The sequence below is a fragment of the Entelurus aequoreus genome, linkage group LG21 (assembly GCF_033978785.1).
Source record: "Entelurus aequoreus isolate RoL-2023_Sb linkage group LG21, RoL_Eaeq_v1.1, whole genome shotgun sequence".
In the NCBI taxonomy this organism is placed as follows: domain Eukaryota; kingdom Metazoa; phylum Chordata; class Actinopteri; order Syngnathiformes; family Syngnathidae; genus Entelurus; species Entelurus aequoreus.
In genome coordinates, this window is record NC_084751.1 from 9947357 (window position 1) to 10229856 (window position 282500).

Here is a 282500-nt window from a genome sequence, read left to right on the forward strand (position 1 = left end):
AAAGGCTTACAAATCCTGGTTTTGTTCCTGGCTTTGTCATGAATAAGTTGAGAATGGTAACGAAGCCCTTCAGATTGACTAAGGTCTGACATGTTTAGTAACTTTACCAGTGGCAGTAGCCAGACGAAGATGGCGGTGCGTAACTGGCAACCTGGATGTGACACACTCACGGACTTTCTAATGAGTCAAACTGTAGAGGGTGGGGCGTCGAAATTAAAACAATAAGATTTCGGGGCTGTAAATAACATTTTTAAATGAGTATATCCCGGCTGAACTACTGTTATCAGTTATAGAGGTATTGGAAAATAAGATGATTTCATTTAACGATGACTTGACAATAATTTATTACATATGGCTCCTTTAATGATTGAGGGGCAGGAATAATAACACGGCAAATGTAATAGTGAAGAGTGACGTGGTACATTCCAAACATTGTATCTTCATCCGACATTTTAATTTCCTCTTCTTTTCATTTCCACCACATCAGCACAGGAAGTGCGTGCTGGCCGGCGGCTAATTAAAAACAGCGCCTGCATACGTCTGGGTCAGTCAGAACGCACGGCAACACGATCGGAACCATCACGACCACATATGCTCGTATAATAACGTCCAACAAGGCAGACTTTAGACTCATGTGTATATGGTGTGTGTGTGCAGACACCCACCTGAATTACCCGCAGTGTATTTCTCCGGAATGCCCCGGTTGCAAGCGGGCTCTTTATAGGACGCCTAAAAGATGACCACAGCCTCTCAAACATGAGCAAACGATGCGCAAACAGGGCGGGGGAAGCGGGAGGCGGTTAGCCGGCGTCCATGCGGGTGATTTTGAGGCCGTGTTGATTGGTTAATTGGATAAAGCCGTCAAACATGGGATGACAACGGTGACGATTGACAAAGAGTGTGGCGATCAATTCAATCGGTATTGGCTGATCTGACGAGCAGATGATCTCAGTCACGAATCAAGAACCGTGTCCCCATTCAGAACTCGGCGCTTTACAAACCTCAGACTCCTGCAGCACTTTGGTGCTCGCACTCATCTCCAAAACCCTGTTCTGCAAGTGTGCACGCACACAGAAACACAAACATAGACGCATCTTTGACACTTGTCATTACATCATCACCTGACTGCTTTTTTTAAAACCTCATTTTTATCGGACTTTTTAGAAAGAACAGACTTGATACCAAAAAAATATAAATAACTTAAGAGAAATAGAAAAAAACCTCATTGTATTTCCTTCAAAAATAAATAAATAAAAAACCTCACAGGGCTGTTATGTACTTCTTAAATCTTTTCGACTTTGGGGCCCAACTTTTCCACTACAGGGGGTCCCCCTCTCAAAAATTAACACCGAGTTAGTAATCTTACTCTTGATTTGAATTGTATTCAATAATTATATCCGCCTACTTGCAGGTTAACAGAATAAACCTTGTCAAATGATATGAAGGCATGTGTTTATCACAAAGATTAACATCAAAGGACTCAAAAAATGCTTGAAAAAATACATTTACATACAATTAAGGCAGAGCTAAAAAAAATAAACTATAGGTAATTTAGGATCAATAATAATAATAAAAATAATATAAAGTTTTCCTGAAGAAACTGTCAATGAAATGCAAGTGAAAATACAGCTTCACTTCCCATTGTTGGGCTATGAGCGCCCCCTACAGGGCCGCCAAAAATATCTTTGTCAGCTGTGGTCCGTATGCGGAACTCAGTTGTAATACACTTTTCCACCACTTGTTGTAGTAATGACAATTTCAAACAAACAGAAGAAGTCTGGAGCTAAAGTCATAGATACGTTTTTTAAGCGCAAAAACATATGACTAAAGTGGTCAAGCTGTATTTTCATTTGCACTTTAATTGTATTGACAGTTTAGTCAAGAAACATATTCATTATTCATTTAGTTTATTTTAGCACATTTGTTGGTAAATACAGGTTGTCAGTTATTCTTACACAGTATATTCGGTTAGTACTTTTTCCCCCATAATTAGCCTGACTTACACCGAAGGTTTATGTGTTGAATAAATAATAATCTTTGTTATAAACACGGTTTCATGACATTTGACAAAGTTGGAAACTGTAAGTATGTTAGATATAATTATTCAATGTGATTAAAATCAAGAGTAAGACGACTAATTCAGTGTTCATATTTGAGTGGGACCCGGGCCCCTCTGTAGTGTAAAAGTTGGGCTCTGAGGTCAAAAATGTTCAGAACCCCTGCTTTAGAGCCACTTATCTGAGCCTAACTTAGCCTGTCCATAACATTTTCTCTGTCATGAATAAGTTAGTTGGATGTACCTAGGGATGATGTTAGCATAGCATTGCACTGACATTAGCATGACATAGCTTGGATGTGTCTCAATTGGTACAGTCGTATACTAACATCGTCATTTAGTACATATGTGTACTACACTGGTACCGCTAATAGCAGTACACGCTACAGCAGTGATTCCCAAACCATTAGTAGTACGCGTCTCCATCTCCTGGTACGCCAAATATTTCACTCATTATTGAAGTACAGTGTATTATTGTCCTATGTTCAAACAGTGTTACTGTTCAAACTGTGTGTAATGTTAGTGACCAAAAATGTTTAAACTTTTCAAATAAAACACCTGCCTTGTTTTTCATGAACACTTAGGCCTACTACGCTACTGTATTTTATTGAAGTACAGTGTATTATTGTCCTATGTTCAAACACAGTGTTACTGTTCAAACTGTGTGTAATATTAGTGACTAAAAATGTTTAAACTTTTCAAACACCTGCCTTGTTTTTATGAACACTTAGGCCTACTACGCTACTGTATTTTATTATAGTACAGTGTATTATTTTCCTATGTTCAAACACAGTGTTACTGTTCAAACTGTGTGTAATGTTACACTGACCAAAAAATATTAAACTTTTCAAATGAAAGACCTGCCTTGTTTTTCATGAACACTTAGGCCTACTACGCTACTGTATTTTATTGAAGTACAGTGTATTATTTTCCTATGTTCAAACAAGATGTTACTGTTCAAACTGTGTGTAATGTTAGTGCTTAAAAATGTTTAAACTTTTCAAACACCTGCCTTGTTTTTATGAACACTTAGGCTTACTACGCTACTGTACTTTATTATAGTACAGTGTATTATTTTCCTATGTTCAAACACAGTGTTACTGTTCAAACTGTGTGTAATGTTACACTGACCAAAAAATATTAAACTTTTCAAAGTAAACACCTGCCTTGTTTTTCATGAACACTTAGGCCTTCTACGCTACTGTATTTTATTGAAGTACAGTGTATTATTTTCCTATGTTCAAACACAGTGTTACTGTTCAAACTGTGTGTAATGTTAGTGACTAAAAATTTTTAAACTTTTCAAACACCTGCCTTGTTTTTATGAACACTTAGGCCTACTACGCTACTGTATTTTATTGAAGTACAGTGTATTATGGTCCTATGTTCAAACACAGTGTTACTGTTCAAACTGTGTGTAATGTTAGTGACTAAAAATGTCTAAACTTTTCAAACACCTGCCTTGTTTTTATGAACACTTAGGCCTACTACACTACTGTATTTTATTATAGTACAGTGTATTATTGTCTTATGTTCAAACACAGTGTTACTGTTCAAACTGTGTAATGTTAGTGAACAAAAATATTAAACTTTTCAAATAAAAGACCTGCCTTGTTTTTAATGAACACTTAGGCCTACTACGCTACTGTACTTTATTGAAGTACAGTGTATTATTGTCCTATGTTCAAACACAGTGTTACTGTTCAAACTGTGTGTAATGTTACACTGACCAAAAAATATTAAACTTTTCAAATGAAAGACCTGCCTTGTTTTTCATTAACACTTAGGCCTACTACGCTACTGTATTTTATTGAAGTACAGTGTATTATTTTCCTATGTTCAAACAGAGTGTTACTGTTCAAACTGTGTGTAATGTTAGTGACTAAAAATGTTTAAACTTTTCAAACACCTGCCTTGTTTTTATGAACACTTAGGCTTACTACGCTACTGTACTTTATTATAGTACAGTGTATTATTTTCCTATGTTCAAACAGTGTTACTGTTCAAACTGTGTGTAATGTTACACTGACCAAAAAATATTAAACTTTTCAAATGAAAGACCTGCCTTGTTTTTCATGAACACTTAGGCCTACTACGCTACTGTATTTTATTGAAGTACAGTGTATTATTTTCCTATGTTCAAACACAGTGTTACTGCTCAAACCGTGTGTAATGTTAGTGACCAAAAATATTAAACTTTTCAAATGAAAGACCTGCCTTGTTTTGAGTGAACACTTAGGCCTACTACGCTACTGTATTTTAATGTTGGTCAAAATGGAAAGCCAAGTGTTTTCTGAGGTGGTACTTGATGAGAAAAGTATAAGAAACACTGCTGTACAGGAATTACACCCCGTCCCCAATAGTCACCATCAGCGGTGGGGGGAGAGGCTAACTTAAGTGGTTGCAATTTACCGTTAAAAAGAGAACATTTTGGATTTGGGACAGGACTAGACTGTACACTGTACCACCATACTGATGGAAGTATTCCATTTGAGACAGAGCCCTGGTTGTGTTTAGGATGGCAGGCGCACATTGAACTATGGTGGAGGACTGACATGTTGCGGGGACCACTGTGAGACCATGGAACTCACATCCAGTCCACTTAAAGGGATTAGTAAGTCCCATGGGGATGACTTAACGCTCATGCAGGTGGAACATGCAAGCACACGTGCACACACGGTTACCTTCTTGAGTCTGTGGCGCACCAAGGCGGCAATGATGATGGTGGCGAGTCCGAGGGCGATGAAGCTGTACTGCATGACTTCCATGACGGCGGGCAGGACCACCAGGTTGGTGTGAAAGGTGTCAAGGATGGGCCCGTCGATGAAGCCGCTCTGTGGACAGGAAGTGAAACAAAGACACTGTTAAAATGTCTACTTTGAAGAGTTATGTGCACTTCTATGAAAGTTCTGAAAGGAAGTCCTTCCTGTGGCGGCTCACCTCCTCAAACCAAATCATTGGCATCACGGTCTCAGCGATCTTCCCAGTCTCTCTAGGAGAAAAAGGAATGAGGACGTTAGGTGCCAAGCTCGCCAACAGGAAGTCTTTGATGGCACAAGCTGAATGGAAGCTAACAATGCAACTAAAGGCGAGACAAGAGGTAAGGGAATTGATCCTACGTAATCGCTGACACTCTCTTCATGTAGAGGTTGAGCTGCAGGCGGATGGACACGTTGAGCGGAACGCCGGTTTGCTGCGAAGACAAACACACAACACCTTTAACGACTCACACGGGACGCACAAACCTTCCAGCTGAGGGTCTGGTGAGCGGCCCCCAATGAACAATTGTGTTCCCATGGAGGCAAACACGTATCGTGCCCAGACAGGAAACTTTAGGCCCTGAAGTTTACGTCTGCTTGATTACGACTTCCTTCACGTTGTCCGCTAATGGACTTTACAAATGTTTCACTCGCTAAACACCACTTGGCCTCAACGCATGTGTGGACTGAACGACTCACAACAAAGGTTAGCACCAACGCTACATTTTCTTTAAGTCGCACCGTTCACAAACTCACCTCAACTCTCCCCTCGCTTTAACGACGCTTTGCTTCTTTTTACACTTGTACGACAGTTGAGAATGGTAAACTGTGACTTTAAAATCATGCCAACGTTGACACTTTTATACTACTATAGTAACACTGCTTTTTACACTTGGAACATAAACATATGACTTGAATAGTAAAGCTTTTATAACTCCTTAACGCACAGGTCAAACTGAAGGCCCCCCCACTTCATTTTATGTGGCCCACGAAAGCCTGAAATTAATATGCGTCTTTCCTTACTAAATGTAATCAACTTTCCATTTTGACTGAAAAAAAGTACATGTACCGAATTTTCCGGACTATAAGGCGCATTTCAAATCCTTTCATTTTCTCAAAACTCGACAGTGCGCCTTATAACCCGGTGCGCCTAATGTACGGAATAATTCTGGTTGTGCTTACTGACCTCGAAGCGATTTCATTTGGTACATGGTGAAATGATAAGTGTAACCAGTAGATGGCAGTCACAAATAAGAGATACGTCTAGACCGCAAATGCCTCCACATGTCAAAAGTTTGGACACACCTTCTCGTTCAATGAGTTTTCTTTATTTTCATGACTATTTACTTTGTGGATTGTCACTGAAGGCATCAAAACTATGAATGAACACATCTGGAGTTATGTACTTAACAAAAAAAAGTGGAAAAAACTGAAAACACGTTTTATATTCTAGTTTCTTCAAAATAGCCACTCTGATTACTGTTTTGCACTCTCTTGGCATTCTCTCGATGAGCTTCCAGAGGTAGTCACCTGAAATGGTTTTCACTTCACAGGTGTGCTAGAAGCTCATCGAGAGAATGCCAAGAGTGTGACAATCTACAATAGAAAATAGTTGTGAAAATAAAGAAAACACATTGCATGAGGAGAAGGTGTGTCCAAACTTTTGGCCTGTACTGCATATTTAATTAACTGGCATGTGGCCCTCAATGAAAACGAGATTGACACCCCTGGCTTAAAAGATTATTTCTGAAAAATGAGGTGTGGATGTGGACCAGACGCCTGAGCAGATTGCATTTTAGATTGTTCTGTAGTCATAAAATATGCAAAACAACAACAACGAATGCATTTTCCTCATTCTCAGAATTGATGTTCTTGTAATCGTTAACATGAATTGTTTTATTGAAGCTATAAAGATATGACCAATTACCTTATCTCCAACCACAGGCCGATTAACTCTCTGTGTGTGTGTCGCAGTTGCCAACATTTGGTGTTTGCTATCGAGTGTAGATCCCCTGAACACACTGTATGAACTACATGTACAGTATAGTCATAAAGTCACAGGTGTGACAGAAGCGCTCTGCTGTTTAAAGCAGTCATAATATCATGTTTTTCTTCATTTAAAACCCTTCCTTGTGGTCTATATATCATGTAATGGTGGTTCTTTGGTCAAAATGTTGCATAAATTATGTTCAGGATGCACCGTTTTGTAGGCGGTCTTGTTTACATGCCTCCACTTTGACTGCAACTTGTCCCAGTTGCAGTTTTAGCGCTCCCATATGGAGTATTCCGACAGATACACATTTGAAATATACGCTACTTTGTATTACAAATGCGTAGGATGCATGTGCACGTACAAGCCATTCTGCCACACAACAAGAGGATAGAGGCAAAAGAGGAGCTTATTGATTACACTGTTGGACTGGCAGACTTGTGCAAAGATCTCCAGGTAAACCGCTAGCATATACAGTGGACCCTGGACTCCATTAGAAAACATTTTGTGCTTGCTCGTATTTAAGAGATTGAGGAAGCCGACTTCCCACTACAGCAAGTTTTTAATCGTGATGAGAACTGACTTTCCGGGAAAAAAAAATATGCCAAAGCGGACTTATATCACAGCGGCACCTCGGATACAAACCGGGATCCCTTCTCTCCCTCTGTTGGCTGGTTTCTCTTCTTGTGAGGAACAAGCCGATGTTAATGAGAGTCAGAATCAGCTTTATGAACTGGAAATTAGGGCTGCAACAAATAATCGATTAAATCGATTAAAATGGATTATAAAAATAGTTGCCGATCAATTTAGCCATCGATTCGTTGGATCTATGCTATGCGCAGATGCAATTTTTTCATTTTTTTTTTTTTTATAAACCTTTATTTATAAACTGCAACATGTACAAACAGCTGAGAAACAATAATCAAAATAAGTATGGTGCCAGTATGCTGTTTTTAAAAAAATAAAATACTGGAAAGGATAGAAATGTAGTTTGTCTCCTTTATCTGATTATTAATCGAAGTAATAATCGACAGATTAATCGATCATCAAATTAATCGTTAGTTGCAGCCCTACTGGAAATACATTTTCCTTTTTTATTATTGTAGCAATGTGGTTGTTTAAGTTAAGGATTTTTGTGATTTCGGATTGTTTGACAGGACATCAAAAGGACTTAAGTTGTGTGTGGACGTGTTGGCAGAGCAGCGCATGTAGCACAGTTCAACTTGGCGTTGTTGTTGTTTTGACTTTTTAATGTATAGTTCATTTATCACCTCCTTGTTATGTTTGGTTGACATACAGTACTGTATACTGTAGCACTCTATTGTGTTCAAAGTAGGGTTGTCTCGATACCAATATTTTGGTACTGGTACCAAAATATATTTAGATACTTTTCTAAATAAAGGGGACCACAAAAAAATTGCATTATTGGCTTTATTTTTAACAAAAAATCTTAGTGTACATTAAACATATGTTTATTATTGCAATCAAAGAACAATTTAGTCCTTAAATAAAATAGTGAACATACTAGACAACTTGTATTTTATTAGTAAGTAAACAAAGGCTCCTAATTAGTCTGCTGACGTATGCCGTAACATATTGTGTCATTTTTCATTCTATTATTTTGTCAAAATTATAAAGGACAAGCTGTAAAAATTGATTATTAATCAACTTGTTCATTTACTGCTAATATCTGTTTATTTTCTGTTTCAACATGTTCTATCTACACTTCTGTTAAAATGTAATAATCACTTATTCTTCTGTTGTTTGATACTTTATATTAGTTTCAGATGATACCACAAATGTAGGTATGGATCCGATACCAAGTAGTTACAGGATCATACATTGAACATAATTTAAGTTCTCATGTGTCCAGGGACGTATTTCCTGAGTTAATGAATATAATATGAATTTAAAAGAAAAAAAGATTTTGTGCCGATAAAAAAATATCGAATTAATCATAGTAGTATCGCGTAGATACGGTCTTGTACTTGGTATCATTACAGCGGATGTCAGGTGTAGATCCACCCATGGCTTTTGTTTACATTGTGATGCCGGTGAGCTGTTGTATCCTCCTACGGTGTTTAGCTCTTCCTCGTCCTGCAGTGATAATGCTACTTGTAACAAACATACTTTATTTGTTGCCATGGAGGCCAGTATTAGTGATTTAGAAGTAGCTAAAACACTGCAGATTGCGGATGGATGTTAGCTGCTAGCTAACTAGCCATGTCTTAAAAGCACCTTTTCCTGAGGACGTTTCAGTGTTACAACTTCACCTTTATCTTTACTTTTTAAGCCAAAATGCAACAGTTCTCCCTTTTCTGTCTACACACTGTGTCTGCTTGTAAGTACTCAGTGATTGTGCGCTGCTGAACACGCTCCTCTGCTCGTAAAACCAGCAATGTCACGACTGTAGAAAAAATAATAATAATATGGCGAACCGGTACTTTTCAAGCTGAATAGTACCGTGTTTGATTCATTAGTACCGCGATTCTATACTAGTACCGGTATACCGTTTAACCCTAGTTCAAAGTGTACAATCCTTAAGTAAAATAGGGACTTTTGTCGAGAGTGGAACACATTATACATATTAAATTATTTCAGTGGAAATTTGCTCCACTATACGAACTTTGTGATTTACGAACCCTGTTCAAGAGCCAATTAAGTTTGTAAATCGAGGTTCCACTGTATGGAGAAATCCGGTGACGTTACACGTTGGGAAAAGTCACACGTCGGGGCGAATTACAAAGGCAAGATTGTTTTATAAATATCTCCGCCATCCGTCCATCGTTTGAGTTCACATTTTCGGGATTTATGGGGATCTCGAACACACAAATCAGGTACCGGTAAGTTCTCAAAGTTGATTTTGCATAATATGACTTCTTCAAAAACGCTGGTCAAGGATGTCAGGAGACGAGCAATTTCCGGAAGTCTCCGGCCAAATTCTGGAGAGTCGGCAGCGCTGGTGTGTAGGGCTAAAGGAGGCCTTGACATAGTTTTAAAAGTGTTTATATGTTAGGAAAGAGCCTGAGTGACCTTTGACCTGCACTGGTTACCCAATGTTGAAGGACTTATAACCCAGATCCAAAATACAAAGTCTGAATGACGCATTTATCAGTTTTTCATGTCCTCATAAACTGCTGTCTTTATCATTGAGCACATTTCTTTGTTCTGATAAAGTTCTCAGAAGAATCAGCGCCCAAGTGTGCGTGTGTGTGTGTTTGTGTGTGTGTGTGTGTGTGTGTGTGTGTGTGTGTGTGTGTGTGTGCTCACAGGGTGAATGTCTATAAAGAGTCCATGCTCGTCCTCATTAGGGTGGAGTCCTTGAACGTAGTCCAGCAGAACCGGATCAGCGTTGAAGAAGTGAGGATGAGAGATGAAGACGGGAGACTCTGAAGAAGAAGGCGGGGTGTCAAGAGAGTGCCATTTGTCTACGTGAAGCAGAGGCCCGCCCGGGTCGGTCTTACTTACTGTGGCGGCAGCTGCTGACGTTGAGCAGGCCAGACTGGCGACAGGGACAGAATCCCTCATTGGGAGCGTAGTCACTGCTGTTGGCGAAGAGCGTCTTGGGGGCCACGAAGCGGTACAAGGGGATGCCCTTAATGCTACCAGGCCGCTGGTAGACCAGTTCCATGGACCTGGCACCACAGGCCGCTTATAAACATAATAATAATACAAAATGGAAAAAAGACAAAACAAGTGGCGTACCTGCAGGCGTCCGGGCTGTAAAAAGGAAGCGTGCTCGTCTTAGTAAGGAAGGGGGGCCACATCTGACCCGCGGTGCCGTTGATCATGTTGCACTGCGGCGTCCTCCAGTAGTCCAACTAATCACACACACAACATTCATCTAGTTTCATCATGTTATGTAATCACAGCATCATTATTACCATACCATCAAAATATCCTGTTTATGTTTTTAATGAACTAAACATCCAGAGGAGACATGCTGAGTCAGCAATCCTGCCTACTCATCCTGTGGTCATGACATGACGTCCACCTTGCCCTCTTGTTGAAGACGTCCAAATGACAGGAAATGATCGTTTTGTGCACCTTGATGACGTCTCACCTCCGTCAGGCCGTTCCAGGAGTCCACCCTGTGCACGTTCCTGATGTTGTCCTGACCCGTGAAGATGGTGAACAGGCCCGTGTCGGAGTTGTTGAACTGCAGGAGGGTGAAAGAGCACGTTCGCGTGATTTGAACTTAATGAAAAAGACTGAAAATAAGCCGGGGGTCTGGGGGCATGTTCAATTTTTGCAATTGAACATGCAAAAAATTTGCAAAAAAAAAGCACAATTTAAAGAGGTTTCAGTGTTTACATACACTACCGTTCAAAAGTTTGGGGTCACCCAAACAATTTTGTGGAATAGCCTTCATTTCTAAGAACAAGAATAGACTGTCGCGTTTCAGATGAAAGTTCTCTTTTTCTGGCCATTTTGAGCGTTTAATTGACCCCACAAATGTGATGCTCCAGAAACTCAATCTGCTCAAAGGAAGGTCAGTTTTGTAGCTTCTGTAACGAGCTAAACTGTTTTCAGATGTGTGAACATGATTGCACAAGGGTTTTCTAATCATCAATTAGCCTTCTGAGCCAATGAGCAAACACATTGTACCATTAGAACACTGGAGTGATAGTTGCTGGAAATGGGCCTCTATACACCTATGTAGATATTGCACCAAAAACCAGACATTTGCAGCTAGAATAGTCATTTACCACATTAGCAATGTATAGAGTGTACTTCTTTAAAGTTAAGACTAGTTTAAAGTTATCTTCATTGAAAAATAAGGACATTTTAATGTGACCCCAAACTTTTGAACGGTAGTGTAATTGAAAATTGATCAAGAGAGTTGACATAAATACAAACCCCATTCATCCAAATGAATCACCGTGTCTGTTTCAGTCACTACAGTAACTACAACTTGTGTTCACATCCACAGGAACCACATGGGTTAGCCTACTCAATACAGTATTTACAACCTTACTAGTGTTCACTTCACAGCCACAGATGGTCCATCTAGTTATTGACATTATTTACACATTACATTCAAAATGATTCAACTATTCAATGTCAAAATATAAAGAGTAGAAATAATGAACAAAATGTCAGCTACTGTCTTGTTGTAAAACACCAATGAAAATGAAATGTAACATTTAGACAGGCTATATGTACTGTAGCAAACGTGTCCGCCACAATCATGTGTGTTCTTAAATGTGTATTCCACCCCTTGCATGTCGAGAACAGTTTTGATTTGTGCTTACATGGTAAACAAGTCAAAAGAATGTTTTATCCAGGCGCATACATTTGTCCAAATGTGGCCAAGTAGACACATTGTGGGTTTCCTGGGCGTGGTCTACATCGCTAAAAGAAACATCTAAGGAAGAGAATCCCTCTGCCATCTTCCACGAGTATTTTAATATATAAATCACCCCTTGAATATTCCCTCTTCTCTTCTCTGACTCTCTCCTCGTCATTTGGGATGTCTGTTGTGATTTCACTTCCTGGTTCCATGAACCCGCCCTATCTTGCCTCTGATTGGCCTGTCCCTAATGTTTTGCCCTAACCTTAACCAATCGTGACTCATCATAGTAAACCAACCAATCATGGATTTTCTTATACGTAAACCAACCAATCATCACTGATGTTTCCCGTATATGTTGTCCCCTGCCCGTGGAGTTGCACTAGTCAATTTCTCTCTTTCTCTTCTTTTGTAGCATGTAGCTTAGCTAACCGCTACATGGGTCTAAAAACAGCTAAACTACGGGAATCGCTACTTGTTTAAAAAGTAGCGAGACTACTGTCAAGCTACTGGGAAATGTACACAGCTTCGATTTTTAAGTTAATCATTTTTAATGGAAAACCGTACTTTTTACCACTGGATTTTCAAAAACCGTACTCATTACGGGAAATCTGTAGTTGTTGGCAGGTATGGTAAAGAGACGGATCAAGATTTTAACACACATTGTAGGTCGGAAAAAACGGAAAATATTTTTTTATATTTTTACAGAGATAAAAAAGACGGATTTCCGACTATAGACGGAAAAATGACATGTCTGAATAAACTAATCAAGACAAAACACAGACGTCCCAGGATGCTCACCTCGGCAAAGAGTCCAAATTTACCGGAGCTGGGCAGCATTCCCGGCAGGTATTTGTTGAGGAAGTCTACGAGGCCGCTGTCGTAGCCCCACATGAGCTCGCCCACGGTCTTGGTGAGGAAGGGTCCCTCCTTGAAAGTCTTGAAGGTGGCGCTGATCATCAGGCGCACGGCAAAGGGAAGGTTCTCCATCATGACCGCCGCCCCCTGTTGGACAACACAAGTCAATCACAACGCGCCAAGACGCCCCCCGGCCCCAAGCCGACTTACCAGGACCAGCATGTTGGGGATGGTGACCACGTCGGACTCGTTCCCAGACGACATGTCGGGTTCGAAGTAGTAGCTCCGGTATTCGCGGTAAGACACCGTGTTGTTGGCGTGGAACGTGACGTTCTCCTTCTGAATGCGCTTCCTGACAAGACACTTAGCTTGTGACGATGACATCGTTGAAAAAAAAATGTGTGTCAGCGTCTCACCTGTACACGTAGGGTCCTCGCTGCTCCACCATCGGCTTCTCGCCATTCAGGACCTCTTTGGGGTTCAGGATGTTGAAGAAGTACACGGACATGTAGAAGGGGACAGGGACGTCCTTCCACATGGTGTAGGTCATTTTGTTCTTGGGGTCGATCACCGTGTTCTTGAGACAAGAGACAGGTAGTGCACATGTTAGTACACGCCACACCATGACCCCTAGACACACACTTTTGTGTGTTGCTCGTTTAGGTTCATTATGTCTCCTTGTTCACATACTTTCCATCTATTGGACCTAAAATATTGTCTGACTAGAAGAACATTGAAAAGTGTACATTTGTGTTATAAACAATGAACTAGGACATCAACACATACATTTGATTTTGGTTATGATACGCCTGGGTTTTCGTGTCCGGAAAATGACAGAGTTGGCCATTTCTATGGTATTCATGAGATTGTAACAGACTGTTATTGATCTGATGTTGTGCTTTCCTACTTAGAAGCTTGAAGCGACAGCACATACAATATTAATTGTTTGTCTTTTATGCACGTAATATTTATTAAGTGTGAAATGTATAATTCTGATGGTCCTGCTACACTGCATTCATTTAAATGCACTTTAAGTGTTGGATCACCTATATCCTGTGTGTCAAAGTCAAGGCCCGCGGGCCAGATCCGACACACGAATGAATTATCTATGACCCCCAGGATGATATTTGATTAGTATTAGAACCGGCCCGCAGGCCACAGCCTCCTGCTGCTGTTGTTTTGCACGCACCAATAATCCATCCGTGTTGGTGCTAGGAATTTTCAAAATGGGGTCCCAGGGACCCCATTAAGTCATAAAAATGGGGTCCCAGAGTACATTTTTGGAGTCCCACTTTTTTGTAACAGTTTTGAAAACAAATTATAATTGCATGCATTATCCTGTTGTATCTCACATTCTATATTGTGTTTTGGAAAAAGGTTGGCATAAACGTTAATTCATTTAAAAAAATAATACAGAAGAAAAATGTTCATGCATTTGTAAATCTATTCAGTTATAAACATTCATTCACTTGCTTATTTCCTTCATGGATCTAAACTTTACCGCTGCCGGTATTTTGTTCTATATTTTTATTGTAGTATTTTCAGAATGTGTTTGTTCTATTTTTGGCCAAAGTAAGACAAAGAAAACAATCTGAAGTGGTCTTTATTTTTTAGTTGTAATGCCATGATTTTAATAGTCATGGATTTTCCTCCATGCGGCCCCCGAGCTAAAAATGAGTTTGACACCCTTAACCTATATCATAGCACTATACGTACTGTTAACATGTTAAAACCTAAAGTGCAATATATTTATCTGTACAGTAATCTATTTATTTATACCTTCCACCTTATTGATTTTTTATCCTGCACTACCATGAGCTAATGCAACGAAATTTCGTTCTTATCTGAACTGTAAAGTTCAAATTTGAATGACAATAAAAAGGAAGTCTAAGTCTAAGTCTAAAACATAGATATGTCTTTTTTATTTGTTTTGTTTAATAAATCTCAAAACTACAACGTAGTGCCTGCCGAAAAGTGATTTCAATTCATATTTTAATATTGACATCTTTTCTGAGCCTTTGTATGCGCGTACAAAACTTAATACATTTAGTATATCAGTATGTGGAATTAAATAATGAAATGGATTTGGATTAAGCAAAGAAGTCAAACAATGTACTAAATAAGATCGAGTTTATGAAACTGTTCATACTTAAAGCCTCATTATGCAAAAACACCTTATCTTACCTATTGGTATCTGCTGTTGTGTATTTGGTGTCAAAAAAAAAAGTTTGAGTGATTTGCGATTAATAGATTTTTATAAAATGTATTAAAAAATATATATATAATTTTTTTTTAAATATGTCCTGTGCAGCCACTCAGGCAAATCATATTGGTGATGTAGATGCCCATATCTTCAGTACAGATGTACTTTAGAAAAGAGAAGTGAAGGATCTTCAGGCACCTCAAGATTCAGAACCTATGATTCGATTAAAAATCAATTATTGATGCATCTTTACATTATGTATATTAATGCAGTTTTTTTCTAATAAGAAACAGTGAAAATAATTCACACATTTATCAAATTATTGGAAATGTGTGCAAAACTGGAACATGAGTGCCCTAAAATGAAGGAGATGGTCCGATCTCTCAGTGAGGACTAAGGCTGCAGTCAGCCAAATTTTAGAAGATCATAAATCCTGCCTCTCACCTAGATAGTAGAAGGACGAGGATGTATTCCGACAAACTGGTAAACTTTGGCATCCAATTTAGACCCGGAAATGGTGAGAACGATGCGAAAAGTAGGGATGTCCGATAATGGCTTTTTGCCGATATCCGATATTCCGATATTGTCCAACTCTTTAATTACCGATACCGATATCAACCGATATATGCAGTCGTGGAATTAACACATTATTATACCTAATTTGGACAACCATGTATGGTGAAGATAAGGTACTTTTTTAAAAAAATAATAAAATAAGATAACTAAATTAAAAACATTTTCTTGAATAAAAAAGAAAGTAAAATAATATAAAAACAGTTACATAGAAACTAGTAATTAATGAAAATGAGTAAAATTAACTGTTAAAGGTTAGTACTATTAGTGGACCAGCAGCACGCACAATCATGTGTGCTTACGGACTGTATCCCTTGCAGACTGTATTGATATATATTGATATATAATGTAGGAACCAGAATATTGATAACAGAAAGAAATGGGAGGAGGGAGGTTTTTTGGGTTGGTGCACTAATTGTAAGTGTATCTTGTGTTTTTTATGTTGATTTAATAAAAAAAATTAAAAAATAATAATAATTTAAAAAAAACGATACAGATAATAAAAAAAACGATACCGATAATTTCCGATATTACATTTTAACGCATTTATCGGCCGATAATTTCGGCAGGCCGATATTATCGGACATCCCTAGCGAAAAGACCTTGGTCTGCGCTTGGTTCCTCCCCTTTTTTTCGCCGCGAGGATTATGAGTCATTCTTCATCGAAACAGGACTATAGCACCATTCTATCAGTCTGCATCCTAACCACAGCAGACATCGCGCAGTAGGGTTGTACGGTATACCGGTACTAATAAAGTACCGTGCTACTAATTAGTTGAAAACGATATTATACGGCCTTATAAAATACTAGGGGTGTAACGGTACGTGTATTTGTATGGAACCGTTTTGGTACGGGGGTTTCGGTTTGGTTCGGAGGTGTACCGAACGAGTTTCCACACGAACGAGTTTCCACACGAACATATTAAGTAGCCGCCTCCGCTTCATTCTGCCTCTGTTTCTGTCAGTACTCTACACAGCACCCAGCATTGTCCCACCCACACAACCATCTGATTGGTTACAAACAGAGCGGTAACAGCCAATCAGCAGTGCATATTCAGAGCGGTAACAGCCAATCAGCAGTGTGTATTCAGAGCGCACGTAGTCAGTGCGCAATGTTAAAAGGATAAAGCCATTGTTTACAAATTTGGTAAATAAATAACCAAAACATTTATATTTTGTTGTTTTCTTACTGTACCGAAAATGAACCGAACCGTGACCTCTAAACTGAGGTACGTACCGAACCGAAATTTTTGTGTACCGTTACACCCCTATAAAATACCAGTACTTTTTTTTCATCCGCATGCTACCATGCTACAGAGCGAAGGAGCATGTTGAGTGTGTCAGCACGCACACACTTAAGGCTGGAATATAATCTTGCGTCAATCCAGACGGCATTTTGTTTGATTTGTAGTTATTCCGTGGAGGGTGGCGCCAAATTTGTAAATCTCTTCTAAAACACTAAAGGGCAGTGTCTCCAGAAGGAGCAACTGCAGACTAGATACTGTGTATTTGCTTCCTGTGAAGACCACGGAACCACAATATCGACAACTTTGTCTACACTGGAACTAATCATTCACAATAATCAGGTTTAGAGATGTCCGATAATGGCTTTTTTGCCGATATCCGATATTCCGATATTGTCTAACTCTTAATTACCGATTCCGATATCAACCGATACACAGTATACAGTCGTGGAATTAACACATTATTATGCCTAATTTTGTTGTGATGCCCCGCTGGATGCATTAAACAATGCAACAAGGTTTTCCAAAATAAATCAACTCAAGTTATGGAAAAAAATGCTATTTTTTGGCGTCCCGGAAGAGTTAGTGCTGCAAAGGGTTCTGGGTATTTGTTCTGTTGTGTTTATGTTGTGTTACGGTGCGGATGTTCTCCCGAAATGTGTTTGTCATTCTAGTTTGGTGTGGGTTCACAGTGTGGCGCATATTTGTAACAGTGTTAAAGTTGTTTATACGGTCACCCTCAGTGTGACCTGTATGGCTGTTGACCAAGTATGCTTGCATTCACTTGTGTGTGTGTGAAAAGCCGTAGATATTATGTGACTGGGCCGGCACGCAAAGGCAGTGCCTTTAAGGTTTATTGGCACTCTGTACTTCTCCCCACGTCCGTGTACACAGCGGCGTTTTAAAAAGTCATAAATGTTACTTTTTGAAACAGATACCGATAATTTCCGATATTACATTTTAAAGCATTTATCGGCCGATAATATCGGCAGTCCGATATTATCGAACAGCTCTAATCAGGTTACTTCTAAAGGACGTTTTACTTGTAAACCTTTGGGAAAATGGACTGTGCAACTTCTGGACGAGTCGCGGCAGTCAACATTATTATTTGCAACAATATTGGGCCGTTCAGGACAACAGCGATCCAACATGTAATTTTAAATAAAACTGTTAAATAACTATTTAAGCTAACGACTTCCCGGTGTTTATCTCTATGGTCACGTTCAGACAATCCAAACGCTTGTAAATATACCGTGCCTGAAAGAGAAAAAGAATGTGTCGGAATTGAACCTGTTAGCACAAGATTTGTAATAAAAGTTAAGTGTCATACTTTCCCTTTGGGAGTTCTTCTGGATGCAACAACAACACAATAAGCTGAAAAACACATTCAGCAAAGATATGTGAACAATATTTGAGATAAATAGGTGTATATAGTAAAAGTTTTACATCTTTGAGTTCAACTCGTGAAAAATGGGTGCATAAACAAAAGTATTGTGTTTATTTTTCTGTTCTGTATATATATATATATATATATATATATATATATATATATATATATATATATATATATATATATATATATATATATATATATATATATATATATATATATATATATATATATATATATATATATATATATATATATATATATATATATAATCATAAAAGATGTTAAAGTGACCTTTACAAAGCTGAAATCACAAACGACAAAATGTAGACAGGATGCCTGCCCAAAAGCGATTCAGAGAAATAAATTACTGTGAATTTTATTACAGAAGAAGAACTAGCAGTGTGGCTTTAATATGTGGTGCACGCTCCCGTGTGAACAACACATTTTTGGCAGTGAGTAATTTTTTTGGCACAACACCGGTATCAGTAAATTGCAATGTTTGTTTTCTTCTTCTCTTTCGAACAGGCCCCCACTGTGCGTCACTCTCAGCTGCTGAACTAGCAGAATTAACTGAAGGGAGTGGGTCCTCTTGTCAGTTATGTACAATCTTTGGCACTGTTAGTATAGGCGGGACTGCCAGCTTACATCAGCGACAGAGCCTCACCTCACCTCACCTCGCAGTCGCAAGTTTCGACTCGCTCGTGAGAAGCTCAGCAAGGTAATAAATATTCAAAAAAAAAGTGGGAATATTGTGGCTTCAAAACAAAAGAGCAACATGTGCCTATTAGCACGGGCGAACGAGCAGGAATGCCAATCCGTTACAAAAAAAATGGCAAAAAAAACAATAAACATCCAAACTTACAGTTCAAGATGGTCAATATTTATTGAAGTGCAATTTTTGCTAACAGAGATTCAGAGTCAGTTTAATTTTTGGGGGGGATTTTTTACTTATTTAAGATAATTAAAAATTATTGATCTTCTTAATACAATGGTAAAAAAAAATATGGTAACGTCTGTGCTTGGATTTTACTGCTCATTAGATATACATGGTGGTCAACCTGACTCTCACCAGATCCTTGTAGTTCGCTGAGCTCCACACAAGGATCTGGGCTCGAGTGCATTGCAAACTCCTTCAAGAGAGCAAAAAATAATGAACCAATCAGGATCGCCGGGCAGGATTTCATAGATGTGACGTAGCACCGAAGCGACTGTTTGATTCAAACAACAATGGCATTGATTCTGCTACTGCAACTGTTTTGTCGAATCTATCGAATGTTAATTCTTTAAAAGATGGACAGAGAACTTTTTGCTCTGTCGTTATCCAATATGTCGCCTGTTCTGTTTTGGATTTCCCAGCGTCGCTCTCATCAGCGTCACGAGTTGATTTGGATGTGAGTGGTTGAAGTAGCACGTCATTCAAGATAACGGACAAGTGCTTTATCCAATCACTTACAATTATTTTTTTTACAAGGCCCCGCCTTCTGAAATACATCCCCTATTGAGAAGTCCCAGATCCTTGTGTGGAGTTCAGCGAACTACAAGGATCTGTCGAGAGTCAGGTTAGGTCAAGCTAGCTCTGTTCTCAATGGGTACGAGGTGCCATTTAGACTTTCTCAAAGAAAAAAAAGCCCAATGCTTGCGTTGTTTTCGGCTGTATGAATCGTTCAAATCGCGAAAAGGATCAACTTTTCTTTAGAGTTCCTCAAGGGGTAATTAAAAAGGGCGAAAGAGTGCAAGGTTTTATGAAAGTACAACGAGAAAAAGCAGCTCACACTCCAGTCCAGGGGAGCAGAGTCGAAGAATGCATGAGTTTGATCACTCTGTTAAAGGTTTGTCGATATGTTATTATAGTATTATCTTAATATTATTTGTATTAAACATATGTTTGCTACAAGTTGTTCGAAATATATACAGTACAGGCCAAAAGTTTGGACACACCTTCTCATCATTCAATGCGTTTTCTTTATTTTCATGACTATTTACATTGTAGATTGTCACTGAAGGCATCAAAACTATGAATGAACACATGTGGAGTTATGTACTTAACAAAAAAAGGTGAAGTAACTGAAAACATGTTTCGTATTGTAGTTTTTTCAAAATAGCCACTGCTGCTTTGATTACTGCTTTGCACACTCTTGGCATTCTCTCGATGAGCTTCAAGCACACCTGTGAAGTGAAAACCCCTTCAGGTGACTACCTCTTGAAGCTCATCGAGAGAATGCCAAGAGTGTGCAAAGCAGTAGTCAGAGCAAAGGGTGGCTATTTTGAAGTAACTAGAATATAAAAACATGTTTTCAGTTATTTCATCTTTTTTTGTTAAGTACATAACTCCACATGTGTTCATTCATAGTTTTGATGTGACAATCTACAATGTAAATAGTCATAAACATTATCATTATCAATAGTAGCCTCTCTTCTGGAATAGTTACCAGTAGAGTTTAAACATGCAGTGGTACGACCTCTACTTAAAAAACCAAGCCTCGACCCCTCTCTCCTCTCTAACCTTAGACCTATCTCTAATCTTCCATACATTTCCAAAATATTAGAGAAGGTTGTCTACAGTCAGTTGTTGCCCTTCTTAGAGGATAATGGTATTACTGAGCTGTTCCAGTCCGGTTTTAAAGCCCTCCACAGCACAGGGTCAGCACTTTTAAAAGTTTTTAACGATATCCTCCTGTCAACTGATTCTGGTAAATATGTTGTCCTGGTGCTTTTAGATCTGTCTGCTGCGTTCGACACCGTCGACCACGCCCCCTTAATCACTCGTCTTGAGAACTGTGTGGGCATTAAGGGCACCGCCCTCAACTGGTTCCGGTCGTACCTAACAGACAGAAGTTTTTGTGTAAAGCTCCTTTACCACATGGGGTTCCCCAGGGCTCAATCCTTGCCCCAATCTTATTTGCGCTTTACATTCTCCCCCTTGGTTCTATTTTTAGGAAGTACGATATTGCATTTCATTTTTATGCCGATGATTGCCAGATTTATTTTCCCATGGCACAAAAGAACACGGTTCAACGTCTTATTGACTGCCTGCACGACATCAAAGCCTGGCTTTCAGCTAACTTCCTGAGCCTAAATGAAGACAAAACAGAAGTTATGTTGTTCGGTCCAAGTCGCTCTCCCTCCCCCAACGTTGACCTCGGCACTCTGACCCCGTATCTCAGTGACTATGTCACAAACCTGGGGGTAAAGTTCGACTCAGATTTTAAATTCGAAAAACAAATCAGCAGCGTCATTCAAATAAGCTTTTATCAATTACGCCAAATAGCGAAAGTGAAACTGTTTCTATCAGGACATGATCTCGAGAAATTAATCCACGCCTTTATCTCGACTCGTCTTGACTACTGCAATGCCCTGTATGTAGGCATTAGCCAGGCCTCCCTCGCCCGCCTGCAGCTTGTGCAGAACTCTGCTGCTCGTCTGCTAACACAGACCTGCAGACGTGAGCACATCACCCCTATATTAGCGTCCCTTCACTGGCTCCCTGTGCGTAACAGAATAAATTTTAAACTCCTTTTATTTGTTTTTAAATGTCTAAACAACCTCGCGCCAACATATCTCTCCGACCTCCTTCAGCCTTACTGCCCCACCCGATCCCTAAGATCAGCCGATCAGCTGCTACTGACGGTCCCAGACACAAGGCTGAAGCTTAGAGGTGACAGAGCTTTCGCCGCTGCTGCTCCCAAGCTCTGGAACGACCTACCTCTTAGTGTTAGACAAGCCTCCTCTATTCCTGTTTTTAAATCTCTCTTAAAAACATACTTTTATTCCATGGCTTTTAACACTGAGTGATATCCATCCTGCAATGGCGCCCCATAATACACCTGCTGTGAACCTGTTTTTATGTTTTATTTATTTATTTTTTATCGTGTTCTGTTTGTGTTGTGTTTGCTCGGTTCTCGTATTATCTTTTAACCTGCCCATTGTACAGCACTTTGGCTACCCCTGTGGTAAATTCTAATTGTGCTTTATAAATAAAGTTGATTTGATTTGATAAAAATAAAGAAAACGCATTGAATGAGGTGTGTCCAAACTTTTGACCTGTACTGTATATATTTTACGTACACTAAAAAAAAGATCTGTCAATTTTACATGTTTTTTTTTTTACAGTATATAAATAAAAATGGGAAAACCGGTACCATTATTTGTACTGTAAAATATGCAGTATTTTATAGTGTATTACCACAAATGGAAAAAGGATACTACAGTTTTGTTTTTATTTACGATAAAATTCTGGCGACTGAGCTACCACTTTTTTACCGTAAAAATCTCCACATGTTCATTCATAGTTGTGATAGCTTCAGTGACAAGGTTATCATTATTATTGCGGTATTGTTGAATGTGCTTAAAAAGTACACACATTGAAATCTTTGGATTATTTTTAAATGACTAAAAAAAATTGACTCACTGTTAGAAAGCCCATTGTTTTGCATGTTTTGGGTTTCTTCTGCTTCACTATTAACAGTGTTCTGGCGGGTGTTGGCGTGTCCTACTGAGTTCAGCGGTCCTTGGACACTTCTGTGTCATATTCCTCCGAGTAGCGATATTGATCACTCTGTTCCAAGACAGCACGTCTCGTAGGGTCAATGTGCATAATTGAGTAGCTTAGTTGCTCACACAGTAATGGGTTTAGATAAGCTTAGATTGGGGTATGTCGTTTCTTAGTGGGGAAAGATGTTAATGTTTCTTGTACTCATTTTTAATTTGAGCTAGGGAGTTACTGCTTCTCCGTCCGTGAGTTTATCAAAGTACGGCTATCAATCACGGGTTTTTGACTATTTAAATTTAAAACAGTAATGTCAAAATATTTACAGTGATTATTAATAATTGTTAGAATAATTATGTACAAATGATCACACAACTCTTATGCTTAAAGGCCGTTGTTATAGTTATTATCAATTGTGCTGAAGTTGTACTTTTCGATCTGTGCAAAGGGACAACTTGCCATCTTGGATTGCGAGTCGTCTCGTATCAGTGTTTGTGTCCAGACCCGGCCTGCTGACTGCCAAGACCGAACATCGAGTACCGTGACCCAGACAAAGCAGAGACAGGGCGATATCACGAGTGTCAGCACATTTGCATTTCTGAATAATCATATATTGTGTCTAACTGGGGCTGCTGAATTTACCCCCCTTCCTTCAGAAGCAGCCTCAGTGATGTAACCAAGGACCTCCCAAATAAATAGAGGAGCACATGGGACTGGACCTTAGAGCGTAGGTTGGAACTGTAACTAAGTGTACAGCCCAATACGTCTCTCCTCATTGAGCTAAATTGAACTCAGTCTCTACATGATTCCTTGCTTCTTGTCGGTTTAATAGATGTCATCAGTGTTTGAACCTGACAATAATACAGGTTGTTATACTACTAAAAAGGAGAATATGACTTATTCTTACCCCTTTTCCGTTTTATAGGGATTAGTAACATGTTTGTTTGTTCACTTCCTGTACTCAATGTACAACTGAAACAATAAATAATCAATTAAGTTCTCATGACTAAATTGTTGTTCAAAAGTTGTGATTCACATAACTTGATGAATACATTTTTTTATTATTAGGTTCAAAATAATTATCAAGATTCTTGTTTCTTGAAACTCGAAACCGGTTTTCCCGGTTGTTCGATAAGAAAAGAACCGAGTCCTCGGACTCGAATCCCTTTTTGAGAACCGGTACCCGTTATCGAGACCACTATAGTAAAGAAAAAGAGTTGGTTCTTTATTCGTATCCCTCGGAACGAATCCCATCCCGACCAGAAATGCCCCTTGAGACATCACAAGTATTTACGTCACGTAGCTCAGTCATTAGGCGCAGATAGGGAAAGCAGGAAAAACAATGGAATAATAAAGTTCAAAACAAAAGGTATAATCCAATGAATAACTTTACTGTGAGATTTGAGCAGGGTACAAACACATGACGAACACTTTTACGACCAACCGGAAACATAGCAACCAGGCTAGCAACGCACCTCCTTTACGGCAGCTGTCACAACGTTCTTAAAACAACCGCAGCACATACATATATATGACATCTCCCTTTTTTAACTTTTGTTTTTCTTTCCTTGTAAACAAAACAAAATCACACTGTATATGTGTTGTCTGTCTAATTATAAATAATGCAGACGAGGCATGTTGGCTGAGTTCTTGACAATTACTTTCACAGGGGACGACATGCAACAACACTTTTCGGGGCTACCGTGCATGCTCGTCACTCCCGTTGCATGCTGGGTAGTGTAGTTGTTATATTCCCTATCTCATAACAACACATCTTTCCCCCTATAAAGAAATAATGTTAACTCAATAAAGTGTATTTCTTTTTTTAGCTTTAACTTTTCATTTTTTAGCATTGTAACCACATTTGCAAACAACTTTTCTCTTCATAGAATTTTCTTTCAATAAAGAAATAAAGTGCAAAAATGTCAGAGCATCATAACAAACAGTTATGTCAAATAGCAGCAGAAGTGCACTTTTTGGAGAGCTGTATTATTTTCAGTTTTGTGCCCAAGGGACTGATTTTATTTAACACTATAGTATTATGTATACACATATAGTGATCACAGAGACAGGTTGTTTTTGTGTTACTGTATATATTTGTTTTTCTGAAAAATCCCACTTAATATACTTTGGGTAACAACAGTCAATATTTATTTATTTTATTTTATTTTTTTAGGGGGGTAACGGTCAATATTTATTTATTTATTAGATTTTATTTTTTTCTTATATAATAAAAGTGAGCTTTTGTTAAACCAAATATTGTGTGTTTTTTTCCATATACAACAACCTATCTGGACTCGATAAGAGAATCGATAAGGAATCGGTTCGATAAGAGGATTCGATAATAGGGTCGAACTCGATAATTTCTTATCAAACATCATCCCTAATTCAGCGTACTTTTGTAGTCATATTTCTACACAATAACTCAGGTATGGTAACACTAGTGTGCAGTGGAGAATATGGAGGGATTTTCGGTCCAGAACATATTTTGCTTTATTCATTATTTAAGTATTTCTTGCCAACTTATGGTGTGTATTTTTATATGAGATGTGGTTGTGTTATATACAATGAACTAACGAGAACAATCATTACATAAAAACTTGGTGAGACAGTGTTTCAGCCTTATGCTCCTAAAATCTGTAAATAGCTCCTAAAATCTGTAAATAGCCATTGTTAAATCCAGGCTGAAAACACTTTTATTTAATTGTGCATATAAGTATTTTATCCACACCACATGTGTCAAACTCAAGGCCCGGGGGCTAGATCTGGCCCGCCACATCAATTTGTGTGGCCCCCGAAAGCGCGGAAATATGTGTAAATAAAGTACCTTTTCTTAATAAATGTATTACAAAAATAAATGTACTGCATACAATTACATATATTTACACTTTAATCATGTCTAATAATAAAACTAAATATTATATCATCATACATTTGAAAACAATGTTATTCAGTGTTTCCCACAAATTCATTTATTTGTGGCGGCCCGCCACGAAAGAATTACGCCCGCCACAAATAAAAAAAAAAAATAAAAATAAAAAAAATTTAATTTTTTTTTTGTCCTGTCCAGCTTCTCAGGCAAATCATATACGACACCTCTGCCTCTGTTTCACTTTATGTTGCTGGTAAATAATATGGTTGTAGTAGTAGGCTAAAGTTTAATTATTTAGTATGCACTAATTAAAGGGGCAGAGCTTTAAGAGACATTTTAGCTTTTATATTTTATAATATATATTTTTTGTAAGAACCACAATTAATAAATATATTTCAGTGAATAACTTATTGTTCAAATCTGTATATAAATATGTACATAAAGTGTTGTAATTATATTGTAAAATGGATGGATGGATGGATGGACGTTTAAAACAAAACTGGTATTATTAATTAGTAAGTATACATTTTTTTAGCCTTTTTAGAGAAAATCATATCATTGTAGTAAATTATGCAAATTACTCGATGATGTCATGGTGACCACGCCCATAGCCACGCCCCCACCGCCACAGGTATCTCGGCAGTTTATGGGAAACACTGTTATTGTTCAAATAAAAATAAATACTTATATCTGCTTGAATGTTGATTTCAAAGCAAGTACTCCAAGAAACTGTTCATGTAAAAATGTTACAGTAACATTTTTTTTTTACAGTAAAATCCACTTTCAATATAGACAAATAATGCACTATAAAACACAACAACCGTAGATTTTACAGTATAAAAAACTTGCATGACGTAAAAAAAAAAAAAAGTGGTACCGTTTTTTCCCCATTCCATCCATCCATTTTTTACCGCTTGTCCCGTTTGGGGTCGCTGGAGCCTATCTCAGCTGCATTCGGGCGGAAGGCGGGGTACACCCTGGACAAGTCGCCACTTCATCGCAGGGCCAACACAGATAGACAACATTCCCACTCACACTCTAGGGCCAATTTTAGTGTTGCCAATCAACCTATCCCCAGGTGCATGTCTTTGGAGGTGGGAGGAAGCCGGAGTACCCGGAGGGAACCCACGCAGTCACGGGGAGAACATGCAAACTCCACACAGAAAGATCCCGAGCCCAAGATCGAACCCAGGACCTTCGTATTGTGAGGCACACGCACTAACTAACCCACGCCATTTAATTTATCCATCTTCTACCGCTTGTCCCTTTTGGGGTCGCGGTGGGTGCTGGAGCCTATCTCAGCTGCATTCGGGCGGTAGGCGGGGTACACCCTGGACAAGTCGACAACTTAATTCCATGTATTGTTTTATTTTATATGCTGTAAAAAAAAAATGCAAATATTAAGGTAAAATTGTGGCGACTGAGCTGCCAGTTTTTAACAGTACAATCTAAAGATTTGGTTTTGCACGGTTAAAGTTAAAGTACCAGGTGTGGTGAAAGTTGTCCTCTGCAGTTGACCCCCTGGGAGGTGAGGGGAGCAGTAAGCAGCAGCGGTGCCACGCCCAGGAATAATTGTTGGTGATTTATATTAGTGGACAAACTGTACAAATATGGAATAAGAAGGAGTGGCCAAAGTTACCTGAAGGACAGAAAACAGTTTGAGGAAGTTAACAACTGGAAGTCTGCCTTACATAATATGAGTTGTGGCGTACCACAAGGATCAGTCCTTGGACCAATACTGTTTCTCATGTCTGTCGATGATATCACCGTCGTTTCTAAACGGTTTAAGTGTATTTTATTTGCGGAGGACACATTCAGGACAAAATATAAAGGATGTGTTAGAGGTGGTTGAAAATGAATTCAACAAATTTAAAAGATGGTTTGATATTAATAGATTGGATACCAGTAAAACGAAATGTATGATTGTTTTCAGTAGTAGGAAAAGTGTGGATGGACTTGAGATTCGAAGAACACAAAACTGTTCTTTGGGTGTTATGATTTAAGTTAAGTTAAAGTATCAATGATTGTCACACACACACTAGGCGTGGTGAAATTTGTCCTCTGAATTTGACCCATCCCTTTGTGCACCCCCTGGGAGGTGAGGGGAGCAGTGGGCAGCAGCGGTGCCGCGCCCGGGATTCATTTTTGGTGATTTAACCCCCGATTCCAACCCTTGATGCTGAGTGCCAAGCAGGGAGGTAATGGCTCCCATTTTTTCAGTCTTTGGTATGACTCGGCCGGGGTTTGAACTCACAACCTACCGATCTAAATGTAACATGTCTATGTGTGCATTGCATGGAGGTTTTTTCCCCACCCCAGACTGGGCCCTCTTAGGAGCCCAGTCTAGATTGTATTTTTTTACTCATCTTTTTCCCCAGCGTTCTACCTTTTTCCCATTTTTTACGGGGCGCCTTAAAACGTTCCAGCCTGTTCTGTATCCCTGTACACTGTTTGTTTTGTCTAATCTTATTGGGTTTGTGCTGAAAACAAAGTTTTGTTGTACTTGTGCAATGATAATAAAGACCTATCTGAATCTGAATCTATCTGAATCTCAGGGCGGACACTCTAACCAGCGTACATAAAATAAAATAAAAAGATTTTTTTTAAAAAGACAATTATACACATGTTTTATATATACACATTTATATTCATACTGTATATTATTCACTGTTAAAAGCCTCTGAGGGCAACCATAACTGCGATGTGGCCCTCAATGAAAACCAGTTTGAAACGCCTGATCTACACTATTTGATTGATTTTAAATTTGAATTATGATTTTTTTTTTTAAATGATTTTATTTTCAGAATTTTTAATGTGAATTATGATTGTTTTCATGCTTATATTTTACCTATTTTGCCTTCTTGTAATTTCCTGTGTAGCACTTTGCTTTGTGTATGAATTCCCTCGCCTTAACGCACACATTAGTGTTGTTTACAATCAAATGTGTGTTCTGATAAATTGGTAACATTTTGTAGAAGTAAAGAGTTTATTTTTTTGTTTTGTTTTGACATTTCCAAAGCGGGGAAAGTACATTTGATGAGATGCTCGATTGAGCGACAATTAACCTCCTATTACGCGCAGCGTGTGCGTGTCCGGTCCACGTACTCCGTGACCCAGTTTGCATAAACTCTCTCTCGAACTCACCTTGACTATCTGGTCGTCGATGATGAGTGGACCCACGACCACCATGACGGTCCCGAAGAAGACAGCGACGACACCTGCGACCATGAAGCCCAGCGCCACTTTATTTCGCTCCACTGCCATACTTTGTTATTGGTTAGCTTGTTAGCTCGCTAGCTGGTGGCGGCTACACTACACGGCCTAAAGCCGGCCGGAGCAGGGGCAAAGGACACCTCCGTGGGGTGTGGACCGGTACCGTGACGAAACGCTGTTTTTCCCCCGGATTTTAAACATTCCAGCTGACGTGAAGAAGATGTTTGTCCCCCGTCAATTGCCATCTTATTTATACTATTCTAACCGCGCCTCTTCCGCGCGGAGCATTCTGGGAAATGTAGTTGTCCTCCCGCCCGGTGTGATTAAGGGTCATCTTTAACGAGGGTTTAATACGCTGTGTACACGAATAAACATATATAATGCAATGTGATATTTATTTAGTAGCGCAGCACTACAGCAAAGACTTGAAAGACAGATCAACATAATGAATGAAAAATTAATACATAACATGTTAGTGTTTTTACACTTTCAATATCGTCAACTGCTCATCTATTTTTTTTAGATATATCATTATTTACAGTTTTTCCAATAAGGAATCAAATGAATCCAATTAATCAGAAAAACCCAACATTTTTAACCCAAAACACATTCTTCACAGGAAATAATAACAGTTCTACAAACATAAAACAATGCAATATACATATATATGAGGAATGAAATGCATAGAAATATATAATACACATATAATACTGTGTGCTTTTTATTTAGTAGCTGAACTAGCGCAAAGATTTGAAAGACTGATCGGACCTGCTCAGGAAATCAACATAAGTCTTATTCCCAGATGTAGCTCATGTTTACACAATGACATCAATTAACAGCAACTTTAAGCAAATTAAATACACACCATGTTAGTGTTCACTTCCAATACAGTCAATTATTCTAAACTACAGTGATGCTACCTCAACCCATGCAATTTTTCCAATAAGGAATTATATAAATTCAATTAATCAGTTCCAAAAAGTGCATTATATTTATATAGCACTTTTTTTCTAGTGACTCAAAGCGCTTTACATAGTGAAACCTAATATCTAAGTTCCATTTAAACCAGTGTGGGTAGCACTGGGAGCAGCTGGGTAAAGTGTCTTGCCCAAGGACACAACGGCAGTGACTAGGATGGCGGAAGCGGGGATCGAACCTGGAACCCTCAAGTTGCTGGCACGGCCATTATTGATTGATTGAGACTTTTATCAATAGGTTGCACAGTGAAGTACATATTCCGTACAATTGACCACTAAATGGTAACACCCGAATAAGTTGTTCAACTTGTTTAAGTCGGGGTCCACTAAAATTGATTCATGATACAGATATATACTATACCACTCTACCAACCGAGCTATACCGCCCCAACAAACAACACTTTTAACCCAAAACACATTTTAATAGGGAATAATTATAGTTTAACAAACAAAAAAAACAATGCAAAATATATATACATTTAACATCACTTTTACTTTTATTATAAAATTGTTCATGAGCAGCGGAGAATTTAATTCAATAGGTTGTCACCTTCTTTATCAAAGTGCTATCACTCGCAACTTTCTTTGGCCCCTAGTGGGTCATTTTGCAGTGGTGCTCTCAATCAAAATGATTTTTAATCTTTGTTTGGAACCTCCCTTTTCCAGGATGATGAGCAGGAAAATGCACAATTTTTATTTTTTTTCTGGCATAATGTTTGGTAACCGAGGCGAAAAGCGGGCCAGATGGTGTGATATTTAGACTTTATTACAGTTGACAGGAAAACAAAGTTGCTTTGGATTGTTGAGTGAAAGAAGTTGTCGCCTCCCTGAACACAAACGACGTACCTTGATGATCTGGTCCTTCATCACGGCCTGGCCCACAAAGATGAGGATCACTCCGGAGATGGCGGTGAGAATTCCGGCCACAATGAATCCCTCCGCCACTCTGGACTTATTGACGGCCATGACTGCAGCTTCTCCTCAGGGTCTCCAGCAAAAGATGCGAGGAGGCCGCCGTGAGTCTGGCTAGAGTTTATAGCCCGTAGGCCACGCCCCTTGCATCCTGCAAGGAGGAGCAGCGTGGAATGTTGGGTGTGAGTCCTTAATGGGAAGGACAATATCAAAGGTACGCAGATGAGAATCTCATCACCTTTAAATGTCAGACGACTGCAGGAAGGTGCAAACATCGTTCACTTCTGAAGAATATCTTCAAACAAGAAACGTGTGTGTGTGTGTGTGTGCGTGTGTGTGTGTGTGTGTGAGTGTGTGTGCAGGATGTGGTGAAACGTTGTGTAGCCATAATCTTGCACTGATTTGCCCACAGGGTAAAAATACTCATATTGACTTTTTTTTAATTTTTTTTATCTCCTTGACCATTTTCATCATTCATCCTCAAATGAAGGAAGTCACGCTGCTGTCACATGACTACTCAGCACAGCGCCCTCTCATTCGGTCTATACATGATAACATGATGGCATGATAACATGATATGATTTACAATAACATGATGACATGACAATGTCATCAATGATGTGGTGATGTGATATGATAACATGATAACATAATGATGTGATATGGTGACAGGATAATGTAATGACATATTGACATGATATGATCACATGATAACATAATGACATGATATAACATGATATGATCACATGATGACATGATATGGTGACATGATATGATGACATGATTACATACTGACATGACATGATCACTGGATAACATAATGACATGATAATGACATGATATGGTGGCATGATAACATATTGACATGAATGATCACATGGAAATATAATGACATGGTATGGTGACATATAATGACATGATGATGTAATGACATGATTACATACTGACATGATATGATCACATAACATAATGATGTGATATGGTGACATATGTTGACATGATAATGTAATGACATACTGACATGATATGATAACATAATGACATGATATGATCACATAATGACATGATATGATGACATGATAACATATTGACATGATATAATCAGATGAAAATATAATGACATTGTATGATAACATGATAATGACATGATATGATGACATGATTTGGTGACATGATATGATGACATGACAACATATTGACATGATATAATCACATGAAAATATAATGACATGGTATGGTGACACATGGTGACATGATAACGTAGTGACATGATATGATCACATGATAACATAAGGAATTACATGATATTGTGACATATGACGACATGATAATGTAATGATAGGATAACATATTGACATGATAATGCAATGACATACTGACATGATATGATCACATGATAACATAATGACATGATAATGTAATAACATACTGACATGATATGATCACATGATAACATAATGACATGATAATTTAATGACATACTGATATGATATGATCCCATAATGACATGATAATGTAATAACATACTGACATGATATGATAACATAATGACATGATAATGTAATGACATACTGACATGATATGATAACATAATGACATGATAATGTAATGACATACTGACATGATATGATCACATGATAACATAATGACATGATAATGTAATGACATACTGACATGATAGGATCACATAATGACATGATAATGTAATAACATACTGACATTATATGATTATATGATAACATACTGACATGATAATGTAATGACATACTGACATGATAGGATCACATAATGTCATGATAATGTAATAACATACTGACATTATATGATCATATGATAACATACTGACATGATAATGTAATAACATACTGACATTATATGATCATATGATAACATACTGACATGATAATGTAATAACATACTGACAGTTTCCAAAACCAAATTTGAAATGTGGACTAGTCAGACCCCAGAACACTTTTCCACTTTGCATCAGTCCATCTTAGATGAGCATGGGCCCAGCGAAGCCGGCGGCGTTTCTGGGTGTTGTTGATAAATGGCTTTGGCTTTGCATAGTAGAGTTTTAACTTGCACTTACAGATGTAGCGACCAACTGTAGTTACTGACGGTGGTTTTCTGAAGTGTTCTTGAGCCCATGTGGTGATATCCTTTACACACTGATGTCGCTTTTTTGATGCCGTACCGCTTGAGGGATCGAAGGTCCGTAATATCATTGCTTACGTGCAGTGATTTCTCCAGATTCTCTGAACCTTTTGATGATATTACGGACCGTAGGTGGTGAAGTCCCTAAATTCCTTGCAATAGCTGGTTGAGAAATGTTGTTCTTAAACTGTTGGACAATTTGCTACGGCATTTGTTGACAAAGTGTTGACCCTCGCCCCATCCTTGTTTGTGAACGACTGAGCATTTCATGGAAGCTGCTTTCATACCCAATCATGGCACCCACCTGTTCCCAATTAGCCTGTTCACCTGTGGGATGTTCCAAATAAGTGTTTGATGAGCATTCCTCAAATCTCTCAGTCTTTTTTGCCACTTGTGCCAGCTTTTTTGAAACATGTTGCGGTCATCAAATTCCAAATGAGCTAATAGTTGCAAAAAATAACAGCGTTTCTCAGTTCGAACGTTAAATATCTTGTCTTTGCAGTCTATTCAATTGAATATAAGTTGGAAAACATTTGCAAATCATTATATCATCTTTAAAAATTCTGAATGGAGACGATGATCCGGGTCAGCCCCAAAATGTAATCAATTGCTCCTTATCCCGATTTTGCACGTTTCCTGAAAGGTTCCCCAAACTCTGCACATAACTTTTTGCGTTTTGTTGCTAATAACTAAATGACTAAGAGACAAGAAAAAAAAAAGGCGAATACATAACTTCTTGGCAGAGATGATTAATGGAGGTGTTAATGAACTGGCGTGTCTGCGCGTGTTTCTTTTGTCTGTCTGACACTTCCAAACAGGCTAACGGCTAAAATGATTTGCACACACACACACACACACACACACACACACACCCACACACACACACACACACACACACCCACACACACAGAAGTTGAGTCTCGTACCGTAACACATGAGGCAGATGTTCTCAAATAGCGGGGCGTGTGAACGTGCAACATGCTTTTTCGTATCACGCTTCAAGAAACAGTGCACCACAAAACATGCTCAATATCGCCATGAATCTTGACCTCATTTTGTTTATTTACACCGTATATTGTGCTCCTGAGTTTATGTGCCTCAGCAATTTGAATGTGTTATTATTTATTGAGTTAATTCTTGAATATATGGATTAATCTGTGGGACAAGAACTGTAAAATAATCCAAATTGGAGGCAATAGCAAGGAAAAGGTCAACTGACGAACCATGGATGATAAATGGGATCAAAAAAGGCTTGCAAGAAAAAAAAAATCACTTGTATAAACTGAGAGGTATAAAAAATATTTTTTTTAAATTGATAGGGATTATGAAAAAACATAAAATGGAATACTTTAGTCCAGGGGTCAGCAACCTTTTTGAAACCAAGAGCTACTTCTTGGGTAGTGATTAATGCGAAGGGCTACCAGTTTGATACACACTTCAATAAATTGCCAGAAATAGCCAATTTGCTCAATTTACCTTTAACTCTATGTTATTATTAATAATTAATGATATTTACACTTCATTGAACGGTTTAAAAGAGGACAAAACACGAAAAAAATGACAATTAAATTTTGAAACATAGTTTATCTTCAATTTCGACTCTTTAAAATTCAAAATTCAACCGAAAAAAAGAAGGGAAAAACTAGCTAATTCGAATCTTTTTGAAAATAATTTAAAAAAGAATTTATGGAACATCATTAGTAATTTTTCCCAATTAAGATTAATTTTAGAATTTTGATGACATATTTTAAATAGGTTAAAATCCGATCTGCACTTTGTTAGAATATATAACAAATTGGACCAAGCTATATTTCTAACAAAGACAAATCACTATTTCTTCTAGATTTTCCAGAACAAAAATTTTAAAAGAAATTCAAAATACTTTGAAATAAGATTTAAATTTGATTCTATAGATTTTCTAGATTTGCCAGAATAATTTTTTTGAATTTTAATCATATTAAGTTTGAAGAAATATTTCACAAATATTCTTCGTCGAAAAAACAGAAGCTAAAATGAAGAATTAAATTAAAATGTATTTATTATTCTTTACAATAAAAAATTTTTTTTACTTGAACATTGATTAAAATTGTCAGGAAAGAAGAGGAAGGAATTTAAAAGGTAAAAAGGTATATGTGTTTAAAAATCCTAAAATCATTTTCAAGGTTGTATTTTTTCTCTAAAATTGTCTTTCTGAAAGTTATAAGAAGCAAAGTAAAAAAAATAATGAATTTATTTAAACAAGTGAAGACCAAGTCTTTAAAACATTTTCTTGGATTTTCAAATTCTATTTGAGTTTTGTCTCTCTTAGAATTAAAAATGTCAGGCAAAGCGAGACCAGCTTGCTAGTAAATAAATACAATTTAAAAAATAGAGGCAGCTCACTGGTAAGTGCTGCTATTTGAGCTATTTTTAGAACAGGCCAGCGGGCTACTCATCTGGTCCTTACGGGCTACCTGGTGCCCGCGGGCACCGCGTTGGTGACCCCTGCTTTAGTCAATTGTTAGTCAAAAATGAAGACAACACAAAAAGTACATAATTAACAGGGTTCTGGGGGAAAAAAAGCACAACTTAAAATCCCCGACTATTTCAACAAAGATAACAAAGAAGTTCACGACAAAAAGGAGATAGTACCCAATTGTAACACATTTTTTGTAAATATCGGCCCTACTTTGGCAAAACAAATACCAAAAGTTAAACTCGACAATATAATGGGAAAGACAATATTCGATCATATTGATGGTATTTATCTTGATTAAAGGCCTACTGAAAGCCACTACTAGCGACCACGCAGTCTGATAGTTTATATATCAATGATGAAATCTTAACATTGCAACACATGCCAATACGGCCGGGTTAACTTATGAAGTGACATTTTAAATTTCCCGCTAAACTTCCGGTTGGAAAACTCCTTTGGAGGATGACGTATGCGCGTGACGTAGCCATTTGAACAGAGGTATGGCTCCCCCATTGAAGCCTATACGAAATAGCTCTGTTTTCATCTCATAATTCCACAGTATTCTGGACATCTGTGTTGGTGAATCTGTTGCAATTATGTTCTTTGCATTATGGAGAAAGAAGCTGAGCAAGCAAAGAAGAAAGTTGTCGGTGCGAAGCGGAGTATTTTGCGAGGGAAGTCAGCAACACAACACAGCCGGCGTTTCATTGTTTACATTCCCGAAAGATGCAGTCAAGATCGAAGAACAACAGAGACTCTTACCAGGATTACTTTGATTTGGATACACAGACGCAGACGCGGTACCGTGTGTACGCAGCTGCGCTTCCAAACATTTGATCGCTTGCCCGTACGTGCGTGTCACGTACGTAACTTTGGTTAAATATATAAGCTTTATGAACCTTGGGTTAGGTGAACGGTCCTTTGGGCTGAGTGATTGTGTGTGTTGTGCAGGTGTTTGAATTGTATTGGCGGGTTATATGGACGGGAGCTAGTATACTAGCTCCTAGCTCCTAGCTATAGCTAGGAGCTAGGAGCTAGCATAACAAACACCTAGGTGTTTTTATGCGGGATTAATTTGTGGCATATTAAATATAAGCCTGGTTGTGTTGTGGCTAATAGAGTATATATATGTCTTGTGTTTATTTACTGTTTTAGTCATTCCCAGCTGAATATCAGGTCCCACCCGCGCGCTTCCAAACATTTGATCGCTTGCCCGTACGTGCGTGTCACGTACGTAACTTTGGTTAAATATATAAGCTTTATGAACCTTGGGTTAGGTGAACGGTCCTTTGGGCTGAGTGATTGTGTGTGTTGTGCAGGTGTTTGAATTGTATTGGCGGGTTATATGGACGGGAGCTAGTATACTAGCTCCTAGCTCCTAGCTATAGCTAGGAGCTAGGAGCTAGCATAACAAACACCTAGGTGTTTTTATGCGGGATTAATTTGTGGCATATTAAATATAAGCCTGGTTGTGTTGTGGCTAATAGAGTATATATATGTCTTGTGTTTATTTACTGTTTTAGTCATTCCCAGCTGAATATCAGGTCCCACCCGCGCGCTTCCAAACATTTGATCGCTTGCCCGTACGTGCGTGTCATGTACGTAACTTTGGTTAAATATATAAGCTTTATGAACCTTGGGTTAGGTGAACGGTTCTTTGGGCTGAGTGAGTGTGTGTGTTGTGCAGGTGTTTGAATTGTATTGGCTATAGCTCGAGCTATAACTTGCTCGAGCTAGTAGCTAGGAGCTAGGCGCTAGCATAACAAACACCTAGGTGTTTTTATGCGGGATTAATTTGTGTCATATTAAATATAAGCCTGGTTGTGTTGTGGCTAATAGAGTATATATATGTCTTGTGTTTATTTCAAATCAAATCAAATCAAATCAACTTTATTTATAAAGCACATTTTAAAATTTACCACAGGGGTAGCCAAAGTGCTGTACAATGGGCAGGTTAAAATAATACGAGAAACGAGCAAACACCACACAACACAAACAGAACACGATAAAAAAAATAAAAAATAAAAAATATAAAAACATAAAAACAGGTTCACAGCAGGTGTGTTATGGGGCGCCATTGCAGGATGGATATCACTCAGTGTTAAAAGCCATGGAATAATGTGTAGTGTGATAGTGTGATGATGTAAATGAGGTGTGGTTGTATTGTATATTAAGTATGTGTCCATGAAAGGGCATTTTATGACTTTTTTCTTAATACTTGTGTATGATTTTATTGTCATAATTTTATTGCATGATTCTTGTATCCCTTTAATTTAGGTAGCCAGGGACTGCAGATGGAAATTAGCTATTTAGCTATAATCTGGTACAAAACATATCTGTCTTTCTGTACATTGTCCCTTCAAATAAAGACTAAACTAGCTAATAAAAGTATGTTTTTAAGAGGGATTTAAAAACAGGAAGAGAGGAGGCTTGCCTAACACTCAGAGGTAGGTCGTTCCAGAGCTTGGGAGCAGCAGCAGCGAAAGCTCTGTCACCTCTAAGCTTCAGCCTTGTGTCTGGGACCGTCAGTAGCAGCTGATCGGCTGATCTTAGGGATCGGGTGGGGCAGTAAGGCTGAAGGAGGTCGGAGAGATATGTTGGCGCGAGGTTGTTTAGACATTTAAAAACAAATAAAAGGAGTTTAAAATTGATTCTGTCACGCACAGGGAGCCAGTGAAGGGCCGCTAATATAGGGGTGATGTGCTCACGTCTGCTATATATTTACTGTTGTAGTCATTCCCAGCTGAATATCAGCTCACCCCCGGCTCTCACAGCATCTTCCCTATCTGAATAGCTTCCACTCCCCACTAGTCCTTCACTTGCACTTTCCTCATCCACAAATCTTTCATCCTCGCTCAAATTAATGGGGAAATCGTCGCTTTCTCGGTCCGAATTACTCTCACTTCATGTGGCTTTCATTGTAAACAATAGGGAACTTTGCGGAAATGTTCAACCGACTACGTCACGCTACTTCCGGTACAGGCAAGCCTTTTTTTTTTATATCAGAGACCAAAAGTTGCGATCTTTATCGTCGTTGTTCTCTACTAAATCCTTTCAGCAAAAATATGGCAATATCGCGAAATGATCAAGTATGACACATAGAATAGATCTGCTATCCCCGTTTAAATAAAAAAAATGTCATTTCAGTAGGCCTTTAAACAAGCATGGAGGCAAAAAATCTAAATTGTCACCAAGGGTGAACAGCGAGTAACCAAGATGGCGATGGCGTCTGCATCACATATTGAAGCGCTTGTTAACACACACACACACACACACATACACACACACACACACACACGCACACATACACACACATACACACACACACACACACACATACACACATACACACACACGCACACATACACACACATACACACACACACACGCACACACACATGCACACACACACACACACACACACACAGAGCTTCTGTCAGGCTCCAGGAAATCAAACCTCAGCAACTTTATTCATGGTCGTGGTGCATTTGGCGGATGAAGAGCGCCTCTCTTCCTCAGCGCACTCATGACGGCGGCGGTCTCTCATCTGACGTCTTTCCTTCCTGAGTGCTGATGGAGACAAGAAGCAGAATCAGGAACTCTGAGTGAGCACGAGGCTTTCATCTTCCTCTGTGGTCAACACTCTCCTTGCACATGTTGAGCAACACCAACACCAATCTCGGGGTTGGAACGCCCTCGCCACATTTACCCGGACCTGCACTAAACCCGCTGCCTGTGCTCAGGATGGAGTGGGCAGCTGACCTGGGATCAGCCCATACAGGGTTTTCATCCGGACCGGAATGACACCGGAAGCGTCCTTCAGGCGATCATTTTATGCTCAGCATTGAACTTTTCCAGTTCACTGTCAACAAAAGCTGCTCTGTGCTTTTTACTTCACTTTCATTTTGTCCGGCACTTCCTTAAACAAAGTGTGTGTGTGTGTGTGTGTGAGAGCCCTGACACGCTGCAGTACTGCCTTCCCACCAGCAGGACTGCATCGCAACACACACACACACAGGCAGAAATACACTGCAAAAACTGAAATCTAAGTACAAACCCCGTTTCCATATGAGTCGGGAAATTGTGTTAGATGTAAATACAAAAACAATTTAAAATGTGGACTTTTCCACTTTGCATCAGTCCATCTTAGATGAGCTCGGGCCCAGCGACGCGGACGGCGTTTCTGGGTGTTGTTGATAAAAACGGTTTTTGCCTTGCATAGGAGAGTTTTAACTTGCACTTACAGATGTAGCGACCAACTGTAGTTGCTGACAGTGGGTTTCTGAAGTGTTCCTGAGCCCATGTGGTGATATCCTTTACACACTGATGTGGCTTGTTGATGCAGTACAGCCTGAGGGATGGAAGGTCACGGGCTTAGCTGCTTACGTTCAGTGATTTCTCCAGATTCTCTGAACCTCAGGGGTCACCAACGCGGTGCCCGCGGGCACCAGGTAGCCCGTAAGGACCAGATGAGTAGCCCGCTGGCCTGTTCTAAAAATAGCTCAAATAGCAGCACTTACCAGTGAGCTGCCTCTATTTTTTAAATTTTATTTATTTACTAGCAAGCTGGTCTCGCTTTGCCCGACATTTTTAATTCTAAGAGAGACAAAACTCAAATAGAATTTGAAAATCCAAGAAAATATTTGAAAGACTTGGTCTTCACTTGTTTAAATAAATTCATTAATTTTTTTACTTTGCTTCTTATAACTTTCAGAAAGACAATTTTAGAGAAAAAATACAACCTTAAAAATGATTTTAGGATTTTTAAACACAAATACCTTTTTACCTTTTAAATTCCTTCCTCTTCTTTCCTGACAATTTAAATCAATGTTCAAGTAAATTTATTTTTTTCATTGTAAAGAATAATAAATACATTTTATTTTAATTCTTCATTTTAGCTTCTGTTTTTTCGACGAAGAATATTTGTGAAATATTTCTTCAAACTTATTATGATTAAAATTCAAACAAATTATTCTGGCAAATATAGAAAATCTGTAGAATCAAATTTAAATCTTATTTCAAAGTCTTTTGAATTTCTTTTAAAATTTTTGTTCTGGAAAATATAGAAGAAATAATTATTTGTCTTTGCTTGGTCCAATTTGTTATATATTCTAACAAAGTGCAGATCGAATTTTAACCTATTTAAAACATGTCATCAAAATTCTAAAATTAATCTTAATCAGGAAAAATTACTAATGATGTTCAATAAATTCTTTTTTTAATTTTTTCAAAAATATTCGAATTAGCTAGTTTTTCTCTTCTTTTTTTCGGTTGAATTTTGAATTTTAAAGAGTCGAAATTGAAGATAAACTATGTTTCAAAATTTAATTGTCTTTTTTTGTGTGTTTTCTCCTCTTTTAAACCGTTCAATTAAGTGTAAATATCATTAATTATTAATAATAACATAGAGTTAAAGGTAAATTGAGCAAATTGGCTATTTCTGGCAATTTATTTAAGTGTGTATCAAACTGGTAGTCCTTCGCATGAATCACTACCCAAGAAGTAGCTCTTGCTTTCAAAAAGGTTGGTGACCCCTGCTGAACCCTTTGATGATATTACGGAGCGTAGATGGTGAAATCCCTAAATTCCTTGCAATAGCTGCTTGAGAAAGGTTTTTCTTAAACTGTTCAAAAATTTGCTCAGGCATTTGTTGACAAAGTGGTGACCCTCGCCCCGTCCTTGTTTGTGAATGACTGAGCATTTCATGGAATCTACTTTTATACCCAATCATGGCACCCACCTGTTCCCAATTAGCCTGCTCACCTGTGGGATGTTCCAAATAAGTGTTTGACGAGCATTCCTCAACTTTATCAGTATTTATTGCCACCTTTCCCAACTTCTTTGTCACGTGTTGCTGCCATCAAATTCTAAAGTTAATGATTATTTGCAACAAAAAAATATATATTTATGAGTTTGAACATCAAATATGTTGTCTTTGTAGCATATTCAACTGAATATGGCTTGAAAATGATTTGCAAATCATTGTATTCCGTTTATATTTACATCTAACACCATTTCCCAAATCCTATGGAAACGGGGTTTGTAAGATGAAATATCTCAAATAAGGGTGATATTTGCTTATTTTCTGTCTGATAAGATCATTCTTCTCACTAAGCTGATTTTATGTTAGAGTGTTTTACTTGTTTTAAGGGTTTTGCTCCTAAATGATCTGAGTAAGATATTACAGCTTGTTGCTGAGCTTTGATGAGCTATATTGAGTAAAACATGCTTGAAACTAGAATATCAAGTGTTGCAAAGCTGTGTCATCAACACTCACGAGTATAAAACTACTTTTTTAAAGTAATCATTTATTTCAAGCATGTAAAAAAAAATCATGACTTTGACACAATTGTGTGTCATAATTAAAACAGATGACAGCCAAATGGACTTTGCGGTTTTATTTTCAATGAAACAATAGAAAATATGTACTGTATAGTAGTACAGTTGTTGTTAGTGAGGATATACTTATTTGAAGGTATTTTGGGGTTCATTGAGGTTAGCTAATTTTACTTGTTTTGGAAAGTCTCGACAAGCCAAATTTTCTTGTTCTATTGGCAGATAATTTTGCTTAGTTCAAATAAAATACCCCTCTTTTTTTTTATTGTTTTTAAACACTGACTTTTTGCAGTGTGCATTATCATATTGTAAAAGTTTCATTTGCTGTAGAGATAGATAGCTCGGTCGGTAGGGTGGCCGTGCCAGCAGCTTGAAGGTTCCGGGTTCGATCCCCGCTTCTACCTCCCTAGTCACTGCCTTTGTGTCCTTGGGCAAGACACTTTCCCCCCCCACACTGGTTTAAAACAAATGTAACTTCGATATTGGCTTTCACAATGTAAAGCGCTTTGAGTCACTAGAGAAAAGCGCTATGTAAATATAATTCACTTCACCATGACAAGGGAAGGTTGTCTGCATTGGGTCCTTTAACTAATTTTTGCGCCTGTAATCATTCAGTACAAAATGAAATGTCGATGACGTGAACAACCTTAATGTTCCTCTAAATGCCGACAATATAGCAGCACCACAGTTTGTCTTTTATAAAGAAGCAATCTCTTTTTGAACTTTCTTTCCTTAGTTTTATTTCTTTACACTTCTCCCTTCATTTAGGTTTGTAAGACGGTAAATATAAACATAAAATAAACATAACAAAATTATAACGCCCGTTGTGTTTTCCATAAATAATGTCCATTGTGTGTTTTACATAAATAATGTCCATTGTGTATTTTACATAAATAATGTCCATTGTGTATTTTACATAAATAATGTGAATTGTGTGTTTTACATAATTGTGTATTTTACATAATTTTACATAAATTTTACATAAATAATGTCCACTGTGTATTTTACATAAATAATGTCCATTGTGTAATTTACATAAATAATGTCCATTGTGTATTTTACATAAATAATGTCCATTGTGTATTTTACATAAATAATGTCCATTGTGTATTTTACATAAATAATGTGAATTGTGTGTTTTACATAATTGTGTATTTTACATAATTTTACATAAATAATGTCCACTGTGTATTTTACATCAATAATGTCCATTGTGTATTTTACATAAATATTGTCAATTGTGTATTTTACATAAATAATGTCCATTGTGTGTTTTACATAATAATGTGAATTGTGTGTTTTACATAATTGTGTATTTTACATAATTTTACATAAATAATGTCCATTGTGTAATTTACATAAATAATGTCCATTGTGTATTTTACATAAATAATGTGAATTGTGTGTTTTACATAATTGTGTATTTTACATAATTTTACATAAATAATGTCCACTGTGTATTTTACATAAATAATGTCCATTGTGTATTTTACATAAATATTGTCAATTGTGTATTTTACATAAATAATGTCCATTGTGTGTTTTACATAATAATGTCCATTGTGTATTTTACATAATTTTACATAAATGTTACATAAATAATGTCCATTGTGTATTTTACATAATTTTACATAAATGATGTCCATTGTGTATTTTACATAAATAATGTCCATTGTGTATTTTACATAATTTTACATAAATGTTACATAAATAATGTCCATTGTGTATTTTACATAATTTTACATAAATGTTACATAAATAATGTCCATTGTGTATTTTACATAAATAATGTCCATTGTGTATTTTACATAAATAAAATAGGAGGTTTAGTGTTAATATAATGACACAATAAACCACAAATGTTTCTAGAAATATATAGAAATGACACAACATTCACGCACCAAACACTGTATGACTTGTCACTATTGGCGTTGTCGCCCTCTACTGGTCACATTTAGCACTACGTGTATTAAACGACGATTGATCGTTACTCAGAAAACAGAATAACACGACCACGAATACAAAATACATCACGAAGTCAACAATTTCAATACAAAACACATTAAATATCTTTATGCACAAATTATATCTACTTAAAAAATGTTGACCAAGTTTTGTGATGAAGCTTACACGCTGGGATGTGTAACATTGTCGCTGCTTGTCTGAAACAATGTGTCCGTCGCTTGAAAGGTCCGCCAGAAACAATGACTCGAGTAGAACATTCCTACTTTGTTGTCCGGTCCTTGTTAAAACTCCCATTTTTGATATTTATTTGTATTTTTTTCCAGGGTTGAGTGAGTAGTCTTCTTCTGCTTGGGCTGCTTCACTGTGACACGCATGCCACGCCGCTGCCCCCTGCGGGGTGGCGGGAGTACTGCATTCTTGACCAACCCTAGTTTTAACTGGCTAAATAAAACGCTTTGGCGGGCCGGATGTATGGAAGTAGAATTGTCTCACATCAACTTATATATATCAATGTGATATTAATACATATGCATACATTAATAAATATACAAATACAAATGTGATATACAAATAAATCAATAATTTGTATAAATAAACGTGTATTTGTAAATATAATTTTGAGATTTGAAAATATATACAAATAAAATTTATAATAATAAAAATGTGACATACAAATAAATCAAGAATTTGTATAAATAAATGTGTATTTGTAAATATATTTTTGAGATTTTAATATAAATATGCTTGATTTTGTATTTGTATTTATATTGAATTTGCATAAGTGGATGGCTTGTTTGCTTTTGTGTCGATGAGACATTCCTACCACAAACCAGGTGCACAAATAAATGTGACCTACACACTCCCCTCAACAACCAGCAGAGGGCACTGCAGCCAGAGCTGTCATTTTTGGGGGGTATAGTTATGTATGAATATTCATGTGTATAATATATGACACATGACTATATAATAAAATATAAAGATTATTGTTAATAAGAGTATATAGGCAGACCTAAATATTTGGAGGCCCCCGCCATCCCCATTACAAAATGTTAATGGATTTTGTGTTTCTTTAATCAAACTTGTATTTAAATTAAGGATTTTTTTTTTGTACTAAAGCAAATTAATGGGAAAAATATCGTTCAATAAGTACTACTTTTTGTGCAACTCAACAATTTTAACATCTTTAAAACATAAAATCATAAACCTCAGAATCCCAATTCATATATATATATATATATATATATATATATATATATATATATATATATATATATATATATATATATATATATATATATATATATATTTATATATATATTTATATATATATATATATATATATATATACATATATATATATATGTATATATATATATATATATATATATATATATATATATATATATACATACACACAGTTTATATATATATATATATATTAAAACATTTTTTTTAAATATATATATATATATATATATATATACACAGTTTTTACATATATATATATAAACACAGTTTTATATATATATATATATATATATATATATATATATATATATATATATATATATATATATAAAAATATGTATATATATATATATATATATATATATTTTTATATATATATATATATATATATATATACACACACAGTTTTTACATATATATATAAACACAGTTTATATATATATATATATATATATATATATATATATATATATATATATATATATATATATATATATATATATATATATATATATATATATATATATATATATATATATCATTCATAATGTCAAGTTTAGCTGCGTTGCATACTCCTATGCAGTAGGTGGCAGTATTCACCTTTCACATTATCAAGATTATTGTTAATAAGAGTATATAGGCAGACCTAAATATTTGGAGGGCTCCCTCCCTCCCCATTACGAAATGGTAATGGCTTTTGTGTTTCTTTAATCAAACTTTTACTTAAATTAAGGAATTTTTGGTACTAAAACAAATTAATGGGAAAAATATCGTTCAATAAGTACTACTTTTTGTGCAACACAACAATTTCAACATCATAAAAACATGAAATTATAAACCTCAGAATCCCAATATATATATATATATATATATATATATATATATATATATATATATATATATATATATATATATATATATATATATATATATATATATATATATATATATATATATATATATATATATGCAGTAGGTGGCAGTATTCACCTTTCAGGTTATGGCTGCAAGAAAAGTAAAAGAAGAAAGAAGAAGGAGAAGAAGAAGAAGGAGGAGGAGGACCTGCCTGGTCCAGTCTGGTGAGTCCAGGTCTGAGAGACACTTAAATAGGCGGACTTGGGCAGGTGGCATCACTCAGTGCTAATGAGCGAGTGCTAACATGCTGCTCCTGGCTGCACTCCTCTTCTTCTTTCTGCATCTCGGTAAAACTATCACTTTGTCAACTCTGTGATTTTTGGCATTTTTTCTGAGCGGTGTGACTTTACTGTTTTTCAGGCGGTTCCGGTCCAATCCCTCCGGTCCACCCAGGTAAAGTCATGGTCACCTTTGGCGTAGGGTCTTGTGTCCTAACTAACGTTGGTGTGGTCCTGCAGAGATCCTCAGACTTCTCCACAACGCGGAGACGCTGGAAGGTAGGAAGACTCTTCTCTCTTTCTTTCTTCAAACAATCACGCTCTGATGTCCACAGAACTGATGGTGAAGGATTATGGTCTGCGGGAGGGCGACATTCTCCTCCAAGTCAGTCTTCTTTCTCTTCATCTCTTACCAAGATAGCCATAATCCATGCCAGGTCACATGGTTTCCTCTTCCCCCCCAAACAGAAAGACCGGAACGCCGTGGACCATAAGTGGTCCACCCTCAAAATCCCGTACGAGATCCAACCAAAGTTGGGTAAGTACGTTTGCGTCTTGCACCAACGTGGCGCCCCGAGTCCTGCTAGCGAGTCAAGCCGTGCCGTGGTTGTTTGACAGTGGCTCGCACGGATGAATTCCTGGCCGCGTTCAAGATGATCTCCGACAACACCTGCCTGTCCTTCCACAAGCGCACCACCGAGAAGGACTACATCGCCTTCGTATCCTCCCGAGGGTCTGAGAATCTCTAACATATTGACCCCCTGGAGTAGCCACATGTGATAAACTGAGTGTGCAGAGGATAGACCCCTGGGGTACTAATCACCAGACCCTTGTTTTCTTTGCATTTTTGCAAGAAAGCTTTTTTTTTAAGCTAGCTTCTTGTAGTTCCGCTTTGTTCCAGAGGAGGCTCTTTACTGACTGCTTGGTTGGTTGAAGTTTATTTTGAACTTGATTTGTTTTTACAAGGCCGAAAAGGAGTAGGAAGACTCGAAGCTTTTCTACTTTATAGAAAATACCACCAGATTATTTTCACTTCCTGTTGTCTATTGTTACAAGTCATTCTAAATGCAACATAGTCAAGTCAGTCATGATTCACTTAATGCACAGGTGTCAAACTCGAGGCCCGGGGGCCGGTTCTGGCCCGCTACATCATTCTATGTGGCCTGCGAAAGCCTAAAAAATTTTATTTTATTCAATTTTTTTTACTAGATGCATTTATTCTTACAATTTTGACAGAAAAAAAATGCATATTTCAAACTTTGGCAGCTGCAGCTGGTAGCTACGGCATTAACCTGCTCAGTGGCCTAGTGGTTAGAGTGTCCGCCCTGAGATGGGTAGGTTGTGAGTTCAAGCCCCGGCCAAGTCATACCAAAGACTATAAAAATGGGAGCCATTACCTCCCTGCTTGGCACTCAGCATCAAGGGGTTAAATCACCAAAAATTATTCCAGGGCGTGGCCACCGCTGCTGCTCACTGCTCCCCTCACCTTCCAGGGGGTGAACAAGGGTGATGGGTCAAATGCAGAGGACAAATTTCACCACACCTAGTGTGTGTGTGTGACTATCATTGGTACTTTAACTTTGAACTTTAATGGTGAGCTGACAACGAGGGCGCTAATCACTAGCTGGCAACCACTGCGACGATCGCTGGCTGGCAACTGACACGCTAATTGCTAGTTAGCAACTAACACGGCAATCTCTAGCTGACAAATAGCACGCTGACAGCTAGGGTGCTAATCAGTAGCTGACAACTAGAGCACTAATCACTAGCTGACAATTAGCGTGGTAATCACTAGCTCACAACCGACAAGCTAATCCCTAACTTAACTAGCACACCCGATCGCTAGCTGGCAACTAGAGTGCTAATCGATAGCTGGCAACTAACATGCTAATGGCTGACAACTAAAACGCTATTCGTTAACTGACAACTAGCACACTGATTGCTAGCTGGCAACTAGAGTGCTAATCGCTAGCTGGCTAATGTGCTCATGACTGACAACTAATACTTTTTTTTTTACTAAATGCATTCAACCTTTCAATTTTGACAGAGAAAAAAAAAATCATATTTTAAACTTTAATGTCTGATCATGCTAATATTATTATATACTGTATTGCAAAACTCTGTGTGAGATAAACAGTTAAATGTCTGCTTGCCACCTTTTTATTTATGATTTTAAAGCAAGTTATACATTAAAAAAAAATGTAATATGCATTTGTATTAATGATGATTAATCCCAGGTTATTACCCGCAAGCATCATGTAAATGAATTAAAGCAGCAGCCATTACTGCCATGAGGCCCTCCATGAAACTGAGTTTGACACCCCTGAGATCTTCTTTTGAATAAGTTCAAGGAGTTTAGCATCATTTTTCTGTGAACACTTTAGTAGTTTGAAGAGTTTCTTCAACCGGATCATATTAGTAAATGGACTGTGCTGAAGTGTGTTTGACCTTCTGACCGTGCTCTACACGTAGGTGCGCGTCGTACGTGGGCGCCATCGGCGGCAAGCAGGGCGTGCACGTGGGCCCCACCTGCATGGTGGGCAACATCGTGCACGAGATCCTCCACGCGCTGGGTTTCTACCACGAGCACACCAGGGAGGACCGCAAGGATTACATCACCATCGTGTCTGAAAACATCATGAAAGGTGAGAAGGTTATTTAGAGCGGGGGTCCCCAAACTTTTTGACCCTAGGGGGGGGGGGCATTGGGTTAAAAGTGTGTGTGTGTGCAGTGTATATATACACACGTGTATATACTGTATATGTATGTACAGTATATACAAACGCGTATCTCTCTTTCCTCCTTTCCTTATTTCTTTCTTTCTTTCCTTCCTTCTTTCCTTATTTCTTTGTTTATTTCTTTCCTTATTTCTTTTCTTCAGTCTTTCCTTATTTCTTTTCTTCCGTCTTTCCTTATTTCTTTTCTTCCGTCTTTCCTTATTTCTTTCTTTCCTTATTTCTTTCTTTTCTTCCGTCTTTTCTTATTTCTTTTCTTCCGTCTTTTCTTATTTCTTTTCTTCCGTCTTTCCTTATTTCTTTCTTTTCTTCCGTCTTTTCTTATTTCTTTTTCTTCCGTCTTTTCTTATTTCTTTTTCTTCCGTCTTTTCTTATTTCTTTTTCTTCCGTCTTTTCTTATTTTTCTTCCGTCTTTTCTTATTTCTTTCTTTTCTTCCGTCTTTTCTTATTTCTTTCTTTTCTTCCGTCTTTTCTTCAGTCTTTCTTTTCTTCCGTCTTTCCTTATTTCTTTCCTTTCTTTCTTTCACACACCGATGTCACGTTATCGATGGGAAAATGCATTTTTAGACAATATGATCTTCCTGCGTGGCTAGGAGACACGGAGAGTAACAAGTGGTAGAAAATGGATTAGAAAGGACAGATAAAAAATGTTTTTAACTTGGGACTCCCACGGGCCGGATTTTAGACGCTGGCAGGCCGGTCCTGCTCGCGGGCCATAGTTTGGGGACCCCTGATTTAACGTGTTTTTCACGCTTGATTCCTGTCTCTAAGGGCGGGAACGCAACTTCAAAATGCAAACTGGCAAAACCTTCCAGCTTCCGTACGACCTGTCTTCCATCATGCACTACGGCAGGTAACTTGCACACACACACACACACACACACTCTTTTGGAACTGAGCTCCTTTTTGTTCGCAGCACTTTTTTTTCAACCAACGGCCGTCCCACCATCAAGGCCAAAGTGAAGGAGAAGGAAATGGGCCAGCGAGTTAGAATGACGTCCATCGACATCCAGAGAGTGCGCAGCCTCTACAACTGTGGTACTTCACTTCTGAAGTTTTACAGCAGACTAACGCGGCCTCTGTGTGCTAACGCGGCCTCTGTGTGCTAACGCGGCCTCTGTGTGCTAACGCTGCTAACTTTGTTCTTGGCAGACTCTGCAGAGAATCAAAACAAAACCAGTGAGTGAGCAGAAAGTGGGCGAGGTATAGTGGCGCCTCTTGGGCCATATCGGAGACCTGCATCTGTACCAACACGTGACGTCATCTGTCGTGCGACATTAGCAAGACCACATTTAAACCCAAGATGCTAACTTCTGAATAAAATCACAATTTATGACCCAATATTTATCCAATTGTTTTTCATTCGTCATGACGTGTTTGTGTTTTTAAAATGTGTGTGATGTCATTAGATCAACCATATTGGAAACTTAGTACAAAAACGTAAATGTATCAAAGTTGGTGGCCTAATGGTCGTCTTTTACATCTAGAATGTATCAATTTACTACGCAATTATGATTATTTAAAACTACAATATCCTTTATTTGTACAGTTTTTTTTGTTTCGCAAAACTAACCGGAAATGGAAGTACTATGACGTTTTCTCGAGTAAACAAAACGCGTCGAGTTGAAACCATAGACCTCTTATAAGTAGACTCAGCATTGGCTGCCGTGACGCGAGAAATTGGGCCGCCATCTTGAAGTGGTGATGAGGAGCCGGCGAGCAGCCTAAACTGACAGTTGACAGGTAGAAAACAAAGATGGTGTTCAGCGTTTTCCTGCTCAAATGAGCGGACTGTTGAAAATAGGAATCGGGGGAATACTTTTCACAAGTAAGATTTAACATTAACGTTCTATTGGTTGTATTTTGTGAAAAGAATATTACCACAGAGTTGAGAAGGAGCAAAGATCTTCAATAGTACTGAAATCGTAGCCACTGGCAAACAAGAGTATGACCATAATAGAATTGCTTGTCAATTAAATTAATTACATTTAAAAATGTCATACTTGAATAACGAGGTTCAAATATGAACATTGTTGGGTAAGAGAGAATTTGGTTTTATTCTGAATCCAGTGAAACAGATTGGTGGTTTTAGCTGATATAAAGATTTTCAGGTGTTTATATATGTTTATGTTGAAGTATTTGGCAGATGCTTTTATCCAATGCGACATACATAAAAAATACATATAAAACAATCACTGTAAACATGATCATTTAAGGGAAGAATGTAATACAAAATATCAACACAAAGTATCAAGACAGAAAACTCTCTGCTGTTGTAGCAACAGAGATAGTCTATAAATATATATATATATAATGTATTCATACATTGTTTATGTAGGATATACGCATGTATATACAGGTATAACCTAATCATATTGTTTCTTCAACTTAAAAATAGCTGACTGTTTTTTTCCCCCCTTCTCTGGGATTATATTCCCAGTTTTGATCTGGGACGTCTGGTCACTTATAGCATATAAGAATATTCTATTACTGTTAAGCAAACTATGAATAATAAAACATGTGTCCTTTATCATAGCTACACGGATGACAAAAAAACGCGTGAAAATCAGTGGTATTCAGTGAGGTAAGATGAATTAAATGTGCTGACAGTTCATTGCTCCTGCCAAATGAATTGCACTGAGTGGAGCGGATCACCACTCCAAGATGGCGGCCCCGCGTCTCGTCAGCGCCAGTACGCAGTAGCGCTCGATGCTGCGTACCCTTAGAAGATGTCTATCGCTGTACCAACACGTGACGTCATCAGTCGTGCGACATTAGCAAAACCACATTTAAGCCCAAGATGCTAACTTCTGAATAAAATCACCATTTCTGACCCAATATTTATCCAATTGTTTTTCATTCGTCATGTGTTTTTGTTTTCAAAATGTGTGTAATATGTCATTAAATAAACCATATTGGAAATTTAGTACAACAACGTAGATGTGTCACAGTTGGTGGCCTAATGGTCGTCTTTTACATATAAAATGTATCAATTTACTACGCAATTATGATTGTATTTAAAAACTAGAATACCCTTTATTTGTACAGTTTTTTTGTTCCGCAAAACAGTAAGTAAAACGGAAGTATTGTGACAATATTCATGACAAATTTGTGCTTTTTTTTAAAGATGTGCTATTTGGATTTGCACTGTATGAAAACAAATTTTGAAAAGGAATTTTACCTTTGCAACCTCATACTATTGGCTAAGTTTTTATATTCATAAATGTAAGTTTCTCAATACCCTACCTATTTTTGTGCCTTTAAAAAATAATTACAACTCTGTTAAAACACTCTCTACCTCTAACAACCAAAAAGCTGTGAGAACTATGATGCTGTGTTCCAAATTTAAGTTATTTACTGAACTTGTGTGAGCCTATGGCTTTGCACTTTGTTACATATATATATTTTGCCTTCTATTTTAGTTACTTTATTGAGTTTACAACCCCCTGGCGCTGATTTGTATTGTTTTTGTACTGTTTTTGTACTTATTTTGATTATTATTATTTCCCGATTGTTTGTAAATGTTGCAGTTTATAAATAAAGGTTTATAAAATTAGAAAGTGCTAAATTTAAACCCAAGATGCTAACTTCTGAATAAAATCACAATTTCTGACCTATTTATCCAATTGTTTTTCATTCGTCATGGGTTTGCGTTTTTAAAAATGTGTGATATGTCGTTGGAAATTTAGTACAAAAACGTAAATGTGTCAAAGTTGGTGGCCTAATGGTCGTCTTTTACATATAAACTTGATCAATTTAATACGTAATTATGATTGTGTTAAAAACTAGAACGCCCGTTACGGTGGTTTTTGTGTCGCAAAACTAACCGGAAACGGAAGTAAACCGGAAGTACTGTGACGTGTCCTCGCGTAAACAAAACAACGCGTCGAGTTGCAACATCTTTGTTGTTTTCGCTGCTGGTCTTCACTTTGATATCAACAAAGGCCATCTTTCGAATCCCGAATCTATTTTCAACTGCCACAGCAAACCAGTTCGACGTCAAAGGATTTGTACGACTGGCCCAGCCAGAAGCCAAGAAGCAAAGAAGCAGACATGGCCCAGCAGCGAGGAGTCAACAGTCTGCAGTTCAACCAGGACCACAGTAAGTTGCCAGACGCACATCGTCACGTCCATCCATCTTCTTCTGCTTATCCGAGGTCGGGTCGCGGGGGCAGCAGCCTAAGCAGGGAAGCCCAGACTTCCCTCTCCCCAGCCACTTCGTCCAGCTCTAAGCATGTTTGGTTGAAAGAATAAGGGAACGTGGTTCCGAAAGTTTTCCAGGTCAACGACTCCCAAAGCGATGAGAAGTAGCAGGGATCCTCCACTTGTGTATTTTGTATGAATTTATGATTTAATTTACATTAAACTAAACCTAAAAGCACCTTGTTATTGTGGAATACTAACTATATGTCTCCATAGCGGTATTGGGCCGCTAATTGCTAGCTGGCAACTAGTGTGCTAATCACTAGCTGACAACTAATGTGCTATTCGCTAGCTGGAAACTGGCGGGTTAATCGCTAGCTAACAACTAAGGCGCTATTCGCTAGCTGGCAACTGGCAGGTGAATCGCTAGCTGACAACTAGGGCATTAATCGCTTACTAGCAACTAGGGTGTTAATTGCTAGCTGGCAACTAGCGCGCTAATTGCTGACTGGCAACTAACACGCTAATTGTTAGTTGACAATGAGCAATGCCACTCGCTAGCTGGCGACTCGTGCTTTAATTGTTAATTGACTACTAGCATGCCACTCGTTCGCTGACAACTAGGGCGCTAATCGCTAGCTCAAAACCGGCACGTCGATCGCTAGTTGACAACTAGGGCAACAACTGCTAGCTGGCAACTAGCGTGTTAATTGCTATCTGGCAATCGGCGTGTTCATTTAAGCTGGCAACTAATGCGCTAATTGCCAGCTGACAACTAGGGCGCCAATTGCGAGCAGACTATCACTGGCTGGTAACTGGCATGCTAATTGCTAGCTGGCAACTAGTGTGCTATTCGCTAGCTGACAACTAGGGCATTAATCGTTTGCTAGCAACTAGGGGTGTTAATTGCTAGCTGGCAACTAGCGCGCTAATTGCTGGCTGGCAACTAACACGCTAATTGTTAGTTGACAACGAGCAATGCCACTCGCTAGCTGGCGACTCGTGCTTTAATTGTTAATTGACAACTAGCATGCCACTCGCTCGCCGACAACTAGGGCGCTAATCGCTAGCTCAAAACCGGCGCGTCGATCGCTAGCTGACAACTAGGGCAACAACTGCTAGCTGGCAACCAGCGTGTTAATTGCTACCTGGCAATCAGCGTGTTCATTTAAGCTGGCAACTAATGCGCTATTTGCCAGCTGACAACTAGGGCGCCAATTGCGAGCAGACAATCGCTGGCTGGCAACTGGCGCGCTAATTGCTAGCACGGCAACTGACGCGGCAATCTCTGGCTGACAAACAGCGCGCCAATCGCTATCTGACAACTAAAGCACTCATCACTAGCTGACAACTGGCGCGTTAATCGATTGCTGACAACCAGCACACTGATCGCTAGCTGGCAACTAGAGTGCTAATCGATGGCTGAGAAGTAGGGCGCTGATTGACCACTGACCACTACTGTGCTTACGGCTGACAACGTGGGTTGATCGCTAGCTGACAACTAACATGCTAATCAGTAACTGAAAAGTAGCTCGCTGTTGGTTAGCAACTAGCGTGCTAATCTCTAACTGACAACTAACATGCAAATCGCTGACAACTAGCGCACTGATCACTAGCTGACAAGTAGGGCCCTGATTGGTAGCTGTTAACTAGTGTGCTAATCGCTAGCTTACAACTTACGTGCTAGTGGCTGACAACTAACACACTGATCACTAGCTGACAAGTAGGGCCCTGATTGGTAGCTGTTAACTAGTGTGCTAATCGCTAGCTCACAACTTACGTGCTAGTGGCTGACAACTAACACACTGATCACTAGCTGACAACTAATGTGCTCATGACTGACAACTAGCGCGTTAATCGCTAGCTGACAACTAACACGCTAATCAATAACTGAAAACTAGCTCACTATTCATTAGCAACTAGAGTGCTAATAGCTAACTGACAACTAACATGCAAATTGCTGACAACTAGCGCATTGATTGGTAGCTGACAACTAGTGCGCTAATTGGTAGCTGGCAAAAAGAGTGCTCATAGCTGACAACTGGAGCACTAATCGCTAGTTCTCATCATCATAATAATGTAAATATTCATGTTAAATATTCTTATTTAGTGTGTTGGCTCAGTGTTCCTGTGGACTTCTAAACTTTTACATTTGTGGACAAATTGCAGGTGTAAATATAAAAAAGTATTTTATTACCTCTGCAGACGTCCGTCCGAAACCTTCAAAATGTTTATTGAACAGTCGCCATCTTGGCTACGTAGAGGAAGGGGAGGGGCTAAGTGGGAATAATGGCGACTGAGGAGCAACACTCGCAGTGGGAAAAGAAGAAATATTGTGATCATCACTTACACTAGAATTGACTCCCTCCACTACACAAAGTCACACACTCAAGAACTGAGTACACTGAGTACACTGAGTACACTAAGTACACTGAGTACACTAAGTACACTGAGTACTTCATCAGTATTCCTTCTTGCCAGGTTGCTTCTGCTGCTCCATGGAGTCAGGAGTGAGGATCTACAACGTGGAGCCTCTGATGGAGAAAGGTCACCTTGGTGAGCGTCTTGCCTCGCTGGCGTCCCAACGGGCGCCACCTCTAACGCCGCCTTGTGTCTCGGCCCGTGCAGATCACGAGCAAGTGGGAAGCGTGGCGCTGTGCTCCATGCTGCACCGATCCAACCTGCTGGCCGTGGTCGGGGGCGGAGTCAATCCCAAATTCTCCGAGATATCAGGCGAGTGACGCAAAGCGGCTTTGATCCGAGCAGGTTTTGACGGCGGGTGTGTTTTCAGTCTTGATCTGGGACGACGCCCGCGAGTGCCGAGACGCCAAAGACAAGCTGGTGCTGGAGTTCACCTTCACCAAGCCCGTCTTGGCGGTCCGCATGAGACACGACAAGTGAGTCAGCCGCCGCTCGCTCGCTCGCCACAAACGCATCACGCCCACCGACTCTCTTCCCAGGATCGTCATCGTGTTGAAGAACCGCATCTACGTCTACACCTTTCCCGACAAGCCCGTCAAGCTGTTTGAGTTTGACACCCGAGACAATCCCAAAGGTCCTGCAGAACTCCCGTCAGCCATCTTGGACTGGCTGTCGGCCATTTTGTAACCGCCAGTGCTGTCCCTACAGGTCTGTGTGACTTGTGTCCGAGTCTGGACAAGCAGCTGCTCGTCTTTCCAGGTCACAAATGTGGGAGCCTGCAGCTGGTGGTGAGTTCTACTCCGCTTCTTTGTCCGTCCTCTCCACATAACACGTGGACCATATAAAACTTATATTGTAATATATATTGCAGCTTCTTGCAATAACCATAAACATCACAATATACTATACCAGGGGTCGGCAACCTTTACCACTCAAAGAGCCATTTTGGCAAGTTTCACAAATTAAAGAAAGTAATGGGAGCCACAAAAAAAATTTTTTCATTTAAAATGAAAAACACCGCATACAAAGCTTAAACGCTTTGTGCTATGTTAACTAGGGGTCTCCGACACACGCACCGGCACGCACTTTAATGTGGAAATTTGATGTTAGTGCAGCCCGCGAGTTTTGAATGAATGTCACTTGATAGCGTCATACTTGCCAACCCTCTCATTTTTCCCGGGAGACTCCCAAATATCAGAGCGTGATGACACTGCATTTGGCGCCCTCTACAGTCTGCCCTAACAGTGTACCTGCTCGACCACACGTAGAATGCAATTTCAGCTTGCTCACGTAAGTGACAGCAAGGCGTACTAACTCAGCAGCCACACATCTTACACTGACGGTACCAATACACAGAATCCCATGCAGCCCTAACTCTTCCGCTCAACCAACGCACGGAGAGGGGGGGGGGGTTGATGTGTGGGGGGATTTGGTGGTAGCGGGGGTGTATAATGTAGACCGGAAGAGTTAGGGCTGCATGGGATTCTGGGTAATGGTTGTGTTGTGTTTATGTTGTGTTACGGTGGGATGTTCTCCAAAAATGTGTTTTTCATTCTTTTTTGGTGTGGGTTCACAGTGTGGCGCATATTTGTAACGTAACAATGTTAAAGTTGTTTGATACGGCTACCGTCAGTGTAAGCTGTGTGGCTGATGACTAAGTATGCTTTGCTGTCTCCTGTGTGTGCAAGTAATAACAACATGCAACATGTGGCTGGACTTGCACGCTGTATGTAAATGCTATAGAGGACAATTACTGCAGTGCAATTAGGGCACACCCTTTATTTAGTAATTACAGTGTAAACAGGATTATTTTTTCCCTGGGAGTAATCTATGAGGGACACTGAGATCCATAAATCTCCTGGGAAAATCGGGGGGGTCGGCATATATGTAGCTGAGCCGCATCAGAGTGGTCAAGGAGCCGCATGCGGCTCCGGAGCCGCGGGTTGCCGACCCCTGTACTATACGGTGGGTAAATAAACGAGTTACTAAGGCCACTAATTTGACTGCTGTCGCATCATTTCTGGTGGTATTATTTGGTCAAAACTATTAATAACCCAGAGTTTCCCCTTAAAGGCCTACTGAAATGAATTTTTTTCATTTAAACGGGGATAGCAGATCTATTCTATGTGTCATACTTGATCATTTCGCGATATTGCCATATTTTTGCTGAAAGGATTTAGTATAGAAAAACGACGATAAAGATCGCCACTTTTGGTGTCTGACAAAAAAAAGCCTTGCCCCTACCGGAAGGAGCGTGACGTAGTCAGCTGAACATTTCCACAAAGTTCCCTATTGTTTACAGTGATGGCGGCCAGAAGTGAGAGCGATTCGGACCGAGAAAGCGACGATTTCCCCATTAATTTGAGCGAGGATGAAAGATTCGTGGATGAGGAACGTTAGAGTGCAGTTCAAGACATATCTTTTTCCGCTCTGACCGTAACTTAGGTACAAGCTGGCTCATTGGATACCACAATCTCTCCTTTTTCTATTGTGGATCACGGATTTGTATTTTAAACCACCTCGGATACTATATCCTCTTGAAAATGAGAGTCGAGAACGCGAAATGGACATTTAAAGTGACTTTTATCTCCAAGACAATACATCGGCGAAGCTCTTTAGCTACTGAGCTAACGTGATAGCATCTGGCTCAAATGCAGATAGAAACAAAATAAATAAATCCCTGACTGGAAGGATGGATAGAAAATCAACAATACTATTAAACCGTGGACATGTAACTACACGGTTAATGCTTTCCAGGCTGGCGAAGCTTAACAATGCTGTGCTAACGACGCCAATGAAGCTAACTTAGCAACCGGACCTCACAGAGCTATGCTAAAAACATTAGCTCTCCACCTACGCCAGCCAGCCTTCATCTGCTCATCAACACCCGTGCTCACCTGCGTTCCAGCGATCGACGGTGCGACGAAGGACTTCACCCGATCACAGATGCGGTTGGCGGCCCGGAGACGTAGGAAGTCAAGGTGAGGTCACCGGCTAGCGCGTCTGCTCTCCAACAAAGTCCTCCGGTTGTGTTGCTGTAGTCCGCTGCTAATACACCGATCCCACCTACAACAATCTTCTTTGCAGCCTTCATTGTTCATTAAACAAATTGCAAAAGATGTCCAGAATACTGTGGAATTATGAAATGAAAACAGAGCTTTTTGTATAGGATTCTACGGGGTACCAATACTTCCGTTTAACTGACTACGTCACGCGCATACGTCATCATACCGAGACGTTTCAGCCGGATATTTCCCGGGAAATTTAAAATTGCACTTTATAAGTTAACCCGGCCGTATTGGCATGTGTTGCAATGTTAAGATTTCATCATTGATATATAAACTATCAGACTGCATGGTCGCTAGTAGTGGCTTTCAGTAGGTCTTTAATGTATTTGATTGTGGTGGTGCACCAAGGCGACATATTAGCCACCACCCCTTAAAAATGAGGCTTTTTTACGTCGAAACAAAATAATATAATGTATTGTACAAAACCCAAAAGCAGTGAAGTTGGCACATTGTGTAAATGGTAAATAAAAACAGAATACAATGATTTGCTAATCCTTTTCAACTTATATTCAGTTGAATAGACTGCAAAGACAACATACTTAATGTTCCAACTGAGGAACTTTGTTATTTTTGCAAATATTAGCTCATCTGGGGAATTTACTGCTAATGGTGAAAGCACCATTAATGCTGAACGATACATACAGGTTTTAGAGCAACATATGTTGCCATCCAAGCAACATGATCATGGACACCCCTGCTTATTTCAGCAAGACGATGCCAAGCCACGTGTTACATCAACGTGGCTTCATAGTAAAAGTTAAAGTACCAATGATTGTCACACACACACTAGGTGTGGTGAAATTTGTCCTCTGCATTTTGACCCATCCCCTTGTTCACCTCCTGGGAGGGGAGGGGAGCAGTGAGCAGCAGTAGTGGCCGCGCCCGGGAATCATTTTTGGTGATTTAACCCCCAATTCCAACCCTTGATGCTGAGTGCCAAGCAGGGAGGTAATTGCTCCCATTGTTATAGTCTTTGGTATGACTCGGCCGATCTCAGGGCGGACACTCTAACCAATAGGCCACTGAGTCGGTAAAAGAGTGCGGGTACTAGACTGGCCTGCCTGTAGTCCAGACCTGTCTCCCATTTAAATGTGTGGTGCATTATGAAGCCTAAAATAGCACAACGGAGACCCCCGGACTAACTTAAGCTGTACATCAAGCAAGAATGGGAAAGAATTCCACTTCAAAAATGTGTCTCCTCAGTTCCCAAACCTCTACTGAGTGTTGTTAAAAGGAAAGGCCATGTAACACAGTGGTAAAAATGCCCCTCTGACAACTTTTTTTGCAATGTGTTGCTGCCATTAAAACTAAGTTAATGGTTATTTGCAAAAATTAACATTCTCAGAGTGAACAAGTACGGTCTTTGATAATCCAGTGGTTAAAAACTACAGTTTTCCATTAAACGCCACAAAAGCCCTTATATTTATATATATTATATCAAAAATTGGCCAGGGGTCATGCTATATATATATATATATATATATATATATATATATATATATATATATATATATATATATATATATATATATATATATATATATATATATATATACTACCGTTCAAAAGTTTGGGGTCACATTGAAATGTCCTTATTTTTGAAGGAAAAGCACTGTACTTTTCAATGAAGATAACTTTAAACTAGTCTTAACTTTAAAGAAATACACTCTATACATTGCTAATGTGGTAAATGACTATTCTAGCTGCAAATGTCTGGTTTTTGGTGCAATATCTACATAGGTGTATAGAGGCCCATTTCCAGCAACTATCACTCCAGTGTTCTAATGGTACAATGTGTTTGCTCATTGGCTCAGAAGGCTAATTGATGATTAGAAAACCCTTGTGCAATCATGTTCACACATCTGAAAACAGTTTAGCTCGTTACAGAAGCTACAAAACTGACCTTGTGCAGATTGAGTTTCTGGAGCATCACATTTGTGGGGTCAATTAAACGCTCAAAATGGCCAGAAAAAGAGAACTTTCATCTGAAACTCGACAGTCTATTCTTGTTCTTAGAAATGAAGGCTATTCCACTAAATTGTTTGGGTGACCCCAAACTTTTGAACGGTAGTGTGTATATATATATATATATATATATATATATATATATATATATATATATATATATATATATATATACATATATATATAATCTGTCTCTATGCAGATTAGACAAACTGCCTTCTCCTTACACTGAACCAAAATAAAGTCATATGTCCACTGATGTTTAAAAACTCAACACTCTGAATCCATTTTACGTTTCCTCAACAATTTTGAATATTTTTTCCCTTGTGCACTAAGTGACTGAAAGAGCACGCACTTCCTGCACGTGCGTCCGATACTGCGGCGCGAGCGTGATTACGTCACGTTATCGATGGGAAAATGCATTTTTAGACAATATGATTTACCTGAGTTGGCTGGGAGACCCCGAGAGTAACAAGCAGTAGAAAATGGATTAATGGATGGGCGAGAAAGGACACATTAAAAAAATAATAATAATAAAAAAATTGTTTTGGGACCAGTGATCTATGTCACGCAGCTCTAATGTGGACCTCCCTCATCCTCCAGGATTTGTCCAACACCAAGCCTGGAACCTCGTCCGCCCCGTTCACAATCAACGCCCACCAGAGCGAGATCGCCTGCGTGGCGCTCAACCAGCCCGGCAGCGTGGCCGCCTCCGCCTCCCGCAAAGGAACGCTGATCCGTCTCTTCGACACCACCACCAGGGACAAGCTGGTGGAGCTGCGCAGAGGGACCGACCCCGCCACGCTCTACTGGTAAGGCCCAGGAGGCGGAGTCACCGTGCGGGCCGACGTTAACGTCCACTTCCTATTTGCAGCATCAACTTCAGTCACGACTCCTCCTTCCTGTGTGCGTCCAGCGACAAAGGGACCGTCCACATCTTCGCTCTCAAAGACACCAAACTGAACCGCCGTTCTGCGTAAGACCCCCCTTTGACCCCGCCTCCTCGCCCACACCTGACTGTGTGTGTGTGTGTTACTTTGACCCCGCCTCCTCGCCCACACCTGACTGTGTGTGTGTGTGTGTTACTTTGACCCCGCCTCCTCGCCCACACCTGACTGTGTGTGTGTGTTACTTTGACCCCGCCTCCTCGCCCACACCTGACTGTGTGTGTGTGTGTGTGTTACTTTGACCCCGCCTCCTCGCCCACACCTGACTGTGTGTGTGTGTGTTACTTTGACCCCGCATCCTCGCCCACACCTGACTGTGTGTGTGTGTGTTACTTTGACCCCGCCTCCTCGCCCACACCTGACTGTGTGTGTGTGTTACTTTGACCCCGCCTCCTAGCCCACACCTGACTGTGTGTGTGTGTGTTACTTTGACCCCGCCTCCTCGCCCACACCTGACTGTGTGTGTGTGTGTGTGTTACTTTGACCCCGCCTCCTCGCCCACACCTGACTGTATGTGTGTGTTACTTTGACCCCGCCTCCTCGCCCACACCTGACTGTATGTGTGTGTTACTTTGACCCCGCCTCCTCGCCCACACCTGACTGTATGTGTGTGTGTTACTTTGACCCCGCCTCCTCGCCCACACCTGACTGTATGTGTGTGTGTTACTTTGACCCCGCCTCCTCGCCCACACCTGACTGTGTGTGTGTGTGTTACTTTGACCCCGCCTCCTCGCCCACACCTGACTGTGTGTGTGTGTTGCTTTGACCCCGCCTCCTCGCCCACACCTGACTGTGTGTGTGTGTTACTTTGACCCCGCCTCCTCGCCCACACCTGACTGTGTGTGTGTGTGTTGCTTTGACCCCGCCTCCTCGCCCACACCTGACTGTGTGTGTGTGTGTTACTTTGACCCCGCCTCCTCGCCCACACCTGACTGTGTGTGTGTGTGTTACTTTGACCCCGCCTCCTCACCCACACTTGACTGTATGTGTGTGTGTTACTTTGACCCCGCCTCCTCGCCCACACCTGACTGTATGTGTGTGTGTTACTTTGACCCCGCCTCCTCGCCCACACCTGACTGTATGTGTGTGTGTTACTTTGACCCCGCCTCCTCGCCCACACCTGACTGTGTGTGTGTGTTACTTTGACCCCGCCTCCTCGCCCACACCTGACTGTATGTGTGTGTGTTACTTTGACCCCGCCTCCTCGCCCACACCTGACTGTATGTGTGTGTGTTACTTTGACCCCGCCTCCTCGCCCACACCTGACTGTGTGTGTGTGTGTTACTTTGACCCCGCCTCCTCGCCCACACCTGACTGTGTGTGTGTGTGTTACTTTGACCCCGCCTCCTCGCCCACACCTGACTGTGTGTGTGTGTGTTGCTTTGACCCCGCCTCCTCGCCCACACCTGACTGTGTGTGTGTGTGTTGCTTTGACCCCGCCTCCTCGCCCACACCTGACTGTGTGTGTGTGTGTTGCTTTGACCCCGCCTCCTCGCCCACACCTGACTGTGTGTGTGTGTGTTGCTTTGACCCCGCCTCCTCGCCCACACCTGACTGTGTGTGTGTGTGTTGCTTTGACCCCGCCTCCTCGCCCACACCTGACTGTGTGTGTGTGTGTTACTTTGACCCCGCCTCCTCGCCCACACCTGACTGTATGTGTGTGTTACTTTGACCCCGCCTCCTCGCCCACACCTGACTGTATGTGTGTGTTACTTTGACCCCGCCTCCTCGCCCACACCTGACTGTATGTGTGTGTGTTACTTTGACCCCGCCTCCTCGCCCACACCTGACTGTATGTGTGTGTGTTACTTTGACCCCGCCTCCTCGCCCACACCTGACTGTGTGTGTGTGTGTTACTTTGACCCCGCCTCCTCGCCCACACCTGACTGTGTGTGTGTGTTGCTTTGACCCCGCCTCCTCGCCCACACCTGACTGTGTGTGTGTGTTACTTTGACCCCGCCTCCTCGCCCACACCTGACTGTGTGTGTGTGTGTTGCTTTGACCCCGCCTCCTCGCCCACACCTGACTGTGTGTGTGTGTGTTACTTTGACCCCGCCTCCTCGCCCACACCTGACTGTGTGTGTGTGTGTTACTTTGACCCCGCCTCCTCGCCCACACCTGACTGTATGTGTGTGTTACTTTGACCCCGCCTCCTCACCCACACTTGACTGTATGTGTGTGTGTTACTTTGACCCCGCCTCCTCGCCCACACCTGACTGTATGTGTGTGTGTTACTTTGACCCCGCCTCCTCGCCCACACCTGACTGTATGTGTGTGTGTTACTTTGACCCCGCCTCCTCGCCCACACCTGACTGTGTGTGTGTGTTACTTTGACCCCGCCTCCTCGCCCACACCTGACTGTATGTGTGTGTGTTACTTTGACCCCGCCTCCTCGCCCACACCTGACTGTATGTGTGTGTGTTACTTTGACCCCGCCTCCTCGCCCACACCTGACTGTGTGTGTGTGTGTTACTTTGACCCCGCCTCCTCGCCCACACCTGACTGTGTGTGTGTGTGTTACTTTGACCCCGCCTCCTCGCCCACACCTGACTGTGTGTGTGTGTGTTGCTTTGACCCCGCCTCCTCGCCCACACCTGACTGTGTGTGTGTGTGTTGCTTTGACCCCGCCTCCTCGCCCACACCTGACTGTGTGTGTGTGTGTTGCTTTGACCCCGCCTCCTCGCCCACACCTGACTGTGTGTGTGTGTGTTGCTTTGACCCCGCCTCCTCGCCCACACCTGACTGTGTGTGTGTTGCTTTGACCCCGCCTCCTCGCCCACACCTGACTGTGTGTGCGCGTGTTGCTTTGACCCCGCCTCCTCGCCCACACCTGACTGTGTGTGTGTGTTGCTTTGACCCCGCCTCCTCGCCCACACCTGACTGTGTGTGTGTGTTGCTTTGACCCCGCCTCCTCGCCCACACCTGACTGTGTGTCTGTGTTACTTTAACCCCGCCTCCTCGCCCACACCTGACTGTGTGTGTGTGTGTTGCTTTGACCCCGCCTCCTCGCCCACACCTGACTGTGTGTGTGTGTTGCTTTGACCCCGCCTCCTCGCCCACACCTGACTGTGTGTGTGTGTTACTTTAACCCCGCCTCCTCGCCCACACCTGACTGTGTGTGTGTGTGTTGCTTTGACCCCGCCTCCTCGCCCACACCTGACTGTGTGTGTGTGTTGCTTTGACCCCGCCTCCTCGCCCACACCTGACTGTGTGTGTGTGTTACTTTGACCCCGCCTCCTCACCCACACCTGACTGTGTGTGTGTGTTGCTTTGACCCCGCCTCCTCGCCCACACCTGACTGTGTGTGTGTGTGTTGCTTTGACCCCGCCTCCTCACCCACACCTGACTGTGTGTGTGTGTTGCTTTGACCCCGCCTCCTCGCCCACACCTGACTGTGTGTGTGTGTGTTGCTTTGACCCCGCCTCCTCGCCCACACCTGACTGTGTGTGTGTGTTACTTTGACCCCGCCTCCTCGCCCACACCTGACTGTGTGTGTGTGTGTTGCTTTGACCCCGCCTCCTCGCCCACACCTGACTGTGTGTGTGTGTGTTACTTTGACCCCGCCTCCTCGCCCACACCTGACTGTGTGTGTGTGTGTTACTTTGACCCCGCCTCCTCGCCCACACCTGACTGTATGTGTGTGTTACTTTGACCCCGCCTCCTCACCCACACTTGACTGTATGTGTGTGTGTTACTTTGACCCCGCCTCCTCGCCCACACCTGACTGTATGTGTGTGTGTTACTTTGACCCCGCCTCCTCGCCCACACCTGACTGTATGTGTGTGTGTTACTTTGACCCCGCCTCCTCGCCCACACCTGACTGTGTGTGTGTGTTACTTTGACCCCGCCTCCTCGCCCACACCTGACTGTATGTGTGTGTGTTACTTTGACCCCGCCTCCTCGCCCACACCTGACTGTATGTGTGTGTGTTACTTTGACCCCGCCTCCTCGCCCACACCTGACTGTGTGTGTGTGTGTTACTTTGACCCCGCCTCCTCGCCCACACCTGACTGTGTGTGTGTGTGTTACTTTGACCCCGCCTCCTCGCCCACACCTGACTGTGTGTGTGTGTGTTGCTTTGACCCCGCCTCCTCGCCCACACCTGACTGTGTGTGTGTGTGTTGCTTTGACCCCGCCTCCTCGCCCACACCTGACTGTGTGTGTGTTGCTTTGACCCCGCCTCCTCGCCCACACCTGACTGTGTGTGCGCGTGTTGCTTTGACCCCGCCTCCTCGCCCACACCTGACTGTGTGTGTGTGTTGCTTTGACCCCGCCTCCTCGCCCACACCTGACTGTGTGTGTGTGTTGCTTTGACCCCGCCTCCTCGCCCACACCTGACTGTGTGTCTGTGTTACTTTAACCCCGCCTCCTCCCCCACACCTGACTGTGTGTGTGTGTGTTGCTTTGACCCCGCCTCCTCGCCCACACCTGACTGTGTGTGTGTGTTGCTTTGACCCCGCCTCCTCGCCCACACCTGACTGTGTGTGTGTGTTACTTTAACCCCGCCTCCTCGCCCACACCTGACTGTGTGTGTGTGTGTTGCTTTGACCCCGCCTCCTCGCCCACACCTGACTGTGTGTGTGTGTTGCTTTGACCCCGCCTCCTCGCCCACACCTGACTGTGTGTGTGTGTGTTACTTTGACCCCGCCTCCTCACCCACACCTGACTGTGTGTGTGTGTGTTACTTTGACCCCGCCTCCTCGCCCACACCTGACTGTGTGTGTGTTACTTTGACCCCGCCTCCTCGCCCACACCTGACTTTGTGTGTGTGTGTTGCTTTGACCCCGCCTCCTCGCCCACACCTGACTGTGTGTGTGTGTTGCTCTGACCCCGCCTCCTCGCCCACACCTGACTGTGTGTGTGTGTTGCTCTGACCCCGCCTCCTCGCCCACACCTGACTGTGTGTGTGTGTTGCTTTGACCCCGCCTCCTCGCCCACACCTGACTGTGTGTGTGTGTTGCTTTGACCCCGCCTCCTCGCCCACACCTGACTGTGTGTGTGTGTGTTACTTTGACCCCGCCTCCTCGCCCACACCTGACTGTGTGTGTGTTACTTTGACCCCGCCTCCTCGCCCACACCTGACTTTGTGTGTGTGTGTTGCTTTGACCCCGCCTCCTCGCCCACACCTGACTGTGTGTGTGTGTGTATTACTTTGACCCCGCCTCCTCGCCCACACCTGACTGTGTGTGTGTGTTGCTTTGACCCCGCCTCCTCGCCCACACCTGACTGTGTGTGTGTGTTACTTTAACCCCGCCTCCTCGCCCACACCTGACTGTGTGTGTGTGTGTTGCTTTGACCCCGCCTCCTCGCCCACACCTGACTGTGTGTGTGTGTTGCTTTGACCCCGCCTCCTCGCCCACACCTGACTGTGTGTGTGTGTGTGTTACTTTGACCCCGCCTCCTCACCCACACCTGACTGTGTGTGTGTGTGTTACTTTGACCCCGCCTCCTCGCCCACACCTGACTGTGTGTGTGTTACTTTGACCCCGCCTCCTCGCCCACACCTGACTTTGTGTGTGTGTGTTGCTTTGACCCCGCCTCCTCGCCCACACCTGACTGTGTGTGTGTGTTGCTCTGACCCCGCCTCCTCGCCCACACCTGACTGTGTGTGTGTGTTGCTCTGACCCCGCCTCCTCGCCCACACCTGACTGTGTGTGTGTGTTGCTTTGACCCCGCCTCCTCGCCCACACCTGACTGTGTGTGTGTGTTGCTTTGACCCCGCCTCCTCGCCCACACCTGACTGTGTGTGTGTGTGTTACTTTGACCCCGCCTCCTCGCCCACACCTGACTGTGTGTGTGTTACTTTGACCCCGCCTCCTCGCCCACACCTGACTTTGTGTGTGTGTGTTGCTTTGACCCCGCCTCCTCGCCCACACCTGACTGTGTGTGTGTGTTGCTTTGACCCCGCTTCCTCGCCCACACCTGACTGTGTGTGTGTGTATTACTTTGACCCCGCCTCCTCGCCCACACCTGACTGTGTGTGTGTGTGTTGCTTTGACCCCGCCTCCTCGCCCACACCTGACTGTGTGTGTGTGTTGCTCTGACCCCGCCTCCTCGCCCACACCTGACTGTGTGTGTGTGTTGCTTTGACCCCGCCTCCTCTCCCACACCTGACTGTGTGTGTGTGTGTTACTTTGACCCCGCCTCCTCGCCCACACCTGACTGTGTGTGTGTGTTGCTTTGACCCCGCCTCCTCGCCCACACCTGACTGTGTGTGTTACTGCAGGTTGGCGCGCGTGGGGAAAGTGGGCCCTGTGATTGGTCAGTACGTGGACAGTCAGTGGTCTTTGGCCAGCTTCACCGTGCCCGCCGAGTGCGCCTGCATCTGCGCCTTCGGGAAGAACACGTCCAAGAACGTCAACTCTGTCATCGGTGAGGACGCGTCTTGTTTTGTGGGTTTGCGCCCGACATGAAACGTGTGTCGTGTCGCCCGGCAGCCATTTGTGTGGACGGAACCTTCCACAAGTACGTCTTCACGCCTGACGGGAACTGCAACAGGGAAGCCTTCGACGTCTATTTGGACATTTGCGACGACGACGACTTCTGAGGCCGACGGGGAACGTCGGAGACAGTAAAGGTCGTCGGTCGTCATGGTAACAGGCGGACTGAGAAGTAAACACTCGATGTGCCGACTGAGTGAATTTTGACGGCGCCACGAGTCGCTCCACTGTTTCAAGTTAGCTCCTCCCCTTCCGCTATGACCACTGAGGGTGGTAAGTGTCCCTATTTTGAGTGTCATCAGTACAACATCCTGGTACTGACAGTGTACTGCATTTTAAGGAAGTACCGTATTTTCCGGACCATAGGGCGCACCGGATTACGAATGGTCTATTTTCGATATGTTTTCATATATAAGGCGCACCGGATTATAGAGCGCAATAAAGGATTCATATTATGTGTCATGATAGATTTTTGAGGGTCGTGTGTAATGTTCTATATTTTCAAAGGAACATATAACATGTTGGTGTTGTTTACTTGGGTCATATTGCAGTCTACACGTATCTCTTGTGTGTGACTGCCATCGTATTGCAGTCTACACGTATCTCTTGTGTGTGACAGCCATCATATTGCAGTCTACACGTATCTCTTATGAGTGACTGCCATCATATTGCAGTCTACACGTATCTCTTGTGTGTGACAGCCATCATATTGCAGTCTACACATATCTGTTGTGTGTGACAGCCATCATATTGCAGTCTACACATATCTGTTGTGTGTGACAGCCATCATATTGCAGTCTACACGTATCTCTTATGAGTGACTGCCATCATATTGCAGTCTACACGTATCTCTTATGAGTGACTGCCATCATATTGCAGTCTACACGTATCTCTTGTGTGTGACTGCCATCATATTGCAGTCTACACATATCTGTTGTGTGTGACAGCCATCATATTGCAGTCTACACGTATCTCTTATGAGTGACTGCCATCATATTGCAGTCTACACGTATCTCTTATGTGTGACTGCCATCATATTGCAGGCTACATGTATCTCTTATGTTAACTGCCATCATATTGCAGTCTACACTATCTCGTATGTGTGACTGCCATCTACCGGTCACACTTATCATTACACCAAATAAAATAGCTTCAAGGTCGGTAAGCAAAACTAGAATTATTCCGTACATTAGGCGCACCGGGTTATAAGGCGTACTAACTATCTCGTATGTGTGACTGCCATCTACTGGTCACACTTATCATTTAACCAAATAAAATACCTTCAAGGTCAGTAAGCAAAACCAGAATTATTCCGTACATTAGGCGCACCGGGTTATAGGGCGCACTACACTATCTCGTATGTGTGACTGCCATCTACTGGTCACACTTGTCATTTCACCAAATAAAATAGTCTCGAGGTCGGTAAGCAAAACCAGAATTATTCCGTACATTAGGCGCACCGGGTTATAAGGCGCACTACACTATCTCGTATGTGTGACTGCCATCTACTGGTCACACTTGTCATTTCACCAAATAAAATAGTTTCGAGGTCGGTAAGCAAAACCAGAATTATTCCGTACATTAGGCGCACCGGGTTATAAGGCGCACTACGCTATCTCGTACGTGTGACTGCCATCTACTGGTCACACTTGTCATTTCACCAAATAAAATAGTTTCGAGGTCGGTAAGCAAAACCAGAATTATTCCGTACATTAGGCGCACCGGGTTATAAGGCGCACTACGCTATCTCGTACGTGTGACTGCCATCTACTGGTCACACTTATCATTACACCAAATAAAATAGCTTCGAGGTCGGTAAGCAAAACCAGAATTATTCCGTATGGGGGGCGGCATGGCGTAGTGGGTTGAGCGGCCTTTCCAGAAACCTGAGGGTTGCAGGTTCGCTCCCCGCCTCTTACCATCCAAAAAATCGCTGCCGTTGTGTCCTTGGGCAGGACACTTCACCCTTGCCCCCGGTGCCGCTCACACCGGAGAATGAATGATGAATGAATGAGTTGTAAAAATGAATGATGGGTTCTCACTTCTCTGTGAAGCGCTTTGAGTGTCTAGAAAAGCGCTATATAAATCTAATCCATTATATTATTATTATATTAGGCGCACCGGGTTATAAGGCGCACTGTAGAGTTTTGAGGGGAAAGAAGGATTTTAAGTGCACCTTATAGTCCGGAAAATACGGTACACAAGTGCACCAATCGAGACGCAGCCTCCGTTGTCGTCATGTTGGTCCACAAATCACAATGCAAACGTAATTAGATCGTACAACAACAAACTTTATGTAGCTATGATAAAGATGACTCATCAAGTATCAACTTTTGATCATGCATTAAAAATGAAATTGTCATTGAGCCAGTCTATACATTGTTGTTGTCTCTCGCCCCCTGCTGGTGTGTTACTGTCACCACGTTCACATGAACCGCGATGACGTCGTCGTAAACAAAGAAGTTCATTGGTCAATGTTTTTAGGTCAGAGTAGGAAGGACGAATTAAAGGGAGGCGCATGGAGGTTCATTTGTGTCTCGATTACAAAAGTTTTTTTGGGCATGGAACTTTTTTGCGTTTGAATTTTGTAAACTGAATTTTTTACATCAAACTAAGCTGGCAATTTCATTGAATGAAAAGTGTGTGAACCTCTAAAGGCTTAGTGGCCACATGTGTGGACAGCACCTTTTAGCTCTTATTTCCAAAATTGTGTACACTACTGAATTGGGGTCTTATGGCCGCTTATACTGCCATCCGGTGGTGTCAGAAGAGTATAACATACAATGGAATTTGGGGGAAAAAAGTGTAAAAATAAGAATTAGCATGTCACTAAACATGAAGTAAACGTTTGTGTACTTATGGACTAAGTACATCATATCAAAAGATGATTCTTAGTTTGTATTCTAATTAGGGTCCAATAAGCCCAAATAGCAAAGAGAAAAGAAAAAAAGCATGTAAATTAGGGATGTCCGATAATGGCTTTTTGCCGATATCCGATATGCCGATATTGTCCAACTCTTTAATTACCGATACCGATATCAACCGATACCGATATCAACCGATATATACAGTCGTGGAATTAACACATTATTATGCCTAATTTGGACAACCAGGTATGGTGAAGATAAGGTACTTTTTAAAAATATGAATCAAATAAAATAAGATAAATAAATTAAAAACATTTTCTTGAATAAAAAAGAAAGTAAAACAATATAAAAACACTTACATAGAAACTAGTAATTAATGAAAATTTGTAAAATTAACTGCTAAAGGTTAGTATTATTAGTAGACCAGCAGCACGCACAAGCACGCACAATCATGTGTGCTTACGGACTGTATCCCTTGCAGACTGTATTGATATATATTGATATATAATGTAGGAAGCAGAATATTAATAACAGAAAGAAACAACCCTTTTGTGTGAATGAGTGTAAATGGGGGAGGGAGGTTTTTTGGGTTGGTGCACTAATTGTGAGTGTATCTTGTGTTTTTTATGTGGATTTAATTAAAAAAAATAATTAAAAAAACAACGATACTGATAATAAAAAAAACGATACCGATAATTTCCGATATGACATTTTAACGCATTTATCGGCCGATAATATCAGCAGACCGATATTATCGGACATCTCTAATGTAAACAAACATCTTGGGCCTTCAGGGAAAAAAAGCTGCATTTTAAAATGAATTGCAAAAATATTTGTTGCTTCAAAACTCACTTTAGGACAATTAAGAATGAAGCAATCAATCCCAGCCAATCAGGTGAGTTTTGAACCAACATATATTTTTGCTCGGAATTTTAAAACACATTTTTCTCACAATTTTCTATTCAATGATTTACAGCTTGAATTCAGTTCGCAAAATGTAAACAAAAAACACAAATTATTTCAGTGTCAGAACAAAGCTTTAGTAGTAATGACACAAAGTAACCTCCACAGAGGCGGGACAAAACGACACACAACCTTCCTTTGGCTCAAGTGTCCATGGGAAACATCTGCATGGTCTCCGTCACCAGGGTCAGGTTGTCCAGGAAGGAGTTGACGGATACACGGAGGATCCGAGCTTCGTCGGCGCTCCACCTCCTGAAACAAGACGAGATGCAGGTCAAGGCCAGCAGTTTGATTGGCTGATGGAGATGACGGAGGTGAAGATTCCTCACACGGACAACGTCCTTCCAGACACCGACAGATGCTTGCTGATGCCTCCTTTTCTCGGCTCGCGGTCTGGATTTAGAGAGCGCAGAGCGATGGTGGCGTGGCGTGAGGACGGGAAGGGAACTTCTAGAAAACTGAGGGCAGGTGAAGGAAACTTGTAGCTGCTGAAGATATTTGTCATCATGCAGGGTTGACGTAATATGGTGGCTTTTTAAACAATCTGAACAAGTCTAATTTGTAGTAACTTAGTAAATAACTTTAGCAGGAGTCAGTGTGGCAAAAGTGGTCAGTGTTTAACCACTTGGACGCCCCCTGGTGGTGGTCAGTGAAGTGCTTCACCACATTGGCCACTAAAAACGGTTTATCGCATTTTACATACACGTCGTTATTCCAATATTGTCATTTCAGGATTTGATATTGGTCTAACATGTTCTATATTATTGTATTAGTCCAAATGCGTTCTGGAATAACTTCTGCACATCCAAAACTTAAGCGGTTATCTTTCTTTGCGATGGAGTCACTTTAGCAGCTATGAAACTAACGTGCCTGCTCAAAGTACGACACAAACTAACCTTTAAAAGAAAACAAATCTACCTACGATGATTGAGGTTCAAGATTGAAGTGAAAGGATACAGTTCCAGATTTTCTGTTTTGTGCTGGTTTTCGTGCCCCGCCATGTTTTGTGTTTGGGATTCTTCTTCTGGGGAAAATGATGGACGTCAGTGCGCGCTGCTGCCCCCTGTGGTACATGACAGTATTGCTGCCCCCAGCGGTACATGACAGTATTGATGCCCCCCGTGGTACAAGACAGTAACTGCATGTTAACTTTTTCACCTGGAATTCTAGTACCGTGGCCGCCGTTCAAAATACACTAACGGTAATTATTTTTTTAATTATCACGTGATAAGAACATCGAAATTATAAAATACAAAGTCATAATTATGATATAAAAAGCCATGTTTATGAGAAAAAAAGTTCAAATTGTGAGATAAGAAATGTGAAATTATGAGATAAAAAGTCATAATTAGGAGCTACAACGTCATATTTATGAGATTTTTTTTAAAAAAATCGAAATTATGAGATAAGACAGTTATAAATATTAGATAAAAAGAAGTTGCAATTAGGAGATACAACGTCAACATTATGAGAAACTGCATTACTGCACTCTGTCATAATTTAGACTTTTTATTCCATAATTTAGATTTTTTTTAATCTCATAATTGCATCTCATAATTGTGATTTTTTTTAAAAATCATATCTATGACTTTTTATCTCATAATCCGACTTTTTATATCGTAATTGTGACTTTTTTTTATCTCATAATTTCGATTTTTAATCTCATAATAATGACTTTTTATCTTAAAATTTCGATTTTTCATCTATTAATTTTGTGTTTTTAATTTCATAATTACGACTTTTTATCTGATAACTGAGATTTTTTCTCATAATTTCGACATTTTTTAGTTTCATAATTACATTTTGTGACTGTTTATCTCATAATTCGACTTTTTATAGCATGATTTTTTTAATCTCATAATTATGCCTTTTTTTATCTTATACGTACATCTCATAATTATGACTTTTTATTTCATAATGCAACTTTTTATAGCGTAATTATGGCTTTTTATCTTATAATTTCGATTTTTTAATCCAACAGTTTTGACTTTTTTCCTCATAATTATGACTTTTTAATTTCATAATTTCTACTTTTTATCTAATAATTACGACTTTTTATTTATTTTTAAATCTCATAATTACATTTCATAATTGTGACTGTTTATCTCATAATTCGACTTTTTATAGTTTATTTTTGACTTTTTGTCTGATAATTTTGACTTTTTATCGAATAATTTAGATTTTTTTTAAATCTCATAATTATGACTTCCCCCCCCCCCCCCACATATTTCGACTTTTTATTGGCATAATTAGGACTTTTTATCTCATAATTTCGACTTTCTTATCTCCTAATTTAGATTTTTTTGTTTCATAATTTAGATTTTCTTGTTTCATAATTTCGACTTTCCTCATAATTTCGACTTTGTATCTTATAAACATGACTATCATCTCATAATTAGGACTTTTCAGCTCATAATTTCTACTTTCTTATCTCATAATTATGACTTTCATGTCACCATTAGGTTATTTTTTAACTAATGGTGAAAGTAGACTTCCACAACCTGCAGACAACAAAACATGTGTGAGTTTTTATGTATAAAATTATTATTTTGACTTGAGCGTGTGTCTTTTATTGTGAAGGGGCGCTGTCAAGATCAGCTGTGCGCGTGCACGTGTGACTCAGCTCCTTTCACAAGCTCCAGAACCAAACAGCAGACCCTCTGGAGTCAGCGAGGGGATTTCAGCGTTTGAGTGACAGCAGGTAAAGAATAACCATCTGTCATAAAATGATCTTTAGTGAAGCTGCGCTGAAATATTGATGAGGTTTTTTGAATCAGAACAAGTCTCAGTCCATTCAGTTTTTGCTTGTCCAACATGGCGTCCCTGAACGTGCGCGTGCAGTGCACATGCTCATGGCGGCGCCAAAGAGCGGCGGCCTGCTGCGTGACCTCCAGGTGGCGCTGCAGGTCAAGATCGAGGAGTTGTGCCAGAGAGACGCGCTCATCGACGAGCTAGAACTGGAGCTGGACGCCAAGGACGACCTGGTCCGACATCTGCAGGCCGAGCTGGACCGCCAGCGCAGCGCCACCCAGCGCGCCCCCGCTCCCGGGGAGGCGCCAATCACAGGTGAGCTGCCTGGGGGGGGCGGAGCCATGAAGGGTTGTTGTTGGTTGGGTTGGAGAAGAGGTTGATGTGGTCCTGCTACGTCCAGCAGGTGGCGCTCCACAGCCCGCAGGGCCGGACGAACCTCAGCGCACCAAGAGGCAAGCCATCTCGGCAGAACCCAGCGCTTTGGACCCGTCCCAGCTCAGTGACGTCACGCTCACCAGCTACTGCAAAAGCAAAACGTGAGCAAAGACCCACAACACCCGTCTACACCAGAACCAAACCAATCCTGAAACTGGTGCGCGTGTTCAGGTCCAGTGAGCTGATCCAGAAGGCTCTGATGGACAACGACTTCATGAAACACCTGGAACACGGACAGGTGAGACCCGCCTGTAGGTCCACCTCACTCCCACTTGGTGCTGACATGTTGGATCCGGGTCCAGATTCTGACCATCCTGGACTGCATGCGGCCCACCAGCCTGGCCAAAGGATGCTGTGTGATCCAGGAGGGCGACGACGGGTCCATGGTCTACGTTCTAGAGGGTCAGACTCTGGTCTATGTTCCAGTCGCCGCAAAGAGTCACAACTCAGGAGCCAAATACCACTTGTGTCTCAGATGGAATACTTGAATAAGTACACTTCGATAAGTAGACTACACTGTGCACTTAGATCCTCAGTATGTACTCAAAATATTTAGTGTAAATGTGCCAGTGTAACGCACTTATGCACTCAAACGACTTAGTGTAAGTACACAAGTGTAACACACTTATGCACTCAGACGACTTAGTGTAAGTACACAAGTGTAACACACTTATGTACTCAAAAGACTTAGTGTAAGTATACCAGTGTAACACACTTATGCACTCAACAGACTTAGTATAAGTACACAAGTGTAACACACTTAAGTACTCAAAAGACTTAGTGTAAGTATACCAGTGTAACACACTTATCCACTCAACAGACTTAGTGTAAGTACACAAGTGTAACACACTTATGTACTCAAAAGACTTAGTGTAAGTACACAAGTGTAACCTACTTATGCACTCAAACGACTAAGTGTAAGTATGCCAGTGTAACACACTTATGCACTCAACAGACTTAGTGTAAGTGCACAAGTGTAACCTACTTATGCACTCAAAAGACTTAGTTTAAGTATGCCAGTGTAACACACTAATGTACTCAAAAGACTTAGTGTAAGTACACAAGTGTAACCTACTTATGCACTCAAAAGACTTAGTATAAGTACACAAGTGTAACGCACTTATGCATTTAAAAGACTTAGTATAAGTACACAAGTGTAACGCACTTATGCACTCAAAAGACTTAGTGTAAGTACACATGTGTAACACACTTATGCACTCAAAAGACGTAGTGTAAGTACACAAGTGTAACCTACTTATGTACACAAAGGACTTAGTGTAGTTATGCTAGTGTAACACACTTATGCACTCAAAAGACTTAGTATAAGTACACAAGTGTAACGCACTTATGCATTTAAAAGACTTAGTAGAAGTACACAAGTGTAACGCACTTATGCACTCAAAAGACTTAGTGTAAGTACACAAGTGTAACCTACTTATGTACTCAAAAGACTTAGTATAAGTACACAAGTGTAACACACTTATGCACTCAAAATACTAAGTGTAAGTATGCCAGTATGAAACACTTATGCACTCAAAATACTTAGTGTAAGTACATAGGTGCAACCTTCTTGCACACTCAATAGACTAAGTGTAAGTACACATGCGTAACACACTTATGCACTCAAAAGACGCAGTGCAAGTACACAAGTGTAACCTACTTATGTACTCAAAGGACTTAGTGTAGTTATGCTAGTGTAACACACTTATGCACTCAAAAGACTTAGTATAAGTACACAAGTGTAACGCACTTATGCACTGGAAAACTTAGTGTAAGTACAAAGGTGTGTTGTACAGGAAGTGTTAGCAGTGTGCTAGTTAGTGTACTTCATAAGGTAAAGAAATGATGGAGTGTGTTGACAGAGGGCATGGTGGAGGTCACTAAGGAAGGTAAAAAACTTTGCACCATCGGACCCGGCAAGGTCTTTGGAGAACTCGCCATCTTGTACAACTGCACACGGACGGCCACAGTAACAGGTAGTCACCTGCACACACACACACACACACTCACACACACACACACTTTCACATTAGTACAATACCTGTGTGTGTGTGTGTGTGTGTGTGTGTGTGTGTGTGTGTGTGTGTGTGTGTGTGTGTGTGTGTGTGTGTGTGTGTGTGTGTGTGTGTGTGTGTGTGTGTGTGTGTGTGTGTGTGTGCAGCACTGACCGATGTGAAGATGTGGGCCATCGACCGTCAAGGGTTCCAGACCATCATGATGAGGACAGGTCTCATCAAACACTCTCAGTACACTGACTTCCTGCGCAGGTGATCTTGACGCTTCGCTGATGACATGACAACACACATCACATGACATCTTATGACGTCACATGACAACACACATCACATGATATCACATGACATCTAATGACATCTTATGACGTCACATGACAACACACATCACATGATATCACATGACATCTAATGACATCTTATGACGTCACATGACAACACACATCACATCACATGACATCTTATGACGTCACATGACAACACACATCACATGATATCACATGACATCTAATGACATCTTATGACGTCACATGACAACACACATCACATGACATCACATGACATCTTATGACGTCACATGACATCACAGCCCTTTGAGACACTCGTGATTTAGGGCTATACAAGTAAACTATGATTGACTGATTGATTGATTGACATGACGTCACATGACATCACATGATATCCAATGACATAACATGACATCTTATGACGTCACATGATATCCAATGACGTCACATGGCACCCAATGACATCACACAGCATCACATGATGTCACATTACATCCAATGACATCACATGACATCCAATGACATCTTATGACGTCACATGATACCCAATGACATAACATGACATCAAATGGCATCTTATGACATCACATGACATACAATGACAATCTTATGACGTCACATGTCATCTTATGACGTCACTTGATACTTAATGACATAACATGACATCCAATGACATCTTATGATGTCACATGACATCCAATGACATCACATGATACCCAATGACAATCTTATGACGTCACATGTCATCTTATGACGCCACATGTCATCTTATGACATCACATGATACCCAATGACATCACATGACCTCCAATGACGTCACATGACATCACACGAAATCACATGTCATCTTATGACATCACATGATACCCAATGACATAACATGACATCCAGTGACATCACATGATAGCCAATGACATCTTATGACGTCACATGACATCTCATGACGTCGCATGCTATCCAATGACATCATTTTACATGACATGACATCTTATGACATCACCTAATGCCATTGCTCCTTTGCTGCTAGCGTTCCATCTTTCCAGAGTCTCACAGAGGACGTTCTCAGCAAGCTGGCTGATGTTCTGGAGGAGGTGAGTGTCAACCTGCCTCACACATTGTCACATGGTCATGTTACACCGTGTGTGTGTGTGTGTGTATCAGACCCACTACAGCGATGGCGACTACATCATCCGCCAAGGTGCCACAGGAGACACCTTCTTCATCATCAGTGAGGGTCAGGTGAGGTGTGCCTCCTCCTCCTTCCTGCTCCTGGCTCCACGTGGGCGTGATGGCGTGTCCTTCCTCCCGCTGAAAGGTCAACGTATCGCAGCAAAGTGCCTCCAGTGGCGAGCAGGCGCCGGTGAAGACGTTGTCCAAAGGGGACTGGTTCGGCGAGCAGGCGCTGAAAGGGTGACGCACACACACTGACATGGCGCACACACATGGACATGGTGCACACACACGGACATGGCGCACACACACACCGACATGGCGCACACACACACACGGACATGGCGCACACACATGGACATGGTGCACACACACGGACATGGCGCACACACACACACTGACATGGCGCACACACACACAGACATGGCACACACACACACGGACATGGCACACACACGGATGAGGTGGGACTGTGTTTATTTGTTGCAGCGAGGACGTCCGCACCGCCAGCGTGACTGCCATCGGCTCCGTCACGTGTCTGGTGGTGGACAGAGAGTGAGTGGCGTGGTGTTGATGTTCCTCTGAGGCGCGGGTGTGACGGCGCTGTGTGCCGCAGGTCCTTCAAGCAGCTGATTGGCGGCCTGGAGGAGGTCAACAACAAGCAGAGCGAAGACGACGAGGTCAAGGCCAAGTGAGTGGCGGCCATTGTTGATGCACCTTCTTCAGAAACATTCAGAGTGTGTTCGCGCAGGCGCCAGGCGGAGGACGACTTCTTCTCCAACGTGACGCTGGGGGACTTCAGCGTGGTCTGCACCCTCGGCATGGGGGGCTTCAGCCGCGTGGAGCTGGTGGGCGAGCGCACGCCATGACGAGCAGGGGCCGCTCTGACGCCTGCTTGTGCGTTCAGGTGCAGCTGAAGAGCCAGGCCGGCCGCTCCTTCGCCCTCAAGGTTCTAAAGAAGCGTCACATCCTGGACACCAGCCAGCAGGGCCACATCCTGTCGGAGCGCCGCATCATGATGGAGGTCCACAGCCCCTTCATCATCAGGTCACATGATCACACGTAGCAGGACGCCATCCACCCAGAAGGTTATGAGAGGGTTACTTGTGTGACGCAGGTTGTACCGGACCTTCCGGGACCCCAAGTACTTGTACATGCTGCTGGAGGCGTGTCTCGGAGGCGAACTCTGGACGGTGCTACGAGACAGGTGAGCGGCGCAGAGTGTGTCCAGAGCGCCGTTGTAGGACCTTGTTTTGGAATTGTTCCTATTTAATAAAAAAATGTCCAGCGGAATCTAAAGTCTCAAATAACATCAGGTTACAGAGAAGGCACATTTGATCATCGCATAAGGCGCAGCAATACAACATAAGGTGCAGTAATACAACATAAGGCGCAGCAATACAACATAAGGTGCAGCAATACAACATAAGGTGCAGCAATACAACATAAGGCGCAGTAATACAACATAAGGTGCAGTAATACAACATAAGGCGCAGCAATACAACATAAGGTGCAGTAATACAACATAAGGCGCAGTAATACAACATAAGGTGCAGCAATACAAATTAAGGCGCAGCAATACAACATAAGGTGCAGCAATACAACATAAGGCGCAGCAATACAACATAAGGCGCAGCAATACAACATAAGGTGCAGTAATACAACATAAGGTGCAGTAATACAACATAAGGTGCAGCAATACAACATAAGGTGCAGCAATACAACATAAGGCGCAGCAATACAACATAAGGTGCAGCAATACAACATAAGGTGCAGCAATACAACATAACGCGCAGTAATACAACATAAGGTGCAGCAATACAACATACGGTGCAGCAATACAACATACGGTGCAGTAATACAACGTAAGGTGCAGCAATACAACATAACGTGCAGCAATACAACATAACGTGCAGCAATACAACATAAGGTGCAGCAATACAACATAAGGTGTAGCAATACAACATAAGGTGCAGCAATACAACATAAGGTGCAGCAATACAACATAAGGTGCAGCAATACAACATAAGGTGCAGTAATACAACATAAGGTGCAGCAATACAACATAAGGTGCAGCAATACAACATAAGGTACAGTAATACAACATAAGGTGCAGCAATACAACATAAGGCGCAGCAATACAACATAAGGCGTAGCAATACAACATAAGGCGCAGTAATACAACATAAGGCGCAGTAATACAACATAAGGCACAGCAATACAACGTAAGGCACAGCAATACAACATAAGGCGCAGCAATACAACATAAGGCGCAGCAATACAACATAAGGCGCAGTAATACAACATAAGGTGCAGCAATACAACATAAGGCGCAGTAATACAACATAAGGCGCAGCAATACAACATAAGGCGCAGCAATACAACATAAGGCGCAGTAATACAACATAAGGCGCAGCAATACAACATAAGGTGCAACAATACAACATAAGGTGCAGTAATACAACATAAGGTGCAGCAATACAACATAAGGCGCAGCAATACAACATAAGGTGCAGTAATACAACATAAGGTGCAGCAATACAACATAAGGCGCAGTTATACAACATAAGGCGCAGTAATACAACATAAAGCGCAGTAATACAACATAAGGCGCAGCAATACAACATAAGGTGCAGTAATACAACATAAGGTGCAGTAATACAACATAAGGTGCAGCAATACAACATAAGGTGCAGCAATACAACATAAGGCGCAGTAATACAACATAAGGCGCAGTAATACAACATAAGGCGCAGCAATACAACATAAGGTGCAGCAATACAACATAAGGTGCAGTAATACAACATAAGGTGCAGCAATACAACATAAGGCGCAGCAATACAACATAAGGTGCAGTAATACAACATAAGGTGCAGCAATACAACATAAGGTGCAGCAATACAACATAAGGCGCAGCAATACAACATAAGGTGCAGTAATACAACATAAGGTGCAGCAATACAACATAAGGTGCAGCAATACAGCATAAGGTGCAGTAGTACAACATAAGGCGCAGCAATACAACATAAGGTGCAGTAATACAACATAAGGCGCAGCAATACAACATAAGGCGCAGTAATACAACATAAGGCGCAGCAATACAACATAAGGTGCAACAATACAACATAAGGTGCAGTAATACAACATAAGGTGCAGCAATACAACATAAGGCGCAGCAATACAACATAAGGTGCAGTAATACAACATAAGGTGCAGCAATACAACATAAGGCGCAGTTATACAACATAAGGTGCAGTAATACAACATAAGGCGCAGCAATACAACATAAGGTGCAGTAATACAACATAAGGTGCAGTAATACAACATAAGGTGCAGCAATACAACATAAGGTGCAGTAATACAACATAAAGCGCAGCAATACTACATAAGGTGCAGTAATACAACATAAGGCGCAGCAATACTACATAAGGTGCAGTAATACTACATAAGGTGCAGTAATACAACATAAGGCGCAGCAATACTACATAAGGTGCAGTAATACAACATAAGGCGCAGCAATACAACATAAGGCGCATAAGAAGCACTTAGACTCAAATTGCTGTTCGACAAGAAATGACTAAAATGTTGCCATGGCAACCTGCATGCGCCCGCAGGGGATCGTTTGACGACGGGGCCACCAGGTTCTACACGGCGTGCGTCATCGAGGCCCTGGCAGAGCTGCACACCAGAGGGATCATCTACCGAGACCTGAAGCCTGAGAACATCATCCTGGACCACAGAGGCTACGCCAAGCTGGTGAGGCTCCGCCCACCGTGGGGATAATGCCCGGGAAGTGACGGCGTGTCTGTGCGGCGCAGGTGGACTTTGGCTTCGCCAAGAAGGTGGGTCTGGGCAAGAAGACGTGGACCTTCTGCGGGACCCCCGAGTACGTGGCCCCCGAGATCATCCTGAACAAAGGTCACGACAGCTCGGCCGACTGCTGGTCGCTGGGAATTCTCATCTTCGAGCTGCTCAGCGGCAGGTGTGTCGCCGCCACGCCGCTTTCTGCCCGCCACACGCCAATCCTGGTTCTTTTCCTCTGCCTCCAGCCCGCCGTTTTCTGGTTCCGACCCGATGAATACGTACAACATCATCCTGCGGGGCATCGACATGGTGGAGTTCCCCAAGAAGATCACCAAGAGCGCCGCCAACCTCATCAAACGACTCTGCAGGTCCTGCACAAAGATGGCTGCCGTCATGACTGCTACTGTTCATGGCGGCAACTTCCTGTTTAGCAATAATCACAACCAATACTATCCATTTGCTGGAAGAACACTGTAACAGTAATACAACACTACGTAATACAGTACAGTACTAGTACCTGTATTATGTAGTAACATTAGTACTAGTACCTGTATTATGTAATAACATTAGTACTAGTACCTGTATTATATAATAACATTAGTACTAGTACCTGTATTATGTAATAACATTGACTGACAGGGTCATAACACAGTACAGTACTAGTACCTGTATTATATGATAACATTGACCAATGAAGTCATAACACAGTACAGTCCTAGTACCACCAATGGGGTCATAGTACAGTACAGTACTAGTACCTGTATTATATAATAACATTGACTGACAGGGTCATAATACAGTACAGTACTAGTACCTGTATTATATAACAACATTGACCAAGAGGGTCATAATAATACAGTACAGTCCTAGTACCTGTATTATCTAATAACATTGACCAATGGGGTCATAACACAGTACAGTACTAGTACCTGTACTATGTAATAACATTGACCAATGGGGACATATTACAGTACAGTACTAGTACCACCAATGGGGTCATAACACAGTACAGTACTAGTACCTGTATTATATAATAACATTGACCAATGGGGACATATTACAGTACAGTACTAGTACCACCAATGGGGTCATAACACAGTACAGTACTAGTACCTGTATTATATAATAACATTGGCCAACGGTGTCATAGTACAGTACAGTACTAGTACCTGTGTTGTATAATTACATTGACCGACGGGGCCATAACACAGTACAGTACTAGAACCTGTATTATATAATAACATTGACCAAAAGGGTCATAATAATACAGTACAGTACTAGTACCTGTATTATTTAATAACATTGACCAATGGGGTCATAATACAGTACAGTACTAGTACCTGTATTTTGTAATAACATTGACCAACAGGGTCATAATACAGTTCAGTAATAGTACCACCAATGGGGTCATAATACAGTACAGTACTAGTACCTGTATTATATAATAACATTGACCGACGGGGTCATAATACAGTACAGTACTAGTACCACCAATGGGGTCATAATACAGTACAGTATTAGTACCACCAATGGGGTCATAATACAGTACAGTACTAGTACCACCAATGGGGTCATAACACAGTACAGTACTAGTACCTGTATTATATAATAACATTGACCGACGGGGTCATAATACAGTACAGTACTAGTACCACCAATGGGGTCATAATACAGTACAGTATTAGTACCACCAATGGGGTCATAATACAGTACAGTACTAGTACCACCAATGGGGTCATAATACAGTACAGTATTAGTACCACCAATGGGGTCATAATACAGTACAGTACTAGTACCACCAATGGGGTCATAACACAGTACAGTACTAGTACCTGTATTATATAATAACATTGACCGACGGGGTCATAATACAGTACAGTACTAGTACCTGTATTATACAATAACATTGACCAATGGGGTCATAAGCCCTCCCCCTTCCATGTGACATCATCATGCAGTGTGTGTGTGTGTGTGTGTTAGGGACAACCCGTCTGAGCGTCTGGGCAACCAGAAGAACGGCGTGAAGGACATCCAGAAGCACAAGTGAGTCACATGACACTCCGACCCAGTGAGAGTAGTCACGGTTGTCATGGCGACACCTCCGTCCTCCATTCAGGTGGTTCGAGGGCTTCAACTGGGACGGCCTCCGCCAAGGCACCATGGACTCGCCGTTCACGCCCAGGGTGAGCGAGGTCAGCTGGCGTCAATGACTGCCGCCATGTTGACGTGTCCCCCCCCCCCCCCCCCCCCCCCCCACCAGGTGGACGGCCCACTGGACCACAGCAACTTTGATGACTTCCCCGTGGACACGGAGGAGCCTCCTGACGAGGAGTCTGGTTGGGACCTGGAGTTCTAAATACATCTTCCACCATCAGTGCTTTTATTGTGAAGGGTCCTGGTCATTAAAAGTTGCTTTTTTCCAAAGTACATTAGTGACATGATACGCTGGTCGTGTGTGTGTGTGTGTGTGTGTGTGTGTGTGTGTGTGTAGAAGTTAATGAGTGTAAGAGATGGTTATCTACATGGTTGACCTGAGGTCACTACTTCCTGTTGTACACGCTGATAAGACACTTTTTCCACGCAGACCCTCGCCACCATCACTGGTCACATGACCTCTCTGATACTTCAAAAGATCAAAGGTGATGCGAACGCAACTACTTTCAACACACTTTATTATATACACTGATTTACACTATATTATATACACTGATTTACACTATACACACTGTATTATATACACTGATTTACACTATACACACTATATTATATACACTGATTTACACTATATAATATACACTGACTTACACTATACACACTATATTATATACACTGATTTACACTGTATTATATACACTGATTTACACTATACACACTATATTATATACACTGATTTACACTATATAATATACACTGATTTACACTATACACACTATATTATATACACTGATTTACACTATATTATATACACTGATTTACACTATACACACTGTATTATATACACTGATTTACACTATACACACTATATTATATACACTGATTTACACTATATAATATACACTGACTTACACTATACACACTATATTATATACACTGATTTACACTGTATTATATACACTGATTTACACTATACACACTATATTATATACACTGATTTACAATATACACACTATATTATATACACTGATTTACACTATATTATATACACTGATTTACACTATACACACTATATTATATACACTGATTTACACTATACACACTATATTATATACACTGACTTACACTATACACACTATATTATATACACTGATTTACACTATACACACTATATAATATACACTGACTTACACTATATTATATACACTGACTTACACTATACACACTATATTATATACACTGACTTACACTATATTATATACACTGACTTACACTATACACACTATATTATATACACTGACTTACACTATACACACTATATAATATACACTGACTTACACTATACACACTATATTATATACACTGATTTACACTATACACACTATATAATATACACTGACTTACACTATATTATATACACTGACTTACACTATACACACTATATTATATACACTGACTTACACTATACACACTATATAATATACACTGACTTACACTATACACACTATATTATATACACTGATTTACACTATACACACTATATAATAAACACTGACTTACACTATACACACTATATTATATACACTGACTTACACTATACACACTATATTATATACACTGATTTACACTATACACACTATATAATATACACTGACTTACACTATATTATATACACTGACTTACACTATACACACTATATTATATACACTGATTTACACTATACACACTATATAATAAACACTGATTTACACTATACACACTATATTATATACACTGATTTACACTATATTATATACACTGATTTACACTATACACACTATATTATATACACTGATTTACATTATATTATATACACTGACTTACACTATACACACTATATAATATACTCTGACTTACACTATACACACTATATTATATACACTGATTTACACTATACACACTATATAATATACACTGACTTACACTATACACACTATATTATATACACTGATTTACACTATACACACTATATAATATACACTGACTTACACTATACACACTATATTATATACACTGATTTACACTATACACACTATATAATAAACACTGATTTACACTATACACACTATTTTATATACACTGATTTACACTATATTATATACACTGATTTACACTATACACACTATATTACATACACTGATTTACACTATATTATATACACTGATTTACACTATACACACTATATTATATACACTGATTTACACTATATTATATACACTGATTACACTATACACACTATATTATATACACTGATTTACACTATACACACTATATTATATACACTGATTTACACTATATTATATACACTGATTTACACTATACACACTATATTATATACACTGATTTACACTATATTATATACACTGACTTACACTATACACACTATATTATATACACTGATTTACACTATACACACTATATAATGAACACTGATTTACACTATACACACTATATTATATACACTGATTTACACTATATTATATACACTGATTTACACTATACACACTATATTATATACACTGATTTACACTATACACACTATATTATATACACTGATTACACTATACACACTATATTATATACTCTGATTTACACTATACACACTATATTATATACACTGATTCACACTATACACACTATATTATATACACTGATTCACACTATACACACTATATTATATACACTGATTCACACTATACACACTATATTATATACACTGATTCACACTATACACACTATATAACATACACTGACTTACACTATACACCAGACCTGGGCAATCTGCGGCCTGCGGCCCTTTGTGCGTGCCTGTCCGGCCCGCGTGAGGCCAAAAATAAATTACAAAATAAATGTAAAAAAACATCTATGTCGAGTGTGCAATACATCGGTGCTTCTTTTGTTTTGAAAAGTGTTATTTATGGACGTATGTCCGTGTGTAACCTGTGAGTGAAGGTGCACAGCGACAAGTGATGCCCGGCTACCCCCGAGATGTCAGCTCACGCTAAAAAAGGAAAAGTTGATGAGGAATGGCGTGTTTTCAACAAGACATGGACGGCTAAGTATTTCTTTACAGAAATGAAAGGTAAAGCCGTGTGCTTAATTTGTGGTACGCAGGTTGCTGTGTTTAAAGAATATCATTTGAATCGCCACTACACGACGAAGCACGAGGAAAAATACCGGAATCTGTCTGATGAAGAGCGCGCAAGGGAGGCTGATGCGTTGATGGTAAAACCGCAAACCCAACAAGGACTTTTTGCCAAATTTCACCCCCCCAGAGATGCAGCCATCAGGACAAGTTTCCTCATTTCTCACAAAATCATCAGAAAAAGTAAGGCGTTTTCTGACGGAGAGTTTATTAAGGAGTGCTTATTGGACTCTGTTGCGCTGATATGCCCGGGAGAAGAGGGGCGCATTTGAGAACGTGTCACTCTCCCGACGCACTGTAACGAGGCGGGTTGAAACCATCGCTGGAAACCGACTTTGACTTTTTTCCGCTGGCTTTGGATGAGAGCTGCGATGTACGTGACACCGCCCAGCTGCTCATCTTCTTACGTGGGATAACTGCAGACTTTCAAATCACGGAGGAGCTGGCAGCCATGCAGTCAATTAAAGGGACAACCCCAGGTAATGACTTGTTCACATAGGTAAATGCGTGTTTGGACATGTTAGGACTGAAATGGGACAAGCTGCCAGGTGTGACAACAGATGGTTGCCCAAATCTGACGGGGAAAAATGTTGGACTTTTAAAGAGGATGCAGGATAAAGTGACAGAAATTAACCATGTGTGCAGAAATTGACATTTTTGCATTGTATTATACATCAGGAAGTGTTGTGTAAGACAGTGTTAAAATAAAACCATCAAAAGCAATCTGCTTTTGTATAAAGTAGGGATGTCCGATAATATTATCGGCCGATAAATGCGTTAAAATGTAATATCGGAAATTATCGGTATCGTTTTTTTTATTATCTGTATCGTTTTGTTTTGTTTTTTGCTTTTTTTTATTAAATCAACATAAAAAACACAAGATACACTTACAGTTAGTGCACCAACCCAAAAAACCTCCCTCCCCCCATTTCTTTCTGTTATCAATATTCTGGTTCCTACATTATATATCAATATATATCAATACAGTCTGCAAGGGATACAGTCCGTAAGCACACATGATTGTGCGTGCTGCTGGTCCACTAATAGTACTAACCTTTAACAGTTAATGTTACATAGAAACTAGTAATTAATGAAAATGAGTAACTGTTTTTATATTGTTTTACTTTCTTTTTTATTCAAGAAAATGTTTTTAATTTAGTTATCTTATTTTATTTTATTTTTTCAAAAGTACCTTATCTTCACCATACATGGTTGTCCAAATTAGGCATAATAATGTGTTAATTCCACGACTGCATATATCGGTTGATATCGGTATCGGTTGATATCGGTATCGGTAATTAAAGAGTTGGACAATATCGGAATATCGGCAAAAAGCCATTATCGGACATCCCTAGTATAAAGTGAAGTTAGGTTAAATGAAATTATTATTATTATTATTAATTATCTTATGGTATATCAAAAATAATGTCGATGTGGCCCTCCAGCAGTGCTCGGGTTGCTCATGCGGGCCCCGGTAAAAATTAATTGCCCACCCCTGTCATGGCGTGATGTGACAGGTGGTGACAGTACACCTACTTTGAGACAAGAGCTATAGTGATGCATGCTTGGTTATGCTTTAAAGTCATATCCAACACTTGCGACAACGCCTTTTTATCGTCTACTGAGTTTAGTTTTTTAATGATGTCTGCTGGTGGTGTGCCTCTGGAGTTTTTCAACGCAAAAAATGTGCCTTGGCTCAAAAAAGGTTGAAAAACACTGTATTCGTTTACTAGTGTAAATGTTATAGTTTATAATTGAGGTCTGTGTTGGTGTTGAGTGAGCATGTGGTTCTGCTCTAGTACACGCACACACACACACACACACACACACACACACACACACACACACACACACACACACACACACACACACGGACGTGAGCAGAATCCCAACGACGTGGAAGTTCCCAATCTCCCCTCACGAACATTCTTCCGTCCCGTAACGTCAGCAATTACCCGCCAGCGCTGCGCTGTGATTGGTGGAGGGCCAGCGGACCCCCCCTATAAAGACTGGGCGTACATCAAGACCACCTCATCGCAACCATCCTCCTCATGAAGATGTCAGCCTCCTACGCCGCGCCGCTGCTGGTCCTGGTGCTCGCCTCGGCCTCCTGCTTCGACCTCTTACCCGAGGCGGCCGCCCCCCGCAGGGCCCGCTTCTCCTCCAACAGCCCGGGTGAGAACACTTAATATTACTTCATCTCCTTTCTATTTTTCATTGAATCCGACGCGAAGGTCCAAGGAGGTTTTTGGTGCGTTTGAAGTTAAACTAAAAAAATTGCGTATTGTGTTTTTTTGCGGCGCTGACGCAGCCGACGTGGCGCGATGCCTGAACGGCGCCGTGGCGGTGGGCTGCGGCTTCTTCTCCTGTCTGGAAAACTCCACGTGCGACACGGACGGGATGCACGAGATCTGCGAGCTCTTCCTCCACACGGCGGCGACGTTCAACACGGAGGTGGGCGTGTCTTTGAGCGTACAGAATGTCCGCTAGCTGAACTTAATAGGGTCTTTTACATTTTTTTAAAGTTTTTGTGTGATTATAATTGTGATGAAAAATGAATCATTCAATGATCAGTATCAGCGTTGGTATGAACAATATTGCCTCAGTAACTACCTGGAATTGGATGGATACCCACAATTGTAACATTGCCCAAAAACTCACCACAGAAGAATAAGTGCTCATTATATTTTAGATAGAAACATAATACGACAGAAAGTAACCAGATATTAACAAGTAGATTACAGGGTTTCCACTAAATTGCCAAGATACCTGTGGTGGAGGGGGCGTGGTCAATATGACATCATCACAGTATTTGCTATGAAGCATGTTTTCTTTAAAAAGGCGAACATTTTTTACATTTAAAACACATCTGTTATTAATTAACCTCTTAAGGCCCAAGCTGTTTGTTCACATGCTTTTTTTTATTTCTCTTTGCTATTTGGGCTTATTGGACCCTAATTAGAATAAAAAGAATCATCTTTTGATATGATGTACTTAGTCCATAAGTACACAAACGTGTACTTCATGTTTAGTGACATACTAATTCTTATTTTTACACTTTTTTTTTCCAAATTCCATTGTATGTTATACTCTTCTGACACCACCAGATGGCAGTATAAGTGTCCACATAAGGGCCATAAGACCCCAATTCAGTAGTGTACACAATTTTGGAAATAAGAGCTAAAAGGTGCTGTCCACGCATGTGGCCACTTAAGCCTTTAGAGGTAGTATTAACATATATTTTTTTCTTTCATAATATTGTTTTGTACTTTTATTTATTTCATTCTAGAGATTTACTCAATCCTTTTAGTCATTCTTTCTTTATCAAAAAAACGACTGGCAACAAAACTAGCATTTATTTCTGGTGTTATCGTAGACTGTACTCGTCTTTACAGCCATGTGATTTGAACTTAATGAAAAAGACCGAAAATAAACCGGGGGTCTGGCCAGGGCAGTGCCCTGGTGGGGGGATTAGGGGGGCAACCCACCCCTGAGGCTCCTGGTTTTTCAGCAATTGAACATGCAAAAATTATGTTTTAGTGGTTAAAGAATTGAAAAAGGATCAACAGAGTTGACATAAATACATTCATCCAAATTAATCACTATGTGTGTTTCAGTCACTATGTTATTTAGTCACTACATTAATTATGTTCACATCCACAGGAACCACATGGGTTAGCCTACTCTATACAGTATTTAAAATCTTACTAGTGTTCACTTCACAGCCACAGATGGTCCATCTAGTTATTGACATTATTTACAAATTACTTTGGCATTTTTGCTTTGATGGCTCTGACATGAGCCTTGCTGGCAAATTTCTGAGCAGCTTGCATTTTCCTTTTTGTTTCTGCTTTAGTGGATTCTGCATTGGATTTTATAGACCCTGTCTGCCAATGCAAAAATCAAAAAGAGTACAAACAATGTTTATTCCATTAGCTAACTTCCTTTATCTGAATAGACATTTGTGATTTATAGCATGAAATAACAAATATCTTGCAGTCGTGTTGTTTATGTTTCAAAATGATTCAACTATTTAATGTCAAAATATAAAGAGTAGAAATAACGAACAAAATGTCAGCTATTAGCATTTAGACAGGCTATACTGTAGCAAACATGTCTGCCACAATCATGTGTTCTTAAATGTGTATTCCAGTAAACAACTAAAATGAAGGTCCGTGTACCTTCTGTTCATTCCATTTCCAATTCTGAAACCCTAAATTAGGGCTGTTTTTCGATTTTTATTAAATATGGCAGATTTTAAAACAAACAAATAAGTTATTAAATATTGCCATAAAATTAGATTTTGTGCTGTTTTACTTTTATGGCTATACTGTAGCAAACATGTCTGCCACAATCATGTGTTCTTAAATGTGTATTCCAGTAAACAACTCAAATGAAGGTCCGTGTACCTTCTGTTCATTCCATTTCCAATTCTGAAACGCAAAATTAGGGCTGTTTTTTCGATTTTTATTAAATATGGCAGATTTTAAAACAAACAAAAAAGTTATTAAATATTGCCATAAAATTAGATTTTGTGCTGTTTTCCTTTTATGGATTTGTATTTTTCTAGATAAACACAAAAATCTAATTTATGTTCATTCAAAATGCAAAAATGCATGTGTGATGACAAATTGAACAGGAAGCAGTATTTTAGCTTTAGTTTTTAGCATATTTACCTTTTGGTCATTCTACTTCAAATTCTCTAATGCCAATCAAAAAACAAATTTTGGGCCATTTTTTTAAATTTTAATTTCTGAAACAAAAGTTAGACAACTATTTAATGACACTTTTTAAAACGACAATAGGACTCCTGCTGAACAAAGATAAATGATAAATGATAAATGGGTTATACTTGTATAGCGCTTTTCTACCTTCAAGGTACTCAAAGCGCTTTGACAGTAATTCCACATTCACCCATTCACACACACATTCACACACTGATGGAGGGAGCTGCCATGCAAGGCGCTAACCAGCAGCCATCAGGAGCAAGGGTGAAGTGTCTTGCCCAAGGACACAACGGACGTGACTAGGATGGTAGAAGGACTTGTTAACAATATTAACTGCATGTGTTAAACATGCTTGTATTATTATTAAACACCTTTAACTTGTTAACAATATTATCTGTATGTGTTAAACATGTTTGTATTATCATTAAACACCTTTAACTTATTAACTATATGTGTTAAACATGCTTGTAATATCATTAAACACCTTTAACTTATTAACAATATTAACTGTGTTAAACATGCTTGCATTATCTTTAAATACCTTTAACTTGTTAACAATATTAACTGTATGTGTTAAACATGCTTGTATTATCATTAAACACCTTTAACTGATTAACAATATTAAGTATATGTGTTAAACATGCTTGTAATATCATTAAACACCTTTAACTTATTAACAATATTAACTATGTGTTAAACATGCTTGCATTATCTTTAACTTGTTAATAAAAACATATCTTTCATAAATAAGTAAATCTAAATTATATATATGAATGAGGTAGATCCCCACGACTTGATCTATTGAAAAGTAGCTCGCCTGCAGAAAGAGTGTGGGCACCCCTGCTCTAGCGGGTGACTTTTCAAATGATGGTACATATTAGTAGTGCTGCTACTTTTTGTAGCAACGCTTTTTCCCCACACTTGACATATTACGGTTGTCTGTTCAACATATTCCCGCTTAAAGCCAAACCACCGGCAGACGATGGAGATGTTACTGTTATGCTAAAAACAAGCTAAACGCCAAGGAAAATGCTAAAATACTGCTTCCTGTTCAATTTGTCATCACACAGATAAACATGCATTTTGGATGAACATATAATGGATTTTTGTGTTTATCTAGAAAAATAAAAATCCAAAGAAAAACAGCACAAAATCCAATTTTATGGCAATATTTTAAAGAATATCAACCCTTTTTTGTTTGTTTAAAAATCTGCCATATTTAATTAAAATCGAAAAAGCGGTCCTATCTTTGTTTTTTGATTTGCGTTTCAGAATTGGAAATAGAATGAATGTACGCGGACCGATGAATGTGTTGGCCATGGTTTTATCCAGACGCATACATTCGTCCAAATGTGGCCAAGTAGACACATTGTGGGACTCCTATCGCTAAAAGAAACATCTAAGGAAGAGAATCCATCCGCCATCTTCCACTTGTTTATTAATATATAAATCACCCGCTTGAATATTCCCTCTTCTCCTCTCCGACTCTCTCGTCGTCATTTAGAATGTCTGTTGTGATTTCACTTCCGGCTTCCATGACCCGCCCTATCTTGCCTCTGATTGGCCTGTCCCTAATGTTTTGCCCTAATCTTAACCAATCGTGACTCATCATAGTAAACAAACAACCAATCATGGGTGTTCTTACACGTAAACCAACCAATCATCACTGATGTTTCCCGTATATGTTGTCCCCTGCCCGTGGAGTTGCTTCTCTACATAGCTTCCATTTTTAAGTTAATCATTTTTAATGAAAAACTGTAGTTTTCACCACTGGATTATCAAAAAGCGTACTCATTACGGAAAAAGCGTAGTTGTTGGCAGGTATGGCGAAGAGACGGATCACGACTTTACCACACATTGTAGGTCGGAAAAAACTACAAATATTTGTTTATATTTTCACAGAGATAAAAAAGAGGGATTAGATGTAAAAATGTGTATGTTTGCAGGGTAAAACCTTTGTCAAGAAGAGTCTGCAGTGCATCGCTCAGGGAATCGGCAACAAGGTTTTCCAAACCATCCGCCGATGCAACATCTTCCAGAGGATGATCGCTGAGGTCAGCGGGAGGGACACGTTTAGGCTCCGCCCTCAAACCCCGCCCCCCTGACTGACTTGTGTTTGCGTGCCTCAGGTGGAGGAGGAGTGCTTCAGCAGCCTGGACATCTGCACGGTCGCTCGCACCAACCCGGACGCCTTCGGGGAGGTGGTGCAGGTGCCCGCCCACTTCCCAAACAGGTAAGGACACGCCCCCCAGTCAATGAAGACTACTCTTATTGACCTCCGACCCCTGCTGCGTCCAGGTACTACAGCACGCTGCTGCAGACGCTGCAGGCGTGCGACGAGCAGACGGTGGCGGCGGTGCGAGGTGGCCTGCTGGACCGTTTGGGGCCCGACATGGAGACCTTCCTCCAGCTGGTCCAGAACAAAGAGTGCGCCGCCGGCCAGGCCGCCGCCACCTTCAGCAACCCGGCCAGCTGGAGGAACGTTCCCGTCTTCAACGTCCAGCCCGGCTTCCACGGTCGCGACCCCACCCACCTCTTTGCCAAGAAGCGCTCGCTGCAGGGCCAGGAGGCGGGGCCAAGCGGCCACCAGTAGAAGAAGGAATCCAGATATTTATTTTCTCGAGGACGCCTTCGTGCCGGACACGGAGCGTCTTTTTAGAGCCTTTATGTGACCTCATTTGCATAAATTAAAAGTTTGAAGCATCAAGCGTGTTTTCTGTTCCCTGTCAATCAAACTCTCACCAACAAGACAGAAAACATTTGATTGACACGTCTCTTCCTCATATTGACACTTATTTACAACATTGCCATTATAGACAACAAAGATGGCGTCTACGTCGCCCGGGTCCAGTGGGAGGAGCCAAGCAGAGGGTTGTGGCTGAGGGACAAGTCCAGATAGTCCTGAAGGAGGAGTTGAACGTTAGCTACTTGATCACGCGTGATGCTAACGTAAACAAACCTTGGGACATGCTGGTAGCGTTAGAGGTGATAGCACAGTTAGCTTAGCATCAGTAATGCTAGCAGTGTTAGTAGCATTAGCGACGCCAGCAACATTAGCAGTGCTAGGAGCTAGCAATATTAGCCCGCCATAAGCAATGCTAGCAATATTAGCAGGAGCAATGTGCGGATCGATACTGAAAGATCGATATCGCCGATACCAGATCTGTCTGCTCTAGTATCGATTCTCAAATCAAAATATCGATACTTTTGATTGATCTGAGATCATGTGAATCATTAACAGGAACACAGTGTGAAAAAGTAATTAAATGGAGGCAATGTGTTAATGTTGAATGCTTTTATTTACAATGTGTTCAGTATTTTCACGTTAACATCTGCATGTTACTTTTTTTCTAGTAGTAGTTTCTTATTAATTCATTTAATTTAACGCTCTTTTATGTTACTGTCAGAATAATTGTATGTAAGTTATCACAAAACTTTCTGTTCCCATGAGTTCCCGGCGAGGAGACAAAAGCTGTCTTTGATCTTACCAAGCAAAAGGCTTGTAAAACTCCACTGTGTATAATGGGTAGCGACATGAAGGTGTCGGTTTTTTTGATCTATTGTGATCCACAGGAAGATCTTGTCTTGACCCGAGATCTACAAAGCGGAGAGGAAGCAGGACCTGACGCAAGCTCCAGGCATCTTTTCTTTGAACTGTTTTGTGACCGAGTGCAACAGCTTTTTACGACCCCATCTCCCCTTAGAAACAGCTGTTGCTATGTAATCAGGGAAAGTCCAAATAAAAGAGGAGGCATGCAACCATTTTGTCAGAGCGTGGTGGAAGACGGTACAAGAGTACAGCCCAGACGTTTCTCTTCATGAGCCAAATTGAATCCTGTCTCTGTTTAATTCCTTGCTTCTTGTCTGTTTAATAGATGTCATCGGGGTTTGAACCTGAAAGTTACTTATTTCCTTTTGTTATGGTTTGAAACACCCTTTTGTGCCTTGTATAATTTTGACCTGTTTTTTTTGGTTGTTTTAGCTTAGCTATATCGTTATTCACGCCAATGCCTCAATATACTTCAAAGTTCCAAATAAATAAATATAATAATAAATACATTACTAATACATTAATGATAACAATAATAAATACTGTATGATAAACAATATATAATAAATAAGCCTGAATTTTACTCCGTATTGTATCGGAAAGAAAATCTGTGGTATCGCACATCACTAATTAGCAGTGTTAGCAAGACCAGCCTTGCAACAACATTAGCAAGGTTAGCAGCATTAATGATGCTAACTGGTCTTCTAGAAGAATGAATGTGATGGCGCCTCCTAGGGGGTTACCTGATTAGCTACCAGAGCTAGCGTTCCGTCCAGATCTTCCACCAGCCTCTGGAAAGTGGGCCGACAGGACGGGACGGCGTGCCAGCAGTCTCGCATCATGACGTAGCTGCCAAAGATGTACACGTCTTGTTTTAGTGTCATGATGATCAATGCTGGAAAGAAGCAACTGCACTCTTCTTCTTTCACCTTTCACTTCTACACTTCTAAAAAGGTGTGGAGCTTCCGTAATCAATGTCAGGTGGGTGCATCTACTGGCAAAATAACTTTTCCCTATTCGAACTCTTCCTGTGGAATGAGACAATGTTTGGGGGAAAGATGCCAGACGTGGAATGGGAAGATGCAAACAGCTACATTTTTGTGTCATCTGACATCACATGGACAAAGATAAGACCTTCTGGAGGAAAGTTCTGGGGTCAGATGAAACAAAATTGAGCTGTTCGGCCACAATACCCAGCAATATGTTTGGAGGAGAAAAAGGGAGGCCTTTAATCCCAGGAACACCATGCCTACTGTCAAGCATGGTGGTGGTAGTATTAAGCCAATGGAACTGCTGCTTTACAGAGAGTAAATGGGACAACGAAAAAGGAGGATTACCTCCAAATTCTTCAGGACAAGCTAAAATCATCAGCCTAGAGTTTGGGTCTTGGGTGCAGTTGGGTGTTCCAACAGGACAATGACCCCAAACACAGGTCAAAAGTGGTAAAGGAATGGCTAAATCAGGCTAGAATGAAGGTTTTAGAATGGCCTTCCCAAAGTCCTGACTTAAACGTGTGGACAATGCTGAAAAAAACAAGTCCATGTCAGAAAAGCAACACATTTAGCTGAACTGCACCAATTTTGTCAAGAGGAGTGGTCATAAATTCAAGCAGAAGCTTGTGGATGACTACCAAAAGCGCCTTATTGCGGTGAAACTTGCCAAGGGACATGTAAGCAAATATTAACATTGCTGTATGTATAGTTTTGACCCAGCACATTTGCTCACATTTTCAGTACACCCATAATAAATTCATAAAAGAAGCAAACTTCATGAATGTTTTTTGTGACCAACAAGTATGTGCTCCAATCACACACAAAAATAAGAGTTGCAGAAATTATTGGAAACTCAACACAGCCATGACATTATGTCCTTCACAAGTGTATGTCAACTTTTGACCACGATTGTATATATACAGTGGGGCAAAAAAGTATTTAGTCAGCCACCCATTGACAATCAATGGGTGGCTGACTAAATACTTTTTTGCCCCACTGTATATACACACACACACACACACACACACACACACACACACACACACACACACACACACACATATATACTGTACGTATATATATATATATATATATATATATATACTGTATATATATATATATATATATACTGTATATATATATATATATATACTGTATATATATATATATATATATATATATATATATATATATATATATATATATATATATATATATATATATATATATATATATATATATATATATATATATATATATATATATATATATTTACTGTATGTATAGTCACCTCTGACCTGTAAGTGTTATTTTTACCCTGTGTTTCAATGTAGCCTATTGCCACATTTCTCTTAACAGTAAACCTTGCTTGCCTCACCATCAGCAGCTGTTAGTAGTGAATCACACCGGAGACATCATACATGAATCATACCTTGAATGGACGTGTGGAAGTAAACAATGTGATAAAGAACATTTTACAACAATCAATAAGTCAACAATATACTAAGCAACAACATACTAAGTCAACAACATACTAAGTCAACAATATACTAAGTCAACAACATACTAAGTTAACAACATACTAAGTCAACAACATGCTAAGTTAGCAACATAATAAGTCAACAACATACTAAGTCAACAACATGATAAGTTAACAACATAATAAGTCAACAACATACTAAGTCAACAACATACTAAGTTAACAACATACTAAGTTAACAACATGCTAAGTCAACAACATACTAAGTTAACAACATACTAAGTCAAAAACATACTAAGTTAACAACATACTAAGTCAACAACATACTAAGTCAACAACATGCTAAGTCAACAACATGCTAAGTCAACAACATAAGTCAACAACATACTAAGTTAACAACATGCTAAGTCAAAAACATACTAAGTTAACAACATACTAAGTCAACAACATACTAAGTTAACAACATGCTAAGTCAACAACATACTAAGTCAACAACATGCTAAGTCAACAACATGCTAAGTCAACAACATAAGTCAACAACATACTAAGTTAACAACATACTAAGTCAACAACATACTAAGTCAACAACATGCTAAGTCAACAACATACTAAGTTAACAACATAATAACTTAACAACATAATAAGTCAACAACATACTAAGTCAACAACATACTAAGTTAACAACATACTAAGTCAACAACATACTAAGTTAACAACATGCTAAGTCAACAACATACTAAGTTAACAACATACTAAGTCAAAAACATACTAAGTTAACAACATACTAAGTCAACAACATGCTAAGTCAACAACATAAGTCAACAACATAGTAAGTTAACAACATACTAAATCAACAATATACTAAGTCAACAACATACTAAGTCAACAACATGCTAAGTCAACAACATACTAAGTTAACAACATAATAAGTCAACAACATAATAAGTCAACAACATACTAAGTCAACAACATACTAAGTTAACAACATACTATGTTAACATACTAAGTCAACAACATAATAAGTCAACAACATACTAAGTTAACAACATACTAAGTTAACAACATACTAAGTCAACAACATGCTAATTCAACAACATACTAAGTCAACCACATGCTAAGTCAACAACATAAGTCAACAACATGCTAAGTCAACAACATAAGTCAACAACATACTAAGTTAACAACATACTAAGTCAACAATATACTAAGTGAACAATATACTAAGTCAACAACATGCTAAGTCAACAACATACTAAGTTAACAACATGCTAAGTCAACAACATGCTAAGTCAACAACATACTAAGTCAACAACATACTAAGTCAACAACATACTAAGTTAACATACTAAGTCAACAACATGCTAAGTCAACAACTTGCTAAGTCAACAGCATACGAAGTCAACAGCATACTAAGTCAACAGCATACTAAGTCAACAACATACTAAGTTAACAACATACTAAGTCAACAACATACTAAGTCAACAACATACTAAGTCAACAACATACTGAGTCAACAACATACTGAGTCAACAACATACTAAGTCAACAATATACTAAGTCAACAATATACTAAGTTAACAACATACTAAGTCAACAACATACTAAATCAACAATATACTAAGTTAACAACATACTAAGTCAACAACATACTGAGTCAACAATATACTAAGTCAACAATATACTAAGTCAACAACATACTAAGTCAACAACATACTAAATCAACAACATACTAAGTTAACAACATACTAAGCCAACAACATACTAAGTCAACAACATACTAAGTCAACAACATACTAAGTTAACAACATACTAAGTGAACAACATACTAAGTCAACAACATGCTAAGTCAACAACATGCTAAGTCAACAACATACAAAGTCAACAACATACTAAGTCAACATCTACATATGTGGTCAGGACACTGTGCTTGTAGGCTGAAATTGGTGGTCGTACTTGACGGCTGCAACCCCTTCATGGCTTCACAATAGTTATGGAGTACAAAACTAGACGTTGAGTAATCGCTCGACATACATCGTGGACAATAACTGATAGTCTGCTTTGCCAGTCTACATGCATTCACTGTTTTCTGTAGTACTCCCTCGTCCACGGGAGCCCACATTCTCGTTGTCTCCCCTTCGACAAATGAAGTTTTTCGCTAAGTAGAATCACAGCTGACCTGGACATTGGAAAGTCCTCTTGCCGTTCCGCGAGCACAACACACTCGTTGACAAAAATATCCCACCAGGCTGCCGTTTCTTCAGGCCTTATCCAAAACCGTGGCTCAACATTGCTATGTTGCCGTCTGAGATGTGCTGTATCTCAAATAGCTGCAATCGCGTGTTTTCTTCTCTTAAGGTATTCATGTGTGATTCCCACAAGCGTTTGTACATGTAGAAGAAGGAGAAACACGGGCATGTCTGGATGACTCGTCGCCATCTTTTCAGTGCTTACCTTCGTGTTACGATACAGCTTGTTATGAAGCTGGCTGTGGCACATTTTTTCTGACGTCACTTCCTGTGTGGGGCGCGGTCTTTCTGGCGTCACTTCCTTTCGGAACTCAGTTTGTAAACTATCAATGAGTCCATACAAAGCTAAGAGCCGGAGATTCAAGAAATACACGGCGCACTTACCCTGGTAAAAAATTATCCAAGGAGGGGCACCTTAAACGACGGTTTAGTGTGGCTGACACAGGGCTTAGGCTAAATAATTATTCGTTTAAGGAGTTATCCGGCTTAATGTAGACAGACAGAGTTCAAGAAACATTTCAGTCTTCAGTTACCCCTTTCAACATTTGAGCATCACCAAGACCTGGAAGACTATCAGTCTACACAAACGATTTAGTGTGGTGTTTCCTTCTTTTAGATCTGTGTGTGTGTGTGTGTGTGTGTGTGTGTGTGTGTGTGTGTGTGTGTGTGTGTGTGTGTGTGTGTGTGTGTGTGTGTGTGTGTGTGTGTGTGTGTGTGCGTGTGTACTCACATCTCGTGCGTGCACGCCAAAGGTTTTTCCATGCGGTGACCTTCCTTCAGGAGCTTGAAGAGTTTCTCAACAGGAACGCCGGGATAAGGAGAACCTCCCAGGGTGAAAATCTCCCAAAGCAGGACCCCGTAAGACCACCTGTGCCATACGAGACCACTTTAACACTGGAATGTCCACGACAGTGAAAAAACACACCCACGAAAAAACAGAAGAAGACCAAATCCACTATAGTAGACAAAGAAAAACCACTTTCACTATACAAAGACCACGTCCACTATATTGGACAAAGAAAGACCATGTCTATCATAGAAAGACCCCGCCGACTATAGCGGACATGGAAAGCCACATCCACTACACGAAGACCAGGTCCACTATAAAGGACAGAAAGACCATCTCTATTATAAGAAGACCACGTCCACTACAGAAGACTTGAAAAGATCATGTCTCTTATAAGACCAGGTCCACTACAGAAGACATGAAAAGACCATGTCTCTTATAAGACCAGGTCCACTGGTATTGAACATAGAAAGACCACATCCACCAGAGTGGACACTGAAATACCATTTATCTTATAGGAAGACCACGTCCACTACAGAAGACATGAAAAGACCATGTCTCTTAGAAAGACCACGTCCACTAGAGTGGAAAAGGAAATACCATTTATCTTATAGGAAGACCAAGTCCACTACAGAAGACATGAAAAGACCATGTCTCTTATAAGACCAGGTCCACTGGTATTGAACATAGAGAGACCACGTCCACAAGAGTGGACATTGAAATACCATTTACCTTATAGGAAGACCACGTCCACTACAGAAGACATGAAAAGACCATGTCTCTTATAAGACCAGGTCCACTATACTGTATCGGACATAGAGAGACCACGTCCACTAGAGTGGACAATTAAATACCATTTATCCCATAGGAAGACCATATCCACTACAGAAGACATGAAACGACCATGTCACTTATAAGACCAGGTCCACTATACTATATTGAACATAGAGAGACCACGTCCACTAGAGTGGAAAAGGAAATACCATTTATCTTATAGGAAGACCACGTCCACTACAGAAGACATGAAAAGACCATGTCTCTTATAAGACCAGGTCCACTGGTATTGAACATAGAAAGACCACGTCCACCAGAGTGGACATTGAAATACCATTTACCTTATAGGAAGACCACGTCCACTACAGAAGACATGAAAAGACCATGTCTCTTATAAGACCAGGTCCACTATACTGTATTGAACATAGAAAGACCACATCCACTAGAGTGGAAAATTAAATACCATTTATCTTATAGGAAGACCAAGTCCACTACAGAAGACATGAAAAGACCATGTTTCTTATAAGACCAGGTCCACTATACTGTATTGAACATAGAAAGACCATGTCCACCAGAGTGGACAATGAAATACCATTTATCTTATAGGAAGACCAAGTCCACTATAAGAAGACCACTTGTACAATAGTAGACGTGGAAACCACATTACCTATATAAAGACCACGGTGGACATGGTCTTATGGTGGACATGAAACACCACAGCCACTATAAGACCATGTCCACTAGAGGGCGTTACTCTTGTAGGTTAGCATGCTAAGGCGCAGACTCACACGTCACTTTGGTGCGTGTAGACGCGGTCAAACAGCGCTTCGGGTGCGGTCCACTTGACGGGCAACAGACCCTGAGGAACAGAAAGACAACTTTACTGGACCATTTCACTGGCGGAAGGTTCTGGACCGTTTCATCTTACGTTGGTGGTCTTCTTGTAGTAGTCCACGTGGTGCACGTCTCTGGCCAGGCCAAAGTCGGCGATCTTCATCACGTTGTCGTGGGTGACCAGCACGTTGCGGGCCGCCAGATCTCGGTGGACGCACTGAGTGAGACGAGTGTTTGAAGGGTTGGCCAAAGGGGGGCGCTCACTTGGCATTAAGCCCAGAGTCTTGTATAAAGAGAGTGAGGCCAACTAAACAACAGACGCCATGTTTGCTACCAAGGACCTGTGCGGCTGTGCATGCAATTGGTGTCGTTTTGATTAGAGTTGTCCGATAATGGCTTTTTTTGCCGATATCCGATATTGTCCAACTCTTAATTACCGATACCAACCGATATATACAGTCGTGGAATTAACACATTATTATGCCTAATTTTGTTGTGATGCCCCACTGGATGTAACTAGGTTTTCCAAAATAAGAGAACAACTTCAACTCAAATTATGGAAAAAAATACCAACATGGCACTGCCATATTTATTATTGAAGTCACAAAGTGCATTATTTTTTTTAGCATGCTTCAAAACAGCAGCTTGGAATTTGGGACATGCTCTCCCTGAGAGAGCATGAGGAGGTTGAGGTGGGGTGGGGGATGTATATTGTAGCGTCCCGGAAGAGTTAGTGCTGCAAGGGGTTCTGGGTATTTGGTCTGTTGTGTTTATGTTGTGTTACGGTGCGGATGTTCTCCCGAAATGTGTTTGTCATTCTTGTTTGGTGTGGGTTCACAGTGTGGCGCATATTTGTAACAGTGTTATACAGCCATCCTCAGTGTGACCTGTATGGCTGTTGACCAAGTATGCTTGGCATTCACTTGTGAGTGTGTCAAAAGCTGTACATATTATGTGATTAGGCCGGCACGCAAAGGCAGTGCCTTCAAGGTTTTTTTCCGTGTACACAGCGGCGTTATAAAAAGTTATACATTTTACTTTTTGAAAACTATACCGATAATTTCCGATATTACATTTTAAAGCATTTATCGGCCGATAATATCTCTAGTTTTGATGTTAGTTTTTCTGCCGAAACAAACCAGAATAATATGTCTATAGATAGTTCTAAACATACTCCAATAAAACATGCTTTTATTTTGTGACAGTAGAGTTTTGTGGTTGTATTTGGGGACGGTGTGGCGCAGTTGGGAGAGTGGCCGTCCCAGCAACCTAAGGGTTACTGGTTCAATCCCCACCTTCTACCAACCTCGTCACGTCCGTTGTGTCCTTGAGCAAGACACTTCACCCTTGCTCCTGATGGGTCGTGGTTAGGGCCTTGCATGGCAGCTCCCACCATCAGTGTGTGTGAATGTGTGTGTGAATGGGTTGAATGTGGAAATAGTGTCAAATCACTTTGAGCCCCTTGAAGGTAGAAAAGCGCTAAACAAGTATAACCCATTTACCATTTATTTGACCCACTCTGCTGCTACATTCATGCAGTGTTTCCTGACCAGCAGGCACTCCAACACGCACCCGACAGCGATATAAACGTAAAAAAACGACCAAAAAAACAAACATATTACGCTCATTTTGCCAAAATGTTCATGAGCTTTGGACCAACAATCAAAGGGAAATTGTGACTTTTGTTGGATTGTTTTTCCTGCGTTCAAAATTGCGTGGCGGCCGCCTCCAGCTAATTTTGTGCCGCCCCCAGCCAGAGCGATTGATATCGCTCAACACGGCGTAAAGCTCCGGCTGTGTTGATTGAGCGATTGATGGCCCTCTGCTGCATCTACGTATTTTAACTGCAGTTGCAGCGTTGCACCACTATATACACTATACACTATATATGCGCATCATAATTAAATTAAATTATCCCCTCAACTCCCCCCAAAATGGATTAACTCGCTGGAATAAAAAAGACAATATAACATACATCCATAAATGTGGACGCATGTGAGAAAGTGCAATATATTTATCTGTACAGTAATCTATTTATATATATTCATATATATTTATTTATTTTATATATATATATTTATATATATTTATTTATTTATATATGCACCTTATTGCTTTTTTTTATCCTGCACTACGATGAGCTTATGTAACAAAGTTCCGTTCTTATCTGTGCTGTAAAGTTCAAATTTGAATGACAATAAAAAGGAAGTCTAGTCTAGTCTATAGAGGCACTATATCGACAGCAGTGCACCGGAAAGACCTGGAGCAACTACCGAAGAAGAAACAGATTGAATCATGTTTTTTCCCGCTCCTCGGTGCATAACGTTGACCGCCGTAACAAGTGGATTTCTGAAAGAATTCACTGAAAGTCAAGTATTTCATACACACATATATATATATATATATATATATATATATATATATATATATATATATATATATGTATGTGTGGGAAAAAAATCACAAGACTATTTCATCTCTACAGGCCTGTTTCATGAGGGATTTCCTCAATCCTCAGGAGGATTGAGGAAATCCCTCATGAAACAGGCCTGTAGAGATGAAATAGTCTTGTGATTTTTTTCCCACACATACATATTACGCTCTACCACGGTATCGAGCACTATTTTTTGGATAATCTAATTAAGACATATATATATATATATATATATATATATATATATATATATATATATATATATATATATATATATATATATATATATATATATATATATATATATACATATATATATATACATACATACATACATACATACATACATACATATATATATATATATATACCGGTACATACATACATACATACAGACATATATATATATATATATATGAAATACTCCAGTTGGTGAATTCTAGCTGTAAATAACCACGCCCCCAACCACCCCCACCCCCCACCCCTGACCTTGAAGGCCTAGGTGGGAAACGCACAGCCCGCCACTGAGTAACAGTCATGGCACCCTGTAGTCATGTGAGTGCCTTTTCTCATTAAGGAGATGGTCTGAAAACGAGTGGGCCGTACTCTCTTTAATACACCACTCTGAGTACGCAGTCTCACCTTCTTGGACGCCAGGTAGGACATTCCTCGGGCCACCTGGTACGCCGCCGACACCAGCTCTCGTAGCTCCACGCCTCCCGGCGCCGCCTTGCCCGAGTACTCGGAGGCGGGAGGCCGACGAGCACGTAGATACTCTCTGAGGTTCCCCAGCGCGGCGTACTCCACCACCACGTACAGCGGGCCTGCGACAAACCCGGGCGGCGTTCAGCTGATGTGCGGCGGGGGGCGGGGGGGGCCGAGCGTGCGGATGGCTCACCATCACGCGTGCAGGCGCCGATCAGGTTGATGATGTTCTTGTGACGACCGATTGTCTTCATCATTTCCATCTCTGAGACGAGGTCGAGTCGGTCCTTCTCGCCAGCGTCCGCTGCGCACAACAGGAAGTGGAAGTCAGCTACGGCTGACAAACGGAAGGAAGCGAGACGGCTACATCACCTTTAAGCATCTTCACCGCCACCTTGGTGACACACGCCGGCCGCTCCTCGTCCATGCCGACGACCTCCGCCAAGGCCACCTGTCCGAAGCAGCCCTCCCCCAGCGGCTTGCCCAGCACCAGCCTGACAACATGTAAACACACCTCACTGGCTCCGCCCATTCCTTAGAGCGCCTGCTCAAATATGGCGTCGGGGCTGGTTGTTTACCTGTCGCGGACAATTTCCCACCGAGGGTCGTAGGGAACCTGCTGGCCGGTGAACTGAGGCCTCTTGGACTGCCAGGGGGACGAGGACGGCAGGGACACCTGCGGGGGGATTGCAGGCTGTTAGCATGGCGTGCTAGCGAGACGCTGCTCGCGCCGACGTCACCTGTCTTTTCAGGGCGACGCTCTTTGCCAGCTTGTGGACCGCCAGCTGGCTGCTGACCGCCCTCTTCCTGGGGACGGAGCAGAACTTGCAGATGACAGCCGTGAAGACCAGGGTGATGAGGATGAAGAAGCCCAGACAGTAGAGGAAGGTCAGCAGATAGTTGGAGGAGGAGGGCGGGGCAGGAGGCGGATCTAATTCGGAGACAAGAGACCAATCAGCAGGTACAAAAGATGTCATCTTCCTGCTCTTAATTCATCACAGCGCACCGTTAGCAATGCTACATTATCAATGTTAGCATTGATTGGCTATACTAGCAGCATTAACAATACTACATTGGCTATGCTAGCAGCATGAACAATGCTAAGTTAATTATGCTAGCAGCATGAACGATTCTACATTGGCTATGCTTGGCGCTTAAGCATTGTTAGCACCATTAGCGATGTTACATTAACAATGCTAGCACCATTAGCGATGCTACATCAGCTATGCTGGCGGCATGAACGACGCTACATTGGCTATGCTAGCAGCATTAACCATGCAACATTGTCTATGCTAGGTGCTTGGCATTGTTAGCACCTTTATCCATACTACATTACCAATGCTAGCCGCATGAACAATGCTAAGTTGGCTATTGTAGCGGTATTAACGATTCTACATCGGCTATGCTCGCAGCATTGACGATGCTACATTGGCTATGCTAGCAGCATTGACGACGCTACATCGGCCATGCTAGCAGCATTAACGATGCTATGTTGGCTATGCTAGCCGCATGAACGATGCTACACCGACTATGCTCGGTGCTTTAGCATTGTTAGCACCATTAGCGATGCTACATTAGCAATGCTAGCACTATATCATTGCTACATCAGCTATGCTAACAGTATGAACGATGCTACATCGACTGTGCTCTGTACTTTAGCATTGTTAGCACCATTAGCAATGCTAGCACCATTAGCGTTGCTACGTCAGCTACGCTAGCAGCATGACCGACGCTACATTGATTATGCTCGGTGCTTTAGCATTGTTAGCAATCCTACTCAGTGGCCTAGTGGTTAGTATCCGCCCTGAGATGGGTAGGTTGTGAGTTCAAACCCAGGACGAGTCATACCAAAGACTATAAAAATGGGACCCATTACCTCCCTGCTTGGCACTCAGCATCAAGGGTCGGAATTGGGGGTTAAATCACCAAAAATGATTCCCAAGCGTGGCCACCGCTGCTGCCCACTGCTCCCCTCACCTCCCGGGGGGTGGAACAAGGGGATGGGTCAAATGCAGAGGACAAATTTCACCACACTTAGTGTGTGTGTGACAATCATTGGTACTTTAACTTAACTTTAACATTAACTTTAACATTAACGTTATTGATGCTAGCGGCATGTTGATTCCATCAAGAGGTGGAGCCTGCTATCTACCTTTGAGCACCGTGAGCCAGGCTGAGTGTTGCGTGACACCAATGGAGTTAGTCGCCACACACGTGTACTCGGCGGCGTCGGCGGTGCTTATGTTCTTTAGAGTGAGAACCTCCATGTTTTCTTCGGTTGTGTTCAAGTTCACCGTCTGACAAAAAACAACACATGAAGCTTGTCGTTACGATGAGCCAACGAGCTCGCAAACTGTCCTCGTGTAACCTTGACGACGAGTCTGCTCGGGCTTCCGTCGGGCCGGCGGCCATGTTTGACCCACTGCACGTGAGGCTGCGCATCGCTGAAGACGCGGCACGTGAACGCCACGTCGCTGCCGACCACCGCCGTCTGATTGGCCGGCATGCCGGCCTGGAGGAGGGGTCTGGAGGCGGGGCGCTCTGTGGCCCGAGAGCGTCCACGTTACCAAAGAGGCGTGGTCACATGGAGGCGGGCTCTTACCGATGATGTCCAGTCGGTACATGTGTCGGATGCTGCCGTGCTCGTTCTCCACCACGCACGTGTAGTTGCCTCGGTCGGACGGAACCAGCGAGTCCAATTTCAGCGTCCACGCGTGGTTTCTGATCTGGAAGCACCAGACACGTGTGTGGTTAACCCTTGTGTGGTGTTCGGGTCTGTGGGACCCGTTTTCGATTTTTATCAAAAGAAAAATGATACAATTAATACATTTTTCAAACTGGCTTTGGCTCATTTTCTGTGAAGAACATATATCAGAATACATATTTAATGACCATACACCATACACCCCCCCTACACATTTCTATTACATATAAGATGTCCGGGTCCACTGGACCCAGGGCTAATAGAAGTGTGGAAATTGATGTTCTGTGTACCACCCACACCCACACACATACCCACCCACACCCACACACACACACACACACACACACACACGTCTTGCCTACCTTGTGTGGACCCACGTTTGGTCAGTAGGTTGTGAGGGCCCCCCTTTTCACTATAGCTAGAACATACTTGCCAACCCTCCCGTTTTTAGCGGGAGAATCCCGATATTCAGCGCCTCTCCCGACAACCTCCCGTCAGAGATTTTCTCCCGACAAACTCCCGGTATTCAGCCGGAGCTGGAGGCCACGCCCCCTCCAGCTCAATGCGGACCTGAGACTGAGTGGGGACAGCCTGTTCTCACGTCCGCTTTCCCACAATAAAACAGCTTGCCTGCCCAATGACGTCATAACATCTAGGGCTTTTAGAGAGTGGAGTGCACAACTGCGCACACAACAAGGAGAGGAAGCAGAAGAACGAGGAAATTACAGACATGGCGACGCCATCGACGAGCAAGATGAAGAAATACGCTTGCAAGTTGAACGGAGAAGTTAAACAGGACAATACTGCCATCTAATGGATAGCCACTGGAACACTGAAATTCAAGTATTTCTTTTATATGTAAATAAAATAAATATATATATATATAGCTAGTATTCACTGAAAGTCAAGTATTTCATACAAATATATATATATATATATATATATATATATATATATATATATATATATATATATATATATATATATATATATATATATATATATATATATATATATATATATATATATATATATATATATATATATATATATATATATGAAATGTATATGAAATACTCGAGTTGGTGAATTCTAGTTGGAAATAACCACGCCCCCACCCCCTACCCCCCACCTCCCGATATTGGAGGTCTCAAGGTTGGCAAGTATGAGCTAGAATGATGAAAAAAATATATCTAGAACTAGATGGGAGTAGAGAGTTGCAACCTCACTTCAGCACAAAAAATCATCAGCTGCCCCCTCCCCTCCCTGAAGGATTTACACAACCCCCATTGCCTCGACAGAGCAAAAAGCATCACCAAGGACAGCACACACCCTGGCTTCCGCCTGTTCGACCTGCTACCATCGGGCAGGCGCTACAGGTGCATCAGAGCCAGAACAAACAGGTTCAGAGACAGCTTCTTTCCCAGAGCTGTCACCATCTTGAACTCTAACTTATAATAATAATTCACCCCTATACAATATCCTACCCTAAATACCCTACTGTGCAATATTACCCTTCGAGTGCAATACATCTGACACTGATTGTTATTCATTACTCCGGTACTCTTGTCTTGTTCTGTATATTGTATTTCTACAGTGTTTTGTATATTGTACAGGATTGCTTATTATTTTTATTGGATAGTAGTCTGTTTATTTCAATTGTTAGTTTTTTTCTTTATTACCTCTTGTGTAATTTATTTTTACCCCATATTTGTTCCCACTACCGCACCTTAAGTTGGAGTCCTTAATCTCGTTATATGCAAATATAATGACAATAAAGTCCATTCTATTCTAGAATGCAAAACACACAAAGTAAAAAAAACATTTCACTTTTGTAGTTGTGAGGACCGACCGCTGTTGCTAGGTAGATTTGACCATATACACGCATAGTAGTAAGTTATGCGAGTTGGCCATTTTTAAGGACAGCAAACACACACACACACACGCACACACACGGCAGGCCTAGACAGGAGGAGGACAGTGTGTAGGTACACAGAACATCAGAGGGTCAAATGTGCGAGAAAATGAGAGCAGACAGTGTTGACAAACAATGTTGCAACCTTGTGTGGAAACCGCAAAAGAAGAATCCCTGTGGGATGCAGAAACTGGCAGAGAAATTTTCCGTGCAACGTTCATATTGTTGTTACTCAGCCAGCGTTTGTGGGTCTGATGGACTTGTTGCATTTTGTGGCTTTTAATGCCTCACAATCAAACACTTTTATGTTAAAATACTGAACAGATGTTTATTGGGATAAGGTAAACATCTGTTCAGTATTTTAACATAAAAGTGTTTGATTGTGAGGCATTAAAAGCCACAAAATGCAACGGGTCCATCAGACCCACAAACTGGCTGGCTGAGTAACAACAATATGAACATTACACAAGGGTTAAGCCCCGCCCACACCGGTCATGTCGACTCATCGGCAAAAAATCACCTTGTAGCCGCCGAGTCTTTGATCTTGACGCACGTCTTTGCCGTTCTTGTACCAGAGCAGCTGCAACGGCGGACTCCCCGTCGCCGGGCAACGGAGCTTCGCGCTGGCACTGGCGGGAAGGACGTACAGCTCTCGGTCCATCTTTTCCGGGGACGTCCACCGCGGCGCCATCGCTGGCGAGGGGGTATAAGGGCAGCCATCTGGTTTTGAGCATTCAGAGTAAGCGGAAGGGACATGGCTCACCTTGATGTGCCAGGTGTTCGCTGCTCGTCGACATCTCCTCGGAGGAAGACTCGTCTTCGGAGGACGTCCCCGTGGCGACTGGAAAAATCAAAACGTCAAAGCGTCGTCTTGCACACAGCAAAACAGTTGATATGCGGATGTAACCACACAAAAACATCAGTAAAAATCTTCTATCTCAGGGGTGCCCAGAATAATTATGTATAAGTTATCACACAACTCTTATGCTTAAAGGCCGTTGCTATAGTTATTATCTATTGTGCTCAAGTTGTACTTTTCTATCCGTGCAAAGGCACACAACTTGTAATCTTCCATTTCGAGTTGTCTCGCAGCAGCAGTTTGTTTCCAGACCCTGCCTGCTGACAGCCAAGGACGGACTTCCGAGCATCTCAACGCAGACAAAACAGAGACAGGGCCAAATCACGAGTGTCAGCACATTTCCATTCTGAATAATCACGTATTGTGTCTACTGGGGCTGCTTGCATGACCCCTCCCTTCAGAAGCAGCCTCAGTGATGTTAACTAGGGAACTCCTGAATGAATAGAGGAGCGCGGGGGCTGTACCTTAGAGCAGTGGTCCCCAACCTTTTTGTAGCTGCGGACCGGTCAACGCTTGAAAATTTGTCCCACGGACCGGTGGGGGGGCAAGGGGGTGTATTTAAAAAATTTTTTTTTTTTTTTTTTTTTTTTACATAAATAAATACAATCATGTGTGCTTACGGACTGTATCCCTGCAGGCTGTATTGATCTATATTGATATAGAATGTATATATTGTGTTTTTTATGTTGATTCATTTAAAAAAAAAAAAAAAAAAAAAAATATATATATATATATATATATATATATATATATATATATATATATATATATATATATATATATATATATATTTTTTTTTTTTTTTTTTAATTCTTGTGCGGCCCGGTACCAATCGGTGGTTGGGGACCACTGCCCTAGAGCAGTGTTTTTCAACCTTTTCTGAGCCAAGGCACATTTTTTGCCTTGAAAAAATCCGGAGTCACACCACCAGCAGAAATCACTAAAAAACGAAACTCAATAACGGTAAAAAGTCGTTGTCGCAATTGTTGGATATGACTTTAAAGCATAACCAAGCATGCATCACTATAGCTCTTGTCTCAAAGTAGGTGTACTGTCACCACCTGTCACATCACACCCTGACTTATTTGGACTTTTTTGCTGTTTTCCTGTGTGTAGTGTTTTAGTTCTTGTCTTGCGCTCCTATTTTGGTGGCTTTTTCTCTTTTTTTGGTATTTTCCTGTAGCAGTTTCATGTCTTCCTTTGAGCGATATTTCCCGCATCTACTTTGTTTTAGCAATCAAGAATATTTCAGTTTTTTTTATCCTTCTTTGTGGGGACATTGTTGATTGTCATGTCATGTTCGGATGTACATTGTGGACGCTGTCTTTGCTCCGCAGTAAGTCTTTGCTGTTGTCCAGCATTCTGTTTTTGTTTACTTTCTAGCATAATAGTGTGAGAGTCCAGTCCATAGTGGATCTAGCATAATAGTGTGAGAGTCCAGTCCATAGTGGATCTAGCATAATAGTGTGAGAGTCCAGTCCATAGTGGATCTAGCATAATAGTGTGAGAGTCCAGTCCATAGTGGATCTAGCATAGTAGTGTGAGAGTCCAGTCCATAGTGGATCTAGCATAATAGTGTGAGAGTCCAGTCCATAGTGGATCTAGCATAATAGTGTGAGAGTCCAGTCCATAGTGGATCTAGCATAATAGTGTGAGAGTCCAGTCCATAGTGGGTCTAGCATAATAGTGTGAGAGTCCAGTCCATAGTGGATCTAGCATAATAGTGTGAGAGTCCAGTCCATAGTGGATCTAGCATAATAGTGTGAGAGTCCAGTCCATAGTGGATCTAGCATAATAGTGTGAGAGTCCAGTCCATATTGGATCTTACATAATAGTGTGAGAGTCCAGTCCATAGTGGATCTAGCATAATAGTGTGAGAGTCCAGTCCATAGTGGATCTAGCATAATAGTGTGAGAGTCCAGTCCATAGTGGATCTAGCATAATAGTGTGAGAGTCCAGTCCATAGTGGATCTAGCATAATAGTGTGAGAGTCCAGTCCATAGTGGATCTAGCATAATAGTGTGAGAGTCCAGTCCATAGTGGGTCTAGCATAATAGTGTGAGAGTCCAGTCCATAGTGGATCTAGCATAATAGTGTGAGAGTCCAGTCCATAGTGGATCTAGCATAATAGTGTGAGAGTCCAGTCCATAGTGGATCTAGTTAATAGTGTTCGTTTGCAAAATAAGCCTGTCTCATCCATATTAAAAACTTGTTTAGGATTATTTCCCCCACCACAGTATGCATTCTGTACTGTACAGGACACATGGCATGTAGAAGATACGCTGTAAAAAATTACACACACAATCAATCAATCAATGTTTACTTATATAGCCCTAAATCACGAGTGTCTCAAAGGGCTGCACAAGCCACAACGACATCCTCGTCTCAGATCCCACATCAGGGCAAGAAAGAACTCAAAAAAACACACAAAAAAAATCTGTGTAACATCGAGGCCATGTAAAGTGAACCCTGTTGTAGCGAGGGAACACTTGTATTAGAAAACAAATATGATAGAAATAACTGCTGTCATTTGATTATTATTAAAACAAACATTTAACTTGTTATTAAGTCAGCGTGCACGTCTGATGTTGCTCACACGTGCTCCAATGCTCAGGGAGTTTTTGCCTTTGCTCACACACGCGTGAAAAATCCGAGGGAACATTGGTCACGGTTGGATCATCTCACCTGAGTCTGAGTCAGAGGCGGCGGGTTGTCTCCCGGCGACAGGAAGCAAAAAGGTCACCAGCAGCAGCAGACGGCCGGATGCCATCTTGTGTTATGATTCTCTTTGCCCCTGATGGCAGGGGGGCGTGGCCAACGTACTACTTTCTACAGGGAACACAAAGTTTGTGAAAAAACACTGAGTTCCGTGAATGCCATCACGCACATAATGTCGGTGAACATTGTTATGGGACGTTTTTCTGTCTTCACGCACACTGATCGTATCGATAAAAATCAACGACAATAAAAATATGACATAACTCATGTGCAGTTGATAATAAATATACTAACATTGATATTAGATTTGATCATTTCATGACGTTTGTAGGCAGGCTTACCTCAAATGTGTCGTTGAGGACCAAATAGATCAAGCATCCACGTTTAATCCTTTCATTGTATTCTCCTTGTTGGTCAGCTCTTCTCCTTCTTCGACAACCTCCTTGCCCTCCTCACAGGACACGCCCCCCCCCCCAGTGGGCGTGTCCACGCCCATCTGCAAATGAAAGATGACATTTGGAGGATTGTGTGAGTGGACAGGAGGACACAGCCCGCGTTGTGATGTCATCGTGACACAGAGGTCAGGGGTCAGCTCATACTGTAAACACGGCATAGGGAGACAGGCTTAAGCTATGTGAGGGGCGGGGCTTGTACATCCTGTTTCCAGATTTGTGTCGGTGGCACCGGCAGCGGCGACTAAGTGGACTGGTCAGAACCACAAGCATCCGGAACATTCCGCTTACCAAAAATGTAAGAACCTGTTTTTATTCGCCACCAGGTTGCATGTTCATGGAGTGTACATCAGCTTACTTGATGCTAACATCTTCTTTCTGTCATGTTGCCAGTCGCCAAAAACACACTAAATATTATAAAGTGTGTGTGTGTGTGTGTGTGTGTGTGTGTGTGTGTGTGTGTGTGTGTGTGTGGCTAAGTCCAAAATAAGCGTGCAAAACATTCCTGAACTTGCGGTGTTGGCGTGAATGTAGGGAGGAGGCTGCATGATTGCGTGTTTTCCTGACAAACATGTGACTCGCACACACACACACACACAAATAATGTGTAGCGTTTGAATATTTCTCAAATACAGGCCACTAGGGGGCGATGTTAAGTAACATGACTGCTGCTAAGTAAATGATAAATGATAAATGGGTTATACTTGAATAGCGCTTTTCTACCTTCAAGGTACTCAAAGCGCTTTGACACTATTTCCTCATTCACCCATTCACACACACATTCACACACTGATGGCGGGAGCTGCCATGCAAGGCAGCTAACCAGCACCCATCAGGAGCAAGGGTGAAGTGTCTTGCCCAAGGACACAACGGACGTGACTAGGATGGTAGAAGGTGGGGATTGAACCCCAGTAACCAGCAACCCTCTGATTGCTGGCACGGCCACTCTACCAACTTCGCCACGCCGTCCAGTAATGAAGCAGGACACAAGTTGCTATAGTAACAAGGGCTGCTTAACTCAGTGTTTTTCTACCTTTTTTTTTAGCCAAGGCCCATTTTTTTCATTGAAAAAACCAGCAGAAATCATTAAAAAATTAAACTCAGTAGTCAATATTGACAGTAAAAAGTTGTTCTCGCAAGTGTTGGATATGACTTTAAACCATAACCAACCATGCAAAACTATAGCTCTTGTCTCGAAGTAGGTGTACTGTCACGACCTGTCACATCACGCCGTGACTTATTTGGAGTTTTTGGCTGTTTTCCTGTGCGTAGTGTTTTAATTCTTGTCTTGCGCTCCTATTTTGGTGGCTTTTCCTGTTTTGTTTTAGCAATCAAGACTATTTACGTTGTTGCTATCTTTCTTTGTGGGGACATTGTTGATTGTCACGTCATGTACGGATGTACTTTGTGGACGCAGTCTCTGCTCCACACGCTGTAAGTCTTTGCTGTCGTCCAGCATTCTGTTTTTGTTTACTTTGCAGCCAGTTCAGTTTTAGTTTCGTTCTGCGTAGCCTTCCCTAAGCTTCAATGCCTTTTCTTAGCGGCACTCCCCTTTTGTTTAATTTTGGTTCAAGCGTTAGATACCTTTTTACCTGCACACTGCCTCCCGCTGTCATCTGCATATTGTGATCACGACAAGCAATGTTCCCGACATGACAAAAAGGGAATAAGACAAACAAATTGAAAAGGAAAAATATAAAAACTTACATCGACGGATAGATCTGAAGTTGATCAAGATACTTAACTGTTAAAAGTAAAAAAAATAAATAAAGTATGACTTATTTTTACACGTTTAGAATTGAGACCCTTTTAGATCCCCAATAATTTTAGTGGGATAAAAAAAGCTGTCATTGCTCAATAAATAATATCTAATTAAAATCAAGGCTATGAATTATTGACCTATTTAAGGCTCCAATTACTTCACGTCGAATATTGCACTCTGACATTTTTTTGGGAAGGAAATATTTCATATTTTGCATTTTTGCCATAAAAACAGGGTTTTATCTAACCAAAAGGGCATAAAACAATAAAAAAAACTTTTACGTTATATCAACAGAGACTGGAAGTTGATCTAGAGCAGGGGTGCCCATTACGTCGATGGCGAGCCAGCGGCCGATGGTGAAGGGTGTGTCAGTCGATCGCCAGCCAGGCATTAAAAGAATAGACCTAAAAATTTGCGTCACTTGATTGACATTCACGGCACCCGAGGGTCTTGTGAGATGACGCTGGCTGCTGCCAGATCATTATTAAGAAAAAATGACCGACAGGAAGGCGAGAAACACTTTTTATTTCAACAGACTCTCGCACCGTACCTGCCGTCGAAACTCTAAAGTCCAACTGCACAGTTCCTACCTTAGCAATGAAAGCGCTGCTTCATCCTGCCTGCGCTAACAAAATAAGAGTCTGAGAAAGCTGGCGTGCACAAGCTAGCATGCTACGGAGTTTGCCGCCAATGTATTTCTTGTAAAGTGTATAAAAAGGAGTATGGAAGCTGGACAAATAAGATGGCGAAAACCAACCACTTTCATGTGGTATTGGACAGAAAGGAGGACTTTTTTTCTCCTCCATTTGAAAATATGGAGGTTATCCTCACTACTGTCTGATTCCAATCAATGCAAGTCATCAGAATCAGGTCATACACCAACTTATATTCTTGTCTTCATGAAAGAAAGGAATCTATATGTGTTAAACATGCTTGTCTTATCATTAAACACCTTTATAACTTGTTAACAAAAAACACTCTTTCATAAATAAATAAATATAAATGATATATATATGAATGAGGAAGATCCCTTCGACTTAATTAATTGAAAAGTAGCTCGCCTGCAGAAAAAGTCTGGGCCCCCCTGATCTAGAGATTTAAGCGTGGAATAATAATTTTAAAAAAAAAATATATATATATATATATATTAGGGCTGCAACAACTAATCGATTAAATCGATTAAAATCGATTATAAAAATAGTTGCCGATTAATTTAGTCATCGATTCGTTGGATCTATGCTATGCGCATGCGCAGAGGCTTTAAAAAAAAAAAAAAAAAAAACTTTTTTTTTTTTTTTTTAAATAAATCTTTATTTATAAACTGCAACATTTACAAACAGCTGAGAAACAATAATCAAAATAAGTATGGTGCCAGTATGCTGTTTTTTCTTCTTCAATAAAATACTGGAAAGGATAGAAATGTAGTTTGTCTCTTTTATCCGATTATTAATCGAAGTAATAATCGACAGATTAATCGATTATCAAATTAATCGTTAGTTGCAGCCCTAATATATATATATATATATATATGACTGTGGAGGGGGGCATGGTCGGCGCGCCTCCTGCGGGAAGGGAGTGTGTATGGCCCGGCTTCGAAGCCCAGCTGACAGGTGAGTAGATTGCCCAGCTGGGGCTAATTATCTAATCACCTGTCGCCTTCATCAGCAGCGTCCGAGGCCATGAGAGGAGGTGCGTATGAGAGGAGAGAAAAACCCACACGAGGAGAAGGAGGCCGCTGGCGACACAAATTATAAAAATAAAAGACTTGATCAACCCTCTATCCCGGGCTCACGAAGGTTCTGTCGGTCCCAGGAGAGCCCACCACGCAGGAGACGTTTACAATGACTTATTTCTAACGACATCATGACTGAGACCAAACTTGACTGGAGAGCTAAAGGTTTAAAAAAAAAAAATCTATATTAAGTTGGGTTTGAAAATGAAAAATGGCAAAACGTCCCCCGCAGCATACGATATGTTGAAAAAAAAAAAATGCAGTAACAGCGCCCTCTGGGGTCACGCTGTGGCACAACACTAACAAAAGAATGTTGCAGTTGCTGAGTTGGACTAGGCAGCATAAAAAAAACTTATTCGGGTGTTACCATTTAGTGGTCAATTGTACGGAATATGTACTTCACTGTCCAACCTACTAATAAAAGTCTCAATCAATCAATCAATACAGTGCCCATAAAAAGACAGACATGTGCGGAGATGGCCTTAATGACTAGAGACGGGCACCGAAACCCGGTTACGTAATGGCACCGGCGCCAACGTAAACGGTAGCAAGCAGACCGAAAAAAGAAGTAACTAAAAATGCCTCATTTCGGTGCTAAAAGAATGCAGTCTCAGCCATCTGCAACAACAACTTGGCACTGGTTTTGTACACGTAAGGTCTTGTAAAAAATGTAGCGTAACAAGTTCTCTTTGTGCATCATTTCCCACAACATCAATTAGTTTTTGAGTAATCGGTAGATGACTAACTGTACTTGAAACAGCCCTTTTCCAACGCCAGACTCGATATGTCGCCCCCTCTTGGTGTGACGTCACCTACAGCAGTGTTTTCCAACCACTGTGCCGCGGCACACTAGAGTGCCGTGAGATACAGTCTGGTGTGCCGTGGGAGATTATGTAATTTCACCTATTTGGGTTAAATATAATTTTTTGCAAACCAGTAATTATAGTCTGCAAATGATGTGTTGTTGTTGAGCTCGGCAGAGTAACCGTGTAATACCCTTCCATATCAGTAGGTGGCAGCCGGTAGCTAATTGCTTTGTAAATGTCGGAAACAGCGGGAGGCAGTGTGCAGGTAAAAAGGTGTCTATTGCTTAAACCAAAAATAAACAAAAGGTGAGTGCCCCTAAGAAAAGGCATTGAAGCTTAGGGAAGGCTATGCAGAACGAAACTACAACTGAACTGGCTACAAAGTAAACAAAAACAGAATGCTGGACGACAGCAAAGACTTACTGTGGAGCAGAGACGGCGTCCACAAAGTACACCCGAACATGACATGACAATCAACAATGTACCCACAAAGAAGGATAAAAACAACTGAAATATTCTTGATTGCTAAAACAAAGTAGATGCGGGAAATATCAATCAAATGAAGACATGCAACTGCTACAGCAAAATACCCCCCAAAAAATTTATATTTTTTGATGGAAAAAAAATATATATATATACATATATTTTTTGGGGGGGTAAATTTTAAGATAGATAGTACTTTATTGATTCTTCAGGAGAGTTCCCTCAGGAAAATTAAAAATGAATGCTTTGTACATTATATATATAAATATATTAATGCTTTGTACATTATATATATATATATATTAATGCTTTGTACATTATATATATATATATATATATATATATATATATATATATATATATATATATATATATATATATATATATATATACAAAGCATTAAAATTTACCACAAAAAATAAATAAATATATATATATATTTTTTTTTTTTTTTGGAGGGGGGGGGGGGTAAATTGTAATGCTTTTTACTGCCGCTCACGCCTCCTGCCTCATTGGTATCGAACCTGTGTCTTGTTGGTATTATTTCCTTGGACGAACTTCCCAAGGTGGTGTTATCAGATTTTAATGTTAAACAAAAAGGATAAAGTCCATATTGTCTGTTATCTACGTGGCAAAGTGGCAATTTGGTTTGAACCTAGTCCACTTCGGCACATGTATTTTTTTTGCATGTTTGTATCGGCTAGCTATCGAAGTATCGGCTAGCTATCGAAGTATCGGTACTAGCTATCGAAGTATCGGTACTTTTGACCACCCTAAAACACTACGTCCATTAGGCTACATTTTTTTAGCTGCGTTTATTAGCCTTGTTTCCTTTTTAGATATATTTTAGTCTTGTTTCTGATTGGATATGTTTGTTAAGCCATTTTTCTTTTTAGTTAGGATTTATTCGCTATATTTTCACGTTTGTATTGTTAGCTAGTAGCTAGCTAACATAGCATAGTACACACTATTTTCATTTTTTATGGCCAATAAGTTACCTTGAGAAGACGTGCCGCCGACAAAGACTACTCGTCTTTTGTGATGGTGGAATGACATCCAGTTGACGGGCCATAAAATGATTTAATTAATAAATACAAATAAAAAAACTTCCGAGGCTACAATCTCCCTTCACTCCACTTCCGCAATCAACTCATTGGCGAAATTGTCCAATAAGATCCTGAGGTCATCGCGGTGACAGCCAATCAGGGCAGGTGGGCGTGTCCCTGTACCCCACAAGTCTAACTAAAGTTGTGTACAGATGTGCTAAATAATGTAAAACATTTCTTCAAAGACTTTGAACAAAAAATAGCCATATTGTGAATTTCTGAGGTTAACAGGTGATTTATCAAAGTATTTCATTATTTTTCTTTCTGTACATTTGTATTCATCTTTTGCTTCTCAGCTTTATTTTTTATTTTTTTTAAACCAGTGTATGAGCAGGTCCAGTTCTTGGTCTCAAAAGGGACCCTCATGAACTGGAGGGGTCCAGCGAGGTGTCGGAGTAGTCGAGGATGCGCCGCTCGGCCTGAGTGACGTGCTGCTGGTGTTTCAGGTACACCTTTAACGAGCCCTTCAACAACACAAATGCCACGCCACCCTGCAGATAGAGGACCACGGTAAAGTGAGTACCTTCAAAATAAAAGACTCTTATTCATGGTTACTGTATGTCACGGCCCTCTCCTCTTGAGAGGGCAGTGGCACATACAGTGCGACTGGAAAATATTCACAGCGCTTCACTTTTCCCACATTTTTTAATGTGATTATTTAAAAATGGAATAAATTAATTTGTTCTCAAAATTATACAGACAACACCCCATAATGACAATGTGAAAATATTTTATTTTATTTTTTTTGCGCAATACTTTGACGCACCTTTGGCAGCAATTACAGCCTCAAGACTTTTTACAGCATTCCTCTGTGGAGGGAGGAGAACCTTCCAGAAGGACAACCATCTCTGCAGCAAACCACCAATCAGTATGTAATAGTGGCCAAACGGAAGCCATTCCCTCTTAAATGGTTTGCCAAAATGCACCCGAGAGACTCTCAGACCATGAGAAAAAAAAATCTCTGGTCAGACAAATATTAAAGTTTTTGGCGTGAAAACCAGGCACCACTCATCACCAGGCCAATACCATCCCTACAGTGAAGTTCGGTGGTGGCAGCATCATGCTGTGGGGATGTTTTTTAGTGGCAGGAACAGGGAGAATAGTCAGGATAGAGGGAAAGATGAAGGCATAAATCTACAGAGACATTCTGGATGAAAACCAACACTTCTCATCTAACCTAATGGAGCTTTTGCTATTGTAGTAATTAACTTACTTATGGTGAATGTTTATATTCATCTTGGAAAAAGCAAACCACCAAGTTTAATTAAATAGTGGTATTCCAGTTTGAGCACATAATAAGATAAGGCCCCTTAGTTTGATATTTGCATGTGGATTGGATCACTTCTCGTAGGAAAGAGGCCCTAATTGGGACTTTGGAATGCAAAAGTGATAGCCCTATCCTTGAGAAGAGACTACATGTCTAGCTCAACGTCAACATTTAAGTTAGGACTTAAAGCAGTTGTTTTCCAGACACTTACACACAAACCTCTCCTTTTATGGTCAGGGTGTGCTGTCCTGACTTAGCACACACCCAGAGACAGAAAGGAGGAGTATCAAAACTTATGGTTTGGTTTCTCCAAGTTAGAAGTGCCTCATTTTCTTGACTTGACCTCTTCCGGGAACTGCAGTCCTGTATAATGACGCTCGCTTGTAATAAAGCACCTTTTTGGTTCAGTAAAGCGTCTCTTTTGATCCAGCCGTGTCACCCTTCTGTTCGGACGAGGATGACCAGGCCAGAAATACTGTTAGAATAATCATGTATATATATTATCACACAACTTTATGCTTAAGGGCCGTTGCTATAGTTATCTGTATTTTTCAGATAATCCAAAAGATTGCCAGCCGTCTCTATCGGTGTTGTGTCCAGACTCGGCCTGCTGACTGCCAAGGCCGAACATCGGGTACCGAGACGCAGACAAAGCAGAGACGGGGCGATATCACCAGCGTCAACACATTTGCATTTTTGTATGATCATATATTGTTTCTTAACTGGAGTTGTCGAGATTACCCCCTTTCCCTCAGCGACAGCTTCAGTGATGTAACAGGAACCTCCCAAATAAATGGAGTACTTTTAGAACATAGTTTGGATCTGTAACTAGAATACAGCCCAAAACATGTGTCTCCTCATTGAGCCAAATTGAACTCTGTCTCTGCATGATTCCTTGCTTCTCGTCTGTTCAATAGATGTCATCAGTGTTTGAACCTGACAAATACACATCACTACAAAGAGGAATGAGCGAAACTGCCCAAAGATAGGTGTGCCTAGCTTCTGGTATCATATTCAGAAAGACTAGAGGTTGAAATTGCTGCAAAATGTGCATCAACAAAGTAGATAGGAAAAGCTGTAAATACATACGTACTAGGGGTGTAACGGTACGTGTATTTGTATTGAACCGTTTCGGTACGGGGGTTTCGGTTGGGTTCGTAGGTGTACCGAACGAGTTTCCACACGGACATATTAAGTAGTGTACCACACGTTGTGTAAACAATGCACACCGAGGCACAACACACGGCATGCTAGCAGCGACCGGCCTACGACAACATATAAAAGCCAGAGCTGAGAGAGGGGAGAGTTAATCTGAGGCTGAGTTGACTTTTTATATGTAGAAGAAAAGTTTTGTCATTTTATTTAATCTGAGCAACAACTTGAGGCAGTTTAATGTTGATTAACGTGGACCCCGACTTAAACAAGTTGAAAAACTTATTGGGGTGTTACCATTTAGTGGTCAATTGTACGGAATATGTACTGTACTGTGCAATCTACTAATAAAAGTCTCAATCAATCAATCAAAAAAAGCACTTTATATGTAGAAAGGTTTTGTTAAGAAACCATTCTGAGCCTTATCTTATTTAGTTTTTATTTTATATATGTTGACCACATTAACCCTGGCAATGGACCCTGTGTGTATATGTATGTTATACCATTGTTTACAAATTTGGTAAATAAATAACCAAAAAATGTATATTTTTGTTGTTTTCTTACTGTACCAAAAATGAACCTCTAAACCGAGGTACGTACCGAACCGAAATTTTTGTGTACCGTTACACCCCTAATACGTACAAGTGAATTATACATTTTTTATAAATTTGCATAATTTCTTAAATTTTTCCCATTGTCATGGGGTATTGTGTGTGCAATTTTGAGAACAAAAATTAATGTGTTAGATTTTGGAATAAGGCTATAACAAAATGTGGGAAAAGTGAAGCGCTGTGAATACTTTCCGGATGCACTGTATGGAAGTGAATCAGGAGGGCGGAGTCACCAGGATGGTCTGCTGCAGGCTGGAAGTCGCTCGTCTGAAGAGAAGACGTCCGAGCAGACTAGAGATCCAAGGCAGGACCAGAGCGCCACACAGAGTACGAGACACAGACAGGTGGTCTCCTGTAGCCGGGACGGGGGGCGTGTAGCCTCTCACGCCTATGTAACACAACACTCGTCACAACATGTCATCGCTTTATATAAAAGTGTGTGTGTGTGTGTGTGTGTGTGTGTGTACCATGCCGCTGATAGAAAAATCTTAACCACAGCCTGACCAGGAAGTCCTCCCAGCGGATCATCTTCCCCAAGACCAGAATAACAGGAATGGTGGGCAGACCCATGAGTAGGAAAAGTGGGTCAGCCCGCTCCATCATGTTTAAACCTTTCTTGTGCCCTACAACCTGCGCACAAAATAAAATACACGATGAGAAGACACACACACACTCCCTCCGCTTTCAATGTTTCTCCGCATCCTGCACCTGCATCACCGTCACGGCGCCGTACGTGACCGCGGACCAGTACGCAGTTCCAACCAGAATGCCGAAGGCAGCGACTGGACTGGCCCGTGAGAGCGCTCGGTCCACCTGCTGCAGGAAGTAAACCAGCGCACCTGAGGACGCCACAAAACACTTAGCAGCAACTCGTCATGCCAAAGTGACCAGAAGGAGATTTTCACGCACTTATCTTGGGGAAGATGACGCAATACTGCGTGCCACATTGGGGACAGCAGATGCCGCCGAGGCCGCCGTCGCTTCCTTTCTGCTTCTCGTCCAACCAGCGCTGAAGGCACGACTGGTGGATCCATTTGGTGCAACCTTTGCACCGGCACGGACTCACCCACTCCGCACTGTGGTCATCACTCTCAGTAGCAAAACACACCCAGCAGTTCCTTGAAGACACACACACACACATTCTTGTATTTGGTACCTTCTTGAAACCTCCGAGAAAATGCCTACCTCTTTAGGACCACCCTCTCTAGATATATAAAGATTTGTATTTACAACATTAATAATATATAAATACTATGCAAATATAAAAAAGGTAAGCTTTTAGTTATTTAAAAAAAAAACATTTTTTGTAATTGGTCTTTAATCATTATTTACTTCAAGTTATCACAATATGTCTCCATATGCATATTTATTTTATGTATTTTGGCCAAAGGGGGCGCAATTCAATTTCTTACACACACTTGTTATTACATATGTTGGCCAGAGGGGGAGCGCTTCAAAAATTTTACACACACTTGTTATTTCATATGTTGACCAGAGCACATTTAAAACTGACAGTCAATTTGAAAAATCCATCCTTTTTGGGGGCCACCCTAATTTTGATAGATTTCACCACCAGGGGTGCAAATGAGACATTCTGTATTACAGGGGTGTCAAACTGGTTTTCATTGACGGCCACATCGCAGTTATGGTTGCCCTCAGAGGGCTGCGTTTAACAATGAGTATTATATAAATATACATGTGTGTGTGTGTGTGTGTGTATATATATATATATAAATATATATATATATATATACACACACATTTATATACATAACCTGCCAAAAATTTTACTTTGAAACATTGAATGACTAAACATGTTACACACTGAAAAAAGCAAGGAGCTTCAAACAACAGAAGAAATAACTACATAGTTAAGTTTAAGAAATGTAGATGAAAGTACGTTATAGCAGAAAATAAGTACTTTACAGAAAATCTAAAAGTACAATAATAAGTGTTTGAGAGAGGATATTATAACAACAATTGTTGTGCTGCTCTTGCTCTTCAGCATCCACCCCCAGGACTACACATAAGGGGAAGGTGGATCAATCCAGAAACTGACAGTGTTGATACCAAGGGTAGTATCAGTATATGATTGATACTAGTGATTAGATCTTTTTTTTTTTTTGTTTATGTTGGCCCTGCGATGAGGTGGCGACTTGTCCAGGGTGAAACCCCGCCTTCTGCCCGAATGCAGCACCCCCCGCTAACCCGAAAGGGACAAGCGGTAGAAAATGGATGGATGGATGTAAAAACTGTCAGCTCAGTCACCAGAATTTTACAGTAAAAGCAGTGGGTTTTTTACAGCACATAAAATAATTTAATAAATGGAATGGAAAAACAATACCACTGTTTTTAGTGGTAAAATTCAAGCAACAAAACTTCCAGTTTGTTTGTTTATTACTGTAAAATCTTGTTTTAATGTTTTTTTGTTGTTTTTTTATGTTTTGGTGTAAAAAAAAAAAAAAAAACAGTACCAAAGTTGATTTTACGGTAAAAAAAAACTCAGTCGGCGGAATTTAACCGTAAAATCTATTGTCAATATTACAGTGTACAATTTGATTGATAATTTGTTTTTAAATCATAAGTCAAGCAGATATTTAAGTACAGTATTTATCTTTATTTGAACTAAAAATATTTTTGGAATACATGATAATAATATTTTGATAATATTGAATTTTAAAAGATATGCAGTTGCATACAGTGGTACATGATTTTTAATGTCAAAAGGGAAAGAACAAATATACGTATTTAGTAAGAAAAGATTAAGCATTTTATTAACGCATATTATTTCCAGGCTTTCGCGGGCCACATTTGGCCCCCGGGCTTTGAGTTTGACACCTGTGCTCGATTAGATGCATTGGTTGTCCGTATGGGGACCATGATTTGGGTCCTAACTTGTTCACCGCTCCTCATATGGAAGGTACTTTTCCTTGTTGTCTCAAGAAGGGTAGAAATACAATGCACATTAAATCAACCAAAAATCCTGACTTTGGAGCAATGTTCACGGACTCTAGTATTTGGCTCTCTATTAGGTGTAATGGTTTTTCCCTTTACCCTCTTGATGGCTCAAGAAGGGTAGACATACAACAACACACACACACAAACACAGGTCAAAGTTCATCCCCTGGCTGTACCGGAAGGGGAAAGTGAAAGCTTAAATTTATTCTCCAAAGTATAATTATTATGGAGGTTGGTCTTACTTCTCCGGCTGCTCCTCAACAAAAGCCATGGCACTCTTCTTCTAAATTATCTCATAGGACCATCTGTGAAATTAAAAAGGATACATTATATTTATGTACAGCACACTACCAAAGTCTAGCTAAAGTGAAACTTCCCGAGAAATGAAACCGTCGTTTAACACAAAACTGTCATGCTAGTAGTTGCAGCTAAGCTAGCAGTAGCCACTACAGCAGCTAAACAAGCACTGTCGATAAAGTCCACAATGTCAGCACATTAACGCAGCAGAACTTACCTTTAAAAGTAGAATTTAAAAAATAGTTGTGTAGAGTTTGTCATGAACTCATGTAGACCACGGCTTCAATGTTTGCTCTTGTTTTCTTCACGGACTTTCCGGACGGGACACGCCCACTTTTTGTTACGCTGCTCTGATTGGCCGACATGTTTGTTCAGGGCACAGGAAGAGTGTGGGAAATTAGAGAGTCACGCCAGAAAACAACTATAAACATACTGTATTTAAAGGCCTACTGAAATGATTTTTTTTTATTTAAACGGGGTTAGCAGATCCATTCTATGTGTCATACTTGATCATTTCGCGATATTGTCATATTTTTGCTGAAAGGATTTAGTAGAGAACATCGACGATAAAGTTCGCAACTTTTGGTCGCTGATACAAAAAAGCCTTGCCTGTACCGGAAGTAGCGTGACGTCACAGGTTGAAAGGCTCCTCACATTTCCCCATTGTTTACACCAGCAGCGAGAGCGATTCGGACCGAGAAAGCGACGATTACCCCATTAATTTGAGCCAGGATGAAAGATTTGTGGATGAGGAACGTGAGAGTGAAGGACTAGAGTGCAGTGCAGGACGCATCTTTTTTCGCTCTGACCGTAACTTAGGTACAAGCTGGCTCATTGGATTCCACACTCTCTCCTTTTTCTATTGTGGATCACGGATTTGTATTTTAAACCACCTCGGATACTATATCCTCTTGAAAATGAGAGTCGAGAACGCGAAATGGACATTCACAGTGACTTTTATCTCCACGACAATACATCGGCGAAGCGCTTTAGCTACGGAGCTAACGTGATAGCATCGGGCTTAACTGCAGATAGAAACAAAATAAATTTTACTTTTTATTCGAACCCCTTTTACCGTATTGCTTTTGCACTATCTTGTTCAGCTCATTCATTGTTTATGTTCTTTGTTTGTTTTTGTTTTGTTTTTGCTCTATGCTTTTCAACCTGTAAAGCACTTTGGTCGAATTTAAAAATTGTTGTAAACGTGCTATATAAATAAAGTTGCCTTGCCTTGCCTTGCCTTAAATATCTGCTTGACTTATGATTTCCAAACAAATTATCAATCAGATTGTACACTGTAATTTTGACAATAGATTTTATGGTTAAATTCCGCCGACTGAGTTAAATACATTAAAACAAGATTTTACAGTAAAAAAACAAACAAACTGGCAGCTCTGTTGCTTGAATTTTACAGCTAAAAACAGTGGTATTTTTTTGTCATTCCATTTATTCAATTGTTTTATATGCTGTAAAAAAAAACACAGCTTTTATTGTAAAATTCTGGTGACTGAGCTTATTATTATTATAATTTTATTTTATTTTTTAAATTTATTTATTTTTTCTTCTTGAATGGGATTGTGCGGAAAATTTTAATTTCCCCTCGGGGATTAATAAAGTATTTCTGATTCTGATTCTGATGTCCTCTGGTCCGAATAACAATTGCTTTTGTCTCGCCCCTCCCCCCACAAGACACTTCCATTTTAATTGGTCGCATCGCCTGTCAATCACATCGCCGACGCGTCACGGCGCTGGAGGGGGGCGGGACAGTCCGCAGTGAGGAGCGGCGGACTGCACACAGTGACGGGGCGTCGTTTGACACTTTTTACCCCCCCAACACAATTCAACACTAAACTGGACGGAACACGCGAACAGGTCCATAGACACGCACCCAGCCGTTATAGTCCGTCATGGAGTCCTATGACATTTTAGCTAATCAGCCTGTTGTCATCGACAATGTGAGTATGATGACGTCATTCATCCACACCCAAACCCGAGGCCGTCGCTTGTGCTAGCTGTTAGCTTCGCTCGCTATTGTCTTGCAGTCCGGTCTAGTTTTGCTCCACAAACACCTCTTGTGGCCCCCAAACGTTCTGCGAAAAGCGTTTTTTTTATCTAACAGCGGATGATTGTTTTGATACCTCAGCTAGCTGCGAGTGCTATCCGGCTAGCAGACAGATAATAAATGTTAGCTTGTTTAGTTAGCTTCAGCACCATATTCACTTCATGCCGGATTGAAATCATATTTTCTGATTATGTGTTAAGTGTAACGTTCTTTTCGGTATTGTGTGTGTAAGCGTGTTTGCTTAGTTTGCACACAACCATTGCTAAGTGTATACTTACAATGAGCATCATTTACTTGACATTGCAATAAATGGACCAATGAATCAATCAAAGTTTATTTATACAGCCCTAAATCACGAGTATCTCAAATGGCTGCTCAAGCTACAACAACATCAGCCCCTCCACGCAGGAGAGGGTGGCAGAGCAGAAAAGAGAGACGGCAGATCAACTGGTCTAAAAGGGGGGTCTATTTAAAGGCTAGAGCAGACCAGGGCAAATTAAGGCCTGGGGGCCACATTCAGCCCGTTAAGTGTTTTAATCTGGCCCGCCAGGACATTCCCAAATATTTTTTTTTAGATCTTTAGGTTAAAACTGTAGCTGCCATTATGATGTTTTCAAATGACCATAAGTCTTGAACTATACAAAGTATTTCAATGGTTAAAATCTGTGCTTTTGCATGATATACTAGCTACTATGGTGATATAATTAGTTACTATGGTAATCTTAGTTTAGTGATATATCAGATTGTAGGTGGTTGTTTTTTTTTACCCTTTGCGTTCATATTTCGCGGTTTGTTGCATTTTTGTTGTGTTTCGCTCGACTGTAAAATATGTCGATGGAGAGAGGGTGAGACGTTCATATGTTGTCAATATTCAGTGTTTTACTGTTCGTAGTTAATATTATAAATCCCACATTCGATATTTTCATGTACATTCTGGGTGTCTCAATCAGTAAAAAAAAACGTAAAATTCCATTCCGTTTTTTTAAGGAGGTCTGTCATAACGTTTTTAGCATTCAGACATTATTGTGAGGTTTTGTATTAGTGTTCCTAAAAATCAGATATACCGGCCCCCAGACACATTTTTTTTGTGTAAATTTGGCGCTCCTAGTCAAAATAATTGCCCAGGCCTGGGCTAGAGTATACAAATGAGTTTTAAGATGGGACTTAAATGCTTCTACTGGACGTGGCTATGCTGGGTTAGGCGTCATTTTGTCTTTGCAGGAACAGGACCAAGTTGTTGGTGTGTGGCCTCCAGCTGTGTCTCATGACGCTCCTCTTCCTCACACACTTGATATTTCAGACATCAGTGCACATTCATTCCAGCAGCGTTGCTAATATATTGTCACGTGTGTCTCTGCAGGGGTCAGGGGTGATCAAGGCTGGGTTTGCTGGTGACCAGATTCCTAAATACTGTTTCCCGAACTAGTGAGTCCTCCTATGTCCTTCCTTTGTGCTCTTTTCACAACCGTGACAGTAATGTTCTCAAACTTGTGTGTGTGACAGTGTGGGACGTCCCAAACATGTGCGTGTCATGGCAGGGGCCCTTGAGGGCGACCTCTTCATCGGCCCTAAAGCAGAGGTAATGTGTTTTCATCTACAGTAGGGCTGCAACCATTCATCCATTCATTCAGTTAGAAAAAAGCTTTGATTACATTTCTGTTGCTGTGATTAATCGTTTAATGATTCCGACAAATAAATCCAGTCCGCTTAAAAGAAAGTAAAATAAGCTAAATATAAGGTAATATATGGTAAAAGAAGGTAAAATGAAATTGGAAGGTAAATAGAAGGAAATAGTAATAAAATAAAAGGTGAAAAAGGTAAAAGGAAGGTTAAATTAGGTAAATAGAATTTAAAATAATGTAGATAGAAGGTAAACAAAGATAAATGAATGGTAAAAGAAGGAATATAGAAGTTAACAGTGAATAAAAAGTCAAAAGATAAGAAGGTAAAATAAAGTAAATGGAAGGTAAAAGGTAAAATAAGGTAAAGTAAAAGAAGAAGTGAAGGTAAATAAAAGGTAAAAGAAGAACTAAAGGTATATCATGTAAATAAAAGGTAACGAAAGTTAAATAGAAGTTAAAAGACAGTCAAAGGTAAATAAAAGTTAAAATAAATTGGAGAAGGTGAAAAAATGTAGAAGGTAGAAGATGGTCAAATAAACAAAATAGAAGGTAAAAGACGGTTGAAGAAGGTAAATAAAAGTTGAAAAGAAGGTAAGTCAGTCGAAGGTAAATCAAAGTTAAAATAAATTAGAGAAGGTAAAAAAATGTAGAAGGTCAAATAAGCCAAATAGAAGGTAAAAGACAGTCAAAGAAGGTAAATACAAGTTAAAAGAAGTTGGAGAAGATTAAAAAAAGTTAGGAGATGGTCACATGAGGAAAAAAGAAGGTAAAATACAGTCAAAGAAGGTAAATACAAATTTTAATAAGTTTGAGAAGGTAGAAGATTGTCACATAAGTAAAATAGAAGGTAAAAGAAGCTTGAAAAAGGTATAAGGAGTTAAATAGAAAGTAAAACAAGGTAAAGGTGCTCAAAGAAGGTAAATAGAAGGTAATTAAGGATATGGCAAGTACAATAATCTTTATTTATTTTCCCTAAATGATGCATTGAAGCGAGGGATCTATATCGATAGAAATAAATGGCCCTGATATGTCAAAAGGCATTAATAAATCATCTTCTTTTCCAATACCTCTATAACTGATAACGGTAGTTCAGCCGGGATATGCTCATTTCAAAATTGGATTTACAGCCCCGAAATCTGGCTATGGTTTTCATTTCGATGTCCCACCCTCCACTGTTTGACCAATTAGAAAGTGCGTAGAGTGTGTCACATCCAGGTTGCCAGTTACACACCGCCATCTTGTCTGCCTACTGCCACTGGTAAAGTTACTCAACATGTCAGACCTTAGTAAATGTAAAAGTTACCATTCTCAACTTACTCATGACAAAGTCAGGAACAAAACCAGGATTTGTATCGGGGATGCCTTTGAAAGATAGAGACCATTGAAGGCGGAGAAGATTTTTTCATCTAGGTTGGTTGTAGTTGGTTTTAGTCTTTGTTTTCTGATAGTACTGACAATAACCATAGGGTTGCCATTTATTGTAATATTGTACTTCTTCCTGAAAATAGCCTAATTTCTGTATAGAATGTGTTGGTTAGAGATTTGTTATTGACAAAACACTTGTCTATTCAGCTATTAAGGTCCCAGAACCTCAACCCCTAGTAAGAGGCAGTGGAAGTTTGAAGTTCCTTGGAGTAGTCCAGTCCATCCTGCTGCGTATCTGGCAACCTCAGTCAGGGAGAGAGGGAGGGGACTACAAAAATTTAACCGTGATTGCAGTACCGTTTCTGGCCACATTATGACATATGGCACCTTTAACAGTCCTCTTGGACCTACACAACAAGGAACCGCTAGCAAAAAAATACCAGTACTCTGTATAAATCCTCAGTCGAGGCTATTAAGTCTTTTTATCTGATTACTCGATTAATCAAACCAACTAATCGATAGCTGAGGCCCTCAGTGGCCTAGTTCAAACCCCGGCCGAGTCATACCAAAGACTATAACAATGGGAGCCATTACCTCCCTGCTTGGCACTCAGCATCAAAGATTGGAATTGGGGGTTAAATCACCAAAAATGATTCCCGGGCGCGGCCACTGCTGCTGCCCACTGCTCCCCTCACCTCCCAGGGGGTGATAAAGGGTGATGGGTTAAATGCAGAGAATAATTTCGCCACACCTAGTGTGTGTGTGACAATCATTGGTACTTTATCTTTTAACTTTAATCTACATTCATGTGTCTGGTTCTTATCTGCTTCCAACTTACATAACGCTCAATACTGGAATTGTGTCGTGTGTGTGTCTGTGTGTGTGTGTGTGTGTGTGTGTGTGTGTGTGTGTTGCAGGAGCACCGTGGTCTGCTGTCCGTGCGCTATCCGATGGAGCACGGTATCGTGAAGGACTGGAATGATATGGAGAGGATCTGGCAGTATGTTTACTCCAAGGAGCAGCTGCAGACCTTCTCAGAAGAGGTGAGCTTCTCCGTCTAAGGCAGAGGTCGGCAACCCAAAATGTTGAAAGAGCCATATTGGAGCAAAAATACAAAAAACAAATCTGTCTGGCGCTGCAAAAAATGAAAATGTCTTTTAATGAAGGCAACACATGGCGTGTCTATATTAGCTATAATAGCCTACTATCAAAATGACTGTCGCAGGCTGGAGCAAATCTTTGTTGACAGAAATGTTGAAATGTAATATTTATTCTACACATTAGAAAACATTAGTAAATCAGAGGCTACTCAGAAGGTGAGGTAACTCCTGGAAATTACTGGCATTTAATGGCCAAAGGTATAGATGTGTGTGTCCAAGTTAAAGGAAACTGCAGGCTGTCTTCTTTAAATAGATTTATTACAATCTTTGGCAAGCTAGGTAATGTTTGCTGTGGTCTGGAACAACATGGCACACAAACAACTATCTGAAATGCAGCCAATATTACATACGGATAATGTGTCATGAGACATGCAAATATAAATTAAATAGAGGGCATAAACATGCACCTGGGGATAGGTTGGTTGGCTACACTAAATGGTCCCTAGTGTGTGAATGTTGTCGTCTATCTGTGCTGGTCCTGTGATGAGGTGGCGACTTGTCTAGGGTGCACCCCGCCTTCTGCCTGAATGCAGCTGAGATAGGCTCCAGCACCCCCCGTGACCCCAAAAGGGACAAGCGGTAGAAAATGGATGGATGGATGGATAAGTAAAGGAAATTAAATGAGCTCAAATATAACTACAAATGAGGCATAATGATGCAATATGTACATACAACTAGCCTAAATAGCATGTTAGCATTGATTAGCTTGCAGTCATGCACTGACCAAATATGCCTGATTAGCACTCCAACAAGTCAATAACATCAACAAAGCTCACCTTTGTGCATTCATGCACAGCATAAAACTTTTGGTGGACAAAATGAGACAAAAGAGGAAGATTTTACATGTAAACAAACTGTTAAGTCACAGTCCACACTATGGTGAGTTCAAGAGCCGCCGAAATGAGTAGGACAAAACGATGTTCCCCAAATACTGTCATCAGTGAAGCATTGATTGATTGATTGAGACTTTTATTAGTAGATTGCACAGTACAGTACATATTCCGTACAATTGACCACTAAATGGTAACACCCCAATAAGTTTTTCAATCAATTCATGGTACACAAACATATTAAACGTGGTAGTTCTAACAACTGGGAAGGTTTGTGTCATGTTTGTCCTCAAACAAAAAACATACTAAAACAAAAAATTATTTCCCCCCATCTTTTCCATTTTCCATCCTTTTTTAAAAATGCTCCAGGGAGCCACTAGGGCGGCACTAAAGAGCCGCAGGTTGCTGACCCCCGATCTACGGTGATGGTGGTTGTTGTGAATATTGACCAGCATGTGGTTCTGTGTTTGCCAGCATCCGGTCCTGCTGACGGAGGCGCCCCTCAACCCCAGCGTCAACCGCGAGAAGGCGGCGGAGGTGTTCTTCGAGACCTTCAACGTTCCCGCCCTCTCCTTCTCCATGCAGGCGGTGCTCAGCTTGTAAGCCATTAGAATCTCCCTAGCTGCGGCGAAAACGGATGACACCTTGTGTGACCTCCCCCAGGTACGCCACGGGACGCACCACCGGCGTAGTGTTGGACTCGGGAGACGGCGTGACTCACATAGTGCCCACCTACGAGGGCTTTGCCATACCGCACTCCATCCTGCGCATGGACATCGCGGGCAGGGACGTGTCGTGGTACCTGCGTCTCCTCCTGCGCAAGGAGGGCTACAACTTCAACACGTCTGCAGAGTTTGAGGTGGTGCGCACCATCAAAGAGGTGAGCTGGGGGCGGGGTGTGTAGGAGGAGGGGCGTGCCTCACACGCCATGCATGCTTGTGCCACCAGAGGGCGTGCTACCTGTCGCTAAACCCCCAGAAGGATGAGACTCTGGAGACGGAGAAGGCTCAGTACATCCTTCCAGACGGCAGCACCTTGAATGTAAGTTGTGTTCACGCCAAACTCCGCCTCCTCCTGTCGTGACCGCCGCCCTCGTGCCGTATTCAGATCGGGCCTGCCCGCTTCCGCGCCCCCGAGCTGCTCTTCAGGCCCGACTTAGTGGGTGACGAGAGCTTAGGCATCCACGAGGTTCTGGCCGACGCCATCCTGAAGTCCGACATGGACCTGCGTCGCACGCTCTTCTCCAACATCCTGCTGAGCGGGGGGTCCACGCTCATCAAAGGTGGGCGTGGCAACACGTAAAGGTGGGCGTGGCCACCTGCGATGGTCATTTGTGACTCTGTGTGGCCTCCCTCAGGGTTTGGAGAGCGACTACTAACAGAAGTGAAGAAGCTGGCGCCCAAAGATGTCAAGATCAAGGTGGGCACACACACAATCTTGTATTTGTTACCTCTTTATGACCACCCTTCTAGATGTATAAAGATTTATATTTACAACAATAATAATATATACATGCTATGCCAATATAAAAAAGGTAAGCTTTTAGTTAATTTTTTGTTTGTAATTCATTTTTAATCTTCATGATTTACTTCAAGTTATTACAGTACAGTGTTTCCCATAAACTGCCAAGATACCTGTGGCGGTGGGGGCGTGGCTAAGGGCGTGGTCACCATGACATCATCGAGTAATTTGCATAATTTACTACAATGATATGATTTTCTCTAAAAAGGCTAAAAAAATGTATAGTTACTAATTAATAATAACAGTTTTGTTTTAAACGTCCATCCATCCATCCATTTTACAATATAATTACAACACTTTATGTACATATTTATATACAGATTTGAACAATAAGTTATTCACTGAAATATATTTATTAATTGTGGTTCTTACAAAAAATATATCTTATAAAATATAAAAGCTAAAATGTCTCATAAAGCTCTGCCCCTTTAATGAGTGCATACTAAATAATTTAACTTTAGCCTACTACTACAACCATATTATTTACCAGCAACATAAAGTGAAACAGAGGCAGAGGTGTCCTGCCACAGTCAGTAACAAATAAACAGAAAACAGTAGTGGTGGTAGATAGACACAGAGCTTCATCAAACATCTGATCCACTGAACAAAGAGCTCCAAAAATCTTGAACTTTAGACTGCCATCAGTTTTACTCCCTACACTTAACCAGGTGTTTCCTACTGCCTGCAGACTTTGCACCCTTTGTTATATACACATGTTGTGTTTCTAATATAAATACATTTAAAGTCAAATACAAATAAGGCAACAAGAGAAGTATCCTACACTTCTCTTTTGTTAAGTAAATCTGAACAGCCGATATGGGCATCTACATCAACTATATCATCAGTGGTGTCAAAGTCAATGGATGAATGATCTGTGGCCCCCGGGATGATATTTGATTAGTATTTGAACCGGCCCACAGGCCACAGCCGCTTGCTGCTGTTTTGCATGCACCAATATTCCATCAGTGTTGGGGCTAGGAATTTTCAAAATGGGGTCCCTGGGACCCCATCAAGTCATAAAAATGGGTTCCCACAGTAGATTTTTGGGGTCCCACTTTTTTGTCACCATTTTGAAAACCAATGATAAATGTGTGCATTATCCTGTTATACTCAGTGGCCTAGTGGTTAGAGTGTCCGCCCTGAGATGGGTAGGTTGTGAGTTCAAACCCTGGCCGAGTCATACCAAAGACTATAAAAATGGGAGCCATGCAGGGAGGTAATGGGATCAGCATCAAGGGTTGGAATTGGTGGTTAAATCACCAAAAATGATTCCCGGGTGCAGCATAGCTGCTGCCCACTGCTCCCCTCACCTCCCAGGGGTTTTTACAAGGGGATGGGTCAAATGCAGAGGACAAATTTCACCACACCTAGTGTGTGTGTAACAATCATTGGTACTTTAACTTAACTACATCTCACATTCTATATTGTTTTGGAAAAAGGTTGTCTTATACATCTAAAGGCTTAGTGGCCACATGTGTGGACAGCACCTTTTAGCTCTTATTTCCAAAATTGTGTGCACTACTGAATTGGGGTCTTATGGCCGCTTATGTGGATGCTTATACTGCCATCTGGTGGTGTCAGAAGAGTATAACATACAATGGAATTTGGGGGAAAAAAGTATAAAAATAAGAATTAGCATGTCACTAAACGTGAAGTACATGTTTGTTACTTATGGACTAAGTACATCATATCAAAAAATGATTCTTAGTTTTTATTCTAATTAGGCTCCAATAAGCCCAAATAGCAAAGAGAAATAAAAAAAAAAGCACGTAAACAAACAGCTTGGGCCTTAAGAGGATAAATAAAAAAATATATACAAATAATCCAAAAGAAAACACATTTTTATGCACATGTAAATGTATTCAGTTGTAAACATTCATTCACTTTCTTCTTTCCTTCAGGCATCTAAACTTTACCGCTGCCTGTATTTTGTTCTATATTTTTATTGTAATATTTTCAAAATGTTTGTTCTATTTTTGGCCAAAGTAAGACAAAGAAAACAATCTGAAGTAGTCTTTATTTTTTAGTTTTACCCCCATGATTTTAGTAGTCCGGCATGTGCACAGATTTTCCTCCATGCGGCCCCTGAGCTCAAATGAGTTTGACACTCCTGATCTATATACGGTACATATTTATTTATTTATTTAAAATTAATTTTGGCCAAAGGGACCGTATTTAAATTTCTTACACACACTTGTTATTTCATATGTTGACCAGAGGGGGAGCACTTTTAAAAGCGACACAATACAAGAACACACACACTTACTTGTTACCATTGTGTGTGCAGATCTCGGCCCCCCAGGAGAGACTCTACTCCACCTGGATCGGGTACATTTTGAATTTTCCCATGAATAATCTTGACCAAATGGAAATAAATAATAATCACCTGACCTTCTCGGCTCCGCCCACAGAGGCTCCATCCTGGCGTCATTGGACACCTTCAAGAAGATGTGGGTGTCCAAGCGGGAATATGAAGAAGACGGCGCGCGCGCCATCCACAGGAAGACCTTCTAGAAGACACTCTGGCTCCGCCCAGCCTGCCGCTTTAGCCCCGCCCCCTCCCTCGCCCGCTCACGACTGGAGAGGGGTGTGTGAGTGGGCGGCACTCGGCCCTGAGGACTCCTCCCGGCCTCAGGCCACGCCTCCTTTCTACGTGAAGGTGTACATTGTCAATAAAAGTCCACTTTTTTTGTTGGTTTTTGCTACGTTTCCATTCCAAAGTGTTTTGACCTGACGGCCGCCACGTTGGCGCACACACGCCGTCCCAGGAGAGTCAGCACGTTTAAGACGACTGACCGGTCATTGAGGACAACAATCGAAACAAATTATGTGTTTTAGTTGAAATGCAGCAGTCTTTTTCTGTTAGCCGGCTGGGCGAGTCGCATGTCGGAGACTCGCCGCACGTCCACGAGATGCACCGAGGACGTGAAGGCCAGCGAGGCTTTTGGACCTTTTTTTAAACCTGCACCGAGGAACGACAATGTTTGCTAACACATAATTATTATTATTATTGTAAGAAATAAACATTTATGTCTGCTGCTCTAACGCTTCTTATTTTCATCAGCCGAGCAACTCTCTTGTGTCAGTGCACTTCAATAAGTGTACTTAGTTTCTGAGTGTGAATGTGGTACAGACGAGTGTGCAAGCTAGCAACCTTTGAGGGACTGAAGTTACCTAACCTTGTTTTTCAACCTTTTTTGGGCCAAGGCACTTTTGTTTTCATTGAAAATATCCAGAGGGACACTATCCCGTCCTCGTCGCCATTGTTGTGTGCCAAACGTGTCACTATTAGTACAATCTAAGCTTAATAATACACCAAAAGAAAGCTTAGTCTTTTTCTACCTTTAATTCCCGCTCAAACTTCTTCCACTTCCTGGTGTTCAACACACAAAACATGTCATCATATCCTGTGTCCCCCGCCCTTAAGTTCCCCTTACAATGGTTCCGGTGTTGTACCGAAATCTGTTACCCATCGGAATTTGTAACTCCTGGGGGCGATGTTCCCATGGCGTGTGTTTGATGGTTAAACGGTAAGCCCAAGGAGGAGGAGAAGAAGAACGCTTGCGTAAATGGCGTAAACTATCCTTAATGCAGAAACGTCAGTTGTCAGAATTTCAGCATTAATAAATTACACATATTCTGGAAATCAATGACTTACTTTCATTATAGTATGAGTCCATTGTATCGGCTGTTATGTGTAATTTATTAATGCTGAAATTCTGACAACTGACGTTTCAGCATTAAGGATAGTTTACGCCATTTACGCAAGCGTTCTTCTTCTCCTCCTCCTTGGGCTTGCCGTTTAACCATCAAACAAACGCCATGGGAACATCGCCCCCTGGAGTTACAAATTCCGATGGGTAACAGATTTCGGTACAACACCGGTATTGTCCTGTGCATAGACATGTTTTAAGGGTACGCAGCATGGAGCGCTACTGCCTACTGGCGCTGACGAGACGCGGGGCCGCCATCTTGGAGTGGTGATCCGCTCCACTCAGTGCAGTTCATTTGGCAGGAGCAATGAACTGTCAGCGCATTTAATTCATCTTACCTCACTGAATACCACTGATTTTCACGCGCTTTTTTTGTCATACGTGTAGCTATGATAAAGGACACATGTTTTAGTATTCATACTTTGCTTAACAGTAATAGAATATTCTTATATGCTATAAGTGACCAGACGTCCGAGATCAAAACTGGGAATATAATCCCAGAGAAGGGGAAAAAAACGGTCAGCTATTTTGAAGTTGAAGAAACAATATGATTAGGTTATATATACATGCGTATATCCTACATAAACTATGTATGAATACATTAGATATCTATATATCTATAGACTGTATCTCTGTTGCTGCAGCAGCAGAGAGTTTATTCTGTCTTGACACTTTGTATTGATATTTTGTATTACCATCTTCCCTTAAATGATCATGTTTACAGTGATTGTTTTATACGTATTTTTTATACATGTCGCTTTGGATATAAGCGTCTGCCAAATACTTCAACATAAACATATATAAACACCGGAAAGTCTTTATATCAGCTAAAACCACCAATCTGTTTCACTGGATTCAGAATAAAACCAAATTCTGTCTTACCCAACAATGTTAGTATTTGAATATTGTTACCTCGTCTCAAGTTAGGCGTATACAGCAATGAGCTACCTGCTGCTCCCTACTGGTAGGAAAGAGTATTACATGGTTGCTCTGCTGATCTTAACAACGGCACATTATTTGTGGATTGTGATTATTGGTTTGCAAAAAGACTTATTCCTGGTTACAATTATACGGATAAGAAAGTATCGTCTTATACTTTGTCTAAAATGAGAATGCATCATAATCAGTGGCGGCTGGTGAATTTTGTTTTAGGTGGGGCTGAAAGTTTGTAAACCAGACCCCTGTAGGGGGGTCATCCTCCCCCAGAAGATTTCTTTGTGATTTTCACATACAAATGAAGCCTTCTGGTGCATTCTGACAAAATAATGAAGACAAAATAGAACATTTCATAGGTTTGTAGAGAACTACAATAACTTTTACCCCTGTTGGCTTTTACAATCTTTATCTTATTTTATTTCAACTTTATATTATTGAAGTATGACATTTTCAAATGTAATTAATTTAATCGACAATCAATTCTATTATGGTCATACTCTTGTTTGCTAGGATTTCAGTACTATTGAAGATCTTTGCTCCTTCTCAACTCTGTGCTAATATTATTTTCACAAAATACAACCAATAGTACGTTGATGTTAAATCTTACTTGTGAAAAGTAATCCCCCCGATTCCTATTTTCAACAGTCCGCTCATTTGAGCAGGAAAAGGCTGAACACCATCTTTGTTTTCTACCTGTCAACTGTCAGTTTAGGCTGCTCGCCGGCTCCTCATCACCACTTCAAGATGGCGGCCCAATTTCTCGCGTCACAGCAGCCAATGCTGCGTCTACTTATAAGATGTCTATGCATGTCATCATATCCTGTGTCCCCTGCCCTTAAGTTCCCCTTACAATGGTTCCGGTATTGACCAGAGTAACCAATACATGACAGACACCACCAGCAGGAAATGTTCAAAACAAAACTCAATAGCCTATATTGACAATATAAAGTCGTTTTCATCAAATACCTGACGTACTTGTAAGATATGACGTCAAACCACAACAGTCGTTAATTATCTCGTCTCAAGTTAGGCGTATACAGCAATGAGCTACCTGCTGCTCCCTACTGGTAAGAAAGAGTATTACATGGTTGCTCTGCTGATTTTAACAACGGCACATTATTTGTGGATTGTAATTATTGGTTTGCAAAAAATATTTTTCCGACCTATTAGGTGAAATTGCATACTTTCCCACGGTACACTAGTGTGCTGCGACACAGTGGTTGAAAAACACTGAACTCACATACTCGCCCGCCCTAAACCTCACTCTCAGCCAGGACTAGAATATGTGTGGCCAGCATGAGAGATGAGTGTGCTAGGTACCGAGCTAAAAGTTTGGGCTATTAGGCCATCAAGGAGTGAGGTTTACCAACGTACACATTGCACGGCCATACTGGCTGGCCTCCACTTACCCCCCTAAACCAAACTCTTATCCAAGTCATCGGACCACTGTGACCCTCCCCCAAGACTCGAGTCTGGCTAGCCAGCATGAGAGATGAGTGTGCTAGGTACCGAGCTAAAATCTCAGGCTGTCAGGTCATCAAGGAGTGAGGTGTACCAATGTACAAAACCCAAAAGCAGTGAAGTTGTCACGTTGTGTAAATGGTAAATAAAAACAGAATACAATGATTTGCAAATCCTTTTCAACTTATATTCAATTGAATGGACTGCAAAGACAAGATATTTCATGTTCAAACTAGTAAACGTTATTTTTTGCAAATATTAGCTCATTTGGAATTTGATGCCTGCAACATGTTTCAAAAAAGCTGGCACAAATGGCAAAAAAGACTGAGAAAGTTGAGGAATGCTCATCAAACACTTATTTGGAACATCCCACAGGTGAACAGGCTAATTGGGAACAGGTGGGTGCCATGATTGGGTATAAAAGCAGCTTCCATGAAATGCTCAGTCGTTCCCAAACAAGGACGGGGCGAGGGTCACCACTTTGTCAACAAATGCCTGAGCAAATTGTTGAACAGTTTAAGAACAACATTTCTCAACCAGCTACTGCAAGGAATTTAGGGATGTCACCATCTGAGGTCTGTAATATCATCAAAAGGTTCAGAGAACCTGGAGAAATCACTGCACGTAAGTGATGATATTACAGACGTCCAATCCCTCAGGCGGTACTGCACCAAAAAGCGACATCAGTGTGTAAAGGATATCACCACATGGGCTCAGGGACACTTCAGAAAACCACTGTCAGTAACTACAGTTGGTCGCTACATCTGTAAGTGCAAGTTAAAACTCTTACTATGCAAAGCGAAAGCCATTTATCAACAACACCCAGAAACGCCGCCGGCTTCGCTGGGCCCGAGCTCATCTAAGATGGACTGATGCAAAGTGGAAAAGTGTTCTGTGGTCTGACGAGTCCACATTTCAAATTGTTTTTGGAAACTGTGGACGTCGTGACCTTCGGAACCAAGAGGAAAAGAACCATCCGGACTGTTGTAGGCGCAAAGTGTAAAAGCCAGCATCTGTGATGGTATGGGGGTGTATTAGTGCCCAAGGCATGGGTAACTTACACATCTGTGAAGGCGCCATTAATGCTGAAAGGTACATACAGCTTTTGGAGCAACATATGTTGCCATCCAAGCAACGTTATCATGGACGCCCCTGCTTATTTCAGCAAGACGATGCCAAGCCATGTGTTACAACAGCGTGGCTTCATAGTAGAAGAGTGCAGGTACTAGACTGGCCTGCCTGTAGTCCAGAACTGAAAACGAAGTTTCTCAGTGTGAACATGAAATATCTTGTCTTTGCAGTCTATTCAATTGAATATAAGTTGAAAAGGATTTGCAAATCATTGTATTCTGTTTTTATTTACCATTTACACAACGTGACAACTTCACTGGTTTTGGGGTTTGTACTCCATTCCAGTCTGCAACAAAGTTTGCCTTAAAAACGTCTAACTCCAAACTTGATTTCCCTTATTTTATTTCATTAAAGGAAAGTTTCAATTCTTTAACACAACTTTTAGTTGCGACTACAGAACCACACACACATTGTATTGTAGACGAAGAAGAAGATGAGGTCATCAGGTTGATCAAGTATTGAAACAGAACAAGTCCAACTCAGACCAGAATGTGTTACGTGCAGAGCAGGAAGTGGACCGGGGCAACCAGGATGTTCCCAGAGACCAGAGAGTTCATTAAGACGGGGGGTCTAGTGGGGGAGCTCGTGTGGAACCAGCTGGTAGTGGGAACCGCAGGAAGGACAGCGCTGGGCCTCGCCCTCGTGGAGCCAGAACCACACCACCGCCGTGTTGTCTTCCTCGCCTGCACATACCAGCTAGTTAACACTGCACTTTATTATGTAAGTGTTTGCACTTTATCATGTAAGTGTTTGCACTTTATCATGTAAGTGTTTGCACTTTATCATGTGTTTGCACTTTATCATGTAAGTGTTTGCACTTTATCATGTGTTTGCACTTTATCATGTAAGTGTTTGCACTTAATCATGTAAGTGTTTGCACTTTATCATGTGTTTGCACTTTATCATGTAAGTGTTTGCACTTAATCATGTAAGTGTTTGCACTTTATCATGTGTTTGCACTTAATCATGCAAGTGTTTGCACTTTATCATGTGTTTGCACTTTATCATGTAAGTGTTTGCACTTAATCATGTAAGTGTTTGCACTTTATCATGCGTTTGCACTTTATCATGTAAGTGTTTGCACTTTATCATGTGTTTGCACTTTATCATGTAAGTGTTTGCACTTTATCATGTAAGTGTTTGCACTTTATCATGTGTTTGCACTTTATCATGTAAGTGTTTGCACTTAATCATGTAAGTGTTTGCACTTTATCATGTGTTTGCACTTTATCATGTAAGTGTTTGCACTTTATTATGTAAGTGTTGGCACTTTATCATGTGTTTGCACTTTATCATGTAAGCGTTTGCACTTTATTATGTAAGTGTTTGCACTTTATCATGTAAGTGTTTGCACTTTATCATGTAAGTGTTTGCACTCTATCATGTAAGTGTTTGCACTCTATCATGTAAGTGTTTGCACTTTATCATGTAAGTGTTTGCACTTTATCATGTAAGTGTTTGCACTTTATCATGTAAGTGTTTGCACTTTATTATGTAAGTGTTTGCACTTTATCATGTGTTTGCACTTTATGTAAGTGTTTGCACTTTATCATGTAAGTGTTTGCACTTTATCATGTAAGTGTTTGCACTTTATCATGTAAGTGTTTTCACTTAATCATGTGTTTGCACTTTATCATGTAAGTGTTTGCACTTTATCATGTGTTTGCACTTTATCATGTAAGTGTTTGCACTTTATCATGTGTTTGCACTTCATCATGTAAGTGTTTTCACTTAATCATGTGTTTGCACTTTATCATGTAAGTGTTTGCACTTTATCATGTGTTTGCACTTCATCATGTAAGTGTTTTCACTTAATCATGTGTTTGCACTTTATCATGTAAGTGTTTGCACTTTATCATGTGTTTGCACTTTATGTAAGTGTTTGCACTTTATCATGTAAGTGTTTTCACTTAATCATGTGTTTGCACTTTATCATGTGTTTGCACTTTATCATGTGTTTGCACTTTATCATGTAAGTGTTTGCACTTTATCATGTAAGTGGTTTCACTTTATCATGTAAGTGTTTTCACTTAATCATGTGTTTGCACTTTATCATGTAAGTGTTTGCACTTTATCATGTAAGTGTTTGCACTTTATCATGTAAGTGTTTGCACTTTATCATGTAAGTGGTTTCACTTTATCATGTGTTTGCACTTTATGTAAGTGTTTGCACTTTATCATGTAAGTGGTTTCACTTAATCATGTAAGTGTTTGCACTTTATCATGTAAGTGTTCGCACTTTATCATGTAAGTGTTTGCACTTTATCATGTGTTTGCACTTTATTATGTAAGTGTTTGCACTTTATCATGTAAGTGGTTTCACTTTATCATGTAAGTGTTTTCACTTAATCATGTGTTTGCACTTTATCATGTAAGTGTTTGCACTTTATCATGTAAGTGTTTGCACTTTATCATGTAAGTGTTTGCACTTTATCATGTAAGTGGTTTCACTTTATCATGTGTTTGCACTTTATGTAAGTGTTTGCACTTTATCATGTAAGTGGTTTCACTTAATCATGTAAGTGTTTGCACTTTATCATGTAAGTGTTTGCACTTTATCATGTAAGTGTTCGCACTTTATCATGTAAGTGTTTGCACTTTATCATGTGTTTGCACTTTATTATGTAAGTGTTTGCACTTTATCATGTAAGTGTTTACACTTTATTATGTAAGTGTTTGCACTTTATCATGTGTTTGCACTTCATTATGTAAGTGTTTGCACTTTATTATGTAAGTGTTTGCACTTTATTATGTAAGTGTTTACACTTTATTATGTAAGTGTTTGCACTTTATTATGTAAGTGTTTACACTTTATCATGTAAGTGTTTGCACTTTATTATGTAAGTGTTTACACTTTATTATGTAAGTGTTTGCACTTTATTATGTAAGTGTTTACACTTTATTATGTAAGTGTTTACACTTTATTATGTAAGTGTTTACACTTTATTATGTAAGTGTTTGCACTTTATTATGTAAGTGTTTGCACTTTATCATGTGTTTGCACTTCATTATGTAAGTGTTTGCACTTTATTATGTAAGTGTTTACACTTTATTATGTAAGTGTTTGCACTTTATTATGTAAGTGTTTACACTTTATTATGTAAGTGTTTACACTTTATTATGTAAGTGTTTGCACTTTATTATGTAAGTGTTTGCACTTTATTATGTAAGTGTTTACACTTTATTAGGTAAGTGTTTGCACTTTATTATGTAAGTGTTTACACTTTATCATGTAAGTGTTTGCACTTTATTATGTAAGTGTTTGCACTTTATTATGTAAGTGTTTGCACTTTATTATGCAAGTGTTTACACTTTATTAGGTAAGTGTTTGCACTTTATTATGTAAGTGTGTCCGACAGTCACTTACACACACATCCCACGATCCTCTTGTTGGAGATGGAGGGAACCAAGTGAGGATCCACTTTGGAGCCAGCGTACTCCTTGGGCCTCATCATGCTGTAAGGGTCCTGCAACACAACACCATGCTCCTCAATAACAACGCTGCTTTCTGAGAAATACTATGTAAACAGGAAGTAGATTACAACATAGTGGTGTACGGTAAACCGCTCCTAATAAAGTACCGCTGTGCTAATGAATTAAAAAAGGTACTATACTGCTTTGGAAAAACACTGGTACATTTTTTTCCCTTGGACATGATAGTACGCCGTGTAGTATGAGCCCAGGCACACGTACGTCAACACGCAACGGAAACAGTGTGGAGACAAAAGGAGGGAAAATTGACATATTTTGGGTTAAAAACAAAGCTATAAACACGGCAAACGGTCCTTTTAAACATAGCTCGCTAGCGGCTAACGTCCATCCACTGTGTTTTAGCTACTTCTAAATCACTAATCCTCGTCTACATGGCGACAAATAAAGTACGTTTCTTGCAAGTATCATTATCACTGCAGGACGAGGAATAGCTAAACATGCTTCACTACACACCGCAGGAAGATACAATAGCTAACCGCTAACAACAGGCGAGCGCTCTTGAATGTAAACAAACGCCATGGGAGGATCTACACAGATATCCACTGTAATAATACCAAGTACAAGAGCCGTGTACAGTCGATACTACTATGATCGTGTGAATGCCCCAAAACATTCACACACATGGTTTTCTACACCAAAATTCATCTATTTATTAAACTTCTTCCACATTTTTCACCCGATTCAAAGCGTTCCAACTTCAAACTGTTCAGCCTATTCGGGATTTCCCTTGACGAATTCCAAAAACTCCCAGAATTCCAGGTTTCCCGGGACATTTTACCCCATTCAAAATGAATTGGCCATTTTTCAAACTTACACATTTTTCAACTGATTCAAACCATTCCACCTTCAACACATTCCACCATCCTGGAAATTTAAACTACCCTTCCAAAAAATTCCAGGATTTTCCAGAATTCCTGGTTTTCCGAAGCCCTATTTCCACCTATTTTTCTAACGACGACTCCGTCCATATTTTTCAACGCATTTCAACCGTTCCACCGTCAAAACATTCCTCTTAATCAGGACAAAAAACAAAGTTGTTTTTTGAACTGGAAAAATTCCCGATTTCCCAGAAATTCCGTAATACCATTTCTCAATTCAACATTTCTCGACCGATTTAAAAAAACAAAACATTTCAACTTGTTCAGACCATTCAAGTTTTTTTTTTTTTACCATTTTCAAAAAAAATTCAGAAATTCTCAAATTTTGGGGAAATTCCCATTGAAATCAATGGGACATTTTTCAACGCATTTCAACCATTCTACTGTCAAAACATTCCTCTTAATCAGGACAAAAAACAAAGTTGTTTTTTGAACTAGAAAAATTCCCCATTTTCCCGAAATTCCGTAATACCATTTCTCAATTCAACATGTTACTATTTCAACATTTCTCGACCGATTTAAAAAAAATTCCAACACCAACCATTTCAACTCATTCAGACCATTGAAGTTTTTTTTAACCATTTTCAAAAAAATTCCCGCTTTTGCCGAAATTCCCACGTTTTTGGGAAATTCCCATTGAAATCAATGGGACATTTTTCAACGCATTTCAACCGTTTCACCGTCAAAACATTCCTCTTAATCAGGACAAAAAACAAAGTTGCTTTTTGAACTGGAAAAATTCCTGAATTTCCCAAAATTCCGTAATACCATTTCTCAATTCAACATTTCTCGACCAATTTAAAAAAAACAAAAAACATTTCAACTCATTCAGACCATTCATGTTTTTTGTTTTTTTTTACCATTTTCAAAAAAAAAATCAGAAATTCCCAAATTTTGGGGAAATTCCCATTGAAATCAATGGGACATTTTTCAACGCATTTCAACCGTTCCACCGTCAAAACACTGAATCAGGACAAAAAACAAAGTTGTTTTTTGAACTAGAAAAATTCCCCATTTTTCCGAAATTCCGTAATACCATTTCTCAATTCAACATGTTACTATTTCAACATTTCTCGACCGATTTTAAAAAAAATTCCAACACCAACCATATCAACTCATTCAGACCATTCAAGTTTTTTTTTAAACGATTTTCAAAAAAATTCCCGCTTTTGCCAAAATTCCCACATTTTTGGGAAATTCCCATTGAAATCAATGGGACATTTTTCAACACATTTCAACCATTCCACCGTCAAAACATTCCTCTTAATCAGGACAAAAAACAAAGTTGTTTTTTGAACTAGAAAAATTCCTGAATTTCCCAAAATTCCATAATACCATTTCTCAATTCAACATTTCTTGACCGATTTAAAAAAACAACATTTCAACTCATTCAGACCATTTAAGTTTTTTTTGTTTTTTTTACCATTTTCAAAAAAAAACAAATTCCCAAATTTTTGGGAAATTCCCATTGAAATCAATGGGACATTTTTCAACGCATTTCAACCGTTCCACTGTCAAAACATTCCTCTTAATCAGGACAAAAAACAAAGTTGTTTTTTTAACTAGCAAAATTCCCCATTTTCCCAAAATTCCGTAATACCATTTCTCAATTCAACAAGTTACTATTTCAACATTTCTCGACCAATTTAAAAAAATTCCAACACCAACCATATCAACTCATTCAGACCATTCAAGTTTTTTTTTTAAAACTATTTTCAAAAAAATTCCCGCTTTTGCCGAAATTCCCAAATTTTGGGGAAATTCCCATTGAAGTCAATGGGACATTTTTCAACGCATTTCAACCGTTCCACCGTCAAAACATTCCTCTTAATCAGGACAAAAAACAAAGTTGTTTTTTGAACTGGAAAAATTCCAGATTTCCCAGAAATTCCGTAATACCATTTCTCAATTCAACATTTCTCGACCGATTTAAAAAAACAAAACATTTTAACTCGTTCAGACCATTCAAGTTTTGTTTTTTTACCATTTTCAAAAAAAATTCAGAAATTCCCAAATTTTGGGGAAATTCCCATTGAAGTCAATGGGACATTTTTCAACACATTTCAACCGTTCCACCGTCAAAACATTCCTCTTAATCAGGACAAAAAACAAAGTTGTTTTTTGAACTACAAAAATTCCCCATTTCCCCGAAATTCCGTTATACCATTTCTCAACTCAACATGTTACTATTTCAACATTTCTTGACCGATTTAAAAAAAATTCCAACACCAACCATTTCAACTCATTCAGACCATTCAAGTTTTTTTAAAACCATTTTCAAAAAAATTCCCGCTTTTGCCGAAATTCCCAAATTTTTGGGAAATTCCCATTGAAATCAATGGGACATTTTTCAACGCATTTCAACCGTTCCACCGTCAAAACATTCCTCTTAATCAGGACAAAAAACAAAGTTGCTTTTTGAACTGGAAAAATTCCTGATTTTCCCAAAATTCCGTAATACCATTTCTCAATTCAACATTTCTCGACCGATTTAAAAAAAAAAAAACATTTCAACTCATTCAGACCATTCAAGTTTTGTTTTTTTACCATTTTCCAAAAAAAATTCTGAAATTCCCAAATTTGGGGGAAATTCCCATTGAAATCAATGGGACATTTTTCAACGCATTTCAACCGTTCCACTGTCAAAACATTCCTCTTAATCAGGACAAAAAACAAAGTTGTTTTTTGAACTAGCAAAATTCCCCATTTTCCAGAAATTCCGTAATACCATTTCTCAATTCAACTTGTTACTATTTCAACATTTCTCGACCGATTTAAAAAAAATTTTTTTTAACCATTTTCAAAAAAATTCCCGCTTTTGCCGAAATTCCCAAATTTTTGGGAAATTCCCATTGAAGTCAATGGGACATTTTTCAACGCATTTCAACCGTTCCACCGTCAAAACATTCCTCTTAATCAGGACAAAAAAACTGTTGTTTTTTTTAACTGGAAAAATTACCGATTTCCCAGAAATTCCGTAATACCATTTCTCAATTCAACATGTTACTATTCCAACATTTCTTGACCAATTTAAAACAAATTACAACACCAACCATTTCAACTCATTCAGACAATTCAAGTTGTTGTTTTTTACCATTTTCAAAAAAATTCCAGCTTTTCCCGAAATTCCCATTGAAATCAACGGGACATTCTTCAAAGTTCCACAACTCCCACATTTGTCATCTGATTCAAACTGTTCCAACTTCAAAATATTCAGCCTGTTTGGGAATTGTGTGCTCTACTTCAACAATTCTAAAAAAAATTCCAGGATTTCAGTTCAACTTCAGCATTGGAGCGTTTACAATCAATTCCTTCAGGAATTGCCTTATCTAGTTACATGGTAAATGGTAAATGGGTTTTCTACCTTCAAGGTGCTCAAAGCGCTTTGACACTATTTCCACATTCACCCATTCACACACTGATGGCAGGAGCTGCCATGCAAGGCCCTAACCCCGACCCATCAGGAGCAAGGGTGAAGTGTCTTGCTCAAGGACACAACGGACGTGACGAGGTTGGTAAAAGGTGGGGATCGAACCAGGAACCCTCAGGTTGCTGGCACGGCCACTCTCCCAACCGCGCCACGCCGTCCCCATGATATTTTTCATCATCACAATGTCTTTTTTTCCTTATTTTATTGTTTATAAACTCAGGAAATGCGTCAGACTGTAAATGTGAGTGATGTGTGTCAAAGTGCGACCCAGGACGAAGACTGATCTTACAGAGCCCTCCTTCATGGCCTTCATGATGACCTTCTCCATGCCGGTGGCTTGTTCCTCATCAGTAGGAATTCCTGAGATGAAACAAACATTTCTAATCAAACAAACAAACAAACATTTTTTCTTAGAGCTGGTGCTAGCAAAGCTTACATCAATCTCACTGAAGCTAACAAACTTTCTTTAATAATCACAAACACGAGTAGGCTGTGTGTCATTAACATATTTCCTCAATATTTCTTTCTTTCTTTAGTGTATTTCGAACATGAACACTCTTACAGCATAATACATCACACAATTTCATATCATTTCTCTTTACATCATGTCCGAAAAGGAGTAGGAAGAAGCAAAGCTTATTTAATCCTACCCCTTTCCCACTTCAGAGCGTTTACAAATATATACATTCATTTACTGACTTTTTTTAATAGAAAAATGACATCCGTGAATGAGTAATACAACAGTTTTGTAATATGTAATTAGTTAAGTCAGTCATTATTAACATACTGAGATGAAGAATATCTTATTTTCAATAAGGTTGAAAGTATTTCTCATAATTCTTCTTCTTTGTACTTTGTAAGCACTATTCATTTGAACGACCTCTTCAACTGGATCATATCAGTACAATGCTTAACTTCTTTACTTAATCCATTCCATCATTTAATTCCACATACTGATATGCTAAAGGTTCCAAGTGTTGTACGTGCCTACAAATGTTTTAAATTTGATTTTCCTCTAAGGTTATATTTCTCCTCTTTAGTTGAGAAGAGTTGTTGTACATTTTTTGGTAGCAGGTTATAGTTTGCTTTGTACATCATTTTAGCTGTTTGCAATTTTACCAAATCATCAAACTTTAATATTTTTGACTCAATAAATAAAGTGTTTGTATGTTCTCTATATCCAACATTATGTATCAGTCTAATTGATCTTTTTTGTAACACGGTTAACGAATGTAGCGCACATTTGTAGTTATTTCCCCATATTTCTGCACAATAACTCAGATAAGGTAACACTAGCGAGCAGTAGAGAATATGAAGTGATTTTTGGTCTAGAACATGTTTTGCTTTATTCATTATTGAAATGTTGTTTTTAAAAACAATGTTGATACACTATCAACTTGATTACGGCAAGGCACTTCTCGTCAGGGTCCCCAAAAAGAGCATCAAAAAGCTCCGCGGTACATCCAAAACAGCGCAGCGAGGATCCAGATGAGAGCGCGCAAGCATGACAGTGTTTCCCATAAACTGCCAAGATACCTGTGGCGGTGGGGGCGTGGCTATGGGCGTGGTCACCATGACATAATCGAGTAATTTGCATAATTTACTACAATGATATGATTTTCTCTAAAAAGGCTCAAAAAATGTATACTTACTAATTAATAATAACAGTTTTGTTTTAAACGTCCATCCATCCATTTTACAATATAATTACAACACTTTATGTACATATTTATATACAGATTTGAACAATAAGTTATTCACTGAAATATATTTATTAATTGTGGTTCTTACAAAAAATATATCTTATAAAATATAAAATATAAAATGTCTCTTAAAGCTCTGCCCCTTTAATTAGTGCATACTAAATAATTGAACTTTAGCCTACTACTACAACCATATTATTTACCAGCAACATAAAGTGAAACAGAGGCAGAGGTGTCCTGCCACAGTCAGTAACAAATAAACAGAAAACAGTAGTGGTCAAATACAAATAAAGCAACAAGAGAAGTATCCTACACTTCTCTTTTGTAAAGTAAATCTGAACAGCCTATATGGGCATCTACATCAACTATATGATTTGCCTGAGAAGCTGGACAGGACAAAAAAATAAATAAATAAAAATTTTTTTAATTTGTGGCGGACGTAATTATTTCGTGGCGGGCCGCCACAAATAAATGAATGTGTGGGAAACACTGCATGATCACATCACACCCATCCTCAAATCACTCCACCGGCTCTATATTGCATCCCGGACCCAATTCAAGATTAAAATGCGAACACATCTATGCATCTACGGCAACGCCCCCTCCTACCTGAAGGACCTGGTTTCCCCTCAACCTCCTACCCGCAACCTCCGCTCCTCAAACACTAACCTCCTCAAACTCATCAGGACAAACTTACAATCAATGGGCCGCCGGGCTTTCTGCTCGACCGCACCCGAACTCTGGAACGCTCTCCCCGACCATCTTAGAGCACCACAGTCGGTCGACCGTTTTAAGCCTTGTGTGGTGTTCGGGTCTGTGGGACCCGTTTTCAATTTTTATTAAAAGAAAAGTTATACAATTAATTAATTTTTCTAACTGAGACTCACTGACTTTGGCTCATTTTCATTGAAGAACATATATCAGAATACATATTTAATGACCACACACCCCCCTACACATTTCTATTACATATAAGATGTCCGGGTCTACTTGACCCGGGGCTAATAGACGTGTGGAAATTGATGTTTTGTGTACCACACACACACACACACACACACACACACACACACACACACACACACACACACACACACACCTAGACAGGAGGAGGACAGAGTGTAGGTACACAGAACATCAGAGGGTCAAATGTGCGAGAAAATGAGAGCAGACAGTGTTGACAAACAATGCTGCAACCTTGTGTGGAAACCGCAAAAGAAGAATCCCTGTGGGATGCGGAAACTGGCAGAGAAATTTCCATGCAACGTTCATATTGTATACTCAGCCAGCGTTTGTGGGTCTGATGGACCTGTTTCATTTCGTGGATTTTAATGCCTCACAATCAAACACTTTTATGTTAAAATACTGAACAGATGTTTTTTGGGATAAGGTAAACATCTGTTCAGTATTTTAACATAAAAGTGTTTGATTGTGAGGCATTAAAAGCCACAAAATGCAACGGGTCCATCAGACCCACAAACGCTGGCTGAGTAACAACAATATAACCTTTACACAATTAAGAAGGGACTAAAAAGCCACCTTTTTAGCACAGCTTTTATCGAATGTATCTGTCTTCTTGTTTTTACACTGCTTGCTTATCTGTTTTATCCAGTGCTTTCATTTCTATTTGTATCTGTTTCTGTTTTATCTAGTGTTTTCCATGTTTTAATTACTAAACAATGTACTAATATGATCCACTTCAAGAAACTCTTCAAACTTAAAGTGTTTACAAAGTACAAAGAAGAAGAACCATGATAAACATTCTGAATTTATTTAATTAATCCATTCTTTCACTCTCAAAATAATCTTACTTATCTCATCATATGAAATGTAACTTACTTCACCAATTATTATTTATCTACTTATTTTTATTGTGATTACTTATGGAGTACATTTTGAATAAATTGAGAACAGGAAGTGAACAAAAAAGTTTAGCAACTGTTATGTAAAAGAAAAGGGGTAGGATTAAATAAACTCTGCTTCTTCCTACTCCTTTTCGAACATGTTGAAAAGAGAAACTGGAAGTTGTGATGTGTCATGTTGTATGCTTGCATGTTCGAAATAAACTCAAACTCAACTCAACTATTTTAATTTTTTATTAAATATTCTAAATTTCTATTTTGTTATACTTTGTAGCACTTTGAGATTTTAACAAATGTAAAGTGCGTAACAAATGTAATTCATCATCATCATCACTATCGGTTTATTTGTGTTAATAATCTCCAGACAAAACATTTGTTGACGTTCCTAACCAACAACCTCCATGACTTCTAAAGAGGTTGATTCTTTTTTTTCGCTGAGCTGCTGCGCCCTTGCGGCGGACAAACCTTCTTGTATTTTAATTTTAGCTCATTTTTTTCGGTTCTGTGGTTCGGGGCTCACCTCCAGCCGCCATGTTGCGGCACATTGACGGCACCGCAGCGGCCCGGCGGCTCACGGCGGCCCTGAAGCCTGAGCGGAGGAGTAACCTTGCAGCCATCTTATTTCTTCTTCTTCTTCCCTCGACAGTCGCCAGGAAGTGACGTCATGCAAAAAAAGTTCGGCGCTTACTGATGACGCCAAAAACAAATATTTGGTGGTTTAATAACCTTTTTCAGTACCATTATGGAACAGTAATATACATCCAAATTTTATTTAAAATATCTATATTGTTCAAATATGCACATAAAGCCATCTTGTTTCGCTGCGGAATGCCGGAGGTCGCGCGGTGATGACGTAGGCAGCCAGGAGACCGTCGCTCTTTTTTTTAACGCCCCACACATTTACACATGCCCCTTTTTGAAACAATTCACAACATGTACATATCCTAAAAAAGCTTACTTAAGTAGAAATAGGGACAATAAGGACAATTTATTTTACATAAGCATTTTTTCCTAAAGTTAAAGAAATACAATTTCAAAATATTAATGGAATATTATTACCATTTTCTTAGTCTATTGACAACTGTTCCTTTGGTAATTGAATATAGCAAATGTGAATAATTCATATTTTGAATGTGACACAGTACTGAATATTGATTTTGGGAGGAACCAAGAATATATCAAATTTGGCATATTTGTAAAGGACAGCCAATTAGAAAAGGTTATTGTTATTTTCTTGCTGGGAACATTTGTCATACACAAAAGTTTTTTGTTTTTTTAAGTGAAACCTATTTTCCTCATTTGAATAGTTTTAAATTATTAGTTCAAACTTGGAAAAAAATCTAATTGATGGGAAAGCCTTGCAGTTTTTAATTTCTTTTAATTTTTGTCTCCAATATTTTGAATTGTCTTTATTTTACCTATTTTGTAGGTGAATATTTAAAATGCTGCGATGAGGTGTACCCCACCTTCCGCCCGAATGCAGCTGAGATGGGCTCCAGCAACCCCGAAAAGGACAAGCAGTTGAATATGGATGGATATTTAAAACGTTGTATTCATGTGAATTGTTCTGCCTGATGTCAATTGTTGATTGGCATCGAAAGTGCCTTTTTTTGTTTGTAAATTCATTGTTTGTTAAAAAAAAAAACATTTTAATATGACACATTGGTGTTCACTGTAACAATAAGGCCATTTCTTAAAATGTTTGGACCCGAATAAAAATTCAGTTAAGTCTAAATTCTGAACATTTAGTATACCTATGTAATACTGTATGCATGCATTACACACAATTGTAATTAGACAAATATTATAAACATTTTTAAAATGTATATATTATAGAAAAATGTGTATTAAATTCACACATTTTACTAAAAATAAAATATTTAAATATATTAGGTAGATATTTGACAGTATTAATTTGATATAAAATAGTATAACTTTAAAATCTATGCCATTGTATGCAGACTTCAGGGACATTCTGTAGAAATTATTTGTAACATGTTTGATCATCTTACATGTCTTTGTTTTAAATACTGATTGGTTGTTGACTTACAATTTGATTGAAAGTTCAACATTATTTTGTTGAGACAAATTGGCCAGAAAACCAACTTGACCAGAAGGAAGGTAGACATAAAATGGACTTTATTGTTGGAATCAGAGGAAGATTGTAGAGGAAATAAGATGGTAGACATGCTGAACAAGAGCAAGGACTCATGAAGAAGAAGATGAGGTCATCAGGTTGATCAAGTTTGGAAACAGAACAAGTCCAAATCATAACAGAATGTGTGAAGTGCAGAGCAGGAAGTGGACCCAAGCTAACAGGATGTTCCCAGACAGTTCAATAAGATGGGGATGGTTCTTATCTTGGGTCTAGTGGGGGAGCTCGTGTGGGACCAGTTTGTAGTGGGAACCGCAGGACGGACAGCGATGGGCCTCGCCCTCGTGGAGCCAGAACCACACCACGGCCGTGTTGTCTTCCTCGCCTGCACACAGCAGAAGAAGAAGTGATGCGTTCTGCTCCGTGGAACCGTGCTGATGCTGCGACGCTTACTTACACACACATCCCACGATCCTCTTGTTGGAGATGGAGGGAACCAAGTGAGGATCCACTTTGGAGCCGGCGTACTCCTTGGGCCTCATCATGCTGTAAGGGTCCTGCAACACAACACCATGCTCCTCAATAACAACGCTGCTTTCTGAGAAAAAACTATGTAAACAGGAAGTAGATTACAAGTACTAATAAAGTACAACTGTGCTAATGAATTAAAAAAGGTACTATACTGCTTTGGTAAAATACCGGTACTTTTTTATTTTCCTGGACATAATAGCACGCCGTGTAATATGAGCCCAGGCACACGTACGTCAACACGCAAAGGGAAACAGTGTGGAGACAAAAGAGGGAAAATGGACATATTTTGGGTTAAAGGCCTACTGAAACCCACTACTACCGACCACGCAGTCTGATAGTTTATATATCAATGATGAAATCTTAACATTATAACACATGCCAATACGGCCGGGTTAACTTATAAAGTGACATTTTAAATTTGCCGCTAAACTTCCGGTTCGAAACGCCTCTGAGGATGACGTATGCGCGTGACGTAGCCCGGCGAACACGGGTATGCCTTCCACATTGAAGCCGATACGAAAAAGCTCTGTTTTCATTTCATAATTCCACAGTATTCTGGACATCTGTGTTCGTGAATCTGTTTCAATCATGTTCATTGCATTATGGAGAAGGAAGCCGAGCAAGCAAAGAAGAAAGTTGTCGGTGCGAAATGGACGTATTTTTCGAACGTAGTCAGCCACAACAGTACACAGCCGGCGCTTCTTTGTTTACATTCCCGAAAGATGCAGTCAAGATGGAAGAACTCGGATAACAGAGACTCTAACCAGGAGGACTTTTGATTTGGATACACAGACGCCTGTAGAGAACTGGGACAACACAGACTCTTACCAGGATTACTTTGATTTGGATGACAAAGACGCAGACGTGCTACTGTGAGTATGCAGCTTTGGCTTTTTTTTGCGTATGTACGTAACTTTTTTAAAATATATAAGCTTTATGAACCTTGGGTTAGGTGAACGGTCTTTTGGGCTGAGTGATTGTGTGTGTTGATCATGTGTTTGAATTGTATTGGCGTGTTCTATGGAGCTAGGAGCTAGCAGAGGAGCTAGGAGCTAGCATAACACGTACCGTACCGTACGTGCGCGTCACGTACGTAACTTTTTAAAAATATATAAGCTTTATGAACCTTGGGTTAGGTAAACGGTCTTTTGGGCTGAGAGATTGTGTGTGTTGATCAGGTGTTTGAATTGTATTGGCGTGTTCTATGGAGCTAGGAGCTAGCAGAGGAGCTAGGAGCTAGCATAACAAACACGCAGGTGTTTTTATGCAGGATTTATTTGTGGCATATTAAATATAAGCCTGGTTGTGTTGTGGCTAATAGAGTATATATATGTCTTGTGTTTATTTACTGTTGTAGTCATTCCCAGCTGAATATCAGGTCACCCCCGGCTCTCACAGCATCTTCCCTATCTGAATAGCTTCAACTCCCCACTAGTCCTTCACTTGCACTTTACTCATCCACAAATCTTTCATCCTCGCTCAAATTAATGGGGAAATTGTCGCTTTCTCGGTCCGAATCTCTCTCACTTCATGCGGCCATCATTGTAAACAATAGGGAACTTTGTGTATATGTTCAACTGACTACGTCACGCTACTTCCGGTAGGTGCAAGACTTTTTTTTATCAGATACCAAAAGTTGCAATCTTTATCGTCGTTGTTCTATACTAAATCCTTTCAGCAAAAATATGGCAATATCGCGAAATGATCAAGTATGACACATAGAATAGATCTGCTATCCCCGTTTAAATAAAAAAAATTCATTTCAGTAGGCCTTTAAAAACTAACAATAAAGGTGAAGCTACAAATATTGCAAAAGGTGCTTTAAAACATAGCTCGCTAGCGGCTAACGCCCATCCACAGTGTTTAGCTACTTCTAAATCACTAATCCTTGCCTCCATGGCGACAAATAAAGTAGGTTTCTTACAAAACGATGATACAATAGCTAACCGCTAACAGCAGGCAAGCGCTCCTGAATGTAAACAAATGCCATGGGAGGATCTACACAGACATCCACTGTAACAACACCAAGTACAAGAGCAGTATACAGTCGATACTACTATGATTACATGATATTTTCATCATCACAATAACTTTTTGTCCTTATTTTATTGTATATACACTACCGTTCAAAAGTTTGGGGTCACCCAAACAATTTTGTGGAATAGCCTTCATTTCTAAGAACAAGAATAGACTGTCGAGTTTCAGATGAAAGTTCTCTTTTTCTGGCCATTTTGAGCGCTTAATTGACCCCACAAATGTGATGCTCCAGAAACTCAATCTGCTCAAAGGAAGGTCAGTTTTGTAGCTTCTGTAACAAGCTAAACTGTTTTCAGATGTGTGAACATGATTGCACAAGGGTTTTCTACTCATCAATTAGCCTTCTGAGCCAAAGAGCAAACACATTGTACCATTAGAACACTGGAGTGATAGTTGCTGGAAATGGGCCTCTATACACCTATGTAGATATTGCACCAAAAACCAGACATTTGTAGCTAGAATAGTCATTTACCACATTAGCAATGTATAGAGTGTATTTCTTTAAAGTTAAGACTAGTTTAAAGTTATCTTCATTGAAAAGTACACTGCTTTTCCTTAAAAAATAAGGACATTTCAATGTGACCCCAAACTTTTGAACGGTAGTGTAAACTCAGGAAACAAGTCACTGGACACATGAGGATTTGAATATGACCAATGTATGATCCTGTATCTACTTGGTATCGGATCGATACCCAAATTTGTGGTATCACCCATACCTTACGTAAAGTATCCAAACAACAGAATAAGTGATTATTACATTTTAACAGAAGTGTAGATGGCACATGTGTAAACAGTAAGAAAGCAGATATTAACAGTAAATAAGTAGATTAATAATCCATCCATCCCTCATAAGGTTGACAAAATAATAGAATGAGAAATGACACAATATGTTGATTAGGAGCCTTTGTATCCCGTTTACTTACTAACAAAAAAGAAGCTGTCTAGTGTGTTCACAATGTTATTTATTTGATTGCAACAATAAATGTATGTTTAACGTGTCATACGAGTTTATGTTAAAATAAAGCCAATAATGACATTTGTTTGTGGTCCCCTTTATTTTGAAAGGTATGTAGTACCAAAACATTGGTATCGGGACAACACTACTACATCATGTATAACATTTTGCAACTTGAGCAAGACTTACAGAGCCCTCCTTCATGGCGTTCATGACAATCTTCTCCATGCCGGTGGCTTGTTCCTCATCAGTGGGAATACCTGACAGGAAGAAGAACAGCGACCGTGTGATTTCCAAGTGTGGAAGTTTAAATAATGAGTCAGTGTTTGTGCTGAGCAAAAATCATATCATTCAAAAGACATCATTCATTATTAAAGAAATGATTGCTTAGTATATACTATACACCAGAGCTGGGCAAATATTTGGACTTGGGGGCCACATTGAGAGAATGGCCAAGTTGTATGTGTGTATAAATTATATGTACATATTTAGCTGTAAAACTCTGCTGTGTGTTTGGGTCCCTTTTTGTCAGGAACACTAATACCAAAAGTCACAATGTCCGATAGAGTTCTAAAAAAGGTATGACAAAAAAACAGAATGGAATTTTACAGTTTTTTAGTGAATGGGACACCCAAAATGTACATGAAAATAAAGAAAAGTGTGATTTGCAATATTAACTATGAACAATAAAACACTGAATTTTAACAACATATGAACATCACTCCTCTTTTACTTCTCAGAAAAAGCAAAACACAACAAAAGTGTAAAAAAACCCTGCAAAATATGAATGCAAAGTGAAATAAACACCCACAACATGATATATTGTCACGTAAAAATGTGCTTCCGCATCTGTTCCTGACACATGCGTTTGGGGCTGGCTGCTCTGAAAACAAACCCCGCCCACTCTGCTTTGTTCCTGGTCTGAGCTGCTTACTGCATACTTGGCAACCCTCCCGTTTTTAGCGGGAGAATCCCGGTATTCAGCGCCTCTCCCGACAACCTCCCGGCAGAGATTTTCTCCCGACAAACTCCCGGTATTCAGCCGGAGCTGGAGGCCACGCCCCCTCCAGCTCAATGCGGACCTGAGACTGAGTGGGGACAGCCTGTTCTCACGTCCGCTTTCCCACAATATAAACAGCTTGCCTGCCCAATGACGTCATAACATCTAGGGCTTTTAGAACAGAACTTTGTAGAACAGACTTCTCCATTGAACACGGTGGCCGAAATGATATACTCATCATGAACAGAGAAGTTAAACAGGACAATACTGCCATCTAATGGATAGCCACCAGAACACTGAAATTCAAGTTTTTTTTTTCTTCTATGTAAATAAAATAAATATATATATATATATATATATATATATATATATATATATATATATAGCTAGAATTATATATATATATATATATATATATACAGTGGGGCAAAAAAGTATTTAGTCAGCCACCCATTGATTGTCAATGGGTGGCTGACTAAATACTTTTTTGCCCCACTGTATATATATATATATATATATATATGAAAAATATATATGAAATACTCGAGTTGGTGAATTCTAGCTGTAAATAACCACGCCCCCAACCCCCACCCCCGACCAAGCCCCCCACCCCCCACCCCCCACCTCCCGATATTGGAGGTCTCAAGGTTGGCAAGTATGGCTTACTGTAATAACTCCTATAACACTCAAAAGCGCAGATTTCAACCATTAAAATACTTTCTATAGTTCAAGACTTACAGTCATTTAAAAACAGCACTGGACATCATAATGGCAGCTACAGTTTTGATGTTAAAGGTCTAAAAAAATTATGTAGAACGTCCACGGGCTGGATTGAAAATCTTAACAGGCCGCATGTGGCCCGCATTATGCCCAGATGTGGTATACACTAATCTGTTACTCCTGTTCATCCATGTATTTACAATCTATTTAATCAATACAATTACTTTATGTTTATTGATATCATTCATGTCTTCATTTAGTTATCAATTATTACTTATGGATTTGTTTGTCCAGTAAACTCTTTTTATTTTCTAACAGCTTAAGCACAAAAAAACCTGTTTACGACGTTCAACCTATTTTTTTAAACATTACGAGAGTCCTCTAAACAAGAAACAACTCCCAAATAGTCACCTTTACACTTCTTAAGTCCAATCAAAATAAAGGCTCGAGGGCCAGATCTGGCCCACTACATAATTTTATGTGGCCTGCGAAAGCCTGGAAATAACATGCATTTAACTTTTCTTACTATTTATGTTTTGTTTTTTACATTTTTCCATTAAAATAAAAAAACATGTTTGCATTCAGTTGCATATCTTCAAAACTTAAATACATCCATCCCTTTTCTACCGCTTGTCCCGTTCGGGGTGGCGGGGGGTGCTGGAGCCTATTTCAGCTGCATTCGGGCGGTCATATCTAATAAAATATTCATTAAAAAAACCTAACCCAACCTAATATTGCAACAACATATTATATACCGTATTTTCCGCACCATAAGGCGCCCCGTGTTATTAGCCGCACGTTTAATGAACGGCATATTTCAAAACTTTGTTTACCTGTTAGCCGCCCCGTGCTATTAGCCGCACCTATGCTACGCTAAAGGGAATGTCAACAAAACAGTCAGATAGGTCAGTCAAACTTTAATAATATATTACAAACCAGCGTTCTAACAACTCTGTTCACTCCCAAAATGTAATGTGCAAATGTGCAATCACAAAAATAGTAACACTCAAAATAGTGCAGAGCAATAGCAACATCAATAACTCAACGTTGCTCATACGTTAGTGTCACACAACACACAAAATAAACATTTAAAGCTCACTTTCTGAAGTTATTACTCATCTACAAATCCCTCGAATTATTCTTCTTCGGTGTGCTTCACTTGTTTTTTGACACCATCTGTGATGTGGACGCGCATGCAGTCGTAGATCAACAGGAACGGCGCTGCATGAAAAAAGTCACCCGGTGTCTTCGCGTAAACGTCTATCAACCACTCGCTCATCTTTTCTTCATCCATCCATCCCTTCGAGTTAGCTTTTATGATGACGCCGGCTGGAAAGTTCTCTTTTGGCAAGGTCTTCCTTTTGAATATCACCGTGGGTGGAAGTTTCTGGACGTTAGCATGGCAAGCTAGAACCACAGTAGGACGACTTCTCATTCTCTGTGGTGCGAATATTCACCGTACGTGCTCCCGTTGTATCCACAGTGCGGTTCACATGAATATCAAAAGCCAGTGGAACCTTGTACGCGTGTCTCTTAGTAGGAGACATTTTGTTGTCTTTACAGAAAAACAAATGAAATTAAATATCCGCGAGCTTCTTCTTCTCCGGGGGCGGGTGCTCACCTTGGCGGTTGCTTACAGTAGAAGAAGAAGCGCTTCCTCTTCTATGGGGCGGTTGCTTACCGTAGAAGAAGAAGCGCTTCCTCTTTTACGGGGAAAAAAGATGGCGACTGTTTACCGTAGTTGCGAGACCTAAACCTTATGAAAATAAATATGAATATTAATCCATATATAAGGCGCACCGGGTTATTAGCCGCACTGTCTGCTTTTGACAAAAATTGTGGTTTTTTAGGTGCGGCTTATGGTGCGGAAAATACGGTAATCATATATTAGAATGGTTTTTGTTAAAATAAAAAATTAAAAAAATTAAATATCTGCTTTACTTATGGTTTCAAAGCAAGTTATCCATCAATTGTGCTGTAAAAAATGGCGATAGAAAAATGAAAATAGATTTTGTAGTAAAATTTTGTCAGTTTTTTACTGTGAAAACAACTTTGGTACCATTTTTCCATTTACACTATGAAAACAACAACTGTAGGTTTTACAGTAAAAACTGCTTTTCCATTCAATTTACAGTAATATGCTGTAAAAACCACCGCAACTTTTGCAGTAAAATTCTGGTGAGTCGTGCTGCCATTTTTATACAGTAAAATTTGAAGGTATTTTACAGCTTGATTGGTATACAGGGCGATTCTAAAAGAATAGGGCAAAATCATCACGCATTTATTCAGTTTTAAAGCAATGTAATAGACTGAATCAATGGTCATTTGATACGAGAGTTATCCAAGTTTTATTGTGTGTTACAATTTCACCGGAGTGGTCATCTGAGCCTTTCGGTGCCGTTCAATTGTAGGAAGACCACGTGTTTGTTCACCCTCAAAATGGCGAATAACAGCAGATATCAACACGGTGGTTTCGCGACATCCTGGGCCGCATTTGGGAAGGAATTCTCATATCGTATGGAAGTTGTCCGTGCTGCCGGTGGTGGCCATATTGAGCACTTTTAAAGCATGAAATAAATACTCTAAGTTGTGTACAACAAACGTTTTCAAGCTACGTTTTCTATTGTTTCTCATTTTTGAAACATTGAGTGACAATTCTTTTTTAATCAACCTGTATATAATAGGCAATTATGTCATGAGGCAAATCCTTATACATTTGTTATTTAGAGTTACAAGCGGCCCTCTGAAGGCAACCATAACTGCCATCTGGCCTTTAATGAAAAAGATTTTGACATGCTTGCAATATCTATATCAAAGGTGCCCGTTACGTCGATCGCGAGCTACCGGTTGATCGCGGAGGGGTGTGTCAGTCGATCGCCCGCCAGGCATTAAAATAATAGTTCTAAAAACTAGCGATCATTAATCGTCACCAAGACGTCACTTGGTTGACATTCACGGCACCCGAGGGTCTTGTGAGATGACGCTGGCTGCTGCCAGATCATTATTAAGAAAAAATGACCGACAGGAAGGCGAGAAACACTTTTTTTTTCTTTTCCAACAGACTCTCGCACCGTACCTGCCGTCAAAATTCTAAAGACCGACTGCACAGTTCCTGTCGTCAGAATAGAAGCGCTGCTTCATCCTGCCTGCGCTACTAAAATAAGAGTCTCAGAAAGCTGGGGCGCAAAAGCTAGCAAGCTACGGAGTTTGCCGCCAATGTATTTCTTGTAAAGTGTATAAAAAGGAGTATGGAAGCCGGACAGATAAGATGCCAAAAATCAACCACTTTCATGTGGTATTGGACAAAAAGGAGGACTTTTTTTTCTCCTCCATTTGAAAATGTGGACGTTATCATCACTACTGTCTGATTCCAATCAATGCAAGTCATCAGAATCAGGTCATACACCAACTTATATTCTTGCAGAAGCCTGCAGAAGAAGTGTGGGCCCCCCTGGTCTATCTAGTAATGCTGCCTGCAGCTGGGCCAATCAGTGGCCACTATACTGAACCGTGCTTTCTGATTGGTATGGTCTCATCTAGTATTATGCTAGATCCACTCGACGTCCATTGCACCGGTCGCCCAGGGCGGGGGTCCCCACATCTGCGGTCCCCTCCAAGGTTTCTCATTGTTATCCCAATGGGTTGAGTTTTTTTCGTTGTGGCTTGTGCAGCCCTTTGAGACACTCGTGATTTAGGGCTATATAAGTAAACATTGATTGATTGATTGATTTATCTAGTTGAAAATAATACTATAGTAAGGATATTTTAAGTTCAATTTGCCATTTATATTCTTGCACGTTTAATTTATGCCAAAATACATAGAACATGCTTTTAAAAGATTAAAAATATGCAACAGAGTGAATCAAAGTGACACTTTGAAGCGTGATGTGGCGAAATGATACTTTTCATCCCCACATCACCGCATAAAGCCATGTATTGTTACACATTCTCTACTCTTTTCTCTCCCTATTAGAAAGCAGTAGTTTTTCAACGCAGGAAGTAAACAAAATATCAGTAAGTATGTTTTGCTCTTGCCTACTTTTTCAGAAAGTGTGCTAAAAGTGTTATTTAATGTTACTTTGTTCAGCATATTCAAAATAAAAATAAAATATGAGGTGCAAACACACTACATGCAGGTACGGAGCGTCGAATATTATCCATTAGTCAGGGCCTTATTAATAATAGTCCTCCGTCCTTGCGTCAGACAAACCTTCTGGTACTTTCATTTTTTTTTAGCTCTTTTGTTTCGGTTCTGTGGTTCGGGGCTCACCTCCAGCCGCCATGTTGCGGCACATTGACGGGACCGCAGCGGCCCGGCGGCTCACGACGGCCCTGAAGCCTGAGCGGAGGAGTAACCTTGCAGCCATCTTGTTTCTTCTTCTTCTTCCCTCGACTGTCCTTGGGAAGTGACGTCACGCAAAAAAAGCTCGGCGCTTACTGATGACGCCAGAACAAATATTTGGCGGTTTTATTTTCTTTTTTTGATACCATTATGGAATAGTTCGTATCTAATATACATTCAAATATGTTTTTTGAAAATATCTATATTGTTCAAATATGCCCATAAAAACATATTCAATGATTACGAGGCTATCACTGCCGTCCAAATGGCAACATTAAATATTCTAAAAAAAAAAATGAATATAAATGATGAAATGGACTAAAGGACTTTCTCTTCCTGGTTATTGTCTTTATTTTTTTGTATTAATATGTTAATATTAATTTCTGGTGATGGAAATAAGTATTCACAATAATAATGACGATATTATTATTACTGTTAATATCATTGTATTGTTTCTGCTATTGTAATTAATTGTATTTTTGTTGTTTGTTTTTAATCACTATAATTGGTCAAATTAATATGAATTATTTTTTTATTTTTTGAAAATAAATATTTTATTTGCATGTCTTCCCAATTGCTTTGCACATTTATTTCTTAAGTATTGTAAATCCGAGATTGGTTTAATCTATTCTTTTATTATTAGATTGTTTACCTTATGTGTGACTTTTGTAAATAAAATGTGCCAGGGAGCAAACTTGGAGTGAATGACAAGAGGAATAGAAAATCGTGTTGTGAAGTGAATTGTATTTATATAGCGCTTTTCTCTAGTGACTCAAAGCGCTTTACATAGTGCCATACATAACTTATGATTTAAATTACAAAACCCAAAACCGGTGAAGTTGGCACATTGTGTAAATGGTAAATAAAAACAGAATACAATGATTTGCAAATCCTTTTCAACCTATATTCAATTGAATAGACTGCAAAGACAAGATATTTAACGTTCGAACTGGAAAACTTTTTTTATTTTTTGCAAATATTAGCTCATTTGGAATTTGATGCCTGCAACATGTTTCAAAAAAGCTGGCACAAGTGGCAAAAAAGACTGAGAAAGTTGAGGAATGCTCATCAAACACTTATTTGGAACATCCCACTGGTGAACAGGCTAATTGGGAACAGGTGGGTGCCATGATTGGGGTTAAAACAGCTTCCATGAAATGCTCAGTCATTCACAAAGAAGGATGGGGCGAGGGTCACCACTTTGTCAACAAATGCGTGAGCAATTTGTCAAACCGTTTAAGAACAACATTTCTCAACCAGCTATTGCAAGGAATTTAGAGATTTCATGAAAAAGTTCAGAGAATCTGGAGAAATCACTGCACGTAAGCAGCTAAACCTCTGACCTTCGATCCCTCAGGCGGTACTGCATCAAAAAGCGACATCAGTGTGAAAAGGATATCACCACATGGGCTCAGGAACACTTCAGAAAACCACTGTCAGTAACTGCACTTTGTCGCTACATCTGTTAGTGCAAGTTAAAACTCTACTATGCGAAGCGAAAGCCATTTATCAACAACACCCAAAAACGCTGCCGGCTTCGCTGGGCCCGAGCTCATCTAAGCCAGCATCTGTGATGGTATGGGGGTGTATTAGTGCCCAAGGCATGGGTAACTTACACATCTGTGAAGGCACCATTAATGCTGAAAGGTACATACAGGTTTGGAGCAACATATGTTGCCATCCAAGCAACGTTGTCATGGACGCCCCTGCTTATGTCAGCAAGCGTGGCTTCATAGTAAAAGAGTGCGGGTACTAGACTGGCCTGCCTGTAGTCCAGACCTGTGTGGAAAATGTGTGGCGCATTATGAAGCCTAAAATACCACATCGGAGACCCCGAACTGTTGAACAACTTAAGCTGTACATCAAGCAAGAATGGGAAAGAATTCCACCTGAAAAGCTTCAAAAATGTGTCTCCTCAGTTCCCAAACGTTTACTGAGTGTTGTTAAAAGAAAAGGCCATGTAACACAGTGGTAAAAATACCCCTGTGACAACTTTTTTGCAATGTGTTGCTGCCATTAAATTGTAAGTTAATGATTATTTGCAAAAAAAAATAAGTTTCTCAGTGTGAACATCAAATATCTTGTCTTTGCAGTCTATTCAATTGAATATAAGTTGAAAAGGATTTGCAAATCATTGTATTCTGTTTTTATTTACCATTTACACAACGTGACAACTTCACTGCTTTTGGGTTTTGTACAACATTTTCAGTTCACAGCAAAACATTTGCTTCAGTATGGTGAAGACTCATCTTTTTCCATGATTTCTATCTTTATTTCCATGAACATTATCCACTTCTTCTCATCAACACTCACTTTCCTCCCACCCATCATAAACCCATTTATCAAACAATTATCCATCATGTCACCAAAAACTTACGAGCTATGACACTTCAATTGAATAATACAATCTAGTCATAAGAATAAGTACACACCAACATTTATTCAGACCAAAGTTATAACAGTTCAACATAATTGGCGGGAAACATGCCGTAATGGCCGTCGGGTCCGTAACCTCGCCACCAGCCTTCATCCACCGTCTGAATCCCTTTGATGATGTCACCCGGGTCAAAGGTGATCTCTGTGTCATCAGCTGAGGAAGAAATGACCATATACTGTATATATTTTTAATCTCAACTTCTCAACTTTACCAGTGTGTGTGTATGTGTGTGTGTGTGCAGTGTTTCCCACACATTCATTTATTTGTGGCGGCCCGCCACGAAAGAATTACGTCTGCCACAAAAAAAATAAAAATAAAAATAAAATAAATAAATAAATAAAAATAATAATAATTGTATTATTATTATTATTATTTTTGGTCCTCTCCAGCTTCTCAGGCAAATCATATAGTTCAGTGGTGCCCAACCTTTTTGTAGCTGCGGACCGGTCAACGCTTGAACATTTGTCCCACGGACCGGTGGGAAAGGGGGGGGGGGTGTATTTAAAAAAAAAAAAAAAAAAAAAAAAAAAAAAAAATTCCATAAAGAAATACAATCATGTGGGCTTACGGACTGTATACCTGCAGACTGTATTGATCTATATTGATATATAATGTATATATTGTGTTTTTTATGTTGATTTAATAAAAAAATAAAAATAAAAAATAACACTTTTTTTTTTTTTAAATTTCTTGTGCAGCCCGGTACCGGGCCGCGGCCCGGTGGTTGGGGACCACTGATATAGTTGATGTAGATGCCCATATCGGCTGTTCAGATTTACTTTACAAAAGAGAAGTGTAGGATACTTCTCTTGTTGCCTTATTTGTATTTGACTTTATTAAATGTATTTATATTAGAAACACAACATGTGTATATAACAAAGGGTGCAAAGTCTGCAGGCAGTAGGAAACACATGGTTAAGTGTAGGGAGTAAAACTGATGGCAGTCTAAAGTTCAAGATTTTTGGAGCTCTTTGTTCAGTGGATCAGATGTTTCATGAAGCTCTGTGTCTATCTACCACCACTACTGTTTTCTGTTTATTTAAATTGTTACTGACTGTGGCAGGACACCTCTGCCTCTGTTTCACTTTATGTTGCTGGTAAATAATATGGTTGTAGTAATAGGCTAAAGTTAAATTATTTAGTATGCACTAATTAAAGGGGCAGAGCTTTATGAGACATTTTAGCTTTTATATTTTATAAGATAAGATCAAATTAATAAATATATTTCAGTGAATAACTTATTGTTCAAATCTGTATATAAATATGTACATAAAGTGTTGTAATTATATTGTAAAATGGATGGATGAATGGATGGATGGATGTCCGTATAAAACAAAACTGTTATTATTAATTAGTAAGTATTAGGGATGTCCGATAATGGCTTTTTGCCGATATCCGATATTCCGATATTGTCCAACTCTTTAATTACCGATGCCGATATCAACCGATACCGATATCAACCGATATATACAGTCGTGGAATTAACACATTATTATGCCTAATTTGGACAACCATGTATGGTGAAGATAAGGTACTTTTAAAAAAAAATAATAATAATAAGATAACTAAATCAAAAACATTTTCTTGAATAAAAAAGAAAGTAAAACAATATAAAAACAGTTACATAGAAACTAGTAATTAATGAAAATGAGTAAAATTAACTGTTAAAGGTTAGTACTATTAGTGGAGCAGCAGCACGCACAATCATGTGTGCTTACGGACTGTATCCCTTGCAGACTGTATTGATATATATTGATATATAATGTAGGAACCAGAATATTGATAACAGAAAGAAATGGGGGGAGGGAGTTTTTTTGGGTTGGTGCACTAATTGTAAGTGTATCTTGTGTTTTTTATGTTGATTTAATTTTTAAAAAAATATATAAAAAAACCGATACAGATAATAAAAAAAACGATAATTTCCGATATTACATTTTAACGCATTCATCGGCCGATATTATCGGACATCCCTAGTAAGTATACATTTTTTGAGCCTTTTTAGAGAAAATCATATCATCGTAGTAAACTATGCAAATTACTCGATGATGTCATGGTGACCACGCCCATAGCCACGCCCATAGCCACGCCCCCACCGCCCCAGGTATCTTGGCAGTTTATGGGAAACACTGGTGTGTGTGTGTGTGTGTGTGTGTGTGTGCACGCACCAGCCTGGTAGTCGTAGACGGCCCTGGCACAAATGTTTTGACCTCCATCGTCAACTTCAGCCTAAAAGCAAAAATATTCCTCAATGAAACATGCCAGACACCGAAATTGACAATAAACGTTGGACTCGAGGAAATGTGGAATCATGCTAGCAGTCCCATGATTAAGTGTCAACATTGACTAGACGGTAAATGGGTTATACTTGTATAGTGCGTTTCTACCTTCAAGGTACTCAAAGCGCTTTGACACTATTTCCACATTCACACACTGATGGCGGGAGCTGCCATGCAAGGCCCTAATCACGACCCATCAGGAGCAAGGGTGAAGTGTCTTGCTCAAGGACACAACGGAAGTGACTGGGTTGGTAGAAGGTGGGGATCGAACCAGGAACCCTCAGGCTGCTGGCACGGCCACTCTCCCAACAGCGCCACGCGGATGTTCTTTGTTTGTCCAATGCTGTTGCTCTGAGTGTCAGAACAATTGTGTCTAAGTTATCACAAAACTTTGTGTTGCATTGAGTTCAGCTCGCCCTGCGAGAGGACAAAAGCTGTCTTTGATCCTACCAAGCAGAAGGCTTGTAAAACTCCACTGTGTAGGATGGGAAGCGACATGAAAGCGTTGGTTTCTTTGATGTATTGTAATCCACAGGAAAATGTTGTCTTTACCAGAGATCTACAAAGCGGAGAGGAGGCAGGGCCTGACCTCCCTCCAGGCACCTTTTCTTTGAACTGTTTTGTAACAAAGGCGATGGCTGTTTACGACCCCCCTCCCTTAGAAACAGCTAATGCCATGTAATCAGGGAAAGTCCAAATACAAAAGGAGGCGTACAATCTTTCGTCAGAGTGTGGTAAGACACTGTACAAGGGTACAGGTATACGCGCTCTCCTCATTGAGCCAAATTTAATTCTGTCTCTGTTTGATTCCTTGCTTCTTGTCTTGTTTAATAGATGTCATCAGTGTTTGAACCTGACACTGAGCCCCAAAGGCTGCTGGGTAACCGCACTGACTCACCGTGCCGGCGTCCTGGATGATGTCATCAAAGCCCTGGCGCTCGCCGACAGCCCGCGGCACCTGGTACATGTTGTCTTCTGTGCGTAGAGGAAACATCCTGTCAGCAGGGGGCGCCGCGAGCGTCTTTTCGAGACTGCCGACGAACGCCGCACGCGGCGAGGCTTCGTAGAGGTTGTTGTCGGACTCGTCCGACCAATCGTCGTCCTCGGCCGCATCTGCGGTGGCACAAGCGAGGCAAACGTGATGATCCGCGTGCTAACCGTGGCTATGCTAATGAGTAGCGTGCAGGCAACAAACGCACCTGCGGCGGGGACGACAGGTGGCGCTGTATAGGAGAAGCCGCCGTGATACATGTCGGGCGAGTTCCTGGCAGGAGGAGACGAAGAGGGCGCAGTCCAAGACGAGGAGGGCGGAGTCCAAGGGCTTTGGATTTCCAGGGGTTTCTGGAAGGGCGGAGTCTCCGCCCGCGGGCTGGTGGGAACCTCAAAGGGTTTTTGGGAAGGCGGAGTCTGAGGCCGCAGGATGGATGGACTCTCAAAGGGCGTTTGGGACAAAAACGGGCTTTGCAGCTTCCCTGCGAGGAGGCAAAAAGATCACATGACTGTGTGTGTGTGTGTCTGTGTGTGTGTGTGTGTGTGTGTGTGTGTGTGTGTGTGTGTGTGTGTGTGTGTGTGTGTGTGTGAGGTCACATGACCTCTGACCCTGGTACACACCTGCTCTCGGGGCTGAGGGAGAGCGCCCGTAGTTGAGGTCCAAACTCTGCTCCCGCTGCTTGAAGACATCTCGAGGGTTGAAGGAGCGCTGGGAGATCAAAGCCTTCGCCTCCTGAGTCCCAGGTCACATGACCAGAAAGTTCAATTAGCGCCATCGTCAGCTGGTAAAGAAGCCTCCTGAGCACTCACGTTAGCGGCGTGCACCGAGGCGGCAATGTTGCCTCCTGTCCTCGTGTTCTCTTTCTCCTGATAATTCTACAGCACAAAGTACTTCATTAAAAGTAGTTCAGGAAAAAGTAGTTAATGGAAAAGTATTTAATATAAAAGAATTTCATATAAAAGTAGTTCTTGTAAAAGTACTTCAAGGAAAAGTACTTCATGTAAAAGTACTTCATGTAAAAGTATTTCATGGAAAAGTATTTAATATAAAATAATTTCATATAAAAGTACTTCATTTCAAAGTATTTCATGTAAAAGTAGTTCATGGAAAAGTAGTTCATGGAAAAGTAGTTCATATAAAAGTACTTCATATAAAAGTACTTCATATAAAAGTAGTTCATGTAAAATTACTTCATGGAAAAGTACTTCATGGAAAAGTACTTCATGTAAAAGTAGTTCATGGAAAGGTAGTTCATGGTAAAGTACTTCATATAAAGGTAGCTTATATAAAAGCAGTTCATGTAAAAGTACTTCATGTAAAATTAATTAATGTAAATGTAGTTACTGTAAAAGTAGTTAATGGAAAATTACTTCATATAAGTACTTTATATAAAAATAGTTCATGTAAAAGTACTTAATGTAAAAGTACTTAATGTAAAAGTAGTTGATATAAATGTAATTCATATATAAATATTTCATGATAAAAAAAAATTCATATAAAAGTACTTCATGGAAAAGTACTTAATATAAAAGTACTTAATGTAAAAGTACTTCATGTAAAAGTAGTTAATGGAAAGGTAGTCCATGGAAAAGTACTTCATATAAAGGTAGCTTATATAAAAGTAGTTCATGTAAAAGTACTTCATGTAAAAGTAGTTAATGGAAAAGTAGTTCATGGAAAAGTAGGTCATAGATATGTACTTCATATTAAAGTAGTTCATTTAAAAGTAGTTCATATAAAAGTACTTCATGTAAAAGTAGTTCATGGAAAAGTAGTTCATGGAAAAGTACTTCATATAAAATTACTTAATGTAAAAGTAGTTCATGTAAAAGTATTTCATGTAAAAGTACTTAATGTAAAAGTAGTTCATGGAAAAGTACTTCATGGAAAAGTACTTCATATAAAAGTACTTAATGTAAAAGTAGTTCATGTAAAAGTAGTTCATATAAAAGTACTTCATGTAAAAGTACTTAATGTAAAAGTAGTTCATGGAAAAGTAGTTAATGGAAAAGTACTTCATGGAAAAGTACTTTATATAAAAGTACTTAATGTAAAAGTATTTCAAGTAAAAGTAGTTCATGGAAAGGTAGTTCATGGTAAAGTACTTCATATAAAGGTAGCTTATATACAAGTAGTTCATGTAAAAGTACTTTGTGTAAAATGAATTAATGGGATTGTAGTTACTGTAAAAGTAGTTCATGGAAAAGTAGTTCATATAAGTACTTTATATAAAAGTACTTCATGTAAAAGTAGTTCATGGGAAGGTAGTTCATGGAAAAGTACATCATATGAAGGTAGATTAAATAAAAGTAGTTCATGTAAAAGTACTTAATGTAAAAGTAGTTCATGTAAAAGTATTTGATATAAAAGTATTTCATATAAAAATATTTCACTATAAAAAAAATTCATATAAAAGTAGTTCATGTAAAAGTAGTTGATATAAAAGTAGTGCATATCAAATTACTTCATGTAAAAGTATTTTGTGTAAAAGTAGTTCATATAAAAGTATTTCATGTAAAAGTATTTCATATAAAAGAAGTTAATGCACAAGTATTTAATGTAAAAGTATTTCATGGGGCGGTATAGCTCGATTGGTAGAGTGGCCATGCCAGCAACTTGAGGGTTCCAGGTTCGATCCCCGCTTCCGCCATCCTAGTAACTGCTGTTGTGTCCTTGGGCAAGACACTTTACCCACCTGGTTTAAATGTAACTTAGATATTGGCTTTCACTATGTAAAGCGCTTTGAGTCACTAGAGAAAAAGCGCTATATAAATTTTATTCACTTCACTTCACATGTAAAAGTATTTCATATAAAATAAGTTAATGTACAACTACTTCATGTAAAATTATTTTACGTAAAATTACTTCATGTAAAAATATTTCGCATGAAAGTATTTCATATGAACATATTTTATGTAAAAGTACTTCATGTAAAAGTACTTCATATAAAAGTAGTTCATGTAATGTACTTTATCCAAACTACTTCATGTAAAAGTACTTCATATAAAAATAGTTGATGCAGAAGTATTTCATATAAAAGTATTTAATATAAAAGCAACTAATGTAAAAATATTTAGTATAAAAGTACTTCAAATAAAAGTATTTCATATAAAAGTACATTAAGTAAAAGTAGTTAATACAAAAGTACTTCAAATAAAAGTATTTCATATAAAAGTACATTAAGTAAAAGTAGTTAATACAAAAGTACTTCAAATAAAAGTATTTCATATAAAAGTACATTAAGTAAAAGTAGTTAATACAAAAGTACTTCAAATAAAAGTATTTCATATAAAAGTACATTAAGTAAAAGTAGTTAATACAAAAGTACTTAATGTAAAAGTAGTTGATACAAAATGGTGTCATATAACAGTATTTCCTATGAATGTATTTCCAATTAAAGTACTTCAGGTACAAGTATTTCCAATGAAAGTATTTCATGTATTTGCAAAGAGAGTACTTGCTCACCTGCCGCAGTTCTTCTTTCTCTCTGTCTTCTCCTTCTCTTTGCTTCTCCAGTTTTCTGATGTTTTAAAATATATTATTACAGTGTTATATTACATCATGTTATTTAGACTCGAATGAAGTACTCATGTCAGTACACTTCAATAAGTAAACTGTGTACACTGTGAAAGTGTACAAACCCATTACCTGCTTCTTCTTCTCTCCTTTTTAATGGTGGATTGCACCCACTCAAGTTAGCCCCTCCCCCGGCGGCGAGGGAGACCAGTAAGTGTCCATCAGTGCACACTCACCATGTGGACTGGTACTAACAGTGCACTGTATTTTAAACCTACACAAGTGCACTGATTGACACAGAGCCTTGTATATAGCGCCACCTGTTGCTTTGACGTGCACTTTTCTAGTGCACACCATGAACTCTAGTATAGGACTACTGAACAGGAAGTGACACGTCACATGACCTTGCACCTTAGCTCGTCGATGTACATGGCTTTCTCTTGGACTCTGATGTCTCTATCATTGGTCTCTTTCTCCTCCATTGCTCTCCTCTCCTGGTCCAAGGTTTGCCTCTGTAGCTCCGCCCTCTTCACCTCCTGCTGGCGCCGTGACTCCTCCTCCCTCTGAGTGCGACACGTGTTATTAAAGCCTCAACAGCACTAGCATGCGGAATAAATATAGCAACAATAAAACATACAACAATGTCGTTCGCAACCACTCAAGTTAGCCCCGCCCCCTTACGCTACATAGCCAAGATGGCGACTGCTGAGGGTGGTAAGTTTTGACAGTGAACTGTGTTTCAACATACTTCTCAGTACTATAAAGCCACTACCTTTTTTCTTATGCTTTGAACCCTGCGGCTTATAAAACGGTGCAGCTGATTTCTGGATTTTTCTTCCCTTACGGCCGGAAAGAAAATAGTTTTCATAGAACACATGCAAAGACACTTAAATGCTGTGTTATTTTTTGTGCTATGGCGCCATCTTTTGGACGAGTTCGCTCACCGCAGGTGCAGCTGGGTGAATAACCAAGTTTTTTTTTGCTCCGCAAAGCGTTTCTGCTTGTATGGATTCTTCATTCATCACTACGAGCAACGTTTGTAAGTTTTACAATATAACTAAAACAATTCCGATGCGTGATGACTGTAGGAGTGGTTTTATGCATATATATAATGACGCTCGCATCGTTAGCATAAGCTAATATGCTAACATGTTAATATAACTAAAACGTTTGTAAGTTTTACAATATATCTAAAACAATTCTTACTTACTAAACCGTCCCATGCGTGATGACTGTAGGAGTGTGTTCATGCATATATGTAATGAGGCTAGCATTGTTAGCATAAGCTAATATGCTAACATGTTAGTGAGTGTTTAAGTTAGTATTATTAACTTAAAACTTTCTATTTGTATTGTTTGTTTCACAAATTCCTCAGTAAATTCACCAAAATGTCACCATGGAGTTATTAAGTCTGTTTTGCTGATTGGAGAGCGAGCTTCCACAGTTAGTGGATCCATGACGATGACTTCTGTTTTGTTTGATCAGCCGTTTTACTGCCGTGTTACAGACTCGTATGGATTCTTCATCCATCACTCCAAGCAACGTTTGTAAGTTTTGCAATATAACTAAAACAATTCTTCCTTGCTAAACCATCCCATGCGTGATGGCTGTAGGAGTGTTTTCATGCATATTTGTACGTGCTATCGCAATGTAATGACGCTAGCATTGTTAGCATCAGCTAATATGCTAACATGTTTACGAGTGTCTGAGTTGGTGTTATTAACTTAAAATGGCATTCTTTTTGTATCGTTTGTTTCACAAATTCCTCAGTAAATTCACCAAAATGTCGCCGTGGAGTTATTGAGTCTGTTTTGCTTATTAGAGAGCTAGCCTCTGCAGCTAGTGGGTCCATGACGATGACTTCTGTTTTGTTTGATCGGCCGTTTTACTGCCACGTTACAGACAGCGTTTGGAAACAATCAAGGTATCTAAATAAACATTTCTGTGTAAATAACTCATTTGACAACGTACGTATTAGCGTCTTATGTCCAGTGCGGCTAATTTTTGGAAAAAATAGAATTTAGTGAGTGCGGTGCGCTCTGTAGTCCAGAATACAGTATACTCAGAACACGAGTGCACCAATTGAGAAACAGCCCCTACCTGAGATTGAGCCCAAAAAGTGTCTTTCTCAGTTTGATGAATTTCATCCACAGCGTTTATTTTGCGGTAAACGGAACCCTGGAACATGAATGCAGAACCTGATGAGAACATTACTCTTTTTTTTTTTGCAATATTATCCAAATCAGTACTTCATATTAAAGTAGTTCATGTAAAAGTAGTATGTGTAAAAGTAGTTCATGTAAAAGTAGTTCATGTAAAAGTACTTCATGGAAAAGTAGTTGATACAAAATTATGTCATATAAAAGTATTTCCTATGAATGTATTTCCAATTAAAGTACTTCAGGTAAAAGTATTTCCAATTAAAGTATTTGCAAAGAGAGTACTTGCTCACCTGCCACAGCTGTTCTTTCCCTCTGTCTTCTTCTTCTCTTTGCTTCTCCAGTTTTCTGATGTTTTAAAATATATGTAAGACATATTATTACAATATTATTTAACATCATGTTATATAGACTCGAATTAGTACTCATGTCAGTACACTTCAATAAGTAAACTGTGTACACTGTGAAAGTGTACAAACCCATTACCTGCTTCTTCTTCTCTCCTTTTTAACGGTGGATTGCACCCACTCAAGTTAGCCCCTCCCCCGGCAGCGAGGGAGACCAGTAAGTGTCCATCAGTGCACACTTACCATGTGGACTGGTACTAACAGTGCACTGTATTTTAAACCTACACAAGTGCACTGATTGACACAGAGCCTTGTACATAGCGCCACATGTTGCTTTGGCGTGCACTTTCCACTTTCTAGTGCACAACACAAACTCTAGTGTAGGACTACTGAACAGGAAGTGACACGTCACATGACCTTGCACCTTAGCTCGTCGATGTACGTGGCTTTCTCGTGGACTCTGATGTCTCTATCATTGGTCTCTTTCTCCTCCATTGCTCTCCTCTCCTGGTCCAAGGTTTGCCTCTGTAGCTCCGCCCTCTTCACCTCCTGCTGGCGCCGTGACTCCTCCTCCCTCTGAGTGCGACACGTGTTATTAAAGCCTCAACAGCACTAGCGCGCGGAATAAATATAGCAACAATAAAACATACAACGATGTCGTTCGCAACCACTCAAGTTAGCCCCGCCCCCTTCCGCTACATTGCCAAGATGGCGACTGCTGAGGGTGGTAAGTTTTGACAGTGAACTGTGTTATAACATACTTCTCAGTACTATAAAGCCACTACCTTTTTTCTTATGCTTTGAACCCTGCGGCTTATAAAACGGTGCAGCTGATTTCTGAATTTTTCTTCCCTTACGGCCGGAAAGAAAATAGTTTTCATAGAACACACGCAAAGACACTTAAATGCTGTGTTATTTTTTGTGCTATGGCGCCATCTTTTGGATGAGTTCGCTCACCGCAGGTGCAGCTGGGTGAATGACCACAAGTTTTTTTTGCTCCGCAAAGCGTTTCTGCTTGTATGGCTTCTTCATTCATCACTCCGAGCAACGTTTGTAGGTTTTACAATATAAATAAAACAATTCCCATGCGTGATGACTGTAGGAGTGGTTTTATGCATATATATAATGATGCTCGCATCGTTAGCATAAGCTAATATGCTAACATGTTAATATAACTAAAAAGTTTGTAAGTTTTACAATATATCTAAAACAATTCTTACTTACTAAACCGTCCCGTGCGTGATGACTGTAGGAGTGTTTTCATGCATATATATAATGAGGCTAGCATCGTTAGCATAAGCTAATATGCTAACATGTTAGTGAGTGTTTAAGTTAGAAAGTTTTAAGTTAATAATACTATTTGTATTGTTTGTTTCACAAATTCGTCAGTAAATTCACCAAAATGTCACCGTGGAGTTATTGAGTCTGTTTTGCTGATTGGAGCGCGAGCTTCCACAGTTAGTGGATCCATGACGATGACTTCTGTTTTGTTTGATCAGCCGTTTTACTGCCGTGTTACAGACTCGTATGGATTCTTCATCCATCACTCCAAGCAACGTTTGTAAGTTTTAAAATATAACTAAAACAATTCTTCCTTGCTAAACCGTCCCATGCGTGATGACTGTAGGAGTGTTTTCATGCATATTTGTACGTGCTACCACAATGTAATGACGCTAGCATTGTTAGCATCAGCTAATATGCTAACATGTTTACAAGTGTCTGAGTTGGTATTATTAACTTAAAATGGCATTCTTTTTGTATCGTTTGTTTCACAAATTCCTCAGTAAATTCACCAAAATGTCACCGTGGAGTTATTGAGTCTGTTTTGCTTATTAGAGAGCTGGCCTCTGCAGCTAGTGGGTCCATGACGATGACTTCTGTTTTGTTTGATCAGCCGTTTTACTGCCGCGTTACAGACAGCATTAGGAAACAATCAAGGTATCTAAATAAACATTTCTGTGTAAATAACTCATTTGACAACGTACGTATTAGCGTCTTATGTCCAGTGCGGCTAATTTTGGGAAAAATATGTCTTTCCCTAGAATTTAGTGAGTGCGCTCTGTAGTCCAGAATACAGTATACTCAGAACACGAGTGCACCAATTGAGAAACAGCCCCTACCTGAGATTGAGCCCAAAAAGTGTCTTTCTCAGTTTGATGAATTTCGTCCACAGCGTTTATTTTGCGGTAAACAGAACCCTGGAACATGAATGCAGAAGCTGATGAGAACATTACTCTTTTATTTTTGCAATATTATCCAAATCATACGGTGTCTTTCTCACCACAGGTCCTCTGGGAACGTCTGCGTACTGTTGTGTTGTTTTGTGGAAGTTGTAGTTGGCCCCTGACGCTTTGGACACTTTGGACAAGATGGTGTCTGGCTCCACGTCGTCCTCGTCACGAGCGTTGATGGTTAGGTGGGCGCCCTGCACACACACACACACACACACACACACACACACACACACACACACACACACACACACACACACACACACACACACACACACACACACACACACACACACACACACACACACACACACACACACACACACACACACACACACACACACACACACATGCTGCATGGCTGCTGTGAAGAAGACCATGGCTGTGTCTCAATTGGTGCTCTTGCATACTTATACTTTTGAGCGCAGATTTGCGTTGATACAGTTAGTTTGTTTGAGTACATACAGTAAGTGTGTTACCCTTGTTTACTTACACTTAGTCTTTTGAGTGGATATGTGTGGTATACATCTGTGTACATACTGTATACCTAGCATAAACGCATTACACTTGTATACTTCAGTATTTTGAGTACATAAGTATGTTACACTTGTGTACTTACACTTAGTCTTTTGAGTGGATATGTGTGTTATACACCTGTGTACATATACCTAGCCTTTTGAGTGCATAAACGCATTACACTTGTATACTTAAGTATTTTGAGTACATAAGTATGTTACACTTGTGTACGTACACTTAGTCTTTTGAGTGGATGTGTGTGTTATTCACTTGTGTACATATACTTAGGCTTTTGAGTGCATAAATACATTACACTTTTATACTTAAATCTTTTGAGTACATAAGTATTTTACACTTGTGTACTTAGACTTAGTTTTTTGAGTGAATGTGTGCTATACACTTGTGTACATATACTTAGCCTTTTAAATGCATGAATGGATTACACTTGTATACTTACAGTTGGTCTTTGAGTGCATAAGTGTGTTACACTTGTGTACTTACACTTACTTTTTGAGTGCATAAGTGTGTTACACTTGTATACTTACAGTTAGTCTTTGAGTGCATGAGTGTGTCACACTGTGTACATACACTTAGTGTTTTGAGTGCATATGTATGTTACACTACTGTACTTACAGTATACTTAATCTTTGAGAGTGCATCAGTATATTACACTTGAGTACGTACACTCAGTTTTTGAGTGCATAAGTGTGTTACACTTTTACACTTACAGTTGGTCTTTGAGTGCACAAGTGTGTTACACTTGTGTACTTACACTTAGTTTTTGAGTGCATAAGTGTGTTACACTTGTATACTTACAGTTAATCTTTGAGTGCATTAGTGTGTCACACTGTGTACATACACTTAGTGTTTTGAGTGCATATGTATGTTACACTGCTGTACTTACAGTATACTTAATATTTTAGAGTGCATCAGTGTATTACACTTGAGTACATACACTTAGTTTTTGAGTGCATAAGTGTGTTACACTTTTACACTTACAGTTGGTCTTTGAGTGCAAAAGTGTGTTACACTTGTGTACTTTCACTTAGTTTTTGAGTGCATAAGTGTGTTACACTTGTATACTTACAGTTAATCTTTGAGTGCATGCGTGTGTCACACTGTGTACATACACTTAGTGTTTTGAGTGCATATGTATGTTACACTACTGTACTTACAGTATACTTAATATTTGAGAGTGCATCAGTGTATTACACTTGAGTACTTACACTTAGTTTTTGAGTGCATATGTGTGTTACACTTGTATACTTACAGTTAGTCTTTGAGTGCATGAGTGTGTCACACTGTGTACATACACTTAGTGTTTTGAGCGCATATGTATGTTACACTTTTACACTTACAGTTGGTCTTTGAGTGCACAAGTGTGTTACACTCGTGTACTTTCACTTAGTTTTTGAGTGCATAAGTGTGTTACACTTGTATACTTACAGTTAATCTTTGAGTGCATGAGTGTGTCACACTGTGTACATACACTTAGTGTTTTGAGTGCATATGTATGTTACACTACTGTACTTACAGTATACTTAATCTTTGAGATTGCATCAGTGTATTACACTTGAGTACTTACACTTAGTTTTTGAGTGCATAAGTGTGTTACACTTGTATAATTACAGTTAGTCTTTGAGTGCATGAGTGTGTCACACTGTGTACATACACTTATTGTTTTGAGCGCATATGTATGTTACACTTTTACACTTACAGTTGGTCTTTGAGTGCACAAGTGTGTTACACTCGTGTACTTTCACTTAGTTTTTGAGTGCATAAGTGTGTTACACTTGTATACTTACAGTTAATCTTTGAGTGCATGAGTGTGTCACACTGTGTACATACACTTAGTGTTTTGAGTGCATATGTATGTTACACTATTGTACTTACAGTATACTTAATCTTTGAGATTGCATCAGTGTATTACACTTGAGTACTTACACTTAGTTTTTGAGTGCATATGTGTGTTACACTTGTATACTTACAGTTAGTCTTTGAGTGCATGAGTGTGTCACACTGTGTACATACACTTAGTGTTTTGAGTGCATATGTATGTTACACTACTGTACTTACAGTATACTTAATCTTTGAGATTGCATCAGTGTATTACACTTGAGTACTTACACTTAGTTTTTGAGTGCATAAGTGTGTTACACTTGTATACTTACAGTTAGTCTTTGAGTGCATGAGTGTGTCACACTGTGTACATACACTTAGTGTTTTGAGTGCATATGTATGTAACACTACTGTAGTTACAGTACACTTAATCTTTGAGAGTGCATCAGTGTATTACACTTGAGTACGAACAGTTAGTTTTTGAGTGCATAAGTGTGTTACACTTTTACACTTACAGTTGGTCTTTGAGTGCACAAGTGTGTTACACTTGTATACTTACACTTAGTTTTTGAGTGCATAAGTGTGTTACACTTGTATACTTACAGTTAATCTTTGAGTGCATGAGTGTGTCACACTGTGTACATACACTTAGTGTTTTGAGTGCATATGTATGTTACACTACTGTACTTACAGTATACTTAATCTTTGAGAGTGCATCAGTGTATTACACTTGAGTACTTACACTTAGTTTTTGAGTGCATATGTGTGTTACACTTGTATACTTACAGTTAGTCTTTGAGTGCATGAGTGTGTCACACTGTGTACATACACTTAGTGTTTTGAGTGCATATGTATATTACACTACTGTACTTACAGTATACTTAATCTTTGAGAGTGCATCAGTGTATTACACTTGAGTACGTACACTTAGTTTTTGAGTGCATAAGTGTTACACTTGTATGCTTACAGTTAGTCTTTGAGTGCATGAGTGTGTCACACTGTGTACATACACTTAGTGTTTTGAGTGCATATGTATATTACACTACTGTACTTACAGTATACTTAATCTTTGAGAGTTCATCAGTGTATTACACTTGAGTACGTACACTTAGTTTTTGAGTGCATAAGTGTTACACTTGTATGTTTACAGTTAGTCTTTGAGTGCATGAGTGTGTCACACTGTGTACATACACTTAGTGTTTTTGAGTGCATATGTATATTACACTACTGTACTTACAGTATACTTCATCTTTGAGAGTTCATTGAGTACTTACACTTAGCTTTTGGAGTGCATAAGCGCGTTACACTCGTGTACTTACGCTTTTGTTTTTTGAGTGTACAAGTGTGTCACCCTATGTACACAGTATACTTGTGGAAGTACACTAATGCACATATTCCCTTTGAGACACAACCACGAACAAGACGTGGTGGAGGAAATGGGACTCACCTTCAGGAAGTTGGCGACCGAACTCAGGTGATTGGCACACAAGCCTTTTTGGGAGTCCCTCACCCCTTCACCTGTCTGTCACAACAACAACACACACGTTGCATAAAGTGCAGGGACGTGTGTGCGTGTGTGTCGTGTGCGGTTGTGTGTGTGTTGTGTGTCCTACCCAGTTGATGAGGACGTATTTGGGCAGACCAGAATTAGGGTCTAGTACTCGACAGAAGGCGTACATCACCTTCCCGCTGTTCAACTCCTCCACCATCTCCTCCAGTCCCCCATCTGCACGCACGCACGCACGCACACACACACACACACACACACACACACACACACACACACGCACACACACACACACAGGTCAAATGTTGTAGGACCTAGTGTCACCTGCCAGCCCTCACCTCCTTTTCCCGCCAAACGGATGGTGTTGCTGTTGCCCTCGTAGGTGAACAAAGCCCTGACACACACACACAAACACACATTACACTTTGTCATGTGACAGGAAGTTAACGACGGCGTGGCACTGACCAGTTTGTGTCGGAGCGGTCGTCCACCACCTCCTTGTAGGCCGCCATCAGCTCAACGCCGTTCTTGCTCAGGTTGAGCGCCATTTTGCCTGCCGCGGGACGAGGAGAAGACGAAAGGGTCGTTTCCGAGCGCCGATTGAAAAGTCACTTCCAGACCAGTCGGCGGAGTCCGACCCGTTTGAGGAGAACCAGACGGGCTGCATTCCCGACACAGACTCGCCTACAGCATCCGTCCCGTCCAGGGCGTGTCCTCAGCTTGTTCAATCAGTGGCGTTCTCTTAGATCACATCAGGTGAGCTGTGATTGGCTGAAAAAGGGACGTGGATTCTGGCTCTGTGTGTCATCTCAGGCTTCCTTCACACCTTCAAGGTTTATTGACATTTACATGATGCACTTGAAGGCACCACGCTGGTCACATGAACTCATCCTTAGGTCAGCCATCCTATCAGCTGATTATTGATTTGATCTTCGCTTCTGAGTTCAAATTGTCATCAAGGGAACTCAAAATGTACTGTGTTTTGCTTTTTCTTTAGCTTTTTCCTTTCCTAAAACACATTCCAAAAGGAAGACTCGACGAGGCGTTCCATTTGAACTTGTTCAAAACGTGTAAAACAGTTTATCATGCTGGCAGTTTGACCCTGGAAAAGATCATTGTCTATTCCAGTGTTTCTTAACCATAGGGCCGTGAACGCTCTGCACTCAGTTGTAATACGCTTTTCCACCATTTGTGGCAGTAATGACAATCTCAAACAGAAAGTCTGTAGCTAAAGTCATAGAGAGGTTTCTTAATAATATATGTGTGTAAATGTATATGTAGTTGTTGGATCTATGCTATGCGCATGCGCAGAGGCTTTTTTTTTTTTTTTTTTTTAAATAAACCTTTATTTATAAACTGCAACATGTACGAACAGCTGAGAAAAAATAATCAAAATAAGTATGGTGCCAGTATGCTGTTTTTTTTCAATAAAATACTGGAAAGGATAGAAATGTAGTTTGTCTCTTTTATCCGATTATTAATCGATTAATCGAAGTAGTAATCGACAGATTAATCGATTATCAAATTAATCGTTAGTTGCAGCTCTAATATATATAACTATATATATATATATATATATATATATATAAATAAAACTGCATATATACTGTATATATATATATATATATATATATATATATATATATATATATATATATATATATATATATATATATATATATATATATATATATATATATATATATGTCTTAATTAGATTATCCAAAAAATAGTGCTCGATACCGTGGTAGAGCGTAATATGTATGTGTGGGGAAAAAATCACAAGACTATTTCATCTCTACAGGCCTGTTTCATGAGGGGTTTTCCTCAATCCTCAGGTTTTCCTCAATCCTGAGGTTTGAGGAAAACCGAGGATTGAGGAAAACCCCTCATGAAACAGGCCTGTAGAGATGAAATGGTCTTGTGATTTTTTCCCCACACATACATATATAATATATATATATATAACATATATATATATATATATATATATATATATATATATATATATATATATATATATATATATATATATATATATATATATATATATATATATATAAAACTACATATATATAATATATATATACATATGTAATTTTTTATGTATATATATACATATATATACATACATACGTATATATGTATATATATATATATATATACATACATACGTATATATGTATATATATATATATATATATATATATATATATATATATATATATATATATATACATATATATATATATACACATATATATATATATATATATATGTATATATATACTATATATATATATATATATATATATATATATATATATATATATATATATATATATATATATATATATATATATATATATATATATATATATATATATACTATATGTGTGTATATGTATAGGTATTTTTTTTACATTTTATTTTACTTGTGGGGGGGAAACGGCATTTGATGTATTTGCGTTAACTTTGGTCAATTGTTTGTCTGTAGAAACCCAATAAATAAATGAAAGAAAAAAAGTCGAATTAAATGTTATAAAATGGAATAGACCAGGGTTTCTTAACCTTTTCACCTCTGGGCCCAACTTTTCCACGACAGAGGGGCCCCTTTTGTGTATAAGCTAATTATTATTTGCAACAAAAAAAAAAGTTTATGAGTTTGAACATCAAATATCTTGTCAAATTAGTGCACTAATTTGAATATGGGTTGAAAAGGATTTGCAAATCATTGTATTTCGTTTATGTTTACATCTAACACAATTTCCCAACTCATATGGAAACAGGGTTTGTATATATACTGTACGTACATACATACACATATATATAATGGTATTAAAAAGAGAGAATATAATGATAAATAAACAAAATAAAGACAAAATTAAGAAAAAAAGGAAAGTCAACATAAAACCAGAGACAGCTGCATTCCGGAATGCCGGCTTAGAGAGATATAACAACCAACAAGCACACAAAATGCTCATCAACCACCCACATCCCAGTTGTGTTTAATTCAGGGTTAATTTGGAGATCAGTTTCTCTTTCCATAACAACCATTCAATGTCAGCCTGATCTTCTCCATTTTGAGAAAATACAGAACATCTTTAATCCTGCGGGTGTAGCAAGGAGGCGCTGTTGCCTTCCAATTCAACACAACGAGCCTTTTAGCCAACAAAGTAGTGAACGCTACAATATTCTTTTAGGATTTGCCGAGGGTCGATGACTGAGGTGCTACCTCAAATAGTCCACTAGTGCAAATACATACAAAGTGCTAAATATTTCCGTTCAGGGACAAGCAGAGCCAAAAAATAAGTATTCAATTAGCTGGAGGCCAATCACACGATACAGATATTCCATCCTAAATCTAAGATAGTGGAACCTTGGTGTAAAATGTACGATGTATTAGCTCACATTGTGTCGAGCACAAATGGAAGACTTATGAACTCTACCTAAAATCTCTGTCCAGCTATCCTCAGATAAGGTATTGCAGTTGACTTTTGTTGTTTGGCGCTGATGTCTACTTTGCCAAGCAGGGAAGTCGCCTTTACAAGTTGGAGGCCGCTGGCGGCCGTGTTGACATTAGCGGCGGGCAAGTGTGATGAGCAAACAAGCTTAAAAAGCTGCGGGCACAAGCGAGGATGTGTCACGTGACATGCATGTAAACATGTCAAAACAAACATGTCACATTAACGCCATCCACACTTCCTGTTTGGTAAAGCGACAAGTCGCGTTGCCAATGGATTTCAAAATAAAAGCTTGGAGGCTTCTCACCTCAGGCTGAAAGGCCACAAGTCTGTTTGAGGGGAGGTCCACCATATTTTTTATGGCCAAAGTTCAGAGGTCGATGATGGCATCTTTTACAATAAGGTATAGTCCTGAAATACTGTACTTTTTTACTGTGAAGTTTGTTGTAGAGATGACAGGAAGGAGAGAAACAAAGGCTGAGTCTTCAAAAAAGGATATAGTATACTTATTTCCATTATTATGATTATTATTACTGAAAGTATGAATGTTTACAGTGTAATACTGTCCCAAATACAATAGTGTCATGTTTCCCTTTTTCTTCTTCTCTCCTATTTCATGTGGAATTGCAACCACTTGAGTTAGTCTGTGCCCTACTCCTATGTAGCCAAAATGGCCACTATTGAGGCTGGTGAGCGTGCAGCATTTTAACACACTGTGTGAACGCATCCTCTGTCCTACGTGTACGTTTCAATATATTTGGACGGTCAGAAATCAAAATGATTTAGCAACATCCTTTTACAATTTTATACCTGCTGGATGACTTAAGATCCCTCGATCCCTGCATCAAAAAGCGACTTCGGGGTGTAAAGGATATCACCGCATGGGCTCAGGAACCCTTCAGAAAATCACTGTCAGTAACTACAGTTCGTCGCTACATCTATAAGTGCAAGTTAAAACTCTACTATACAAAGTGAAAGCCATTTATCAACAACACCCAGAATCGTCGCCGGCTTCGCTGGGCCCAAGCTCATCTAAGATGGACTGATGCAAAGTGGAAAAGTGTTCTGTGGTCTGTCGAGTCCACATTTCAAATTGTTTTTGGACACTTTGGACGTCGTGTCCTCTGGACCAAAGAGCAAAAGAACCATCCGGATTGTTATAGGCGCAAAGTTCAAAACCCAGTGTCTGTGATGGTAAGGGGGTGTATTAGTGCCCAAGGCATGGGTAACTTACACATCTGTTAAGGCACCATTAATGCTGAAAGGTGCATACAGGTTTTGGAGCAACATATGTTGCCATCCAAGCAACGTTATCAAGGACGCCCCTGCTTATATCAGCAAGACAATGCCAAGCCAAATTCTGCACATGTTACAACAGCGTGGCTTTGTAGTAAAAGAGTGCGGGTACTAGACTGGCCTGCCTGTAGTCCAGACCTGTCTCCCATTGAAAATGTGTGGCACATTATGAAGCCTAAAATATGACAACGGAGACCCCGGACTGTTGAACAACTTAAGCTGTACATCAAGCAAGAATGGGAATAATTCCACCTGAAATGCTTCAAAAATGTATCTCCACAGTTCCCAAACGTTTACTGAGTGTTGTTAAAAGGAAAGGCCATGTAACACATTGGTAAAAATGCCCCTGTGACAACTTTTTTGCAATGTGTTGCTGCCATTAAATTGTAAGTTAATGATTATTTGCAGAAAAAAATGTTGTTTCTCAGTTCGAACATTAAATATTTTGTCTTGGCAGTCTATTCAACTGAATGTAAGTTGAAAATGATTGGCAAATCATTGTATTCTGTTTTTATTTACAATTTACACAACTTTACCATGAATTGATTAACGTGGACCTCGACTTAAACAAGTTGAAAAACTTATTCGGGTGTTACCATTTAGTGGTCAATTGTACGGAAGGAGGAGGGGGCGTGGTTAAGAGGGAGGAGTATATTTACAGCTAGAATTCACAAAGTCAAGTATTTCATATATATATATATATAGAGATATCTACATCCTGAAAATATGCAAACAAAACTGTGTTTGGATAATTGATACTTCCAACTTGCATAAATAAATCTTAAGGAATATAACATAACTTGGCTTCTGAGAGCTTCAAAATGTAACGAATAAAATGCTAAAGTTGTTGATAAACAAGCAATTATTTTAATAATTAAATATGGTCATTTTAAATGAATTATTATGATCATTTAAAATTAATTATTTCAAATATGTTTATTTTAATGTATAATTATATGGCTGGATGTAATAAGGAGTCAGAAAAAAATAAAATACAATTAATTTTGATGTTTTTAGCAAAATATAGTAAAAATGTATTTAGTTTTTTTTTTTTTAAATTAATAAATATATTTATTTTTAGGTAAGATAAACATAATAATACAATTTATCTCTAGTCTGGATGATTCAGTTCTTGTCACCCTGTTGTCCTCCCGTCTCTTCCCCAAGGATGGCTCCATGAGCTGGGCAAACGCCCGGAGATGCCCTACGTCAACAACACGGTCGGCGGCCCGTCGGCGCGCAGCTCGTACATCGCCGCCCTCTACTTCACCCTCAGCAGCCTGGCCAGCGTCGGCTTTGGCAACGTGTGCGCCAACACGGACGCCGAGAAGATCTACTCCATCTGCACCATGCTCATCGGCGGTATGCCGGACGCCTCGTATGGAATAACGTGATTGGTCAGGCACGCTGTTCATATCGTGGGAAAGAGGACGTGAAAAAAGGCTGTCCTCACTCAGGTCCGCATGGAGCTGGAGGGGGCGTGGCGTCCAGCTCCGGCTGAAAATCGGGAGATTTTCGGGAGAATATTTGTCCCGGGAGGTTTTCGGGAGAGGCGCTGAATTTCGGGAGTCTCCCGGAAATTTCGGGAGGGTTGGCAAGTACGCCGCTCTGCACACGCAGTCTTAGTAACACACCCACTAATAGTACACACTATTTTATAGATTGCACATGCTGTTTAGCGAAGGGTATTTGGATCTTAGAACATATACAAGTGCACCAATTTGTCCGAAACAACCACCCTGAGGCGGAGGCCTGTTGCTTGTCTCCATGCAGACACAATGAAGCGTTTCACATGAAATGCACTGTTGACGCTACGTTGCATAATCAAATAAACTTTTGCTTATGTCAACGCATTTACTTTATTTTCCCTCGAGGCTTGCTTTCACTTGTATGTCAACACATTTTTATTCATCATTTTGTATTGTTTATGGCACGAACTGCGGATAGAAGTAGTAAGAAGAATGCTAGCGATGACGTAGCGGTGTTTTTTTTTTTTTTTTTTTATACTTAAGAAATTGTTCTCACCAGACCAGACTCCTCCCGTTCGCCGCGCCGCGGCTCCCCAACCTGTTGTGTTGCCGACCCAGGATCAGCTGAGCGGCAACTGCAGCCGCAGCAAGCGGAGGAGGCGGACCCAGGATCGGCTGGTGTCGCCGTGTTGTTCGTTCTCCCTGCCGAACCTCCGAACAGAAACTCGTGCGTTTCCCCGCGTGTGCACGCAGGGAAAACACAAGCGCAGCCCCTCGGACGTGTGCGCGCTCCCGCAGACGCTGTGTGAGAGGTTCACGCGGCATGAACAATGTAGGAAAGTAGACTTTTCTTCATCCGCGGGTGGGGTGGGGGGGACGTGAAGTGCTCACGACGGGAAGGAAAGTTTTCGCTCCGTCACCTCGCAGCTCAGGCGATGCTAACTCACTTTTATTCCTCGCCGTTTTCCTTTCGGAGCTTTCTTAGAAAGCAGCGTGACCGTGCGAGGGCTAAGAGCGCGGGACTTGGTCCACACCTCAGGAATTCCGAGCACATCGAGCAGTAGCGTCAGTGAACGCCGCAGGCAGCTAACTGTTAGCTCCAACTGTTTTTTAACACACTTTTTGGGCCTTTTCGCGACACCCCGACGAGAAAGTCAGTCGCCTGATGCCGTCGGCGTTCCTCGGGGAATAAAACCGAGGCCAAAGTTAGCTACTAGTTGAATTAGCTGGCTGGTGCTAGTTTGTTGTGGAAGTGTGCTGGCGTCGCGGCTAACTGCTAGCATGCCGCAGCTGAGCCCCGCTGACGGCGAAGACTTGGGCGCCAACGACGAGCTTCTCCGCTTCAAGGATGAGGGCGAGCACGACGACAAGACCAGCGTGGCCGCGGACCGGGACCTGGACGACGTCAAGTCCTCCCTCGTCAACGAGTCCGAGACCAACAGCGGTTCTGATTCGGAGGTGAGCAAACACAAGTCCGTAACTTCACCACCATGCGGACAAACTGGATGTATGTATGTATGTATGTAGGCGGACAGGCGAGCCAGGACCGACCCGGACTTGGCGAGCCGGGCCAGACAGAACCAGCTGTTCGGAGAAGGTACCAGCGAGTCTTTGAGCACAACCCGACACGTTGTTGTTTACATCAGTGATTTTCAACCACTGTGCCGCGGCACACTTGTCTGGTGTGCCGTGGGAAATTATGCAACTTCACCTAATTGGTCCAAAAAAAATTTTTTGCAAATCAATAATCATAATAATTAGAGATAGCCGATAATATCTACAGGAGAACAGAGCAAGACAGGAACTAAAGCACTACACACAGGAAACAACAACAAACTCAAACTAAGGCACGACAACATGGTGGAGTTTCATTTTTTAACTTTTTCTGCTGGTGGTGTGCCTCCGTATGCCTCGGACTGCCGATATTATTGGCCGATAAGTGCTTTAAAATAATGTAATATCGGAAATTATCGGTATCTTTTTCAAAAAGTACAATTTATGACTAAAATGCCGCTGTACGATCTAACAAAGGTCTTAACTCATTCTCTTTCTATGCCACATCAATATGGAATGCACTCCCAACAGGTGTAAAAGAAAGGGCATCTCTATCCTCCTTCAAAACCGCACTAAAAGAACACCTCCAGGCAACTTCAACCCTAAACTAACACCCTCCCTTCCTCATACCTCTTCGGATTGTAAATAATCAAATGTAGACACTTTTTCTTACACTTTCTAATCTCTCTCTCTGTGTCCACTACTTGCTGTACATATCCTACCAAGTCAGTCCTACACTGTTCCAATGTCCATTTCTCTGATGATGCAATTGTTGATGTCTGAAGTGTTGATACCAACCAAACCTAAACCCCCCCCCCCCTCTCCATATCCCACACCCCGGATTGTAAATAATTAAATGTATATACTCTGATGATTATCTTGTGTGATGACTGTATTATGAAAATAGTATGTATCTGTATCATGAATAAATTTAAGTGGACCCCGACTTAAACAAGTTGAAAAACTTATTCGGGTGTTACCATTTAGTGGTCAATTGTACGGAAAATGTACTTCACTGTGCAATCTACTAATAAAAGTTTCAATCAATCAATCAAAAAACTCGGACCTAGAGAAAAGTACAGAGCGCCAATAAACCTTAAAGGCACTGCCTTTGCGTGCCGGCCCAATCACATAATATCTACAGCTTTTCACACACACAAGTGAATGAATGCAAGGCATACTTGGTCAACAGCCATACAGGTCACACTGAGGGTGACCGTATAAACAACTTTAACACTGTTACAAATATGCGCCACACTGTGAACCCACACCAAACAAGAATGACAAACACATTTCGGGAGAACATCCGCACCGTAACACAACATAAACACAACAGAACAAATACCCATAGCCCCTTGCAGCACTAACTCTTCCAGGACGCTACAATATACACCCACGGCACACCAGACTGTATCTCGCGGCACACTGCTTTAAAGTACCAGTAGAGTGGAAAAACCAGTTGCCTTTATATGTCATCCATATATGCCAACCATATCCAATTGTATTTACAAGGCGCAAAGTATGTGGAAAATACGTCTATCCATCCATTTTCTACCGCTTGTCCCTCTCATCTAAACACCACAAAATGCCACAAATTCAGTCAGCCATTTCGAATATTTCGCTCCGAATGTATTAGGTCATTTCCGTAGAATGACGTCACTGGGGTAACACTTGTGGACTCTGACCAGATCAGTCATACTGGAAATATGCACAAATTAGAGAGAGATGTGTTGTCTATCATTCACAATCCCTATATAAGACATGAACACCTGTGTTTCTTTTTTTTTTAATGCATTCTAAGTCGTAAAAAAAACCATAAATAGTCCGTCAATGGGGGCTCTTTATTCCACCAACAAAACCCTCTAAATAACCATCTAAAACCCGCCAACAATACTATATATACATATCATGACATGAATATTAACCGAATATTAAAGCGATGTGGTTATTATAGGCGCTATCGCGGAAAGACTATATTCTAGCGGCGGATTGATAACACACAGCTAATTAACCCTCTGCTGCTTTACTGTGATCTGACCGCGATGTCCTGCTGCTCCCGCATCATCTCGGCTCGTCAAAGTTATTGTAGATTATAAATCATCCTTCTCATCTGGATATTAGGAGGATTTAGCCATACATCTAGAAGTTGTTCATCTGTGACATTCAATTCATACCCGGAGATGGAGACGAACACACACAACCAAAGACAGCGTCTGCCGGGGGACTTTTCCTTGTTAACCCTTCGTGTGCATCATAAGTTAATTCTTCATATGAATGGGAAGATATGGACATCCTATCAGTTGTCATCGAAGTGAGAGCAGATATTGTACAGTAAGCTATCGTTGTATTGTGTTCGTATTTCTTGTTTCGTGATGCTTAGTGTTTCACTAAAACTGCATCTGTTTAGCAGATATTCTAAAACTTGTAGCTCATCCTCCTTATATTCAGGATCAACAATATAAGTTTATGGATCATCATTTTTCCCAAAGTAATCCTTGTTGGTTCTCACAAAGTCTGCATGATTTGCATTGTTGTTGGTGTTGAAGGGATCTGTGGTTCCTACCTCTATGTCACGCAATGACGTGTCTGGCTGGCTCATTATCTCTCAAAATGGCTGGGGAATCTCCCTGAGATTGATACTATTTTGATCATATCTATTTACTCGCAAACTTTGGGAGTCTTCCGTTGTGATACATCAGATATACAGGTATATGATAATAGCTTCAATATAGAGGCAACTTGTTTTTTCCACTCTACAGGTACTCTTTTGCTTTATATCTACCTAACAATTTCCCTAAAACTAACCTGGCCATTTAATTAGCATAGCTTCATGCCTACCTAACTAATGTCCCTAAAGATAACTTGGCCCTTTAACTAGCATGGCTTTATACCTAATTAACAGGCCCTTTAACTAACTACCATGACCTTTTTAACTAACCAATGTCCCTAAATCTAACTTGGCCCTTTAATTCGCACGTTTTTTTTACACACCTAACATGGCTCTTTAAATAACAAACATGGCCTTTTAACTAAAGTGTGCATCCAACTAACATGTCCATTTAACTAACTAATGTCAACTAGCAAATGCCCTTTTTACTAACATGTCCCTTAACTAACGTGTCCAACTCTTTAATGTGTCCCCGTATTTAATGTATCCCTTTTAACTTACTAGCTAATGTCCATTAAACTGTCTGTTTGCCCCTCTAACACATGACCATCAAACAAACAAATGTCTCTTTAAGGAACATGTCCACTTATCTAATGTGTCCCTATCACACAGTGCTGCGGAGACATCAGGCTGCGGGTCTCTTCCAGCCGCCCCCCTACATGGGATACCCCTTCTTCATGATTCCAGACCTATGCGGGCCGTATCTCGCCGGCGGAGGCCTGGCAGCGGGCACACGTGCGGTAAGTGAGCATGATTTCACACCGTGTCCACCCACCTCACGGGTGTGTTGGTATCCAACAAAGCCTTTAGACCAATGGTTCTGAAACTTCACCAAGTAGCACCTCAGAAAAAAACTTGGCTCTCCAAGTACCATCATAATGACCAACATTAGAATACAGTAGCGTGGTAGGCCCAAGTATTCATTATAAACCAGGCATAGGTTTTATTTAACAATTGTATTTAATATTTTTGGCCATTGTAACATTACACACTGTTTGAATAGTAACACTGAGTTTGAATATAGGAAAATAAAACTCTGTACTTTAATCAAGTAATTATTTGGCGTACCACTAGATGGTGCCCGCATACCACTACAGTGTTTCCCGTAAACTGCCAGATACCTGTGGCGGTGGGGGCGTGGCTATGGGTGTGGTCACCATGACATCATCGAGTAATTTGCATAATTTACTACAATGATATGATTTTCTCTAAAAAGGCTCAAAAAATGTATACTTACTAATTAATAACAGTTTTGTTTTAAACGTCCATCCATCCATCCATTTTACAATATAATTACAACACTTTATGTACATATTTATATACAGATTTGAACAATAAGTTATTCACTGAAATATATTTATTAATTGTGGTTCTTACAAAAAATATATCTTATAAAATATAAAAGCTAAAATGTCTCTTAAAGCTCTGCCCCTTTAATTAGTGCATACTAAATAATTTAACTTTAGCCTACTATTACAACCATATTATTTACCAGCAACATAAAGTGAAACAGAGGCAGAGGTGTACTGCCACAGTCAGTAACAAAAAAACAGAAAACAGTAGTGGTCAAATACAAATAAGGCAACAAGAGAAGTATCCTACACTTCTCTTTTGTAAAGTAAATCTGAACAGCCTATATGGGCATCTACATCAACTTTATGATTTACCTGAGAAGATGGACAGGACCAAAAAAAAAATGTTTTTGTTTTTTTTTTAATTTGTGGCGGACGTAATTCTTTCGTGGCGGGCCGCCACAAATACATGAATGTGTGGGAAACACTGACCATAATGACCAACATTAGAATACAGTAGCGTAGTAGGCCCAAGTATTCATTATAAACCAGGCATAGGTTTTATTTAACAATTATATTTAATATTTTTGGCCATTGTAACATTACACACTGTTTGAATAGTAACACTGAGTTTGAATATAGGAAAATAAAACTCTACTTTAATCAAGTAATTATTTGGTGTACCACTAGGTGGAGCCCGCGTACCACTAGAGGTACACATACCACAGTTTGAGAATCACTGCTTTCGAGCAGGGGTTCTTAACCTTTTTGACCTCCAGGCCCAACTTTTCCACTCAAATATGAACACTGAATTAGTACTTTTACTTTTGATTTTAATCATTGTCAATAAATATATCTAACCTACTTACAGTTTAATAGGATAAACCTTGTCAAATGATTTGGAAATGTGTTAATCACAAAGATTATTATCAAAGCTTTGGTCAGGCTGATTACGAAAATAAATACTAATCAAATATACTGCATAAGGAACTAATGAAAAATAAATGTACATACAATTACACAGTGCTAAAATACATACATTCAAACTAAATTAATAATGAATAATAATAATATATATGTTTCTTAAATAATCTGACAATAAAATTAAAGTGCCAAAGAAAATACAACTTGACCACTTTAGTCATAATTTTTGCACTTATAAAGCTTCTCTATGACTTTAGCTCCAGTTTTCTTCTTAGTTTGATATTGTCATTACTGCCACCAGTGGTGGAAAAGTGTATTACAACTGAGTATCGCCACTGTCCATACAGACCACAGTTGAGAAACATGTGTTTTTAGGGGGCGCTCGCTGCCCTACAACGTGTTCTGGCCATATGGTTAAGAAACACTTCTTTAGAGGATAGGAGAGCACTTTATTGTCACTACATTCCATTTTCAGCACCTGTTCAAGAACAGACATACATTGTACTGTCTGTCAAAACAGGAACGCTGAGGGGGTCGGCACCCTGTAAAAGGTGGGAAAATGGTAGACATGGGGGTGTGAGGAGGATACAAAAAGCAAGTCCCAAACTAAACTCCTGGAGGTAGGGGGTTAGTTGGAAACCCTGAAATAACCTCTAGCAAAGCACATATACATATCACGAAGGGGGAGGGGCATCAGACCCGAAGCTGCTTCGTTTTCCGTCATACCACGTGAGCAGCCTCTTTGTTGTGGCTGCCTTCGGAGATCTTTTTTTAACACGGTGTGTAAGAAGTGTGCGTGCAAGGTAGATGTTGACATAACGATAAGCTAAACATCTCTGAAGAAAAAGGAGAGTTGAATTCTGCATGGACAGATTCCATTGCCTGCAAGATGACAACAATATCTTTGTAACGTTTATAAGCTGTGTCACGTTTTGCAGCTCAACTATTTTAAGGAAGCAAAGTGTCTGTCATCCTGCTACAGACAGTGACCTCTGACCATGCAATGGGAGAATATAGCATTGTAGGCGGAGCTACAAAAGCTTGCAAAAAATATGCATCTGCAGTAGGGCTGCAACTAACGATTAATTTGATAATCGATTAATCTGTCGATTATTACTTCGATTAATAATCGAATAAAAGAGACAAACTACATTTCTAGCCTATCCAGTATTTTATTGAAAAAAAACTGCATACTGGCACCATACTTATTTTGATTATTGTTTCTCAGCTGTTTATAAATGTTGCAGTTTATAAATAAAGGTTTAGTAAAAAAAATTAATTAAAAAAAAAAAATGTTTTAATTAAAAAAAACAAAAAACAACAACTCTGCGCATAGCATAGATCCAACGAATCGATGACTAAATTAATCGGCAACTATTTTAATAATCGATTTTAATCGATTAGTTGTTGCAGCCCTAATCTACAGTATAAGGACGCGTGTTGGTTGTAGCCCCGCCCCTTTTTACTCAGCCGTGGTAGCGCAATTTAGTTGGACTGCTAAAAGACTAATAGTCAGTTGTGCATGTGGACATTGTACTGGCAGACAGCAGGACAGGTATACCAGGTGTTGTGTATGTCTCAAATGGAATACTTGCATGAGTACACTTCAATAAGTACACTGTTTACTTATTTCCTGACTCTGTATGTTAACAGTGTATTGCTTTCCCAAATCCATTACCGTCATTGTACACTTGCTTGAAATGATGATCGTAGTATTTACCTTCCTCAGATGCCATATTTTAAGTTAACCCCTCCCCTCCCGCAATTTTCTCGTAAAGGGGCCCTATTACGCAAAACCAACTTTTGATACATATTGATACTCGTCGTCGTGTATTTGTGAATCTGTATAAGTCACAAACATTGGAAGTCAAACAGTGGAGGAATTGCGGTAAAATTTATAAAATAATATTTCCTCTCTCCATACTTTTGCCAAACGAGCCGTTTGGAATTTGCTTCGAGTGTGACGTTTTGTTCAAGTGTGACGTCAGCAGATTATCCATATATGGTAGATATGTACCCGGACAGCCTTGCATGCGTCCGCCATAGTAGTCAATCGCATCCTTTTTTTCCCCTCAATCCTCTTGTTGTAGGGCAGACTGGCGCGTACATGTACATGCATCCTCCGCTGTTGCCATTTTTAAGACAAAGTAGCGTATATATATATATATATATATATATATATATATATATATATATATATATATATATATATATCCATCCATCCATCCATTTTCTACCGCTTGTCCCTTTTTTGGGGTCGCGGGGGGTGCTGAAGCCTATCTCAGCTACAATCGGGCGGAAGGCGGGGTACACCCTGGACAAGTCGCCACCTCATCGCAGGGCCAACACAGATAGACAGACAACATGCACACTCACATTCACACACTAGGGCAAATCAGCCTATCCCCAGGTGCATGTCTTTGTATATATATATATATATATATATATATATATATATATATATATATATATATATATATATATATATATATATATATATATATATATATATATATATATATATATATATATATACGTGTACTGTATATGTGTGTGTCTAAAAATTTTTTTTTTCGAATAAATTGCGTTTCTTACTTGTAACAATTCTTTATTCGATTAAACAACAACAAAAAAAAATAAAAAATGTTCTGTTCTGTGCAGCCTCTCAGGCAAGTCATATAGTTTATGTAGATGCCCATATCTGCTGTACAGGTTTATGTTAAAAAAGACTGTTGGATACTTCTCTTGTTGCCTTATTTGTATTTGACTCTATTAAATGTTTGTATTAAACAAAACCAAGTTTATTTGAAGTAACAGAAATGTATCCGAGCTGTTATCTATTTTTGTAGAGGAATGTATTTAATCATAGAACTGGCACCCAGATTTATTAAAAAAGTATTGATTTTGAATCGAAAATCGTTTTAAATCAAGAATCGATTCTGAATTGAATCGTTACCCTCAAGAATTGAATTGTGTGGTACCCTAAGTTTCACATACATATGTACAGTATATATGTGTGCGTGTGTGTGTAAAACCTATCCACAAAGCAGCTTAAAGACGGTCTGTAAAACATAATCTATGCAAAATGTTGACCAAAGAACCACCATTACATGTTATGTAGACCACAGTGAAGTGTTTTTTACGTAGAGAAAGTAAATCATAATATGGCCCCTTTTAAGTTGCGGAACATGTGTCGTGTTTCACACATTGAGCAGGCCTCAACATGTCTTCCGTACACACACGCACACACACAATACGTAGGAAGGTACACTAACTTGTAGCATGATAAATATAGCTGCTCAACACTACATACAATCATGTGCATTGCAGGTATTGGAAAATGCCCTATTAGCTTCATGCTAGCTCTACCTTAACATACTGTTTACGCTCTTTATGTGGGTGTTTGCCTATAACATATTTTTTACCTTGCAGCTTTCTGCAATGTTCTCCAATAACGTGTTGACAAAGAACCAAGTGTGTCACCTCAAACTCTAAACACCGTTCTTCGAAAAGCTAGCTGCAGCCCAAGTCCATTCTGTTAAATAACGTGTGTGTGCGCTGATTTTCCTGGAATTTCCAACAGCTGGATCCAGTTAGCACTCTCAGCCAGAACTTCCTCGTGCCTCTGAATAGAGGACTCTCTGTGTGTGTGTGTCTGTGTCTGTGTGTGTGTATTACATACAGATGTGTGTGCGACAGGGGACCCCAGGGTGGCACTGTAGCGCATTTTGGTGCTTAGCCTTCCAGCCAGAGTGAGACGTTTTCTCCCGCTAAAGGGCAACAATGCATGAGTCCTCAGGGGGCGGTGCGATTTGTGGTGGCGGTGCAATTCGCCTTATTAAGTCGGGTGGTCATCTTAACCCCCCAAATTGTCCTTTTTCTTGTCTTTGTGATCTGGACTACACAAAGAATGTCAACGAGGGCACACAACAAGTGTCTGTCAAAGTTGAGTAACTTCTCAGTTCATGTCCACATCATTTTACTATCTGGGTGAGAGGCATTATTTTTGATGTCGGATTTCTCGCCTCTGATCTTGTGATTTTGGCGAGAAAGCAGCTCGGCAGCAGCATAAGGAAGTTACCTCTCTCTGATCAATTCACCGCTAAATGTAGGTCCTTAACATTAGCGTTTATAATAACAACAATATCGCTAATACTGGTTAATATTCAGGTCACGACATGTAAATGGCGTATTGTATGCGCTTTTTGGATGTTTATTATTGGGGTTTTATACACGCAATGATGTCATTGCTCCCACTGACTCCATTGTAAGCTGTTTTTTATTTACGTTTATTTTACGCGTTAGAATGCATTAAAAAAAAAAGAAAAAAAACATGTGTTCTTGTCACTCGTAAGAATTGTGAATTATAGGCAAAAGTCTAATAAAAAAAAAAGTGCAGTTCCCATTTAAATCAAATACATTTTAAAGGAGCCATATGTAATAATGTGGCCATAAGTGATACGGCAATCACAGTCAAAATTATGTAGTCCCCTCCCACTCTCAATGACTGAGGTTGCCAGATACGCAGCTGAATCGGAATCCTACTCCAAGGAACTTCAAATGGCAATTGATGAGTCCTACGCTGTAGGTTTCTCTTGTTTATGCTTCTTGCAAGATGGTTTACTCAGTAATTATGCCACATTTTACTAATGTCGATTAGCCAAATGTATTTGTAAAGTTACGCAGCAACATTTTCGTCGGGAGTTGGGACAGATTGTTAAAATTACCCTGCTAAAATGTCTAGTTTGACTGCACGGACCACCGTCGAAATATATTCTATGAGCCAACCCACGTTACGCAAAAACCATGTTACGCATAAATCATATAGCCTACTACCATGTCAATACACATTACATGTGATGCATCATATTGTGCCAAGCAAATACCACCGAGGGACAAGCAGTAGAAAATGAATGGATGGATGTGCCTGATGCACATACAGTAACAGAAACCACAATCAGCCGTGCTAATGTTGGAACCCATTTCCTCAGTGTGTCAGCATATTGAGAAGGAAATAAGCACTGACACTACCCATAGCCACATTTTATTTGTCCAAAATATATTTTGCCCTGTCAGTTGAAATACACATCAACATACAGGCTAACGGGCATATATTTCCCCTGTTAGCCTGTATGTCCATGTGTATTGACTGTGCTAGCATGCTAAGCATTACACTAGGAGCGAAGCACCATCACACTAAGCATTGGTTGCAGGAACATACTAGCTCTGTTAGACAAGATCATAGACTGTATTGGACAATATAGTTTACATACCAAATGTCCATTTCCATTTATTACAAGTAATAAGAAAACATAAATGCCTGACTTACCTATCAAGGAGGAAATTAGCATGTTTGGCGTCAGATGAAAAAAATCTTCTACACCTTCAATCGTCTACATCTTTCAAAGGCATCCCTGATATAAATCCTGGTTTTGTTCCTGGCTTTGTCATGAATAAGTTGAGAATGGTAACAAAGCCTTTTAGATTGATTAAGGTCTGACCTGTTTAGTAACTTTACCAGTGGCAGTAGCCAAACGAAGATGGCGGTGCTTAACTGGCAACCTGGATGTGACACACTCACAGACTTTCTAATTGGTCAAACGGTGGAGGGCGGGGCATCGAAATGAAAACAATAACCATATTTCGGGGCTGTAAATCTAATTTTGAAATGAGTATATCCGAGCTGAACTACTGTTATCAGTTATAGAGGTATTGGAAAAGAAGATGATTTATTAATGCCCTTTGACATAACAGGGCCATTTAATGATGACTTGACATGAAATTCAATCAATCAATCAATCAATGTTTACTTATATAGCCCTAAATCATGAGTGTCTCAAAGGGCTGCACAAGCCACAACGACATCCTCGGCTCAGATCCCACATCAGGGCAAGAAAAAACTCAACCCAATGGGATAACAATGAGAAACCTTGGAGGGGACCGCTGTTGTGTGAGAGTCCAGTCCATAGTGGATCTAACATAATAGTAAGAGTCCAGTCCATAGTGGATCTAACGTAATAGTGTGAGAGTCCAGTCCATAGTGGATCTAACATAATAGTGAGAGTCCAGTCCATAGTGGATCAAATATAATAGTGTGAGAGTCCAGTCCATAGTGGATCTAACATAATAGTGAGAGTCCAGTCCATAGTGGATCTAACATAATAGTGTGGGAGTCCAGTCCATAGTGGATCTAACATAATAGTGAGAGTCCAGTCCATAGCGGGGCCAGCAGGAGACCATCCCAAACGGAGACAGGTCAGCAGCGCAGAGACATCCCCAACTGATGCACAGACGAGTGGTCCACCCTGGGTCCCGACCCTGGACAGCCAGCGGCTCATCCGTGGCCACCGAACCTGTGTCCCCCCCCTCCACGAAGGAGAGGGGGGCAGAGCAGAAAAGAAACGGCAGATCAACTGGTCTAAAAGGGGGTCTATTTAAAGGCTAGAGTATACAAATGAGTTTTAAGATGGGACTTAAATGCTTCTACTGAGGTAGCATCTCTAACTGTTACCGGGAGGGCATTCCAGAGTACTGGAGCCCCAATAGAAAACTATTATTACATATGGCTCCTTTTAACTGTTTTGTGTGTGTGTGTGTTTTCAGTATCTGCCCTTTCAGTGGCCCCTGCTGGACGTTCCAGGAAGAGCAGCCATGAGAGACTCTGCCACACCTACACACCTGGTGAGACCCTTACTGACACCTGGTGGCTACATGACACCACTGCAGCCACTGACATGTGTTTGTGCGTTTTAACAGTCCAGCGGCGCGCCGCCTCACATGGGTCACCTGCACCCTCTACTGTCCTACTGCCCTGAGGCCTTCTCCCCACAGAGGGCGTCGCCAAGCTTTTCGCCCGAAACAGGTGGGCGATGACACGTCGCTTTGAGACCTTGTGAGTCCGCGCGCGCACAGAACACGAGATATGTGATTGTTACATGTTCTACAGCAGGCGTGTCCAGGCCGCCGCATGCCGCCTGCTACGCCGTCTCTCCTGGGAGCGTGGCTCAGATGCCTCACACTTATGATTGGTTGTGAGTACAAACTTGTGTGTGTGTGTGCTCTCTGTGTGACCGTTGATGTGTCTGTGCACAGGCAGGGTCAGCCCGTGTATCCAATGGCAGGAGGTTTCTCGCCGGCCGCCCTCGCCATGAACACTTCTATGTCAAGGTAAGTGCTGTTAGTGGGCGGAGCCAACCCGCTAACACGCTCTCTTTCGATGCTCCCGTCTAATGTTGTCATGTCGTGATGTCAGCCTGGCGTCGAGCAGTTTCTCTCCCCGCCTGGTGGCGAGCTCGCCGCCGTCCGTCTCCCACGCCGCAGTGACCGTCAAACAGGAGGCCAGAGACGACAGCCCGCTGAGGTAGTAACCTTCTAATGTCAGTAACCTTCCAATGTCACCAGTCAACACGCTGAGGCCGAGCGTCTTCTCCCCGCGTTCCCGCAGGAAGTCGGTGGCGGACGTCGCACGGGAGAGCGGCGGCGAGCACAAGGCGCACATCAAGAAGCCGCTCAACGCCTTCATGCTGTTCATGAGAGAGGAGCGTCCCAACGTGGTGGCCCAGTGCCAAGTGAAGGAGAGCGCCACAATCAACCAGATTCTGGGACAGCGGGTCAGTACCAAGTGTGCGTGTAGAGGTGGGCAGAGTACCCACCAATTGTACGCAAGTAAGAGTACCGCTACTTTGCAATAATATGACTCAAGTAACAGTAAAAAGTACTCCTCAAATAATTACTTGAGTAAGTAAGTATTCGGTGAAAAAACTACTGAAGTGTCAATCAATCAATCAAAGTGTATTTATATAGCCCTTAATCACAAGTGTCTCAAAGGGCTGCACAAGCCACAATGACATCAGATCTCACATCAGGGCAAGGAAAAACCGAACCCAATGGGTGTAATGAGAAACCCCTGTAATAGTGTGAGAGTCCAGTCCTGGTAGGGCAGGGGTCGGCAACCCAAAATGTTGAAAGACCCATATTGGACCAAAAATACAAAAACAAATCTGTCTGGAGCCGCAAAAAATTAAAAGCCATGTTACATACAGATAGTGTGTCATGAGATATACATTGAATTAAGACGACTGAAAGGAAACGAAATGACCTCAAATATACCTACAAATGAGGCATAATGATGCAATATGTACATATAGCTAGCCTAAATAGCATGTTAGCATCGATTAGCTTGCAGTCATGCAGTGGCCAAATATGCCTGATTAGCACTCCACACAAGTCAATAACATCAACAAAACTCACCTTTGTGCATTCATGCACAACGTTAAGTTTGGTGGACAAAATGAGACAGAAAAAGAAGTGGCATAAAACACGTCCTAGAAAGTCGGAGAAAGTTATACATGTAAACAAACTACGGTGAGTTCATGGACCGCCAAAATTAGTAGGACAAAACGGCGCTCACCAAATACTCGAATCAGTGAAGCATGTTTAATATAAACAGTGTGAATTATAACAATTAGGGAAGTTTGTGTCATGTTTGTCCTCCTACAGAAACCATTTTAACACCCCTCATGTTTTTCCATTTTTCAGAAATTTTTTAAAAAAGCTCCAGAGAGCCACTAGGACGGCGCTAAAGAGCCGCATGCGGCTCTAGAGCCGCGGGTTGCCGACCCCCGTGGTAGGGCATTCCAGAGTACTGGAGCCCCAATAGAAAACGCTTTAAAGCCCGCAGACCTTTTTTTGGGCTCTGGGAATCACTAATAAGCAAAAATTGAACAAATTTTAGCGATATTACGGAGATGAAAGAAGGCTGTTTTAGTAACACTTGATATGTGACTCAAACGAGAGAGTTGGATCGAAGATAATACCCAGATTCTTTACAGAGTCGCGTTGTGTAATTGTTTGGTTGTCAAATGTTAAGGTGGTATTATTAAATAGGTGTCGGTGTCTAGCCGGACCGATAATCAGCATTTCCGTTTTCTTGCCGATGAGTTGCAAAAAGTTGCTGGACATCCATTGTTTAATTTCATTAAGAATTTCATTAAGACACAGACCCCAGCTGGCTACACTCTGGTGTGATCAAATTATTTAAATATGAAATGTTATTATAAATGTTACAACATTACACATATACTTACATCATGTACAGTACAGGCCAAAAGTTTGGACACACCTCATTCAATGAGTTTTCTTTATTTTCATGACTATTTACATTGTAGATTGTCACATCAAAACTATGAATGAACATGTGTGGAGTTATGTACTTAACAAAAAAAGGTGAAATAACTGAACACATGTTTTGTATTTTAGTGTCTTCAAAATAGCCACCCTTTGCTTTGATTACTGCTTTGCACACTCTTGGCATTCTCTCCATGAGCTTCAAGAGGTAGTCACCTGAAATGGTTTTCACTTCACAGGTGTGCTTGAAGCTCATTGAGATTTTGAAGAAATCCTATTTGGAAGAAACTAGAATATAAAACATGTTTTCAGTTATTTCATCTTTTTTTGTTAAGTACATAACTTCACATGTGTTGATGTGACAATCTACAATGTAAATAGTCATGAAAATAAAGAAAACTCATTGAATGAGAAAGTGTGTCCAAACTTTTGGCCTCAATCTACAATGTAAATGGTGTGGAGAATGCATATATTTTGAAGAGTTCTTTCTTTATTCATAGTCATGTTTAAAGCAGCTAATATTTTCCCATGTGTACTCTTTTTGCTTGTATCTTATGTCCGCAAGTAAACTCTGTGCTTTACCTTGAAGGGGTTGGAATATGGGAGTATAGCATACTCCCTTTTTACCTTATCAGTATTAGGACAATGAGGCTGTATTCCTTTCTGGGCAGGGTGGGGGCTCTTTTCGTATTCAATAAGTTGTCTCTTCCCGTTTGATTTTCAGACCACTTCGAGATGCTGGTATTAGCGCATTTGTAAGGACTGGTCTCCTAAAGCTTTAGTAAAACTTGATAATATTCCTATTATGTCTCGATGGTCCTTCTTACTCAACATATATGTCATCTGAAAGAATTTGGGATTGACCGGTGACTTTAATTCCCTGAGAGGAAGACTAGTCAGACGCAACAATAGTCAAGAAAATAAAGAAAACGCATTGAATGAGGAGAAGGTGTGTCCAAACATTTGGCCTGTACTGTATGTAAAACCTCAATGGAGGTGTTTGGATTATTTTTTAGGCGCTCTATAGGCAGAATTGAACGGCTCCCATAAGTTCCATTGTAAGCGGACTTTTGATCAAATGTATTTCATATTTAGAATGCATTAAAAGAATCCATCCGTCGTCGTATCTTTCATAGTGATTGTGACTAGAGATGTCCGATAATATCGGACTGCCGATATTATCGGCCGATAAATGCTTTAAAATGTAATATCGGAAATTATTGGTATCGGTTTCAAAAAGTAAAATTTATGACTTTTTAAAACGCCGCTGTACGGAGTGGTACACGGACGTAGGGAGAAGTACAGAGCAGTTGTGTCTCCCAGTCATACTTGCCAACCCTCCCGATTTTCCCGGGAGACTGCCGAATTTCAGTGCCCCTCCCGAAAATCTCCCGGGGCAACCATTCTCCCGAACTTCTCCCGATATCCACCCATGCAACAATATTGGGGGCGTGCCTTAAAGGCACTGCCTTCGCATGCCGGCCCAGTCACATAATATCTACAGCTTTACACACACACAAGTGAATGCAAGGCATACTTGGTCAACAGCCATACAGGTCACACTGAGGGTAGCCGTCTAAACAACTTTAACACTGTTACAAATATGCGCCACACTGTGAACCCACACCAAACAAGAATGACAAACACATTTCGGGAGAACATCCGCACCGTAACACAACATAAACACAACAGAACAAATACCCAGAACCCCTTGCAGCATTAACTCTTCCGGGACGCTACAATATACATCCCTCCTCCCCCACCTCCCAACCCCGCCCACCTCAACCTCCTCATGCGCTCTCAGGGAGAGCATGTCCCAAATTCCAAGCATCTGTTTTGAGGCATGTTTAAAAAAATAATGCACTTTGTGACTTCAATAATAAATATGGCAGTGCCATGTTGGCATTTTTTTCCATAACTTGAGTTGATTTATTTTGGAAAACCTTGTTACATTGTTTAATGCATGCAGCGGGGCATCACAAGAAAATTCGGCATAATAATGTGTTAATTCCACGACTGTATATATCGGTATCGGTTGATATCGGAATCGGTAATTAAGAGTTGGACAATATCAGATATTGGCAAAAAAGCCATTATTGGACATCTCTAGATGACACAATTCCAAAGAAAGTGCCGTTCCCTTGACTTAAGCAAATGTCAGGGAGTAAATGTAGCGCGTTACGCTAACGGGCGTGCTCCTTTTCCCAGTGGCACTCCCTGACCAAAGATGAGCAGTCCAAATATTACGAGCTGGCCCGCAAGGAGCGCCTGGTACACTCGCAGCTTTACCCCGGCTGGTCGGCCAGAGACAACTACGTGAGTACAACGCCACTTCCTGTTTGCTCCCTCTGCCTCTGCTGACGTGGCTGCTCATGTGCAGGGGAAGAAGAAGAAGCGGAAGAAAACCAGGAGCGAAACACAACAAGGCGGTGAGATGATGGTCACATTGCGACATATGATGGCGGCAACTAACACGTGTGTGTGCGTGTGTGCGTGTGCGTGCGTGTGTGTGTGTGTGTGTATATGTGTGTGTGTGTATGTGTGTGTGTGTGTGTGTTTTCCAGCCGCTGCAGACGATTCATCGCCGCCGCCCAAGCGAGCGCACGTGTCACCGGACGAGGCGCCGCACGTGCACGCTCTTCTCACGCACCCGCGCTCGCTGACGACGGCGGCGAGCGCACACGCCCGCGCTCACTTGTCGCGGCCGCACACCGTCTCCCATCTCACGCACACACATTTGTCCCAGGCCAGCCCCGCCTCCTCCGTGGACTCCCCGGCCACACCCACCGCGGCGCTGGCGTCGCCCGCCGCCCCGGCGCCAACCCACACGGAACACACGCACTCCCCGTACGGGCACACGTCGCCATACGCCGACCAGCCGCTCGCCCTCACCACCAAGCCGCTGCGCAGCACGCACCCGCTAGGTCCGCCCACGTCGTCGTCGCCATCGCACACGCCCCCGCCTCTGCCTTTCCTGGTCCCGCCCCCTTCCTCCTCCCACCACAACAGAAGAGCCAATCAGGTGTAAAGAAAGATTTTGACAGCAAATGTATTTTAGTAAGAAAAAGAGGATTTTGTGGTCAATATTTGACTTTTGTGTCTTTTTTGTAAAAATTAATCACCTGCGTTACCTTTACTCATCAAATAAACGTCATTCACTTCCTCCTCTTGTCACCAGCACATGACTTCCACTCTGCAAACACCTGACGGCAGAGTCCACTTTATACGACCTCTCGGTCACGTGACCTGAGGCGTTGTGTCCGGGGTTACGTAAGCGCGCAGGCGGATGTGTCCGTATTTGGTCTGGCAGGTGTGCGTGCGTGCGTGGGATGCAGGTGCTTCAAAAGGAGACAAAGTTGTGTGAAGACGTTTTCCCACAGGAAGATGCAGGAAGCGGCGAAGAGAGCGGTCGTGGTGTCGGTGAGCAGCTTCGAACCCGGAGTTCCTTTCACCGCCAGGCGCGGCGCCCTCAGAGACGCCAAGCGTATCCATCGCATCCTGTCCAAACTGGACTTCAAGGTGGACCTCCACCAAGACCTGGACAGCCATCAGATCTACTCGCTCTTTCGGAAAGGTAACTCACCTGTACGACTAATAATACTGCATATTTTCTCATACTATATTACCAAATATATTGTACTGTATATGGCATACACATTTATTGTAGTATACTTACTGTATGTAGTACATTGAATGAAAACTATATTACTGACTCACTATCAGAAACTGATAGTGATAGTAATACTTTTTTATGATCTACGCTTATGTAAGTCCACTTTTTATCTCAACCAAACTAACCTGTCAGCTAATAACATACTTGCCAACCTTGAGACCTCCGATACCGGGAGGGGGGGGCGTGGTTAATAGGGGAGTATATTTACAGCTAGAATTCACCAACTCAAGTATTTCATATATATATATATATATATGTATGAAATACTTGACTTTCAGTGAATTCTAGCTATATATGTATATATATTTATTTTATTATACATATAAATAAAATAAATACTTGAATTTCAGTGTTCCGGGGGCTATCCAGTAGATGGCAGTATTGTCCTGTTTAACATCTCCTCCGTTCATGACTCGGCCACCGTGTTCAAAGGAGAAGTCTGTTTTACAAAATATACAGGCAACATAATTACATTCCCCTTCGAACTGTCCTGGATGAAATGAAATTCTTGTTTCCATTCGTTTTGGAACTTGCAAGCGTATTTCTTCATCTTGCTCGTCGACGGCGTCGCCATGTCTGTAACTTCCTCGTTCTTCTGCTTCTTCTCCTTGTTGTGTGCGCAGTTGTGCACGCTACTCTCTAAAAGCCGTAGATGTTATGACGTCATTGGGCAGGCAAGCTCTTTATATTGTGGGAAAGCGGACGTGAGAACAGGCTGTCCCCACTCAGGTCCGCATTGAGCTGGAGGGGGCGTGGCCTCCAGCTCCGGCTGAATACCGGGAGTTTGTCGGGAGAAAATTTCTGCCGGGAGGTTATCGGGAGAGGCGCTGAATACCGGGATTCTCCCGCTAAAAACGGGAGGGTTGGCAAGTATGGCTAATAACAACCTAGCAGGCTCAATACATTGATACAACGTTGATTACACGTGCATGTCCTTTAACACTGACTTTGTTGCAAAATAGTTGTATTTGTAAATTGAGACAACGTTGATGTTTCAGAAATGACCAAACTTCAATGGTCAAATCAACTTGACATTGAATAAATGTCGTCAAAAAGTATGTTGTGTCAACGTTGTATTTGTGTCGTTGAATATTGGTTGGAGATTGACCAAATTTCAATGGTCAAAATAACGCCACAACCTGACATTGAATGAACGTTGTCAAAAAGCATGTTGTTTAAACGTTGTATTTGTGTTGGAGAATATTGCTTGGGAAATGACCAAAATTCAATAATCACATCAACGTCACAACCTGACTCTTTTTTTTCCTTTTTATTACTCTAAAGTAGGGGTGTCTGATAATGGCTTTTTGCCGATATTCCGATATTGTCCAACTCTTTAATTACCGATACCGATATCAACCGATATATACAGTCGTGGAATTAACACATTATAATGCGTAATTTGGACAACCAGGTATGGTGAAGATAAGGTACTTTTTAAAAAAATTAGTAAAATAAGATAAATAAATTAAAAACATTTTCTTGAATAAAAAAGAAAGTACAACAATATAAAAACAGTTACATAGAAACTAGTAATGAATGAAAATTTGTAAAATTAACTGTTAAAGGTTAGTACTATTAGTGGACCAGCAGCACGCACAATCATGTGTGCTTACGGACTGTATCCCTTGCAGACTATATTGATATATATTGATATATAATGTAGGAACCAGAATATTAATAACAGAAAGAAACAACCCTTTTGTGTGAATGAGGGAGGGAGGTTTTTTGGGTTGGTGCACTAATTGTAAGTGTATCTTGTGTTTTTTATGTTGATTTAATTAAAAAAAACACACCAAAAAAACGATACAGATAATTAAAAAAACGATACCGATAATTTCCGATATTACATTTTAACGCATATATCGGCCGATAATATCGGCAGGCCGATATTATCGGACATCTCTACTCTAAAGCAATTATTTTGACTCGGGGGGCCAAATTTAGAGAATAAAAATGTGTCTGGGGGCCGGTATATCTGTTTTTTAGGAAAACTAATACAAAACCTCACAATAAAGTCTGATTGAATGCTAAAAATGTTATGACAGACCGCCTTAAAAACGGAATGGAATTTAAAATGTTTCTATGAACGATAAAACCCTGAATATTGAGAACATATGAACGTCACACCCCCTCTCAATCGACATATTTTACAATCAAGCCACACCCACACTACTTGGTGCCTCGTCTGACCTGCTGTGACGTAGATTACCATAGTAACTAGTAGGGTTGTATGGTATACGGGTATTAGCATAGTACCGCGAAAGCAATGAATCATATTCCGTACCATACCGCCTCTGAAAAGTACTGGTCTGCCGCACCCTAACATTTTTTGTTCAAATAAAGCCAATAATGCAATTTTTTCTGGTCCCCTTTATTTAGAAAAGTATCAAAATAATTTTTCACTATAGTCACTAAAATATCATGCAAAAGCACAGATTCCAACCATAGAAATACTTTGTATAGTTGAAGACTTACGGTCATTAGAAAACATCACTGCACATCATAATGGCAGCTACACTTTCCATCTTAAAGATTGATTGATTGATTGATATATTTTTATTTCAAATATGCATAAAAACAAGAGCAAGCCTGATCCAATACAGTGCTATAGCCTTAACAGCCATTATAACAAAATGAAAAACAATGGAGAATAAAAAACAAAAACAAATGAGCATTGGACTTTCTTTTTCTTTTCTTTTTTTTTTTTTCCTTCTTTTTTTTTTTACATATTTGAAAAGGAGTGAGAAGAAGTTTACACTTATTTAATCCCACCCCTTTTCTTTAAATCATAAATTACTCTGAGCTAGAACTACCTGTTCACTCAATGTACAAACTCAAAGAACTTATATATACTGTACATACATCATAGATATATACATACATATGCACACTACACACATACATAGCCACATCATTACCACTAGTGATCATGGAAATGGTATGATGCCACCACAACAACACCACTGCCTCAATGGGCAGCCCCACACTCTTCTGTAACACAAACAACCCAATATCAAAGCCCTTCTTCATCTCTGTACCTCTGGAATACCATGTACTTATACTTCTTTTTAAACTGGTTTATGTTTGGACATTGCTTTAACTCATCCTTCAAACCATTCCATAATTTCACTCCACAAATTGAAATACAAAAACTTTTAATGGTCGTTCTATAACTAAGCATTTTGAAATTTAAATTCCCCCTTAAATTATAACCGCCCTCTCGTGTGCTGAACAATTTTTGAATGCTTCCTGGGAGTTTATTTATTTTGGCTTTATACATTATTTGTGCAGTTTGATACAAAATAATATCATTAAATTTCAATATTTTTGACTGTAAGAATAGTGAGTGAGTATGGTCCAGATATCCAACCTTGTTGATGATGCGTACAGCTCTTTTCTGAAGTATAGTTATTGAATTTAATGAGCTTTTATAATTATTCCCCCAGACTTCCACACAGTAGGTTAAATATGGTAAAACTAATGAACAGTAAAGAATGTGGAGTGATTTGTGATCCAGAACCTGCTTTGCTTTATTTATTACTGAGATGCTTCTTGACAGCTTAGATTGTACATGTTTTATATGTGATTTCCAGTTAATTTGATCGTCAATTGTAATTCCAAGGAATTTTATTTCAAAAACCCTTTCAATATCCACTCCATCTATTTGTATCTGCACCCTTGTTTCACGTGTCCTCTTTCCAAACAGTATTAACTTAGTCTTAGTCAGGTTTAATGACAATTTATTATAGTCAAACCAAGTTTTTAGTTTACTCATTTCTTCCATAATGACTTCCTGCAACTGATTTAAGTCATCCCCTGAACAAAAAATATCAGTGTCATCAGCAAATAACACTAATTTCAATAATGTAGACACTTTACATATATCATTGATATACAGGATGAACAGTTTTGGCCCCAACACTGACCCCTGGGGGACACCACAAGCAATATCCAAACATGATGAACAGCAATCCCCCAACTTCACAAACTGTTGTCTCTTATTTAAGTAGCTTTTAAGCCAATCCAATACAACTCCCCTGATTCCATACTTTTCCATTTTATTGATTAATATATCATGGTTAATTGTGTCAAATGCTTTTTTTAGATCAATAAATATTCCCATTGCATATTGTTTCTTTTCTATGGCATTTGTGATTTCCTCTATTGTTTCAACTATTGCCATTGATGTAGATCTGTTTGATCTAAACCCATATTGACAGTCAGAGAGTAATTTATGCTTTTCTATAAATGCATCTAACCTGTTATTGAATAGTTTTTCTAATATTTTAGAGAATTGTGGAAGTAAAGAGACGGGTCTATAGTTTGTGAAGTGGTGTTTGCTCCCAGTTTTAAACAGAGGTATAACTTTAGCTATTTTCATTTCATTTGGAAATGCGCCGGTTTGAAATGACAAATTACAGATATATGTTAATGGTTTTGATATCCCTGTAATGACCTTTTTCACCAATGCCATACTAATGTCATTGGAGTCAGTGGACATTTTGTTCTTACATTTGTTTACAATATCCAACACTTCTTCTTCACCCACTGCATTTAAAAACATAGAATTGGGATTTCTCTCCAACAATCCCTCCATATTTTTACCAGTTGTCCGTGGATCTGGGATTTTTTCTGCAAGTTCAGGTCCAATACTTACAAAGAATTTATTGAAGGCATTAGCCACATCTTCAATATTATCATTTTCTTTACCATCATTTGTGAAATACGTTGGATAGTTATTTGAAGAGGTACTGTTTCTTATAATACTGTTTAATAAATTCCATATTCCTTTGATATTGTTTTTATTATCATCTAGTAATTTCTTATAATAATCTCTCTTATTTGACCTTATAATATGAGTTAATTTGTTTTTATATTTTTTATATTTATTTTCTGCTTCTTTTGTTTTCAATCTTATAAATTCCCTGTAAAGAGTGTTTTTCTTTTTGCAAGCATTTTGCAATCCCTTTGTGATCCAAGGACAATTGGTATATTTTCTTCTACTGGTGCATTCTTTTATTGGGCAATTTTTATCATATAATGACCTAAATATTCTCAAGAATATATTGTAAGCACTATTAACATCACCATTTTCATAAATTACATCCCAATTCTGCTCCAGTAAATCATGTTTAAATGAACTAATGGATTCCTCTGATCTCGTTCTTCTGTATTGGGTTGGCTTTTCTAGTTTTTTTGTCCTGTAGTTTCCATTAAATATCAGAAAAACTGGGAGGTGGTCAGTGATATCTTTGATCAATAGCCCACTTACGGTCTTATTCTCAATATCATTAGTGAATATGTTGTCGATTAGAGTGGCAGAGTGAGACGTAATTCGACTGGGTCTGGTGATTTTGGGATATAGACTCATACTGTACATTGTGTCAATGAAATTATCTATATCTTTAGTTTTACTGGGATTTAACATGTCAATATTAAAGTCTCCACAAATGAAGACAGCTTTACTAACGTTACTCTCCTTTGAAAACAGGCATTCCATCCAATCTGTAAAACGTTCTAAGCTTGTACCTGGCGATCTGTATACACAACTAATAATGACATTTCTACTTTTTTCCATACAAATTTCAATTGTTAGACATTCAAGTAGGTTATCAACCACAGTTGTCATATCATCCAGACGTTTGAATCTCAAGGTGTTATCCACATAGATTGCCACCCCTCCACCCCCCTTGTTTTGTCTATTCATATTAATAAAATCATAACCATCCAGTTCAAAATCTGTCACTTTTTCACTGTTAATCCAAGTTTCAGATACTGCAATTATGTTAAATGGTTGTGAAAAGGTGTGTAAATAGTCCTTGATGTCCTTGAAATTCCTGTTTAGGCTTCTACTATTGAAATGGATAATGGACAATTTGCCTTTAGTAATAATATTCTGGTTGTACTGTTCATTGGTGTAGTAGCAGCAGTTCTCATTGATATTGAGGAGGAAATTATTGTCCGGGTCTATATCATGTTCCAAGTCTTGTAGGTGGTGCTCAGTGTATTGAAATGCTTTCAACTGTACATTGTCATATTCACTTACCAACTGAATTATGTGGCTAGTGTCATCTTGCGTATTGTCAATGTGTGTCATGATTGTGTTTAATCGCTTTTACCTTACATTCCAGTTCATACGTCATATTCGTTCAGATCTTCGATGTTTCTAATCAGCAGCACTTTGGCGTTCTGAAGATATAAAAAAATTATTTGGGAATGCCCGGCGAGCCAGATTGAAAAGCTTAACGGGCCGCATGTGGCCCCCGGGCCTTAATTTGCCCACGTCTGCTCTAAAGGCTTAGTGGCCACATGCATGGACAGCACCTTTTAGCTCTTATTTCCAAAATTGTGTACACTACTGAATTGGGGTCTTATGGCCGCTTATGTGGACACTTATACTGCCATCTGGTGGTGTCAGAAGAGTATAACATACAATGGAATTTGGGGGAAAAAAGTGTAAAAATAAGAATTAGCATGTCACTAAACATGAAGTACACGTTTGTTACTTATGGACTAAGTACATCATATCAAAAGATGATTCTTAGTTTTTATTCTAATTAGGCTCCAATAAGCCCAAATAGCAAAGAGAAATAAAAAAATGCATGTAAACAAACAGCTTAAGACCTTAAGAGGTTTTAATCAGTCCAACAAAATAATACACAAAAATACCATAATAATACAATTCCAAAACCGAACACAGCCCAGCAACATCCAAAATAGCAATCAACAGTCAACAATTGAGAAGACACAAAACAATCCAAAAGTAGTCAAACAAAAATGAATAATATCAACAACAGTATCAATATTAATACAAATTCACACATAGCTGTGATTAGAAATCCCTTTTACATGAGCATCACAGTCATTTATAACAAATAAAATCCTTTTTTTTTTTTTTATGAACAACCTGACATTGAATAAACATCAACAAAAAGTAAGTTGTTTCGATGTTGTATTTGTGTTGTTGAATATTGGTTGGGAATTGACCAAATTTAATACAAAACTAATAGAACGTTTTTGTAGCACCAACGAATGGGACAAGTTGGGGAAATGTTTAATATTGCTGGGGGGCTGATTATAAATAGTAACAAAAACTATAACATAAAAGCTTTAATAACTAGACAAAACACAAATGAATGGGACAAGTTTGGGGAGATTTTGACAAAATGGGGGGCTGGTTTGATTAATAAAATGTTAACATAAAAACTATAATAGTTGGACAAGGAAACATTTGCAGGATAAATGTTTGGGAAGCTTGGGGAGGTTTTAACAAGGTGGTGGAGGGGGGAATCAAAAAATTAACATTAAAAAAAATAGACAAAATATGCAGCACAAACGAAAAAGTCAGGCTTGGAGTGATTTTGAACAGATGGGGAAGACGTCACTAGTCAGAAATTATAATTTAGAATGACTTATAAACCTTATAGATAGATAGATAAATAGTACTTTGATTCCTTCAGGAGAGTTCCCTCAGGACAATTAAAATTCCAGCAGCAGTGTACAGAATTAAGATATAATTTAAAAAGTCAATAATAAATAATGGGTGTATATGTTATTGTTTTGCATCCCCTGTCATCCTCGTACCCCCCCCCTGGCCCCCAGAGAGGAGTTGTACAGTCTGGTGGCGTGTGGCACGAACGAAAATGTTTACCACGCACACAAATGGCTGAATGAGATATTTTGAAGTGTTCTTTTTTAATCCATAGTCATGTTTAAAGGCCTACTGAAATGGAATTTTTTTACTTAAACGGGAATAGCAGATCCATTCTATGTGTCATACTTGATCATTTCGCGATATTGCCATATTTTTGCTGAAAGGATTTAGTAGAGAAAATTGACGATAAAGTTCGCAACTTTTGCTCGCTGATAAAAAAAAAAGCTTTGCCTGTACCGGAAGTAGCGTGACGTCACAAGCGGTAGTGCTGCTCACAGTTCCCCGTTTACAATGGAGCGAGAGAGATTCGGACCGAGAAAGTGACGATTACCCCATTAATTTGAGCGAGGATGAAAGATTCGTAGATGAGGAACGTTGGAGTGAAGGACTTGAGAGGCAGTGATGGACGTATCTTTTTTCGCTCTGACCGTAACTTAGGTACAAGCTGGCTCATTGGATTCCACACTCTCTCCTTTTTCTATTGTGGATCACAGATTTGTATTTTAAACCACCTCAGATACTATATCCTCTTGAAAATGAGAGTCGAGAATGCGAAATGGACATTCACAGTGACTGAACATGTAAATTAATAATTCAGCTTTGCGAAGCTAAAAAAACAGAAGCTAACCTAGCTACGTAGCCAACGTGATAGCAGCAGTCTCAAATGCAGATAGAAACTAAATTTTAAAAAAACCTGACTGGATAGATGGACAGAAGATCAATAATACTATTAAACCATGAACATGTAAATACACGATTAATAATATTCCGCTTGGCGAAGCTAAAAAAAACAGAAGCTAACCTAGCTGCGTAGCCAACGCGATAGCGCCAGTCTCAAATGCAGATAGAAACTAAATTAAAAAAAACCCTGACTGGATGGATAGACAGAAGATCAATAATACTATTAAACCATGAACATGTAAATACACGATTAATAATATTCCGCTTGGCGAAGCTAAAAAAAACAGAAGCTAAGCTAGCTACGTAGCTAACTTAGATGCGGCGGCGGGCGTTGTACGCTTTTGACGACACCCCGGCCGCCATCAGAGTCGGCAAGAAACATATATTTCCCCAAAGTTACGTACGTCACAAGCACATATCGACACGCACGTACGGGCAAGCGATCAAATGATTGGAAGCCAAAGCTAGACTCACCGTAGTGCGTCTGCTATCCTGCTCAAAACACAACACAACCTCCTGGTGTTGGTGTTGCTGTAGTCCGCCGCTCCACCGATCGCACCTACAACTTTCTTATTTGCAGTCTCCATTGTCCATTAAACAAATTGCTCAATCGCTTTATTAACAAGCGGTAACTGGTTGTAGTTCAAAAAGTAACGCACACACATACACGAGCTGCTGTTAGCCAAAACTCACGCTCACACACACTCAAGTTCTCCGCCAACTCACTCGCGCATGCACGTTCCCCAACCCCTTAAAGACAAAGTACACTAATGCAAATATCACAGATATTACAGTATTGTACTTAGCCGCTAATACACCGATCGATCCCACCTACAACGTTCTTCTTTGCAGCCTCCATTGTTCATTAAACAAATTGCAAAAGATTCACCAACACAGATGTCCAGAATACTGTGGAATTTTGTCGAAGAAAACAAGAGGCTTTTCTATCGGGTCCGATGGGGTACAACCACTTCCGTTGCTTTTGTGACGTCACACGCATAAATCATATCCAAAGGAGTTTTTCAACCGGAAGTGTGGCAGGAATTTTAACATTGCACTTTATAAGTTAACCCGGCCGTATTGGCATGTGTTGCAATGTTAATATTTCATCATTAATATATAAACTATCAGACTGCGTGGTCGCTAGTAGTGGCTTTCTGTAGGCCTTTAAAGCAGCTAGTATTTTCCCATGTAGTGTGTCTTCTCGTGACATACTTGCTTTTAGCTTATGTCCGCTAGTGAACTCTTTGATTGATTGAGACTTTTATTAGTAGATTGCACAGTACAGTACATATTCCGTACAATTGACCACTAAATGGTAACACCCCAATAAGTTTTTCAACTTGTTTAAGTCGGGGTCCACGTTAATCAATTCATGTTAAATCAATTCTATGTTTTGTCTTAAGGGCTCCTGTTTGTCGGCTCACAGTTTTGGCCAGTTCCTTATCTGTTTTGAAGAAGCAGCTGCGCTCCTTTCTGGGCGAGAGGGGCCGTTTTGGCTCTACATGAGCTGACTCTTTTTGTTTGGACTTAGACCTGGCTTGCTGATGCTATTGTCGCGTTGTAAGGGCTGGTCTCCTAACGCTTCAGTAAAACGTTTTCCTTTTTACTCAACACATATGTCATCCAAAATAACTTGGGATAGGGTGTGTTTTATTCCCTGAGAGGAAGACTGGTCTTCTTACATTGATAAGAGGCACTGTTGTGTGCAGAGAGTCGGCGCCCGGTGGCCGAGTGTTTCCTGGCCGTCCTGTCGTCTCACGGCGAGGACGGCTACGTGTTCGGTGCGGACGGGAAGCCCGTGTCTTTGTCACGGCTGTTCGCCTTCTTCGACAACGCCGACATGGAGCAGAAGGTCAAAGTGTTCCTCGTTCAGGTGAGTCCACAGTTAAGCTGGGTCACGTGACAAACAATCAAGATGGCACCTGCGCAGGCCTGCCGAGGCGGCGCCCTGGACGACGGCGTGGTGACCGACTCGGGCGGCGTCGACGAGCCCGCCGTTGACGTCTACTCTCACCTTTCTGTTCCCGTCAACACGCTGGTCATGTACGCCACCGTGCCAGGTGAGCTCGCCGCGCCGCCGTGAGCTTCTTCCCGACCCGCCGTCTGACCCGTCTTGCGTCCGCAGGCTACGTGGCGTTCATGAACCCCATGGGCTCCGTCTTCCTGCAGACCTTCTGCTCCCTCCTGGAGGAGGAGGACCACCGTCGCCTGGAGCTGACCCGCCTGATGACCCGCCTGTCGCACAGCGTGGCCTACACCTTCCAGGCCAAAGGTCGCCAGTTCGGCGTGAAGAAGGAGATGCCCTGCTTCCTGACCCGCATGACCCGGGAGGTGTTTCCTTTCGCTGTTTGGTGACGCCAAGGAACGAAGGCCGTCCTTAACTTAAACTTTTGTACATCATGTAATTAAGTTTATTCTTTGTGTTTACAACTTTATTTTTATTTTTACAATTGTGTGTGAAAATAACTTTTGCATAAATAAAGGAAACTTTTTGTTGTTTGAAAAAGTACCTGTGAATCTTCTCTGATGATAATAGAATGCCGGCAACATTTATTAGGATTGGAATCTGAGTTCAATCATTGATACATAAATATATGTTCACAATATAAGTTTTTATCTAACATTTTTCATAGCAGAGTGGTATAGTAAGCAGGACGCAACATGTGAAGCTAAAATAAACACATTTCTTCAAGCCAAGATACAAATAGCGGTGTACCCCAGGGGTCCATCCTAAAACCAAAACTGTTTGACTTGAAGGCTAAAGCACAGGGGCCAGATCTGTTGTATAGTCAGTTATATATGTCAATAAAGTACTTAATGTTTTGTCATTAAATGTAATTGATTTTTTAAATTTTGACAGAAAAAATTGCTTTAAATTGAATAGAATAGAATAGAATGGGCTTTATTGTCATATTTGCATATAACGAAATTAAGGACTCCAATTTAAGGTGCGGTAGTGGGAACAAATATGGGGTAAAAATAAATTACACGAGGTAATCAAGAAAAAAACAACTAAGAATTGAAATAAACAGACTACTATCCAATAAAAATAAGCAATCCTGTACAATATACAAAACACTATACAAGTACAAAATACTGTACAATATACAGAACAAGACAAGAGTACCGGAGTAATAAATAATAATCTGTGTCGGATTTATTACCATAATTGCATACCTTTTCAACTTTAATAGTTTCCAATATTGCAACAAATATTTCAGTATATTATCATACTTTCCAAACATGTTTTGTCCAAGTAAAAATATTGAACTTTACAGCAAACTACTCATCAAATTAATAAAAATGACAATACATTTTTATGTTGTTCTTCACAGCACATTACTGTAAATTGAAAAAAAAACAACTACTACTGTTTTTTGCGTTAAAATTATTTTGACTGAGCTGCCAGTTTTTGACTGTAAAATCTACGGTTGTTGTAAAGACGGAACATTTGTTTTTACGGTAGAAAAACTGGCAACCGAGTTGCCAGAATAAAAAAAGAACTTGTGCTGTTTTTCCATGAACAATATAATGTTGTAAAAAAACGATGTCAATTTTTTACACAAAAATTCTGGCAACTAAGCTGGTAGCGTTTTACATTAAAAAAAAAAAAGTGGTAATGTTTTTCTATTGACCAAAAAATGTTGTAAAAAAAATATCCCACTATTTTACAGTAAACATTTTGTCAATGTAAAGATTTTGTAATGTAATGTAAATGCTTACAAAATTAGCAAAAAAGCTTAGGCTATTAGAAATCTAGAAATCTAATGCTTGTGTTGCTTTAACAATGGGCCGTTTTGGCCCCCAGGCCGCACTTTGAATTGTGTCACTCGGTAAGATAGAAACCTAATAAAACTAAGATAATGTTTTTCAGAAAAAACGAAACTGAAACTAAGCAAAACTAGATTATAAGTAACTTATTCAGAAAAAGTCATACAGCGAGTCAAATACAAATAGTCAGTCCATTGACAGATTTAGTCATAATAAATGATAAAATCTCATTTAAAAATATAGTGTCAAGAAATACCAATCATGAATAGAAAAACATTTTGGATCATAAACCACGCAGGTGTTATCATATCTGAGTTATAGTGTAGCGATATGGTGGGAAGCAGCTACAAGTACAAGTAGAAATGTTAAAAAAAAAAAAAAAATTAAGAGAAAGAGTATCGCGTTTCCTACATTTGTCGGTACCTGAACGCGGCGTCAGTGGAACGTCATCAACATGCGACGGTTTGGATGTTTAGCATATGGTTTAGCAAAGAGGAAGAAAAATGCGACTACGCTGACATGATCAGTGTTACAACTTTTACAATCACTTAAGTTAACGGATTTTTTAAATATATATTTTAAAAAGATAAGTCAGTTGTTGCATTGTCACGGGAAAACTGGAAAATGTCTCGATCCGGTAAGAAAAACGGCATTCCTGACAGGTGAGAAGAACTAACTACTATGACACAGTCTTTTTTTTAATCTTCACTAAGATTATTTATAACATGTACACTTGTAAGTCATCTAGCGACTTTTTCCATTAGCAACGCAAACCAACGAAACGGTCTTGTAAAGGTTTTAACCCCAACTCTTTTACTTGAGACCATGTAAATACAATTACTCATGACGTCATACCGTCATCAATACTAACCTCCTGAAGCATCCATCCATTTTCTACCGCTTGTCCCTTTTGGGGTCGCGGGGGGTGCTGGAGCCTATCAGTGGTTCTTAAACTTGTCTCACCAAGAACCTCCTCCCAAAAACCTGGCTCTCCAAGTAGCACTATAATGACCAACAGTACAACGCAGTAGCGTAGTAGGCCTAAGTAAGCATTAAAAACAAGACCGAGGATTTTGTGTAATGTTCATATTGTTGTTACTCAGCCAGCGTTTGTGGGTCTGATGGACCCGTTTCATTTTGTGGCTTTTAATGCCTCACAATCAAACACTTTTATGTTAAAATACTGAACAGATGTTAACCTTATCCCAATAAACATCTGTTCAGTATTTTAACACAAAAGTTTTTGATTGTGAGGCATTAAAAGCCACACAATGCAATATATATATAACACTTATATAAGTCATTTAAAGTCATTTTGATAGTAGGCTAATATAGCTAATATAAGACACTTACATCATGTGTTGCCTTTATTATATCACTTATATAATTCTTTTAAAGTCATTTTGATAGTAGGCTAATATAGCTAATTGTAAGACACTTACATCATGTGTTGTCTTTATTATATCACTTATATAAGTCTTTTAAAGTCATTTTGATAGTAGGCTAATATAGCTAATATAAGACACTTACATCATGTGTTGTCTTTATTATAACACTTATATAAGTCTTTTAAAGTCATTTTGATAGTAGGCTAATATAGCTAATATAAGACACTTACATCATGTGTTGTCTTTATTATAGCACTTATATAAGTCTTTTAAAGTCATTTTGATAGTAGGCTAATATAGCTAATATTAGACACTTACATCATGTGTTGCCTTTATTATATCACTTATATAAGTCTTTTAAAGTCATTTTGATAGTAGGCTAATATAGCTAATATAAGACACTTACATCATGTGTTGTCTTTATTATAACACTTATATAAGTCTTTTAAAGTCATTTTGATAGTAGGCTAATATAGCTAATATAAGACACTTACATCATGTGTTGTCTTTATTATATCACTTATATAAGTCTTTTAAAGTCATTTTGATAGTAGGCTAATATAGCTAATATAAGACACTTACATCATGTGTTGCCTTTATTATAACACTTATATAAGTCTTTTAAAGTCATTTTGATAGTAGGCTAATATAGACACTTACATCATGTGTTGCTTTCATTATAACACTTATATAAGTATTTTAAAGTAATTCTGATAGTAGGCTAATATAGACACTTACATCATGTGTTGCTTTCATTATAACACTTATATAAGTATTTTAAAGTAATTCTGATAGTAGGCTAAAATAGACACTTACATCATGTGTTGCTTTCATTAGAACACTCATATAAGACTTTTCAGAATCAGAAGTACTTTATTAATCCCCAAGGGGAAATTAAGATTATTAAAATAATGTAAAAAATTTTTTGCGGCTCCAGACCCATTACTTTTTTGTACTTGTGGTCCAATGTGGCTCTTTCAACATTGTGGGTTGCCGCCCCCTGCACTAGTGGTACATGGACCACCGTTTGACAATCACTGTCCTAGAGCATCCTAACATTGAAAGTGCATTTTATGGCTTTTCTTAATTTGATTACATGCTATATTATAATTGTTATGTTATAATTTTATTGCATGATTTTTGTATCTCTTTAAAGGCCTACTGAAAGCCACTACTAGCGACCACGCAGTCTGATAGTTTATATATCAATGATGAAATCTTAACATTGCAACACATGCCAATACGGCCGGGTTAACTTATAAAGTGACATTTTAAAATTCCCGCCACACTTCCGGTTGAAAAACTCCTTTGGATATGATTTATGCACGTGATGTCACAAAATCCACGGAAGTGGTTGGACCCCATCTGACCCGATATAAAAACCTCTTGTTTTCTTCGACAAAATTCCACAGTATTCTGGACATCTGTGTTGGTGAATCTTTTGCAATTTGTTTAATGAACAATGGAGGCTGCAAAGAAGAACGTTGTAGGTGGGATCGATCGGTGTATTAGCGGCTAAGTACAATACTGTAATATCTGTGATATTTGCATTAGTGTACTTTGTCTTTAAGGGTTTGGGGAACGCGCATGCGCGAGTGAGTTGGCGGAGAACTTGAGTGTGTGTGAGCGTGAGTTTTGGCTAACAGAACTCGTATATGTGTGTGCGTTACTTTTTGAACTACAACCAGTTACCGCTTGTTAATAAAGCGATGAGCAATTTGTTTAATGGACAATGGAGACTGCAAATAAGAAAGTTGTAGGTGCGATCGGTGGAGCGGCGGACTACAGCAACACCAACACCAGGAGGTTGTGTTGTGTTTTGAGCAGGATAGCAGACGCACTATGGTGAGTCTAGCTTTGGCTTCCAATCATTTGATCGCTTGCCCGTACGTGCGTGTCGATATGTGCATGTCACGTACGTAACTTTGGGGAAATTTATGTTTCTTGCCGACTCTGATGGCGGCCGGGGTGTCGTCAAAAGCGTACAACGCCCGCCGCCGCATCTAAGTTAGCTACGTAGCTAGGTTAGCTTCTGTTTTTTTAGCTTCGCCAAGTGGAATATTATTAATCGTGTATTTACATGTTCATGGTTTAATAGTATTATTGATCTTCTGTCTATCCATCCAGTCAGGGTTTTTTAAAATTTAGTTTCTATCTGCATTTGAGACTGGTGCTATCGCGTTGGCTACGCAGCTAGGTTAGCTTCTATTTTTTTAGCTTCGCCAAGCGGAATATTATTAATCGTGTATTTACATGTTCATGGTTTAATAGTATTATTGATCTTCTGTCTATCCATCCAGTCAGGTTTTTTTAAAATTTAGTTTCTATCTGCATTTGAGACTGCTGCTATCACGTTGGCTACGTAGCTAGGTTAGCTTCTATTTTTTTTTAGCTTCGCAAAGCTGAATTATTAATCGTGTATTTACATGTTCAGTCACTGTGAATGTCCATTTCGCGTGCTCGACTCTCATTTTCAAGAGGATATAGTATCCGAGGTGGTTTAAAATACAAATCTGTGATCCACAATAGAAAAAGGAGAGAGTGGAATCCAATGAGCCAGCTTGTACCTAAGTTACGGTCAGAGCGAAAAAAGATACGTCCATCACTGCCTCTCAAGTCCTTCACTGTAACGTTCCTCATCTACGAATCTTTCATCCTCGCTGATATTAACGGGGTAATCGTCACTTTCTCGGTCCGAATCTCTCGCTCCATTGTAAACAACGGGGAATTGTGAGGAATACTAGCTCCTGTGACGTCACGCTACTTCCGGTACAAGCAAGGCTTTTTTTTTATCAGCGAGCAAAAGTTGCGAACTTTATCGTCGATTTTCTCTACTAAATCCTTTCAGCAAAAATATGGCAATATCGCGAAATGATCAAGTATGACACATAGAATGGATCTGCTATTCCCGTTTAAATAAAAAAAATTCATTTCAGTAGGCCTTTAATTTATGTAGCCAGGGACCGCAGATGGAAATGAGCAAATTAGCTATAATCTTTATATATCTGTATTTGAGCTGAATGTATCTGTGCATTGTCCTTTCAAGTAAAACTAAACTAACTTGCCAGGTGGCTGGAATACAAAGCTGTCGGCAAACGACTTAACGGGACCCGTTTTGTTGCCTTCAAAGTTCCTCTCGAGCAGGTGAGCATCTTCCAACCTCCACATGGGTTACATATTTCTAAACGTCCCCTAACGACAAGACGCTTCTTGGCAGTCTTTGACTCGCCAGCTCCCGCCCTCCCAGGCGTTTGGGCCATGGGAGCTGCTGGACGCCATCAGGGAAGACCGCCAGGAACTTGGTCTCATCATCGACTTGACTTTCACCAAGCGCTACTACCAGCCGCAGGTAGGCACCGCCGTCACGGCCACGCCTACCGCCTTGACACGTGACCTTTTGTGCAGGACCTGCCGGCGTCTCTGTCCTGCGTCAAAATTTTCACGAAGGGTCACGTGGTGCCCGACGACGACACCATCTTGGCTTTCAAACAAGCGGTGCAGGGCTTCTTGCGGGACAACGCTGATAACGGTGAGCGGAGAACCAGCCGTGACTACATTAAAGTGACCCGGTCATGTGACGTTTTGTGTTCCAGACCAGCTGATTGGCGTCCACTGCACGCACGGCCTTAACCGCACCGGGTACATGATCTGCAGGTGTGTGAGCAGGGCGTGGGTGTGGCCTATAGGGTTGTACGGTATACCGGTACTGGTATAGTATCGCGGTACTAATGAGTAAAAAACTGTACTATACTCTGATTGAAAAGTATCGGTTCCCAGGCATGACGGCACGTCGTGACATTGCTGGTTTTACGAGCAGAGGAGCATGTTCGGCAGCGCACACACACAGAGTACTTACAAGCAGACCCGGTGTGTAGACCGAAAAGGGAGAACGGACGCATGTTGGCATAAAAAGTAAAGATAAAGGTGAAGTTGTAACACTGAAACACCCTCAGGAAGAGGTGCTTTAAAACATGGCTAGCTAGTCGGCAGTGTTTTAGCTACTTCTAAATAACTAATCCTGGCCTCCATGGCGACAAATAAAGTATGTTTCTTACAAGTAGCATTATCACTGGAGGACGAGGAATAGCTAAACATGCTTCACTACACACCGTAGGAGGATACAATAGCTCACCACTAACAAAAGCTAGCGCCCCTGAATGTAAACAAATGCCATGGGTGGATCGACACCTGACATCCACTGTAACGATACCAAGTACAATAGCGTATCTAGTCGATACTACTATGATTACATCGATATTTTTTATCGTCACAAAATCTTTTTTCTTTAAAAAAAAAATTCATATTATGTTTATAAACTCAGGAAATACATCCCTGGACACATGAGGACTTTGAATATGACCAATGTATCACCCTGTAACTACTTGGTATCGGATCGATACCTACATTTGTTGTATCGTCCAAAACTAATGTAAAGTATCAAAGAAGAGAAGAATAAGTGATTTATTACATTTTAACAGAAGTGTAGATAGAACATGTTGAAACAGAACATAAGCAGATGTTAACAGTAAATGAATAAATGGATTAATAATAATTTTTTACAGTTTGTCCCTCATAATGTGTACAAAATAATAGGTAGATAAATGGCACAATATGTTACTGCATACGTGAGCAGACTAATTAGGAGTCTTTGTTTGTTTACTTACTACTAAAAGACAAGTGGTCTAGTATGTTCACTATTTTATTGAAGGACTACATTGCAATAATAAACATATGTTTCAGGTACCCTAAGATGTTTTGTTCAAATAAAGCCTATAATGCCGATTTTTTTGTGGTCTCCTTTATTTAGAAAAGTACCGAAATCCATTTTAGCGGTGGGTGTGGCCTGTTAGCGGTGGGTGGGGCCTGTGTAACACCTTTGCCTGTGCCGCAGGTACTTGATCGACGTGGACAGGATGGACCCTGCAGCGGCCATCAAACGTGAGTGGCGTCACGTGACACCTGCAGCGGGATTGTTGGTGTGTGAACTCAAAAGTGTGTGTGTGAAATGTTTCAGTCTTCAACTCGTCTCGCGGACACGACATGGAGCGACAAAACTACATCGACGATCTTCACAACAAACGCAAGAGAAGGTAGTACACTCTCTGTGTGTGTTAGGGCTGGACCATTGTGGTCAAAAATAAATACATAATCACAATTATTAGGGTCCGCACGGACCATTGTCAGAGGAATCCCAAAGGGAGTCCTTTTGCAATGGGACGAAAGGACACTATTGTTATTGTAAGGTTTGTTATTATTATTCCGCCGCCACAAAAAACTCTAATTTGACCCACTTAACATGCTTCAAAACTCACCAAATTTGACACACACATCAGGACCTGCGAAAATTGCCATTTAATAAAAAAAACCAAACCCCAAAAATCAAAATTGCGCTCTAACGCCCCCTAAGAAAAAACAAAAACAAACTGCCTGTAACTCCCACTAGGAAGGTCGTAGAGACATGAAACAAAAACCTCTATGTAGGTCTGACTTAGACCTACATTTCATCATTGAACATGCTCAAGCAAAAACCAACAGGAAGTTGGCAATTTCCCCTTCAAGACAAAATTGTACTAAAAACACTAATTTTTGCCTCTTTGAGCTGTAATTTGACCCCCTTAAAATACTTCAAAACTCACCAAACTTTTCACACACATCAGAACTGGTGGAAATTGCGATGTAATAAAAAAAACCGAACCCCAAAACTCAAAATTGCGCTCTAGCGCAATTTTTGAATAAAACACAGACAAAACTGCTCCTCAGAGGAAAACACAGACAAAACTGCTTGTAACTTCCGGTAGGAACGTCTTAGAGACATGAAACAAAAACCTCTATGTAGGTCTCACTTAGACCTACATTTCATAGATTGACATCCTTCAGCAAAAATCAACAGGAAGTTTGCAATCTCCCCTTCAAAACTACATTTTTGTAAAAAACGGTCACCAAACATCAAACATTATCTACTCTGAGCGCGTTTGTCGTTTCGGCTTCAAACTACTACAGGAGAGAGATTGAACCCTTCTGATTAAACGTTGACGAAAGAGTTTGGATAAGTGTTACGGTTTTGATTTTACGAGCCTTCAAAGAAAAGAACCACTGTGCCGCAGCACCTAGGAAAAAAACACAGACAACACTTCCTCTAACTCCCAGTACGAATATCGTAGAGACATGAAACAAAAACTTCTATGTAGGTCTGACTTACAGCTACATTTCATACACTGACATCTTTCAGCAAAAATCAACAGGAAGTTGGCAATCACCCCTTCAAAACACAAGTTTCATAAAAACACTCATTTTTGCCTCTTTGAGCTGTAATTTCACCCTCTTAAAATACGTCAAAACTCACCAAACTTTTTACACACATCAGGACTGGCGGAAATTGCGATCTAATAAAAAAAACGAACCCCAAAACTCAAAATTGCGCTCTAGCGCCCCCTAGGAATAAAACACAGACAAAACTGCTCCTCGGAGGAAAACACAGACAAAACTGCTTGTAACTTCCGGTAGGAACGTCTTAGAGACATGAAACAAAAACCTCTATGTAGGTCTCACTTAGACCTACATTTCATAGATTGACATCCTTCAGCAACTAGCACCTGCCAAATATGCGGACCCGACCAACGCTGCTTGCAGCTTTAATTTTGATTGATGTTGTAATCATGAGTAAACATTAATTTTAAAATGTGAGTATTTATTGTACCACCAAAACTCTACTTTAAATATAGTTTAAAAACGGGTATAAATTAGTAACAAATAAACTACAATTGACATTTACAATAAATGTAAATAATAACAATACAATTCAGTTTTTCTATTTTAATTGTTTTTAAGTCCGTTTTTTACCTTTTACACTTATTTTTTAAATACATTTTAATACAATGTTTGGTAATTAAATGCAAAAAAATCCTCACATTTATTATTGCAATACATCTTTGGACAATTTTGACCAGTATTTTTGGTCACAGCGTAACAATTGTGTACATTTATGAATAAGTACATTATGCTTGTACAAGGTACTTTTTTTAAACCTTTATTTTGTTAGCGCAGTCAGACTGGATGTGGCGCGCCACGCTGTTATTGTGAAGGGGGGGAAGTGTGCGCTGCTGCTGTTCTCAGCGTGACGAGTAAACGGGCGACTGATTTGAAGTTGAGTCTGTTAAAAAATAAAAGAGAGAGAGAGAGAGAGAGAGAGAGAGAGAGCCTCTCAAGTTGCGACTACTCTTCTGTTTGTACATTTGATGTCACATGGATGATGTCGTTCACAACAACACAAGCATATGAGATGTGTTGCGCGTGTATGGATTGTTCTTGCTAGCTTTAGCTTCCTAGTTTAGTCGCTGTTTCAAGTGGCCGTGTCCACATTGTTTAGTTGGGGATAAAAGAACACTACTGGACACATTTTCCCAAACAAATTACAACATTTCACTTACATGTGTGTCAATTTCCTTGACTTTACATTGCGTTCAACATAGGGCTGGGCAATATTGCCTTTTATTAATATCTCAATATTTTTAAGCCATGTCTACACGATATATATCTCGATATTTTGCCTTAGCCTTGAAGTAACACTTGATGCATATAATCACAGTAGTATGATGATTCTATGCAGCGTTTCCCATAAACTGCCAAGATACCTGTGGCGGTGGGGGCGTGGCTATGGGCGTGGTCACCATGACATCATCGAGTAATTTGCATAATTTACTACAATGATATGATTTTCTCTAAAAAGGCTCAAAAAATGTATACTTACTAATTAATAACAGTTTTGTTTTAAACGTCCATCCATCCATCCATCCATCCATTTTACAATATAATTACAACACTTTATGTACATATTTATATATAGATTTGAACAATAAGTTATTCACTGAAATATATTTATTAATTGTGGTTCTTACAAAAAATATATCTTATAAAATATAAAAGCTAAAATGTCTCTTAAAGCTCTGTCCCTTTAATTAGTGCATACTAAATAATTTAAATTTAGCCTACTACTACAACCATATTATTTACCAGCAACATAAAGTGAAACAGAGGCAGAGGTGTCCAAATAAACAGAATACAGTAGTGGTCAAATACAAATAAGGCAACAAGAGAAGTATCCTACACTTCCCTTTTGTAAAGTAAATCTGAACAGCCTATATGGGCATCTACATCAACTATATGATTTGCCTGAGAAGCTGGACAGGACAAAAAACCAAAAAAAAAATCTATTTGTGGCGGACGTAATTCTTTCGTGGTGGGCCGCCACAAATAAATGAATGTGTGGGAAACACTGCTATGTGTCTACATTAAAACATTCTTCTTCATACTGCATTAATAAATGCTCATTTTAAACTTTCATGCAGAGAGGGAAATTACAACTAAGTCAATTTACCAAAACCGTATTTATTAAACAGTTATTAAGCAGTGGCACAAACAGGGGGTAGCGGGGGGTGTATATTGTAGCGTCCCGGAAGAGTTAGTGCTGCAAGGGGTTCTGGGTATTTGTTCTGTTCTGTTTATGTTGTGTTACGGTGCGGATGTTCTCCCGAAATGTGTTTGTCATTCTTGTTTGGTGTGGGTTCACAGTGTGGCGCATATTTGTAACAGTGTTAAAGTTGTTTATACGTTAACCCTCAGTGTGACCTGTATGGCTGTTGACCAAGTATGCTTTGCATTCACTTGTGTGTGTGAAAAGCCGTAGATATTATGTGATTGGGACGGCACGCAAAGGCAGTGCCTTTAAGGTTTGTTGGCGCTCTGTACTTCTCCCTATGTCCGTGTACACAGCGGCGTTTTAAGAAGTCATACATTTTACTTTTTGAAACCGATACCGATAATTTTCGATATTACATTTTAAAGCATTTGTCGGCCGATAATATTGGCAGTCTGATATTATCGGACATCTCTAGTTTATACTGTAAGTATTGTACTTAGGTGTTGAAACTGCCATGTAAAATCGCTAATGCTAATCGGTAGCATGTCAATGGCAGGTCCTATGCAAAAGTGGAGCCGTACTGGTCTTTTGAGCGGGAATCGGTAACAGGGCAGTTGCTAGGATTTCTGGGGCCGCCTGTAAGCATATCGGTGTGGGCCCCTCTAGGGCTGTGAATCTTTGGGTGTCCCACGATTCGATTCTATATCGATTTTTTTTTTATTCAACGCGATTCTCGATTCAAAAACGATATTTTCCCGATTCAAAAGGATTCTCTGTTCATGGAATACATAGATTTCAGCAGGATCTACCCCAGTCTGCTGACATGCAAGCAGAGTAGTAGATTTTTGTAAAAAGCTTTTATAATTGTAAAGGACAATGTTTTATCAACTGATTGCAATAATGTACATTTGTTTGAACTATTAAATGAACCAAAAATACGACTTATTTTATCTTTGTGAAAATATTGGACACAGTGTGTTGTCAAGCTTATGAGATGCGATGCAAGTGTAAGCCACTGTCACACTATTGTTCTTTTTTTATAAATGTCTAATGATAATGTCAATGAGGGATTTTTAATCACTGCTATGTTGAAATTGTAACTAATATTGATACTGTTGTTGATAATATTCATTTTTGTTTCACTACTTTTGGTTTGTTCTGTGTGGTGTTTGTGTCTCCTCTCAATTGCTGTTTATTGCAGTTCTGAGTGTTGCTGGGTCGGGTTTGCTTTTGGAATTGGATTGCGTTGTTATGGTATTGCTGTGTATTGTTTTGGTGGATTGATTAATTAAAAAAATAAAAAAATAAAATTGAAAAAATAAATAAATACATTTAAAAAAAATCGATTTAAAAAAAAAAAAAAGAGAATCGACTCTGAATCGCACAACGTGAGAATCGCGATTCGAATTCGAATCGATTTTTTCCCACACTCCTAGGCTCCTCTACCCCATTCATTGCCTGTGTGTGTGTGTGGCAATGCGGGCCCTTAGAATCGTGAGAAGCCATAATGGAAATTGAACTTGGATGAATGATCCAGCCCTCGTGTGCGTGTTTCCCCGCTGACACACCTGCACGTGTCCACAGTAACAAGGGCATGAACACGTGTGTGCTGAAGTTCATCAGGGGTACTGCTGTCGCCCGGCCGCCAGACGATGGGGACCAGAGACAAGCTTACGAGTATGGACGCCGTCTTGGGTTGGGGCCTCACGTGTGATCCCACATTCACTGTTTGTTTTGACTTCCTGCAGGTTTGACCGCCCCCATCACGACTATCGCACACACGGTCGCCCCACACAAGGTCGCCCTGTGTATGACGCTCCCCACGATGGCCGCCCCCATCACGACTATCACACACACGGTCGCCCCACACAAGGTCGCCCTGTGTATGACGCTCCCCACGATGACCGCCCCCATCACGACTATCACACAAAAGGTCGCCCTGTGTATGACGCTCCCCACGATGACCGCCCCCATCACGACTATCACACAAAAGGTCGCCCTGTGTATGACGCTCCCCACGATGGCCTCTATAGACGTGGTCGCCCCGTGCACGACGCCCCACCGCATGGCCGCTCCACATATGACGCGCCTCGACATGGCCGCCACAAACAGCACCCGCTTCCCCCCCCGCCGACAGCCCCCGCCTCACACCCTCCCTTCCGCCCTCACGTATGGGGGCCGCCTCATGCCGCCAACAAGTGGGAGCAACCCAGATATGTTCCGCCCCGCCCACAACAGCCCCCCCTGCCCCTCCCAAAGTATATCCCCAAATGGGCCAACCACTGTAGCGTTGACGGACAGGACGGAGGGGCGGGGCCAAGTTGGCCACACACCAGACATAACAACTTTTAGTCTTTATTAATGTTGTTTTTGTAATCTCAAGTGTCCTAATGAATTGGCCAGGCCTATTTTTGGCGAGAATAAGTCTTAACGAGCTTCTATGCTGGCATCATTGTCCCATTGGGTTGAGTTTTTCCTTGCCCTGATGTGGGATCTGAGCCGAGGATGCCGCTGTGGCTTGTGCAGCCCTTTGAGACACTCGTGATTTAGGGCTATATAAGTAAACATTGATTGATTGATCAGTGGGAAAGTCAGGCTTTCACGGACGCACTTTGTTTTACTACATGTGACAAATTGTTTCAGGATGAAGATCAATCAATCAATCAATGTTTACTTATATAGCCCTAAATCACAAGTGTCTCAAAGGGCTGCACAAGTCACGACGACATCCTCGGCTCAGATCCCACATCAGATGACATCCTCACATTGGCTGTCTCGACTTCAGCAAGTGAAAATATTTTATATGATATTGCTTTTCAGCCACTAAAGGCGTTTGTTTACTTTGTCTCACAAGTATGCTAACAGTTAACGTGCATATTTCCCCCCCCCCCCATATACCTTTATTTATAAAGTTCAACATTTACAAACATAAACAATGAACAAGGACAATTAAAACAAGTACACAAACAGTGCAATACAGCACCAGGGGGGGGTTTAATTCAATAAAGTAATTCTAGTAGGCAAATCAAGGCAAGGCAACTTTATTTGTATAGCGCTTTTCATACACAAGGCAGACTCAAAGTGCTTCACAGACAACAAAGTGAAATGAAAGAAAATAAAAGCAAAATTAAAATGCAGACAATAAAGATAAAAACAGTGCAGACGTTAAAAGTTAAAAGATTAAAAGATTAAAAGATTTAGCTGAAAGCTAAGGTGAACATAGAAGTCTTCAGTCTAGTTTTAAAAGTAGTCAGAGTTGGGGAAAGTCTGACATCTTCAGGAAGTTTATTCCAGCTATTTGTTGCATAGTGACTGAATGATGCTCTCCCTTCATTTGAATTTACTCTTGGAACCGCTAACAGATTGCTCTCAGAAGATCTTAGTGATCTAGAGGGCTTATATAGTGGGAGCATATTAGTGACATACTTCGGCCCTAGACCATGTAGTGATTTATATGTGCAGGGAGCCAATGTAAGGATTTAAGAATTGGTGTAATGTCCTCACATTTTTTGGTCTTTGTTAGAACTCTAGCAGCAGCGTTCTGAACAAGCTGTAGCTGCCTGACAGTTTTTTTGGGAAGACCTGCAAGGAGACCATTACAATAGTCTAGCCTACTGGTAATAAAGGCATGTACAAGTTTTTCAAAGTCTTGAGCTGACATGAGCCCTCTGTCTTTTTACATTTTTGAGGTGATAGTAGGCCGATTTTGTTACTGATTTGATGTGACTGTCGAAATGTAAATCAGAATCTAGAATAACCCCAAGATTTCTGGCTTTATTTGAGGTTTTCAGGGACAGTGATTGAAGGTGTTGGACGACTTTAAACCTTTCTTTTTTAGCACCAAAAACAATTATCTCAGTTTTATCTTCATTTAGTTGTAGGAAATGTTGTCACATCCAGTGTTTGACTTGCTCAATGCACTGGCACAGAAGATCTATGGGCCGATAGTCATTTGGTGATAGCGCTACATAGATTTGGGTGTCATCGGCATAGCAATGATGGTCAATGTTATTATTTTGCATGATTTGTCCTAGTGGGAGCATATAGATGTTAAATAAAGTCGGCCCCAAGATTGAACCTTGGGGGACTCCACACGTTACGTTGGTTGGTTCTGATACAAAGTCACCAATGGAAACAAAATAGTTCCTATCTTGTAGATATGACTTGAACCAGCTTAAAACTGTGCCTGAGATCCCCACCCAGTTTTCCAACCTGTCCAAAAGTATTGAGTGGTGGACAGTGTCAAATGCAGCACTGAGGTCCAATAGCATTAATACTGAAGTTTTGCCAGAGTCTGTGTTTAGACGGATGTCATTTATAACTTTAAGAAGTGTCTCTGTGCTATGAAGAGGTCGAAATACTGACTGGAAGTTGTTGTGGCAGCCAGTAGAATGTAAAATATACAGTACGGCCAAAAGTTTGGACACACCTTCTTCTCAATCAATGTGTTTTCTTTATTTTCATGACTATTTACATTGTAGATTGTCACATCAAAATTATGAATGAACACATGTGGAGTTATGTACTTAACAAAAAACAAAAAAGGTGAAATAACTGAAAACATGTTTTATATTCTAGTTTCTTCAAAATAGCCACCCTTTGCTCTGATTACTGCTGTGCACACTCTTGGCATTCTCTCCATGCGCTTCAAGCACACCTGTGAAGTGAAAACCATTTCAGGTGACTCCACCTCTTGAAGCTCATCGAGAGAATGCCAAAAGTGTGCAAGGGTGTACCCCGAATGCAGCTGGGATTGGCTCCGGCACCCCCCGCAACCCCAAAAGGGACAAGCGGTAGAAAATTGATGGATATATTTAGAGTGTCCGCCCTGAGATGGGTAGGTCGTGAGTTCAAACCACGGCCGAGTCATACCAAAGACTAAAAATGGGAGCCATTACCTCCCTGCTTGGCACTCAGCATCAAGGGTTGGAATTGGGGGTTGACTCACCAAAAATGATTCCAGGGCGCAGCCACCGCTGCTGCTCACTGCTCCCCTCACCTCCCAGGCGGTGATCAAGGGGATGGGTCAAAAGCAGAGAATAATTTTGCCACACCTAGTGTGTGTGTGTGCCAATCATTGGTGCTTTAACTTTTAACATACTTGCCAACCCTCATATTCAGCACCTCTCCCGATAATCTCCCAGCAGAAATTTTCTCCCGACAAACTCCCGGTATTCAGCCGGAGCTGGAGGCCACGCCCCCTCCAGCTCAATGCGGACCTGAGTGGGGAAAGCCTGTTCTCACGTCCGCTTTCCCACAATATAAACAGCTTGCCTGCCCAATGACGTCATAACTGTAGAATGATCGAGGGCGAGTTCTTGGTTTCTTATGTGGGTTTATTGTTAGGCAGTTTCATTAACGTCCTCCCAGCGCGGTAACAACACACAACAACAGCAGTAACGTTTAGTCTACCGTAAAGCAGTTCGTCTGCCGTAAACAGCAATGTTGTGACACTCTTAAACAGGACAATACTGCCATCTACTGGATAGCCTCCAGGACACTGAAATTCAAGTATTTCTTTTATTTATATGTATAATAAAATAAATATATATATACATATAGCTAGAATTCACTGAAAGTCAAGTATTTCATACATACATACATATATATATATATATATCAAATACTTGAGTTGGTGAATTCTACCTTAAATATATTCCCATCTTAACCACGCCCCCAACCACGCCCCCCACCTCCCGGTATCGGAGGTCTCAAGGTTGGCAAGTATGACTTTTAATATGTGGGATCTGAACCGAGGATGTCGTTGTGGCTTGTGCAGCCCTTTGAGACACTTGTGATTTAGGGCTATATAAATAAACATTGATTGATTGATTGATATATATATATATACTCGACACATGTTTGTAGTAATGTGTCTAGTTATAGGCTCACACAAGTTCTGTAAATATTTAAAATTTGGAGCATAGCATTATAGTATTAACGTGTGTATTTTATTGCATTTTTTAACTTTCAATCTCTTCATCAAGCAAAAGTAACACAATCCAGTGAAAACATTCAACAGAGCTGCTGGAACTGCCGACAAACTGCCACTGCTAAGCTAACAAGTTTTTTTTTTATGTACACCTTTTATTCATATTTATAAAGTTCAACATTTACAAACAAACATATGAACAAGTAGCAAAACAGTACAATACAGTGCCAGGGGGTTGTTAATTCAATAAAGTATAGTAGAATGTAAAATATATATATAGTAATGTGTATAGTTATAGGCTCACACAAGTTATGTAAATATTTTACATTTGGAGCATAGCATTGTAGGTTTCACAGCTTTTTGGTTGTTAGAGGTAGAAAGCGTTTTAAAGTAAAGTTATCTTTTTTAAAGGCACAAAAAACAAGTTTGGTATTGAGAACCTTACATTTATGAATTCGGGACCCTTTGGGACTGTGTGACATGGGCTGGCACTTTCGTGACTTCTGCGGTGCTTTTTTTGCGAACTTCTGGATCTGCCTCCCGGCAGCCTTTTGGCCATGGAGACCAGCTGCTGGGTCTCTGCCACACCAGAGTCCGTTTGGAGAGACTGGAGGAGATGCGGATGAAGAGACAGCGTCACAGTGTCTTGGCTGAATGAGCAGGTATCAGACACCTCGGTCTCCTTGGACTTGTCCTCGCTCATCCATGCGGACTGGACACTGGCCGAGAGTTGGTGGAGTCAACTCTCTTGATTGCTTTGTTGGGTCTGCTCCGGTCTCTGGCCATGCTCCACCCCACCCCAGCAGACGATAGCGTAGAACACCGCAGAGGCCACCACAGTGTATATGTTTTTGTTTTGTTTTACTTTTGTGGCTGCGTGTAGAAGTGGCTGGTTGCATCAGCTCTGCTCTTTTAATGTCCTTTGATGTTTGTGTGCTATAGCTATGAGGTTTTTTCCCCCCCTTTGGCCTCAGTCTGGACCCCCTCTCTAGGGGCTTAAGCTTAGACTGAATTTTTTTTTCTCACCCCACCCCCTCCCCCTGTCCTCAGCGTTTACCTGTTTGTTTAGTAGAATGTAATATATATATATATACATATATATATATATATATATATATATATATATATATATATATATATATATATATATATATATATGGTAATGTGTATAGTTATAGGCTCACACAAGTTATGTAAATATTTTAAATTTGGAGCATAGCATTATAGTAATAAGGTGCGTATTTTTTTAATTTATGAACATTTATTTACAAACCCCGTTTCCATATGAGTTGGGAAATTGTGTTAGATGTAAATATAAACGGAATACAATGATTTGCAAAGCATTTTCAACCCATATTCAATTGAATGCACTACAAAGACAAGATATTTGATGTTCAAACTCAAACTTTTTTTCTTTTTTTTTGCAAATAATTAATTTAGAATTTCATGGCTGCAACACGTGCCAAAGTAGTTGGGAAAGGGCAATGTTCACCACTGTGTTACATGGCCTTTCCTTTTAACAACACTCAGTAGAGGTTTGGGAACTGAGGAGACACATTTTTTAAGCTTCTCAGGTGGAATTATTTCCCATTCTTGCTTGATGTACAGCTTAAGTTGTTCAACAGTCTCCCTTGTGCTATTTTAGGCTTCATAATGCGCCACACATTTTCAATGGGAGACAGGTCTGGACTACAGGCAGGCCAGTCTAGTACCCGCACTCTTTTACTATGAAGCCACGTTGATACAACACGTGGCTTGGCATTGTCTTGCTGAAATAAGCAGGGGCGTCCATGGTAACGTTGCTTGGATGGCAACATATGTTGCTGCAAAACATGTATGTACCTTTCAGCATTAATGGCGCCTTCACAGATGTGTAAGTTACCCATGTCTTGGGCACTAATACACCCCCATACCATCACACATGCTGGCTTTTCAACTTTGCGCCTAGAACAATCCGGATGGTTCTTTTCCTCTTTGGTCCGGAGGACACGACGTCCACAGTTTCCAAAATGTTTTTTAAATGTGGACTCGTCAGACCACAGAACACTTTTCCCCTTTGTATCAGTCCATCTTAGATGAGCTCAGGCCCAGCGAAGCCGAGGGCGTTTCTGGGTGTTGTTGATAAACGGTTTTCGCCTTGCATAGGAGAGTTTTAACTTGCACTTACAGATGTAGCGACCAACTGTAGTTACTGACAGTGGGTTTCTGAAGTGTTCCTGAGCCCATGTGGTGATATCCTTTACACGCTGATGTCGCTTGTTGATGCAGTACAGTCTGAGGGATGGAAGGTCACGGGCTTAGCTGCTTACGTGCAGTGATTTCTCCAGATTCTCTGAACCCTTTAATGATATTACGGAGCGTAGATGGTGAAATCCCTAAATTCCTTGCAATAGCTGGTTGAGAAAGGTTTTTCTTAAACTGTTCAACAATTTGCTCACGCATTTGTTGACAAAGTGGTGACCCTCGCCCCATCCTTGTTTGTGAATGACTGAGCATTTCATGGAATCTACTTTTATACCCAATCATGGCACCCACCTGTTCCCAATTTGCCTGCACACCTGTGGGATGTTCCAAATAAGTGTTTGATGAGCATTCCTCAACTTTATCAGTATTTATTGCCACCTTTCCCAACTTCTTTGTCACGTGTTGCTGGCATCAAATTCTAAAGTTAATGATTATTTGCAAAAAATAAAAAAAATTTATGAGTTTGAACATCAAATATGTTGTCTTTGTAGCATATTCAACTGAATATGGGTTGAAAATGATTTGCAAATCATTGTATTCCGTTTATATTTACATCTAACACCATTTCCCAACTCATATGGAAACGGGGTTTGTATAAACTGCAACATTTACAAACAATCAAGAAATAATAATAATCAAAATAAGTACAAAAACAGTACAAATCAGCGCCAGGGGGTTGTAAACTCAATAAAGTAACTAAAATAGAATGAGAAAAAAAAATATATATATATATACTGAGTGTATATATATATATATATATATATATATATATATATATATATATATATATATATATATACATATATATATATATATATATATATATATAGTATATATATAAACCAAGTGCAACGCCATAGGATCACACAAGTTCAGTAAATAATTTAAATTTGGAACACAGCATCATCGTTTTCACAGCTTTTTGGTAATAAGGTGCATATATATATATTTTTTTTTAAGAGCAAACATAACCTCTTTATTTTCCCAGCTCGTTGAGGCGCCGTCATGGCGCTGCAGCAGATGGAATTATGGGCTATATTCTTCATTCCCGACACAAACACTGCACAATGTACTTTAGAGTAGTCTGTGTGCAGCTTGCGGTCAAGAAGCAGCACTCATTATCCAACCAATTATTTACACATACATTCACGTGTGTTGATATGCTAATCTCCACTGCTGCACACTGACTACTCCAAGGCAGATCAATAATATGTGATGGTTTGACAGCACGACCATGAAGACATTCACCGAATGTACAGAATATAAACAAAATATAAACACAGGAAATATGGAAAGTTATTTCATGATCAGTAAGAAACATGAAGAAAATAATCTCCACTTCTGACATGTTTTAATGTAATATGCTTCCTAATCAAAGTCAAAGTCAAAGTCAGCTTTATTGTCAAACAACTGTTTGTACAGGACATACAGGTGGACGAAATTGCGTTCCTCTCACATCCACGGTGTCTATAAATATAAAGTGTAAAATAAAAATAAAAAAGACAACAATTTAAACAGTCGCATGAGGGGGGGGAAAAATATACAGGGGAAGAAGATATTACCAGAATATCTATAATATCTATCTAAGTATTCAGATGGGAGTGCAAAGTGCAATGTAAACAGTGTAAACAGTTAAAACAGTTAGCAGCATTTTGAGTCCGGAGTAAAGTGGCTAAGTGATAGATGGTGTGTGTGTGTGTGTGTGTGTGTGTGTGTGTGTGTGTGTGTGTGTGGGTGAGTGGGGGGGGGGGGGGTGGGGTGTAGTGTCTCAGTTCACAGTTCAGTTCAGATCAGATTGCAGGGCAGAGTGAGAAGGGGGGGGGGGGGGCCGGGAGAGAGTTCAGCTTCCTGACAGCCTGATGGATGAAGCTGTCTCTCAGCCTACAGCTTCGAGCTCGGAGGCTTCTCAGTCGTCTGCCGGATGGCAGCAGTCTGAAGAAGCCGTGTGAGGGGTGTGTGATGTCGCCTGCCACGCCCATGTACGACTTATGTAGTTTTAATGTACAACTTATGTATTTTTAGTGTAACTTATGTTTCCTAATATAGGTGCGTGTTTTTTGTGAGAGCGCTTCTGAAGATGACGTCATCCAAATGGTGGAAGGGGCGGAGCCTCTACTTCAACGTCCAAACGAGCGGTGGGAATGTATACTGCCCCCTGCAGGAGGACACCGACACTTGCCGCCAATGTATTTATCAGACATTAGCTAGGAGCAGCAAAAGGCGTACTTTTCTGTGTGACGCCAATACGTTGACTGAAGTGAAAACAGTACACATACAAAAATGTATTCGTGTTGGATATCTTTGAAAACCAAAAATAAGAAATTAGAGGAACCAAATGTGAGAAACTACTCTCAGTTGAACTAGTGCGAGTGTGTACCATTCACATAGTTACTGTACTTGAACGCACCAGCATTACGCGCGCTTCCGCCCCTGCTTTCTTTGAAAATAAAATCGATCCGTCGCTGACGTCAACGGCACGTTGAACGCAACACGTTGTCGAGCCAGGAGAAATGAACACAGATGAAGCGCTAAATGTTCACCCTTGACTTATTTTGACGTTTGAATGAATGAACGTCCATCCTGGTGGCCCGCTTTCGGTTTGGCTTCTTCTGGGGCAAAAAAAGAAGAAGGAACCATTGGAGGCGCCCACTCGCGCCCCTTGTGGCGAAATAAACGATTGCAGTTTTACAGTTCTACACATTGTCAAAAAAGTAGGTTGTTCTGTCTCCAACGACGAATAGAACAATCTGTCGATAACAAAAACACTATTTCAGTTTGTGTAAATGTGTTTATTAGATAATTATGTGCTATACATCACTTTTTGACAGCATTTCACAAATAGAAGAATGAATACGTTGATTGAAAAAACAAAACATGAGTCTGTTTGCTGCAATGCGCACTTATTATTCCTGAGATTGAATAGGTACACATCCATGGCGGGTGTGGTAAAATGTGTAGGGTGTTTTTATAGAGGACGTGGACAATAAAACGTCAAATCAAAGTCAACATTCCGCTTCAGTTGTGGACGCCGCTTGCAATGTCGCGGCACCGCCAGCAGGGGCGCCGTTGTCTGCTTGAATAGCCATAAGCGGGGGAGAGGTGCATGAAATGGGGAAAAATGGCGGATCATGTGCAGGTAAGTGGAGCTTTCACGTTTTTCTAACTGCCGCTCCCCGCACACGTGCGGGACACCGTTGAAAAGCGGACGCGGGCGTCGTGTCCCGGGCGAGGGGGTGACGGTGTGTGTCCGCGGGAGGACGCGGGACGGCGGCCCGCCGAAGGAGAAGGACGAGGCCGCTGGTGTTGACTTGTGGCCTGCTGTCATCGCGCAGGCTGCCGCTGTTAGCTCGCTAGCGGCGTGGACACTTTTCCACTCCGCCGCGGCGTGAAGCGTCATTGAGCGTGGAGGTTCGGACCCGCGCCAGCCGGTGTCGGTTACCGGTGGGACCGCGCGGCGGAGGGCGAGTGTTTAACACTGGCATTTGAGTCGGGTAAACAATGGACGCGTTTGGTCGCTGGAGCTAACCGCTTCACCTGTCCGCTCGGCACCGCTGAGAGGCGCAATGTGAGGCAGAATGACCACTTTTCTGCTTTTTATTCGTCCATTATTTACTTTTTCCCAACTGTTATCAAGTCGAACCTCTCCGTTAGCAAGCCATGCTAACTTTAGCATCAACTTCTCCCGCCCGACCCTTTGGTAAACATCCTCGTTTTTGACCGAACGTGTGTTGTACGACTAGTGAATCCAGACAAATCTGGGGGGGAGAAACGAAAATAACAATTGCGAATATTCCAATGTCGACTTTTGTTTATCATCGTTACCAAGCAGCGACGTGTTGTTTAGCTAGCTGGTAGCTAAGCTAGCTACTGACGGCAAAAGCCCACAAACTAGCGATCGAATGAGAGTTGGGTCAATTCTAAAGTCGATTGTGCCATACCCTTAATGAATGAAGGCAAATCTTTTAGTAGTTGTAGTCGCTGGTCACGTGACTGGTGGACTGGGTGTTGTTGATAAATGTGTGAATGCACTTTTTAAGTTAATAAGTTAAAGTACCAATGATTGTCACACACACACACACACACACACACACTAGGTGTGGCGAAGTTATTCTCTACATTTGACCCATCACCCTTGGTCTACCGTATTTTTTGGACTATAAGTCGCAGTTTTTTTCATAGTTTGGCCGGGGGTGCGACTTATACTCAGGAGCGACTTATGTGTGAAATTATTAACACATTACCGTAAAATATCAAATAATATTATTTAGCTCATTCACGTAAGAGACTAGACGTATAAGATTTCATGGGATTTAGCGATCAAGAGTGACAGATTGTTTGGTAAACGTATAGCATGTTCTATATGTTATAGTTATTTGAATGACTCTTACCATAATATGTTACGTTAACATACCAGGCACGCTCTTAGTTGGTTATTTATGCCTCATATAACGTACTCTTATTCAGCCTGTTGTTCACTATTCTTTATTTATTTTAAATTGCCTTTCAAATGTCTATTCTTGGTGTTGGGTTTTATCAAATACATTTCCCCACAAAATGCGACTTATACTCCAGTGCGACTTATATATGTTTTTTTCCTTCTTTATTATGCATTTTCGGTCGGTGCGACTTATACTCCGAAAAATACGGTATTTAATAATACCACCTTAACATTTGACAACCAAACAATTACACAAGGCGACTCGGTGAAGAATCTGGGTATTATCTGCGACCCAAATCTCTCTCGTTTGAGTCACACATTAAGAGTGTTACTAAAACGGCCTTCTTTCATCTCCGCAATATCGCTAAAATTCATTCTATTTTGTGCACTAGCGACGCTGAGATAATTTTGTATGCGTTCGTTACGTCTCGTCTCGATTACTGTAACATATTTTTTCGGGTCTCCCTATATCTAGCATTAAAAGATTACAGTTGGTACAAAATGCGCTAGACTTTTGACAAGAACCAGAAAGTTTGATCATATTACGCATATACTGTATATACCTTTTTATGGCTGGTTGTAGTGCAGGATAAAGCAGCAGTAAGGTGCAGATATAAATAAATAGAATACTGTACAGATAAATATCAATCAATCAAAGTTTATTTGTATAGCCCTAAATCACGAGTGTCTCAAAGGGTTGCACAAACCACGACGATATCCTTGGCTCAGATCCCACATCAGGGCAAGGAAAATCTCAACCCAATGGGCTACAATGAGAAACCTTGGAGGGGACTGCAGATGTGGGCGACCGGTGCAATGGACGTCAAGTGGATCTAGATAATAGTGTGAGAGTCCAGTCCATAGTGGATCTAACATAATAGTGTGAGAGTCCAGTCCATAGTGGATCTAACATAATGGTGTGAGAGTCCAGTCCATAGTGGATCTAGCATAATAGTGAGAGAGTCCAGTCCATAGTGGATCTAACATAATGGTGTGAGAGTCCCGTCCATAGTGGATCTAACATAATGGTGTGAGAGTCCAGTCCATAGTGGATCTAACATAATAGTGTGAGAGTCCAGTCCATAGTGGATCTAACATAATAGTGAGAGTCCAGTCCATAGTGGATCTAACATAATAGTGAGAATCCAGTCCATAGTGGATCTAACATAATAGTGTGAGAGTCCAGTCCATAGTGGATCTAACATAATAGTGAGAGTCCAGTCCATAGTGGATCTAACATAATAGTGTGAGAGTCCAGTCCATAGTAGATCTAACATAATAGTGTGAGAGTCCAGTCCATAGTGGATCTAACATAATAGTGAGAGTCCAGTCCATAGTGGGGCCAGCCGGGGATCATCTTGAGTGGAGACAAGTCAGCAGCGCAGAGACGTCCCCAACTGATGCACAGATGAGTGGTCCACCCCGGGTCCTGACTTTGAACAGCTAGCGCGACAACTGTGGTCACCTAATAGCCTCTCCACGCAGGAGAGGGGGGCAGAGCAGAAAAGAGACGGCAGATCAACTGGTCTAAAAGGAGGGTCTATTTAAAGGCTAGAGTATACAAATGAGTTTTAATAATTTCGCCACACTTAGTGTGTGTGTGTGACAATCATTGGTACTTTAACTTTTGAACTTAAAAAGTGAACCCCCTGTGTGAGTTGAGTGTATTCACACATTTATCAACAACACCCAGATGCTTCTACTGAGGTAGCATCTCTAACTGTTACCGGGAGGGCATTCCAGAGTACTGGAGCCCCAATAGAAAACGCTCTATAGCCCGCAGACTTTTTTTGGGCTCTGGGAATCACTAATAAGCCAGAGTTCTTTGAACGCAGATTTCTTGCCGGGACAAGTAGTACAATACAATCAGCAATATAGGATGGAGCTAGACGGTGTAGTATTTTATACGTAAGTAGTAAACCCTTAAAGTCGCATCTTAAGTGCAGGTGAGGTAGTATAGGCGTAATATGATCAAACGTAATGAATTAATGGTCATGTGACTGGTGGACTGGGTGTTGTTGATATATGTGTAAATACACTCAACCCACACAGGGTGTTCACTTTTTGTGCCTTTTGTAATGTTTAACTTGAAGTGTAACTTGTTGATCGCCTCATCAAGCGTGGCGGTGCCATTTCATCAGGGCTCAACAAAATTTCTTGTCCCGCTGGCACTTGTTTTTGTACGTGTGTGTGTGCGTCTTTTTCGCCACCAGCTGACCTTTCAACTGGCGTCACCATCTTGGCTGTCTCTGGGTGACTCGGCACTTTAAAGTGTCTATCACGGAGACGAGGATTTACCCCGCATCATTGACTTGCTGATATGTTTCGGTGTGCGAGCGGCAACGAAACACACACTCATCCTCGCCACTTGTGTGTTTGTCACCGATAAGGGCCTCGCCCAGCTAGAGATCCTGTGCAAGCAGCTGTATGAGACCACGGACACCACCGTGCGGCACCAGGCTGAGAAGGCCCTGGTGGAGTTCACCAACAGTCCAGACTGCCTCAGCAAGTGTCAGCTGCTGCTGGAAAGAGGAAGTGTGAGTAGTAGCACACAAACACACACACACATGAGGAGTTTTCTGGACTGCCGTCCAACACCATGAAAGTACTGCCACTAGAAAGGACTAAAAGTTGACCTCCATGTCTGGATCCTTGTAGGACTTTTGGACAGGAGGGCTGCACAATATATCATTTAAGCATGATCATCACGAGTGTGCAATAATCATATTGCAATGTACAAACCCCGTTTCCATATGAGTTGGGAAATTGTGTTAGATGTAAATATAAACGGAATACAATGATTTGCGAATCCTTTTCAACCCATATTCAGTTGAATATGCTCCAAAGACAACATATTTGATGTTCAAACTCATAAACATTTTTTTTTTTTTTGCAAATAATCATTAACTTTAGAATTTGATGCCAGCAACACGTGACAAAGAAGTTGGGAAAGGTGGCAATAAATACTGATAAAGTTGAGGAATGCTCATCAAACACTTATTTGGAACATCCCACAGGTGAGCAGGCAATTTTGGGAACAGGTGGGTGCCATGATTGGGTATAAAAGTAGATTCCATGAAATGCTCAGTCATTCACAAACAAGGATGGGGCGAGGGTCACCACTTTGTCAACAAATGTGTGAGCAAATTGTTGAACAATTTAAGAAAAACCTTTCTCAACCAGCTATTGCAAGGAATTTAGGGATTTCACCATCTACGCTCCGTAATATCATTAAAGGGTTCAGAGAATCTGGAGAAATCACTGCACGTAAGCAGCTAAGCCCGTGACCTTCGATCCCTCAGACTGTACTGCATCAACAAGTGACATCAGTGTGTAAAGGATATCACCACATGGGCTCAGGAACACTTCAGAAACCCACTGTCAGTAACTACAGTTGGTCACTACATCTGTAAGTGCAAGTTAAAACTCTCCTATGCAAGGCGAAAACCGTTTATCAACAACACCCAGAAACGCCCTCGGCTTCGCTGGGCCTGAGCTCATCTAAGATGGACTGATACAAAGGGGAAAAGTGTTCTGGGGTCTGACGAGTCCACATTTCCAAAAAACATTTTGGAAACTGTGGACGTCGTGTCCTCCGGACCAAAGAGGAAAAGAACCATCCGGATTGTTATAGGCGCAAAGTGTAAAAGCCAGCATGTGTGATGGTATGGGGGTGTATTAGTGCCCAAGACATGGGTAACTTACACATCTGTGAAGGCACCATTAATGCTGAAAGGTACATACAAGTTTTGGAGCAACATATGTTGCCATCCAAGCAACGTTACCATGGACGCCCCTGCTTATTTCAGCAAGACAATGCCAACCCACATGTTACATCAACGTGGCTTCATAGTAAAAGAGTGCGGGTACTAGACTGGCCTGCCTGTAGTCCAGACCTGTCTCCCATTGAAAATGTGTGGCGCATTATGAAGCCTAAAATAGCACAAGAGAGACCCCCGGACTGTTGAACAACTTAAGCTGTACATCAAGCAAGAATGGGAAAGAATTCCACCTGTGAAGCTTCAAAAATGTGTCTCCTCAGTTCCCAAATGTTTACTGAGTGTTGTTAAAAGGAAAGGCCATGTAACACAGTGGTGAACATTGCCCTTTCCCAACTACTTTGGCACGTGTTGCAGCCATGAAGTTAATTATTATTTGCAACAAAAAAAAAAGTTTATGAGTTTGAACATCAAATGTCTTGTCTTTGTAGTGCATTCAATTGAATATGGGTTGAAAAGGATTTGCAAATCATTGTATTCCGTTTATATTTACATCTGACACAATTTCCCAACTCATATGGAAACGGGGTTTGTAGAATACAATTTGTCACCGACAAATATATTCGTGATGCGGGAGCATTTCAAGCGAAGGAATGTTGGACATCTGGAGGATGCCATTTTAACTCTAAGATTGTTAGCTTGCCACCTTGCTCGTCAGCTAACGAGCGTGAGACAAAGTTGTGTGAAAAATTGATTGAACTCTCATTTTAGCAGGGGCGTAGTTATGGGCTTGGTCACATGATTTCGTTGAATAATTATTATATTTCTTTAAAAAGGCTCGAAAAATGTATACATACATTTAAAAACATATGTTCCTATTAATTCGTTTTAACAATTTTTTTTTAATGATTTTGCCATATTTTTAATTGGTGCTGATTATTGTACAATGTGCTTTGTGGAGATTTTTTCAAGTGTCTAGAGACTTTTAATGACTTTTTTATTAAACAACTAGCAACAAATCTAGCATCCCCTTCTGGCGTTCTAAAACGTTTAGAGACTCATTGACGTCATTGAGTAATTTGCATCATTTGCTATGATAAGATTTTCTCTGTTTTATGTTCGCGTGGTTAGTTCTTAGTTTTTCCCGTTTGCAAACACCGTCCATGCCTAATAGCGTCATATTTAGTGTGATTTCTTCTGGGGGCTACAATATATTATGCTATTTTCATTTGTTTTGAAAAGAATGTAGCATCTTATTCTAGTGTTATTATAGAATGTACTCGTGTTTAGAGACTTTTCTTCTGTCCCTCGATGTCCGTGACGAAAAGCGAGCTGCAGCAAGCATGATGTCGCTCTCGCTTTGCGCTGCTCCAGTTGGATTTTCTCTCTTTAAAAGCAGCACTGTCATCTTAATATTTGCACATTTTGTAGATGGCTGTCCGCGGGTATATCGGGGATATAATAAAATTACGTCCATATCACAGACATGCTGACAACACTCCAGGCAATCGCGTGCGTTTTGTTTACGTCATCACAACATCCATCTTTTTTTCGGCAGCCGAATTTTCGGTGCATAACTAGTCAAAATTGCACAAACAGGCTTTATATATATCCATTCATACCGTAACGACTTGCTAGTGGTAATGTTTTATGTTTGTGTGGTTTTGGTTTGATGTTCATTTTTCCCATGATCGCAACCCCACTCTCTGTGCCTGAACGTGGATTGGCAGAGAATGAGAAAGTGTTCTTGTGTGTCTGGGGAAGCACGGAGACGACAAAAGTAAAGGGAGTACAAACCTGTTGGAATTGGGCCAGTTAGCATAAGATTGGCAGTAAAAGTTAAAAATCGTGTCGGACGTTTGACATCTACTGAAGGCTACGTTACATTATATTACTTTAATTTGTTTTCACTTAAAAAAACTCCTCTTCAAGGTGTGACGGGCCACTGGCGGCTACAATTTTGCCGTGGCGGTGCACCACCATCAGTTACATTAAGTGGAAACCTCGCATGAGGGTGGTGTGATGGCAAAAAAAAAAAGATAACATCCGACCTCGTTTTTTTCAACTGGGGAAAAAAATGCACTTTCAGAGGTTCAATATTTATTTAAGTTAAATTTTTGCTTACAGAAATAGGACCATTTTATTTTTTTGTTTATTCATTCAGGATAACAAAGTTATATACCTTCCATTTACAGTACATTGGTAAATAATTCTACAGTAATGATGAATAAATGATTACTTGCATCATTATTAATATTATCACATTACATTATGATCACCAGTGTTTCCCATAAACTGGCAAGATACCTGTGGCGGTGGGGGCGTGGCTATGGGCGTGGTCACCATGACATCATCGAGTAATTTGCATAATGTACTACAATGATATGATTTTCTCTAAAAAGGCTCAAAAAATGTATACTTACTAATTAATAACAGTTTTGTTTTAAACGTCCATCCATCCATCCATTTTACAATATAATTACAACACTTTATGTACATATTTATATACAGATTTGAACAATAAGTTATTCACTGAAATATATTTATTAATTGTGGTTCTTACAAAAAATATATCTTATAAAATATAAAAGCTGAAATGTCTCTTAAAGCTCTGCCCCTTTAATTAGTGCATACTAAATAATTTAACTTTAGCCTACTACTACAACCATATTATTTACCAGCAACATAAAGTGAAACAGAGGCAGAGGTGTCCTGCCACAGTCAGTAACAAATAAACAGAAAACAGTAGTGGTCAAATACAAATACGGCAACAAGAGAAGTATCCTACAGTTCTCTTTTGCAAAGTAAATCTGAACAGCCTATATGGGCATCTACATCAACTATATGATTTGCCTGAGAAGCTGGACAGGACAAAAAAAATATTATTTAAATTTTTTTTATTTATTTATTTGTGGCGGACGTAATTCTTTCGTGGCGGGCCGCCACAAATAAATGAATGTGTGGGAAACACTGATCACTGTATAGTTTATATTGGCAAATTCTTCTGTTTAAGAGCATGATGGCCTTTCTGCATAAAGCCAAATATATTTTTTTAGTAAATTATTGTATATTGTTTTAATGTATGTGCTGATTGACAGTCTTAGAGTAACATATCTTTGGTAACACTTTTTTTCCCCATTTTTGTGCATTTATATCTATAAAATAGGAAACTCTCATATCGCAATTTTGAAGAGGAAAATCGTAAAAATCATGCTGCCCTACACTATTTTTGTATTTGTGGAGGTTTGATCAGCGTTTGTGTCCGCAGTCGTCGTACTCTCAGCTGCTGGCCGCCACCTGCTTGTCCAAACTGGTGTCTCGGACCAGCAACCCATTGCCTCTCGAACAACGCATCGACATCCGTGAGTGTGCCTTTGTGGTTGGGGGTGAGGGGGGCGGGGCTTGGAGACAGCCACACAGGCGATTTGATGTGTGCGACGTCACCACAGGGAACTATGTGCTGAACTACCTGGCCACGCGGCCCAAGTTGGCCGCCTTCGTGACGCAAGCACTCATCCAGCTGTACGCCCGGATCACCAAGCTGGGCTGGTTCGACTCTCAGAAGGACGACTACGTCTTCAGGAATGTCATCGCTGACGTGACGCGCTTCCTACAGGTGCGTCCGGACGGGAGCGGGGTACACCTGTGCAAAGTGACACCACCCTGTGTTTACAGGACAGCGTGGAGCACTGCATCATCGGCGTCACCATCCTCTCCCAGTTGACCAACGAGATCAACCAGGTAAGGGCGCCGTCCACGCCGAACCTCGCTCAATGCCGCACGCGCAAATCGTCCACTGCCGTGCCTCGTTGCTACAGGCGGACACGACGCACCCGCTGACCAAACACAGAAAGATAGCGTCGTCCTTCCGAGACTCCTCCCTCTTTGACATCTTCACGCTCTCCTGCAACCTCCTCAAACAGGTAAGTCCAAGTAAATCAGGAGTTTCTTGTGCGATAAGTAGAGATGTCCGATAATGGCTTTTTTGCCGATATTCCGATATTGTCCAACTCTTAATTACCGATTCCGATATCAACCGATACCGATATATACAGTCGTGGAATTAACACATTATTATGCCTAATTTTGTTGTGATGCATTAAACAATGTAACAAGGTTTTCCAAAATAAATCAACTCAAGTTATGGAAAAAAATGCCAACATGATACTGCCATATTTATTATTGAAGTCACAAAGTGCATTATTTTTTTTAACATGCCTCAAAACAGCAGCTTGGAATTTGGGACATGCTCTCCCTGAGAGAGCATGAGGAAGTTGAGGTGGGCGGGGTTTTAGGAAATAGCGGGGGGTGTATAATGTAGTGTCCCGGAAGAGTTAGTGCTGCAAGGGGTTCTGGGTATTTGTTCTGTTTATGTTGTGTTACGGTGCGGATGTTCTCCCGAAATGTGTTTGTCATTCTGGTTTGGTGTAGGTTCACAGTGTAGTGCATATTTGTAACAGTGTTAAAGTTGTTTATACGGTCACCCTCAGTGTGACCTGTATGGCTGTTGACCCAAGTATGCATTGCATTCACTTGTGTGTTTGAAAAGCCATAGATGTTATGTGATTGGGCCGGCACGCAAAGGCAGTGCCTTTTAAGGTTTATTGGTGCTCTGTACTTCTCCCTACGTCCGTGTACACGGCGGCGTTTTAAAAAGTCATACATTTTACTTTTTGAAACCGATACCGATAATTTACGATATCACATTTTAAAGCATTTATCGGTCGATAATATCGGCAGTCCGATGTTATCGGACATCTCTAGTGATAAGTGTGAAATAAGGAAGTTTGTTGCGAGAAAAGTCATAATTTTACTTGAAAAAGTTATATTATTATGACAGGACTTTTGTGGACTATATCCTAGGGATGAGTACTGTTCACATATGAACAGATTCACGATACTTGGGAATCGATAACGGTACTGGTACTCAACAGTACCAATTTTTGCTGCTTTCGTGTGTTGATGAACATTGTTTGTTTTTGCATTAAACGTAAATCCATTTTTTATTGCAACATGTAAACATGAGTTGATTACAATAACTGCTGTTAACTTGTTAGATCTTGTCATTATTACATTTTTGGCATGACACTAAGTTGCAGTTGCAAGTCCAAGATGTGAAATGACAATAGTTTATAGTTTGTGTGTTGGTCAGTTCAATCTTTGCCTTCTGTTGCGCCCTACAAAGTGTTAATACTGTAAGTATTGTACTTATTATGCACATGGTGTTTGCTTGTAAGGTGCAACTCAGTTGTAGTTTTCATTGGCAAATTTGGAGGTGTTGAAATCGCCATGTAAAATTGCTAATGCTAATCGGTAGCATGTCAATAGCAAAGCCAATATATATTAGCATTCAGCTAGTGCATTTTAGGAACAGTTGAGCTTTACTTTACTTATGTTGGAGCCTTTTTTTTTAAGTCAATTTGGGATTGAGAATTCCTACATTCCCACTATTCTCCCAGCTAGGGATGTAACGTAACGATAAAGGGTATTATTGATAAGTGAGGTAAAACTCCCGTACTGCCACTTTAAATTAGCAAAAAACCTTTATTGATAACTGCACTTTGATAAACTCACTGACGCCAATAGATCACAAGATTTCAATGTATTTGTACTTATTGAGCACATGCAACAATACAGCAATAATAATGGTCATGATAACCGTGATACAGAATTTTCCTGTTGTTACTCCCAGCAGAGGAGCTCTTCAAAGCCAGCGCTAATGTTGGTCTCCAGACTGTTTAAGTGCTGCTTTTGTGTCATTCAGGCGTCTGGGAAGAACCTCAACCTGAATGATGAGTCCCAGCATGGCCTCCTAATGCAGCTGCTCAAGCTGAGCTACAACTGCCTCAACTACGACTTCATCGGGACGTCCACCGACGAGTCCTCGGACGACCTCTGCACCGTGCAGATCCCCACGTCGTGGCGATCAGGTGATCTGTTGGCCTACGTAAACTCCAGCACGCTTCATGGCAAACAGTTAGTGACTTCCTGTTTCACCCCTGCAGCGTTCCTGGACTCTTCCACCCTGCAGCTCTTTTTCAACTTGTATCATTCCATACCGCCATCGCTCTCCCCATTGGTGAGTCACATAACCTTTAACCCAATACAGGTTGCCTTTGTGCTACTGCTACGCTTGCATCACTGTACAATTGCTATCAGGGCTGCAGCTATTGATTATTTTAGAAATCGCGTATCGATCGATTAGTTTGTTCGATTAATCGGGTAAAACACACTTTATAGTCTCAACGCGTATTTTAGGTAAATTAGTTGAAATAAAGATTTTTGTACTTGCCATGATCTGCGTTACCTTCTATTTACCTTCTTTTACGTCTTTTTACCTTTTTATATATTTTTTTAACCTTTTATTTACCTTTTTTAAAGTGTTTTTTAAACCCTTTATTTACTTTCTTCTACTTTTTTTGACCATCTTTAACCTTCTATTTACCGTCTATTTAACCTTGTCTATTTCTTCTTTTACTACTTATTTAACCTTTTGTACACATCATTTGACCCTTTCTTTTCCTTTATTTTACAGTTTTATGTGCATTTTGTCACCTTCTTTTATCTATTTACTTCTTCTACCTTCTATTTACTTTTACTTCCTTTACCTTCTTTTAACTTTTATTTACCGCCTTTACCTTCTATATTAATTTTTTAACTTTTATTTACCTTCCATTTACCTTTTTTCACCTTCTTTTAGCTTCTATTTACTTTATTTACCTTTTACCTTATTTATTTTACCTTCAATTAAACTTGTTTTACCTTCTTTTATGCAGTCCGAATTTTATAATTTTTTATTGGTTACACTCAAACGATTAATTGAAGCAACAGAATATAAATTGAAGCTTTTTTATAATCAACTTAATTGATTAATCGTTGCAGCCCTAATTGCTATAGATCCACACAACCTAAAGAACGTTGGCTCAAAGCTCAACCAAACCAATGTTATCTGCAAAAGTTGAATGGAAGTTACTGGACCACTTGTTGTATTTGAAGACGTTAGACATTTTAATCCGAAAGGCTTTTTCAGTTCTGAATGGAGTTGTCATATTTATGTCTCTGCTGGCTGTGTTTTTCTGAAACAACCGGTCATTGCCCAAGGAGACCAAAGGCTTGTTAGTGAGCACTTTCATTGAAGTGTGAGACATTCTGGGATGTTGTAAGCTGACAACAGGTGATAGTGCTTACTAGGTGTGTCCCGATCCCATATCGTACCTGTATTTGGGATCTGCATTAGTCCCGAAAATTAGAAATCAAACGATGGAGGCGTGATGGAAATATTTCTAAAATAATCTTGCCTTCCTTCATACTTGCTCCAAACGAGCCGTTTGGAATTTGTCCACAGTTGTGATGTCTTACAATCGGTGACGTAACAGACATCTCCGTATATGGGAGAGTTGGGGATTTTTAAACTTTGGTACGCGGGTTCCATTTACCGGTAGTGGTATTTAAATATGTACTGTATATGGAGTGTCATTGTTGATGTTTGTGCAGCGTGTAATGTTATAGTGGCCCAACTATTATAAATGGTTATTAAATAAAACCTTGTTTTTAATAAACACTTTACCTACGCTAGTGTATTTTAAAGTTGGTCATTATGGTGGTACTTGGAGAACCAGGTGTTTTTTTTTTTTTTTTGACAACCACTGTGGTAGAGATTTACACACAGAGTCTTGCAGGAGTTTGCCATTGTAGCCACCAAGTGCCTTCTTTTTCTCCATCCTCTTTTTGTGGGGCAGACTGGCTTGTACATGCACGTGTCCTCTGCTGTTGCCATTTCTAATACAAAGTAGCATATAGTTCCAACTTATATATGTCAGTAGACTCCATATGGTAGCACAACGCTAAAAACTACAACATGGCCGACAGGGTGGAGACACAGTCGAAGGGGCTTTGGTCGTGGAGGACGACTTTGGCAAGTCATTTCGTTAGGGACTACGATTCGAACGTTCCCACTTTTGATTTGCTTCTCTCAATCGGTTGAAGACGAGTGGCTCTTCATTTTATGTTGGCTTTGAAAAAGACACAGTTGGCACACAGAGGACTGATACTTTGAAAGGAGAAGCCATCAATGTCAATTTAGAAAGTCCAGTTGCCTCCATTCCTTGAAGATTTACTCTTATCTATTAGCATGTACATTTACACCTGTGTGTGTTCTTGTGTGTGTGTGTGGGGGGGGCAACAGGTGTTGTCATGTCTAGTCCAGATAGCGTCTGTCAGGAGGTCGCTCTTCAACAATGCGGAGAGAGCGAAGTTCCTCTCACACCTGGTGGACGGAGTGAAGAGAATACTCGCCAATCCTCAGGTAAGTCTCAACACAAACAAACCCGAGCAGTGGAGGTGCGTGCGTGACTTTGCGCTGTGCGGCTCAGTGTCTGCCCGACCCAAACAACTACCATGAGTTCTGTCGGCTGTTGGCGAGGCTGAAGAGCAACTACCAGCTGGGCGAGCTGGTGAAAGTGGAGAACTACCCTGAAGTCATCCGCCTCATCGCCAACTTCACCGTCACCAGTTTGCAGGTGAGCAAAGGCCATATAGGGACCTTGCTGCTGGTGAGCATGTGGTCATGGCTTAGCGTCTGTGTTTCAGCACTGGGAGTTTGCACCCAACAGCGTCCACTACCTGCTCAGTCTGTGGCAGCGTCTGGCGGCGTCCGTCCCTTACGTCAAAGCCACAGAGCCACACCTGCTGGAGACCTACACCCCCGAAGTCACCAAGGCCTACATCACATCCCGACTGGAGTCGGTCCATGTCATTCTCAGGTGAGTTAGTGTGTGTGTACGTTTACATACATGTGTGCACAACCATGTAACCATATACAGCAGACCTGGGCAAATTAAGGCATGTGGCCCATTAAGCTTTTCAATCTTGCCCGCCGGACATTCCCAAATAATTTTTTTAGATCTTTAAGATGGAAAATGTAGCTACCATTATGATGTGCAGTGATGTTTTTAAATGACCGGAAGTCTTGAACTATACAAAGTAGGGATGTCCGATAATGGCTTTTTGCCGATATCCGATATTCCGATATTGTCCAACTCTTTAATTACCGATACCGATATCAACCGATATATGCAGTCGTGGAATTAACACATTATTATGCCTAATTTGGACAACCATGTATGGTGAAGATAAGGTACTTTTTAAAAAAAATAATAAAATAAGATAACTAAATTAAAAACATTTTCTTGAATAAAAAAGAAAGTAAAACAATATAAAAACAGTTACATAGAAACTAGTAATTAATGAAAATGAGTCAAATTAACTGTTAAAGGTTAGTACTATTAGTGGACCAGCAGCACGCACAATCATGTGTGCTTACAGACTGTATCCCTTGCAGACTGTATTGATATATATTGATATATAATGTAGGAACCAGAATATTGATAACAGAAATAAATGGGGGGAGGGAGGTTTTTTGGGTTGGTGCACTAATTGTAAGTGTATCTTGTGTTTTTTATGTTGATTTAATAAAAAAAAACAAAAAAAAAACGATACAGATAATAAAAAAACCGATACCGATAATTTCCGATATTACATTTTAACGCATTTATCGGCCGATAATATCGGCAGGCCGATAATATCGGCAGGCCGATATTATCGGACATCCCTAATACAAAGTATTTAAATGGTTGGAATCTGCGCTTTTGAATGATATACCTGTACTAGTTACTATGGTAACCTAATTAGTAGAGATGTCCGATGATGGCTTTTTTGCCGATTTCCGATATTGTCCAACTCTTAATTACCGATTCCGATATCAACCGATACCGATATATACAGTCGTGGAATTAACACATTATTATGCCTAATTTAGTTGTGATGCCCCGCTGGATGCATTAAACAATGTAACAAGGTTTTCCAAAATAAATCAACTCGAGTTATGGAAAAAAGTGCCAACATGGCACTGCCATATTTATTATTGAAGTCACAAAGTGCATTATTTTTTTTAACATGTCTCAAAACAGCAGCTTGGAATTTGGGACATGCTCTCCCTGAGAGAGCATGAAGAGGTTGAGGTGGGATGGGCGAGTTTCGGGTAGGGGTTAGCGGGGGGTGTATTTTGTAGCGTCCCGGAAGAGTTAGTGCTGCAAGGGGTTCTGGGTATTTGTTCTGTTGTGTTACGGTGCGGATGTTCTCCCGAAATGGGTTTGTCATTCTTGTTTGGTGTGGGTTCACAGTGTGGCGCATATTTGTAACAGTGTTAAAGTTGTTTATACGGTCACACTCAGTGTGACCTGTATGGCTGTTGACCAAGTATGCCTTGCATTCACTTGTGTGTGTGTGAAAAGCCGTAGATATTATGTGACTGAGCCGGCATGCAAAGGCAGTGCTTTTAAGGCACGCCTCCAATATTGTTGTCTGGGGGGAAATCAGGAGAATTGTTGCCCCGGGAGATTTTCGGTAGGGGCACTGAAATTCGGGAGAGTCCCGGGAAAATCGGGAGGGTTGGCAAATATGACTGGGAGACGCAACTGCTCTGTACTTCTCCCTACATCTGTGTACCACTCCGTACAGCTGCGTTTTAAAAAGTCATACATTTTCCTTTTTTAAACCGATACCGATAATTTCCTATATTACATTTTAAAGCATTTGCAGTGTGGGTGGGGAGCGTTTCCACAGAATGTTTCCAGAGCGGCCTGAAATGCGGGTGTCAGGGACAGACGCGGAAAGAGATTTTTACAACAAAGTTCTGCAAGAAAAGTGATATTTCAGATTGTAGGTGTTTTTTTTTTTTTTACCCTTCGCATTCATATTTCGCCGTGTTTGTTGCATTTTTGTTGTTTCTCTTGATTGTAAATAATGTCGATCGAGAAGGTGTGAGAAGTAAGAGGAGCGACGTTCATATGTTGTCAATATTCAGTGTTTTATCATTCATAGACAATATCGTAAATCCCACATTATTGTCATGTACTTTCTGGGTGTCTCATTCAGTTTAAAATTAAAAAATCCATTCTGTTTTTTAAGGCGGTCTGTCATAACGTTTTTAGCATTCAATCAGACATTATTGTGAGGTTTTGTAGTAGTGTTCCTAAAAATAGGACCCAAACACACACACATTGTACAGCAGATTGTCACAGCTTATGTGTGTATGCGTGGGTGCTTAAATATATATGTATGTATTTAATTAATTTATTTTTTATTTATTTAATTTTTTTCCTCTAAATGTGCTGAAATATTGCAAACATTTAAATCAAATCAATCCTTGGCTTGTTCATGTAGCTTATAGATGAGACATTTTTGAAGCTGGGTGACATTCTCCCTGGATGTTACAGAGTATGAGAATGTATTAGCTGCTGCCTGCTGTTCTTTACGTTTGTAATAAGTCTCCTATTTGTCAATATATTTACACAAAATTGGGATTGTTGGGGGGAAAAAATAGTTATCTCTTCACAAGCAGGGTAAGAAGGCTGGTGCTTGACAGTGTTAACTATCTACTTGACTAATTGTTTGTAGATACTAAATACTGGTATCATGTGTATAAATTGTATCTGGTAAAAAAAGAAAGAAAAAAGACCCATACCAATATATGGGAAAATGCCAAATATAGCTCCGATAATTGGTTGATTTCTAATTCAATTATGCACATTGAACCTCCAAGCTGTGCTCTCCTAAAACAGAGTGATCGTACTATACTCGGAGGAATACAAGACAGAGGAGCTTTTACGGTACGTTCAAGGACTGCTAAACAGAATAGGACGCCACAACACCCACCCGATATAATGAATAATAATAGGTTTCATTTGTTACCCAATTTGCTTTGAAATAAATCTTAACAGTATATATCAATATTTTAAAAAATAAAAGCTTAGCTACAAAACGGATAAAACCTTGGGACTAAAACACTATCAGTGAAGCATAAGAAACACAAAACATGCAACACAGTGGGAGTTTCTAAAAGTGTGTGTATTTATTTTAGTTATTTAAAAAAAGAACAGATTTTTGTGTGCGTATAAGTAATTTTTTCGGCACATTCAACAATACTGCGATAATAACGATCATTGTGGTCACGATAACCGTAATATCCCTACTCGTGCATATGTCCATATTAGTACATGTGCATGTGCATGTGCACATATGTACGTTTGAGTGAGGGTATGCATGCATGCTGTGACACATTTGGTGTTGAGCGCAGAGATGGTCTGGAGGACCCGCTTGATGACGCGGGGCTGGTGCAGCAGCAGTTGGACCAGCTGTCCACCATCGGCAGGTGTGAGTACGAGAAGACCTGTGCTCTTCTGGTCCAGCTCTTCGACCAGGCGGCACAAAGCTACCAGGAGCTGCTGCAGTCCACCAACTCCAGCGCCGCCGACATCACCGTGCAGGAGGGTACGTGTGCGTGTCTCTTTTACACCCAACTATGTTAAAATTGCTCAATTTTAGTCCAGCACAATGTACGCCACCAGACCGGGTTCTGTCATGTGCTTGAAAAGACACAAATTGTTCTTCTCCAATAAAACTGCTGACTGTGACTTTAAATTAATTTATTTTACGCTGCAGGTCGTTTGACGTGGTTGGTTTACATCATCGGGGCTGTGATCGGCGGCCGGGTGTCATTTGCCAGTACCGACGAGCAAGACGCCATGGACGGCGAGTTAGTGTGTCGGTAAGAATCACAGAGCTAAGACATTGTCATCATCATCATCATCATAGTTGTTGATGCAGGGTTTCTCCCTAATGTAATTGAATGTGGTGCACCGCCACGCCATTTTCATTACCGCCACAACTTGAAAATGAGGGTTTTAATTTTACTGCAAAACAAATTAATAGTATGTAAATGTAGCCCCCAAAAGAAATCACCAAAAGTCAGACGCTATTTTTAGCTTTTATTACCAATTGCATGATAACAAACGGCACAATTCCAACAGGTTTGACCTCCCACGCAAACACTTTTGTCTCTGTGAGTCAGTGCTTCCTCGAACACGTAACACTTCCTCATTCTCTGCCAATCACCTTTCAAGCACGGACGGTGTGTTTGCAAACATGACGAAAACCGACATCAAATCCAAACCACACGAACATAGAATAGAATAGAAAGTACTTTATTGATCCCTGGGGGAAATTCAGCACCACAGTTCGCTCACAATAGACAATAAATACTAAACAGCATTATTCACATGTGAATAATATAAATACAGTCTATTATGCAGCATTATTCACACATTAACGACAGCTAGTCGTTACAGTATGAATTGATATATGTAGCCTATTATTTGCGCACTATTGACAATAGGGTTTCAACAACTAATCGATTAAAATCGATTATTAAAATAGTTGCCGATTAATTTAGTCATCGATTCGTTGGATCTATGCTATGCGCATGCGCAGTTTTTTGTTTTTTTTTTATACATTTTTTTATTTTTTTTTATTTTAAATAAACCTTTATTTATAAGCTGCAACATTTACAAACAGCTGAGAAACAATAATCAAAATAAGTATAGTGCCAGTATGCTGTTTTTTTCCCCAATAAAATACTGGATAGGATAGAAATGTAGTTTCTCTTTTTTCCGATTACTAATCGATTAATCGAAGAAATAATCGATTATCAAATTAATCGTTAGTTGCAGCCCTAATTGACAAGTGATGTACTGAAAACTTGAGCACCAAAAAAAGACTTTGATTACCGAAAACCCGCACAGCCAAAACCGGATGTAAACAAAACGCACGCCACTGTCTGGAGTGTTGTCAGCATGTCTGTGACGTGGACGTAATTTGAATATATCGCAGATATACCCGCGGACAGCCATCTACAAAATGTGCAAATATTAAGAGGACAGTGGCGGCTTTTAAAGAGGGAAAATCCAACTGGAACAACAGCACAGAGCAGGCGTGACATCATGTTCGCTGCAGCTCGCCTCTTTCGTCAGAAGTAAAGAGTCTCTAAACACGTGTACATTTTGTAACACCAGAAGAGGATGTTAGATTTGTTGCTAGTTGTTTTTATTTTGAAAAAGTCATTAAAAGTCTCCAAGCACCGGAAAAAATCTCAACAAAGTACATTGCAAGCAGCAACAATTTCAAATATGGCCAAGCGATTAAAAAAAAAAAAATGTTAATACTAACTAAAAATAACAGATTTTTTTTCAAATGTATGTATACATTTGTTCAGTTTTTTAAAAGAAAATCATATAGCAAATGTCTCAATGGCGCCCCCACGGTATCTTGTTAGTCTCGGGGAAATTCTGTGATGCTATTTGTTATAAATTCCCTTTATCAGTGATTAAGATAGAAGATAAAGTTCCCTATTTAATATGTTAATTGTTGAATATAATTTGCTATATTATTGTTGATGTAAACAAGCTATTAATGTAGTCATGAACCTTTTAAGTTGAGTCTGTTTGAGTCAGGCAGTTTACCGGGCAGCTATGTTTACTTCCCGGGGTCCTTGAGTCAGTGTGTATGTGAGAGTGAACTCATCTGCTGCTGCTAAAAGTTACATAAAAAGAAGAAATTTAAATGTAAAACGGTGTCCTTATTCCCTAACCGGTGTATGCTCACGCGTGAAGAGTCCCAGCACAACAACAACAACATCAGTTTATCCATATGGTTCTTTAATACTATTCTTAAACTGACCTACACTGAGCTCTCTTTTCGTCTTCTACTTCTGTATTTTTTTGTCATCGTCCTTCTTTCTACGTCATCTTATATTGCTTTTTTTTTCTTCTATTTTCCCTCTCCTCCTTTTTCTTCTCCTTTTCAGGGTTCTGCAGTTAATGAACCTGACAGACTCACGACTGGCCCAGGCGGGAAACGAGAGGCTGGAGCTCGCCATGCTCAGCTTCTTCGAGCAGTTCAGAAAGATCTACATTGGCGACCAGGTGCAGAAATCCTCCAAGGTGAGAACACGCCACACCCACCGTCACCAGGAACACGTCGCTGGCGAGTCCAAAGCGACCCTGCTTGTCATGCTTGCGATGTCCGACTGACTGACTGTTCTCTGTGTTGCGGGGCAGAGGCTCACTACGCCCAGATAAGTGTTGCCCTCTCCTCTAGTTGTAGCGCTCCCTACCCTTTCAACGCAAGCTTAGGTTAAGCTTTACTAGACACAGCTTCTATAGCACATGTACTAAATGTAACGTCATGTATAAGATATACCCTCTTCGACTTCCGTTTACGGTATGTGGTGCGCATGTCAAAATAAACTATTCGGAATTTAGGTGTGATGCATGAAAACGCACGTCATAACCGGATCATTGCTTTCGGGTTCCTTGTACATGGTAACATTCAAATCCGAATTATGATGAGACTAAATAAATTTTTGTACACGTGGCTAAAGATTGACATCAGCGTCTCACTTACTTTCCCCCTAGCAAAGCCTTCTTTTCCGCATTCCTTAGTTTTTTTCCCCCCAGAGACAAACAGCAGTACTTTCTTTATCAACTCCGCTGTAAACTATTAGAAACAGGAGTTTTATTTTTCAGTTCATGTTTGGAACACTCTGGATGAAATTACCCGGACAAATTTACCTGGTTAAGTTGTCGGCCACAATGTCTTTGTGAATGCTTTCTTCCTTTTTAGGAACCCTTTAGAGTAGAGGTCTTCAAGAGGGGTCCGTAGAAGTACTGCAGGCGGGGCGTGATATTTTTGTTTGAATTAAAGGCCAAAGGGTTGGACACACCTTCTCTTTTCAAAGCGTTTTCTTTATTTTCGTGACTAGATTGTAGATTGTCACTGAAGGCATCGAAACTATGACTACCTCTTGAAGCTCATCTAGAGAATGCCAAGAGTGTGCAAAACAGTAATCAGAGCAAAGGGTGGCTGTTTTGAAGAAACTAGAATATAAAACATGTTTTCAGTTATTTCACCTTTTTTTTGTTAAGTACATAAGTCCACATGTGTTCATTCATAGTTTTGATGCCTTCAGTGACAATCTACAATGTAAATAGTCATGAAAATAAAGAAAACACATTGTATGAGAAGGTGTGTCCAAACTTTTGGCCTGTACTGTATATCTTTTTTACATTTCCCCCTCCGCAAAAGTGTAAATGTCTTTAAATACCATGCATGTGAAATGTCCGCAGAAATTTGCGTTTTAAAACAATAATTTTTGCATCAAAATATCACTTCCTGTGTTTATTTTTAAAATGAAATATCAATAAAAATCTGATCTAAACAAAATTGGTTTAACGCTCGCCTCAGCCGCAGGTACTCGTTTGTCCAGGAAGCACAGCTGCTAACTGTGCGTGCGTGTGTGTGTTGTAGCTTTATCGTCGACTTTCGGAAGTTCTTGGCCTAAATGACGAGACGATGGTCCTGAGTGTCTTCATTGGGAAAATGTAAGTGGCGCTCACTGACGTGTGACGCTTCCAAACATGGCAGTGGACAAGAACGTGTCCAACGCCTCTCTCTTTTTCTCTCCCCCGCCAGCATCACAAACTTGAAGTACTGGGGCCAATGTGAACCCATCACCTCCAAGACCCTCCAGCTGCTCAACGATCTTTCTTTAGGATATCCTTGACAATCACGTCACGTAGTCTTCAGGCGTCTTTTGGAAGAGCATTTCTGATCATGTCGGCTCATTAAGTGTCGTAGCGACCTGTAATTGAATGAAAACCCGAATATCGAGTCTTGATCCTTGATTGACGTCTCCACATACAGTAGTGTCAGGAAGTTGGTGAAGCTCAGTGCGGTCCAGTTCATGCTCAACAATCACACGGTGAGTATGTTCCTTGCAGATGCCCACACCTGCACGGTGTGCGCACGCGCTGACGTCTTCTCGGTGTCTTCTTTTAGAGCGAGCACTTCTCCTTTCTGGGTATCAACAACCAGTCAAACTTGAGCGACATGAGATGTCGAACCACTTTCTACACGGCACTGGGGCGCCTCCTCATGGTAGATCTGGGTAAGCGCAGATGCATGTTCTCCTTGACCTACCATTTTATTGCAGCATCAAGTTCATCACCGCTGATTGAATTGTTATAATCATTTCAGAATAGCATTTATATAGAACAGGTCTATACATTAAAGAAGTGCAATAGTTTTGTTTATCTTATTTCCCTAACAACTGCACCGTTTCCCCTATATTACCAAGAAACCTGTGGCGGCATGATGTCATCGTATAATTTGCTACAAGATTTTCTTTAAAAAGGCTAAAAAATGTATACATACATTTAAAAATATATATTTTATTAGTATTAACATTTATTTTTTATTTTATATCTTTTGCTCTATTTTTTGCTGCTTATTGTACAATGTACTTTGTTTAGGGACTTTTAGTGACGTTATCTTTTTTTAAAACGACTAGCAACAGTGGCAAAGGTTTTAGTGCGTCTGCCTCACAATACGAAGGTCCTGGGTTCGATCCTGCGCTCAGGATCTTTCTGTGTGGAGTTTGCATGTTCTCCCCGTGACTGCGTGGGTTCCCTCCGGGTACTCCGGCTTCCTCCCACTTCCAAAGACATGCACCTGGGGATAGGTTGATTGGCAACACTAGATTGGCCCTAGTGTGTGAATGTGAGTGTGAATGTTGTCTGTCTATCTGTGTTGGCCCTGCGATGAGGTGGCGACTTGTCCAGGGTGTACCCCGCCTTCCGCCCGATTGCAGCTGAGATAGGCTCCAGCACCCCCCGTGACCCCGAAAGGGATAAGCGGTAGAAAATGGATGGATGGACTAGCAACAAATCTAGCATTTTTTATGGTGTTATTAGAGACTGTACTTGTGTTTAGAGACTATTTCTGTCCTTTGATGTCTGCCACAAAATAGGCTAGCATGACGTCACACTTGCTTTGCTCCTTAAAAGCCTCTTAATAGCTCCACATTTTGTAGCTTGCTGTGTGCGGATACAAATCGGGATATTTTAAAATATGTCCACATTGCAGACATTCTTCCTTCGCTGCAGAAAATCTCATGCATGTTGTCTACGTCGTCACAACATCCTGTATCGGCAGCGTTGTTTTTTTTTCTTTTCGGCGGCCAAATTTTCAATGCATCACTTATCAATAGTGTGCCAATAACAGGCTATATATATCCATTTTACTGTAGGAGGAGAATTGTGTTGGAATTGGGCTGGTTGTCCACATAAGATTGGCAATAGAAGTTAAAAATAGCATCTCGCTTTGTGTGACTTCTTCTGGATGCTATTATACATTATATTACTTTCATTTGTTTTCATGTAAGGAACACTTATTTTTAAGGGGTGGCAGCTTGAATTTTGCCCTGGCGGTGTGCCATGAAGTGGAAACCCTTAAACCAGACCCGGGCTAAATACAGTCCACGGGCTTGTATTATAATCCACGTCACAGCCAGCTGAGACAGGCACCAAGCAGTGTGGGCGGGGATTGTTTGTTTCCAGAGCAACCAGCCTGAAACGCGGGTGTCAGGGACAGTTGCGCAAGCAGATTTTACAGGGTCCGCAGAAAAGTGATATTACGTCAGATTGTAGGTGTTTTTTACCCTTGTGTGCATATTTCGCCGTGTTTGTTGAAAATGTGTTGCATTTTGCTTTATTTTAAAAGATGTCGATCAAGGAGCTGGTCTGAGAAGTAAAAAAGAAAAGGAGCGACGTTCACATATTGATATTTAGTGTTTTATCGTTCGTAGTTAATATTGTAAATCTCAATTTTTTTTAATTTCATGTACATTATGGAAGTCTTATTCAGTAAAAAAAAAAAAAAAAGTAAAATACCAGTCCGTTTTGGAGCTGGTCTGCCATAACGTTTTAGCATTCAATCAGACATTATTGTGAGTTTTTGTGTTAATGTTCTTGAAAAAAAGAACCCAAGCACACAAACTGTACAACAGATTTTTACTATATCTATCTATCTATCTATCTATCTATCTATCTATCTATCTATCTATCTATCTATCTATAGCGCAAAAGCTGTAATTCTAAGAGTGAGATTTCACGTGTTGTTTGAAATATGTTTTTTCTTGTAAGCCACTGAATACGCACTGTTCTTCAGGTGAGGATGAGGAGCAGTTTGAACAGTTCATGCTTCCCCTGACGGTGGCCTTTGAAGCCGTGGCCCAGATGTTGAGCACGAGCACCTTCAACGAGCAGGAGGCCAAGGTAACAGACCCGTTGCAGCACCATGCTTACTTTACCTGCAGGATGTGATTATCCACTCCCTCCAGGATTTCACAGGCTTTTTTGGGGATTTTGGCGACCTTTAAGTGTGTGTATAATCTAATGTGTTCGTTGTTAAAGCAGCCATTCTGTAGTACCTGTTAGCTGCCCTATCATTTGTGTCCTTTTTTTAGGAGTTCACACATTCTGTCTACGAGCCCTCTTACATGTTGCATCTCCTGCCGTTTAAAAAAAAAAGTGCTTTTATTTTGAAGGCTACAAGTTGTTACGCCAATGTTACCCGGATTGTAAACCTTTAGCGCTGATTTTTGTTGGTGAATGAGAGACTGAGACATGATGGTTGCATGTCCACATCACTTTTGATTGGTTAGACCAGTGGTCCCCAACCACCAGGCCGCACAAGAAATAAAAAAAATAAAAAATGTTTTTTAAAAAAAAATTTTTGTTGAATTAAATCAACATAAAAAAACACAATATATACATTATATATCAATATAGATTAATACAGTCCGCAGGGATACAGTCCGTAAGCACACATGATTGTATTTATTTATGAAAAAAAAACAAAAAACAAATGGGGGACAAATTATCAAGCGTTGACCGGTCCGCAGCTACAAAAAGGTTGGGGACCACTGGGTTAGACCCCACTTTTTCTGCAGGCAAGCTACTTTTCAATTGTCCAACCAAGTGGAGGGGATCTACCTCATTCATATATATAATTTATATTGATTTATTTATGAAAGAGACGTATTTGTTAACAAGTTAAAGGTGTTTAATGATAATACAAGCATGTTTAACACATATAGATTAATTTCTTTCATGAAGACAAGAATATAAGTTGGTGTATGACCTGATTCTGATGACTTGCATTGATTGGAATCAGACAGTAGTGATGATAACGTCCACATTTTCAAATGGAGGGGAAAAAAAGTCCTCCTTTCTGTCCAATAGAACATGAAAGTGGCATCTTGTTTGTCCAGCTTTCGTACTCCTTTTTATACACTTTACAAGAAATACATTGGCGGCAAACTCCGTAGCTTGCTAGCTTATGCACGCCGGCTTTCTGAGACTCTTATTTTGTTAGCGCAGGCAGGATGAAGCAGCGCTTTTATTGTGACGATAGGAACTGTGCAGTCGGTCTTTAGAGTTTTGACGGCAGGTACGGCGCGAGAATCTGTTGAAATAAAAAGTGTTTTTGTCGCCTTCCTGTCGGCCATTTTTTCTTAATGATCCGGCAGCAGCCAGCGTCATCTCACAAGACCCTCGGGGGCTGTGAATGTCAATCAAGTGACGAAAGTGACGTTTTGGTGAAGATTGACGATTGCTCATTTTTAGGTTTAATTATTTAATGCCTGTCTGGCGATGGACTGACACACCCTCCGCCATAGCTCGCGATCGACGTAATGGGCACCCCCGGGTTAGACATTAGTGTTGCATTGTATAAGCTATATGAATTTGGTTGACGATAGAGCTTTTAATACTATGGTTATACCATTATAATTCGTGTTGATGACACATTCTAGCTGTGTCTTGCAAATTTGACAAGTCCTCAACTCAATGTACCGCTTGCAGCTAATGTTTCTCCTCAGTGCAAACCCACTTCTAAGTCACCTATCCTCACCTCCATGGCGGCAAATAAACTAACTTTGTTACTAGTCGCTGGAGGACGGGGAATAGCTAAACATGCTACATTACACACTGTAAGAGCATCTGCTAACTGCAAGGTAGAGCTCTAGAATGTAAACAAAGGTGCGCGGATAGATGCAAATATCGAAAGTAACACTACCAAGGGTAGTATCCATACAAGGTCTATACTACAGTGGTAAGATTATTTTTTTATCATCCAAAAAACGTTTGTCTTTTCTGTTATTGTTTACGAACTCAGGAAATAAGGATTTTAAGGGCAAAAACCAAAGAATTGAAATCAGAACCAGTAGTAAGAAACTATTTAAACATTTGATTGATATTTTTGTCTGATGATAATTATGATCAAAAATGGAATCATTTAATTAAAAATTTGTATTGTCAGCATTGATATGACCAATACTGCACCTGTAACTACTTGGTATTGAATCGATACCAAATTTGTAGTATCGCCCAAAACTAATGTAAAGTGTCCAAGCAAAAGAAGAATAAGTGCTTATAAAATTTTAACAGAAGTGTTAACAAAAACATGTTAAAACAGAAAGTAACCAAATATTAACAGTAAATTAATAAATGGCTTATTATTATTAGGGACGGCGTGGCGAAGTTGGTAGAGTGGCCGTGCCAGCAATCGGACGGTTGCTGGTTACTGGGGTTCAATCCCCACCTTCTACCATCCTAGTCACGTCCGTTGTGTCCTTGGGCAAGACACTTCACCCTTGCTCCTGATGGCTGCTGGTTAGCGCCTTGCATGGCAGCTCCCGCCATCAGTGTGTGAACGTGTGTGTGAATGTGGAAATACTGTCAAAGCGCTTTGAGTACCTTGAAGGTAGAAAAGCGCTATACAAGTATAACCCATTTATTTATCATTTATTAATAGTTTTGATCAAATAATACAACCAGAAATTATGCAATATGTTAATGCAAATCTTTAGAATGGTTCTATTAACATTTACATACCAAATAATATATAGTGATATACATCATTATTGCAAGAGGCTGCAATATATAGTGTATCGCAATATAGATTTTAGGCCGTATCGCCCATCCCTATTAGAATGCATGTGTGTGAGTTGGCGCCATCACAAACCCCTGGAGGGTCTTTGTTTCCACATGCGCCAACACTCTTGTGTCCAGAATGTGGTCTAAGACGCAACCTTTTTTTCTTCTTTTTTTTTTTCAGAGAACTTTGGTGGGTTTGGTGCGAGATTTACGAGGTATCGCGTTCGCCTTTAATGCCAAGACCAGCTTCATGATGCTCTTTGACTGGATGTATCCTTGCAGCCGCCGTAGCCTTGCTTTGAGTCCCATGTTCTTGTCGAGTGTGCAGCTTTCCTTGATTCAGATCCGCAGATACCCAGCCTACATGCCCATCCTGCAGCGGGCCATCGAGCTGTGGTACCACGACCCGGCATGCACCACGCCTGTGCTCAAACTCATGGCTGAGCTGGTTCACAACAGGTAAGGCATGCACAAAGCGCACGAGGGGGGGACGCCGGATACGCAGCCGACCTCTTTGTCCCGAGACCAGGCTTTCTGCTCCGCCGCTTCCAGTCTGTGTATACGTACAAAAAGAAGAAGGTTGTCGTCATTGAGTCATCATCCCTGACCACCTGAGGGCACCACAGACTGTGGATGCTTTAAAAAAAGGCTCAAAACCCCTTCTTATAAAAAAGCCTTTTTTTAGATATATGCGTGCTAGTTCTAGTTTTTATTTTTATTATCTTTTTATTTATTTTTTTAATACACTGGAGCACTTTGAGGTTGTTTGCTCAATGGAAAGTGCTTTTTACAAATAAAATCTATTATTATTATTATTATTAGGGATGTCTGATAATATCGGACTGCAGATATTATCAGCCGATAAATGCTTTAAAATGTAATATCGGAAATTATCGGTTTCAAAATTATCTGTATCGGTTTCAAAAAGTAAAATTTATGACTTTTTAAAACGCTGCTGTGTACACTGACGTAGGGAGAAGTACAGAGCGCCAATAAACCTTAAAGGCACTGCCTTTGCGTGCCGGCCCAGTCACATAATATCTACGGCTTTTCACACACACAAGTGAATGCAATGCAAAATTGGTCAACAGCCATACAGGTCACACTGAGGGTGGCCGTATAAACAACTTTAACACTGTTACAAATATGCGCCACACTGTGAACCCACAATGACAAACACATTTCGGGAGAACATCCGCACCGTAACACAACAGAACAAATACCAAGAACCCCTTGCAGCACTAACTCTTCCGGGACGCTACAATATAAACCCCCTGCCCCGCCCACCTCAACCTCCTCATGCTCTCTCAGGGAGAGCATGTCCCAAATTCCAAGCTGCTGTTTTGAGGCATGTTAAAAAAAAAAGCACTTTGTGACTTCAATAATAAATATGGCAGTGCCATGTTGGCACTTTTTTCCATAACTTGAGTTGATTTATTTTGGAAAACCTTGTTACATTGTTTAATGCATCCAGCGGGGCATCACAACAAAATTAGGCATAATAATGTGTTAATTCCACGACCGTATATATCGGTATCGGTTGATATCGGAATCAGTAATTAAGAGTTGGACAATATCGGAATATCGGACATCTCTAATTATTATTATTGTCTTAAATGTTGCAGATCTCAGCGGCTCCAGTTCGACGTGTCGTCGCCAAACGGCATCCTGCTTTTCCGAGAAACCAGCAAGATGATCACAACCTACGGTGACCTGCGCTTCGCCTTGTCGGAAAAAGCTCAAACACAGCAGGTTCATTTACAGGTTTGGACTTGTGTTGTCCGACAGGCAATCGCATCCTGACGCTGGGCGACGTCCCGAAGGACCAGGTGTACAGCGTGAAGCTGAAGGGGGTCAGCGTGTGCTTCGCCATGCTGAAGGCGGTGCTCAGCGGGAACTACGTCAACTTCGGCGTGTTCCGTCTCTACGGCGACGACGCCCTGGACAACGCCTTACAGACCTTCATCAAGCTGCTGCTGTCCATCCCTCACAGCGACTTGCTGGTGCGTGTCGCCTCACATCTCAAGTGTCACGTAGCGCCGCTGAGTCGCTCACCTTTTTGAAATGCTGCGCCCCCACAGGACTATCCCAAACTCAGCCAGTCCTTCTACTCCCTGTTGGAGGTTCTGACCCAGGACCACATGAACTTTATCGCCAGCCTGGAGCCTCACATGGTCATGTACATCCTGTCGTCCATATCAGAGGGCCTCACCGCACTTGGTAACTGCCTCTTTTTTTTCCTCGTCTCACTGGGAAACAGCCACGCCTTCAGCGTCATCCGTTGACTTGGCAAACATGGCGCCATTTTAATGCTTTAGTTGAACTTTGCAAGTATGTTGCAGACCTTACTAACCTTGTCATTGGCAACTTTGTGTGGTCACATATCCATCTCAGTGGAAAACATTTTACACTAAAGGTGAAGTCCCAACGATTGTCTCATACACACACACTAGGTGTGGTGAAATTTGTCCTCTGCATTTGACCCATCCCCAGGTGAGGGGAGCAGTGAGCAGCAGCGTGCGCCACGCTCTGGAATCATTTGGTGATTTAACCCCCAAATTCAACCCTTGATGCTGAGTGCCAAGCAGGGAGGCAACGGGTCCCATTTTTATAGTCTTTGGTATGACTCGGCCGGGGTTTGAACTCCCGACCTTCCAGTCTGTTAGTCACGGCCCTGTACAAACACCTGAGGGGAGGGGCTGTCACGTGACTTCAAAGGACTTCATGTAATTAGATGAACCTGCCACCATTACAGCAGTTTATGCAGGATTTGTTGAAAAACTTCATGCCGAACAATCAATCAATCAATGTTTATTTATATAGCCCTATCAGGGTGGTGTGTGCTATGCACGTACGCTATCAGGGTGGTATGTGTGTGTGTTTTTGATTGAAACTTTTATTACCGTATTTTTCCGCACTATAAGGCGCACCGGATTATAAGGCGCACCTTCAACGAATGGCCTATTTTAAAACTTTGTTCATATATAAGGCACACCGCATTATAAGGCGCATAGAATAGACGCTACAGTAGAGGCTGGGGTTACGTTACGCATCCCGTAGTTGCGAGACCTGTTGTGGCTCAATATTGGTCCATATATAAGGCGCACCGGATTATAAGGCGCACTGTCAGCTTTTGAGAAAATTGGAGGTTTTTAGGTGAGCCTTATAGTGCGGAAAATACGGTATGAGATTGCACAGTACAGTACATATTCCGTACAATTGACCACTAAATGGTAACACCCGAATCAGTTTTTCAACTTGTTTAAGTCGAGGTCCACGTTAATCAATTCTTGGTAATTCATGGTGTGTGTGTGTGTGTGTGTGTGTGTTGCAGACACCATGGTGTGCACGGGCTGCTGCTCCAGTCTGGACCACATTGTCACCTACCTGTTCAAGCAGTTGTCTCGCTCCACCAAGAAGCGTCCCACACCCATGGCCACGGACGACCGCTTCCTGCACATCATGCAGCAGCACCCTGAGATGATCCAACAGGTGACCCACCGTGGCGCCCGCCATTCTTCTCTTCTCTTCTTTCTTTAACGAGTCATGGTCATGCAGATGCTGTCCACGGTCCTGAACATCATCATCTTTGAGGACTGCAGAAACCAGTGGTCCATGTCCCGACCCCTCTTAGGCCTCATCCTCCTCAACGAGAAGGTGAATGATCACACACACACGCACACACACACACACACACACACACACACACACACACACACACACGCACACACACCGGGTGATACTTAAGTGTGCTTGGTTGGCAGTACTTTGCCGACCTGAGGAACAGCATCGTCAACAGCCAGCCTCCAGAGAAGCAACAGGCCATGCACTTGTGTTTTGAGAACCTCATGGAAGGAATTGAACGCAACCTCCTGACCAAGAACAGAGACAGGTAACTAGTGTTGTCCCGATACCAATATTTTGGTACCGGTACCAAAATGTATTTTGATACATTTGTAAATAAGGGGGACCACAAAAAATGGCATTATCTGCTTTATTATAACAAAACATCTTAGTGTACATTAAACATGTTTATTATTGTTATTTTGTCCTTAAATAAAATAGTGAACATACTAGACAACTTTTCTTTTAATAGTAAGTAAACAAACAAAGACTCTTAATTAGTCTGCTGACGTATGCAGTAACATATTGTCATTTATCTACCTATTATTAAGGACAAGTGTTAGAAAATGTGTTATTAATCCACTTGTTAATTTACTGTTAATATCTGCTTATTTTCTGTTTTAACATGTTCTAGCTACACTTCTATTAAAATGTAATAATCACTTATTCTTCTCTTCTTTGATACTTTGCATTAGTTTTGGATGATACCACACATTTAGGTATCTAACTGATACCAGGTAGGTACAGGATCATACATTGGTCATATTCAAAGTCCTCATGTCCAGGGACGTATTTCCTGAGTTTATAAACATAATAATAATTTTTTAAAAAGGACAAAAGATTTTGTGACGATAAAAAAATGTAGATGTATTCATAGTAGTATCGACTAGATACGCTCTTGTACTTGATATCATTACAGTGGATGTTGTGGTTTACATTCAGGAGCGCTATCTTTTGTTAGCAGTTTCGCCGGTGAGCTATTGTATCCTCCTACAGTGTGTAGTGAAGCATGTTTAGCTATTCCCCGCCCTCCAGTGATAATGATACATGTAAGAAACGTACTTTATTTGTCGCCAAATAACACAATACTGTATTTAGAAAAAGAGTTTTGTGGATTTTTTGGGCGGTTAAAATTCTGCCAAATAAGTTGCCATTTTTCCCCATAAAAAAAAAGGGCGTTACTGTTTTTCCATGTAAAATTATTCACTGTAAAAACACTTATTATTTTACGATAAACTGAATTGCCAAAATGTTACTGTTAAAAAAAAACAGTAGTTCGGTTTTTCCATTTACAGTAATATGCTATTAAAATAATAAATAAACTGTACATTTTTACAGTAAGTTTCGGGCAAATGAGCTGGCAGTTTTAATATTGTAATGAAACAGTGGTACAGTTTTTTCATTTACAGTAATATGCTGTGAAAAAAAACTGTACATTTTTACAATAAGTTTCTAGCAACTGAGTCATTTTTTTTACCATGAAAAACAGTGGTGCAGTTTTTTCATTTGCAGTAATATGCTATAAAAAAAAACAACAAACCTAAATTTTTACTGTAAGTTTCTGGCAACTTTTTCATTTACAGTAATATGCTGTAAAAAAAAATATATATATATATATATATAGTAAGTTTCTGGCAACTTTTTTAATCAACTGTAAAAAAAACAGTAGTACAGTTTTTTCATTTACAGTAATATGCTGTAAAAAAAAAGAAAGAAAAAAAAAAGTAAATTTTTACTGTAAGTTACTAGCAATTGAGCCAGCAGTTTTTAACCGTCAAACAGTGGTACAGTTTTTTCATTTACAGTAATATGCTGTGAAAAAAACTACATTTTTACAGTAAGTTTCTAGCAACTGAGTCATTTTTTTACCATGAAAAACAGTGGTACAGTTTTTTCATTTACAGTAATATGCTGTGAAAAAAACTAAATTTTTACAGTAAGTTTCTAGCAACTGAGTCATTTTTTTTACCATGAAAAACAGTGGTACAGTTTTTTCATTTGCAGTAATATGCTATAAAAAAAAAAAAAAACCTAAATTTTTACAGTAAGTTTCTGGCAACTGAGCTAGCAGTTTTTTACCGTAAAAAAAACAGTGGTAGTTTTTCCATTTACAGTAATATTCTGTAAAAAAAACAACAAACCTACATTTTACAGTAAGTTTCTGGCAACTTTTTCATTTACAGTAATCTGCTGTAATAAAAAAATAAAAGTTTTTATATGTATAGTAAGTTTCTGGCAACTTTTTTAGTAACCGTGAAAAAACAGTGGTACAGTTTTTCCATTTACAGTAATATGCTGTTAAAAAAAAAAAAAAAAAAGTACATTTTTACAGTAAGTTTCTAGCAACTGAGCCAGCAGTTTTTAGCTGTCAAAAAACAGTGGTGCAGTTTTTCCATTTACAGTAATATGCTGTAAAAGAAATTTTTTTTTTATAGTAAGTTTCTGGCAACTTTTTTTATTAACCGTAAAAAAAACATGGTACAGCTTTTTCATTTACAGTAATATGCTGAAAGAAAGAAAAAAACTACATTATTCAAATAAGTTTCTGGCTACTGAGCCGGCAGTTTTTTTTACCGTAAAAAACAGTAATAGTTTTTTAATTTACAGTAATATGCTGTAAAAAAACAACAACAAATGTATAGTAAGTTTCTGGCAACTCTTTTTATTAACCGTAAAAAAACAGTGGTAGTTTTTTCATTTACAGTAATATGCTGTAAAAAAAAATATATATATATATATATATATATATATATTGTAAGTTTCTGGCAACTTTTTTAATCAACTGTAAAAAAACAGTGGTACAGTTTTTCCATTTACAGTAATATGCTGTAAAAAAAAAAAAAAAAAGTACATTTTTACAGTTAGTTTCTAGCAACTGAGCCAGCAGTTTTTAGCTTTTAAAAAACAGTGGTGCAGTTTTTCCATTTACAGTAATATGCTGTAAAAAAACAACAAATGTATAGTAAGTTTCTGGCAACTCTTTTTATTAACCGTAAAAAAACAGTGGTACAGTTTTTTCATTTACAGTAATATGCTGTAAAAAAAAAATTATATATATATATATATATAGTAAGTTTCTGGCAACTTTTTTAATCAACTGTAAAAAAAACAGTAGTACAGTTTTTTCATTTACAGTTATATGCTGTAAAAAAAAAAAAAAAGAGTAAATTTTTACTGTAAGTTTCTAGCAATTGAGCCAGCATTTTTTAACCGTCAAACAGTGGTACAGTTTTTCCATTTGCTGTAAAAAAAAATATATATATATATATATATATATATATATATATATATATATATATATATATATATATATATATATATATATATATATATATATATATATATATATATATATATAAAACAGTGGTACAGTTTTTTAATTTACAGTAATATGCTGTAAAAAAAAATAATCATATATATATATAGTAAGTTTCTGGCAACTTTTTTAATTAACAGTAATATGCTGTAAAAAAAAATAAAATAAAAAAAAAAAGTAAATTTTTAAAGTAAGTTTCTAGCAACTGAGCCAGCAGTTTTTAACCGTAAAAAAACAGTGGTACAGTTTTTCCATTTACAGTAATATGCTGTAAAAAATATATTTTTTAAAAACACTGCCAATTTGACAGATTATTTCTTTTGTCTTTTTTTTTTTTAGTAGCAAAAACTGCAATGTGGCCCTCAATGAAACCGAGTTTGAACCCCTGCTCGAACATACACGGAGTGATAGAAAACATTTTATACGCCACATTATTTGTGTAAGTGTTGTTGTGCGTGACTGAACTCTCCGTGTTTTGCACTCGCAGGTTCACTCAGAACTTGTCGGTGTTCCGGCGGGAGGTCAACGACAGCATGAAGAACTCTACGTACGGCGTCAACAGCAACGACATGATGAGCTGACATTCCACGCGGCCGAGTCCTACCCAGCAGCAGATGGAGTACCACGGCCCCGCCCCCGTACGACCCCTGCCTCGTGCCCCCCACCCCACGGGCTCATTGATAATATTCAGCCAATAAGCACCTGTGTCACATCACCCCGCCCCCTCCTTTTTGATATGAGCATATATAAATATATACAGATCTATTTTAACGCCAGTCAGCTTCGGTTGCACGAGGAAGATTGGGGAGGGAGGGGGGGTGGCATGTGGCAGCACGGGGGCCGGGGCCGGGGCGAGGGTCGGTGTAGTGATCTGCTTCTGCCTGCCTTGTATAGAAAAGGACACAAGTGTACATTTTGTTTGGTAACATTTTCCACAATGTTTCTATGATGCGTGATTGAGCTTTTTACGGCGTAGGACTTAGTGGACGCGTCCACGCTGGTGGAGTCGGTCCCTGGCCATCGGGTTCAAAGTGAAGTAGAAACCAAAACGGCCAGTCTTAGGTGGCCCTTGGAGGATCTCACTTCCTGGACGTGGCACACGGCTACTTCCTGTAGCTTTCAGTGACCCTTTTACCAGCGCCTCACGTCCGGGCTTGGTCCTCCAAACCACCCGGGGGAGGGGGGAGTGGGGGGCAGCTCAGCTCACTTCCAAACCCTCTCACAAGATCCTGATGGCGCTTTGTGGACCCGTGGAGCGTCTCAACTGATCGGAGCGCTGCTTCCACCGTTTTTACTTTCTGGATTCCTCGGAGCAGGTTGTGGTCATTTTTGGTGTGTGTGTGCGTGCGTGTGTGTGTGTGCGCGTGTGTGTGTGTGTATGCCCCGTGACGGCAACACTAGCGCCCCCTGGAGGAAGTCGGTCTAGTGGCAGGAAGGTCGTCGGGCGTTCACGGTGCGCGGTTCCCGCCTGGTGGGTGTTTACTTCCTGGTTTGTGACTGAATGTGTTTGGAAGTCTGCTCGTGTAGTGTCAGCATTGTGACTGCAAATAAACCTCATCATTTTTACTAGGCCACGCCTCCTCTTTCACGACCACGCCCACATCCCCTCACTCTAACTCTGATTTTTCATCCATCCATCCATTTTCTACCGCTTATCCCTTTTGGGGTCGTGGGGGGTGCTGGAGCCTATCTCAGCTGCAATCGGGCGGAAGGCGGGGTACACCCTGGACAAGTTACCACCTTTTCATTCAAACTAGGTTAAATTGTATCTATAGTACAGGCCAAAAGTTTGGACACACCTCATTCAACGTGTTTTCATGACTATTTACATTGTAGATTGTCACATCAAAACTATGAATTATTATTATAAGTTATGTACTTAACAGGTGAAATAACGGAAAACATGTTTTATATGCTAGTTTCTTCAAAATAGCCACCCTTTGCTCTGATTACTGCTTTGCACACTCTTGGCATTCTCTCCATGAGTTTTAAGCACACCTGTGAAGTGAAAACCATTTCAGGTGACTTCACCTCTTGAAGCTCATCAAGAGAATGTTATTGTTGGGCACACAAGCCTGTAAAAAAAAAATTTAGATTTTCACGGGAGCACATACTTGTTGGTCACAAAAAACATTCATGAAGTTTGCTTCTTTTATGAATTTATTATAGGTCTACTGAAAATGTGAGCAAATGTGCTGGGTCAAAAGTATACATACAGCAATGTTAATATTTGCTTACATGTCACTTGGCAAGTTTCACTGCAATAAGGCGCAATGTATAAGCTATACATACAGTATGTATAGGCTACATATATATATATATATATATGCATACATACACATATATGTATACATATATATGTGTATATATATACATGTATATGTGTGTGTGTATATATACACATATGTATAAACATATACAGTATATACATATATATACACATATATATATGTATACATATATATGTGTATATATATATATATATAAACATATACAGTATATACACACATATATATATATGTATACATATATATAAATATATAGGTGTATATATATATGTAACCTATACATATAATAGAGTATGTATTATTAGAATATAATTGATGAATATATATTTATTTAAAGGGACAAGCGGTAATAAATGGATGGATGGACGGTTATGAGAAAGTTAAACTCCTACCAGGTTTACTTCCATGACAACCTTTCTAAGGTTTATTAACCAATCAGAAATATTTAGCAGCTAAAATGCAGCAAACATGGATAAGTGTGGACAGTGTTTTAGATTTTTCCCTTGTAATGGATTTCAACAGGTGTCATTTGGATTTTTTTTTTTAAATATCCACAAATTTCAATGAGCAGGTAGTGTTATGTCTGACCATGTTTGTTGATTTTTTTTTTTTGCACTATGACTAGGGAAGGTTGTTTGGATTGTGTTATATACGTGAATGCTGTGCTTTATTGACTTGAAAGTACAAGTGATGGCAGTTCCTTTCATTGGCCACTAGAGGGCGACAACATGACAGCAACTAGATCATTGCATATATATATATATATAAGTGTGTATTGTACTGGTGTCGTTTTGCGGGCTATATTGAAGACTCGGCGGCTGGTACCACTGATGATTTAACGGTACATTTCAGACGATTGACTGACTTTTTTACAGCGTAGCCTTGTGGACATGCCAGGATGATTGTGCAGCTTGAAAGAGGTCAGTATTAATATGTATTATATTCGGCAACCACCCTTTGGCGGGCCAAACAAAATGACATGACAGGCCAAAAGTGGCCCGCAGGCCCCACTATGGGCATCCCTGCCATAGAGATGATCTTAGACTAGCTTTTTTTGAAGAAGAAGTTCCTTAAAAACTGCAATGTGGCCCCCAAAACAAAGCGAAGATCCCTGGTGCATGCAGTGTGCTGACAGCATAAGACTTGCAGACTGTTTTGTGCGTGAGATTTATTCTTATTTTGTCCTTGGTCTGCACACGTGCAAGATGACAGTCCCAATACAGATCCATACAAAAGACAGGACCGGTGGTCCGAGTTCCTTCCCGGCTAACTCTTGGACGACCTCGACGAGAACACGGCGTCGTTGAAGCCTTCTCGGTTTCTGGCGATCTCCACGGCAAAAAACTGGATTCTGGTGGCTGAACACAAGGAGAAGGTTGACGTCGCAACAGACCAGGAGGATTTATTCTGAGGTAGAAACCCACTGAAGATGGTGTTCTCGTCCGTGTAGCCCTTCTCACAGTCCAAGCGCAGCAGAGTCCCGTAGTTGAAGTCCTCCACCTGGCCTTCGTATTGGTTGCAGAAAGGGCGCCACTTCTGGACGCGGGCGACAGACCGCTTTACCACAAAGCAACTCGGGCGGCGCAGAGAACGACAAAGCGGCGACGAGGCGGCTCACCTCTTTGGCCTCGGCGGACTTGAGGTCATCGGGGTTCAGCAGCTTCAGGTCCAGGTGTTTGAACGTTTCCTTGAAGCACGCGTAGATCTCGTCGTCCATCTTTGTCAGCTTCAGGAACTTCGGGTCGACCGAAGAAATGAGCTGAAAGCAGAACAGGACTTGAACTCCCGCGTCACGTGCATACTTGCCAACCCTCCCGATTTTCCTGGGAGACTCCCGAAGTTCAGTGCTCCTCCCGAAAATCTCCCGGGGCAACCATTCTCCTGATTTCCACCCAGGGGCGTGCCTTAAAGGCACTGCCTTTAGCGTCCTCTACAACCTGTCATCACGCCCGCTTTAACCGCGTGCCGGCCCAGTCACATAATGTATGCGGCTTATACACATGCAAGTGAATGCAAGGCATACTTGGTCAACAGCGATACAGGTCACACTGAGGGTGGCCGTATAAACAACTTTAACACTGTTACAAATATGCGCCACACTGTGAACCCACACCAAACAAGAATGGTTAACACATTTTGGGAGAACATCCGCACCATAACACAACAGAACAAATACCCGGAACCCCTTGCAGCACTAACTCTTCCGGGACGCTACAATATACACTCCGCTACCACCAAACCCCGCCCACCTCAACCCCTCCCATCTCCCGAATTCGGAGGTCTCAAGGTTGGCAAGTATGGTCACGTGACGTCAGAAGTTCCCCCGCCAGGTGGAACTCACGTTGAAGTAGACCTCGGCGTGGTTGTAGGCCTTCATGGCCCACATCACCTCCAGGCGCTCCTGAGAGAGAACACACTCGTTACCTCCAGCCACTGATTTGGTGGTCGAAATGATAGGCTCCAGCACCCCCCGCGACCCCAAAAGGGACAAGCGGTAGTAAATGCATGGATGAGCAACTCACGTCATTCTCGTACTCATCGGCGGGGAGAGACAGCGCATGCGCGGCGGCCTTAGCTCCGTCAGGACCCTGAGTAAACAAAACACGAGTTTTGATGCGGCGACACATACGTGACGTCACGTCTGTAAAACCAACAACAATCAATCATCAGTGTGAACAAAGATTATCTTCGTTTAGCTCCGGCACTTTCAATTTTCACTCTTGTTTACCCGCAACCACGTGTTTACTTCCCCTTAGTCTAGCATTAGCTAGCGTCTGCCTTTTTACATGTATTGTATTTCTCGCAGACTCCAAAATGATTGACGAGCTGACGTCGAAGAAACAAACAAAGGTGACGAAAAACCCCAGCAAAGTTTGAATGTTCGTCTTCTTACCAGAGAGGCGAGGCCATTGCTCGACGCCATCTTTGTTGACCAAAGATCGTCTATCGTGCGAACAAGGACCAGGTAGAAACTGTGCCGGCTTTAGTCCGCTTGTGCTCGCTCAAAATGTTACAATAACGACTTTAATGAAGCCAGGATATTCTAAATGTACTTTCCTGTTTTTATTTCCCATAGACGACACTCTGTATTCACTCACGAAACAAGTCCGATGCAAACATTTCTGCGCGCGTGACACACAACGATCTTTGTTCTGCATGACGTCATACATTTTATCGCATTCATTCCACCGAACATAATTTTAACCTATTTTTATGGACTTGCCTCTTTGTGATGTTAAGTTCCTGTTATAAGCTGTTATACAGTATATGCGTTGAGCTCTTATTTTGAAGGCGTTAAGAGCGGAAGTGGTGACACGTTGTGTGGGAGCGGAGTTTTGAAAACAAACGAAATAAAGTGTTCCTCGTGTTTATTCCACTTAAATCAGAAGGCAGCAGCAAGATGAAAGAAGTCTTCGTGTTTATTCCACATAAATCAGAAGGCAGCAGCAAGATGAAAGAAGTCTTCGTGCTTTCTGGCAAGACGAAGCTCCGCCGTTGCTAGCTGCGGCTAACTTAGATGATGCTAGCTGACTCTCCGAACTTTACGGTGATTGTTATGTTATTGTTTTAAATAACACATCGTTGGATGTCTTGTAGAACTGTCTTTTAATCACGATCACATATTACAAGCGCTTCTTCAACATTCGTGCGTACCATATGTGTCCACCTCTAAAGAGTCCTACTCGACACATACTATATTTGGTTCCTAGTCACTTGTAGACTATTACTGCCACCATGTGGTCAAACACTATCATTACATCCCCCTTTCTAAACGAAGCACACATTGCTAATACAATGTCATGTATTAATAAACAAATAACTTGTTTTTCTTTCTTGGCCACATGAATATGCAATCTTTTGAAAAACTATCCATCCTATTTGGGTCCCACATCAACCTTAAGAAAGTCAGTGACTTCACTATAAAAGTGGGTGACATTGTTATCACCAGGAAAGTTGAGGTCACCTACCTAGGTTCCATTCTAGAGGCTAATCTTTCCTGTGATAAAATGGCAACCAAGGTAATGAAAAAGGTCAACCAACGAACGAGATTTCTCTACAGAATCCCCTCTCTGGTCAACAAAAGCACCACGAAGATTCTAGCGGGAACTCTCGTTCAACCCTTTTTCGAGTACGCATGCACCTCCTGGTACCCTAGCCCCTCCAAAACCCTCAAATCTAGACTCTAAACATCCCAGAACAAGCTAGTCAGGTTACTTCTAGACCTCCACCCCAGATCCCACCTCACTCCTACCCACTTCTCTAAAGTGGGCTGGCTCAATGTGGAGGACAGAGTTAAACAACTTGCACTGAGCCTAGTCTATAAAATCCGCTACACCTCCCTGATACCGAAGTACATGTCAAACTACTTCCTTAACGTAAATGACCGCCATAACCACAACA

The 282500-nt window shown here is 40.1% G+C and overlaps 17 protein-coding genes across 30 annotated transcripts in view; 9 read left to right on the top strand and 8 right to left on the bottom strand.

The window, feature by feature from the left end:
- LOC133638338 (scavenger receptor class B member 1-like) overlaps positions 1–30932 on the bottom strand; it is a 32586-nt gene extending 1654 nt beyond the window's left edge. Inside the window, exons 1-13 of one of the 4 annotated variants that reach the window (XM_062030857.1) lie at positions 30764–30932; positions 13373–13533; positions 13167–13308; positions 12900–13103; positions 10869–10964; positions 10511–10626; positions 10274–10440; positions 10076–10194; positions 5176–5249; positions 4997–5048; positions 4741–4890; positions 1002–1052; positions 666–729 (exon numbers count right to left, since the gene is read on the bottom strand). In XM_062030857.1, the coding sequence (XP_061886841.1) occupies positions 666–729; positions 1002–1052; positions 4741–4890; positions 4997–5048; positions 5176–5249; positions 10076–10194; positions 10274–10440; positions 10511–10626; positions 10869–10964; positions 12900–13103; positions 13167–13308; positions 13373–13533; positions 30764–30883 (1516 nt within the window). In that variant the 5' untranslated portion in view covers positions 30884–30932. Of the gene's footprint in view, positions 1–665; positions 730–1001; positions 1053–4740; positions 4891–4996; positions 5049–5175; positions 5250–10075; positions 10195–10273; positions 10441–10510; positions 10627–10868; positions 10965–12899; positions 13104–13166; positions 13309–13372; positions 13534–28871; positions 29224–30763 lie in introns of those variants that run through there. The other 3 variants (XM_062030856.1, XM_062030859.1, XM_062030858.1) reach the window with 3 other exon arrangements.
- A 15126-nt stretch (positions 30933–46058) lies between these two features.
- Positions 46059–50199, top strand: LOC133638340 (zinc metalloproteinase nas-4). Its single transcript, XM_062030861.1, has 10 exons — positions 46059–46192; positions 46266–46298; positions 46364–46402; positions 46459–46508; positions 46592–46661; positions 46742–46856; positions 48596–48768; positions 49630–49711; positions 49775–49896; positions 50011–50199. The coding sequence occupies exons 1-10, from the start codon at positions 46150–46152 to the stop codon at positions 50043–50045; spliced, it is 762 nt and encodes a 253-aa protein (XP_061886845.1). The 5' UTR covers positions 46059–46149; the 3' UTR covers positions 50046–50199.
- A 2463-nt stretch (positions 50200–52662) lies between these two features.
- wdr45 (WD repeat domain 45) lies at positions 52663–69952 on the top strand. The gene is made up of 10 exons (XM_062030848.1): positions 52663–52960; positions 55483–55557; positions 55630–55734; positions 55793–55898; positions 55962–56056; positions 56131–56210; positions 61059–61267; positions 61330–61431; positions 67629–67774; positions 67840–69952. The coding sequence occupies exons 1-10, from the start codon at positions 52912–52914 to the stop codon at positions 67947–67949; spliced, it is 1077 nt and encodes a 358-aa protein (XP_061886832.1). The 5' UTR covers positions 52663–52911; the 3' UTR covers positions 67950–69952.
- Positions 69953–70113: 161 nt separating this feature from the next.
- LOC133638335 (EKC/KEOPS complex subunit LAGE3) lies at positions 70114–72770 on the bottom strand. Its single transcript, XM_062030850.1, has 3 exons — positions 72630–72770; positions 72002–72130; positions 70114–71924 (listed from the first exon to the last, which is right to left on the bottom strand). Exons 1-3 carry the CDS (start codon positions 72671–72673, stop codon positions 71816–71818), a joined length of 282 nt encoding a protein of 93 aa, XP_061886834.1. The 5' UTR covers positions 72674–72770; the 3' UTR covers positions 70114–71815.
- A 1508-nt stretch (positions 72771–74278) lies between these two features.
- LOC133638336 (cGMP-dependent protein kinase 1-like) lies at positions 74279–84558 on the top strand. Of its 3 annotated transcripts, none has more exons than XM_062030851.1 (21): positions 74279–74373; positions 74514–74738; positions 74824–74959; positions 75030–75096; positions 75161–75260; positions 76721–76834; positions 77020–77125; positions 78185–78248; positions 78319–78396; positions 78473–78567; positions 78817–78882; positions 78944–79018; positions 79079–79175; positions 79235–79374; positions 79445–79534; positions 81942–82083; positions 82146–82309; positions 82377–82499; positions 84112–84174; positions 84248–84314; positions 84392–84558. In XM_062030851.1, exons 2-21 carry the CDS (start codon positions 74519–74521, stop codon positions 84485–84487), a joined length of 2103 nt encoding a protein of 700 aa, XP_061886835.1. In that variant the 5' UTR covers positions 74279–74373; positions 74514–74518; the 3' UTR covers positions 84488–84558. The 3 variants fall into 3 exon arrangements, with proteins under 3 accessions (XP_061886835.1, XP_061886836.1, XP_061886837.1); XM_062030852.1 differs by having other exon boundaries at positions 74827–74959; XM_062030853.1 differs by lacking the exons at positions 74279–74373; positions 74514–74738; positions 74824–74959; positions 75030–75096; positions 75161–75260 and adding an exon at positions 75345–76414 and having other exon boundaries at positions 76638–76834.
- Positions 84559–89526: 4968 nt separating this feature from the next.
- Positions 89527–94891, top strand: stc1l (stanniocalcin 1, like). Its single transcript, XM_062032050.1, has 5 exons — positions 89527–89644; positions 89781–89923; positions 94143–94250; positions 94326–94429; positions 94495–94891. Exons 1-5 carry the CDS (start codon positions 89527–89529, stop codon positions 94787–94789), a joined length of 768 nt encoding a protein of 255 aa, XP_061888034.1. The 3' UTR covers positions 94790–94891.
- On the bottom strand, positions 94688–114675 carry fgfr1b (fibroblast growth factor receptor 1b). Its single transcript, XM_062030855.1, has 17 exons — positions 114536–114675; positions 114162–114305; positions 111381–111458; positions 111138–111310; positions 108601–108724; positions 108367–108539; positions 108151–108295; positions 106739–106929; positions 106577–106674; positions 106371–106492; positions 106192–106302; positions 105936–106117; positions 102954–103076; positions 102814–102884; positions 101195–101332; positions 96490–96595; positions 94688–95097 (listed from the first exon to the last, which is right to left on the bottom strand). The coding sequence occupies exons 2-17, from the start codon at positions 114244–114246 to the stop codon at positions 95029–95031; spliced, it is 1989 nt and encodes a 662-aa protein (XP_061886839.1). The 5' UTR covers positions 114247–114305; positions 114536–114675; the 3' UTR covers positions 94688–95028.
- A 5769-nt stretch (positions 114676–120444) lies between these two features.
- On the bottom strand, positions 120445–127212 carry marchf5l (membrane-associated ring finger (C3HC4) 5, like). Its single transcript, XM_062030860.1, has 7 exons — positions 127038–127212; positions 126766–126828; positions 124475–124683; positions 124274–124404; positions 124033–124195; positions 123799–123953; positions 120445–121026 (listed from the first exon to the last, which is right to left on the bottom strand). The coding sequence occupies exons 2-7, from the start codon at positions 126792–126794 to the stop codon at positions 120898–120900; spliced, it is 816 nt and encodes a 271-aa protein (XP_061886844.1). The 5' UTR covers positions 126795–126828; positions 127038–127212; the 3' UTR covers positions 120445–120897.
- Positions 127213–128551: 1339 nt separating this feature from the next.
- On the top strand, positions 128552–138419 carry actr1b (actin related protein 1B). The gene is made up of 11 exons (XM_062030862.1): positions 128552–128775; positions 130243–130307; positions 130386–130461; positions 132787–132912; positions 134334–134458; positions 134523–134739; positions 134808–134900; positions 134967–135141; positions 135217–135278; positions 137668–137708; positions 137792–138419. Exons 1-11 carry the CDS (start codon positions 128728–128730, stop codon positions 137892–137894), a joined length of 1131 nt encoding a protein of 376 aa, XP_061886846.1. The 5' UTR covers positions 128552–128727; the 3' UTR covers positions 137895–138419.
- A 4527-nt stretch (positions 138420–142946) lies between these two features.
- Positions 142947–154664, bottom strand: LOC133638885 (cytochrome c oxidase subunit 5B, mitochondrial-like). The gene is made up of 4 exons (XM_062031907.1): positions 154504–154664; positions 150711–150781; positions 145989–146088; positions 142947–143304 (listed from the first exon to the last, which is right to left on the bottom strand). Exons 1-4 carry the CDS (start codon positions 154598–154600, stop codon positions 143192–143194), a joined length of 381 nt encoding a protein of 126 aa, XP_061887891.1. The 5' UTR covers positions 154601–154664; the 3' UTR covers positions 142947–143191.
- A 1441-nt stretch (positions 154665–156105) lies between these two features.
- LOC133638886 (cytochrome c oxidase subunit 5B, mitochondrial-like) lies at positions 156106–165751 on the bottom strand. Its single transcript, XM_062031908.1, has 4 exons — positions 165592–165751; positions 159791–159861; positions 156536–156635; positions 156106–156463 (listed from the first exon to the last, which is right to left on the bottom strand). The coding sequence occupies exons 1-4, from the start codon at positions 165686–165688 to the stop codon at positions 156351–156353; spliced, it is 381 nt and encodes a 126-aa protein (XP_061887892.1). The 5' UTR covers positions 165689–165751; the 3' UTR covers positions 156106–156350.
- A 2054-nt stretch (positions 165752–167805) lies between these two features.
- dbnla (drebrin-like a) lies at positions 167806–191255 on the bottom strand. 2 transcript variants are annotated; one of them, XM_062030863.1, is made up of 18 exons: positions 190268–191252; positions 183948–184253; positions 183821–183876; positions 183589–183701; positions 183423–183497; positions 179671–179814; positions 179510–179587; positions 177814–177965; positions 177336–177390; positions 176984–177061; positions 175295–175446; positions 174833–174887; positions 172177–172242; positions 171988–172099; positions 171576–171848; positions 171275–171489; positions 170266–170326; positions 167806–168253 (listed from the first exon to the last, which is right to left on the bottom strand). In XM_062030863.1, the coding sequence occupies exons 2-18, from the start codon at positions 184028–184030 to the stop codon at positions 168117–168119; spliced, it is 1905 nt and encodes a 634-aa protein (XP_061886847.1). In that variant the 5' UTR covers positions 184031–184253; positions 190268–191252; the 3' UTR covers positions 167806–168116. The 2 variants fall into 2 exon arrangements, with proteins under 2 accessions (XP_061886847.1, XP_061886848.1); XM_062030864.1 differs by lacking the exons at positions 177336–177390; positions 177814–177965; positions 179510–179587 and having other exon boundaries at positions 190268–191255.
- Positions 190286–208451, top strand: tcf7l1a (transcription factor 7 like 1a). Of its 3 annotated transcripts, none has more exons than XM_062030866.1 (12): positions 190286–191169; positions 191239–191308; positions 194546–194673; positions 202753–202830; positions 202906–203011; positions 203099–203180; positions 203242–203316; positions 203402–203509; positions 203594–203759; positions 207484–207591; positions 207656–207704; positions 207840–208451. In XM_062030866.1, exons 1-12 carry the CDS (start codon positions 190993–190995, stop codon positions 208301–208303), a joined length of 1611 nt encoding a protein of 536 aa, XP_061886850.1. In that variant the 5' UTR covers positions 190286–190992; the 3' UTR covers positions 208304–208451. The 3 variants fall into 3 exon arrangements, with proteins under 3 accessions (XP_061886850.1, XP_061886852.1, XP_061886849.1); XM_062030868.1 differs by having other exon boundaries at positions 203099–203177; XM_062030865.1 differs by having other exon boundaries at positions 190287–191169; positions 203096–203180.
- A 187-nt stretch (positions 208452–208638) lies between these two features.
- LOC133638346 (caspase-7-like) lies at positions 208639–219767 on the top strand. The gene is made up of 4 exons (XM_062030872.1): positions 208639–208849; positions 218999–219162; positions 219220–219349; positions 219415–219767. The coding sequence occupies exons 1-4, from the start codon at positions 208660–208662 to the stop codon at positions 219642–219644; spliced, it is 714 nt and encodes a 237-aa protein (XP_061886856.1). The 5' UTR covers positions 208639–208659; the 3' UTR covers positions 219645–219767.
- A 1721-nt stretch (positions 219768–221488) lies between these two features.
- On the top strand, positions 221489–233526 carry dusp11 (dual specificity phosphatase 11 (RNA/RNP complex 1-interacting)). 3 transcript variants are annotated; one of them, XM_062030870.1, is made up of 10 exons: positions 221489–221722; positions 225517–225592; positions 225666–225797; positions 225854–225977; positions 226042–226102; positions 227340–227386; positions 227463–227538; positions 232449–232541; positions 232613–232737; positions 232798–233526. In XM_062030870.1, exons 1-10 carry the CDS (start codon positions 221685–221687, stop codon positions 233214–233216), a joined length of 1191 nt encoding a protein of 396 aa, XP_061886854.1. In that variant the 5' UTR covers positions 221489–221684; the 3' UTR covers positions 233217–233526. The 3 variants fall into 3 exon arrangements, with proteins under 3 accessions (XP_061886854.1, XP_061886855.1, XP_061886853.1); XM_062030871.1 differs by having other exon boundaries at positions 232613–232662; XM_062030869.1 differs by having other exon boundaries at positions 232613–233526.
- An 8503-nt stretch (positions 233527–242029) lies between these two features.
- On the top strand, positions 242030–277387 carry xpo7 (exportin 7). 4 transcript variants are annotated; one of them, XM_062030875.1, is made up of 28 exons: positions 242030–242176; positions 245869–246015; positions 250466–250559; positions 250647–250813; positions 250873–250938; positions 251016–251120; positions 252962–253127; positions 253203–253276; positions 255383–255502; positions 255570–255716; positions 255787–255959; positions 259334–259533; positions 259699–259804; positions 261899–262034; positions 263401–263474; positions 263566–263646; positions 263791–263854; positions 263932–264040; positions 266101–266207; positions 269053–269141; positions 269223–269330; positions 270497–270579; positions 270660–270874; positions 270953–271091; positions 272206–272363; positions 272430–272528; positions 272636–272763; positions 276299–277387. In XM_062030875.1, exons 1-28 carry the CDS (start codon positions 242144–242146, stop codon positions 276390–276392), a joined length of 3282 nt encoding a protein of 1093 aa, XP_061886859.1. In that variant the 5' UTR covers positions 242030–242143; the 3' UTR covers positions 276393–277387. The 4 variants fall into 4 exon arrangements, with proteins under 4 accessions (XP_061886859.1, XP_061886860.1, XP_061886857.1 ...); XM_062030876.1 differs by having other exon boundaries at positions 259334–259527; XM_062030873.1 differs by having other exon boundaries at positions 253203–253275; positions 255370–255502.
- A 1837-nt stretch (positions 277388–279224) lies between these two features.
- Positions 279225–281295, bottom strand: pbdc1 (polysaccharide biosynthesis domain containing 1). The gene is made up of 6 exons (XM_062030877.1): positions 280993–281295; positions 280622–280687; positions 280441–280500; positions 279718–279858; positions 279524–279635; positions 279225–279457 (listed from the first exon to the last, which is right to left on the bottom strand). Exons 1-6 carry the CDS (start codon positions 281020–281022, stop codon positions 279366–279368), a joined length of 501 nt encoding a protein of 166 aa, XP_061886861.1. The 5' UTR covers positions 281023–281295; the 3' UTR covers positions 279225–279365.
- Positions 281296–282500: the final 1205 nt, after the last annotated feature.

Excerpts from the sequence above, each read along its gene's own strand:
- LOC133638340 (XM_062030861.1), top strand. The coding sequence starts at position 46,150 with ATGCTGCTCCTGGCTGCACTCCTCTTCTTCTTTCTGCATCTCG. Across the intron at positions 46,509-46,591 it reads AGGGCGACATTCTCCTCCAA|AAAGACCGGAACGCCGTGGA; the intron begins GTCAGTCTTCTT and ends CCCCCCAAACAG. Across the intron at positions 49,712-49,774 it reads TCCATCATGCACTACGGCAG|CACTTTTTTTTCAACCAACG; the intron begins GTAACTTGCACA and ends TTTTGTTCGCAG.
- stc1l (XM_062032050.1), top strand. The coding sequence starts at position 89,527 with ATGTCAGCCTCCTACGCCGCGCCGCTGCTGGTCCTGGTGCTCGCCTCG. Across the intron at positions 89,645-89,780 it reads CTTCTCCTCCAACAGCCCGG|CCGACGTGGCGCGATGCCTG; the intron begins GTGAGAACACTT and ends GCGCTGACGCAG. Across the intron at positions 94,251-94,325 it reads TCCAGAGGATGATCGCTGAG|GTGGAGGAGGAGTGCTTCAG; the intron begins GTCAGCGGGAGG and ends TGCGTGCCTCAG.
- actr1b (XM_062030862.1), top strand. The coding sequence starts at position 128,728 with ATGGAGTCCTATGACATTTTAGCTAATCAGCCTGTTGTCATCGACAAT. Across the intron at positions 135,142-135,216 it reads GGGGTCCACGCTCATCAAAG|GGTTTGGAGAGCGACTACTA; the intron begins GTGGGCGTGGCA and ends GGCCTCCCTCAG. Across the intron at positions 137,709-137,791 it reads CTCTACTCCACCTGGATCGG|AGGCTCCATCCTGGCGTCAT; the intron begins GTACATTTTGAA and ends CTCCGCCCACAG.
- tcf7l1a (XM_062030865.1), top strand. The coding sequence starts at position 190,993 with ATGCCGCAGCTGAGCCCCGCTGACGGCGAAGACTTGGGCGCCAACGAC. Across the intron at positions 203,012-203,095 it reads AAGCTTTTCGCCCGAAACAG|CAGGCGTGTCCAGGCCGCCG; the intron begins GTGGGCGATGAC and ends CATGTTCTACAG. Across the intron at positions 203,760-207,483 it reads ACCAGATTCTGGGACAGCGG|TGGCACTCCCTGACCAAAGA; the intron begins GTCAGTACCAAG and ends TCCTTTTCCCAG.
- LOC133638346 (XM_062030872.1), top strand. The coding sequence starts at position 208,660 with ATGCAGGAAGCGGCGAAGAGAGCGGTCGTGGTGTCGGTGAGCAGCTTC. Across the intron at positions 219,163-219,219 it reads TCAAAGTGTTCCTCGTTCAG|GCCTGCCGAGGCGGCGCCCT; the intron begins GTGAGTCCACAG and ends GCACCTGCGCAG. Across the intron at positions 219,350-219,414 it reads CATGTACGCCACCGTGCCAG|GCTACGTGGCGTTCATGAAC; the intron begins GTGAGCTCGCCG and ends TTGCGTCCGCAG.
- dbnla (XM_062030863.1), bottom strand. The coding sequence starts at position 184,030 with ATGGCGCTCAACCTGAGCAAGAACGGCGTTGAGCTGATGGCGGCCTAC. Across the intron at positions 183,702-183,820 it reads CCGTTTGGCGGGAAAAGGAG|ATGGGGGACTGGAGGAGATG; the intron begins GTGAGGGCTGGC and ends GCGTGCGTGCAG. Across the intron at positions 179,815-183,422 it reads CGGTCGCCAACTTCCTGAAG|GGCGCCCACCTAACCATCAA; the intron begins GTGAGTCCCATT and ends GTGTGTGTGCAG.
- xpo7 (XM_062030873.1), top strand. The coding sequence starts at position 242,144 with ATGAAATGGGGAAAAATGGCGGATCATGTGCAG. Across the intron at positions 251,121-252,961 it reads CCTGCAACCTCCTCAAACAG|GCGTCTGGGAAGAACCTCAA; the intron begins GTAAGTCCAAGT and ends TGTGTCATTCAG. Across the intron at positions 272,364-272,429 it reads ACCCTGAGATGATCCAACAG|ATGCTGTCCACGGTCCTGAA; the intron begins GTGACCCACCGT and ends ATGGTCATGCAG.
- LOC133638886 (XM_062031908.1), bottom strand. The coding sequence starts at position 165,688 with ATGGCTGCAAGGTTACTCCTCCGCTCAGGCTTCAGGGCCGTCGTGAGC. Across the intron at positions 159,862-165,591 it reads CCGCAACATGGCGGCTGGAG|GTATTCCCACTGATGAGGAA; the intron begins GTGAGCCCCGAA and ends TCTTCCTGTCAG. Across the intron at positions 156,636-159,790 it reads ACGCCATGAAGGAGGGCTCT|GACCCTTACAGCATGATGAG; the intron begins GTAAGTCTTGCT and ends GTTGTGTTGCAG.
- pbdc1 (XM_062030877.1), bottom strand. The coding sequence starts at position 281,022 with ATGGCGTCGAGCAATGGCCTCGCCTCTCTG. Across the intron at positions 280,501-280,621 it reads CCGATGAGTACGAGAATGAC|GAGCGCCTGGAGGTGATGTG; the intron begins GTGAGTTGCTCA and ends GTTCTCTCTCAG. Across the intron at positions 279,636-279,717 it reads AGTCCGCCGAGGCCAAAGAG|AAGTGGCGCCCTTTCTGCAA; the intron begins GTGAGCCGCCTC and ends GCCCGCGTCCAG.
- LOC133638885 (XM_062031907.1), bottom strand. The coding sequence starts at position 154,600 with ATGGCTGCAAGGTTACTCCTCCGCTCAGGCTTCAGGGCCGCCGTGAGC. Across the intron at positions 146,089-150,710 it reads AGGCCATGAAGGAGGGCTCT|GACCCTTACAGCATGATGAG; the intron begins GTAAGATCAGTC and ends GTTGTGTTGCAG. Across the intron at positions 143,305-145,988 it reads GAGGATCGTGGGATGTGTGT|GCGAGGAAGACAACACGGCG; the intron begins GTAAGTGACTGT and ends TGGTATGTGCAG.
- LOC133638335 (XM_062030850.1), bottom strand. The coding sequence starts at position 72,673 with ATGGCGGGGCACGAAAACCAGCACAAAACAGAAAATCTGGAACT. Across the intron at positions 72,131-72,629 it reads AAAACAGAAAATCTGGAACT|TTTTCTAGAAGTTCCCTTCC; the intron begins GTATCCTTTCAC and ends ACCTGCCCTCAG. Across the intron at positions 71,925-72,001 it reads TCTGGAAGGACGTTGTCCGT|GAGGTGGAGCGCCGACGAAG; the intron begins GTGAGGAATCTT and ends GTCTTGTTTCAG.
- dusp11 (XM_062030869.1), top strand. The coding sequence starts at position 221,685 with ATGTCTCGATCCGGTAAGAAAAACGGCATTCCTGACAG. Across the intron at positions 225,593-225,665 it reads TCAAAGTTCCTCTCGAGCAG|TCTTTGACTCGCCAGCTCCC; the intron begins GTGAGCATCTTC and ends GCTTCTTGGCAG. Across the intron at positions 232,542-232,612 it reads GACCAGAGACAAGCTTACGA|GTTTGACCGCCCCCATCACG; the intron begins GTATGGACGCCG and ends GACTTCCTGCAG.
- LOC133638336 (XM_062030851.1), top strand. The coding sequence starts at position 74,519 with ATGCTCATGGCGGCGCCAAAGAGCGGCGGCCTGCTGCGTGACCTCCAG. Across the intron at positions 78,568-78,816 it reads GGCGAGCAGGCGCTGAAAGG|CGAGGACGTCCGCACCGCCA; the intron begins GTGACGCACACA and ends TATTTGTTGCAG. Across the intron at positions 79,019-79,078 it reads GACGACGAGGTCAAGGCCAA|GCGCCAGGCGGAGGACGACT; the intron begins GTGAGTGGCGGC and ends GTGTTCGCGCAG.
- marchf5l (XM_062030860.1), bottom strand. The coding sequence starts at position 126,794 with ATGGCTTTTGTTGAGGAGCAGCCGGAGAA. Across the intron at positions 124,684-126,765 it reads GTTGAGGAGCAGCCGGAGAA|GAACTGCTGGGTGTGTTTTG; the intron begins GTAAGACCAACC and ends TGTGTCTTCAAG. Across the intron at positions 124,405-124,474 it reads CGTCATCTTCCCCAAGATAA|GTGCGCTGGTTTACTTCCTG; the intron begins GTGCGTGAAAAT and ends TGGCGTCCTCAG.
- fgfr1b (XM_062030855.1), bottom strand. The coding sequence starts at position 114,246 with ATGGCATCCGGCCGTCTGCTGCTGCTGGTGACCTTTTTGCTTCCTGTC. Across the intron at positions 111,311-111,380 it reads CGAACACCTGGCACATCAAG|CGATGGCGCCGCGGTGGACG; the intron begins GTGAGCCATGTC and ends CCCCCTCGCCAG. Across the intron at positions 96,596-101,194 it reads TTGGCGTGCACGCACGAGAT|CTACGTCATGATGCGAGACT; the intron begins GTGAGTACACAC and ends CATCTTTGGCAG.
- wdr45 (XM_062030848.1), top strand. The coding sequence starts at position 52,912 with ATGGCCCAGCAGCGAGGAGTCAACAGTCTGCAGTTCAACCAGGACCAC. Across the intron at positions 55,558-55,629 it reads GATGGAGAAAGGTCACCTTG|ATCACGAGCAAGTGGGAAGC; the intron begins GTGAGCGTCTTG and ends CGGCCCGTGCAG. Across the intron at positions 56,057-56,130 it reads CACCCGAGACAATCCCAAAG|GTCTGTGTGACTTGTGTCCG; the intron begins GTCCTGCAGAAC and ends CTGTCCCTACAG.